The sequence below is a fragment of the Leuciscus leuciscus genome (genome assembly GCF_965113295.1).
Source record: "Leuciscus leuciscus genome assembly, chromosome: 1".
NCBI lineage: Eukaryota > Metazoa > Chordata > Actinopteri > Cypriniformes > Leuciscidae > Leuciscus > Leuciscus leuciscus.
Window position 1 is genome coordinate 53,812,633 of NC_138725.1, and position 253,986 is coordinate 54,066,618.

The 253,986-nt window shown below is 37.9% G+C and overlaps 19 protein-coding genes and 2 long non-coding RNA genes across 40 annotated transcripts in view; 14 read left to right on the forward strand and 7 right to left on the reverse strand.

The window, feature by feature from the left end:
- The window catches only part of LOC309479390 (tripartite motif-containing protein 16-like protein), an 18,374-nt gene extending 10,817 nt beyond the window's left edge, over window positions 1-7,557 (forward strand). Inside the window, exons 2-5 of the mRNA XM_082143507.1 lie at window positions 3,084-3,119; window positions 3,796-3,855; window positions 3,944-4,083; window positions 5,666-7,557. Coding sequence (XP_081999633.1) covers window positions 3,084-3,119; window positions 3,796-3,855; window positions 3,944-4,083; window positions 5,666-6,076 — 647 coding nt within the window. The 3' untranslated portion in view covers window positions 6,077-7,557. The remainder of the gene's footprint in view (window positions 1-3,083; window positions 3,120-3,795; window positions 3,856-3,943; window positions 4,084-5,665) is intronic.
- On the reverse strand, window positions 7,234-12,231 carry akt1s1 (AKT1 substrate 1 (proline-rich)). Its single transcript, XM_082143255.1, has 6 exons — window positions 12,082-12,231; window positions 10,836-11,495; window positions 10,466-10,751; window positions 10,301-10,384; window positions 9,162-9,331; window positions 7,234-8,346 (listed from the first exon to the last, which is right to left on the reverse strand). Exons 2-6 carry the CDS (start codon window positions 11,220-11,222, stop codon window positions 8,209-8,211), a joined length of 1,065 nt encoding a protein of 354 aa, XP_081999381.1. The 5' UTR covers window positions 11,223-11,495; window positions 12,082-12,231; the 3' UTR covers window positions 7,234-8,208.
- A 6,046-nt stretch (window positions 12,232-18,277) lies between these two features.
- On the forward strand, window positions 18,278-29,447 carry tbc1d17 (TBC1 domain family, member 17). The gene is made up of 17 exons (XM_082166158.1): window positions 18,278-18,426; window positions 19,080-19,175; window positions 19,358-19,435; window positions 22,028-22,145; window positions 22,234-22,420; window positions 22,515-22,626; window positions 22,713-22,883; window positions 22,973-23,098; window positions 23,194-23,297; window positions 24,115-24,209; window positions 24,297-24,413; window positions 24,510-24,610; window positions 24,702-24,801; window positions 24,896-24,993; window positions 28,206-28,322; window positions 28,429-28,515; window positions 28,611-29,447. Exons 1-17 carry the CDS (start codon window positions 18,316-18,318, stop codon window positions 28,794-28,796), a joined length of 2,004 nt encoding a protein of 667 aa, XP_082022284.1. The 5' UTR covers window positions 18,278-18,315; the 3' UTR covers window positions 28,797-29,447.
- A 3,390-nt stretch (window positions 29,448-32,837) lies between these two features.
- ccndx (cyclin Dx) lies at window positions 32,838-35,985 on the forward strand. The gene is made up of 4 exons (XM_082139659.1): window positions 32,838-33,304; window positions 34,248-34,463; window positions 35,014-35,334; window positions 35,418-35,985. The coding sequence occupies exons 1-4, from the start codon at window positions 33,095-33,097 to the stop codon at window positions 35,559-35,561; spliced, it is 891 nt and encodes a 296-aa protein (XP_081995785.1). The 5' UTR covers window positions 32,838-33,094; the 3' UTR covers window positions 35,562-35,985.
- Window positions 35,986-36,458: 473 nt separating this feature from the next.
- On the forward strand, window positions 36,459-43,416 carry nucb1 (nucleobindin 1). Of its 3 annotated transcripts, none has more exons than XM_082142837.1 (14): window positions 36,459-36,574; window positions 36,890-37,013; window positions 37,111-37,218; window positions 38,074-38,206; window positions 38,315-38,418; window positions 39,262-39,447; window positions 39,576-39,666; window positions 39,746-39,804; window positions 40,065-40,157; window positions 40,761-40,850; window positions 41,894-42,067; window positions 42,305-42,431; window positions 42,572-42,659; window positions 42,792-43,416. In XM_082142837.1, coding segments are annotated over exons 2-14 (1,368 nt in total). In that variant the 5' UTR covers window positions 36,459-36,574; window positions 36,890-36,899; the 3' UTR covers window positions 42,793-43,416. The 3 variants fall into 3 exon arrangements, with proteins under 3 accessions (XP_081998963.1, XP_081998962.1, XP_081998961.1); XM_082142836.1 differs by having other exon boundaries at window positions 42,804-43,416; XM_082142835.1 differs by having other exon boundaries at window positions 42,826-43,416.
- LOC309479550 lies at window positions 42,529-43,720 on the reverse strand. The gene is made up of 3 exons (XR_014199295.1): window positions 43,706-43,720; window positions 42,698-43,607; window positions 42,529-42,653 (listed from the first exon to the last, which is right to left on the reverse strand). It is a non-coding gene; the product is annotated as an uncharacterized lncRNA (long non-coding RNA).
- Window positions 43,721-50,369: 6,649 nt separating this feature from the next.
- Window positions 50,370-90,817, forward strand: ppfia3 (PTPRF interacting protein alpha 3). 3 transcript variants are annotated; one of them, XM_082142264.1, is made up of 32 exons: window positions 50,371-50,577; window positions 52,928-54,033; window positions 63,634-63,735; window positions 65,210-65,374; window positions 65,781-65,855; window positions 65,953-66,012; window positions 66,089-66,217; window positions 67,688-67,780; window positions 68,612-68,664; window positions 68,812-68,905; window positions 70,525-70,659; window positions 70,781-70,864; window positions 72,221-72,352; window positions 73,807-73,869; window positions 73,967-74,046; window positions 74,723-74,888; window positions 74,981-75,150; window positions 76,388-76,628; window positions 76,704-76,837; window positions 76,997-77,148; window positions 78,936-79,029; window positions 79,116-79,197; window positions 79,318-79,518; window positions 79,912-79,974; window positions 80,641-80,667; window positions 81,363-81,538; window positions 81,774-81,871; window positions 85,527-85,702; window positions 87,152-87,220; window positions 87,434-87,596; window positions 88,572-88,630; window positions 89,402-90,817. In XM_082142264.1, the coding sequence occupies exons 2-31, from the start codon at window positions 53,701-53,703 to the stop codon at window positions 88,616-88,618; spliced, it is 3,657 nt and encodes a 1,218-aa protein (XP_081998390.1). In that variant the 5' UTR covers window positions 50,371-50,577; window positions 52,928-53,700; the 3' UTR covers window positions 88,619-88,630; window positions 89,402-90,817. The 3 variants fall into 3 exon arrangements, with proteins under 3 accessions (XP_081998392.1, XP_081998390.1, XP_081998391.1); XM_082142265.1 differs by lacking the exon at window positions 65,953-66,012; XM_082142266.1 differs by lacking the exons at window positions 81,774-81,871; window positions 85,527-85,702; window positions 87,152-87,220; ... (1 more) ...; window positions 88,572-88,630; window positions 89,402-90,817 and having other exon boundaries at window positions 50,370-50,577; window positions 80,400-80,667; window positions 81,363-81,500.
- On the reverse strand, window positions 54,817-84,838 carry LOC309478943 (uncharacterized protein). The gene is made up of 2 exons (XM_082142786.1): window positions 84,772-84,838; window positions 54,817-56,924 (listed from the first exon to the last, which is right to left on the reverse strand). Exon 2 carries the CDS (start codon window positions 56,855-56,857, stop codon window positions 55,436-55,438), a length of 1,422 nt encoding a protein of 473 aa, XP_081998912.1. The 5' UTR covers window positions 56,858-56,924; window positions 84,772-84,838; the 3' UTR covers window positions 54,817-55,435.
- A 97-nt stretch (window positions 90,818-90,914) lies between the features above and the next one.
- ntf4 (neurotrophin 4) lies at window positions 90,915-101,866 on the reverse strand. 4 transcript variants are annotated; one of them, XM_082142799.1, is made up of 2 exons: window positions 99,601-100,184; window positions 90,915-94,420 (listed from the first exon to the last, which is right to left on the reverse strand). In XM_082142799.1, exon 2 carries the CDS (start codon window positions 94,399-94,401, stop codon window positions 93,031-93,033), a length of 1,371 nt encoding a protein of 456 aa, XP_081998925.1. In that variant the 5' UTR covers window positions 94,402-94,420; window positions 99,601-100,184; the 3' UTR covers window positions 90,915-93,030. The 4 variants fall into 4 exon arrangements, with proteins under 4 accessions (XP_081998925.1, XP_081998924.1, XP_081998923.1 ...); XM_082142798.1 differs by lacking the exon at window positions 99,601-100,184 and adding an exon at window positions 95,525-98,350; XM_082142797.1 differs by lacking the exon at window positions 99,601-100,184 and adding an exon at window positions 100,240-101,383 and having other exon boundaries at window positions 90,916-94,420.
- A 41-nt stretch (window positions 101,867-101,907) lies between these two features.
- Window positions 101,908-138,825, forward strand: slc1a9 (solute carrier family 1 member 9). 3 transcript variants are annotated; one of them, XM_082142481.1, is made up of 11 exons: window positions 101,908-102,038; window positions 121,268-121,411; window positions 122,183-122,335; window positions 122,463-122,716; window positions 130,575-130,680; window positions 130,893-131,019; window positions 132,423-132,656; window positions 133,311-133,505; window positions 134,267-134,401; window positions 134,598-135,030; window positions 136,747-138,825. In XM_082142481.1, the coding sequence occupies exons 1-11, from the start codon at window positions 101,930-101,932 to the stop codon at window positions 136,960-136,962; spliced, it is 2,106 nt and encodes a 701-aa protein (XP_081998607.1). In that variant the 5' UTR covers window positions 101,908-101,929; the 3' UTR covers window positions 136,963-138,825. The 3 variants fall into 3 exon arrangements, with proteins under 3 accessions (XP_081998607.1, XP_081998608.1, XP_081998606.1); XM_082142482.1 differs by lacking the exon at window positions 101,908-102,038 and adding an exon at window positions 111,710-111,827; XM_082142480.1 differs by lacking the exon at window positions 101,908-102,038 and adding an exon at window positions 116,730-117,111.
- A 1,195-nt stretch (window positions 138,826-140,020) lies between these two features.
- fgf21 (fibroblast growth factor 21) lies at window positions 140,021-142,141 on the forward strand. The gene is made up of 4 exons (XM_082143546.1): window positions 140,021-140,185; window positions 140,475-140,552; window positions 140,859-140,962; window positions 141,832-142,141. Exons 1-4 carry the CDS (start codon window positions 140,032-140,034, stop codon window positions 142,129-142,131), a joined length of 636 nt encoding a protein of 211 aa, XP_081999672.1. The 5' UTR covers window positions 140,021-140,031; the 3' UTR covers window positions 142,132-142,141.
- A 1,087-nt stretch (window positions 142,142-143,228) lies between these two features.
- On the reverse strand, window positions 143,229-148,943 carry kcna7 (potassium voltage-gated channel, shaker-related subfamily, member 7). The gene is made up of 3 exons (XM_082142629.1): window positions 148,690-148,943; window positions 146,795-147,525; window positions 143,229-144,127 (listed from the first exon to the last, which is right to left on the reverse strand). The coding sequence occupies exons 2-3, from the start codon at window positions 147,497-147,499 to the stop codon at window positions 143,231-143,233; spliced, it is 1,602 nt and encodes a 533-aa protein (XP_081998755.1). The 5' UTR covers window positions 147,500-147,525; window positions 148,690-148,943; the 3' UTR covers window positions 143,229-143,230.
- A 5,628-nt stretch (window positions 148,944-154,571) lies between these two features.
- hsd17b14 (hydroxysteroid (17-beta) dehydrogenase 14) lies at window positions 154,572-157,580 on the forward strand. The gene is made up of 9 exons (XM_082143425.1): window positions 154,572-155,033; window positions 155,120-155,158; window positions 155,249-155,352; window positions 155,731-155,797; window positions 155,992-156,083; window positions 156,191-156,295; window positions 156,370-156,437; window positions 156,597-156,693; window positions 156,778-157,580. Exons 1-9 carry the CDS (start codon window positions 154,946-154,948, stop codon window positions 156,919-156,921), a joined length of 804 nt encoding a protein of 267 aa, XP_081999551.1. The 5' UTR covers window positions 154,572-154,945; the 3' UTR covers window positions 156,922-157,580.
- A 1,289-nt stretch (window positions 157,581-158,869) lies between these two features.
- Window positions 158,870-170,738, forward strand: bcat2 (branched chain amino-acid transaminase 2, mitochondrial). Its single transcript, XM_082143144.1, has 11 exons — window positions 158,870-159,226; window positions 160,711-160,785; window positions 161,301-161,501; window positions 162,380-162,490; window positions 162,644-162,763; window positions 163,826-163,989; window positions 165,806-165,948; window positions 167,102-167,187; window positions 168,040-168,180; window positions 168,989-169,063; window positions 169,463-170,738. Exons 1-11 carry the CDS (start codon window positions 159,209-159,211, stop codon window positions 169,502-169,504), a joined length of 1,176 nt encoding a protein of 391 aa, XP_081999270.1. The 5' UTR covers window positions 158,870-159,208; the 3' UTR covers window positions 169,505-170,738.
- An 816-nt stretch (window positions 170,739-171,554) lies between these two features.
- Window positions 171,555-175,137, reverse strand: ifi35 (interferon-induced protein 35). 3 transcript variants are annotated; one of them, XM_082143172.1, is made up of 10 exons: window positions 175,027-175,137; window positions 174,499-174,528; window positions 174,330-174,395; window positions 174,084-174,242; window positions 173,876-173,992; window positions 173,550-173,694; window positions 172,688-172,794; window positions 172,379-172,565; window positions 172,177-172,283; window positions 171,555-172,104 (listed from the first exon to the last, which is right to left on the reverse strand). In XM_082143172.1, the coding sequence occupies exons 2-10, from the start codon at window positions 174,508-174,510 to the stop codon at window positions 171,895-171,897; spliced, it is 1,110 nt and encodes a 369-aa protein (XP_081999298.1). In that variant the 5' UTR covers window positions 174,511-174,528; window positions 175,027-175,137; the 3' UTR covers window positions 171,555-171,894. The 3 variants fall into 3 exon arrangements, with proteins under 3 accessions (XP_081999298.1, XP_081999299.1, XP_081999300.1); XM_082143173.1 differs by lacking the exon at window positions 175,027-175,137 and adding an exon at window positions 174,667-174,980; XM_082143174.1 differs by lacking the exon at window positions 174,499-174,528 and having other exon boundaries at window positions 174,330-174,443; window positions 175,027-175,111.
- Window positions 175,138-180,603: 5,466 nt separating this feature from the next.
- On the forward strand, window positions 180,604-196,273 carry grna (granulin a). Of its 8 annotated transcripts, none has more exons than XM_082142199.1 (29): window positions 180,605-180,759; window positions 181,109-181,196; window positions 181,880-182,020; window positions 182,723-182,860; window positions 182,937-183,065; window positions 183,288-183,372; window positions 183,877-183,983; window positions 184,248-184,398; window positions 184,501-184,593; window positions 184,697-184,794; window positions 184,917-185,070; window positions 185,155-185,264; window positions 185,380-185,533; window positions 186,952-187,061; window positions 187,184-187,337; window positions 187,431-187,531; window positions 188,635-188,791; window positions 188,877-188,974; window positions 189,090-189,243; window positions 189,328-189,437; window positions 189,553-189,706; window positions 190,675-190,784; window positions 190,900-191,053; window positions 191,140-191,249; window positions 191,372-191,614; window positions 192,498-192,770; window positions 193,769-194,011; window positions 194,093-194,341; window positions 195,375-196,273. In XM_082142199.1, the coding sequence occupies exons 3-29, from the start codon at window positions 181,880-181,882 to the stop codon at window positions 195,525-195,527; spliced, it is 3,933 nt and encodes a 1,310-aa protein (XP_081998325.1). In that variant the 5' UTR covers window positions 180,605-180,759; window positions 181,109-181,196; the 3' UTR covers window positions 195,528-196,273. The 8 variants fall into 8 exon arrangements, with proteins under 8 accessions (XP_081998328.1, XP_081998325.1, XP_081998327.1 ...); XM_082142197.1 differs by having other exon boundaries at window positions 180,606-180,759; window positions 187,422-187,531; window positions 190,684-190,784; XM_082142198.1 differs by having other exon boundaries at window positions 180,606-180,759; window positions 187,422-187,531; window positions 189,337-189,437.
- A 1,185-nt stretch (window positions 196,274-197,458) lies between these two features.
- LOC309479579 lies at window positions 197,459-202,886 on the reverse strand. Its single transcript, XR_014199320.1, has 3 exons — window positions 202,206-202,886; window positions 198,489-201,899; window positions 197,459-197,594 (listed from the first exon to the last, which is right to left on the reverse strand). It is a non-coding gene; the product is annotated as an uncharacterized lncRNA (long non-coding RNA).
- Window positions 202,887-203,067: 181 nt separating this feature from the next.
- On the forward strand, window positions 203,068-208,562 carry rundc1 (RUN domain containing 1). The gene is made up of 5 exons (XM_082142558.1): window positions 203,068-203,586; window positions 204,776-204,934; window positions 205,033-205,231; window positions 205,795-205,890; window positions 205,978-208,562. The coding sequence occupies exons 1-5, from the start codon at window positions 203,206-203,208 to the stop codon at window positions 206,847-206,849; spliced, it is 1,707 nt and encodes a 568-aa protein (XP_081998684.1). The 5' UTR covers window positions 203,068-203,205; the 3' UTR covers window positions 206,850-208,562.
- Window positions 208,563-211,892: 3,330 nt separating this feature from the next.
- rpl27 (ribosomal protein L27) lies at window positions 211,893-217,409 on the forward strand. Its single transcript, XM_082143683.1, has 5 exons — window positions 211,893-212,029; window positions 212,610-212,692; window positions 212,827-212,996; window positions 216,878-216,988; window positions 217,318-217,409. The coding sequence occupies exons 2-5, from the start codon at window positions 212,612-212,614 to the stop codon at window positions 217,364-217,366; spliced, it is 411 nt and encodes a 136-aa protein (XP_081999809.1). The 5' UTR covers window positions 211,893-212,029; window positions 212,610-212,611; the 3' UTR covers window positions 217,367-217,409.
- Window positions 217,410-218,836: 1,427 nt separating this feature from the next.
- Window positions 218,837-233,208, forward strand: slc25a39 (solute carrier family 25 member 39). 2 transcript variants are annotated; one of them, XM_082143219.1, is made up of 12 exons: window positions 218,837-218,994; window positions 221,791-221,900; window positions 223,157-223,216; window positions 224,178-224,228; window positions 225,298-225,407; window positions 225,485-225,552; window positions 226,170-226,294; window positions 229,812-229,985; window positions 230,064-230,173; window positions 230,899-230,980; window positions 231,654-231,737; window positions 232,273-233,208. In XM_082143219.1, the coding sequence occupies exons 2-12, from the start codon at window positions 221,804-221,806 to the stop codon at window positions 232,389-232,391; spliced, it is 1,080 nt and encodes a 359-aa protein (XP_081999345.1). In that variant the 5' UTR covers window positions 218,837-218,994; window positions 221,791-221,803; the 3' UTR covers window positions 232,392-233,208. The 2 variants fall into 2 exon arrangements, with proteins under 2 accessions (XP_081999345.1, XP_081999346.1); XM_082143220.1 differs by lacking the exon at window positions 224,178-224,228.
- Window positions 233,209-236,038: 2,830 nt separating this feature from the next.
- On the forward strand, window positions 236,039-240,870 carry rpl3 (ribosomal protein L3). The gene is made up of 9 exons (XM_082142943.1): window positions 236,039-236,123; window positions 237,789-237,981; window positions 238,228-238,396; window positions 238,749-238,884; window positions 239,141-239,327; window positions 239,555-239,715; window positions 239,803-239,904; window positions 239,992-240,207; window positions 240,751-240,870. The coding sequence occupies exons 1-9, from the start codon at window positions 236,121-236,123 to the stop codon at window positions 240,793-240,795; spliced, it is 1,212 nt and encodes a 403-aa protein (XP_081999069.1). The 5' UTR covers window positions 236,039-236,120; the 3' UTR covers window positions 240,796-240,870.
- Window positions 240,871-253,986: the final 13,116 nt, after the last annotated feature.

Below are 253,986 nucleotides of genomic sequence, written 5' to 3' on the forward strand. Positions count from 1 at the left end.
GAATCCAACGACAATAAGTCTAACCAAAGACTGACCAACCAAAATAAGCCTGGCTTGTATTCTAATCTTGTTTTATGGAACAGCCCTCAGGTTAGTTTCCCAGCATAGGTTGCCATATAACAACTTACTAATAACAACAGCAAAACACGTGAATCTCACTCATCCAAAATCTCAGAAATAACCAGTAGCGGAGAGATTAGAATACAAGCCAGGCTTATTTTGGTTAGTCAGACTTATTGTCGGCTGATTCTGTTTCATAAAGCAAACTTACGGCGCGTTTTTGTGTGGGCAAATTTGACCAGCTATAATAAATGATCTGGGGGGTATTTTGAGCTGAAATTTCACAGACACATTCTTGGGACACTATAGATTCATATTATATCTTGTGAAAAGGGCAAGATTTTTATTTTAAAATTATTTAAAATAATTAAATTTAAAGAAAATTTGCCATTGAAGGGAAGAAAATGACCCTTTCCAGGGTTTTGTTGTTTATGTCTTCTGATCTGTGCCAAACCTTTCACAGTTGTGTGGTGATCTGGTGAAAGATGTGAATGAACAAAGCTTTGTGGATGACCCCTCATTGGACATAAGGGATTTTGAAACAAGGTTGTCCCCCAGACCCCCTTAATGTACCTCTTGTTTACATAATTTTTCCACTCATAGTCATTCTCCACCGAGTTACCACTCACAAAACACCAGGGTTGAATCTCACACCAGGGAGAAAACCCTAACTTGAAGAGCTGTCAGTGCGTCTTTAAATTGCGTGAACAGAGACTCACCGAGATCTTTCTGACTTGTTTTATTTTGGAGCTCTGCTTCATGACCATGGTTATAGTATAGTATGCTGGCTGTTCTGCTCGACCCCTCCCTCTTGTTCTTTCTGAGTCCCTCCATACCAGCCCCTATAAGGGAGAGGTCCCGAAGAGAGGGTGAAACAGGCTATATGACTGATGGAGTGAACTGTCAGCAGCAGTTGCTAATCTCTCGCCTTGATCCCTTTCAACCTCAGTTCCCTTCGTTCCTCTACCATCCATTCCTCTGTAACTGCCTCTTTAAGCCCAAAGTCATTGATGGAATTTATATGTGCACCTGGATTATTTCTAAGGTTTCATTTCATGTGCTTAACATTAATAAGGATTAATGACTGCACCGCCATTTTTCATTATCCTCCATTTGTTCGAGCTTTTATCTCATAATTACTTGATGGCCTCAAGGGCCTGCTTGTCATAATGTGCATACAGCATGTGTGTTTTCGAGATGTATAACATATAAAAGAATTGAAGATTGATAAAAGATGATAATGTTGGCGATGATGGTGATCACTGAACTGATCTGTTTTCAGTGATTGTCAGCAAGATCACAAACTGTGGTGGGGGTCTTGAACAGGTGTACTAGTCCCTGTCCTGTATGCATTGGAACACAGCTGACCCGATCATTTAGGGCTGCACGCTGTCACGAAGATCCATTATAGTGATGCCAGTCACCTCTGATGGGGATATCTGATGGTATCTGGTTTCACTGAAAGTGAGACAAAAATTCTGCATGGTGTCACTTTCAGACCTTTTTTTTTAATCAGCCGACAGCAGAGCCCTACACTGAAAATATGACATGGTTACATTTTATTTTAAGGTGTCGGTGTTACAGTGTAATTATACATTTAAGTACTGAGTAATAATAATGTACTTACTATAGGGTTAGGATTAGGGTTTGGTTGTAATTACATGTATATATAGTTGTTATTATTACAGTAACTACATGTAATGTGTAACAAGGACACAGTAAAATAAAGTGTTAAAGTGTTAGTCTTTTGATGTAACGATATCTAAAAAATAAAGCACTAAAATATTTAAAAACATAAAAAAATATCTAAAATAAAATGGCTAAAAATATACCTTAAAATAAGATTCATTTATTTGAGAAGCAACACTGCAAGTGTATAGACGTTTTCACTTGTTTTTAACATTTTTATTCTTAAAAATGTATGTCAATGCAGTAAAACAAAGCACATTTTGTATTTTGGCCAAATATTTTGACAAATGTTTTTTTGTGGTAAAAGTGCAATTCTATAAAGATACATTCTCTGAAAACATAATACGCAGTCTTGCTTGTTAAGTAAATTGATCTTCTCTTAAGAATTTGTAGATATTTAACTGAGGTCAGTTGAGGTCAGCGCTCTGACATACAACGCAACTGCGACTCCGCAGACCCGAGTTTGATTCCCAGCTAAAGGAGTTTGCTGATCATGTGCCTCTTGCTCCACTATGTGGTTTCCTCTCTAATCTCTACTCTGTCCAGTCCAATAAAGTCATAAAAAGCCAAAATATAACCGTATATATAGCCATGTAACTTTTTTTTTAAAAGAGAGAGAGCGAGAATTGCAACTTGCAGGCCTCAAACCAGCAACTTTTCTGTTTTGACCACTACCACGCTCTTTTTCAGGACACTATGTAGATTTCTAGTTGTACATTTCATTGTTACAGTGACCTTCTGCCCCTCTGGCACTTAACACTTAAACTGACAAACAAGTTGAACTAATACACTTAATGCCACTGAGCATTATGATAACCAAAGGGAGGGAGCAACTGATGTTAATGTCCACATTAAGAAAAGAAGGCAAAAATGTGGGAGCACTAATGGTTTTCTGAGAAGGTGCTTGTGAAAATCAACAATAGAGAGATAAGTGTTAAACCTGCAATCCCAGTGCTGGACATAAACATGCCAACACCACTAACACCATGGAAATGAAGTATTCTTAGAAACTGCTGTCAGAGACTATGATGTGTGTCCATGGTGAATGTAAGTTTAGGCCTAGCATGCTTCTTAGATGTAACCTAAACCCTGACAGGCATGGGTAAACTATATGATTCAGTTCTAACAACAGTGGGGGAAGATGAATGGCATACCAGGGTGATACATTGCACACGAGAGGTAAGGAAGGGGGATCAGAAAAGCAATGGATAGAAATGGAAGAATCTAGAATGCTTGTGTAGCGTCAGTGTAATCCTAAAACTGCCTATTGCTTCATTTAAAGTGGTTCGAGGTTAACCCCTGATGTTAATTGATGTCAATTTTCACTCCTACAGGAAGAAAAGGATCAAAAGCAGAAGCAAATCCTGCAGGTACTTGTGAACCATGCAATCCTACATTACTGTACTGTTTACTGTTAACTTCCACCGCTTCATCAGAGCGCCCCCTATAGACCTTATTCAAAGCGGCGCCATGACAGGAATGAAAGCGAGGCTGAGTGTGAGCGATAGACTCACAGGGTTTTCAATGGCATCTGCTGTAAAAATCTGTGTGATGCTCCTATTACGTATAATTTTCCACAGCACATGTTGTTTGGATTTTTTTTTTTTTTTACTGAAATTTCTTAAATATATTTTTGCAGTGCATGATGGTCACAGACACGGAGGTGTAGTTAGATTTCATTTCACCAAGCTGAGTGCTCACTAAAAACCATCTCACAAACAGATTGTTAATTCAGGTCTTTTAAAGTTTGGAGAACATTGTTTTCCTATAATAGAACAGATCTGGACACTCACATCAAAATAGCATGTAAATCTGACAATATGGTTTGCATATGTGATCATTACCGTGACATTTTCAAGATGAGTTCTGCACAGCTGCTGTCTTTACACCTCTCTCTCTTAATTGTGTTAATGTGAGTGGATCATAATACAATGGAGATCACCTGAAGCCTGAGCCTCCATTAGACAGCTGACATTTAAGTAGGATTGTGCAGTCGTGGTAAATAATATAATGACCTCTTGCTCTTTCTTCTCCCTTCCATCACAGCAAAGGCACCACCGTATGAGCCAATCACCGAACCCAATACTAGAGCTGAGCTGATGAAGTGTACGCATCAGCATGAGACAGTCCTTTTATATATTCTTTATTGTAAGTTTATAGCCGCTTGTCCTCTGAAATGTTATTTCTCTCTCAGATTGGATAAATCTTTCTCTGGATGACAGAACTTCTCAGAAAATGTTGTGGCTCTCAGAAGGTGGGGCCAAAGTGTCACGTATGTCTGAGGAAGTGTGTCCTGTTCTGGACAGACCAGAGAGATATGAACATTCACCACAGGTATGTAAGTCAGTCTCCTCTATCTGTCTCTATGTTTTGTTGTTGTTGTTGTTGTTGTTCAAATCTGTAGTATAATATAAAAATCAATTATCTATCCACTCATGTAACTCTTTCTTTTAGTACTGTCTTTTTTTATTTATGCTTTAAAAGGGTTTGGTCACACAAAAATGTAAATTTTGTCATCATTTAAGCCTCATGTCTTTCCAAACCTTTCATTCATCTTCAGAACAAAATTAACGTTCTTTCATTTGTTTTGTCCATCCATTACGTAGTCAAAATTGTCAAGCTTCACATAAAAATTAAGCTTCACATAATTTATATGAATTTAGTGGTTTAATCCATTTCTTCTGAAGAGAAACGATGTACGTGTACACGATATATATACAATATGATTTGATCAGATTTAATTGAAGTGCTTATTCACATATCAACATTGATTAATGAAAAAACATGACTTAAAGTCATAATTATGACATAAAGGTTGAAATTATGAGATACTAAGTCATGATTATGAGAAAACTAGTCAGAATTATGACATATGAAATAAAATTTTTAATTTTTTGTAAGAATTGTGACTGTCTCATAATGTTTTATGTTATAATTATTCTTTTAAATTCATAATTTTCATTTATTACTGAAATGCTATTTAAACTTTATTATTATTATCATTATTATTCTGAGACAAAAATGTTTATGAGGCCAAACTCAGGCCAAACCTTCAGAGTGTTCTGACTTAGTCTGCTTCTTTATATCTTTTCTAACTGATCAAAACTAGGAAAAGTCCCATAGACTTTCATTCAGGGGGTCAAAACTTTTATACAAAAACTCTAATAGAGTATTTAAGCTTCATTCACCAAATATCTATCACTAGCAAAAGCTAGCAAGCAACTACCTTAGGACATGCTAGTGACGTGCTAAAAAATGCTAGGAACATGCTAATTCCTGCTAGCAATGTGCTAAAACATGCTAATTCGTGCTAGCAGTGTGTTAAAATATGCTAGCAACATTAAACATTAAGCAGTAAGTCTGTCATCTATCTATCTATTTATCTGTCTGTTTTCTGTATTGCCTTCAAAACCTTCAACTTTAAGCTTTAAAATTACTTTAAACTTCAAACTACTTCAAATTGAAAACTCTCAAAATCCAAGCTTTTAACACTTTTTCAAACTTTCAGGCTTTCTCAAGCCAACTTCAAAGTTTGTCTTGTTGTCAACTGTTTTTGTCATAATTATGACTTTTTATCACTCTTTTTTTTTTAACTTTTTTTTCATAATTACAATTTACCAATCTTTGTGTGTGGGATGGAAATGGACTTCCATAATTCGTTATATGTGATTGTATTGTGAGTCTTATCTTTTCAATGAATCGGTCGATTTGCTTTACAAGACGAGTCTGAATTATCCGTTTGCAAATCAAACTGATCCAGTTCTCAAGTTCAACTCACAGTTCCACAGAAGAAAGAAAGTCATACGGGCTTGAAATGACATGAGGGTAACTAAATGATGACAGAATGTAATCTGTAAGACTGTCATGGTCAACATGTAGTAAGCATATAACTGACTTTCACAATATCCTCCTGAAGGTGCTGTGTAAGGAGGGTCTTCTGGGCAATCGTGGATACTGGGAGGTGGAGTGTGAGGGCTGGGTGGTGATCGGGGCAGCGTGTGAAAGCACGGGGAGAAAAGCTAAGGATGGCCCGTGTGGCCTGGGAGAGAATGAGCTGTCATGGGGTGTTGGCTGGGCCGGATCCTGCTACCATGTCTGGCACAATGGAGAGAACACAGAATTCCAGGCTCCTCTCAGCCCCGTCATCGGCATCTACGCTGACCAGCCAGCTGGCATCATCAAGTTTTACCTTGTTGAAGAGAGAGAGAACGGCTCCAAGGAGGTCAAACTGGTTCATCGATTCACAGCCAAATTAAATGAGAAGCTCTTCCCTGGTTTCTGGGTAGGCAGGAACTCCTACTGCTGGATCCGAAAGAAGGACCAGTAAAGGGGGGAATACATGAAAAGAAGGAGGGGTTGGAAGAAAACAGGGTAAGGGTGATGTAAGGAAAAGAAGAGGATAGCTATGCAGGAAAATTGTATTGGTAGGGAGTAAGAAGCAAAAGAAAGGTCTCTAACTACAATAACGAAATAAAACTGTAAATGGAGATTTGCATTCTAAACCTGAATCTGCCTTTGTTACAAAACATTAGGTTGGTTCAAAAGTGTGCATCCTCATAATATACAACTTTAACCAGTAATTTAATTGGTGTAGCATTAATCTTTATACTAATGATTTTGAATAGTCACTGTTTTCATTTTATATTCCATGTGATGACAAATGCAGATTCTGTAGTGAATATTTATTTCTGTGCTCTAATAAACCAGTTCAAAATAATACTAATGTGTGTTTTATATGAGTGGTGTGTTTTTATTGCTGACGTGTCATTAAAACCAGGTACTGCCATTCAAAAGTATTTTTTTTTGCTAGAAAAACAAAAACATTTCTATGTATGTGTTCTTGTGGGACCACCAGCCAGAGTAATTTTTACGCATTTATATCTATCTTATATATTTTTTTACATTTGTTAAAGAAACTGTCAAGCAACTACCATTGAGATGAATGGGACTGACATTTGAAGTGGTAATGGGACTGGCTAAATAAAAGCCTAAATTGAATCGGTTCGTCATATAAAGCGATCGAGTCTCTGCAGAAAATGCTCAATTCATATGGATTCGTTTTAAGATCTCTTTATTAACTTTTTGAAGTGTCAATGTGGTAGTTGTGTAGCTGTCAATACAGGGACAGAAATCTCCCAGATTTCGTCAAAAAGATCTTCATTTGTGTTCCGAAGATGAACAAAAGTCTTATGGGTTTGGAACAGCATGAGGGTGAGTAAATAATGAACTTTAATTTTGTGTGTGTGTGAATTGTCCCTTTAAGATGAATGGCTTTGTTATATTTGTCTAAACTCATAAACGAATGCTAAGGATAGCTCGGAGTAACTGTACACAAAAATTATATGAAAAAGTCAACATCGCCCCCTGCTGGACACCGGAAGCATACCTTCCTCAGAGAGTTACACATCCAGACTTCAGCTTACTCAACCACACCAAAACAAAAACTGAACTTTTAGAGGAAAATAAGACACGAAAGGAAACTGGTTTCGACAACAAATAACTTTTATTCAAAACGGATTTACTTAACCATTGAACAGTTGTGAAATGTTTAAGATGAACACAGCTGGTTGACATCTGTAGTGTTATAAACCCTCATTTTTGACATCTTTCAGTCTAGCCAATTTTTTTTTAGAGAAGTTATCAAACTAATCAACAATTATACAACACATATTCCTGCATTCATATCCATTATCTGCACATTAATCAGTTATAATGCAGAAACAAGTCATTTGTGGGTGAAAAATCCCAAACATTGGTGTTTTTTCAAAGCTTTGTCCTCTCATTGTCCTTTTGCTTTACAAAGCATTGTTTTATAGAAAGTCTTCAGGACAGTATCAGAAATAAAAGTGAGCCCACACAGGCAGAGAATGACATCATTTGCAAGCATTCACATTAACATCTAGTCAGCTTTGGCAATCCTGCCATGGAATATACATTACTGAATTCACAGTAGTCTATATTTCCAAGAACATGTAGTGTTTGCTAATGTACAATGCTCCTCTGGTGATGGATGTGCGAGTGTCTCAGTGTGTAAATAGGCTCATGTGCTATCAGTAAATCCCACACTGCAGAGGACAGTTACAGGGCACGATTAGTAATGTAATGCAGTTATGACATTTGCTCTGTTAGTGTTTCTCAATGAAATGCACAAAAGTCTGCCACAACCATCAATCAAAGCCAGAAGAAATTCTTCAATTAAGACATGCTAATTAAATCCTCCTCCTTCTGCTGCAGATGTGAAGGTTTGGTAAAGGTTTTGCCACTTTCAACGCCATAGAAATACTAATGATATGCAGGAAAAGCTTCAGATTTGGCAACATCTTTGCTAAAAACATCCATCAAATCTTGTGTCTTTTAAACTCTCCAGTTCTGTTCAAATCACTTTCACACACAAACAAGCTCACGGCTCGCTCTCAAGCACGCTCAAACGCTCATACATACGCACACGTTGGTCTTCTCTCAATGCTTAAGAGAGAAGTCGCCCGTGTTAAGGCGAGGTCGCGGCAGTGCTCCAAACATCTCCGTTCCATCTGTCGCCCCTGGAACCAGCAGGGCTTTCATACTGGCAGCTATGTGGTCCAGATCGGCACAGCCCACCTAAAATAAAAGTCCTTTTAATCAAGCTGAACACAAATGTAAAAGTAATTATACAGGTGCTGGTCATAAAATTAGAATATCATCAAAAAGTTGATTTATTTCAAGAATTCAACTTAACAGGTGAAACTAATATATTATACAGACTCATTACATGCAAAGTGAGATATTTCAAGCCTTTATTTGTTATAATTTTGATGATTATGGCTTACAGCTTATGAAACCCACGAAATCAAAATCCCAGAAAATTGGAATATTACATGAAATCACACAGTAATTACACAGTGATACCATGGTCATTGAACCAGGTTTTGGTTCTTTTGGCAGTGTGGGCAGGTGCAAATCCTGCTGGAAAATGAAGTCGAGACAACCACCATTCAACCCGAAAAAAGTCATATAACTATTCCAATGACTCCGAAGCTGTTCGGTTAAGGTAAAAAAGTTACTTAGTTCACCTTTAAATTATAATAATATTTCACAATATTACTGTTTTCACTGCATTCTTGATTAAATAAATGCAGTCTTGATACATAAGATATTTCTTTCAAAAACATTAAAATAATCGTACCAATCCCCAACCTTTGAAAGGAGAAACCCTTGCATAATTTTCCATTTTATATGAAATTGTTCAAAAATGGTGCATCGCAGCACATACCATATTGGCCAAACGAGTTATCTAAGTGGGTGGCATAATTTTGCTACCAACAATTTAACACATATTTTGTACTTAAAGTGCATACATCATCTGCAAAAAAAAAAAAAGCTGTAGAAGAAGGGTATGTAGATGAGGGCATGTATGAAGCGGATGTGTGACTGACCCGTTCTCCACTATGGGAGTCACCCTGATGGGCATGGTTGTTCCTGTAGCCCCACACAGGTACAGACACGGGCAGCGAACGAGCCATTGCCATGGGGTTAGACGAGCGAGATGCCAGGTGACCCATTGCCAAGCCACGGGTAGGGGGAGGGGCTTCTTCACTCAGAGAGCCTGACAGCAATAAAAACAGATATAAATACATGAACAGCCATAAAAACACATTTATGTTCCAGTGTCAGACACAACTCAGATAATGATCTCTTTGAACAGCGCTTAAAACATGGAGAATCATTATATTTACTCACAGTTTCTCACACAAGGTTTCCATACTTTCAATGATATTACCAATCGCTTGTGATCACAGAATAAGGATTTTAAACTATGAATACATGTTATATTGGTAACATAGCCAGTTTTATAGATTATAAGTCTCCTATGATTATAAGTCTCCTATGCTCAAGACTGCATTTATTTGATCAAAAATACAGTAAAAACAGTAACATTGTGAAATATTACAATTTAAAATAAGTGTTTTCTATTTTAATATATCTTCAAAAGTAATTTATTCCTGTGATGGTAAAGCTGAATTTTCAGCATCTGAACTCCAGACTTCAGTCACATGATCCTTCAGAAATCATTATAAAATGCGGATTTGCTGCTTTAAAAAACTTTTCTTGTTCTTATTTAATGTTGAAAACAGTTGTGATGCTTAATATTTTTCTGTGAAAACTGTGATAAATTTGTATTCAGGATTCTTTGATTAAATTTTCTGTAATGTCTTTGTCACTTTTGATTATTTTAATGTGTCCTTGCTGAATCAAAGTATTATTTTCTTTTAAAAACAAAATGAGTACTGACACCAAACTTTTGAACAGTAGTGTTCCTGTATGAGCTGAAGATATTTTTGTGTATGCTCATTTCCCCTATCTTTGCATTTAGATGACCTTCTAACACCCACTGAAAGTTAATCTTTTAAAACACCAATAATTAAATAACAAATCTATATTTAATGTTGCATATTATAATGCTGTAATGTCTAAACATGAGGAAATGTGCCATAACATGAAAGTTATTTGGGGCTTTTGTCAGAATTTGTTACATTCCCATTAAAAAAATAAAATAATAATAATAATAATTCACCATCAGTGCTCTCCTCCTCCCCATCAGACTCAAAGAAGGGCTCACAGTCCCGGGACAGAGAATCCTCATCCATTGAGAAGACACCTGAGAAATAGAGAGAGTTGAATTTGAATTGAAATGACCTAAAGGAATGACAAACACCATCTCATCAAAGGGTGAACTTACCTGCCGATTCATTCAGGTTACGTCTCCTTCCATCCAAATCTTCTTCCTCCTCCTCCTCCTCCTCCTCTTCATCATCATCATCCTCCTCCTCTTCCTCTAAGTCCACAATTTCCGTTCTCTCTCTTGCATTCTCACGTTCCTCCACCGCCGCTTTCTCCCTTTCACGCTCTCCATGTTGACCACCTGGCTGGCCAATGGCAGCAGCTGAGCTGTAGATGGACGGGTAGCTCTGAGAATAGAGCCTCATGTTGGGACTAACTGTCCCGACTCCATCTCCAGTCAAGCTCTTTGGAAAGAAGACACAGAAAGTCATGAGGTGTTGCGATCAAGGTGCCCCTCCCTCCCCCCGCAGTAACGAATCACCACTCACCAGCCTGTCAGACGGCACATCCACGCCCAGTTTGGCTCCTACCTCCACTGTATTCAGGCGTTTGTGTCTCTGTGCCGTCAGTACAGTGGTGGAGTGCAGAACGGCGATGTCATCCATGTATCGCCGTGACGACTCAGCCAGCGCCCCTTGTCCCCAAACGTGATAGGCATAATCAAACTTTCTGCTTCCGGAAGTTCCGCCCCCGCCGTTATTCCTTGTCCCTTCCACTACGATCCCGGAGGGACGGAACTTTTTATACGCGGTCAAAATAGTCAAATCACAACCGGACGTCTGGCTGTAAGCCTCAGCGGCAGCAAGCAGCGCCAGCCAGCTCTCCTTGTGATTATCAGGGATCTCGGGGTGAGAGGATTTGGTGACAGAGGCCATGATGCGTTTATGCAACAACCTATGGCTCTATTGAACGGTTTTTGGAATTCGTTGTTTTGGAATGCTGAAATGCTGGTGTGTGTGTGTGTGTGTGTGTGTGTGTGTGTGTTTATGAAATGTGTTTTTGTGGTAACAACTCTTTGGTAATGAGAACTTGGATTAGTTGATGCTGACGGGACTGTTAGAAGAGGCACATTTGAAATGGGTGACGTGTCTGCGAGCATGAGAGAACTAGGGGAGAGATGGAAGGACGCCACCACTTGCGGATGTTACCTAGAAAAGGAAAGATAGTATGCATTAATCAAACATGCAATAAAAATATATAATTATGCTTATTTAGGCAAAATAGACATGCATTTTTATTTCGAATTGGCTCATCAAATGCTGTGCCACAAACCCCCCACTCACTTTAAAGGGTACGCCTCCATTCACTCGCACATGTAGCACACGTACACGTCTGTTTGGGACGTTCTCGTTTAAACGAGGATCAGTCTTCGTGAAACGCTAAAAATCATTTTCGAGGCCTGTTGTGCAGATCAGATGCATGCAGCGTACTTGTCTGTCTCTCGCATTTTCTGGACAACATGACGTACAGCCAACCATTATTTCTGCTGCTTTCGTTTGTTTGTTTGTCACTGTAATATGTAACTGCCAAAATCTATGGCTAAAGAGCGGGGTATTTACATTACGACATTAACTGATTTAAAGCTTGTTGATTAGTTCACTGGTAAGTGGCCAAGTGAAATACACAGACAGGCCAATGCGCTCCAGCGTTAGCAATGCAGCTAAAAATCTATTTAAACGTTTTGCATAATCAATCGGGTTGCTTCGAGGAAAGAAATACAATTAGTTGACTTACCCTCTTAATATCCTCCAGCCTCTGTCACAATCGTCCTTTACTTCCAACTTTATTCAGCCCTCTTTGTTCGGAGCCTATTACCCCTATGCCTGCCTGTCTCTCTCTCTCCCCTAGACTCCAGTGCAGCGACGCGCAGAGCGCTGTTTACAGTAGGAGCAGAACCGTGTTGCCAGATTGCGCATGAGAAACAAACAAATGGTCTGAAAAACATGCACAAAATAAGCGACCTATTTATTTTTTACATGCGTTCTTTTCTTTGTCAATTAGCATAGAAAACTCAAAAAGTTTCTATTACATGACAATGACATTATTATATTATTTTTTTCACTAGAACTACTATATATGTATTATTTAAACTATTTATTTATCATTTATTCATCTTAAATTTTTTTATTGTATTCATTATTCAATTTTTAACGCTGTTTTTCTCTAGACTTTTCGACGGACCTTCTGGGAATAAGCCCCCCAAAACGCAATCCTCTACTTAATTTATCTGCAATCGCAAAGAACAAGCCCCAGAATACGCGTTGTGAGTGGACATGGCAACATTCGGAGCGAGATCATGCGTCAACACATTTGTAACGTGCATAATGTACAAATAAGAGAGCAGCAGGTGTGACATTGAAGGAAGCTGATAATGAACGATGTATAATGATTTACCTGAATCAATGTGCAGTAATGCTTTTGGCGCAGACTAAAACGACAACAGAGTTTAGCCTACTTATTTAAAATACACAGTGGCACCCATAGCTATACAAAAATTAGTTAGTGTGTCATATCGCATAATCAACTTAAAATTTTAATCAAAGATAAACTTTTAATTATTGCAATTCTAGCATTACTCACTGACATGACTGACTGTCTATCTTAGAGATAATTCAGGACCTTAGACCTTATTCAGAGCAGCGCCATGACAGATGACAGCGAGGCTGTTGAGGGTGTTTTCAAGCTTAGATCCTAGATCACTTATAATTTTCCACAGTTCATGTTATCTGGAGTTTTTTTTCTACTTAAATTACTTGGAAAGATATTTTTTGCAGTGTTTCGTAAGCAGAACAATACAAAAACACGTTAAATAACTGAATGTCTCACTCATCGCCTCGCTTTCATTCCCGTTAAGTTTGAACGGGAATAACTTATTCCCGTGAATAAGGTCTACCGTCTATGGATCACTAAATTGATTGAGACTGCTATCGGAGATTGCCTATAGGGAGATGAGAGGGTCTGTATATCTTACCATTGGAAAAAGCGTAACCGACCGGTTAACTTGGATCTTGTGAGGCGCCTCAGCCTGGCCCTAGCCCATCAAATAATGGTAGTGACGTCAGTGGCCAGAGTTTTACTGCGGTCAGTCAGTTACAGTTTACGTTACACACAGTTCCTTGAGGAATCGGATTAGCGTGAATTGTGAATGATGTTCTATGTTTTGGTGTTATATCGCTAGTAAACGTACAGTAGTAGTAGCCTAGCCTACTGCAATGTTTGTGGAGTATGTGCTTGACTGAAAAGAGCGCGAATTGCTCTGTTATCTGCAGATTAGGCTACTTGGTCAATATAGTGCGCATAAAACCACATTTAAGATGATATTATTATTAGATTATAGATTACACAAAAAGTGTAATTTAGTTTTTTGAAACCTGGAAGCCATAGGAAAAAAAATTGTATTCATTAAAATCTTTCTATTTTTGTTTGTTTGTTAGCCTACTACCTTCATTCGTTAAAAAGCGTTATCATTTTTATTAGGCATAGGCCTACAGCAGACATAAAAAAATCATTACAATTAAAGTCTAATTTATTTGTTAAAAATTGGAAGCCATTGAGACAATTTTATTTATTAATTCATTAAACAACAACATAATACAATATTTATAATTAAATTATTTTCTATTTATTAATTAAAATGCATATCAGCATCATAGTGCATGGAAGTCGTAGTCATTGTAATAATAGTCCACTGAGGAGTCCACAGAGTTGCAACTAAACCGAAGTGCAGTTATTAAACAAAATACAGATAAACGAAACAAGAAGATGACTCGAATTGGGCTTGACTAAGAATATAACATGAGCATAAACCCAGGGGCAGTTGCATAAACTGCTAAGACTAGTCTTACAAGTTAGTCATCCAATTGTTTTTCTTTAAGACTGTTAACTTCTTTTTTATACCGGACAGAAAGACTGATTTCTAGTGATGGCAATTTCAAAACACTGCTTCATGAAGCTTCGAAACCTTTACGGATCTTTTGTTAAGAATCAATGGTTCGGAGCGTGTATCAACCAGACAGTGAAATAAATGGACACAGCGACCCCATTGGATTCAACGGAGAAAAGTGAAGTCAATTAGAAGCACTCACTTCCTGATGGCTGAGCGTACTGCGCAGACTCAAACTGAGCTTGACGACGTAGATGTGACGTGAGCAACCCGTCTGTCTTCTAGTAGCTGTGCCAAGAGAAATCTGAATCATTCCCTTCCGAAACTTGCAGAGACGGAGAGTGTGAGTAGGAGGTGTCCATGAGCTATAGGAGCAGGAGGAACTTTTGCTAAGTATTCTGATTAATTATTTTGTCATTTTGCCTCCACGTCCCCCCGATTGCCCGCGAGCTTCTCTTCCTGTCCATACGGTAATTTCTCTAGCCTATTTTTACACAAACTGCTTCTACGGGGCCATAACGTAAGATACAAGGTAATGGAGCCTTTTATACATTTTTGTGTTTCTTTAGAAATAAATAATGGACAAATGGAGTCTTTAAACGCCTCAGATGTAAAGTTATTCGCTGTCAAAGTGATGCCAAAATGAATGGGAGTCAATGGAATGCTAACAGCAGGTGATGGTCTGCTAATCAATGGCGGCGCCCGGGGAAGCTTAAGTTTTTCCCGAAACATTGGCCCCCTGGTATCAACCATAGACATCATATGGTATTAACTGCCAGAGTCACGTGATTTCAGCAAACGATCGAGGCTTCATTACGTCAACTGTTTCAAAACGCTTTGAAACACTTTAAAATTTCAATGGTTCACCGCTGGGGGCGATGATCTCTGAGTCACTAAGAACCAATGAACTAGTGTCTGTGGGTTTACCCATGGTTTTACCTGATCTCTAAACATTTTTAGACGTTTTAATTAGACATTAGTATAATTCAAATGAATAATGGTAGTTAATAGTCTCTTATTGGCCTGTTTAGCTGAGCCATTCATAGAACAAACAAAACAAACCCTGACAATTGATAAAAGAACACACTTGATAATCTTATTAGATGCTTAGATAATTGCATTTTAAAGATTTTACTTTCAAAAAAAAAAATTGCAATAGATTTGTAAAAGGTTATGGATGTTTGGCCTGGGTTTTGTTGCATTTACACTGTTCTGACCACTAGGGGGCACCGTGGCGACGGGTGTCGGATTGTTTCGAAGCCTACGGCACATTTGCTTTAACTGTTTCAGTGTTCCACGAAGCCTCGATCTGCCCACCACTGATTACCCCAAACTAATTGCTAGTTGATCATATTTGTTCTTAAGACTCAGTTTTACCATAATAGCTATGTTTCTTCTTCTTCCTTTTCTTCTTTTTCTTCTTCTTCTTCTTCCTCCTTTCTTCTTTCTTCATGGCAGTTGGCATATGGCTATGTTTCTGCAACTGGCCCCTGAATATGACTCAATCTGACTCACCAAAAGCAGGTTGCAACAAATACAAAACTAGACAAGAGATGATGGTAACATGAGGGCTATACCAGACCCCGTCTACGGAAAGCCTGCCCACTCCCTTTTAAGTCCTATTGTACTGAATTTTGGTTGTAGTTCCACCAGAGTTCCACTGGGGGCAATCGCCCATTAGTGCAAAATGAATGGGAGTCTATGGGGCTGGACGGCTAAATTTGTCTCTTTCACTCGACTGCCGTTGAGAAATCTCAGATTTGATCGTGGGTTTTGCAAGTTCAACATGGGTTATAGGTCGAAAGTTGAATGAACGAGTACTTATGTCCTTTTGATTTCTTACAGGTTGAGTTGTTGTTGCCCATAACACACTAGCATTCTGCTAATGAACGCTGATTGGTCAGTGAAGGAGTGATTACGACCAGAAATACCGCTTGATGGCATCGTGGCATCCGAAGTGGGACCAGAAACAAACAAAACAAAAACTCTTCTAGCACTTGTATTTACAGTACCTGTGTCAGCTGTGTTGTCGATGCCTCGAGAGAAAAGAAAGTGCAGAGCGCGAAAGCACCAAAGTGACCGAAGGATTACCGTAAAGCACTATCTCTGGTCGTACGATGTGTATGACATCATTGACATTTTAAAATACTTTTTAAAGCAAATAAGTGACTCTAAAAAAATCTAACACCCAGCAATGTGTAATTTCTTTGCATCCCCTTTCGAATACAACATTCAAATTACTACAAAAAATGATATCCTGAGAAAAGTGGATTTTGATGGGTATAGTGCCATAGACCTCCATTCATTCTGCACTCGTCCTGTGAGCGCCCTCATATGGAACCAGAGTGGAACTGCAACCAGTTCAGAAGCCGGAAGTTTACTGAGAGTGGAACTTCTCCCCTTATTAGACATTCTCTGGCCATACACAAGGACTAATGACTAACAAGAAACACCTGTGAACAATCAAACAATGAACCAATAAGAACATGACACATGAAACAAGGGAACCAATGAAAACAAGACACATGAACAGGGGAAGCACATGATACGAACATGATCACATGAGGGCAAGGACCTAGGAAACATAACTATGAGGATTACAAAATAAAAGATATGAAAACGAAAAGTGTGTTCAACATCGGCTGCGGCTGGATGTAACGGATCAGCGAGAGTTGCCGCTTGCAGTCGGGGAGGAGCTGAAAACAGAGATCTGAAGTCGGACACTTTCTGCTTCCCATAGTGATCACATGCTGTTTGCATACTTTATGCAATATTTGTCAAATACACTACGTTTCAGGCGACACTTTGGAGCCAGGGGAGCAAAGAAAACACATAATAAATAAAAATTCACAAAAATACAAGACCTTTGTATCATTGAAAGATTTTGAAGACAGTACACAAATGAACAAGCTAAATAGCTTTTCCAAATTCATTAGTCATTTTCAAATTCTTTAAGGACTACTGAGAAAAGGGGCTTTTTGTTAGAAAACGTACACTTATGAATGTGAAATTTGACTAATAAAATAAACAAATGAATTACAAAAGCCTCCTTATTCACACTGTTATCATACTTTAAATATCCAAAAATTAAAGAGTACCTTTTCCTTAATAAACATAGACATCTATACCAGAACTTTTTCACATGACTACAATGCCAGAAAATGTGGGGTATATGTTTCCTAGTGCAAAGAGCAAAAGAGCAGCTAGCATCAATGTCTCTCTTAAACTTAACAAGGAAATGTTTGACAGGGTAGAATTTGTGCATTATCTTGAAAGAAATTTCTTTCACCTTGTTTGTAACAAAAAACTTATGAGGTAATAACCAAACACTTTCCCAATCAAGGTCATTAACAAATTTTGTCCAATAAGCAGAGCAAGATTTGGTGACTACCTTCTTTAAAAATAGAGAACAAATAGATTTGTTATTGTTTTTGGAGTGTACAAAACAAATTTTACCACATACTGTATCATTATGACGATTATGGACGATGACAACACATCTCTACATAAGGACATTATTCCAGAATTGATTGCAGAAAATACAAGAGAAAAAAAGTGCAAAAGAAACTCATCATACGTCGTTGGGTATCCTTGAGTGTTAAACAAATGACAAACTAAATCAATACACTTATCAAACCAGCTTTACATTTTTTTTTACTTTTGTGTTTATACAACTATACAATTATATATTCCAAATAAAATAATGTTGTGGAGAAAAGTTGTGCTTGTAGATCAGTTTCCAAGCCAATAAAGCCTAAGCATGAAAGGCAGAAAGTTTCACTGGCAATTTGTCAGTTTTATAATCACACGTGACATTAGGAAAGACCCCCAAGTCGGGAAAAAATTCCACAAAGGTTTTTTCAAACAAAAATTTGACCAATTCATTTTGAGGGTTTTATTTAAAGTAGAGAAATCTAGAAAATCAAGGCCACTATTTTTAAGCGAATTTTTTTATGTAATTTAACGAATGTAGTGCACACGATTCTTCCATAGAAAATTAAATACAATTTGATCGCACACATAAACAAGTGGCTGTCACTGCAGCGCCATAGGATCGTCATGATTTCTGAGTCTCTGATTGGCTGATGAGGAGGTGGGCGGTGTCATCCAGAAAAAAAAACGGAAGTGCGATTGTTTTGGTCAATCTACTTGAACACACAGGGGGAGGAATGGAGGCGAAGCAAGAGAGTCACAAGGTAAGTAGTGATAGTGTTTGTCAATAACCTCAAGTTTAGATCGACGATGTCACATGTGACATTATACTACCCAAAACTATATATACTGATTTTACCTTTTCACGCATCTATTGTCACTGGATAAGACAGTTTTCCACAGCTGGAGCTAGTTAGCGATAGCTCTGGCTGGTGACTGACTGACGCTGTTCAAGCCTGACGGTTTAGTCACTGTCATGTCTTTATGGACTGATTTCAAATACCACTGTCGCTCATTGGGTAACACGTTCAACAAGGCAAATGTTTTGAAGGACGTTACTGGTTAAACCAGTTAACTGGAGAGATATGCTCATAACGAAAAACAATATTATAGATAGCTGAATTGACACTACCACTTTCTCCCTGTGATTATTATCTGTTGCTGATCTGACTTATGAAATAAATCATTTGTAACACGCTGAATTATCAATCCATTTAAGTATATTAGGAAATGTACTCTCTCTATATATATTTGTTGTTGTTGTGGTATTAGGGGGGGAAAAGCCAACCATTTAAATCTGTTTAGTGCTGTTGATATGATCAAAACTGTAGGATCGTATCTTAACATCTTGTTTCTATCTATAGCTTTTGTTGGCATTCCTACTGTAAAAGTGTGATTATATTATGTCATTCATCAGCTGATCTTTGAGAAGGAGGGAGTTTACCTCCACACCAATGCCAAGAGGAGCAATCAGGACACAACCATCCCCGGCTTTATCCGGATAGTTGAGCGGGTATGACTAACAAACAGTATCAGGATTATCAAGTGTTATTATTATATGTATTTATTATTATATAATATATTATTAATGTTGTTATATATTAATAAATACTTTTGTCTTTAGGAATATCTATTAACAACATTTACAAAACCTGAGAGTATTTAAAGGCTGTTGTGACGGTTAAACTCTTACAGGATGGAGAGCCGGCACTAGAATGGAGCCCTGTTGAGGATGATGGGAGAAATGCTCCCGCTGTCTTCTACACCAAAAAGGTTGGTAAGAGAATGACTAGGTGTTATTCAAGCACAGGAACACTCGCACTCGTGTCTGAAATTGCATACTGTCTGAATAGGTACTACATTTGAAATTTGCGAATGGCGACCATTAAAAAGTATGTTCTATATGAATGTGGGTAGTATGAATGAAATTCGGACGTACTACATCTGCCATGTTACTGTCACGTGACCTACCAGCATCAATTGAGTTGCTTCGCTTCCATTCTTAAATCCTGTCCTGTGGCCTCATGGGATATTAAAGTATCCATGGGATAATAAAGTATCTATCAAATGCGCACTTTAGAATCTCGCCGAAAGTAGTAGGTCATCCTTTTCTCCTACTGTTTTTCGAATATGTTGCATTTGGACACACTACTCTGTTGGCAGACTGTTTTTCACATATTATATAGTAGGGAAGTTTGCTCTTCAGCCAGTTTGCTCTTCAAAGTTCAAAGATCACTTGTCACATGCTCAGTTAAGGTCAATATTGAACTTCATGTTCAAAGAGAAAAATAAATGGGGAAATTTTAAAATCGTGATTTGCAGGCCTGGAAAAGTCATGGAAATAAAATCCTAAAGGGCATGAAAAACTGACGGAAATTAACATTTTTTTGTCTTACTGGAGATATTTAAGTCTTTAAATCTCTATAAAAGTAAAATCGTAAAAAAGTAAAATTGCCATCAAGAATAACTGTAAAAGTCATGAATATTTAACCACGAAAGTGGTGAAAGCCCTGAGAAATGATTAAAGTCCCCCTGTGGTGAAAATCAAGATTTTAATGTTGTTTATATGTCTATGTGGTGTTTTTAATGTGCTATAAGACAAACCATGTACAAATGCATAAGTCAACACTTAAGTATTTTCTCCTTGAAACTGCGGTGAACCAAAGACAGTCTCAAAAATGCGGTTTGAAATCGCTGGTGTTTCTGCCGTCACAAACTACCTTGTAACCAGTCACGTCAATCGTGATCGTCAATGAGTGGATCTCAGCTGGTGTGAGTGAGTGGAGGCGGGGCTAATTTACATATTCATAGAACTGCGTATACTAAATGAGGTAAGGGTGTAGAGTTGCAATTTAGCTATTTTAAAGGGGTGGTTGATTATGATTTCATTTTTTCTAACTTTAGTTAGTGTGTAATGTTGCTGTTTGAGCATAAACAACGTCTGCAAAGTTACAATGCTCAAAGTTCAAAGCAAAGGAAGATATTTACTTTTAAAGAAATCGTTTTTTAAGGACTACAACAAACGGCTGGTATGGCACAACATTCCTCCCGGGTTAGTGACATCACCAACCCCAAAATTTACATAAACCCCGCCCCTGGGAACATGCAGTCCATGTTGAGAAGAGGAAGAATTGTTGTAGTCGAGCACATTTGAGAGTCTGCTCAAGCTGTCGCATCCGTCTTTTCACATGCAATACAGTACGTAACACAAATGCAATAGCATGTCACTCTGTAGGCACAACAATTCCCACATGAGCGATTTTATAGATTCTCATGACAGAATACGCTAATTGAAGATAGTTAACTCCACATCAGCAACATAAATTAATGAACGAACCATTCAGAAACGTCCTGTTGCATTCTACGTCACTTCTTCTTGAGTCTCTCCATCATTGTCCGACTCCAGTTTAGCAGAACAGTTTCTGACATTTTAGTGGTTGTCTGCTTGAGGTAATTGGAGCTGCTAACACACACACACACACACACACACACACACACACACACACACACACACACACACACACACACACACACACACACACACACACACACACACACACATACAAGCTCTTGAAGCTCCGCCCTGTGTGCCAGGAGCAGCAGGTCATTTGCTTTTAAAGGGACACACACAAAAACTTTTTACTGACCCTCAAAAAGGGACAGTTTTAACATGCTGTAAAAAAAATATCTGTGGGGTATTTTGAGCTAAAACTTCACATACACACTCTGGGGACAACAGAGACTTATTTTACATATTGTAAAAAGGGGCATAATACCACCTTTTTAAGGCATGAATAATTTTTTTTCAAGGAAAATGCGTTTTAAGGGATACAATGATTGACAGGGGGTCTTTAACATGTACATTACCATTCAAAAGTTGGGGGTCAGTAAGGTTGTTTTTTTGGGGCTGAAAGAAATTAAGACTATATTTTAGCACATTAACATTCACAACAATATTCATCAAAGAATATTAAGCAGCACAACTGTTTTTAACATTGATAATAATAAGAAATGTTTCTTGAGTTTCAAATCCTCAGATTATAATGATTTCTGAAGGATCATGTGACACTGAAGAGAAGACTAGAGTAATGATGCTGAAATTCAGCTTATAAATTACATATAAATTCCGTTTTAAAATGTATTCAAATAGAAAAGTTATTTTAAATTGTAATATTTCACAGTTTTTTCATTACTGTTCCTTTACAGTATAAAAAAAAAAAAAAAAAATGCAGCCATGATTAGCATAAGACACTTCTCTCAAAAACAAGGAAAAATCTTACTAACCCAAAACTTTTCAATGGTATTCTATGCCACCTAAACCTCTGTTTCTCTCTTAATCTCTCTTTACATTCTGTTTCTTGAAAGGATGGCGAAGGAGGGGAAGAGGAAACTAAGTTTGACCCAGGCTATGAGCCAGACTGGGCCGTCATCAGTAGAGTCAAGCCGGACAGACGGCAGGAACCTCCACCGGTCAGAGAAACAGGTACTGTGCTAAACTGGTACTTGTCCGATGATGTACACTTGCATTTTAAACATGCTTTCAAAAGTTGATGTCCTCCATCTTTTGGCAGGTCAGTGGGGCTCATTCTCTCTGCCCCTGTCGGAGCTGTACTCCCTTCGGCGGGCTCGCTTCTCTCTGGGAAGAAACTTCTTGGTTCTGACCAGCAGAGGGGGCGATCCTCTCCCACCCCTGCATTTCCGTCGAGGGGGCACTAGAGAGCTGCTAAAAGCCATGCAGCGTTACATCAGACTGGCCCCGTGAGTGGCATGCTAATATATCTTTTTGCAACCATCCCTTTTGCATTTTAGTACCTATTTATTTACATACTCATGTGACACATTCTGCTCTAAGGTCCCCGATGGATGGTAGGCTCTTCCTGGCGTACCCACATGACTCTGGGGCTCTCTCGCAGTCGTTTGATGAGCTGCACCTATTTGATGATACCAGTGCAGACCTTGTGTCTGTAAGTCATATTTATTGTGTTTTTAGTGTGGCTAAAGCCATAAGCACGGTCCTGTAAACATGCCATCTGATTGGTTGTATCTACAGAGGTTCATTCAGGACCCTTACGCGACCACATTTGGGGGGTTCTCCAAAGTGACTAACTTCTTTCGGGGAACACTTAGACATCCAGAGTCGCCCCACAGTAGCCGTTCACCTCAGGACGCCCATTTCCCACATCTAGCTGATGAGGAGCCAGGCTTTGAGCTCATTACCTGCGTGAGTCTCAGTGGATTCTGGCTGTCTATCTATAAATGTTGATTTAGTGTGTAAACATGAAAAAAAAAAATATATATATATTCCATCAGGGAGCGGAGCTCGGTCCCAGACCAGAGGTCAAAAGAGGAAAGCCTCTGGATGATTGGGATCAGTTTTTGGATCCAGAGGGCCGTGTCACAGATCCACAGAAGGTCAAGGAGCTAGTGTTTAGAGGGGTGTGTCTATGTTTCACTGATCTTTTCTTAATCCTGCTTACATGCCACAAACCAATGGAGTTTCCATTAAATAAAAACGTTTCTGCTTTTTCTAGGGCATTGTTCCATCTCTGCGGAAGGAGGTATGGAAGTTCTTACTGGGGTTCTACCCATGGAACAGCACAAGCAAAGAGAGAGAGGACATCCTTAGAGTCAAAACGTAAGCTGAACATGTTTTGTTTTTTTGTCTCAAACCACAAAGATGTCCAAATTGACATGCTGTATTTGTTCTCTCAACCCAGTGTGAGCTATTTGCAGCTGTTGTGGTTTCCTGTGTCCTTTTTCTTAAGTATTCTCATGATCATAGACCTAAACTTAGCACAGGATATGCACACTGCTGCTCAAAAGTTTGGGGTTGGTAAGATTTACCAAGAAATGTTTTTGAAAGAAGGCTGTGCTCACTGCTCACTTGATCAAAATGTAAATTTTGAACAATTTAATATAACTGTTTTCTATTTTAATATTTCAGTATGTAATTTTGACAAAGCTGAATTTTCAGTATCATTACTCCAGTCTTCGGTGTCACATGATCCTTCAGAAAATCATTCTAATATGCTGATTTGCTGCTGAAGAAAAATTTCTTATCATAAATGCTGAAAACAGTCTTTCTGCTTAATATTCTTGTGGAAACTGTGATTTATTTTAAATTTAATTTTTTTAATTTAATTTTAAATTTAATTTTATTTTATTTTTCAGAATAAAAAGAACAGCATTTGAATGTTTCTTTTTTTGTTTTTTTATAAATGTCTACACTGTCACTTTTGATCAATTTAATGCATCTTTGCTTAATAAAAGTATTATTTTTATTTTATTTTTATTATTACTAACCCCAATCATTTGAACAATGGTGTATATGCATATTTTTACCACTTTGAACTTGTACCCTCTTTTCAAATATTTCTAACACCTCTAAAAAACAATGTAAATTATTCTATTAACTTTTATGAGATGTTTCCATTCGTTCTTTTCCTCTTCAGGGATGAATATTTCAGGATGAAGGTTCAGTGGAAATCAGTTAGTGAAGAGCAGGAGATGAGGAACTCTCTCTTCCGAGGATACCGAAGCCTCATAGGTAAGTTCAGCTGTGTCATAAATCGTACAGCAAGTCTTAACTGGTGACTTTCTACATCTGATTTGCTCCTACTCTCTGATGTGACAGAACGGGATGTGAATCGAACAGACAGACACAATTCCTTCTTTTCTGGGAATGAGAACCCAGGGCTTGCTCTGCTCAATGATGTACTGATGACGTACTGCATGTATAACTTTGATCTAGGTATGTGCAATTCACTCATGCCGTTTTAATTCCACCTACCGACCACTAGAGGACGCTGCTATCTCACTCTCATCACTCTCTCACTTTGCCCTGTAGGTTATGTCCAGGGGATGAGCGACCTTCTGTCTCCTCTCCTCTTTGTTACCCTGAATGAGGTGGAGTCCTTCTGGTGTTTGACAGGCTTCATGGATCTACTGGTCAGTAAACACTCTTGTTTTTCATTTGTGTGTTATTGTTTTTCAATTGTGTGTTATTCAATTCATGCATTAAGTCTTTCTCCGACTTCAGCACCAAAACTTTGAAGAGTCTCAGGAGGCCATGAAACAGCAGCTCCTTCAGCTCAGCCTCCTACTGAGGGCACTCGATCCAGAGCTGTGTGACTATCTGGGTAAATACAAACACACATTCTCTATAAATGTAAAAAATAGGTGGATTCATGGTGGCATGATCTGTTTAATATTTGTTGTGGTTTTCTCTCCCAGACTCTCAGGACAGTGGTTCACTTTGTTTCTGTTTCCGATGGTTACTGATTTGGTTTAAGAGAGAATTCTCTTTTGAAGACATCTTGAGTCTTTGGGAGGTAAGATGAGATAAATGAGTTAATTGTATTTCTATGAATTATGTAGTAATTGACATAAAAAAAAGTTATAGTAAAGGTATAAAGGTGTTTTTCTACTTATTTTCTAGTTAGAAAATTGTAAGAGGTATTGTTACACAAAAAAAACAACACCACATTATTAATGTTAAATTAGGGTAAAATTGCTCTTTTGTAAACTCAGATGATGTCACTGTCTCTTAAAGGTGCAATAGGGGATTCTCTACAGAATTCTTTTTGTTATGGTGGTTGAAAATCTCCTCATATCCTGATACCAATCACTATGTTAAATGGTCTAAATGTATTTTTATAAATGGATATCATCTATGGAAGGCGTAGGACCATATAATGTAAATCCAATTATTATATTTGGTCTGAAATGAAACAATATGATGTCCTACCTGCCTGTCAAAGTTCGTTTTACATTCCCTCACACAGCCTGTTCGCGCAGACATCATACGTCATCAGCGCGCTTCATGCTATGCAGAGTACAGGCAGTGTCGGTCATGGAGCACCACAAACAAACAGCAGCCACCGGTAGTTTCTCCAAAACAACAAGCTTATGCTGCGTTCATGCCATAACTACCGTAATTAAAGGGATAGTTCACCCAAAAATTTAAATTAGCCCATGATTTTCTCACCGTCAAGTCATCCTATATGACATTCTTCTTTCAGACGAGCACAATCGGAGTTATATTGAAAAATCTCCTGGATCTTCCAAGCTTTATAATGGCAGTGAATGGCCGTTTATGTTTTGAAGTCCATCAAAGTGCATCTATCCATCATAAAAGTAATCAACATGGCTCTGCAGGGGTTAATAAAGGCCTTCTGAAGCGAAGTGATGCGTTCGTGTAAGAAAAATATCCATATTTAAAACTTTATCGACTAAAATAACTAGCTTCCGGAAGACGGCCGAACGCATACTACGCAAGTAGAGTAAGAGTAACCAGCATGTATGACGTAGCATGTAGGAGTATCTTAAGTTAAGACGCCTCTCGCGGTTCAAACAAACAGGGCTGGGCAACAAACTCAAGCTCCGACATTTCTCTTTGAAAATTGTCATTTTAGACTTTTAATTCGTGACTGTTGTTTTGCTCTATCCTCTGCGCTTCCACGTTGCTCATTACGTTATGCGTCAAGGTCAAGTGTTACTCTTTCACTGTAAATCGATGTAAATGCTCTTCACTGAATAACGTTTTTGTAACTTTAATAAGGATTAACCTTTATTGAATTTGTACAGTGAAGATTATAAGCACTGATTATTTCATTTGTAGCTTTGTTCTATTGTATTTATTTATTGGTATGATTGCTTGTAGTTTAATTATTTGTTATTCAATTATTATTATTATTGAATAATATTTGTTTGCAAAATAAATGTTTGCTTGTTTTTTAATAATCTTAGTAGTTTTAGCTCTGGTATTGAAATTAGAATCGAGAATTGTTCAATTTCACTGGTATCTAACATTTTTGGTGTCATAACCTTATTTATTACATTACAAGGATACAATGCATGGGTCAAAAACAACAAAAAATACTATTTTATTTGTGTATTACTTTGTGGTGGGGCCAGTGAAAATGGAATCATTGAAATCAGTGAATCGAATCGAATTGAGATCTTGTGAATCGAATCGGAATCGAATCGGGACATCTGAATCGATACCCAGCCCTACCTTTAATTATGTTCATATTCTACTATTTTTAGTAGGGTCAAGTATTCTTTATTTATTCAGATAAATCAAGTATTGATTAAAATTGCTAAAAAAAATTTTTATATAAATGTGAAAGGCAAAAACCAAAACACATTTTATCATAAGGCATTTTTTTAAATAAAAATGCACACACCATATATAATCATCATAAATAATATTTATAAATAATTTGAATTAATATATTTTAGCATATTAAAATGACTCCAATATATAAACCACAATACAGCATGTGAATGTACATAGTTTTCTGTTTTCTCTTGTTGAATTAGCTTAAAGGTGATTTACAATCACATTATATTTACATGCACAAAAGCAGCATTGTTTTGATTCCTAATTTTTATTTGCTATATTCAAATATTACATATTAAAGAGGGGACATTTCTGGGAACCGGGACACGTTTACTTACTGGAGTAGGATTTTTCTCCATCTCTGGTAAGATCGCAATCATGATGATAAGCGTGTTCATTAATTATATTAGGGGTGCAACGGATTGCAGTTGATCTGTGATCCGTACGGATCAGGCCCCACGGTTCGGCACGCATGTGATTCGCGGATTAACTGCTAAGTTTAACCATAATTTATCGTTTATCATTTGGACGTGTTTTGTCTTGCCAATTTACACATTCAAATGATTTGAAACGCAACAGAAGAGGTGAAAAACGGGACTGCAGAGAGAGAGAGAGAGAGAGAGAGAGAGAGGGAGAGAGAGAGAGAGAGAGAGGGGGAGAGAGGGAGAGAGAGAGAGAGGGGGAGAGAGGGAGAGAGAGAGAGAGAGAGAGAGAGAGGGGGAGAGGGAGAGGGGGAGAGGGAGAGAGGGGGAGAGGGAGAGGGAGAGAGGGAGAGAGAGAGAGAGAGAGAGAGAGAGAGAGAGAGAGAGAGAGAGAGAGAGAGAGAGAGAGGGAGAGAGAGAGAGAGAGAGAGAGAGAGAGAGAGAGAGAGAGAGAGAGAGAGAGAGAGAGAGAGAGAGAGAGAGAGAGGGGGGGAGAGAGAGAGGGAGAGGGAGAGAGAAATGTGTGTTTCAGAACAGTTGAGAAAGAAAGTGGATGTGTGTCCGTATGTTTGGTCTGTGCATTCGGTCTTAAAGTGACAGCAGCCTAATATTCCTGCTGTTGTCTGTGTCATTAATGTTAATAAAATAAAAAATATGGCTTTAACAAAGATTAATCTATATTTAATTTATACAGTGACCAAATAGTGTTATAGTCAGGAGGAAAGTAATGACCTCAGCTTGTAGGATAAGTGTGCCGCGTAAAGTGTGAGTACCAAGCAGCATCTCCAGGTGCTCTCTTGAGTACCAGACAATACCTTTGTACAGATAGTACAAATATTGTATATATCAATATTTTTAATTAGCTTTTAATGTGTAAGTATCATCTTTTGTTGATCATAGTTTATTTTTTGCAATAATTCTAAAGCCTATGAAAAAATAACAACATGTTAATAATGTTTCAGTTAACAATAATGAGACTGTTTCCCATGTTTTGCAGGTCCTGTGGACTCGTCTGCCTTGTGAAAACTTCCACTTACTTATGGCCTGCTCCATTCTCGAGTCACAAAAAGGGGAGCTGATTGGTTCAAATCATGATTTTAACTCTATACTTAAGGTGTGTATGAAAGCATTTTAGCCTGTTGAGACGTAAAGCGGAATCAGGAAAATGACATATAGAGTAAGTTTGTTTATTCTAAGTAAGTGTGTGTGTGTGTTTACAGCACATTAATGAGCTGACCATGAAGCTGGATCTGCAGTCAATACTCTGTGGAGCAGAGGCTATTTATTTGCAGCTGGCACACTGCAAGGTGAGATGGGACAGATACGACTGCTGCTGAAATGCTATGAAAAATAACCTTTGTCATGGATGCTACATAATGCTTACTAACTGCTCCATTCTCAGGAGCTGCCTTCAAAGGTGCAAGAAGTTATTGGGCTGCGTGTCCCATCAGACTCAGCAGAAGAGAGTCCCGACTCAGAGCCCAGATCACAGGACACCCTTGTCGCTCATTCAGAGGCCAGAGGAGCCGCTTCCTCCCAGCCGTTTAACGGGCAAACACCACAGCGCCCGCCTCCTACGTACCCCTAATTCCACAAGTGGATCGGCAGAAGGGGAACAGATGATTTTAGCTGAAATATAATGATGAATATTCCAAAAATGATGATTGTATTTATAAAAGATGGTGGATGTAATTCAGAGATTGAAATCTAGATCTGCAGCAACCTAATAAAAAGGAGATCAGCTGACTGTTTCAAACTGTACTTTCCTAAGAAGGGCCGAGTATTTTCGACATGCTGTTCAAAGTGATGTGTGAATGACTTTGGGCATTGCAGACAAAGTCACAGAACAGAGAGAAATCTGCTTATAGTGTGCCTATTATAGTCTCAGCTCATATTTTATCTGTTAATATTTTATGCATTTATGAGCATTAGATATCTAATTGTTTGATCTACTACTTGCAGTCCTGAATTCCATGTTATTCCTTATGTGTTGTATGATAATGTATATTTGTTCCTTTCTTTTAATGTTTTTTTGTCTCTCCCTCACTCACTTTTCCCTTTCTTTACTATTACTGTACACTCAGTGACAGCTAGAATATAATGCTTTGCACTACTAGTTTGCATGCAGTGTAGCAAGAGCTGTCATATTAGTTATTTTGTTAGTTTTTAACATTACCCATTTTCATACAGCTAAAGCATCTATAAAATAAAATAAAACATTGAAATTGAGTTCATGATATTTTGAGTTTGAAGTATTGTTCTTTGCCAATGCCCACTTTATTCTTATTCCTTGCCCCATTATATTGGTTCAATATAAAATAGATTAAAAACTCTAGATAAAAAAAAAAAAGGGGGAAAAATCAACATCCTATTATATTTATATGTAGGATGTAGATTTTTTTCCCCTTTTATTTATTAGAATAAAAAATAAAATTTCCAAGAGATTTTTTTTTTTATCTTAATCACATGTATATTTCTTTAGATTTATTTAAAATGTTTATTATTATGTATCTTAATACCAATGTTTATAACCCCTTACGTTTTTACCCACCTCTCTCTTCCAGATTCTCACCCACATAAGCGGATAGGTCACACTTCATTATTTAGAGGATTACAACAGATCATCCAGTAAAAAAAAAAAAAAAAAAGTCTTAAGAGAGAAATTAACTGAGAGATAAGAACTTAGAGCGCTTGTATTTAGAATTTATTAATACAATAATTTATTAAGAAACACAAATTAATTAATTTTGTTTAGTTAGTAAACCAAAAAATCAATGTTTAGAGTAAAACGATGAATTAATGAACCAGAAAATCTTTTATTTCAGCGTATGTTTTTTTAAACCATTTAGATGATGTCTGGCACAGAACGGCGTGGCTCTCCACCAGTGCTGTCGTCCTACAAACAAACACATTCACACACTCCATCAGCAGGTGTCTGACTGGGGTTAAAAGATCAGGGTAAATGGGGTCACTGTTGCCCACTGTCCTACCAAATGAGCTGGAAAATGAGGGGTGGAGAACCACGCCTCCTTCTCGCCGTCCTGCTCACTGCTCTTTCTGCTGGTCGTCCTCCTCTTTTCTCTGTCTGTCTCTCTCTCGCCCTCCCTCTATTTTCCCACTGTGTTTGTTTGAATACAGCTGCAACATATGAATTTAGCATGGCACTTAAACAGCCCTGCGATCTGCCACCCTTCTTTGTCTTGTACACAAACACACTTTTACTCCTGAGACTCATCTTGTCCCTTTTACGGCCGGCGTGACCTCGCTTTATTATGGGGAACAGAAAAAAAGAAGAGTGCCTCATTCAAACTCAATCCGCTCTGAGTTAAGCTCTAGTTAGTTTTCAAGGACTGAAGCAGTTCAAGCTGCTCTGTGTTGTCTGAGTGAAAGTCACTCTTTGTACATTTGAGAACTTCATCAGTTTTTAGAGGGTTATTGTTGTGTGATTGTGCCAGTTTGCCCAATATCATTAGGCTGAGTTACAGTATATTGGACCCCTGAAGTTACCACTTTGTTCTGTCCTCTTTACGTTTCACTCAAATTAAGGTAGAGATGAATATGTTCTTGAGAAGTGAACTTGTGCTATTACTTTTCCAAATGTCTTGACTTTATAAAACAGCCAAAATAAGTCATATTTAGGAATCTGAAAAATATTTTTTTTTTTAAACCCAAGGGGTAAGTTCATTTGACTTGGCCCAAGCTCATAGAAAACCTCAACTTTTGCCCTTTGAAATGTTCAGCCACCTGTAGACACGATGACAAATCCAGTCCACTTAAACGTGTCCTGCTGTGACTGTGAGGGCCATCCAGGAGTCGAGTGCGAGCGTGTGAAGTGTGTGTGAGTGAGTGGGAGCAGAAGGCCAGGCACTGGTGTCTGACAGTGATTTGTAAAGAGAGACAATACGGCTCATTGACCTGCCGGCTCCACTGTCTGTTGCACATACCTCGCCCAGCCCTCCCATGAGGACTCACCACTCTTTAAACAGGACACCAGATTGCCACAGGCCCAGGGAGGGGCTGAGTGTGTGTGTGTGTGTGTGTGTGTGTGTGTGTGTGTGTGTGTGTGTGTGTGTGTGTGTGTGTGTGTGCGCGCTGTGAGATGGAGAGACATAATGGGAGACTAGTTGCTTTGACAATGAGATTCCATAGAAAACAGGGGGGTGACAGGGTGATTAGGTGGCACGTGAGTAAGTGTGACTTCAGTGCGACGAAAACAAAAGTTGTACACTCTCCAGTTCTAGCCATCAGTCTCAGTCTCTGTATCAGATTTCAAAAAGCTTCTCCATCTGCCTGAGCCTGATGTCATTTCAGACCTGGAAAATCAGGTGTTCTGGGTTATCAGTTTCACTGTTTCTTCAGTCTCGAGGCTTCATTACATATTCTAGACAAGACAAAGTAAGTCTTCACATGATACCAAAATCCAGGGCTAAAAATGAACATGTTTTTTATGTCAGTAATTTTATATTTGAGGCACTTCAGACAAATAGGGTACAAAATAGGGCCTGAAACTCTTAAACCAGAGTTTCCAAAATTGAGCTTTGCAAACCCATGGGGCTTCATGAGTTGATGTAAAGTTAATAATTAATTGAATCATATAAATGTGCAGTTACATACAAAATCTGAAATATATATTTTTTGCATGTTATGTGACCAGCATCTGAGAACCGTGAACATGTGCATGTGTTGTTAAATTATTAAAATATTAAATGAAAATCAAAAATTTATTTTTAGTAAATATTTTAGGTCAAAGGGGTATTGCAGACAAAAAGTTTTGGAATCCTATTAATATTATATAAGTTCTATTTTCTATTAACTTATTTGCAAATGTTTAACCCTTCAATATACTAGGCTATTTTTAATAATATAATATAGGCTAATAATGTTATAAAAATCAAAAAGACAATTTATAAAACTTTTTTTTTATTACTATAAGGTGGTTTGTAGTTATTGATAAACTTATATTTTCCATAAATGTAAGATTTTTTTTTTTTTACAACATGGATAACTGGGTTGAATGGTTGAGCTTTGAGTTAATCATTCAAAATGGTGTTTTATTATAATTAACTTAATATCAATTCAATACATTATGTCAAAATTATGTGTGATGTGGGACAGACCAAAATCACAATTCCCAAGAGATACAGACACATACAGATACATCTGATGTATTTCAAACTCACTCTTCTTTACGCTAGGTTAACTTTATGGTGGACAATATTTTGTGCCTCTAATGCTAAAGTTATGAGACACTTAAGAATGTACTATATTTTGTGGCTTGAGAATTCTTTAAAAACCATGACCTTCAACAACTAGCAGGAGTTTTTAGGAGTCAAATACATCAAAGTTCATGAATTACTGCATAATCTTTATTCGATATATAAATGTGTAAATTTAATCTTTATCTGATACCCTTCACTGTCACCAACATCACGTCTTTTTGTTATTCATTCCCATTGTCACAGCATGGTGATGACCTCTTTCTCTCCCCTCTCTCTCTTTTCTTCGCTCACTGACGGTGACAAGCTGTTGCCGTGTCCCTCTGGGCGACTCCCTCCCTCTCTCTCTCTCTCTCTCTCTCCACCTGTTGATGCCATTGTTGCTCAGCCAGCATTGTGGTCGTTTAATTTTTTACTCCACTCATTTTACACACGCCTCTTTTATTCTTCACTTTATTCATCACCAGTCACCCTTTCACTCAGGGGATATATAAGCAGACTGAAGAGAGAAGGCGACTGAGAACAACGCGAGAAACAGACCCTCACCAGCACACATTTAAACTTAAGCACTTTAAAGAGCACAAGGCACTTACTCTTCTACTCGGGACCAAGACTGGTGAGACACACTTTGGACAACTTCAGTATTGGACCACAACTGCTGGCAGGAGTGATGTCGGTGTCTCTGTGGTGTGAGGAAGAAGAGGGCCAGGACAGGACTCAATCTTCAGTCCGAGCCCCATGGGACCCCAGCGCCTCTGGGCTGAGGGTTATTCAGAGACTTCTGCAGTCAGAGGAGAGATACCTGCCGTCTCCTCTCTACACCTCTCTCATCCAGAGAGAACCACAGCGCAGAGCGGAATTGGCCAAGTGGACCATGGAGGTAGTTCTTGCATGCTAAATACCAAAATCCAGTTCTTAAAAACACTAGAAAAGGTTCTATATAGAACCTTAAAGGGTTCTGTCAGGCGCTTCATATATTGAACCTTTTATGGATTTAGTTTTAATTAATGTTAAAACTGTTAAATATGAAAGCATTATGCAATCATTTAAGATATTTCTCCTTATTTAGAACCTTTTTGGCGTAAAGGGTTCTTTAAAATTGAGTCAAGAACTCTGATCCTTTTTTTTTCTAAGTGTGTATTTAATACCAGTCATTATATTCTAAGCACTTTTCACAAGAAGGGTATAAAAGAGGGTCAGAAGCTCCAGGGTTTTCCAAATTGTGGTAAGGGTTAGGTGAGTAAAAAGCTAATAATTAAACAACCAAAAATGTAAAATTAAAATAAACCATTTAAAATAAAAACAATCAAAATAAAACACTTGTGAAACACTGGCCAAGTGGAACATGAAGGTAGATTTGGGGTTTTATGAAGATCTGTAAACTATTTAAAATGGTTTGAAATATTATTATATTTACAATTAAAGGGATGGCTCACCTAACAAATAAGTCGAAAAAAAGATATTTTGAATTATGTTTCAAATGTTTTTGTCCAAATAATTAAAAAGTCACTGGGGTCCAAAACCACACTGGCCCCTATAGTGATATGGACAAAAAACCCTGCAACCGTTTTAGGAATATCTTCTAATAAAGAAAGTCATACAGGTTTGAAACGACATGCGTAAATGATGCGTAATTTTTGTGTGATTCATCCCTTTAAGAAGAAATTTAGTTCTTCAGATCAAGATGAATGATACTAACAATAATGACAGGGACAAAGTTCTACAATCCAAATGTTTTTTTCAAGTCCGGGACCTGTTTGCTATGACTGAGGTTTTTTTTATGTTGCTGTTGTTGTTTAAATCATCCATCCCTCTTTTAACAGGTGTGCTGTGAGTGTGACTGCGATGAGTCTGTATTTCCTCTGGCTGTCTCCCTGTTGGATCGATATCTGTCGGCCACTCTATCTCTGCCCGTCTCTCCATCCTGCCTGGCTGCGGCGTGTGTCCTGGTGGCCTCAAAACTGACAGAAAGTGACACAGTTAGTGCAGATACCCTCTGTGCAGCAGCAGAGTATGACTTTCTCTTATCAAATCTGCGGGTGAGTGTTTTCACCATTTTAAACTATTTTTAAAAAATCAATCAAAAGTCACTAATGCTCAATATTATGCACAATGGCTCTAAAGTATGAAACAACAAAATAAAATATGTGAACCTGGACCACAAAACCAGTCACAACAAGTAGCACTGGTATATTTGTGGCAATAGCCAACAAACCATTGTATGGGTCAAAATGATCATTTTTTTCTTTTATGCCAGAAATCATTAGGATATTAAGTAAAGAGCATGTTCCATGAAGATATTTAGTACATTTCCTACCGCAAATATATCAAATACATTTTTTGTGAGTGGATGCAGCAATATCGCCAACAGAAATGGACAACTTTAAAGGTGATTTTCTCAATGTTTCGATTTTTTTCAGATAGTTGTATCTCTGGCAAATCTCAGCTTTCAGATGATGTATAAATCTCAATTTCAAATAATTTACCCATAAGACTGGTTTTGTGGTGTCCAGGGTCACATATAATAAAATAAATACTATATATATATAAAGAGAGACAGTATAAGACAGTACATGCTTATTCCAACAGGAAATGGAGCGTATTGTCCTGGCGACTTTGCGATGGGATGTGGCAGCAGTGACCCCTCAGGACTTTATCCCACACTTCCTGCGCACTCTCGGGGAACTCAAGGATGGCGACGTGCGCACAGGAGACTTTCTCGCAACGCTGCGGCGCCACAGCGATACACTTGTTGCCATGTGTGTGTGTGACTCGCGTTTTCTGGGAACACCTCCGTCACTGGTTGCTGCGGCTGCACTGAACTCTGCCCTTCGGGGTTTAAGGGCCAACAGTCCGGGAGAGTTGAGTGTCATGACCTCTGCCCTGGCCACACTCTGTCAGACTGATGTGGTAAGCAAAGATCGATCTGCTCTGCTTGTGTTGGTATGTGTCTGTCTGTGAGTGTTGTTGACTGACTGCGCTTCTGCCAACAGGCGGTGCTGCAGTGCTGCACTGAGCTGATAGAAGGAGCTCTCAGGGAGAGACTGAGAAACGGAGCACAGGAAGAGAAAGATGCTGCTGATAGCGAAGATGAAAGAGCCAGCACCCCCACAGACCTAAGAGAAATAGACTTTTAATACAGGGTTCATTTATGAGTCATATTTATTGCGTCTCGCTTCTATTTATCAGTAAAACTGATTTAAACACAATGTGACGTTTAGCCTAGCCTAGGCTAGCCTATATCTTTTGTAACTTCTGAAGTGATCTAATTTATAATGATTTTTTAATTTATTTGTTTAAGGGATTTCGATTTACTTGTGCCATATTTATTACTTCTATTGCCATAACTGTAATTTTGACTTTTTATGTATTTCAGGTTTATCCTTTTCACTTTATGTATTACATTTCTACATTTTATAGTTGATTTATCATATTATTTATTGTGTGCACATTTTTATATTTAATTTATTTTGTTTGTCAGTGTTTCAGCCTGTATGTAATCAAAGTGTTGGATAAAAATGTATATCTATTTTTCGAAGTTATTGAAATAAAGTGTCTATGTTTGCACACTGTGGTGCATTTCTCAAAGTCCATTTAACATGCAAGATGGAAAGAAACAAAGAAAGAAACAAAGAAAACGTGCAAGATCTTGGTCCTTGCTCTTTTAGAAAGTTACTGGCATAATAATAATAAAATAATAGACACTATTATAGTAATATACACTATTGTTGTTATTAGTTATTATAAATAAAAAATAATATAAGAAATAACTTTTTTAAATTATTATTATTATTAATAATTTATTTTTTACAAACGAATAACAGTTGATTTGTTACGCTATACCATTACATGGATGTCATGATTTTCCGAAAGGTTTGAATTAGCCTTTTTGGTAAACTGGCTTAATGGAATTATAGAAACATTTATAATTTTAATAACAAACGGTGTTACTATACAAAAAGCTTTTTTAGTCTATGGTTTGCACCGGTTTGCACCATAGGGTTTGCACCTGGTTTGCACGCAAGTAGCGTCGCGTTTGGATTGCGTCATAATCCATAGCCGCAGTTTTTTAAGCAAGCAGTGCTGAGTAATTTGTTGGCGTCATCATAGCATAGGATCACTCACCGCTCAAACAGGATCTGACCCTGAGGTAAGATAACTCGCTGTTTATTTGATATAACGTTAGACTAAATAGGACCAAACGACACTACAGACAGCTGTAGATGTCTGTGGCTGGTTTGTTTCCACAAGTTGGTTCTGTTGTCAAAGGTATTCAGTGTGTTTTCGCGAACTGCCATACAGACTTCCCTTATTTGGCTATTCTCTCTCGTCGTGATCGATGTGTAGTGCTTAAAGGGACAGTTCTCGCAACAAAAATATAAGCTACCGATTCTGCAGTGTCGAGGTGTTCCTTTAGGGTGAAAGGGAAGGCTGTCTAATAAATGTCCTTCTGTGCATTTTCAAGATATCCAAGGATGACAGGCGGGTTTAAGGGGTTGATTCTTCTGTCTCTCTGTCTGGTGGTGTGGGCAGTGCCAATAGATCGCAAACAAGACCCCCCTCAGGAGGAGAAACCAGAAGAGAATGCGGTAAGACTGGTCTCAGATCAAGAGCATGTCATGTGCTTGTATCATTTAGTTCAGAATTGACATGCACTCTTGTTTATGCTGTATGTGTATGTTTCAGGACACTGGTCTGTACTATGACCGTTACCTCAGAGAGGTAATTGAGGTGTTGGAAACAGACCCTCACTTCAGAGAAAAACTCCAGACGGCCAACACAGAAGACATCAAGGTAAACCACACTCTTTGTAGAGCACAACAGTAAAAAGCCCTTTCATCTTCTCCATAGAGTTATAAATATCCTTCAAGATAGAGTTACCATGAGAACAGAGATTTAGGCAATATCATATGCTTCTGTTGAAGTAAAGTTGTCAACTAGTTTGGACACTGTACTCTCACAACCAACTTCTGTTGGTTAATATTTTCTATACATTTTATTTTAGCTTAATAACTCAAACCTATTGTATTTTATATTTATAATGTATTGTACTTTTATTTATACAAGGGACAGTTCACCCAAAAATAATTTACTTACCCTCAAATTGTTTCAATCCTGTATGATTGGATAAGAAGATATTTTGAAAAATGTCAGAAACCAAACAGTTGAATTGGCAACATTGACTTTTTTCATACAATGGAAATCAATGAGGACCATCAACTGTCTGGTTACCCACATTCTTCAAAATGTCGTCTTATGTGTCCAGCAGAAGAAATAAATTCATACAGGTTTGAAACAACTTGAGGGTGAGTAAATTATGACAGAATAAAAAATTTTGGGTGAACTATCCCTTAAAGTCAGTCATTAAAATTTTTTATGCAATTTGAAATGTGTAGGTCGTCATTACCTAATAAATAGTACGCAGTCTTGTAACTTTCTTAGATTTTCATACTTTTTTTTTACTTGCTACAAATTTAAGTTTGTGATGATGTGATTCATCTCAGCACTGAAAAATCCCTCTGGAAAAAATGAATAGGGAAAATACCAATGTAGCTGAAAATGTGTTGCGCTCTGTTACCTTTGTGTTTTTGAAGTTTTATAATTTCATCTGGTAGTCCAAGTCTTTAATGGAAAGATACTCAATTTTAGAACGGACGCCTCAGTAAGGAGCTGGATTTGGTGGGCCATCATGTGAGGACTCGACTGGATGAGCTGAAGAGGCAAGAGGTCTCGCGTCTCAGGATGTTGCTGAAGGCAAAATTGGACAGCACCAATACGCAGAGTATGTTTATGTATTACTCAAGTGATATTGATGAGCAAGAAAATCTGTTGATTCTGTTGATGTGACTCCCACGCTTATGTACACACAAATATTTGATTGTGATTGCAGGTGTTCAGATGGATCACGCCTCTTTGTTGAAGCAGTTTGAACATCTGGATCCTCATAATCAGAACACATTTGAGGCCAAAGACCTGGAGCTGCTTATCGCCACAGTAATGCCCATTACTTAACGCCATAATGTGAAACTGCAACAGAACAGTATGCTACAGTTGCACAGATAACAGACCCGTTTGCCTCAAATTAATGTTGAATTATCTGCGGTTGAATTATATAACAATTAGGCTATCCGTCTCATAGGGAAAACCATGTAGCCTACCAAAATTTCGTCAAGAGTAGAAGTGAAATCTTACAGGTTTGAAATCTGGGTACCATTTCACATTTTAAAATCACATACTGGAGAAGTTTGGTCGCGCAAACGTGAGTCGCGCAAACATGAGTCGCGCAAACATGAGTCACGCGGTTCTTAGACGGTAAGCTTTTCTTAGATTGTTTGCGTTTTTAAAACTGTATTTATGCACTCGTGATCTTCTAGCAGTACACTCTGACACACCGTGTTTCTGGGCACACTTATTCTATGTGTATTTGGCGCCACCTATTGTTGCGGGTGTATTACTGACATGTAAATCCATTCAGAATTATTAAACACTCCAAAATACAATTGAAAAAAATAAAACCATTCTGAATGTGTGGAAACTCGGCGATCTGAAGGCGGGTCGATGTTATCAATGAACAGTTCCTCTGTCAGAACAAGCAATCGTGTCTGTGTTTGTAGCTTCTGATGGTCATGTGTACATAAACACCACTGATCCTTCCGTGAGCATCTGTCATAAAACACTCGCATTACATTAATTTTGACAACTACGCGGATATATGAACTGAGTTCATGCAGAAATACGATGTTACAGTGATCAGTGATCCGAGAGCACTCGGAGGGGGATGCTCGGCTTAACGGTCTACACTCAGAATCATATGCATTTGTTTTGTGCTTTTGTCAGGCCACTAAAGATCTTGAGAATTATGATGCGGAGCGCCATGAGGAGTTTAAGCGCTACGAGATGCTGAAAGAACATGAGAGGAGGGAGTACCTGAAGAGTTTGGACCAAGAGAAGAGGGAAAAGGAGGAGAAGAGAATCGAAGAGCTGAAAGAAAAGCACCGGAAACATCCGAAAGTTAACGCTCCGGTGAGAGGGATGAAGAATGGGAGATGTATGGATGGATAGACTGAGAAGAGTTGGATCTGTTTCTGCTTGCGTCACATTTTCTATTAGTAAAGCTTTCTTCTTTTATTCTTTCCTCACCATCCATTCAGGGTAGCGTGGATCAGTTACGGGAGGTCTGGGAAGAGACAGATGGGCTGGATCCACAGGAGTTCAATCCCAAGACTTTCTTTAAGCTCCACGGTTAGTCTTTTTGTCCTCAGTTAGACCATAAGCAGCCGTTTTGCAGGCAAAATTAATTGAATGGCTTTATCTCTCTTAGATTCAAATGGTGACGGTGTGTTGGATGAGCAAGAGCTGGAGGCCCTCTTCGCAAAAGAGGTAATGTTTGACATTTGAGGTTGGTGAGTCATGACAGTCTGTTATTGAGAGTGACAGAAGCCTCTCTTATGCTGTAATCGAGTCACCTGGTAAGGCTCTAGTGGCTGTCCCGAGTAAAACATCCTCAGCATTGGAATCCATGATGACAATTTTTTGATAAAGCCATAAAAGCATAACAAGCGAATATCAATCATTGAAAAAGTGCAAGTGGCTTATCTCTTCAATGTGTCCATCTTTTATTTTATTTGTTGCTGTCTTAGCTGGAGAAAGTGTATGATCCCAAGAATGAAGAGGATGACATGATGGAGATGGAGGAGGAAAGGCTGAGGATGCGAGAACATGTCATGCAAAACGTAAAAATATTCACTTTCTTTCTCAATCACTCTTGTGTGTTTGCATGTACAACAAAACACTGAAAATTACCAAATTCAGCCATAAAAGCCTTAACGCCATGTAAACTTATTTGGAAATTTGATCAATTTCTTTGATTTTGTTGTTTAAAATGTAAAGATTCAATAAGCCGCCAAAATGTCAGTGCAAAATTGATCATCTGCAAAAATGTGTATCTGCTGATTGTGTTTAAACTATTTATAACTTTTATCTGATAAAAGAAACACTGTTCAGGATGGCTTTATAGGTTGACAGTTTAAGCGTAACTGGTGTAATAGTATGTGTGTAAATGCACTCATTCTCTTTGCCTTTATCGGCCATTCTCAGACTCTCCTTCAGCTTTTTAACACTTTCCCAATGTGTGGAGCAGCAGTGACTCCATCTGTCCTGTTCCTTCAGGGTGCATGAGATGAAGAAATAGTCATTATTTTATCTGGATTAAAATACTCACTGCCCTAATGTCTTATTTTTTTTTAATTATTCTTCAGTTGGCTTTTAAATACCTGACTATAACTGCTGAAATAGGCTTTTTTTCTCCCCTCTCTCACTGCTTCCTCACACTGCAGGTAGATATCAATCATGATAGGCTGGTCAGCCTGGAAGAGTTCCTCAAATCTACAGAGAAGAAAGAGTTTAATGAGCAAAATGAATGGCAGGTTAGAGCCAGATTTACAGTACCAGTCAAAAGTTTGGAAACGTTACTATTTTTAATGTTTTTGAAAGAAGTCTCTTATGCTCATCAAGCCTGCAGTTAAAAAAAAACAAAAAAAAAAACAGTAATATTATGAAATATTATTACAATTTAAAATAATGGTTCTCTTTTTTTAATATACTTTAAAATGTAATTTATTTTTGTGATGCAAAGCTGAATTTTCATCAGCAAGTACTCCAGTCTTTGGTGTCTTATGATCCTTCAGAAATCATTCTAATATGCTGATTTATGATCAATGTTGGAAACAGTTGTACTGCTTAATATTTTTTTTATAACCTGAGATACTTTTTTCAGGATTATTTGATGAATAAAAAGTTAAAAAGAACTGTATTTATTTAGAATAGAAATATTTTGTAACAATATACACTACCGTTCAAAAGTTTGGGAACAATAACTTTAAAAAAAAAAAGAAATTAGTACTTTAATTCAACAAGGATGCGATAAATTGATAAAAGGTGATGGGGAACGATTTATATTGTTAGAAATGTTTTTATTTTGAATAAATGCTGTTTTAATGAATAAATGCTGTTAACGTTTTACTCATCAATGAATCCTGAAAAAAGTATTCCAAAAAAAAATATATTAAACAGCACAACTGTTTCCATCATTGATAATAACTGAGTATCAAATCATCATATTAGAATGATTTCTGAAGGATCATAAGACACCAAAGACTGGAGTACTTGCTGATGAAAATTCAGCTTTGCATCACAAAAATAAATTACATTTTAAAATATATTAAAAAAGAGAACCATTATTTTAAATTGTAATAATATTTCATAATATTACTGTTTTTTTTTTTGTGTTTTTTTTTTACTGCAGGCTTGATGAGCATAAGAGACTTCTTTCAAAAACATTAAAAATAGTAATGTTTCCAAACTTTTGACTGGTACTTGTAGATGTATGTCTGGATTTATTATACTGTTTTTACATGGCAGTGTTTTGTGCCAACTCATTATCTTTCTATACTCTTTGACTCAATTTAAGACACTGGATGATACAAAGCCAGTGTACACAGAAGAGGAGCTGCAGCGCTTCGAGGTAGAACTTCGGGATAAGGAGGTGGAGCTTGGCAGAAGGGCAGAGAAATTACAACAGGAGCAGGAACTTCTCAAAGAGAGAAGCAAAGCTCTAGAAGCACAGAAACGAGAATATCAGCAGGTAGGTAGTTTTATATGTAATTTAAGTTCATATTATTACATTCCTGTGTAAAAAAATCCATAAAAAAAATCACGTGTTGTAAGTGTAAGCCAAAAAACCTTCGTGTTGAGCCATACCATACAAAAAAAAAATTAAATGGATCTTAATACGTTTACAACATCTGTACAATATTATTGTATTTTTTGGCATATTTTTTTGGATGCCTGAGAGCTGAGTGCTTGTTTTACTTCTAATCAGGCAGTAATGGAGATGTCACAAAAACAAAAGGAGCAACAGGCAGTGAATAGACAGCCTCCCTCGGGTCCTAATGGAGAGCTCCAGTTTCAAAATGAAATCCAGAAACTAGCAAATGAAGACAGTCAAGGTGAGAAGAATGAAATTAATAGTCCATGATTCAGCCTTTGGTTGTAACCTTAATATAATTTTTTAAAAAGAAGCTGATTATATTAACCCTTTCAGGGTAAATGTTTCATCACAGTAAACATGGCCTGTTTTGTCTTTTAGTGGTGAAAGTCCCAGTCTATCAGAATGGAGATGTTAAGAATAACCTGCCAGCTGAGCCACCACAGAATCTGCCTCAGCACACCTCCTAACACACACGCACACACCACAGAATCTGCCTCAGCACACCTCCTAACACACACACACACACACACTCACACACTCACACACTCACACACTCACACACACACACACACACACACACACACACACACACACACACACACACACACACACACACACACACACACACACACACACACACACACACCTAACTGATTTGAACTTATCTAGAACTTGCCTTTTAATTGTCCATTGCACATACACAAACAAACCTACTGGCTTATCCTAATCTGAAACTCGGCATAACCAGACCAACACATATGAACAGTATACACTCCTCAAATACATACTAATGGTGTTTTCTGTTTCATCCTCAACCAAATATGCTCAAATCCCTAATACACTGGCATCGTAGAGCGTTCGCATGTTCCCCTCTAAAGAATGGCATATTAATATTGGATGTGTGATTTAGTTTTGTGGTAGTCAGGGTTTTCTCCCCTTAAATATTGGTTTTGGTTGGCCAGGTTTCAAGGTTTACGGCCTTGTTTGCTTTTGGTATCTTTTTAGACTCTTTTGAAAAAATGTGGTTCTTTTCTTTGTCAGTAAAACAAGGCTTTCTGATTTTATGGTTTCTTTCAGACTGAGACGAGCGCAGACCTGTAAACCAAACATATTAAGAGACAGCAATGTGCAATGAATCTGCATTTTTGTTAATGTAATATAAAATCCCAATTATTTTATGACTGTTTTATTTCTTTCATTTAATAAAGAATATTTAAAAAATATGCTACTGCTGTCAGATTTTAAATCCTGCAATCTATTGAAAAGAAAATGTGGTTTTCTTAAAGGGATATTTCAGCCAAAAATTAAAATTGTCATTTATTCACACAAACATGTATGAACATTTTGTCGAACATGCACACACAAACACAAAAATATATTTTGAACAAATGTAATAGTTAAACAAGATTGGGCCCTTATTGACTTTCACTGTATAGTCAAAGAACATGGTGACATTTTTCAAAATGGTTTGGATTGACATGAGGGTGAGTAAATGACAGAATTGTCTTTTACTCAACAGATACTTTGAGATTGTAGTGTTGTGCTTTCCTTTATATCATGTTTAGATCACTGTGATCTCCAACAAATACCATCAAAAGTCTCGACCCACACTGTAAAAAAAAATTGCTGCGATTATTTTTCACAACTTAAAATCCAACATTGTTTCAAATTTAAAAAGTATGTGTTCATGCTTGACTTAAAATATTAAGTTTAGTTAAAGGGATAGTTCACCCAAAAATGAAAATTCTGTGATCATTTACTCTCCCTCAAGTTGTTCCAAACCTGTATGACTTTCTTTCTTCTGCTATACACAAAAGAAGATATTTTAAAGAAGGTTGGTAATTAAACAGTTGCTGGTCCCCATTGACTTCCATAGTATTTTTTTTTTTTCCTACTATGGAAGTCAATGGGGTCCATCAGACATTTGGTTACCGACTTTCTTCAAAATATCTTCTTTTGTGTTCAGCAGAAGAAAGCAAGTCATACAGGTTTGGAACAACTTGAGGGAGAGTAAATGATCACAGAATTTTCATTTTTGGGTGAACTATCCTTTTAAGTTGGATATTTAAGTTATGTCAACAAATTTTAAGTTGTTATAACTAATCGCAGCCACATTTTTTTACAGTGCATATGTTTCCAAACTGAAACTGTCCAAATGTCAGTTTCAGCTGTTCTGCATTTCTCCTCCAGTAAATCAGTTTGCGCTTCTCTTGTTGTGACATCGGCATTTTTCTGAAGTATTCACTGATCTGCGTTGAATGTTGTTTGCTCACACTCCTTGCCACATGGCACATACTTGCTGTAAATTCCATTCCAATTCTGTCAGACACTCTCTCTAACCCCAGTGACCTCTTGCTCCGCCTCTTCTGCTGCAGCTGTCACCTTTCAGTTACACTCACTAGTGATGCTACAAAGATATGTAAATAGTGTCCTTCCACTCAAACATCACTACGGCGCTCTGAAACTTAAGTGCTGTCCACATATTTAAACTGTTCTCTTGTTTACTTGAGAGGTTTTGCGCCAAGAGATTTCCTCATTTATTCTCTGTCATGTTGTTCCAGACCTGTATGATGTACTTTCTGTGAAACATAAAATATGACATGGTAACACTTTTTTTTAATAAGGTTCCATTTGTTAACATTAGTTAGGTTAACTACATAAATTAACATGAGCTAACAATAAAAAAGAAATACTTCTAAATAATTTATTATTCTTAGTTGATGTTAATTTGATACTTTATTAAAATGAAAAGTTGCATCTGTTAATATTTAATAGAACTGAGCTGTCACTAATAATTGTCATTTTATTAACGTTAACAAAAGATTAAATACTAAAACAAATGTATTGTTCATTCTTAATGTAAGTAAATGCATTCATTAACGTTAACTAGGGTGAGGTGTTACTAAAAATATTTTGAAAATGTTTTTTTCTTCATAAAATAAAAATCAATGGGCTTTATATGGATAGAAACATTCTAAAAAAATTAGTGCTGGGCAAAGATTAATCGCGATTGATCGCATCCAAAATAAAAGTTTGTGTTTGCATAATATATGTGTGTGTAGTACTGTGTATAATTATTTTGTATATATAAATACACACATAGGCTATGCATGTATATATTTAAGTTTTTTTTAATTTATATATAAATTATTTATATTTATATATAATATAAATGATGTATAAATACATATACAGTATATACATGCAAATATTTCTTAAATAAATACATGCATATGTGTGTATTTATATATACAAAATAATTATACACAGTACACACACATATATTATGCAAACACAAACTTTTATTTTGGATGCGATCAATCGCGATTAATCTTTGCCCAGCACTAAAAAGTATATAATTCTGTGATCTGCAGGAGCATTTAAGTCATACAGGTTTGAAATGAGTAATGCAAATAATTTATGATGAGTAAATTATCTCTTGAAGTCGACATGGAATTGTGTTAGGAACCCATTTTTATAATGGGTTTTTCCATTGAAATAACATGCACTGATGAATCTAGCGAGATTATTGTTGTTATTGTTTACTAAAACTAATACCAATCGTTAATTGGAGCAAAGCATCATACAAAATAAAGTTAATGTAGCCTACTAAAATGACTAAGATAAAGGGTAGCCTAACTCAAAATATTAATAGGCCTACTATAATAAATAATACTAGAATAACAGTGATGGAGATTAATAAAAAATAAGACTAGGAATGTGCGTTAAGAAAGTAAATGGAGTAGATTATGATTAGATTTTTTCTTTGGTTTGATGTCATTTCGCAAGGACAGGGAACTCTGTGTTAACCAGCAAACAGAGGAAGGAATTATTTGTTGAATGCTGTAGCCTGTAAAAGACAAGAGGAATGAAATAAAGAGCCAAGAAAGATGACTCAAAGACTGTGGGAAGAGAGTCTGATGAAACGAGTACTTGCTTTGGCTAGTGTGAAAGAGGGCTTCTGTTCGAGTCATTTGCATCAGTGAGTGGGCTGACTGCTGCTGAATCATCCACTTTTCACAATGACCCTCTTTTTTTTTTTTTTTTTTTTTATAATATCAACCCTCATGAAGTCAGTAGGTATTTTACAGAAGTCTCTGAAGTATTGACAGTCTGGTTTCCACATCCTGTTTCTCGCATTTGCCAATGTTAGGGGCACATCTCAACTTTTGTTCTACTCTCAACATCTATATCTGCAAAAACCGGTAACGAAGTTATTATTATTTTTTTATTTTTTTTGACAGGTTTTTTAAAGGATTAACGTTAACGGTTAGTCCACCAAAAAAAAAAAAATCTCTCATGTTCACTCACCCTTAGATCGTTTTTCATCGCCATACTATGTAAGTGAATGGTGTATGAGGCTGATGTTTTGTGAAGAAGAATGGCAGCCATACAGGTTTGGAACAAAAACAGAGTCAGTAAATGATGACAGACTTCTTATTTTTAGGTGAACTGTCCCTTTAAAATCGGAAATTCTTGTGTATTAGTTTTTTTTTTTAGCAGAAACAGATCTGAGGCCGATGAATTGGTCCTTCTATAGGAAAGCGGCCACTAGAATGGCACACTAGCTGATTTCTTATTGGACAACCAGGTATTTGATACTCTCTCTTGACGTTCTCTCATTCACATTTCCTGTCTCTACCCTTGATCTTTCTCTCTGTCTGTCTTTTCTCAGCCTGTGAGGTTTGAGTGATGATAAGAGACAACTAAGCATTTAACACAGAGCACTATTATTCAACACTACAGCACCTCTTGTGTTTGTATCTGGGCCATATTGCAATAGCCTTGATGGACAGAAGAGGGAGCTATGAGCTAATAAAACTTCCCACTACACTTCTAGACGTGTGCCAAACATAGTGTCATCTCCTATATCATGATATCCACATATGAGCCATTTCTGCTGCTTCTGCACCATTATGCAGTATCTATTGTTCTCTGTGCTGTATGGTCAGGCAGCGGTGAAAATGCAGACAATGGATTGCAGTCTGAGCGTGAAACATTGGTCCTGATGTACTTTCTGATAATGCTCGGGTGTTTTTTGGGTCATCACTTTGCTATTGACAGAAGCAAACTGTCCTGCACTTCAGGCCACCAGCACACACACACACACACACACACACACACACACACACACACACGCACACACACACACACACTCACACACACACACACACACACACACACACACACACACACACACACACACACACACACACACACACACACACACACACACACACACACACACACACACACACACACACACACACACACACACACACACACACACACACACACACACACACACACACACACACAGAGAATATAAATGTGCTGAGTTCACAGGGACAGACAACAGTCTCCCATTTGCAGGACATGGAGACAAGAGTAGGCTATAGTACGGCATGAATAATCTAATGTGCAAAAATTTTATAGATAGTTTAAATGTTAAAAAAAGCACACTGATTGTATGAATCTGCTGTTTGGGTCCTGGAGCAGCACATAAATTGACATCTGCGCACTCATAAAAATAAAGGTTCCAAAAGAGGGTTTTTGCAGCGATGCCACAGAAGAACCATTTTGGGTCCCCAAATTATCTTTCAGTCAACAGTTCTTAAAAGAACCATTTTTTTCTTGGTGTGAAGAACATTTTAATCATCTAAGAAACTTTCTCCACTATAAATAACTTTTTGCGGAATTGAAAGGTTCTATAGATGTTAAAGGTTCTTCAAGGAACCATGCCAATAAAGAACCTTTATAATTAAGAGTGTGTCAGTTGCAACAAACATCTTAAAGGGATAGTTTACCCCCAAAAAGACAATTCTGTCATAATTTCCATGTTCCATGGAATATAAAAGATGTTGTAAGAAATATATCTGGGTTTTCTTCTCCATATGATGGAAATCAATGGTAAGTAACCATAACTGTTTGGTTGCCAACTTTCTTCAAAATCTTCTTTTGTGTTCTGCAGAAGAAGATAAAGTTATACAAGTTCGGAACAACAAAATGGTGAGTAAATGATTACAGAATTCCCATTTTTGGGTGAACTTATCCTTTAAATAAAAGTAAACAAAACCCTCAGTTATAATTGTAATGGTAGTATCGCTCAAGGTTTTCTTCTTAACTGAGGCTTTTTTTGTGACCTGCTGCTCACCCTGAACTTTTCCTGAACCTGTGAGGATAGGGTTGGTTATATCCCAGTGTTCCTCAACAGTGTCCTCTCCTTTTCTCCTTTCCTAAGCGCTCACTGGCCTGGAAAGCTCTGATGCTGCAGCTCCAAAAGATACTCTGATAAACACCATGTTGCCTCTGTTGCCATGGTTACTGGCAGTGCATGGGTAGAGATGCTAGTACTACAAGCTATGCAAGTTACAGATACATGTAATGCATTAGAGTAGTGTGCTATGTTAAAGACTCACGTGCATTTTGGCACCTTGTTATATTTGGGGGTGTTGTGTAAAATTGGCATATGATTTGGGGTTCTCAAAGTGAGAAGTGGAAAAAACTGCTTAGAAAATATCACGTGAGGTCGTTTTATTTCGACTAATGTAAAGCTGACATCCACCACATTGTTCTCGTGCAGTACTTGCTCCAGCTGCAAGTTGTACCAAAGCACAGCTGTGTCTTTAAATCCTCTCCTTGTGCTCAACGATGACATCATCCTCTAAAAACACATTACGTCATCCCTTTCGGGACTCTTCTCATAGCTCCACCCTATTCTACCCTCGTTTTATTGGCGTTTATCAAAGTAGAAGCTCTCCTCGCCGTTTGTTTTATTGGTGGAGATGTCACCGGTGTCTATTTTATATTGGCTTATCGCATTCATGTCTGTTGCCTCCACCACTGAAAGGGGAATCTCGGCGCAAGACGTGTCGCGGGCAATTTAAAGGCAATTCTGACCTGCAAAAAGCATTTACATGACCGTATAACGCGTAATTACAAGACTCGTAATATCGTAGACTCGTAATATTCTGAGAGCTAAGGTTTGTACCACGTGACCGCTGTACCACGCGACCACGCAGATACATTTTGTAATTAATAGTGAGAAACGTATAAAACCTTACCAGAGGACGCGAGCAGCTCTAAGTACAGCATCACTTGTTGTCGTCTCTTATTTACGGTAATTACGACATGGCGTGAACGCAGCATGATTTTCCGCAAGCGCTCGTCATACGGATAGCTTTTTATTATTTCATGGCTGGTTATAAAAATAGGCTATGTGATAGATAGGCTATATACATCACAAATGATTAGCTTTTTTATGAGAAAGGTTGTGGGGTGTCTGAGGCGGCTAAGGAACTTTCTCAAATTCTGTCAAAGTAAGATTATGGGTGTTACAAACAGTCTTCTATTTCTGTAACAGCGTTTAAACCAACATAAGTTAAATTAAGTTGATTGAAATTAAATTAAGGTGCACCAAATATGAAAAGACGTTACGTTTGTCTGAGGAGGAAACCATAGCAACAGTAGCAACTCAGCTCGTGCGCTTTCAGTTCGAAATCTGACGGGAAAATAACAAAACTACCTCCTAAAAGTTTTAAATATAAATTGGACTTTAGTTTTATCAGGGGTTCAGTTCGTAAGTATTCAAATATAATTCCAAATAGATAAAACAAATAGAGGAGTTATTTTTTATGTAAAAAACTGCTTCATAGAGTGATTCGTTTTGCTGGAAAATATTTAGGACAGACAACTGACGGATTTCGAAAAGGCTTTGCCTATGCAAAATATTATTTTACTCAAACACAGTTATCATAAAATTACCGTTTTAAACCCAATAAAAACCCCTCTTGATTGACGATGCAATGAGAATCTGAAAAATGAGGTGATAATTGCTAACAAGTGCGGATGTTTTGAGAGGCGCAATACCGAAAGTGACCGGTAGAGGGAGTGGATGTGGCGAGTGGACAGACTGCTCAAGTTCTCAGTGGTACCCTGAGCTGACCATTTGGACCTTTCGCCCATGAATGCTCAAGCATTGCTCTTAAAATAACACGTTTATCTTCTTATGTGAGGTGGCGGATCGTGTATTTCACAGACATGATATCATACAGTTACAGTAGCCCTAGCAACAGCTCGTGTCTGTGATTACTGTGGTGGTGAAGCAGGCGCGAGTGTTTCTTTAAGAGCCAGCACCTTTACATCGAGAGGGAGGGAGGGGTGGGGGGGAGATAGAGAGAGAGAGAGAGAGAGAGAGAGAGACTGTGGTTAGGTGTAACGTTTGCTTGCTCGGTGCCGTCGTTACATGTGTGAGGAAGAGGGAAGGGGGGAGGCTGATAACTGGGCAAATTCGGCACCCGAAAGCGCTGCGCTCCGATGGGGTCGACGGGGATGAAATGATGATGATGATGATGTCTTGCGTTTACTCTTCGACGATGACAACGGTGAGCGGTGCATATGTCAGCATCGCATGTATTTTCTTATATATGCATGTTTGTATGTGTGTGATATCGCCCAGCTGTGGAGATGAGGAGGGGGATGGAGGACTTGGGAGGAGGGGGCGAGGCGAAAGGATGGGAGGAAGAGAATAAAATAGCAACATTTGAAGAAATGACACGATGCGTTATTCATACACGATGCGTTATTCATAAGACTATAGTTTAAATGTAATCATTTCATTTAGACACGGCATGTCCAGTCGCGTATCTGCAGGAGAGAAACGGCATATATATATATATATATATATATATATATATATATATATATATATATATATATATACACATCATGGTGGAGCGAGCGGCAGAGGAATACGTCAACACATACATTCAGCCTTTTACACTATGAAACTGAGCGATCGTTTGGGCGAAACGGAGCGGTGCTTATTTTTGATCATTCTCTTCATGTTAGTACGGAATAAACAAGATCAGCAGCTTCCAATCACGCACTGGTTCCCTTAAAACGACACCCGTTTCTTCCTTCCTGCGTTTCGACAACGTCCATGGACACACAAAAAGCGCTGCCCGGCTACATGATCGTTACACATCATGGATTTCATTTCCGTATATCATGCGCAACCATTAGCCTGATGACTAATAGGATCTACAAAGCCCATCTAGCAGATATACCAAAGGAATATATATAGGAATATAACCGAACGGAAAAGCGGTGAGATGTGGTATTAGGAAACGGCTGCTGTCTATATTGAAGGGAATCTGAAATAGGTGTGTGTCGGAGGAAGAGAGAGGGAGGGAAGCAGAGAGACGGATGGACCGACAGACAGAGAGACAAAACAAATGAAATTGGGTGTTGATTTGAATGTTCTGCATGACAGTCGCGGAAACGAGGCTGATACATTGTCTTCATTCGCCTCGACGTCGTTAACATTTAAGACGGAGTATTTAACACGATTTGTGGCCTGTGCGAGGAATCACTGCTCTGTTGATTCTTCCAAATTCCTGTGTCCACATTCACTGGAACAGGACGCTCTTTCATGCTATTCCCAGATTTCTGTAATGGGGAAACCCGATGGTTACAATGTTATTTTTAGTTTGATGCTCCGAGTCCCCAATGTGTCTGCCACCATCTAGTGCTGACTCCTGTGTCGAAGAACCGAGTGATTTCAGTGCATGTCTCTCACTCAGTACGTTTACATGCACAAGAATATTCTGATGTTAAACAGAATTTGGTCATATTGTGATAAGGATACGGGTCATGCGAACACTGCCATAGCCAGAATAAGCCAGTTTTGATGGTATGTTTGTGTATTCATACGATTTTTGGGTTATATTCAGAATATCCACCGTTACCGAACATTCTTTATATGTGCATATGTCCAAGCAAAGGTAATTCGTGGGGATATTAGATATAAACAGCTAAAAAAAATGCTGAGACACTGGAGACTCAATTTCTGTTCTTGCAAAGATTTTATGAAATTAAAAGCAACATCATGGCCTATATTTGTAAGAGTCTCATGACCTACATGTTGCAATTCATAGCCTGTGTGTTATTGTTTGGGATATGAATGATATTACTAAAATGTATGATGGACTATAAATGGCACAAGCAAACAAAAACATGTGCATATCTTATTCATTTCACCCATATGCTGATTACATATAAAAATGAGTAATATGTCAAAAGCTCTGGCACATATGAAAGTCTGTTTTCAGAATAAAGTCTTACACAGAATATGGACCGTAATCAGGAAGTTACAGTATGTGCATGTAAATGTTTTCACCATCAAGATTGGCAGATAACTTTTAAGCATTAGTGTTTACCATCCAATGATTTAATGGTGTCCATAATCACAATATGTTTTAAAGATTTAAATGACAGCTGATAGTAATCCAACAGCACAGATGTTGCCCTTTCCCAGTGTTACCTGACAGCTTGTATTGCAACATTTAATGCATTGAAAGCATGTTTTATCAGTAATTGCAAGAGTAAGATGTCCTAAAAGTTTTCTATCACCTCTTGCTGTCCGAAGGCTTTTTGGTTTTGTTTATTGTGTTATTTTCTCCCTATTTACTGTCTTGTTTTTCCTTTTTTTTTTTTTTTGCTATGGTATCCCCCGAGTCTATCAATAAAAACACTATTGCAAAATACCAGAAGTAATTTGGGACACTTACTGCTTTGAAAATGAAACATCAACCCATCAGATTTATTTTCTAAGTCTGGTTTACTGAGAGATTGAGAATTCACTGGATTTGATCTATAACGCTTGATTTCTTCATGACTTGCCCAGCTTTGACCATTTGTGCTAATGTCACTCTCCTTTATTTCCCTCTTCAGCTCTCCTTTACTTGAAGTTCGAACCCATTGGGTAGAAGACTCTCCTCCATGCCCACCCTTCCTTTCACCCAATCCAGTCCCTGCGACCCAGCGACTTTCCCCTCCAACTTTCTCCTGCCACTTTTGTTCCACCTGAGACCACACCCTGCTGCTCAACCCAAACACACCCAAGCCAAGGATTTTGAACAGCACATACTAAGAGCCAATCAGGAGCCTTGAAGCCATTCAGGAAATAGCAACACAACTCATGAATCTACCTGAGTACTGAGGAAAAATAAAGGAAAAGACAGTGGATAATAAGCTCAAAAAGAAGACCTCTCAGATAAACTGGCAGTACTGGTCCACCCTTGAAGAAGAGCACAGCAATTAGGATATTCCACCAAGAAAGCTTGAATAGAGGGTGAAAACAAACAGACACTAACTGAGGGACAAGATATAGAGGAAAAGTAAGAGAGAACAACTGTACGCATAATATATCTGCAATACTCCACACAACACACATTCCCACACACATTACACAGACTGTTACGGCACACATTCTTACCACAGTCCTCACGTTACTCCATCCTAGACATCCGCATATGAATGACAAGTTGTTTTTCTGTTTGCCGTAGGCTCTCTGGCACGCAAATACTGTCAGATTTGCGGTCCCACACAGTGATTCTCTCAAATTCCTCTTTGCAAACTTGTAAGGCCAACACATACACACACTCACCTTTAACCTCCCTCACGCTATCAGATAACGAACTCTCACACCTGTTCACGGCCTCAAGATGATGTGTGAGGTGATGCCCACCATCTCGGAGGACGGGCGGGGTGGTGGTGGAGGAGGCTCGTCCTCTCCTGCCGGAGGCGGTGGGGGTATGGGAGGTGGTGCAGGGGGCATGGGTGGTGGCTATGGGAGCCGAGAGGCCCGTGGTGGAGACGAGGGGGGGAGCACTGGAAATCTGGAGTCTCTAATGGTGAACATGCTGACGGAGCGAGAGCGGCTGCTAGAGAGTCTCCGAGAGACCCAGGACAGTCTCGGCACGGCACAGCTACGTCTGCGAGAGCTGGGTCATGAGAAGGACTCGCTACAGAGACAACTCTCCATCGCTCTGCCACAGGTACGCTTAGGGGGTTCTGTATGTGTGTTTTAAACCTTATTTTAAATTGCATGATAAAGATATGTTATGCACCTTTTATCTTAACGTCCAAATTATCATCTTGGCTTTGGAGTAACATGTTTTAAAATAATATCCAGGGTTCAGTGCAGGTTGCATGTATGCTTAATTGACAGCATTTGTTGGACTGGCATAATGTTGATTACCACAAAAACATAATTTTCTTAAAAAACTAAGGAAAAACCTGGGTTACAGTGAGACACTTAGAATGGAAGCGAACGAGGCCAATCTGTAAACATTAAGAAAAACCTCACTGTTTCAAAAACAATCTGTTTTGACGTGTCAAAGTTTGTGTAAAGTTATATCCATTCTTACAATGTTGTTGCCATGACAGCGCAACAGCATAAACACTAAAATGACTATAAAAATGTGGATTTAAACAGATTTACATTACTGTTCAAACAATACACACGTTTTAACAGAAGAATTGATGTACATGCTTTTACGAAATGATAACATCACATTTCTGCTTCAAATTCTTCAAAACTGGCCCCATTGTCTTCCATTGTAAGTTTATCACCGTAGCAGAGATTTTTTTTTAGATTAGGGTCAAAATAGTTTTTTTGTGATAATCAATCAACATTATATCACAAATGCTGTCAATTCAGCATAAAGGGGTAATTCACCACTGACAAAGCTTTTATAGAACTTGGCTGTCTAAGCAGTAGAAATCTGAAGAAAGAAAATTAAATCAGTGCTATATTACTAGAGAAAAAAGAAGAAAAGGGCTGTGATGTCCCCTTTTGCCAAAAACTTAAAACACCCATAATGCACTTTTGATTTTGGCACCGCACCTCTTTTGATTCGACTGTCTGTGGGCAGACAGGCAAATTGCCGAAGTTCAACCTGTAGTTTTAACAAAAGCCCCAGCATCCGGCAAACTTTTGCAGACAAATAAATGGGGATATCCTGGGTGTAGGGACCATGGAGAAAGAGTTCTGAGTAATGTTCATTTGCATATACTACTGTCATTGTAACAATACAATGGTATGAATGAATGCAGGTTGAAAATTGGCGAACATATTCTTTAACATGTATTGAACTTGGAATATTCCTGTAAAGGGATAGTTCACCCCCAAATAAAAATTTTGTAATTAATTACTCACCCTCATGTCGTTCCAAACCCTTAAGACTTTGGTTAATTTTCTAAACACAAATGAAGATATTTTTAATGAAATCTGAGAGATTTCTGTCCCTCCATAGACAACTACTCAACTACCACTTTGACGCTTCAAAGAGTTCATAAAGAGATCGTAAAACTAATCCATATGAATTGAGCGGTGTAGTCCAAATTTTCTGATGAGATACAATTGCTTTATATGATGAACATATTGAATTTTGTATTTTATTGACATAGACATTGAGCAGCGAAAATAAACAGAAGCTGAACCGAACCTGCTTGATGCGCGAGAACAAACCTCTTGCTGAAGCTCAAACGTGCTGCGTAACACACGAGAATGAACCTTATTGGTTCTTGCTGAAGATCAAACGTGCAGCGTAACACGAGAATTAACCTCATTGGTTCTTGCTGAAGCTCAAACGTGCTGCGTAACACGAGAATGAACCTCATTGGTTCTTGCTGAAGCTCAAACGTGCTGCGTAACACGAGAATGAACCTCATTGGTTCTTGTTGAAGCTCAAACGTGCTGCGTAACACGAGAATGAACCTCATTGGTTCTTGCTGAAGATCAAACGTGCAGCGTAACACGAGAATGAACCTCATTGGTTCTTGCTGAAGATCAAACGTGCTGCGTAACACGAGAATGAACCTCATTGGTTCTTGCTGAAGATCAAACGTGCTGCGTAACACGAGAATTAACCTCATTGGTTCTTGCTGAAGATCAAACGTGCTGCGTAACACGAGAATTAACCTCATTGGTTCTTGCTGAAGCTCAAATGTGCTGCGTAACACAAGAATGAACCTCATTGGTTCTTGTTGAAGATCAAACGTGCTGCGTAACACAAGAATGAACCTCATTGGTTCTTGCTGAAGATCAAACGTGCTGCGTAACACAAGAATGAACCTCATTGGTTCTTGTTGAAGATCAAACGTGCTGCGTAACACAAGAATGAACCTCATTGGTTCTTGCTGAAGATCAAACGTGCTGCGTAACACGAGAATGAACCTCATTGGTTCTTGCTGAAGCTCAAATGTGCTGCGTAACACGAGAATGAACCTCATTGGTTCTTGCTGAAGATCAAACGTGCTGCGTAACACAAGAATGAACCTCATTGGTTCTTGTTGAAGATCAAACGTGCTGCGTAACACAAGAATGAACCTCATTGGTTCTTGCTGAAGATCAAACGTGCTGCGTAACACGAGAATGAACCTCATTGGTTCTTGCTGAAGCTCAAATGTGCTGCGTAACACAAGAATGAACCTCATTGGTTCTTGTTGAAGATCAAACGTGCTGCGTAACACAAGAATGAACCTCATTGGTTCTTGCTGAAGATCAAACGTGCTGCGTAACACAAGAATGAACATCATTGGTTCTTGCTGAAGATCAAACGTGCTGCGTAACACGAGAATGAACCTCATTGGTTCTTGTTGAAGATCAAACGTGCTGCGTAACACAAGAATGAACCTCATTGGTTCTTGCTGAAGATCAAACGTGCTGCGTAACACGAGAATGAACCTCATTGGTTCTTGCTGAAGATCAAACATGCTGCGTAACACGAGAATGAACCTCATTGGTTCTTGCTGAAGCTCAAACATGCTGCGTAACACGAGAATGAACCTCATTGGTTCTTGCTGAAGCTCAAACATGCTGCGTAACACACAATAATTAACCTCATTGGTTCTTGCTGAAGCTCTTGCTGAAGCTCAAAAAGATCTTTATTCGTGTTGCGAACATAAACGAAAGTCTTATGAGTTTGGAACGACATGATGGTGAGTAATTAATTTTGGGTGAGCTATCCCTTTAAGAATGTCTTGTGCTGAATAGTTTGGAAAAACAGGTCATTGAGATGAACCATATCTTCAGGAAGGATAAGCTGCCAGTGAAGTATAAGTAATGTTACATACAGACAGATTTAAAGAATCTAGAAAGAGATGGTCAGAACTAAGCTTGTCTGGTTTGTATTATTTCCTTTGTCTGAATTGAACAGTCTGTATTTATACCTGTCTGATTTGGCTAACATTCAAGCTAATCTTTATCTTCCAGACTTGTTGGCTGTTCTGGTCCTTTTTGCATCGGGTCTTGAACTGTTTTCTCTCCTCTGATCTAATTTAAGGTGTTCTACATATCTTTTTGAGATTATCTGCTTATCTACAATTAGGGCGCTACTTTTTTCTTTTTTTTTTTTTGGTTAATATAATCTTTTGAACAGTCCTGGTTGTTTCATTGATCGATTTTGTCAATTAATGAGTTTAAACTCTTGAATGACATCATAGCAGCTTAAGGTGATGTAATATGATGGGCATTGCAGTTGTATTTAGGATCAGAACAGTATTAAAATAAATATATATTCACAATTTGCAATTCACTAATGCGTAAACCTAATTCGCAAAATATAAATGTGTGTTCATGAGTTATATTTAAATAGAAAAAGATTGTTGAAACCAGCATTTGCAAATCTTTATACATTTGACTTCACCTTAGATTTGTGTTTAGATGTTTTGCGATTTTTCCCTCTTATTTTCATTCACAAATACATTTCACAAAGTTTGTACTCTCTGCCGATCAGACATTTTACAGTCAGGCCAATCATAGAACAGTTTTGTTCTGCTCTGTAACTCATGTAATAGCATGTCTTTTTAGGAAGAGTTGTGTTATGTTTAAATGTTACAATTACACGTTAATACTTTTAGTTTTTGCAATTTAAGTCACTTACTACCTCTCTGTCATCCTTGCTGCCTGTTTGTCATATTATAGTGCTAAAGAACATACAGGTACACAATATTCTGCAAGCGGCAACCACTTTTATTTGCAGAAGTGAATCTTTTAAGTAATTTGTGTACAGAATAATGGAGTCACTCTTAATATCCCAAACTCTTTGAACCACATTGCATGAGTTACCTAACTGAGAAAGTAGCTGGTCTTTCTCTGCACACAATGTGGATTTCATTTTTCATCAAATTTGTTGCCACTATGAATTTGGTTGTGATGTCATACGAGTTTTGTTCCTCTGTAACTGTTACATTTCAGAATTACATCTCGCCCTAAGAGACACAACACGATACTGCTTGATTCACAGAGTTAATAAGATAAAGTACATAAATATTGTGATTGACTGCATTGCTAAATGTTTTCTCTATTTGTCATTTTACAGAATATGTCAATCATATTTCCTACTGCATTCGTGTTTTTTTATTTTATCAGTGTAAAATTGAACAAAGTATGTTACTTGTTTTGTTACATTTATGCTACAAATGAAGAAAAAAAACTGCAAGGTAATTCATCACCTGTATATACCATTTTGTTTTGTTTTTTTCTATTAAATGAATCTTGGTTTAAGAATGTTCAGTTGTTTTAAAATGTAAATAAGACAAAATTACTGATGAACAAAAATATATTTTTTTTTGAAGTCTAAAGAGATGGCAATGTACTTATAAAAATGAATTTTTGATTCAAAACCTGTCAGAAAAGTCACAATTCAAAACTGACCCACAAATGTGTGACAATTTGCAAATGCTGATTAAAGAATAAATAATTAAATGCAAAAAACATTAAACAATTTGTATACCAAACTAATAATCAATTTACGTAGCACTGGAACATTTTTGGAGCCAACCGCCACTGACATGTGGCTTGAAATAGTATGTATCAGAGAGACCCATTTTCTGGGAGAATGTATTTAAGGGGCACAGAGAAGAGGGGAATCAATATCCAACGCACATACACATACACAAAAACATATGTAAACACTCTCTGAAATAAGCAGACTCATATTCAGAGCAGTGATACATTAAGCAGAGTTCATTCGGTGCATCCCATCAGCGTTGGGCGTATGAGAGAAAAAATTATTCGAGAAATACTGAAAAAGAGGATGTAAATCCATTGTTGAGGTCCTTTGTGTCAGTGGAACTGTTGTAGGAGTCTGAATGAGAGAAAGAAATAAGGCAGGACATTATCACGCAATTGTGTTTGGCATACTTGTGCCAAACATAATTCTAGTCCAATCTCAGCAAGGTACATTTCCAGAATGCCAAAGTCCTATGGGCCCACTGAGTTACCATCTGTGTACCACTATACCACTCCTAAGCTTAGCCCCCCTACTCCTCCTTCTTTTCCTTTCCTCTCCTAATTCTTGATCCAGCTTCTTTCCCCTATTTTAGCTTGTTGGCAGAAAGTGAGGCAGTTAGATATAGACGGGATGGATGGAGACATGACCCACCAAATACGTTCATCATGAAGGAAAGGGAACATGATTGGCTGATTTGAGCTCAGAAGGAACATGCGACATGATTGGTCTAGAATTAGGCTTTGCTTGGTAAATGCCTTTTGATTGGGGTTTGGTTTGCATTACAGAGTGAATGTGTTTGCTTAGAAAGATTTGGCTCAGATTTACTTTTGTTTATGTCCAAAGGCTTGCTGACTTGATTGAACAGGATTTGATTCACTTTTAGGTTAAGTAATTGGTGGTTCTTTACTTACGAACGTTTGCCATGTCATCTCGCACGCATATTTCAACATTGTCTAATAAAAATCCCAATATCTACTGCGCATTGAAGTAAATAAATACACAAAGTACATACTTCCACGTGCACGTGGCGATTCTATCTACGTAAGACAGGGAAGGCGTGTCATGCGTGATTCCGGATGAAGGCACCCGGTCACATATAGGTAGCTAGAAAAAGATGGTGTGGCTTTAGGCTCGCAGTGGCAGCCATGTGAGGCCATATGTCATCTTACACAACATGGTGCTATGAAGACCTTACACCCGAGAGTTGCTCATCGGAGTGTTCAGAATGTTTGTTCATCTGTTCACACAGAAGCAAAAAAGTAACGGACTCTGATTCAGTCTCACATGTACGCAAACCAGATTTGGCTGTACGATACCAAGATTATGGCATTTATGAAACCAGCCTCGGTTACAAATCAACAGCCTTAGACAACCGATGAAATGACACTGGGCTGTCAATAAATGAAATTGTTTAATTTTGATAGTTTGTGGTTAATCTCATGTTTTTTAGGTCAGTGCATTAACACATTCAGTTGTTGGGATCGGCGATTTGTTTGCAGAATATATGCACATAGAAAAAGAGCAGGTAAAGAGATCAATATATGCAACACTGCTCGTACACATGAGGATATAACATGAGGATATAACAAAAACACGTAACTGTGACAAAACACACGGGAAGTGCAAACAAGCTTTGGTCTCAGTGTAAATGTGCAATAATTGAATAATCTTTTCTACACTTTTGTAACAAAGATTTCTTGCTGTTGTCGTCTGATGGTCTTCCCAATGATGGAGAAATAATTTGTACTTGTTAACTTTTGAAGACCATTAAATTCTCTACACAAAGAGTATAAATTACTACTTCCTATCTGGATTGGTTTATACACATTAATTACATTTATAGATATATAAACTATACTATTAAATAGTTCAAGTATTTAATAAACTATTTAAAAAATGTAATGTAAAGCAGTGGTTCTCAAACTTTTTTGACCTGAGGGCCCTCCATATAGGCCAAGATATTTCCTCGATCATTTCTGTAATTATGACAACGCTACTTGTTTTCAAACCTTTCGTTATTAACCGAAACTGTTGAATGAATTAAACATGATTCTGTGATTCAAGATTCTGAGTTTTAATAAAAATAATAGTTATTGAGGTGGAAAAGGAAATACGATTTCAGTTTACATCAAGATTTTTTTTTTGCATTTTGAAGTTTGCTGAGGCCCCCGCCCCCTGGATAAGAACAACTGATTTAAAGAATCTCAAATGTCATCCCATGAGATGTTGATTAATTCACATCTCACTGCCTGAACTGTTGAACTGTTGTGTTCATTTCCTTTTGACACAACCACTTGCTTTCATTGAAAGTTTTCTTATGTGTAAATATAATTAGGGATTCAGCGATCATGATTTTTCATGGCTGATTCAGATTTTTTTTTTTTTTTTCAAGCAACTGGGTCGATTCTGATACTGGTTGCTTTTTTCTTCTTTTTCTTCTTTAATTGCTCTATTACAGGCCAAACTGGCCTTAAACGAACAAAAAAATATATGTGTTTGGAGCAAAAACCGCCTGTATTCAGAAAACAGTAGGCAAAAAGTACCCAGATGACCTGCTATTTCCTGCGAGATTCTGAAGTGCACATGTGATGGACACTTTACTATCCCATGAGGCCACGGGAGAGGATTTATGAATGGCAGTTAAGCAATGCAACTGATGCTGGTGGATCACATGACTGTACCAACATGACTGATATAGTATGTCTGAATTACATTCATACTACTTTGAACATAGGCCTACTTTTTTAATGGTTGTCAAATGTAGTAGCCTACCTGCTCAGACAGTGTGCGATTTCAGACACACCCTTACGAAAAAGAAAAGAAGTATACTTCAAGTTCATTTTATGAAGTATACTTAAGTAATGTTCAAGTATATTTTTAAGTATACTTTATGTAGTAAGTATACTAATATCAATGTGTACTTGTAGTAAACTTGTAAGTGTACTATTTCAATACTGCTTGGGACTAAATTGGCCCACTTTTAGTATATAAAAGTATGTTTAAGTGTACTATAAGTGTAACAGTAGTAAACTACTTAGATTACTATTTTAATACTAGTAGTACATTTTTAGTTGATGAAAGTACACACTTAAGTGTACTCTCAGTAAACTACTAGTTTAGAGGTTTATACTGCAAGTATACTTGAAAGTTTTCTTTTAAGTGAACATTACATTATAGTAAAGTTATAGTTTACTATTTATATATATTTTTAGCACTTGCAGTATACTACTATGTTCAAATGTAGATATTATTTTTTATACTTGAAAAATACCTTTAACTGTACTTTAATTTTAATAACATTTTATCAGCTTCATGCATCATTTTTTTTATCAACACTTGAATGTCGGTAAGTTTCATAAAGAAAGGCAACATTTTAAACAGAAAAGTTGAGAAAATCACATTTTTGTCAAAGACTACACCTTGATCAGATTCAGAACGATGATCAAAACACAGATGGAGTAGATTGAGTCCAACACCCCCAAAGCTTCACAGTTGTTTTCTCTTCATGGGTTACGCTTCATTTCATTTGGTAATATTAAGCAGTTTTGATTTACACGCTGTTTAATGTTTGATGATCACGTTATTTTGCATTTGAGTGAGTAATCTTCTATCACTGGTTTCAGCTTCTTCTTCTCCTGTACTAGAAGATGTGTCATAGCGCCCCCTACCATATAACAGTGAAAACATGCATAACTGGAAAATTCAGTCAATGGTGGGGAAAGAGTAGAATTAGAGTAAATTCCTATACACTACCAGTGGACTAGTCTACACAAAAGTTCAGATACGCAGAATTATAAACATATCTGTTTTATATCAATATTCTAATCAATATTTTCAAACAATGTAAGTTTCACAAGACTGTATATGAAAAACTATGTCAAGTATATTTAAAGTCCGCGTGAACCGGAAGTTGCAAACGACTTTTCTCCAGTGTTGTGACGTATTTCCCAGTGAAAAGGAATATTGAACAGAGGGCAGGGTTTTACTCTAGCGCTCCTCCTCTCCATCTCTGGTTTGAGGGGAGTGGTTAAGCGTTTCCCAACCCAAGCCGTCAAACCTACATCATCAGAGAAGGAACGCCATTCCAGACTGGAAGTAACTTTTCAGACTTTGATTAAAGATTACGACGGCAAACAATTTTTTTCTGTGTATTAACTTGCACGGATTAATTTTTGACCACAAGACTAGTAATATGCGCTAACAAATTAAATAGGGTCAATTTTGATTTCAGTTGGACTTTAATAGGCTACTCGATCAAAAGAGTTTACACAACTACAAGCCAAGTATACTTTGAATACTTAATTATACTTTTATCTCGATCAAAAGATTGAGTACAAGTACAGGCCAAATATACTTGGACTTTTCTCTCAGTATAAGTCAAGTACACTTAAGTGTCATTTAAAGGTATATTTCTGAGAAGTACATAAAGTATAGTTTTGAGAAGTATATAAAATGTAGACTGAAAGGACACTTTCTTATTTGTAGTTTAAAAGAAGTATACTAATAGAACACTTGAATAAACTACTTTTTCGTAAGGGCACTCTTACATCTGGTGAAGTCAGCGAATCAGATAAGATCTTGCCAGATGGAGAAAGTGCATTTCAGTTGTGTGTAATGCCTCAGATGGTCAGTGAGTCGTGGGTGGTCCGTGGGCAGGCTGTCTGAAGTCCAGACACAGTGGACACATGTATATGGTGTATGTGTTTATTTCTACATTATGTGTGTGTGGTTTGAGTGATCTGTAAATATATTTCACTGGTTACTCACTCTGGATTATTTGTGTTGATTGTAAAGAGCCTGTAAAGATCAGAACAGAGCTCATTTTCTTTTGTTGTGTGTGTGTTTGTGTGTGAGCAGGAGTTTGCGGTGTTGACCAAAGAGCTGAATGTATGTCGGGAGCAGCTGCTGGAGAGAGAAGAGGAGATTGCTGAGCTCAAGGCGGAGAGGAACAATACACGGGTCAGTAACCCCATAACCATAATCTGTGTGTGTGAAACAGACATCATATCCTTTCTATATCGCGTGTTTGTGTTTGTGGTTTTCTGTTAAGGGTGTTTGTTTTTGATGAAATGTTTTGGCTGGGGTGCAATATCCTACTCTTGCAGGGACGTTTCCACCCAGGAGGCAAGGGAGGCATTTTTTAAGTGCCTCTTAAAAAATGGAAAATAATCCACTGTAGAAAAAATAAAACAATGCAACTATTACAAAATACGCCATTAAAAAGTGTATAAATAATACGTGTATAATCAAAATGTTGACACTGTCCAACAGCGACATGAGCAGTTAAAGTTACGAAGCAGCGTCTCTCTTGCCTCCCCTGAGCCCATTGAGTTTTAATGTTTCTTATGGTGGTTAGTTTCGGGATAAATGTAAAAAAGATGAGAAAACCTGATGAGAAATATACTTTGTTTTAATAAATACAACAATAATTTCACTGTTAATGTAAAAATAAAAAGTTGAATTGCTTTGTTTGTTGTTGTTTCAATTTACCTTAAAGGGTTAGTTCACCCAAAAATGAAATTTCTGTCATTAATTACCCTCATGTCGTTCCAAACAAAAAAACTTTTGAATGGTTGTGTACCTTAAAGTCTTGGCTACAGAAAAGCTACTGAATATTTTTACCATTATTACCCAGGACAAAACATTCACTTCACAAGTAGACCTTTTGTACACAATAGCAATATTAAAGGGTTAGTTCACCCAAAAATACACAAAAAGTATTCTCGTCGCTTCATAACACTAAGGTTGAACCGCTGTAGTCACATGGACTATTTTAACGATGTCTTTACTACCTTTCTGGGCCTTGAATAACGTTGCAGTCTATGAGGGACAGAAAGCTCTCAGACTTCATAAAAAATATCTTTGGGTTTGGAACGACATGAGGGTGAGTAATTAATGACAGAAATTTCATTTTTGGGTGAACTAACCCTTTAATATTGCTATTGTGTACAAAAGGTTTACTTGTGAAGTGAATGCTTTGCCCTGGCCTGGGCAATAATGGTAAAAATATGTAGTAGCTTTTCTGTAGCCAAGACTTTAAGGTACACAACCATTCAGAAGTAAATTTTTTTCAGCAAGAATGAATTAAATTGATCAAAAGTGACAGAAACTACTTTATAATGTTACAAAATATATATATTTCAAAGAAATCCTGTTTTTTAAAACTTTATTCATCAAAGAATCCTGAAAAACGATTAAAATTAATATTACGATTAAATACATTAATTGCATTTTAAAATATATTAAAATAGAAAACAATGTATTACGTTTAAAAAAAAAAAATCTATCACAATATTACTGTTTTTACCTTATTTGTGATCAAATAAATGCAGCCTTGGTGAGCATTAGAGACTTGGGTAACAAATGGGTAATAACTAGTCCCTGTCTCCCCAATTGAAACTGACTTTCTCTGTTTCTTTCCCGTGCCATCTAGCTCCTGCTGGAGCATCTGGAGTGTCTGGTGTCTCGTCACGAGCGTTCTCTGAGGATGACTGTGGTGAAGAGGCAGGCTCAGTCTCCTGCTGGAGTCTCCAGCGAGGTGGAGGTGCTCAAGGCCCTCAAGTCCCTGTTCGAACACCATAAAGCCCTGGATGAAAAGGTCAGCACCCCTTCCCTACTCTGTCCTGTCCTACACCATGTCGGCATGACAATAAATCCAAATATCTGAATTTTAGTTTCTGTTTTCATTGTGTTGTGCTGGTTAGTCCTGCTTATGATGAAAGCATATCTGAAGCTCCAAATATGAGCAAAAGCACCATAAAAGTATCACAAAAGTAACCCACATGAATAATGTACTGTATTTAAAGACTTCAAAAACCATAGCTATCAATGAAGTAGGTGAAATATGCTCAGATTACACTTTACAAACTCAATACGTTTTTAATGACCGATATCAATGTGTAAGCTAGACTTCTATAGAATAACTGTGTCTCTTCAAAGAGGTGATTTTTATTTGGACAGGTTCTCCCTGTTGATTCATTGTCTATTGTTCTTCTCTCCCTCAGGTGCGTGAGAGATTGCGTGTGGCTTTAGAGAGAGTCGCTGTTCTAGAGGAAGAGCTGGAATCGTCCACAAATGAGGTGAACATCATACTATCGTGATATATATTTGTACCCCCTTTTCTCTCAGTATGTGGCACGCTGGTTTTGCATGCTTAGATTTGTTCGTTATGCTTAGGTACTGTCTTTACGGGATCAGATTAAAAGGAGAGAGCGGGGTTTGGACAATGGAAAGGAGGTGAGTCACAACTGTTTGAATCTTGTATTGAATCTTTTCACTGTTCTTTTCCTCATGTTTTCTGTTTTTCACACAGCGGCTCCCGAACGGCCCCTCCTCCATCTTGGATGATGGCGAGATCGACAGACAGAGAGAGGGAGAGATAGAGAGACAGAGAGCAGAGCTTTCACAGTTAAAAGAAAGACTGGCGCTCATGTGCAGACAGGTGAGTTGTTGCAGCGGAACAGCGGAAGCATTTTAAGGCATCATAGTAGGCACAATCTCGAGATGACAAAATTATTCAAAAGGAAGCCAAATTTATCCACGTTCTAAGGCAACATCACATGTATCCTTCACAGAGAAGGCCATTTCATAATGCTGATGCATAATGAGGAGGTTCCTAGTAATATGGAAGACTTTGACTGTCTGGTTCAGGTGTGTTTAATTGGGGTTGGAGCTAAATTCTGCAGGAAGCAGGATTGGATATCTCTGTCATAATGCATTGCATCAAGCTGGGTAAAAAATAATTCAAAGATGGAAGACAAGGCGAGATAATTCGAATCCGTTAGAAATAAAAAAAATATTTTATTCAGTGCCATTTATTTGTTTTATTATATATTTTATTACTATATCTTTCTTCATGGTAAAAATATTATGTTTTTTGAAATAAGTCTCTTATGCTCCATGGCTGCATGTATTTGATAAAAAAAACAGTAAAAACAATAATATTGAATATATGATTAGAATTTAAAATAACTTTTCTTTTAAATATATTTTAAAATGTAATTTATTCCTGTGATGTCAAAGCTGCAATTTCGGCTTCCAGTCTTTCAGTGTCACATGATCCTTCAGAAATCATTCTACTATGACGATTTGATGCTCAAGAAACATTTATGATTATTATCAAAGTTGAAAACAGTTGTGCTGCTTAATAATTTGTTGAAACTGTAATATAATTTCTTTAGGATTCTTTAATGAATAGAACGTTCAAAAGAACAGCATTTATTTAAAATAGAAATCTTTTGTTATAAAAGTCTTTACTGTCACTTTGATCAATTTAATTCATTGTTGCTGAATAAAAGTATTAATTTCTTTAAAAAAAAATTGTGCTATGCACTTTATTTCTTATTAGAGTATTACAACATGCTAACGGCAACTCTATGGAAATATAAATTATGTGAAAACAAAGTGCACTATTAGTGTGATGTGCAGAGGTCCTTTCTGTGAAGAGCATTTCAACTCAGCAACTTATGAGGATCTGTGATGGTTAGGACACTGCCTTCGAAGGCAGCTGGGCTTTGGAACGGAGCTTGTAAGTGTATGTGTGTGATGGAGATATAATGTTCACAGACACAGGAAGCAAATACGGGACAGACGGAGTGGGAGAAGACCTACAGTATGACACACTCTGAGCACTGACACATTTTGGATGAGAAGGTTTCAGTTAGCCTGGCATTCCTATGGTTGCCATAGAGATGCGGGATCAGAGGAGATGCTGAGCGAAAGACGGTGTCACCTTCTGCTGCCCTCTGGTGGATGTGCACCGCATTCCAAGATTGCAAAAGAAAAAAACAAACAAGAAACGACAGAGGGAGATACGGCTACTGGAACGCATCCAAGTTTCATTGGCTCGTTTCTGTGTTTGCATGCGTTCATGCGCACAAGTTAACGTCTGAGCCTTGTCTCCCATGTGCAGGTTGGAGAGATCGAGGAACAGCTCACTACCGCCAGGAGGGAATTAGCTAAATCTGAGGAAGCCAATCAGAAGCTTCAGAGGGACGTGAAAGAGGTGGGTCGGAGGTTAAGTTCTCACAGAGAGAGCTTCAAAAGAAAATCAAGAGCCCTGTGTCACGCAACCATAGTTTTGCTGTCATCCCGCCTCCCTTCCCATTTGGAAGGGTTTCCTGCCACGATGAAGTGATTAATTGTCGGTAAAGTGCTCTAGTTGTTGATGGGTGTGCCTGTCAGCCAAAGCGAGATCAATCAAACTGCCAACAAAATAATCAGCTGTCTATCTGACATTCCTCATGCAAGAAGTCTAATTTTCTGTATAATAGAAGCATGCCGTACTCTCCTGCGGTAACAATGACTTGCCAACTTGGCAACAGCGCTTGTTTCATGTCACCGACTCGCTAGTTATGGAATTTTCCAGAATTGTCGGTTGCTACCGTGCTGGCTTGGCGTCCTATTTAAACTGGATGCCTTTGCTTTGAGCAGGTTTTGTTGCTTGTAATCTGCTTCGACTGCCATAAAGTACAGTCTCGATAGTGGAGAATGAAGTTTTTCATTCAGTTCCCAAGACACTTTGCCTTTTGTCCTTTTTGCTACACTTGTCTTTCATCGCCTCTTCCTCCTCCCTCATAACAATTATGGAATATTCTATACAGGTTTTTTGTTTCGCAATAACTTTTTATAGTCAGCTCCGTTTGAGGAAAACAGTTACTGTAAAACTGCTGTCTAGACAGAGACCCAACCATAATGTGACTGAATGGTCTGATTGGAATCGTTTAGTGTGTGTGTGTGTTTGTGTTTATTTCTGCAATCTATTAACTTTATGTATTTATTCTTTTTGACATTTTCTCTCTTTTATCTCACATTTTTTCCACCTCCTCAACCGCAGGCACTGTGTCAAAGAGAGGACATGGAGGAAAGAATCACCACCTTAGAGCGCAGGTAAACTAGACCAGATTAGACCAGATCTCACTGCTGAGTTTAAGTGGGAATTAGCTCAGTCCGCACATTCAAAAGACACAGATAGAGTTGCAGTTTTGATTTATCAAGTGCCCTGCAGATCCTCACTGTGTGTGTTTTTGTCTGTAGGTACCTCAGTGCCCAGAGGGAGGCAACCTCTCTCCATGACATCAAAGACAAGCTGGAGAATGAGCTTGCCAGCAAAGAGTCTTTATACAGACAGGTACAACAGGAGAATCATGTACAGACACACATGAAAGGTGTAACTATTGAAGGAACATTTAACAGCGTGTTCATCTTCAGTCTCTGGAGGGTTATTCTCAGGGAATGGCACCAATTGTGCCGGAAGGTTTTGTTGTGTTTTTTATTTCATTTGAAAAGGTTTCAAGACTTTTCTTTCTTTTTATCTGTGAGGAAATATTTTAGATTTTAACACCTCAGGCTATCAGGGCTATAACCATCCACTATGGGGGGTCATGCTCCCTCTAATATTCAGGTTATTAATCTACAAGTAGGGCTTGATTTTTGTTACTTACCACAATGTCAAGCTAGTTTGTTTTCCCATTAAATTATTCAAACTTGACAACTTCATTTTATAGAAAAAAAGCATTTACAGCACAGTGAAAGCTTGATGTTTTTATTTCAATAAAAGCTAAATTTAGATTAAATATAATTTATATTACAGTTCAACAGTATGTCTATACTACAGTATGTCTTTTTATATTGTTAAATATTAGTACAATTTAAAATCACAATTTTATATTTTAATATATTTATGGTGCTTAAAAAGATTTCTTATTATTATCAATGTTGGAAACAGTTTTGGCGCTTAATATTTTTGTGGAAACCGTGAAACTTTTGACCAATTTAATGCATCTGTGCTGAATAAAAGTATTAATTTCTTTAAAAAGTAAAAACGTACTGACACCTAACTTTTGAAAGATAGGCTATATTTTCATTTACAATTGAATGGTTATGAATGAACATGCAAATTGATTGATATTCTGATGTAAAAAAAACTAAACAAAAACATTTAAAATGTATTTATTCAATTATTATTTTTATAAAAAATTTCACAGATGAATGTTTTCTAAACTATGTCAATCTTGACATTTATTTTGTACTTTTATAAATAAATCTGTTTCTTAACTGTCTTTCATTCCATGATCTATCCATATAAACAAGCTCATACCATTTGATAGCGTTCAAAATCTGACTTCAGATTTATAATAATGAAATGAATAAAGGTTTGGATTACATTTTTTTTTTTTTTTTGCATCTGGTTAAAGTTCATTCCATATCTTTATATTCGTTAAAAGCCTTTATCTGTCAAACTGTGAAAATTAAACAACTTTTGCAATGGGAAACACTATACTCATAATAAATAGAGATGTACTTTAGATTTAGACATTCTTAGCAATGGAACCACAAATTAGTGTCAATTTAATTGAAGTCTTAGTGAATTTATTTTGTTGTTTTAAAGGTTTGTGGTTTGAGGTCTGTAATTGTGGATACAAGAATTTATAATCTGTTTCCAGGCTCTGTGATATGTCTAGACCTGTTGGTTTTACGTAACATACATAGTATGTCTTTGCCTTTCATACTTATCTAAATGATCACTAGTTATAGATTTTTGTTCATAACCTTTATTATCTTCATTTGGTTCTTTGGTGGCTTCATAAGTGACCTTGTGAGATTTTAAGAGAAGTTCCATTGTGTTTTTACCAGGTCTCCACCAAAAACAAAACACCTTTTTCCCCCTGAAGAGAACGTCTTCCTTATGGTTTTCTTTATTGTCTTGGTCTCATTGTTCTGTCTCTTCTCATCCCTCGGTCTCCTCAGAGTGAAGAGAAGAACAGGCAGCTCCAGGAGCGTCTGGACGATGCTAAACAGAAGCTGCAGCAAACCCTCCAGAGGGCCGAGACGCTGCCAGAGATCGAGGCTCAGCTCGCCCAGAGGGTGGCGGCACTCAACAAGGTGTGTGCTGTCAGGTTCAGATCTGTTTGTCTCTTTGTGGTCATGTGCTATTAACTCGTTTCAAATGGAGAACAGGTCCAAACTGTGTTCAAATGTATTTTATACTTTCTCTGTTGTTTAGGCTGAGGAGCGTCACGGCAACTTTGAGGAGCGACTGAGACAGTTGGAGGCACAACTGGAAGAGAAGAATCAGGAGCTACAGAGGGTGACTCATCCTCTCTTTTTATGTTTGTTCAGCATGTCAGGCTCAGATATAGTGAGGCGTTTTTACTATGGATGATCTTTTGGAGTAACAAAAAAGTAATGGATTATTCAAAAAATTTAAATGCCAGTTAAATATTGAGTTGAAGTTTGTAAAATGTATATTTAGCTTGATTCACAAACATTACATCAACATTAGATTTCTAAGGGTGTGTTCACACAGGTTTGATTCGATTTGAACAAACTCTGATGCGATTGCTGTGTTAGTTTGGTTCATTTGAATTCATGTGAAAACTTCCATCTAAAACCCTGGTGCGCATGAATGAATGCATGAATGCAACACGGACCAAAGACATCTAATCAAACCAAAAATGTTTTTTCTTGTCATTGTCACGATGTTTCCCATTACAGTTCGGTACAGGTGTCAGAACTGCCATCTCCTTGCAGCAGAACTTCTTTGTGTGTGTAATTGAGGGATTCCTGGCACTGTTTTAACTCCTTTACACATTTTATAAGCTCTTTGTGAGAATACCATCATATGTACGTACATACAACTATCTAATTTAGCCCCGCAGGCAGCACACAGCATTGTTTGGGATGTTCGGTGAGTTCCGTAGTAAAGTGTATGTTATAAAAGCTGTTCTTTGTTTTGTATCTTTAGGTTAGCTGTTAAAAATGACCAGCACTAGCGAATGCGAACCAGGGCTAAATGTATCATTCTGTTTGTTTGAACCAAGAAAATCAAACTACAAGTGTGAATACACCCGAAATGAGCGAACATCGACAACCTGTTTCTTTTCAAATAATACATGAACAATTTACATTAAAAACATCTTCAGAAATGTACAAATATTTTAATAAAATTTTTTAAACATTTAAATTTTAAATACATTTAAAATATATATATATAATAAAAAAGCATTAGATTCATTTGGAGTATATGAAACCAATTTGATAAGTAGACTAGAATTGAGTATTGCACATATACATATATATATATATATAAAACTCTTATTTTTAAGCATTTCACATCTTTACTTTCTAAAAAAAAAAGTGGTTTATATAGTCTGTTTATATTTCGTGTCAACTTCTAGCTTGTAAGGAACTGATCTAATAAGTTTCTTGTAGCGCTTTGCTTCTTTTTCCATCATTAAAGCGGATCCCCGTCTGATGGGATGTGCGATTTTAAAAAACCAGTTGTATAATAATCAAAATAGTGTTTTTCTTGGATCTCTCGTCTCTCATCACCTTGATGTCACATATTTTATTCACTGTTAGTCAAGTATATACTCAATATTCATCATCCTTCTCTTTTCTCTGTTCATCACTTTTCCCTCTCTTTTTCTCTCCCTGCCCTCAGGCGAGGCAGAGGGAGCGGATGAACGACGAACACAACAAGCGTCTCTCTGACACAGTGGACAAGCTTCTGTCTGAGTCCAATGAGAGACTTCAGCTGCACCTGAAGGAGAGAATGGCTGCCCTGGAGGAGAAGGTATGATCCTCCACAATTTCAGATTTCATTTCTTTGTCAACGCCAAAGCAGAAAAGTAGCCTTGACATGTCACCACATCTTTGATGTTTACCTCAAAATCCAGATGTTGCCTCAATTATGTTTGTGCCTAATAGGAGTTTCAGGCTTCCTCTTTGTGTCCCCGCTCATAATTCCAGCACGAAAGCAGGTGTTCAATGCGTTTCTCATCAGAGAATCAGTGATGAATGGCCAAAACGTAATTTGAGCTTAATGTCAGAAACAGAAGACATGTTTCTGAACACAGAAAACATGACTAGATTGGTGTAGGAATGTGCAGAATTGCAAATTTTCAAAATCCACTTTTGGGATGCCTGAACAAATACTGTAGTTAACTAATCGGCCTCGAGGAAGTATAATTAGGCTGTTTCTGGTTCCATTGAACACAATTGATCTCCAGATGCATTTTTAAAAGTTAGGATTTTTTTTTTTTGGCTCAACACACAGTCTTAAAAACACAAGATGCCCAGGTTTCCCAAGATTCTGGAAAACCTGGAAATATTCTGATCTGTGTAATTTGAGTAATCAATAGACAGAAGTACAATACAATAAGTAAAAATTGTTTTACAAATGCATTATAGTTTATTAGATAGTTATCCACCTCTGTGCTAACTACATTAAATGGTATTGCATGCTTTTTGTTTATTTTCAGATTACTCTTTCATTACTGAGACATGTTTAACAGTCAATACGCTGATTTCACGCAGCCGCCATTTTGAAATCGAAAGTGAGGCTCCGGTGGGTAAAACCCCGGAAGTAAAGATAAACAACAGTGCCTTGGATTACCATCCTGAAGCTGCTGCCGCGATTTACACTTTTGGATGTTATTATCCAATATAAGATATGTATATAGTTCATTCCTGCTTCGTTTTTTATATTCTGAATTATATATAAAAAAAATATTTTATTTATAAATGAATTTCACTGTATATAGTCTAAAGTATGAAAGAAATGTTTGTACATTTTTAGAATTGACACAACATCATTAAACACAACAACACGCTATCACATTCACGACTCTCCTGTGATTAAAGGCGACACTTCCGGTTTTCTTCCCACCGGAGCCTCGCGTTCGATTTCAAAATAACGGCTGCGTGAAATCAGCGTATTATGCAAATTATTAAACAGAAATATTATGAGATAACTACATAACTACTATTTACTGCCGAGGCTACTACCATTTTCAGAGTCACAGTCAGAGCTCTTCAAAAATTCAGAGTTTTCAAGTTATAATTACGAGTTCTATGAGGATTTGAAAGCTTTAAGTCGAAATATTGTAATTATTGTAATGCCGACATGACATGAACACACCTTAACTGTGCCATTGTCATGGGTTTGATTCCCAAACACACAAAGGTCTTTAGACAAAAATGTCTGAGAGTTAAATGAATGGTAGAGCCTATTATAATGTTTTACAGAACGCTCTCTCCGAGGAGCTCGCTAACATGAAGAAGATCCAAGATGATCTCTTAGCGAACAAGGTACGTTCCTAAACTTTAATGCTAAAAAAAGGTTCTGTTCACTTGACCTGTATTTAGATGGCTACATTATCAGATAATAATGTCTTATTCCTCCCAGGATCAACTGATTGCAGAGCTGGAAAGGCTTCAGCTAGAGCTGGACCAGCTGAGAGGAAGACCTGGTTCCTCTTACTCACGGTAAGACACATAACATTTCTGCTGTCCTCTATTAAAAGATTATGTATGACAATTTTGGGTATTTGGGAGATTTATTAGTTCATCTTTATTCTAAAGTTGACATGAAATGTCATTCGCAATCCATTTTACTTCATATACAAATTCAAAAGTTTGGGGCCAGTTTTTTTTTCGTTTTGAAAGAAATTAATACTTTTATTGAGCAAGATTGAGCAAAAAGTGACAGTGAAGAGAAAAGCTTCAAATAAATGCTGCTCTTTTGAACTTTCTCTTCATCAAAGAATCCAGAAAAAATGTATCATGGTTTTCACAATAATATTAAGCAGCACAACTGTTTTCAACACTGATAATAATAAGAAATACTACTGGAGCAGCAAATCAACATATTAGAACGATTTCTGAAGAGTCATGTGACACTGAAGACTGGTGTAATGATGCTGAAAATTCAGCTTTGCATCACAGGAATAAATTGCGTTTTAAAATATATTCAAAGAGAAATCTTACAGTCCCCAAACTTTTGACCGATGGCGTATTTATGAGTAAAACAGTATTTAGTGCGGAAAATGATTATTTTATCCATTAGGAATCATGTGGATTGTGAAGTGAAAGTGGTCATTATCCCGTAAATGGGCAAATTTCATGTTAACTCTAACCATGACCTCCACTGTTTCTTTATTAGGTCTCTGCCAGGAAGTGCTCTGGAGCTGAGGTACTCCCAAGGAGGAGGGTCACTTCCTGCTGGCTCCACCACCCACCTAGATCATTATGGAAACACAGGCACAGGAGGAGTGGTCAGACGGGCTCATCGTGGACGTTGGGGCGGTGCGAGGGAGGATACTAGCAAAGTGAGAACATCTTTGTTTGAACTTGCTAATAGGTGAACAAAATGGCTCCATATGAAATTAAACGGGTCATTTATTGCCTTTCTCTTCTGCAGTACGGCGACTGGGACACTGGAGGCGGCGTGGATGACAGGAGTTCTGATGATGAAGAGGATCGCGAGACGCTCTTCGGCTCAGAGCTGCTCTCACCAAGCGGCCAGACAGATGTGCAGACTCTCGCTATTATGTTGCAGGAGCAGCTGGAGGCCATCAACAAAGAGATTAAGTGAGTGTACTCGAAACGGAGGGACCTGGAGACCGCTTTGAAAAATCAAACTTTGATTTAAATTAGAGAAATGGAGAGTGCTCTGAAAGGGAGGTTAATTGGAAAGAGCAGAAGGGAGGCTCAATAAGGAGGTTATATGGCAGGGACCATCAGTACATTAAAAGTATTATATTTTCAAAATTGACTCATTCGCGGGTTGCTTGAACTCTGTCTTAAGAAAACACTGTCAGTTTTGGGTTTACCTGACCCCGATTGGACATGTTTGGTGTTGGTAAGATGTTTTAATATTTTTGAAATATTGAAAGAAGTCTCTTATGTTCACTAAGGCTGCATGTATTTGATCAAAAATACAGTAAAAACAGTAACACTGTGAAATATTATTACAATTTAAAATAACTATTTTCTATTTTAATATATATTAAAATGTTACTTATTAATGTGATGTCAAAGCTGAATTTTCTGAAAGCTGAAGTGTCACATGATCCTTCAGGAATCATTCTAATATGCTGATTTGCTGTTCAAGAAACATTTCTTATTCTTATTTAATGTTGAAATTTATGCTGCTTTATATAATTGAGGAAAGCGTGATAATTTTTTTCAGGATTATTTGATAAACAGAAATCTTTTTAACATTTTAAAAGTACTGGACCTTTTGATCAGTTTAAAGCATCCCTGCTGAATTAAAGCATTAATAAAAAAAAATTACTGACCTCGGATTTTAAATTTATTTGAATAAACTAGTTAGCACTAACTGACTAGTAGACTGTTGGACAACTAGTCAAATAGTAAATTACCACACAAAATTTTTTTTGATTTATTTATTTTCATTTTGATCTCTCTCTCTCTCTTTAGGTTTAAAAAAAGTCTTAAAGGTCTAACTTTTTATTTTTATTTTATTTTTTTATTGAATGCCTACACATTTTAAATTGAAAACAAAATGCATTAATATAAAATGTTGAATGAAGGGAATACAGCACTTGTAATTGATTCCTTGTTAGATTTAAGTTAAATTTGTACTTTTTGCTCCGTTAGTGGAATTTAAGAGTTTATAAGCTTCCAATTGTTCAATCATATATATCTGATCCCAAGGCATTTCAAATAAAAAATTTAAATATAATGGCAATTTCCATTTAAATGGTCTTTGGAAAAAAGTATTTTTGTTAAAGTCTATTTGTGAAGTTAGCTTCACGAAACCTGCAGAAGCCCTCGTCTTACCCACCTGTCATATTTTCTCCAGGCTGATTCAGGAAGAGAAGGAAAGCACAGAGCTTCGTGCTGAAGAAATTGAGAGTAGAGTCAGCAGTGTGGCTCTGGATGGCCCTCCCATTCCCCCAACCTCTCTGGGACGGGACAGCACAGGACGTGGCTTCATCCCCCCGTCCCTCACATCCTCCACCCTGGCATCGCCCTCTCCTCCCAGCTCTGGGCACTCCACTCCCCGCCTACCCCACTCCCCAGCACGCGAGACAGACAGACAGGTAGGAGCATGTGTGAAGTACTGCTATCACACATTGAATAAACATGTGCTGACCCTATACCATTCTACCCATCAGAACAACAAAGATGATGACAGGTCCCTAGCCCTTTTGGACTCCACCCCTCCTCCCACCCCTCGTGCACTGCGACTGGACAGGATGACGCACACTCACCCTGGTGCAATGTTGGATGACAGTCGTGAGTTCCGAAGGTGCGTTAATCGCCCCGGCCCGAAATCAATCCATGCATGGGAATGATATTCTTTTTTTTCTTCTTTTTTTTGCAATGTGCAAAACGTCTTTCCCGTCACACTTCAGTCTTAATATACTTGTATAAGTGACCTTTCCCTGTCTCTCTCTGTGGACTTCAGCCTCTCAGCTGATGGCAGCAGCTCAAACAGCAGCCAGGACTCCCTCCACAAGGCCAGCAAAAAGAAAAGCATCAAGTCTTCCATCGGCCGGCTCTTTGGGAAGAAGGATAAGGTCCGAATGGGTCAGCCTGGACGTGAGTCAACATCTCTGGGTGAGTCTAACCTAAAAATACAGCAAAATATACAAAAAAACACACACACAAAAAAATGCTTGACAAAAAAAAAGACAAATAGCACTGCACAATATCCTTAAATGATCAGGAAATGTTCCTTAAAGGCCCCCAATTAAATTGATGAATTATTTCCTATTGAAAGTATTAGTTTGGTTGGGACCTATCAATGGGCTTATTGCCTTTTAAAGTAACAAATAACTTTTATTTATGTCACAGTCATTGAACATGATTTGCTATAGACGTTATGTAGCCCCGCCCCTTTTCAGCGCTGCACTCGTTGTCTTTTGTCTATCGGTTTGTATTTTCACTGCAATCTTATTTATGAATGAACGGCTCGTTTTAAAAATCTTCCCGGGTCTACTGACATTCGTTAAGACATCTGCTGTAAACATTACAATGCTCATGATAACTTTCGTTAACTCTACAATAAGTAAATCCACTTCACCAGCTAATTACTTCTCGACAGCGATGCCATAGAAATATACAGTGCGACTGCAAAAACTGAAGTAAAAAGACAATATTCTAAAGATGGCTGTGCCCTCGTTTCTCTGGCGCATAAGGTCTATATGCTAGTTGTTTGCTTTAACATTAGTGGGAGGGTATTCTATAGAGCACGTGATTGGACAAAAATCTGTGTAGTACAAAATGAGTCATCAATATTCTTGGTACATTCTCCTGGAATACAAAAACTTGGTAACACTTTATTTTACAGTGTCCTTGTTACATATGTTACATGTACTTACCATAGAAATAACAGTAAATTATGCATAATTACATGCAACTAACCCTCAACCAAATCCTAATCCTACCCTAACCCTATAGTAAGTACATGTAGTTGCTTAATATTACTCAGTACTTAAATTACACTGTAACAATGACACTTTAAAATAAAGTGTAACCAAAAACCCGTACGTTGTAATTAAGTACACTAGTGTTCAAAAGCTTGTGGTTTGGAAATTTATTTTTAAAATATTTTTGACAGAAGTCTCCAATTTATTGCTCTCCAATGCTACATTTATTTGTACAGTAAAAACAGTAATATTGTGAAACATTATTACAATTCAATAACTGTTCTATTGTAATATGTTTTAAAATGTAATTTATTCTTGTGTTGGCAAATATGAATTTTCAACATCATTGCTCCAATCTTCAGTGTCACATACAGTATCAGTCTAATATGCTGATTTGATGCTCAAGAATCATTTATCATTTTCATTATTATCAATGTTGAAATCAGTTGAGCTGCTTCATATTTTTTTGTGGAAGATTTTTTTCTAGGATTCTTTGATGAATAGAAAGTTCAAACTAACAGCATTTATTTGAAAAAGACATCCTTTCTTAACATTATAAATGTCCATACTGTCATTTTTTATCTATTTAATGTATCCTTGTTGAATTTAGAAAAAACCTTTTCAAACTTTTAAATGGGTGTCTATATCAGCTAAAAGTGAATTTTAATACTGTGCACTAGGTAGCTTCAAAGCTAACAACCATAAACTAAAACTCCAATGTTGATTTTATGTGATTTTTAAAGGAATGTTCTCATTTCCAAAAAAGCTTTATTCAATCTTATTCTATATCAATGCAATGGAACTTACATTGGAAATCAATGGGACACTGATAATCGCTTCAGGATAAACTGACCTGAAAGTGATTTCTGTGGTAATTTTATGTTCCTTTAATGGGCTTTAAAGTGTTTAAAAACAACTGTTTAGTCAGTCCTGTTCATTTGATTGTCACCCTTAACATCTCTGTGTCTCCTGTAGCCTCGACCCCCTCAGATGACCTGGGCTCTGTGGATACCCTCGGACTCACTAAGATGGCCGGTCCGGTGGACAAGGACCGTCGCAGCAAGAAGAAGTAATTTTACTCGTACAATGAGTAGCTTCCATCACACTCTGTATCTGATTCTTTGTACTGAATGAACATCCCTCGCTTTCTTTTAGACATGAGCTGTTGGAGGAGGCATGCCGACAGGGGCTACCCTTTGCATCCTGGGATGGACCCACTGTTGTCTCCTGGCTGGAAGTATGGCTGCATATCTAAATGTTGCAATGGATAAAAAGGGGGCTTGTTTCGTTTTTATATTGATATATGATATTATGTTTCAAAATTTGACAAATTTGCAACTCTCTCTCTCTCTCTCAGCTGTGGGTGGGCATGCCAGCATGGTACGTGGCAGCATGTCGTGCTAACGTGAAGAGTGGGGCCATCATGGCTAACCTGTCAGACACAGAGATCCAGAGAGAGATCGGCATCAGTAACCCTCTGCACCGCCTCAAACTGAGACTGGCCATTCAAGAGATGGTGTCTCTGACCAGTCCCTCTGCCCCGGCCAGCACACGCTCCGTACGCTTAAATGCACCATCAAATAATTACTATTCTTTAATCAAAATTACAGTGGGTTTTTAAAAATCTGAGACCACAAATGAAAAATTAAGGGAATAGTTCACCAATTTTTTTTTATTCTCTCATCATTTACTCACCCTCATGCCTCTCCCAATGTATATGACCGAAGTTATTACTGATGAAAAAAATTGTGCAGAATCTCAAATATTTGTATTAATTTTATATCATAACGTTTATTAGTTTTAAAATGTTCAAAAGATTTTTGGATTTTTAATCCCATATCTTCAATGTTGTCTCAGACTCTTTTCACCCCACTTTATTATAACAAATCTAATAAATAGTAATCCTGATAACTTTATGTGTGGTTTGTGTTGTTTTCTTTTCTTCCCACAGTCAACCAGTAACGTGTGGATGACCCATGCTGAGATGGAGTCCCTGACTGCAGCAACTAAACCAGTTAGTAGTCACACTTTATGTATTTTAATTAATGTTGCTCTGACTAGGTTACTAGTTTGGGAGAAGTAGATGTAACAATGTCGAAGCAATTAATTATAAAAATACATTTCAGAAAGCAATGGATTTGGACACAAAACCTCTTGCACTTCTGACACAGATTTTTCCTGTGATACTTTATTGGCACTGATAGAACTCAGTTTTTGTTCTGTATTAATTTGACCATCCTGCTTTTTTTTCATCCGTTTTTTTTTTTTTTTTTACTGTACATTTCATCTAGATAAAATGAAACACCATAAGTGTGGGATTGTAAAGCGCTCTGCCTCCTAGTGGACAGTATGAGAGGCGGCATGCGGAGAGAGTGGAGTGATCGGACATGTGTTGATGCGTCTCTCTCTTTCTCTCTCCCCCTCTGTGTGTCTGGCTAGGCTGTAGCGTTGAACATCCTCAACTTTCCCTCTTTTTTCTGTTTCAGTGTGAACTGCTTCCAACTAATGACCCGGTCACTAACAAACTGTTCCTCCCTTTGTACCTCTCTTCCTGCTTTCCCTCTTCATTCTTCTTCCCTCTTCCTGTCCATCGATGTGTCTTTCCTTCTGCCCCTCTGCTGTGTTCCTTATCTCCTCTTCCTCACCTCTCTCCTATCATGCTATCACCTCCGCACACAAGGAGCTGAAAGAGATTAGCTGGGATCAGGTGAGTAACGTCAATACATCCATTAAACACTTTCGAAACTGATGGTGCCATCAGATGGTTGACACTAAATGATCTTAAAGTAAAGCCTAAATGACACAAATGTATTATTTACAATTGTACATTTTAAATATTACATTTATTATATAATAGTTATTTATTTTTTCATTAAATTTCACAATTTCATTACAAAAGGAAATGTGCACTAATAGATGTAATAGCATTAACAGCTTTTTATGCCTGTTATAGTACTATTATTTAATATTATAGTATTTATTTAATTTTTATATATTTCAGCTTGAATTTTTGTTTAATTTTAGTAATTTTGATAAGTGCTTTTGTCATTTTTTATTAGTTTTTTGTTTTTGTTTCTATATATCTTTAGTTTGAGTAATTTTAGTATTTCAACAAGTTTTTATTGTATATTTATATTTTATTTTATCTTTATTTTAGTTACTGAAAACTGTTGTAGTTAACAATAAAAACACTGTTTTATGCTAGGCATAAAAATCCATGTGCATGATAAAATAAAATAAAATTAAGATCTAATCAGGCAAGTGACAGTTTCATAAACTGGCCCAAACCTTTATTGTCAACCCCTGAAGTTTGGATTTGTAGGCATCAAATACAAATGAAATACAACTGTGAAATCTAAAGTGCGTTTGTAATGTTTTTTTTGTGGCCTTCCTCTGTGGTAGATCCTGGCCTATGGAGATATGAACCATGAGTGGGTGGGCAATGATTGGCTGCCCAGTCTGGGTTTGCCCCAGTACAGAAGCTACTTCATGGAGTCACTGGTGGACGCCCGCATGTTGGACCATCTGACCAAGAAAGAGCTGCGTGGGCAGCTGAAAATGGTGGACAGTTTCCACAGGTGTTTTCTCTCTCCCTCTCCCCATCTGTTAAAAGCTGCCACACACTTATTCCTTCTCTTTATCATCCTTAGTGTCATGCCAACCAATTCTTTTCTTGGTGCAGGTGTGTGTCTTAAGGCCTTTCCTAATCTAATGTGCTTGGGGTCTTGTAACACTTTGTCTGGGTGGAATGACCTAATTAATTTAGATAGCCCCTTGACCTCCAATGACCCTTGTGACCTTTTGACCCCACAGGGTGAGCATGCATTATGGAATTATGTGCCTGAAGCGCCTCAATTATGACCGCAAGGAGCTGGAGAGGAGGAGAGATGAGAGCCAACACCAGAATAAAGGTTATTATTTTTTATCTGTTCCTTTATCTCTCTTTCTTGCTTACTGTTGCTAACACAGATGCCCAACATAGAGTACAAGGGTGGTCTTTTCCGGGGTTGCACATGATGCTGGTCCCTAGCATGGCATGCTGATGTCCGTAACACACTTCTAACACTATTGTAGCTTGTAATGATTTATTAAATATGAATTCTTCATATATACTACCACTCAAATGTTTTGCTTCTGTAAGATTTTTTTTTTAAATAATGTAATACTTTTATTCGCAAAGGTGCATTAAATTGATGAAAAATTACATTAAAGACATTTATAATGTTACAAAAGATTTCTATTTCAAATAAATGCTGTTCTCTCTATTTATCAAAATAATCCTGAAAAAAAATGCAGCCTTCATAAAAAATCAGAGACTTACTGACCTCAAAATTTTGAATGGTAGTGTACATTTTTTATTCTTTCCATTACACAATTTACCCTGTAGTTCATGCAGGAAGACAGTCCTTCATCAACTAGTTTTAACTGATCGACCAGCAAAGTTTTGCAGCATGGGTTATATTGATCCACCAGCTAGACCAGTTCTAAACCGGCATAAACTAGCCTGACAGAGCATGGAAGTCCATGTTGGTCTTAGCTTGTCTAGCAAGAATTTCAGGACATTTTTCTGGTTGTTTTTCAAGTTATGTTTGGGTTTTATCATGTTAATCTTTTGCTTTGCATCATCAATCAAATCATACAGCAGAACAGTCTGATAAACACAATGTACAAAAGGGAAAAAGCAACAACAGTCACCCGTGGAATGTACAGTTCATCAAAACATTGGACAGTGAATGAGAATATGGCAAAAAGAGAGGAAGGGTGTTTACACAGAGTGCATTTGTTAATAATAACATACATTACCAGTAATGACGTCTGGAAGGCATTGAGCAGCCCAACCTTCCATTATGCACAGGATTCAATGGCACAATAGAGATTTTACATTTGAAGAGCAACTGATCAAAGCTCAATGCACAGATCGCATTATTCATCTCACAGTTTTGAGTTGCTTTAAAGGTGCCGTTACCGCCTCATTCAGTACCTTGATTAGAAACAGATGCCTTTGCTGATCTAGAAGTTATTCATCGCATAGCAACACTTCATGCCATTTGAGACTATATTAAGCACGAGTGAATAACTTTATCCCTGCACTATATTGGGGAGAGATGTATGCATGTACTTTTGTGTGCATTGCTACTGGCAGTGTAGCAAATATCAAAATTATTTGATGCCCAATCCTGTTCCTGGAGATTTACCTCCCTGCAAAGTTCAGCTCCAACCCTGAACAAACAGCTGAACCTTATTAAGTTAAGGTAATTAAGATCTTGATAATTACAGACATGTGTATTTGATCAGGGTTGGATCTGAACTCTGCTGATCTCCAGGAACATGATTGGACACCCCTGTTGTACATTATATGCAAACCACCCAGCTCTTAATGCATCATGTTGCCATCTTGAGCATCAGTGAATGTTTCCGCCTTTTGTAATAGTTGTCTATGGCCTCATTTACACTGCAGGTCTTGATGCCCAATTCTGATTTGTTGCCTATATTCGGGTTTTTTTACCGTACGTGTACACGTTCTTTCAATTGTGACCCATATCCATTCATGTGTTTACACTAGCCATACTATCTGAAACATCGCGCATGCTTAAAGGGTTAAATTCTCTTTCACAGATGGACAAACGTGAAATATGTTTGATGCTAGCTCTGCGATAAATATGCAAAGTTCACTAAACATCACCGTGATTTTGAGGAGGAGGAAAAGGGCCATCATTGCAGCCTGTGTATATGCTTCAGTTATTGTGTGTGAGAGAGATCTCAGGACTGGTGGGAGCATATTGGCGGGCTTTAACGAGGAGCAGTGGGTCCTAAATTTTAGGATGAGCAAGCCAACCTTTGATATGATGTGTCAACGTTTGTCTACATTCCTCTCCTATGACGACACATCGTTTCGTCGGGCCATCCGTCCATTTGCAGACGCGCGTCGGGGTTGCTCTCGTCATTAAACCACGAAGAAGTAGCATTATGCCTCAGAAAATTCGATCTGCCTGTTTACATGATAGTCGCATTGGCACATATCTGATTTATATCTGATTTATTTCCACATATAAATGAGGCCTGAAACCGATCTCGAAATATCCGAATGCATGCGTTTTTTTCCTGTTTACACAGTCATAGAACACATCCGATCTGTGTCACATATGAGCAAAAAATTGGAATTGGTTCACATTTCCCTGACAGTGTAAACGAGGCCTATGAGTCCCTGACTTGTCCTCAGTGTGAGAAGATGGATCTCAAAATCATACAGTCACTGTTGGGAAAGGGTTCAAATATGCAGAAGAGGCTAGAAAACCAATGAGTGTGCAGGACCTGGAGGAAATCTCCGAAGAGCAGTGGGCAGTTACAACTAGTGAACAACTATCACAAAACATAAAAACACGTGTTGATTATCCAAGTAACAACACGCACTATTAAAGGGTTAGTTCACCCAAAAATTCTGTCATTAATTACTCACCCTGAAGTCGTTCCAAACCCACTTTGATGCTTAAGAAAGTTCATAAAGAGATCGTAAAACTAATTAATATGAATTGGCCAAATTTTCGGAAGAGACTCGATCACTTTTATATGATGAACAGATTTAATTGAGGTTTTTATCCATATTTAAACATTTATCAGCGAACATAAACAGAAGTTCAACCGAACCTGCTTGACGTGCGATAACAAACCTCATTGTTTCTTGAGGAAGCTCAAATGTGCTGCGTAACATGAGAATGAACCTCATTGGTTCTTGCTAAAGATCAAACGTTCTGTGTAACACGAGAATGAACCTCATTGGTTCTTGCTAAAGATCAAACGTGCTGCGTAACACGAGAATGAACCTCATTGGTTCTTGCTGAAGATCAAACGTGCTGCGTAACACGAGAATGAACCTCATTGCTTCTCACACGTCAAGCAAGCATGCTTGAGCTTCTATTACCACAACTGATGTGTGAGGTAATGAATGTGTATGTGAATAAAAACATAAATTCAATCTGTTCATCATATAAAGCGATCGTGTCTCTTCAGAAAATTTGGACTAAACCGCTCAATTCCTATGGATTCGGGTTTATGATCTCTTTATGAACTTTTTAACCTCTGTAATGTGAAACAGGTTATTCAGGACAGTACTAAATAAAAAATAACACATTTTGACCCCTCTTGTTAATATTATTAACGTCTTGTTTATATTGCAATGGGCATGTAAATTAATCAGCAGAACTGTATGTCATTATCTGAAGCTGTGCGGGTGTTTCTTATATTGACACCATGATATTAACACTGTAAATGACTCTGGAGGAATGGTTTGACTGTTTGCATGATTGCATTCCTTCCTTTGAACTTGGGTTTGGAGAAGCTGAGTCAACAAAACAAATGCAAAGCCTCTGGAATACCATGAAAATACAAAACAGAGACAAAGAATTTGTCTGAAACAAAAGCAGATGTGTCCAAATCTGCAGTGGCCATAAGAGTTCCATCTGAAAAATCAGGGAGCAACTGAAACCCAAGATGGAAATTGATAATGATCAGTGGTTAACGCCCGCCTGGAATTCTATTCATTGTCCAGCCCTTGTGTTTCCTCTGTAGATGTGATGGTGTGGTCAAACGAGCGTGTGATGTGCTGGGTGCAGTCCATCGGCTTGAAGGAGTATGCAGATAATCTGACTGAGAGCGGTGTGCATGGTGCCCTGCTCGCCCTGGACGACACCTTTGATTACACTGACCTCGCCCTGCTCTTGCAGATACCCAATCAGAACACACAGGTACAATGACAAGACTATTTGCAGATATACAGTATAGATCTTTATACAATTTCAAGTCAAGTCAGCTCAACTTCTATAGCTCTTTATACAATGCAGATTGTTTCAAAGTGGCTTCACAGTAATAAACAGGAAAATGATTATCAATGATGCAAACGTCATCAAACATCTCCTATCTCAAAAGAACATAGAAAACACTTCAGAAGATTGGTCTAGGACAGTGTGTTGTGCAGGTTCAACCTGTCACTGATGAGGGAAACGATGGAATTTTGGATGAAAATAAAATGTACAAAATGCGAATATGACCAAAAAAATGGACACATTCTATTTGATAAGATAGCATGCACATAAACTGTGAAAACACATACAGAATAATAAAGATGCACATCAGATGCATAGACTGTAAAAAAAGATGGACGACGCCCCTTCGCTCTCTTCCATTGATGAGAACTGAAGCCGCCAGAGTCCCGATATGGCGCTGACATATTGGAACTTGAGTCTGCGCAGTAGCGATTTCGGGACCAGACCTGCGCAGTAGTGAGCAGGAAGTAAAGCCGCGAAATCAACGCTCCGCCCTCACTCTCGCAGAATGCACTCAGGGAGAGTGGATTCTGCACACTTTTAAAAAAATTGATTGCAGTACGACAAGAGGCTTGTTAAAATAAAGTAAACACAATCTCCTCAGTCCTCCGAAGATCCCGAAAAAATGTCCGTTGGTGCTTCAGTGACTACTTCGCTCAGAGAACCTGTCAATCACAGCTGTCAATCATGACGTTACACCACCGCATCACGTAACTAACTAAAAACCAACTTATTTTTGAAACAGACACTTGAACTTACATCAGCGTGATAAAAACGACAGCAAATGAAAGAAACCACCTTTGGAAAAAAGATATTTGAAGTGTAATTTAATTGTTTAGTTGGTCTCACGTCCCGTTGAATAACACGGGGAGGCGGGGCTTATGACCTATACTAGGACCAGTCACCGGGGGGCGATCGAGACGTTTTGGCTTCACTTTTCAGGGCTTGTGCGGCACGCTTGATCAGAAGTCAATCAAATGAATGGGAAAAAAGCGTTACTTTTATTTGCAAATAGTTTTTGTGCGAAATTGCCATTTTTTCTCTTAAATTAAATTCGCAACTTGAATGCAAACATAGCTAATTGTACTGACATTAATGTGCTTGCAAAATAAAAAAAAAAAAAAAAAATCTTATACCATTTGTTTTTTTTACTTTAAAGGCAGACATATTTATATATCGACAGCCTTTATATTTACAGTATATACAGGGAGTCTCTTTATACAGTAGATGTAGGGACAGAAAAATAAATAATCCCTGTTGATTCATCAAGTCTCAAAACAATAAGAACTTCATAGATGAAAGCAGCGGCTACTCATTACTCCTGACCGGTCTGGGTTGATTACATGTGAACTATGTTTATTCCACATCCAGGCACGACAACTTCTGGAGAAAGAATATAACTCCCTGATCGCCATGGGAACAGAGAGGAGGCCAGACGAGGTGAGCTCCATGGGACATGAACACAGCTGGATTTTTATCATCCTTTACCTCCCACCACTGAAATACACACTAGTATAATGACATTCCTCTTACAGGGTTATTGTACTTTCTAGATTTCGTGGCCAGTTTGAACATTCAACTGTATTTTGTATTGAAATGACCTGGCTGATAATTCAATTCATAAGTATTCTCTTCTGCCTTCTCGTCCTCTAGGACGGCACTAAGACGTTCACCCGCTCCCCTTCATGGAGGAAGATGTTCCGGGAGAAAGATCTGAGGGGAGTGACCTCTGACTCCTCAGAGACCTTGCCTGCTAACTTCCGTGCCTCAGCCATCTCTACCCCCTCGGTCACCCTGAGGAAGGTCCAGAGCGATGGTGAGCTCGCACGGCCTCCTCATTTTTGGAATTTCATTTAATAATGCCATTTTTATGCTTTCAATTCACAAGAAAGTAGTGGGAGAGAAAGACGGGAATGGATTCAGGAAATGTCACAAGTGTTTTTAAATCATTTTGGAGGTTTTTATCAGGTTTTGTCAAATTTTTTAATGATGCTCTGAATATTATAAGATTGATTGATTAAGGGCATGTTTGCACCTGGTCACTTCATGCGTTTTTACTGATTGGATAGCTATTCAATTTGTTAAAACTAATCCATTTACACACTACACCGCAAATTAATATAAATCTGATCTTTAAAGTCCGCACGTCAGGTTACTGAAGAGATACTGCTCATCTGTGGCGATCTGTGTTGCAATAGCGCCGTCATACCTGGCTATAACACGCTTTCACACATTCATTTCTTAACATATTGGGAGGAGGAAAATTTGTATATGTGGTTTCAACAACCAGATGCATTTACACTTGTCCAGATCCATCTGGAATGCATCTCAGGCACATTTAAATCCATCTCGAAAGTGTTTCGGAGGGCAATTACACCTGGTCTTTTCAAGATCGGATGGCTATCCAATCAAAGAAAACACATGAAGTAACCAGGAAACAGGCCCTAAATAGGTAGATAAAACAGACTATTTTAATAAATTCTCAACAACAAAAAAAAAAAAAAAAGAAAAAAAAGGAAATAATACCGTAATTCAGATAAGAAACTATAAATAAGGGAAAAACCTATTAAAGGAAAGGCTACTGAAAAAATAACCAGGATAGAGACTCAAAGATAAACAAGGCTTTGTGGAAATCCCCGCAATTAATTCTAAAGTAACTTTATGAGTGTTGATGCTCAGATAAACATTGTTTCCTTATGAGTAAGTGGTTCAGGAGTGAAAGCTTTATAATGCTGTTTAGAATACAATTTTTTTACGACTAAATCTCACTGGTCTGTCTCTGTCTCTCCAGCATCTCCAAGGGCAGAGTCTGGCTCAGTGAGGACATACTCCTGTTGAGGGACTGCAAAGGTGAGACATGACTAGCTAGCTTCTTTTTCAGTTCATATATATATATATATATATATACAGTATATATATATATATATATATATATATATATATATATATATATATATAATTAACAATAAAAAAAGTATTGTTCACTTGCTGTAGCCCACAAGATTTAGACTTTCTAAATCTAGAAAACTAAACAGAAAAGCATTTAATGGAAGTATTTAATGACCTTGTGTGGGCAGGGCCCCCAAGAATTGCGGTACACCATTGCCAATGAATACCTTCTGTGTTCATACTTGTACAAACTGAAATCACAAAAATTCACTCATGTACGAGTTCGACGGCAACAGTTTTAGCATTCTATTGGGTTTCCTTACAGGGCCATAATGGAGTTGATTGACCCCTCCTACATATTTCGCAAGCTCCTTAAATGTCTTGTGTTGTTAAACTTGTTTTGGAAAGGATGTTGCCTTTTATGTTTTTATTGTGATTCATCATGTGCTTTGTGTTTGCGGTTGTCTGTGAATCGTTATCATCCACATGGAATCGGTGTCAGCAAAACTTTGTAGGATATGGACGCCTGTCATTCACAAACGCACCTTGTATGATAAAGCTTTCAGCTATCAATAGTGTAGTGCACAGTTCTTCTCAAAATGAGCTCAGAAAAAAATTAAACAACAGTCTGCAGTTTCCATCTGGGATTGGTCATTGTTGATGCTTTTTCTTGGCTTAACTTCAGTACAGAAAATCGTGACAATGTGTTGTAATTCTTTCTCTCGCACACAGGAGGCGCCGTTGTCAGAGAGCTGGAACCGGCTTTACATTTCATTCACGGGGAGGAGGGGGGATAAGCAGAAAAAAAGCAATGAATATATACATTTATAAATATAACTCTACTGGTCTGACCATTCTGCAATAACAGAAGAGGGATGGAAAAAGAGGGGGAAAAAGAGCAAAAAAGGACAAAAGACATGAAGAATGTATGACACAAGTGAGTGGTAAGAAATGGGATGGTTGGAGGAATCGGATGACTGTTTAATCTTTCTTTCTGTCGTTCTCTCTTATCACTTCCTGTGTCTGTGCTGATGGGACATCTGTAGATGAACTCTCTTGTCTTTCCGTCCTTCGTTTCAATGGCGCTGCCCGCAGCCCTAGTTCCTCAGAATGGCTTTCTGCAATTGGTCTCTCGAGTCTCTCGAGAGCAAAGGATGTTTGTGGCAAATCAACCTGGACTTCAGGGATGTTTACATACGGTGAGGTTCAGAGGAGGTGTACTAAAGAGCACAGTCGAGGCCAAGACTTCGCTGTATGTGTATCTCAATCAGGAGAGCGAGCACAAGCTGAGAAAGACAGGCGCACCGAGAGCTACGTGTGAGGCTGCAAAGGGCACAATTCTTGCTCAGTTACTACTACAGTAGGTGTTTTCTTTTTATTTTCAAACATTCAGATTAAAGATGAAAGATCAGCCGAGCGAGTCAGCAAACAAAGGGAAGCTGGTGGTGGCGGATAGATAGAAACACTGGGAGGTGAAGCGAGAGGGAAGATGCTTGCGGACAAAGCAAGTGACCAGCAGAAATGAGTCCTGACGGACAGAATCGTTCCAACAACGCAAGCCATAAAAGACAACAAGAGGTGAACCGAGGAGGAGAAACGGGGGGACGGGGAGGGAGGGAGGGAAGGAGGGAGGGTCAGGGGAAAACAAGTGAGAGAAATTGTTTAGCTTCTGTGTTGCGATGCATGTCAAACAACCAAGACGACAACGAACTAAAACTTTCGGGAAATAAGACAATATGAAGTTAAAAATAAAAACGATGTGTACATTAACATATGAGGTTCAGAGCTTGGGGAACAATTTGTAAAATGTGTGTATTTTCATTTTTATTTTTTATTTTTATGATAACTATATTTATTTTCTTTATGTATGTATTGAATAATTGTATGTACATGTTCATTTAATAATTCTGACTGTAATTTAATTTTATCTAGTTTAAAGCGTAAATATGAAATATTAAAAACATGGTCATTAAAATATGCTACTTGTATGTGTACATTTTGACAACAAAATTGTGTTATGATTTAAAAACAAACCATTACTGTTGATGAGGATGACAGTGATTCGATTTGAAAATGATGTCTGCAAAATAAACAATAATGATAATGATGAAAATCAAAATAAAATAAAGTGTTCCTAATGGTACTAGAGTTCGGTGTGCTCGTGATTTGCTGAAAAGGGTGTGTGTGTGTGTGTGTGTGTGTGTGTTTGTGTGTGAGGTGAGTTTATTTGAATCTGACGACTGCAAATCGATGTGCTTCCTGTTTTTTTTTATTACAAAACAAATAGAACTACAATCATATATTCCAATTCGTATTTTACTAAAGCCCCTCTCGCTCATCCATCTACTTTGTAAAAAAAAAAATGTCATATACAAAAGTTTCTACCTTACAAAGATTACATACCGTAATACTTTATTACAATGACTCAATGTGAAAAATTAAATCAAATCCTGTTGACTGATCTCCATAGCTTTCTTAATACAGTAACCAGGGAATCGGACTACATTTCATTTAATCCAATACTCATTTTTTGACTGTATTTCTGTAATGCTGGATGAGTGAACATGGGCGAACCATTGTTCCAAGATGTAGCTGACACTGAAAATCATGATGAGGCACATGTTTTGGGACAAGCATTTGAAGGACACTCACGAGAAAGCCTTAATCTGCAGTTCTGATGACACTAAACACAAGTCCTCAATCATTTTTGGTTGTTATAAATACACATATATTTGAATATGTTTCACATATTGTACATTTATAAAGAAATATATTAATATCAAGTACTTGTGCTTACATACTAACTCAAAAGTAATAACTTATTGTCTGTAAACTATAGATACAATAAAACAAATGTAACACAATATATGAAAAGAATAGTGAAAAAATATCTCAGTATTGAGGTTTTCTTGTTTGAGTACATTTACACACTGGCCTAGTGAGCCGTGGATTTGGACTGGAGGGATGACAGCAGAGTAGAGGTACTCATCATCACCTCATATCACTTTAATCCCGCATGATGATGTGTCATGAAACACAAAATGACCTTGTCGCCTAGTGATAATTTCATGAATTACTTGTGAATTTCAGTCTGATCCTCACACAAACCTATCCCATGGCTTTAGCAGTTGACTCAAATTACTATGAATAGGAGAAAGTGTGACATGCAACATGGCGGAATAAGCTGCAGTTAAAAGCTCCGGTTCCCATAGAAATCTGAGACTCACACTTGGGACAGCACATGTGCATTGGCAGGTCCAACCTGAAACATACCTGTTTTTTAACGATATTTGAGCACAAAAAACACCCTTTATTTTATGAGTTCGCACTAACATATAATCAGATATGGTATAAAATACGCGTATTTGGCGTGCTGTTCAAGGAGAGGCTCCGAAATCGGAATTTGGCCCGAACCTAGAGTACTCCCCCTGTAAGCCTGGCTGGGATAGGAATAATCGAGAGTGAGGAGTCAGGTTGGAGGAGGGATGCTGGAAAAGCTGTCATGGAACAGAGGTAAGTCTGCTCTATAAATAAGCCTCCTCTTGCGCTGATTGGGTAATTCCCGAACTTTGTTAATAAAACATCATATGACAGTTCATGTCAGATTTTACTGCTGATTTAAAATATGTTAATTAATTGTGTTTGGTCTTGATTTTTTTTGTTATTTCACCATTGAAGTAGATAGGTCGGTCTTCGCATGATCAAAATAGCTGCCTAGAGGTGTTGAAAATGTGGATGACAAACTGACTTTCCTTAAAAGGTATTTTGATTTAGTCCACAAGTTGTCTTGATCACTTTTATAGTGCTTTCTTTGAGCTTAACAGACAGTTTTTTTTTTTTTTTTTTTTTTTTTTTTGAAATGTGCTAAATGTAAAGTGACCCCAACAACTATTTGGACACTTAAGCCACAATTCAAAATTTATAAATGAAAAAAGCACAAGCACACTTTTGTTAGGTCTTCAAATACGAAATAATAAACATATTGTTCACATAAATGAACACTTTATGGTGGTCAAACTTGGTTCAACTATCCCGGTGGTTATTCAGCGAGGATACCTGTGTGAACTTGATGGGAACTGGCTTCCTACTTCCATGAAAAATGACCTCAAGACCAGTTGGTTAAAAAACCTGAAAATGCCACTTGCTTTGATATTACGTATCTAATGCAATTAAATTAAGTCACTCTGTAAAATAGTCTACTGAAAGTGTACAAAAAAATGTTGGGGGCTACTGTTTCCTTTTGTGTTCCAAGAACAAAAATAAATCATATGGGTTTTGAGCAACATGTGAACCAGAACAGATACAGTCCCTTTTATTAATATGATCTTTCAACTCTGTGTCAGTCCTTCGTTCAACTATCTTTACCTTCTGCCTTCTCGCTCTCTTGCCCTTTCGAACTTCCTCTCAGTGTTGTACGTTCCTCTAGTGAGCAGAACGCAAACGCAGGAGGAGTCAATACGGATCCACCTCCAGCCTATCCTCATGTTGTCGCCTGAGGTGAGCGCACGTACGTATGACTGTTTGGTTTCGCACCTGCTACTCCAGTGTTTCTTATCCACTCCAAAGCAGCCCGCCCCCTCCACCCCCTGCCCTTCACTGTTCCCTTGCTGAAGTGGCTTACGGCACTTCGTTTCGAAGAAGTACTGTTTCAGCGGCCCAGTCTGGGTCTGGATCTCTTGCAGAATAGTGACGGTTTTGCTCCGGAGGTCCACCGCTGTCTTCTTGTCGGTCACCCACACGCTTTCGGCCTCACATACGGAGCGCTCGCGACCTTGCGTGTTGCCGACCTGACGTTTGCGGCGGACGCTTGGAACGTGGTCGTCAGAATCAGACAGACCCAATAGTAAGTTCCTGTATGCCTCTTTGTCGCCTCCATTACTGGGTGTGGTAACATCCATTGTGTGGCTTTCCTCGTCCTCAACATCATCAGCCAGCAAACCCAACTCCAGCATTAGGAGCAGAGGTGGGTGTTTGGGTGGGGAAAGAGCCGGGGAGAAGAGTACCCGGGGATGAGCGTCCAGCAAAAGCAGCTGATCTTCTTCTCGCAGGCCTAGGTTGTCGATCCTAAAGCCCGGTTCCGTTCCAAACACTCCATTTGGCTGTGCCAACTCTTTTCCAATGGTGCTTCCGTCCGTTTGAGCTTCATCCAGATGTTCCTGCACTGGAGAGCTCTCCAGAGTGACCTTAGGACCTTCAACAGGCCCGTCTTTCAGTTTACTTCTTGCGTTCCTGTCATCTTTAAGAAAAGTGTCTGCCTCAATATTGTTTTCTTCATGTTTAAGCTGATAGTCCTTGAGAATGTTGTTGCTTGGGGAACTGGCTTTTTCGGCCAGACTTTTTTCTGTTTTGTATTCCCTATGATCGTGCGACCGGGAGAAATCTGCTCCGGTAGTCCTGCCTTCACCTGTGTAGTCCTGTTTTGTGTTATTGAAAACAATGTTTTCTGTTAAAAGATTCTCTTGGTTTGCTCTACCCTTGGGTATGTGGTCCTCCTCATGTGTAAACGTGCTCTGCTTGTCGACTGTGTGGTAGTTGTTGTGAGAAGTAGCATCATGGGAGTGGCTGTCCATTGATGAGTTGGTTGGCATGCTGATCTCAGCTGTCGGGATGCTGCTGGTGTTGCTGTCGTTTCTGCCAGGCTCTATCGTCGCGGCTACAAGCCTGGGGACAGGATTTTGAGGGAAAGGCAGGGCCGAGGCGATCACCATGGCAACCAGGGGAAGCCAGTGCATCACTCCCAAGACGTGTCAACTATAAATTGATAAAAAGAGAGGAAGAATTAGAAAGCGCATAAAGAGGAAAAACAGTGGAGTTTAACATGACATAGATATGTGAAGAGTAAAAAAATAAAACAGATAGATGACTGTAACTGTATGACGGATTATTGAAAATAAACAACAAAATGTAGAGTGGAGACTTAGTTCTATCCATGGGTCGTTGATTGGATGGAGGCAGATCTTAATGCGAGCTTGCAGTTGATTGTAAGAATGGGGCGGGGTTACGCAGATTAAATTATTGGAGAAGTCCAGCATATGTCACCAGAGAGAAGACTGTTATTTTGATTAAAAAAGGGAAACGTGCACAGATGAATCATTCACAATAAGATCTAACATGCATTTAGGCACTGAAGACTGGAGTAAAGATGCTGAAAATTCAGCTTTGCCATCATAAATAAATTATATTTGAAAGTATATTCAAATAGAAAACCATTATTTTAAATTGTAACAATATTTCACGATATTACTGTAATTTTTCTGTATTTTTGATCAAATAAATGTAGGCTTAATGAGCATAAGAAACTTCTTTCAAAAACATTAAAAATAGTAATGTTTCCAAACTTTTTTTTTTTTGCAAGGCATAAACGGTCTTTCAAAAGAACGGCTCAATGCCAGCTCATAAAAAATAAAAAAAAAGGTAAAATAAGCCTAAAACTGTAAAACTATAGCTTTACTGCTTTGGCAACAGCCAATGGAAAAAGATGCAAAATTGCCTTATTTTTGGTGTAGAGAGAGAATGAAGCCGCAAACATGCTTCACCATCGCCTGCTCCGGTTGGTCAGCACAGACATGAAGTCACCAGCTAGTCAACGTCTGGCAAAGCTCAGTTTGAAATCAAGCCACTAACAGCGTTTGTCTGGTGCTGGTCTAGTTTCACACGAGACCACAAACAACTCCGGTATGCGTGGAAAAGGTTGTAAATTTCACAGCTTATGAGTATGACTGAGGGGAACAAAAATATGCCACTTTACTGCATGAGGCAAAGAATAAATTCCACTTGAAGATTAACAGAAGATAACATTATTATTGTTATTATTTTATTATTATTTTTTGTACATTTTTGTTTGACGTGCTTTACCTTCATCTTTTTTCCATATGTTTAACCTGATTGTCCCATGTTCACACTTCGGTAACATGACTCTCAGCAACGGCGGGAATACACCTCAGAGATTTGGGTTATTTATTGACAGGAGCGCCAAAGTTCAGCAGTCTTCTACCTAAGACATGCTCCGGGGTGGTTACTGGCCCTGTGGTAGTGATTTATGTGCTTATTTAGTGGAGGTCCGAGTAAAACCTCACTAATTAATGATAAACTCTCTTCCTTTTACTTTCAGGACTCATTAAGCAAACATCTATCAACCACCAGGTGGAAGCAAAACCACCACATCCAAAATGATCAAATGTGTCTCATCATTGGCACTTTTTTGTCTCATTGTACAATTAAAATATATACTCTGATCTGTTCAAATGTTTGCGGTCGGTAAGACTTTTTCATTTTAACAGTCTCTTATGCTCACAAAGGCTGCATTTAAGTGATCAAAAATAACAGTAATATTGTGAAATATTATTACAATTTAAAATAACTATTTTCTATTGTAATATATATTTTTTGTATTCTATTGTAGTTTATTCCTGTGTTGGAAAAGCTGAATTTTCCAGTCTTCAGTGCCACATGATCCTTCAGAAATCATTCTAATGTGATTTGGTGTTTAAATCAATGTTGAAAACAGTTGTGCTGCTTAATATTTTTGTGGAAACAGTGATGCTTTGTTTCAGGATTCTTTGATGAAGAGAAAGCATTTTACAACGTTTATTTGAAATAGAAATCTTTTGTAACATTATAAATGTCTTTACTGTCACTTTTCATTAATTTAAGGCATCCTTGCTGAGTAAAAGTATTCATTTCCTTTAAAGTCTTACTGACCCCAAACTTTTTAACAGTACTGTACATGGAAACAAATGTATACCAGATTTATACAAAAATGTGTGCAAACTACATAGTAAGCTCACACGTAAGCTCAGCTGTGATGCTCTTAACAGCAGCAAAAACCCAAACATATCTTCTAAAGATTGATTTAGAAGCAAGTATTCAACAAGAAAAAAGTGACCGCACAGAGAGTGTGTCGTCTTGTTGATGATACAGTGAGGCATGCAGCCAAACTGTCCAATGTTAAGGCCAGATGTAAATCACTCACCAAACCTGTTGATGTGTGCTGAGAAATGAGGGAGGGAGAGGCATATAGAGAGAAAGAGAGTTCAAGAAAAGAAGAATGCTCAGAATGTCAGTGATGAGGCTTCAAGCGAGAAAATTCCTCCTGGGTTTCCCCAGGCGGGAAACACTAGAACGAAGGGTGAGTAAGACCAGCAACACAGAGTCAAGTGACTATTCGTATGAGGAGACATAACCATTAGGCTCATAGGAAGGTGGGTGGACAGGAAGGTAGTGTGTAAAGAGCAAAATCACCACTTGTGACACTCATAATAACAGCACCCCACCTCAGACACTGTTTTTTTTATAGCCTAACACTCAAGCCAAACAAACACACTCGCACAAAACGCACAACTGAGCCTGCGGACACACGCAGGGAAAGAATGCCACCAAGTCCATACATATGCATGCTGGGACATGGAGCATTACTGTATAAGTGCTGACTTCCTGTTTACGTTAAACATTAGAACAGTTCTGCTATGTACAAATGAGGCTCTGCCGTCTTTTAAATGCAAATTTACTTGCCTAACGCAGAGAGATTTATAGTTTCGTTCTTTCATAACCGCAAATGATGACAGAAACCTTTTATGCACCTGACAGGACTTCATTTGTCACAGCATTTTTTTCAATTATGAGACAGTGTCAATAAAATCCCAGCATGTTGTTTACAGCTGAACTGAAGTCACATATACGAGTGCATAGAAGAATGAATCAATGTTTAGACTGTGTTCAGATAATATGAACATAAAACGAGAGAGTCCAATACAGAAAAAAAACCTAATTTAAAACACAAGTCAAGTTCTTAGAAATGTACTCTTTGTATCCATGTTGGTTTCACGTGGCCTTTATCTAGAAAAGTTTAAATTTAACAAATCTAAAAATATCATGTGGTGTACTCAAGTAATAAAATATGATTATATACACACATTAATCTGCAATAAATTATATTAGAAAATAATTAATTATAATGATTTAATGCTCATTATTTTAAAATCTATTTATCAAAATAAAATGTTTTCCCCCCACAAAAATCATGAATTATTAATTCATAAATATCATGTTTTTAGAAATTATGCCACATTTTTCAGCATGTTCTAACCTTGCCTTGTCATAAAATGGTCAAATTATCTTATATTTTAAAAGACTTGTTAACCTTGACACACAGTCATGAGGGTTTTTCTCTTAAAACTAATAATGAATGATTACGCCAAGCCAATTATGGACTTTATGTCCCCCAAAAATATCAATGAATTTGAACTCATAAATTAAAAACATGCTCAACATAGAAGATGCACGTCAATGTATGCATGGATTGCATTTTACTGCAAAAGATCTAGACCAAAAAAAAAAAGTGTTTTGTCATCGGTCCAAAAATGACTTATTACAGAATTTACGAGTGAAAATAAAAGAATTTTTGTGGTTAAAGGCAGTGTGTGTGTGCGCACCCAAGCAAAAAGTGTGTAGTGCATGTGTATGTGTGTGACTTGAGAGGAAACTTGCTGGTTAATGCATATGTTTGCTTTGGAACGGGAACACAAGCAGTAGGCAGGCACACACACGTGCAGGAGGCATATCTGTAGTGCTGGGAGACATGCAGAACCACTTCTTCAGCGCGCTCCATTTGCAGCAATGACATGCATCACAAACTCTGCCATGCAGAGTGGCCCTGCACTTTCTCTCCTCATCTTACGAGCAGCTCAAAAATGAGCCTCCCTCACATAGAAAACGTCAAGCTCCTGAACACAATGAACCCGCATGTTTAAACCGATCTTATACACTCTGCCTCCCAAGAACCTGTGCACACACATCCACACATATCTTTGATCTGAACACACTACTCCCACCCCCATGACAAGCATAATCTGTGATCTTCTATCTAGACAAAAGCCACCTTAGACAAACACTTTAGGCTCTCCCACCTTCTATTCTCAGCTTCACGCCACTGAAAACTTTAAGCCCGATTTATAAATAACCTCTTTCTAAGATTTTTAACTGGAAATCAGCCGGAGGGTCCAGTATCACTTCATGGTGTCACAATATCATGCCTGTCAAATCAATTACTGCAAATGTATGGACTTTTTTATTTATCCTCTCCAATCCGAACAAAAGCATGACTCATGATAGACATTCTACAAGCCCCCTGTTCAGACTTGACGTGTCTGACGATTTTGGAATTTTCCCATCGTCCCACTCGCCCTATACACTCGGCCGTAAGCATCCAACGCAGCACACTGTCTAAACTCCCATATGAAGAGATGAAGAATTCAAAAGAAAAGATCAAGAACACAGGTTTAAAACCATGTAAAGGGGGTCAAATCATGACATCTAATTTTATAACTTTATATTAAATGTGTATCTTTTAAAAAATGTTTTTACTTTTCACATCATAAATAAGTTACTGTACCTTTTACTGTAACCAAAAAATACCATTTATTGAAACTGAGCTGCAATAATGGCTTGCAGCTTCCACATTTTGTTTCATCAGACAGAAGAATACATGAACACGTATTTCGTCCTGCCCAATCATAGTCAAATAATTAGGAAGAGGATTAAACATTATTCAGATGTTACTAAATAGTGCATTTGTATAGTTTCCTAATTGCATGTCTGAAATATTTTTGTGGAACATGTGCGGTCAAAAGATAGAGTTGAAAAACAGTGGCAGACCAGTCGTCATGTAAAACTAAATTATGAACTATAAATGACGAACTTTTTGAGGAAATTGTAAAACAAAAATGATTTCACCCATTTAATAAGTAAAATAAAAGAGAGAAAAGCCATCTTTCCTAAAAGGATGCTGCACAAATTTCCTCAAAGAAAAAAAAAATATATTGGCAGATAGGGGCTATTATTCCAAGACAAACATTACTGACCCTCCTCTTTCTTATGAAATCATTTCTCTTTAAATAATTTATTTTTAAAAAAACAAAAAAACATCTGCATACCGTACAGATGTTTCTGATCACAGGCACTGTGCTGCTGTTTAGAAATAAGTAGCTTAAACACATCTACCACACACTGCGACAGTCTGCGAGACACATTCCACTACTCTCACACTCTTGATGATCTCCATCCGCTTTTTTCGTCTTTCTGTCAGAGAAAGAATTTTAATCTGCTTCAGTTCAGATCCCTACTGAATACATTTAGGTTTATTCTAACTTTTTCTGTCTCAATAGCCTTACCCCTCACACAAGATGTGTTACGGGGTGAGAAAATAGTAAACATTCATCATGTTGTAAACAAAGGTTGTGAGCTTCTGTTTTTGTTTCTATTTTTATAGGCTAGCTGGGTAGGTGACTGGCAGGCTGTGCATACATTAATTATTATTTTTATTGCTGCATGGACCCACCCAAAACACCTTAACTGTAAACACACTGATACTGATAAACTAAAAGCCTACTACAGTAGCCTATAAGTCCTTACATTTGTTTAGTTTTTTTCACATTTGCTCCATTGGATTATACCAAAAATATCATATGATTAAACGATAAGGGATATTTAATCTATCATTCATATGGGTTATTTAATATATCACAGGAAGGAAACAACCATAGTACATGCAAAAACACAAACAAAAAACACACCTGTGTATTTCATACAGCATGTTGCATTGACTTCACAGACCTCCTCCCCACAGGTCCGCAGGCAGACAGGTAAACAAAGGTGAACATGAATTGCAGACCGCGGAAAGTAAACACTAAGTAAACACTGGGTTAACCTGAATTGACAGTAGACGCGGGCAGCTTCCGTTTTACCGCACACTGCAAGGCGTGCAAGCGAGTGACGGGACTGAGCACCATCGATGACTAACCTGTTCAGTTTTGTCGAGTCGCTGTTGAAAAATATGAGGTTAAACACATTTGGACTTTCGCCAAAATAGTTTTCAATCCATCTCTTTCAAGGCCTTGGGAAGCGTTTTAATGCCGACTAGCCTAATAGTTCAACTCATTTCCATGAATAGGTTCTTTCGAAGAAATCATTACAAATATCCATTAAAAAAAAAAAAAAGAAAAAGAAAAAAAAAGATTCAGCATTTTTTTTTTTTCAATTACTGTAGCCTACGCGATGGTCTCATATTACATGCTCTAAACGGTTTAGCAAATATGCAGGCAAATTGCATGTTTATTGCAGTTTTTTATTGCGATTTAAGTTAGGCTATTTTTAATACGAATGTTTATTGTGATTGTATGTGTCCCAGATTGTTGCAGTAATGATTCAGCTCATTAAAACAAGTAATTTACTTAAATGTAACTTTAATTTTAACCAATAAAAATACTGAAATTAATTTACATCACCTGAAAGAATGTTTTAATTAAAAAAAAACTATTTGTGTAGCTACCAATGTGTTTGGACTTTTTTTCTCAGAAAAGATCGAGAGAGAGAGAGAGAGAGAGAGAGAGAGAGAGAGAGAGAGAGAGAGAGAGAAGATCGAAAGAGACTCGGTTCACTGAGTGACTCGATCTACTCGTACTGAATTTTGTCCGCTTTGTGAATGAATCATTTTGCGAACCGGTGCATCTATGGGTGCATCAGATTTATTATAAAGATTCGACTCAAAAGAACGATTCGTTTACATTCACTAATTCTGACTCTTGACAACCTGTCATCAACGATTCCGATCAACACCTGCTTCACAGTAAATTAGCTGTTACGAAAATGGACCCAAATAAACTGCATCTGTCATTTCGTCACTTTAGATGTTATCAGAAGCGTGCGAATAGTTGACGTAGCACCTACCGTTTAGGTGAGTTTCGAGCCACATGTATCTTCGGCAAACACCACATTGATTCTACAGTCCGTCAATCTCACGCAAAAATCAACGAAATTTCCAGAATAACTCTCGATTCACATAGTTGAAACGGCAGACGTGTCCCATATCATCTCCAGGGTCCACTCTGAGAAGGTCCACGTTGAGTTGTATTTCCACAGTTATCTGTTTAAAACGCGCCTTTTAACCCCAGGTCTGTCTTCACGCGCGAGTTTCTGGAGGACATGCAAGCGGTGAACAACCAGGGCAATAATGCACGTCTGCACTGTGTATGAGCGCGAGCTCTACTTTTCCAGCAGTAAAAACACCAAATCTCCGACTTTGAGCTTCAAATGAGAGACGCTGAATCTGAAGAAAAAAGTTAAAATAGAACGTTAAGTGAGTGCAAAAATTCCCACGGCGAGAAGGTCTGAGTGCTTTAGTCGTGCGATAAGGTATCTTCATGAAAGGCGGTGAGGGGACAACAGCCAGTGGGAGTGAAAGAGGGCTGGTTTAGAAGAAGAGGAATGGACAAAGTGAAAGAAGACATTATGGTGGAGGAAAAAAAGGACGAGGACCATCTGCTGGCGGTGGGTGTAGAGAGTTCTCAATCTCATAATGGAAAAACACAAAAAAGTGAGTGGGAAAATTGCTTAAATGCAATGGATAGACTGTCTTAGGAACTGGTTAATTGAGTTTAAGTCCAAACTAATCACCACATGCAAGCATCATACACCAGTGATGATTTTTAAGTTGTTAATAACTGCAACGAAAAGTAGAGGACAGCAGACTCATTTATTTCATGTCAGTTTATGGGGTGGGGGTCTGAATGTGTTGAATTTTGGGACCAGCTCTTGAAATGGGGGGGGCAATTTGTTAAAGCAATTTCCTCTGGAGATTTTTTATTTATTTATTTTTTACAGCATCTACTGCCAACCAGCCCTTAGTTTTTATAGCAGGAGATGTATATTGCCTTCTCTCATTCTCCATCTCTTGTTTTCCCCTCCTCTCTCCTTCTTTCACCTAGCAGAAATTTCCATCCCACCAAAACCCATTTCCCCAGAAAGTTTAAAAAGATGAAAGGATAAGGAAAAGAAAGGACACAAAAGAGAGAAGTGTTCTGTTACAACCCTGCCCCTGTGAGACTGTCCATGAAAGAGTTAGGGGATGAGAGAGATGGGGGAGTGAATAAGAGAAAGAGAGGGGTACAGAAAAGAGGTTTTCAAATGAGGAACGGGGAACCGTTGTGGAACTTCATATTTAACACACACAAACACAGGTGCGTCCGCACACACACACACACACACACAAATACAAAGTTCAGTAAGATCTAAAATGTGGTCCGGCCCCCTCAGATCTTTGCTTCTGTCCTCTCCTGACGCTGTTCCTCCCTCTTGGCATTTAGTGTCATTCACTCCTAGTCCTTACCTCCTTAACACTATTCGGTCTCTCTGGTTTTGTCTGAACTTGTTTCGTATGCACTTAGATATTTCAACCCCAGGGTGTATTGGTGAGATTGAAGGAGTGAGAATGAGAGAGAGCCACAAGAACAGAGAATGATTGAGAGAGAGGAGTCACTGAGGTATTGAGCGAGATGACAGGCGAACAAAGGTAGAAAGGAAAAGAAGGGACAACTCAAACGGAGGTACAAAAGTTCTTTCACACACTCGCACTCAAATGGCTAAACACACATGCCCAGAAATCTCCAACACCTTGTCGTCGAAGGATAAAAATGTATTTCTGCATCTTAATTAGGCAAAAGGCCTTATTGTGAACCAGCATTAGGCCTACTTGTTTTTATGAAAGAACTTGATGAAACACCTACCTCATCACACAAGGACCACACCGCACGTCACTGACACTGAGTCATAAACGAGAGCCTCTGACGAAATTGCAAATTGTTCAGATGCCGAACCCAGATAAGAGACTATCCTTCGCACGTAATATAACCTTGAGCTTTGGGAAAGGCATTCAATAAATAGATGCTGTGCGTATTATAATTATACCAAATTATAGTTTTTAGTAAAATTTATATCATTGTGTAATTTTATTATTTTGAGTTTATTTTCTATTTTAAATTTACATTTTAGTTAAACTTAGTAATTATTATTTTTTTTGTCATTTTTATTAGTTTTTAGTATGTCTATATAGTTTTAATAAACTATAATAACTGCGTTATTAAAATTAATTGTAATAGAAATTAAAATAATAATGTAAATAATAAAATATAATAATAATAATAATACATTTTATGGTCCGGTTTCACAGACAGGTCTTAGATTAAGCCGGGATCAGGCCTTAGTTCAATTAGGACATTTAAGTAGCTTTTATAAAAGGGACTTAGAAAAAAAACATTGCAAGTGCAAGTTGCTTTAGTTAAAACAACTAAAAAAAATGTGTTTTATCCGAACTAGGCTTAAGCCTCGTCTGTGAAACCGGGGGTATATTTAGGCAATAATAAAACAATATAAAAAACATTAAAATAATAAATATTGCATCTATAATGTTAATAAATATAATGATCAAGTGTAATAATATAGATATTTTTTATTTATTCATTTAATTATTAATGGTAATACATTCTTCTTTTAAACTCTGAAGAAGCTTTTAAGTAATTCTAATACTTATGGTACATTTTTGTTTCTTTGTGTCCCCTGCTCATAGTGTCTCTGCACGTTAGTTTTATTTCCATGGCAATGGCTATCCCACCTCAAACCTCAAATATCAAAGCAATTACAATCTGTTACAAAGCCATTATAGCAATTATTGAAAATAGCAGAGCTGTCAAGGAGACCAGTATGTTGTCCGCAGACACTCTTCTGGGCCTGAGGTTAGACTTATGTTCTCAAAGAGGCGTCATTCATTTAATAAATCCATTCCCCCCACATCAGAACTCCACCTTACATTACCTTCATTTTCCTCACCCCCAGCACCACTATTAGCTCTCTCCTGGTGTTCTCTCTCTCACGCTGTGGGCTGCAGCATGTGTTTCCAATTTCGGCTGTAATGCACAGCTCACCGCAATCTGACCTAATTTGCCCCCATCTCATGGATCCACCCTCAATAGCACCCACCGTGCCAGACAGGCTAGAGGTCAGAAGTCAAGGGTCATCTGTGGGAGTGCGGGTCGCACTGATGAGGGGGACAGCGTCTTTGATTGTTGTGTCAGGTCCCGCAGCATTATGGGCATGTTCATCAGTGGCCATGACTGCTGTAATTTCTTTGGTATTTGGGAATAGAGAGGGTTACCGATGCCTGAAATTGGATTTTGTAGTAAAACAAAAAGGTGAAAGAGGGGAGGTCAAGAACAAAGGCGCACACACAAACACAGTTCCTAACAAAACACACAGGCTAAAGTACATAATCTACAATCTCACACACCTTGATAGCTAGCTAGGTATCTGATCAGTGGAATGCCTTGCTACTGGAAAAGAGAGGGGTTTGACCAAAGGATTTAAGAGGAGAGACTGATTTTAGGAATGCCTTAATTATGGGAACGGAGAGCCTAACTCTCTGTTTAATCCCTAATGAGAAACAGCTTCATATGGAATTGCGGGAGGCAGAAGAAATGGTTGAACTTTAAAAGGAATGATAGTGCAAGAGGGAAAGTTTGTCAGCCTTTATAAAGCACATAAAAGTGTGGCTCCATGCTGTGTGTGTTTGCTGATGGAGCCCCCCTTTTTATAATCTCACCCTCAGCCTCGCTTTACAGTCCTCATAACACCAATAGAGGGAAAGCCATTAACAGAAATAAATTCAACGAGCAACTTGCATGCGGTGGATTTGTGCATGGAATTGGGGCTACCAGTCTTAATGGTTCTTGATTGAGCACGGTGTGGTGGACCGCTGTTGCCGCAGGCGTCCCATGGGCTCTTTCGTCGTCTTAAGAGCTTTGTTTTACTAGAGTTTATCTTCACTTCACAAGTAGTGTCCTTGAGAAGATAAGCATAGACTGTGATTATCTTTTAGGCAGGTCATGCATTCCCTTAAAGGGAAAGGGTTTTAGGCGATGTGTTTTTTGACCGTGCAATGAAATTCGCAAATGAGGGTCCAATGTGGTTTTGATTCCAATGACCACCATTGTATGGGCAAAAACTTTTGAAACTCTTAAAAATAAAACTGAATCAATGTACTGTATGTAAGTGTGCATTCATTTGTGATAGTTTAAAGGGCCATAGAAATTTTTCTGTGTTCCAGTTATTCTCGAAGTCCATTTAGAATGAATTAAAAGTACATGAACATGGAAAATAAAGTTCTCAGATGTTCCTGCTACATTTATTAATTACATTTATTGCACTTCCAAATTTCCTACAAACACCATCTGCTGTTGGTCGGATTGTTTTGGTCATTTTAAGGTCTTTTGAGAGGAGCTGTATAAGGAGTTGAATAGTCTAGTTGAAGTTGAGCCTAGGTTTTATTGTTGTACAGGTATACCTGATTGAATTTTCTTGTTAAACTATATCAAAGTACCTTTAAGCTAACTTCCAAACCTCTTCTATCTAATTATGTTTAAATACAGAATGTTCAAATTAGGAATAAAATCTGGTTCGATTTTATTGAGCATGAATTTATACCTCAAGTGCATACCTTAAATGCAATGTATTTTGCTTTGGATAAAAGTTTCTACCAAATTCATAAATGTAAATATCAACTGTGCCTCTTAATTTCAAAACATAGAAGAAGAAAACAGTTTTTAAGCATCCACGCTGTAAAAAAAAATATTTTCAGGATTTATCACAACATTTTTTCTTTTGTCAAATCAACTTAGATCATTTATGTAGTTCAGATAACATACTATTTTGAGTTTCTGTTGATTAAACCAATCTCCTTTTTATTTTAAGGCAACCAGTTTACTTTTTTTAAGTTAAACCAACAATCTTTTTTTTTTACAGTGCAGCTAATACAAAAAGGCAACTGGCTCATTTAACTGTAGGGCATTTAGACATTTGACAGACACTTATCAAATACCAGATTACAATGCATTTGAGGTATGCAATTTATAATTTCATGCATTCCCTGGGAACTGAACCCATTATTTTGGTGTTACTATACCATGCATTATGTTTAAGCTACAGAAATGTCAGACAATAGCTGAAGCTATGATATGACTATAGTCATATTGAGCATATTATTTGGCCCATTCATAAACACGAGTGGAATGTTTCTATCCATGTGTGCTGCGGTCATTGAGGTTTGCATAAAAGTGATTAAATGACGTGTGCTATTACACAGATGATAGTTATTTAGGCAGAATAGCGTTGACATGTTTTACAAGACCAAACTATTTATGCTTTGTCTGTTTCTTAAATTAAATTGGCCCATTCCACCAAGTAGTCAGCCAGATCTTGTTTTCCTAATAAAGTAATTAATGAAAAGCATGACAGTTGGTCGAAACAGGAAGAGGAACAGGGTTTTTGATGTAAGTTCCCACAATTAAACTGCATCTGGAGACAGGGAGAAGAAAATGAATTTAAATGTCAAACACCATGGTTTGAGGATGGTAAAAACATCGCCACACAACCAAGCTCCATTTTAGTTGCACTCATGTGGTCACAGAATCTGTTCCAAATTATTGTGTGTCAGTTTAATTATTGCAGAAAAATGGGACAAAAAGCTGTATCTAATTACAATGTTCCATTTGCAAAAGTTGGTGGTTGGTTTAGAATTAGCATGAATTTAGCAGGATTAAATGTTGATAAACTCTCTGAGGTTTCTTTGATGGATAACAATTGGCTTATGTTGCGCAGGAAATATAACACATGTTTTATCTCATTGTTCCTGTGCATAGTCTTAATAGCATTCACACCTTAGTCTTTCTCCTGTGCAATACAAACCATTCATAGCAGCTCCTGGGACTCCTTTAGAAGTTGTATAATATACTGCAACTTTTTAAGTTACTTGACTCCTTTTTTTCTCAGCAGAGGCAGAATTAACCATATTTGACTGGGAAAACACAGTTGCTGCAGATTCCTTTGTGATAAATGCTGTTTCAGATCTTAAAGACAGGAATCCCTGTCTAAATGGGTAGCAAAAGTCACTATAGTGTTCTAGGAAAAAAAAAAATTTTGCTAAAAAAAAATAAAAAAAAATAAGAGCCTGTTTATACGTTTTTAATTATAACCTAACCATTTAGAGCAAAATAATTATAAAAAAAAAAGAAAATAGATAGACGTTTCAGTGAAAATTATTCTTATTTTGAGATTAGAAATGTGTGTGTGCCTTTAAACATTTAAATTCTGACTGATGCGGTGGACATGAGCCCTCCCTCCTCCCTGATGTATGCTGAAGGAGAAATGTAACACATTGTAAATTTGACTCACTATACAACACCCGGTTGGGTACTGTTTCAGCGGCAGACTTTGTGTTTGAACCACTGTGGCAATTAGCAGGAGATAGACTTACAGCCCATCCGTTGCACAAAAGACAGCGAGAGAGAGAGAGGAATAGACAGAGAGGCCGCCCCAGTTTTGTAGCTCTCCTCTGCCCCTCCATCTGTCAGTCCTGTGGGACAGGGTGTGTGATAGCAACTGGAATGCGTATGCGAACGTATATTTTTGTTGTATATTTATGCATGTGTGGACAGAGATTCTCCTTTCATTTTTATTCTTTTTCGGGGGTCTTTTCTTTCTTGTCTATAAGGTGGGGCAGGATTGTGCATTTACCTTAAAGGGATAGTTCATCCAGACATTAAAATTCTGTCATTCATGTCATTCTAAACCTGTATGACTTCCCTTTCTTCTGTTGGAAATAACTGAAGACATATTAAAAACAAATTTTATTTAGTTTATACTGTGAAAGTGTTTGGACCCCTTTTACTTTTATTGTACAGAAAAAAGAAAGAAAAAACGTGAAAATTGATTCTACAAAATATCTGATAGAAAGTAATACAAGTTTGCAATAGCATAATGGTGAATAAATGATGGCAATATTTTCATTTTGGGTGAAGTATTCCTTTAAAAGCCAGGTGTTTAAAAGAGTGTATTACTGAGACCGAGAAACACTATCACCTTAGTATTATTAAATTATCTTGCTCTTTGGACTCACAAAACCAGCTGACACCGTAATGGGTCATTTAACATCTTCAGTATTCCTTTTCCCAGCATTCAGCTGGGACAGAACAGATCTAATATTATGTGTCATGAAAAGGACAAAAATCACAGGGTTCTCTGTTCATATAGACATAAACTGAAGGAAAAAAAAAAGAAAAAAAAAGGATCATAAACATTTCATAGTGAGTAATTGATGTCTTTTGGAACTAGTCAACATGCTAATAGATTCAATGCACATAATGTCAAATAAAACCTGCGGAAATGTTTGTTTTGATACAGTTTAGCACACAGAGTGCCCATTCTTCCCACATCAAATAATTTGAGGTGAGTGGTTGGAGCTTAAAAGAATTGGTTTTGCTACTGATTAAAGCCTTTAGGGCAGATTAAGTAGTCAGTGCAAGTAATGATTTTTTTCTTTTTTTTTTCTTCTTTCTTTTTTTACTTCTCAGCAGTGAATCTGAACATGTTTGGACCATTACATCCAGGAAATCGAATGAATCCGTGTTTAGTATTATCATGCCAAATCAAAATTCTGTCATCATTTCTGAACCTTCATGTCATTCTAAACCTGTATGACTTCCTTTCTTCTGTTGGAAATAACTGAAGACATATTAAAAAAAATGTTTTATTTAGTTTATACTGTAAAAGTGTTTGGACCCCTTTTACTTTTATTGTACGGACCAAAAAAAAAAAAAAAAAAGTGAAAATTGAAAATTGATTCTACAAAATTTTGCTGTGAATCTGAAAGATACATCAATCACCACCACATATTTTTATGAGGTTCTCAGCAGCCAAATTGAAGTAAAGATTTTAGATGACAGGAAAGAGAAAGATTGAGTAACTGTCATCTCCTATGACTAAGATGTGAGGCATCTGATGTGATTCCTATTATGCAAATACCTGTATTAAGCCCCGCCTCCCTCCTCATCATACATATGGGGAAACAGAGCCACATCGCCATCCAGTGGGTGGAAGTGGGACACATTGAGATGAAATCTGTCCTAGATCATAGATTATTCAGGCTTCCTTAGTTCTCTCTCCATCTTCTTCATCACTTACATATCCCCATAAATGCTGATGTCATGCATAGTATCTATCTATCTATCTATCTATCTATCTATCTATCTATCTATCTATCTATCTATCTATCTATCTATATATATATATATATATATATATATATATATATATATATAAATAATCTGGCCCTGTAAATGAATTGAACTGATTATGTATTAGTTGTTGAAGGCAGACACTGCTGACAAAGTAACAGGATACTGGAGGGTTACAGTTTTTCTCAGTCGCTTTGGTGCATTTCTCAGATCAGAAATGAAATTCTCAAAACTACTTGTTCAACCTCCACATCATCTAGTCACTTGTGCACATCATAAAAGCAGTTTCTCATTCTTTTAAACAAGTTGCGATTGCTTTGGTACATTCATGCAATTGATTATGTACAATTGTCTGCGGTTTCCTACATTATCAGTTGCTAATGCCATGTTGCTCAAAATGTATTAGTTCTCTGTGCAATAGTGTTACCCCTCAAAACATCTAGTCATTAGTTCATCGTATAAGTCATTAAATGCAAAATGGTTGATCTAGTTGTCATAAACAGTCAAGCATATTTTCGACACATTTCTATTAGACTTTTTGTAAATGTGCCAAGAATTGATGAATTGTGCAGGTGAATGTTGACTTTCATTAATGAAGAGAATGTAGATCAACCAATGAGAAACCAGTTCTCTGAAATTGCTCAAAGTTGCTTCTCATGAACCTTCAATTGGCAAGCATATACACAGTGCTGCATGCAAAAGCAGAGTTTCCTGTGTTTGCCTTTCTAATTTCTTTTTCTTTTCTATATCACAATAATATTGTAAGGGGGGAATTTTTTTTTTTTTTTTTCAGACCACTAGTAAAAGTGTAACTGTGAATCCTATCCAGTCTCTTTCAATCAATAACTCATGTACAGTAGTGTGTAAATATGTACTTTTGAATTGGATGTATGGCATACAGAAGAAGTGCAGCTTTGTACATTTCAATACAGTAACTGTCATCCAAACTGTTGTCATAGTTTACTTACTACAGTTTTTCTCAGTCGCTTTGGTGCATTTCTCACATCACTATTTACATTTGCACAACAGTTAGTTCAACCTCCACAACATTTAGTCATTTGTGCACATCATAGTAGCAGTTTCTCATTCCTTCCAACAAATTGCAAATGCGTTTGGACATGCATCAATTGCTTTCATACAACTCTCTGCTGTTTTATAACATTATCATTTGCTTATGTCATGTCAGTCAAAATTAACTATACTTGTGAATGCTGAATAGTCATTCCATATAAAACTAATAGTCCTCATTTCATTGCTTGAGTCATTACATACAAAAACATTTTTAAATCTTTTTTTCCTGAAAATGTCCCATAGTCTATACCAGACAGAGAGGAACGTCTGGATGTGCATGAATGGTTACAGTACTGTGTTGTATGTTCAGTTCCAATATGTACTGCAATATTGTTTACAGTTTACAACTACCCAAAGGGAGTTTATGTTTGTTGTAAATAAGGGTGTATTTTTTTCTTTTGCACAATGCTGTGAACAAATTAGAATTGCAAAGAGCATATGCAGTAAAAATGTGAAACATACATATTCAGTGTCTTGTACTCAGTTACCTCACTAAATACAGTAATGTGTAACTTTACTGTATTTTTCAGATGGCTGTGCAAATAGTATATAGTGCTGTCTTGAGCATTTGCAGGTAGTGTCACCAAGATCTGACTTTTTTGCATTGGAAAACATTGACAGAGTAAACTGTCATAATGAAAACATGACAAAGCCATTTGACTATCTTGTTCATAAACAATGGTGTCAGGACTTTTCATCTTGATGACACTGACACTTTCATTGACATGAATACTTGCTTTTGAGGAATGAGCTGTCCATTTTGAGCAAGTGACACGCTTTTGCAGGTTATCAACTAGGTTTTGCAGTTTGTACTAATTGTTTTGAGAACTGCATTAACTGTTGTGCAAATGTAAATAGTGATGTGAGAAATGCACCAAAGCGACTGAGAAAAACTGTAACAGAGTGCAGTGTTTTATTGACAATATCACTCAGCATTTTGACTATCTTGTTTGTGAACAATGAGAGAGAGAGAGAGAGAGAGAGAGAGAGAGAGAGAGAGAGAGAGAGAGAGAGAGAGAGAGAGAGTCTGAGCGCGCAAGCCAGGCTCAGGGAATCACAACGTTCTTATTAATCTGTGAATTTTCTGTGACTCTCACTCCATCTCTCTCTTTCTCACCCTCTGTCCATTCTTTCCACATGTCTCTTTCCTAATGCCTCAATCTTGTTGGATGGGAGACGGCACAACAGAACAGGTAAGACTATGAACAACTGCACATCACTGTTCTTGTTTCTGTTTAAACTTGTCCCTAACCCTCTCAATATAACATAGAACTTTATATTTTTGTTTAAACTGCTTCATTTAATTCAGCTTGTTATATTATGAAATGCTCAAACAATGTATTGGACATAAAGTCCTCTACATGAGTTCATGCACATAACTATATCATTGATCGTCCATGATTGTTGAAGTGTGCATGGTCTCTTCTTTTGCCTTTAAATTCCTCTTAGTCAGTGGTGTTATTGTAGATGTCATTGCTGCAAACTTAACACCACATATCAGTTAACAAATAGCCCAAGTCTGGGATACTCTGAGTGTAGAGGTAGTGTGAAGTGTCAGAGAGAGGATGATGGATGGTTTCAAGAGTGCAAATTATGAATGTCCTCATGCTTCATTAGAGGCACTTCTCAAACAGGAGTCAATCAGCTGTGGATAGATCGCTAGTTTGGGTCAAATATCGGTGAGAGATGATTTATCACAATGAGTAGAGACCTCTGTGGCTTCAGAAATGAAATAACGAAAGAGTTGATTCTGCAGACATGGAGCTTAAAGACAGATTGACAGGGATTTAGGAAGGTAAAATGAGGGTTCCTCCGGGGCTCGATTAGGGAAAAACCTGCAGGACAGAAACAGAGAAAGACAGAGAGAGGGGGAATTGGGGATTTATAAATAGCAAAGCTTTAGCAGGGTGAGGCGAGCAGATGTGATACACAGTCTGTGCTTAAGGAGTTCAAACAACAGATTAATACACTCAGATTATAGTCAGAGATGTAGGGGTAAGGGGGGAGGGTGTGTGCAAGTGCGTGTGTGTGCGGATGTGGTTAAGCAAAGATGACCCCGTACAAGTTGTCTGCACATGCAGAAGAATAAGCCCCCAGATGGACTTACACACATACCTGCATGTTCTTACTTCACTGTGTACTTACTTCTCATTACTTTACATCAGTTTTCTAAACATGTTGTGATGTATATGATCATATTCCGAAAAAAAAAAGAAAAAAAGAATGAGATTGGATAGCTTGAAAATAACGTGCAAGTTGTCTTGAAAAAGTGAATGTGAATATGTTTGTATTAGGACTCTGGCATTCAGACTGCAGAACAAATTCTTAATCAATATTTTTATACTTTTGTCTAGTTAAACTTCCTTAAAATAAGATAAATCATACTTAAGAATACAAATTTCATACTTTGTTTTACAGAATATCTAGAATTATATATATTTTTTTCTTATTTCTGCTATTTCATCTCCATATTTATTTATTTATTTAATGATTATTGTAAAGCTGGATATATGCTCTGATTAGCCTATCAGTTTGATCATTTTGCAATAATTTTCTGATCCCATATTGTCCCGTACGTACATCTGTGCACTCAAATAATGATGCAAGTTTAGCTAAATATAATACAGATTGTTGAATTATTCCAATTACATTTTGCACAAAATATATAATGGAAACTCAACCAGTAGTTTCTGTACGCCACAGAGACCTTTATTAGAAATCGGATCAGTTCTAATCTCAGGCATGAAATGGCATGTTTTAAAGGGATAGTTGACTACAAAATGAATCATCAAAAATGATCTAAACTTCACCTTTTGCTTATCAGTTGAATTGATATTGTTTTAAGGATGTTTTTTTGTATTCCTGCAGCTCAAACAGTTAGACTAGAGCATGAGATGTACAGCACCAAGGTCATAGGTTTGATTCCCAGGGAATGCATGAACGGATAAAATGTATACATTGAATGCAATGTAAGATGCTTTGGATATAAACATCTGCCATTGCTGAAAATACTGATTAAGAGAGTAATTTATTGCAGTGGATAACTGGAATGTAGTACAGTATGATCTGCAACACAAATGATTCATGTAGCTCAAACAGTAGAGCACAGTAGGTCATAGGTTTTGATTCGTTGGGAATGTATGATGCAACTGATCATATATATATATATATATATATATATATATATATATATATATACGTTTAATGCAAATCTTCTTAAATATAAATCTGAAATATATTTGCTATTGGTTAATGAGATTATATGCATGGTTGGATGTAGTTTGCATAGTTCATGTGTGAGGTTGAAAGACAACTGTGGTGTCCAGTCCGTCACTGTGTTGCTTCTATTTTCTCACTGAAGCAGGGAGTTATAGGATTATATCTCTATCCCTTTGCAAAGCCCACACCAATCAACCTCAGAAAATAATCCTCACTCACACTGACCACACAATCAGACATCTGAACACATACCCTTGTATTAGTGATTCATTGATGGTGGGTAACCCTTAAAATCAGTGGTGATTCTGGCAGTCCATATAAAACAATGACTCCCCCCTCATCCTCACAAAAAGCATAATAACCCACCTGCTTTGAATTTCTTTTGTTTAATACTATGTTCAAATATTTATCTATAGCAAAAAAAATTTGAATGAGTTATAAAAATATAGACATATGACATATATATAAAAATACAGAAACAGAATGCATCATGAAACAGTCATCTTGAAGTTCGTATTCTTCAATAGTTCTCCTGTTTAGCTTTAGCCACTAATTGGACATTTTTATCTGCAATGTGACAGAAATGTGGTTGTTCACGGTATACTTGTTGCATAACCTAATAGCTGTCTGTTTTGTTTGAAATTGCTGTTTTCCACACCGTCACTGACGCTCCTGCAAATAAGGGCAGCCAAACCACAAGAAAGGCATTCTTATCTCCTCCAGTTTACCTGCTGAAAGCCTAAGGTGGTTAGAGCAGGTGTCCCAGTCTGGTTTGTTTTGACGGTATTAATAATGGTTTTGGACACTTGTCAACTGAGACTATCTAAACCATCTTAAACCAGGCTTGGTCAAGGTTTAGCTCCATCTCACTAATCACTTTCTCACTTCTTAAAGCTTATTGTGATTATTGGCTAGCTTTCTAAAGAGATTCCCTCAAGCCTTTAAGTCTTCTGATTGAAGGAGTGAAAGTGATAGGCCTATCTCTCCATCTCAAAAACATCCTCTGGCACTCTGATTAACACCCCAGTCAGAATCTTTCCTTTCCACTCTGTGTGATCTAAAAGGAGGCCGACCTAGATTGTTTTTTGTTTTTTTTGTTTTTTTTGGTAAGCTGTAGTTTTGCCTCTGGCTAATCGTTTCATCCATTCCATTCCTGAGCATCCTGTTCTGTCATAAAGAGCTTGCCAGTGTAAATCGAACCTGTTCTGTTTGTTATGGCTGAAGTCCAGCAGCTTAGCTAGGCTAGGCTAAGCTTCGGACATTTGTTTGGTTGCTTGTTTGAGGAATGATCTCAGGTAATGTTCGTCAATATTGTCAGTAAGTGGAGAAAATAAATAGTGTCTAATGCTGTGTAGAGTACATAGTCCTTGCCTCAGGATGCAGAGCAACCAGCAAGTTGAGACTTTATTTTATTCTATTTTTGTGATTAAGGTTTTGATGTTGTTCACTGGAAATTATAATACTGAGTTGCTATGGGTTTTTAAACCCTTCGATCTTTAGTTTCACTTTGCACCCCCAAAACTATTATTTGAATCAATTAAAGACAAACCCAGACTCCTCTAAAATCCACCGAATCCTTGCTTAGCACGCATTAATGTTAATTTAATTTTTACACAACTCTTTGGACTGCTTCATTCTGATTGGTCAGTTGTGGAATTCATGTTCACCGTGGCAACGCAGTATATCAGACTTTCATGTCTCTCACTGTGGACTCGATCTTTCTTGTTTCGTAGCATCTTGTGTCTAATCGATTGTAAGAGCTGAGAGGACTTCAGTATTTGTATTACTGTAAAATCATTGCAATGTTTGTCTTGTTGCTAGGCTGATTGATTTGTATATTGTAAAGAACAATTTTTGTACATGTATAAGTATAAAACAATTTAAACACAAATCAGTATTTCATCTCCATATTTATTTATTTAATGATTATAGTAAAGATATGTATAGATATGCACCACGTTGGGCCTGATTAGCCTGTTGGTTTTATAATTTTGCAATAATTTTCTGATCGCATAGTATCCCTTACATACTCCATCTGTGCACTCAAATAAGGATGCACGTTTAGCTGAATATAATACTGATTGTTGAATAATCCCAATAACAGTTTGCACAAAATATATAATAGAAACTCAACCAGTAGTTTCTGTACGCCACAGTGACCTTTATTTGAAATCTCTAGGATCAGTTCTAATCTCAGGCATGAAATGGCATGTTTTAAAGGGATAGTTGACTACAAAAAGAAAATGATGTCCTCATTTACTCATTTACCCTCATGTGGATCCAAACCTGTATTACTTGTTTGTTGTAATACAAAAGAAAATATTTTGGGATATTGTGAGTGAACTATCCCTTTAATGTCATCTACTGACTGACAGCCAAAGCTTTTATATTTAGTTGGCCAATCCTTTTCGCAATGTTATTCATAAATCAGTCTGGATTGGTGGAGAAGAAAAACAGTCACATGCTCTTTTGGGGGAGGGATGCATTGTGACAGTAGCTGATCTTACAACATGGCTTAAGATCACAAGAAATTAAGTTTCATTGTAAGAAAGAATAATTGCTTCTTTGTGTTACTACATCATTGCAAAGGCCATCAAGTGTTTTTTGTTTTGTTTTTTTAATTCTTCTTAAGTCTTTGTGATTTACTTGTTGACTGTCATTGCACAGCAATGTTTCATTAACATCCTGGCCTTTTTGAACCTGTGACCTCCCACTAGTGGTGTGCCTGAAAATGATGTATTCAGTTACAACCTGTTACCTCCAAAAAAAGGGATTAGCAGAATGTAGCAGCGCTTCATTTTTATAGGCGCTGTTCTGGCATGTTGTTGCCTGTGTTTGAATATAAAGACCTTTGTGAAAACTGGTTTAAGCTCATGACTTCAGGGGAAATTGTGAGGTATTGTAAAAAGAGATGCAGAATCACAGGTCATAAGCTTCTCTTTCTCACTCTCTCTCTCTCTTCAAATGAGGCTTCACAGAGGATTATGTATGTGCAGTTGAAACTTGGCAAATGACTGTCCTCCCTCCCCCTCCAAAAAAACAAAAAAACAAACACATTTTAGCAATGCTGCCAATCCGTCTTTATGTCTGAGCAGCAACTGTTGTTTTAGTTTAAATCTGAGATGAAGAACAAACAGATGAACAGGACAGGGAACATCCAGAAAAAGAAAGAGAAATGGAGGTCAAAGAGTAAGAACCACACAGCACCAAAAAACAGCAAGGACAAAATGGGCAAAAAGGCCAAGACGGCGAACTCGGGTAAGTATTTCTCTCATCTAATTATTTTAAGATAAAAGAGACAAGCATTATTCTTCATGATGATGCAATTCACTAATGGTTGTTCGCAAATATAAATGTCACTCTGTCTTTCAGCTCTTTCTTTCTTCTCAACATATGTGTTTATTCTATATGTCTCATTACTCAACCAGTTTATCTTACTTAAATCAGTATCCAGTTTCATGCAGATGTTTATAATGGTTGATCAAATGTTTATTGGCCCCACTTGGCAGTCATATGGTTTTGTAAAGGAGCAGGAGTTATGTATTATTCCCATGTGGAGGTTTGTGTATGTGGGTGTGACTGTATGTGCGTGTAAGAGAATGCTTGAAAAGTAGCAGTTTAGCAGATTAAAAGATTGGAAGGGGGTTATAATGTTTCCTTTGAGGCTTTGTGGTTTTGTTTCTTTGTGATCAGTGATCTCTGTGCCTTTCAAACCGAATAAGGCCTCCATTTCAGCATCATTCGATTTCTCTTTAAAAAAGAGGCGGAGCCTTAGGAAAAGCAGCTGTAAGATGCGCATGACATGAGGAGGTGAAAATCTCTTGCTTGACTGTTTCGGATGATCATACGGATCACAGAATTGCCAACTGCTTGATGCAGATGAGAAAAGGCGGCATGTTGTGTGGTGCAGATGTCCTGGGAAGCTTTTAATAAAGTGTTGTTTATTTCTTTTTGCAATTTAAATTGTCACTACAAAGACTTGGTCATAGTCGGTCATACATCAATAATTTAAAGCATATAAGCTGTTTGACAGTCAAATGAGGCCTTGCAGTACATTGGCCTCCAGTGTCATGAGCACAGACCTCGACAGATGAAAATAATAATGGCCAATTATGGTATAATGGTTTGTTATGTGTCAGCATGCTCACGTAAACACAGCAGAGGGTCGTTCAAGGCTTTCAGATGCAATTTCATGAACTTATCACTCTCCAGCTGTAATATTCACCTATGTTGCTGATGCGAAACATTTGTGGCTAATCCATCCTCGTAAGGGTGTTAATCTCATCCACAACTACAATGTATCAGTCTCAGACATCTCTAATACGACTTTTATACACAAACTAGTTTGTTGTCATTGTGGTGAATTGTTTTGCCACCACTGCTCATTAGCATGATAGAACGAGAGCTTGGGGATTTGGGAAAGATACTTTTCTTTGTAATTCGTCTTTGCACTAGAGTATATTTCCATGCCTTTGAGAGTCCTCCATTACTGGTATACCATATGTGTAACAAAATATTTTTAACACACTCTACTAATTCAATTTGGGGTCAGTAATATTTTATTTTTTTAAGAAATTGATATTTTTACTGAGTATCAGTGCATTATATTGATTTAAAGTGACAGTAAATACTTTCACATCTTGATACAAAAGGTTTTCTTTTAAAATAAATGGTGTTCTTTTGAACGTTCAATTCAACAAAGAATGATGAAAAAAAATTATCACGGTTTCCACAAAAATATTTTGCAGCAAAACTGTTTTCAACATTGATAATAATGAAAAATGTTTCTTGAGCAGCAAATCATAAAATTAGAATGATTTCTGAAGGATCATGTGACACTGAAGACTGGTGTAATGATGCTGAAAATTCAGCTTTGCCATCACAGGAATAAATTACATTTTACATTATACTAAAGCAGAACAGTTATTTAAAGTTATAATAATATTTTATATTATTACTATTTTTACTGTATGTTTGAGCCAATTGAATCATTTGACTCAAACTTTTGAATGGTATTGTTCATGTTGCAAAAATTCAATGAGGAAAGATGCTTTCCCTTTCGAATGGGAATTCACTCTGCGTCCTAGGACGCTGATGGGAAATGACTCCGGCTTGACCGGTGTCACGTGTCAAAGAACGACAATAACATTGTCCTGCGACAGCCTATGACGTCACTACTGGTGTGACCAGAAAATAAAAGGGGGGCTATAGTACACGTTATCCTCTTTCTTGTCTTCAGGAGCCATTTGTTTGTGACGTGTTGAAGACATTTATGGCAGCGAAATCTTTCAGGAAGTGCATACAAATCTGTGTCAGTACTATCTGACAACTGATGATACATACGATCTGTGGCTGATTTGCTTGGGTGAGGAGCTTGCTCGCTCAGTCCTTGAGCGATCTGAATTTGAGCATTATGAGAGTTTCTCAATGAAGAAACTCTGTTCTCGTTTGTCCCTTTTCTCGAGGGAATTGGGACAATCGTCTGTGCTCCGTGGATCAGGACCTGCGGAGGCGAGGAGGAAACCGAGATTCTGGGGCTCGCAGATGGAGCTTGCCGAGGAATTCGAGAAAGATACAGATCTTTCTCATTCTTCGGTAGCTGACGAGTACAAGCTGTTGGATGAGGTTGTGTTATTGCTCACATCCTCTGAAATGGTAGCGAGTGCGCTCTTTATTTTCAAGCCAAGAAGAGAAGGATTTGGCTGTTGAGGACGATGATGTCTCTGAATGAATGTCTCTTTGCCTGCCCAGTGTACGATGAGTAACTGGAGGTTATGTCCTGCTCCACATACAGATTATATCTGCCATGGTGATGTTAGAGATGTGAGCTCGCTCGCAGCAGGTTAGGCGAGCGATATCTATCTGGTCATAATTGTCCAGCTCTCATGATGCTGGCCAGCTATCTCTCGCTGGGAGAGGCATCGACTTTGAAGGTTCCCACTCTGCTGACCAAACTGCTGCGTGTGACGTCATGTTTGAACGGCGAGAGGCGAAGGCACAGCCTTCAAGACCCTTTTGTGCCTCCTTGATAAGCAGCATAGAACATAATTAGGCCTCCTCTTGCCTAGAGAGTCCTCAGGTTGAGGACTCCGCTCTTAGGAGCTAGGTATAAAGAGTGGTGCTAGATTGTATGGCTCGCTGTGAGTCTCCTTGGCTGTCTATTCTTAAAGGGGAATGTTGTTAGGTCTTCTCTCACGTTAGAGAGTCGTCCTGCTGAGGCCTCTGCTCCCTAGGGCTCTGCCTGGATAGCAGTATTTCGTTGTTAGGCTCTTTTCTGAGCCTCTTTGGTAAGCGGTCCTTAGCATAGAACGTAGCTAGTCTTCCTCTTGTTTTAGAGAGTCGCTATGCTGAGGCCTCCCTTCATAGAGCCCAGTTGAGGTGGTCGTGCCGGATTGTATGTCTCTCTGTGAGTCTCCTTGGAGAAACCACACTTAGGGAAGTATTGTTAGGTTTCCTCTCGATTTAGAGAGTCGTTATGCTGAGACCTCCGCTCCCCAGAGCTCCTCATTAGATAACATGTCCAAGTTGTGTGGCTCTCTGTGAGTCTCCTTGGTTTGATGGTCTTTTAGCATAGAACATAGTTAGGCTTCCTCTCTCTACAGAGGGTCATTATGCTGAAGCCTCCGCTCTGAGAGCTCCGTGGAGGCAGTGCACTAGGTTGTAGGCTCTTTTTTGAGGTGGTGGCTCTTTTTTTTCTTCAAGGTGGGCCTTGCTAGGCTTCCTCACACTTTAGAGAGTCCTCCTACTGAGGATTCCGTACCCAGGGCTCTGGCTAGATAGCAGTATCAAGATGTCAGGCTTTTTTGAGCCTCCTTGGTTAGTAGTCCTTAGTGTAGAACGTAGGTAGGCCTCCTCTCGCTTTAGAGAGTCGTCTTGCTGAGGCCTCTACTCTTAGAGCTCCCCTGAGTGAGTGTTGTTAGGTCTCCTCTCATGAGACCTCCACTCATCAGGGGTGTGTCCCTGTAGTGACAGGCAGGATATATTTTTATCCTTGGCCATATTCCCTTTAATGTGTTCTTTGAATACCAGGCCCTGAGCTAAGCTGCCCAATGGCTGGTCCGTCTGGTCGCACCAGTAGTGACGTCATAGGCTGTCGCCGACCAATGTTATTATTCTGTTTAGACACCGGCATTCCCCATTGGCATCCCAGGACACAGTGTCTTGTTCCCCTTCTCAGGGAACATTCGTTTGGTTACATTCATAACTCAAGACATTTTTGCAGTCGAATTGTGTAATTATGGCATCAACTAGTAGAGGCTAAGTCTAACTGGGCCATGCTAACCAGCAAAACCTTGACCCCATGACCCCTTGCATGAGTTCACTGGAGACATAGAGTGAAGAGTAGGATGTTTAAATGATCATCATTGTTTATTTACCTTGGCATTTCTCCCTTTATTTCTCTTGACTCTTGCAGATAGAATGACGAATAAGCATTTGGACAACCAGACAAGTGCAGCATTGCAGATGGACGATGGAGTGCAAGCAGAATTAAAAGACTCCACACACCAACAATGCGGCTGGTTTTCACGCAACCTGCTCCTTGCCCTCACTGTGATAGGTGCGCACGTGTGTGTGTGTGTGTGTGTGTGTGTGTGTGTGTGTGTGTGTGTGTGTGTGTGTGTGTGTGTGTGTGTGTGTGCGTGTGTACGTGAATGTGAATGTGTGGGAGTGTTTGTATACAACTTCAGACGTGTGTGTGTGTGTCTCCTTCCTTGGAAGTTCAGAGGAGTTTGCCGGTTAGGTCATAAAGCCAATCAAGTCACAGTGAGGTGATAAGCAGGAGACACTGTATTATTGCTAAACACTGTTGATAATATACGGGAAGAGATAAGATTATTTCATATGTGAAAGGGGGCGTTTATTAAATGCACAGCAGCTTGAAAGAGGATAATAAAAAAACTAAAATATTGTTATTTTGGGCCCAAAAACTTATAAGTGGACCCAAAACTTATAAGTGGGTCCAAAAACTTTTAAGTAGTTTTTTTTTGAAAATGTATGATATGATGCTTTAATCTTAGTCCCAGTCAGGCTTTATCTTTATCTTTCATCTACTATTTCCTTATACTTGCATTCATATAAACCTTGTCTGTGGTTTCATAACTGTGGTCATCTGTCAAACCACAGACAAATACCAAAATAGAAAGAATACCAAAAATGTTTTGGCCCCATGTAGTGACACTGTTTATACAGCAGTAGTTTGAGATGTTGCAGATGCAGGACAGTTATGCAGTGGTGCATGTGAAAAACCAAGAATTCTACAATGCTATGATCCGTACACCTTTTAATAAGCAGGCCGAACATAACCGGTGTAATCGCCACACTCTCACAGGTGTTATAGCAGGCACAGTGATGGGAATGATGCTGCGTTATGTTCCTGATCTGGACACAAACAGTCTCATGCTGGTTTCCTTTCCGGGAGACTTACTGATGAGAATGCTGAAGATGCTCATCCTGCCCCTCATCATCTCAAGTCTCATTACAGGTTAGGCCATGAACGCATGCTCTGTTTTTTGCTTGTTAAATGCTGTTAAGTGTCTACAGCACAAGAAAATAAGCCGTTTATCTTTGTTGATGCAGTATTTCTCTCTCTCCTTCTTCCTGGCTTGCAGGCCTGGCCGGTCTGGATGCTCGCTCCAGTGGAAGAATGGGCACCAGAGCAATGGTGTACTACATGTCCACCACAATAATTGCTGCTGTTCTAGGTGTCATCCTGGTGCTTGGCATACACCCTGGGAACCCAAAACTCAGATCTGGTCAGGTCACCTCTTCCCCCAAAAACCCAGAGGTCAGCAGTCTGGATGCCTTTCTGGATCTGATCCGAAACCTTTTCCCAGAGAACCTGGTTCAGGCCAGTTTTCAACAGGTAAAATTTATCTTCTTTCATCTTTTTGGTTTTCTGTCATTTGGAAAATGTAAATCTTTCAGAACAGTGGCATAGAAGGGAGCAGGTTGCTGGTGGTGTGTAAGGGGCTGTGCTTACAGGAACCTAGGTTCGAGTTCGACCAGGGTCATATTTCATTTGATCGATGGTTTCTGTCTACAGCCAATGATTCATAGCTGTTGTTGTTGTTTTTTTGCATTGTTTGTTCATGTTTTTTTAGCGTGAAGACATGTCACACAATCTATCCTCTCCATCTGCCTAATTTGTCTAGCTTCTAACAATTGACAGATGAATTTGTGTAGATTTACACAAATTCACAAGAAACAATTGTACAAAAAACAATCTGAGAATCTTTTTCTCTTCTCTTTTAAAGTGCCCCTATTATGCTATTTTAAATGTTCCTAATTTTGTTTTGGAGGTGAACTACAACAGGTTTACATGCATCCAAGGTAAAAAAACACTTTAATTTTCTCATAATATACATTGCACATCACTTCTTTTCTTACAGTGTCTGAAACGGCTTGATAAAGGATTCATTATTTCTAAACTCCTCCTTTCCGAGAGCCTACTCTGCTTTGATTGGTCAGATGGCCTTGTCTGTTGTGATTGGTCTATTGCTTACAGCGTATGTCAAAAAACAGAACGCACATTGCCATATTTGAATTTCAGCTACGGATGCTTCCTCAGACCTTATGCGCCAGAGAAACGAGGGCGCAGCCGTCTTTAGAATATTGTCTTTGAACTTCCGTTTTTCGGTCGCTCTGTATATTTCTATGGCATTGCTGTCCAGGAGTAATTCGCTTTTGAAGTGGATTTACTTAATGTAAAGTTAATGAAAGTTATCATGAGGACTTTAATGTTTAAAGCAGATATCTTAACAAATCTCAGTAGACCGGGAAGATTTTTAAACGAGCCGTTCATTCATAAATACGCAAGATTGCTGTGAAAATACAGACCGGAAGACAAAAGACAACGAGTGCAGCGCTGAAAAGGGGCGGGGCTACATAAGGTCTATACACAGTGATATGAACAGTAAAAATGGTGTCAGTTTTACTGTATCAATTCCTGCCCGAGTCCTCATCCTTTGGAAGTGCATGCAAAGTTGAACGTAGCGCAGAAAAGTGTTCTCAACATGTTGTAGCAATGTGGTTTTGTCGACATGTTGCTTCTTAGCTACAACTAGAGTTTTTGAGGGTGGGTCAAAGTACTTAGTAAACGTTATTTGCAGGCAGCAAATGTAGACCTTAGGCTGGCATTATGCAAATTTGTTACAAACCTTAGATATGTTATTTAGATATGTTACAGAAGTGAGATTGGAGTTGCTGACGACTTTTTTCGGCAGTTCAGAATCTATTCTTTTTTTTTAGGAGACAATAACTTTAGGCCTATTAGTTGTGCACTTTGATCTTTAAAACTTTGCAGACATTTTACATTCATAAACAGATATATTACAAACTACATGAAAGGTAATATAAAAAAAGCATAATAGATGGCACTTTAAAGGTTGCATATTTATTTGGCCATCCCACGGATGCATCATTATGTAAGCCCGACTAAAGGTCCAATGGCGGTTTTCCAATAATACGGGTGAAGGTTTCTGCGCGTTACTGTCTTTCCTTGTACGCAACACAACAAGATTGAATGAAATACATTTTCTCATATGTATTACCTCGTTATTTCATCTGACTCCATAAATGAAAAAAGGTTTTAATGATATCTGAGCATCATTAAAAGTGAGCGAATGTTTGATTATTCTTTTTAACTCTTTAAGTATATTTTACCCCGTTCAGATTAGGAAACTATGTCGCTCAGAGGTCCTCACGTTTGATGTTTTTAACGCGGGTCTCACGATCACAATCTCGTCAGTTTTGATCATCAAACAGAGGTAATTGGTATATACCTGAGATCGGTCACATTCACGTTTACACAATCAAAAGCCGCGTTTCCACCGCAGGAACTTTCCCCAGGAACTAGGAACTTTGGGCTGGTACTCGATGTGTTTCCACCGCAGGAACCAGGGTCTAAATGAAGTTCCGGGTAAATATTTCCCCCTCCGATAGTCCCTGCTCATGAGGTAGTACTTTTTCAAAGTTCAGGAACTTTCAGGGGTGGGACTTGTGCGCTGCACAAGCTGATTGGTTGTGTTCACGCCGCATTTTGGTTGGATGATTCCACGCAGCATTTATTTATTTTTAACCTTCCTTTTTAAAAAATCTATTGCGGTTCGTGTCGTTGCTTCATGCAGTAAGAGTTGTCTGTCTGCAAATATGGAATTTAATTTTTAAAAAACTGGTCTGCGCGTTCGTCCAGCCATCTCACGGTCAATGTCCGCAATAGCTGATAACATACAAATTTTATATCTAACGTTAGCATTACGAGCTACTGAACACGCTTTATCAGTGCACGTCTCTTTTCTGCCACAGCTTTTATTATCAAGTCATTATGCTTACACATTGTCATCTATTGCAAGGTTAGGTTAGTAACAAACAATTTACAAGACTGTCACTATTTATGATTGATAGACGGGGTTCAGGCTTTTTTTAAGCGCATTTGCGAAAGAGGATTTTTTTTTTGCGCGTTCGTCCCAGGCATCTCACAATAACTGATAACATACGTTGTCTAATTTTATACGCATACGAGCTTTCTGAACACGCTTTAGTATCAGTGCTCGTCTATTTTGTTTTGTTAATTACCTCGTTAGTAAACCAATACATAACTGCAGCACAGTTTGAATCTCCTCCATACTTATTATAAATGTGGCGCAACTGCTGATTACTGTCCGTCGCAGACTGGGAGGAGCAGTTGCGCGCAGTTTACCTTCCCGGTACTTTAGACCGCGGTGTAAACGCAGAAAGCAACCGGTCTGGGGCAAAAAAAGTTCCTGGGAAAAAAGTTCCAGGTACAAATTGTTCCGGGTAATTTCGGTGGAAACGCGGCTAAAGATACTTTGGTATAGCCCCCATGGAATTGCATACACTTGAATTTAATTTAAACGTTTACTTCAGTAGAGGTATGTCCACTATTACAGATATAAGCTGACCAACATTACTTCTCTTATAATAGCTTTGGATTGGCCATGCCGTGGTTTTTCCACGTACAGTTATCTAAAGTAACATTAAATTAAAACAGAGGTAAGACACACCCAAATTTAGATTGGTCAAGCAGCATTTGCTGTTCTAAACGGGAATTCACTTCTTGTCTTTGCAAACCAAGTACACTTGAATTGATGCCAAATATTAGTCGTCACTAATCTGACGCAAAACTTCTGGGAACATACGAATCCGTTTAATCTACTTGGGAAAACAATTTCAAAGTCATTCAGAATAAAATCAAATGTAATAATTTACTATGTCAGGTAAATGTATCATGCCAATTTCATAATCAGTTCAAAGATAATAAATACAAAACATCAAATGCTCTGGAATAAAGAGAAAAGATGTGAACCTGACATTAGAAAATACATGATGCTGAGAGTCTCGGCCACTCTCAGCATCACGGGCTAATCTGAGTTACAAATCGCCACGAGCCTTCTTCAGCATCTCCCTAAATACTCAGACCAAGGCAGAAACCTCTTTTCAAATGTAAACATGAGTTCACAGTGGGAATTTGCATTAATCACCGTCCCAGACTTACTGGGGACAGAGTGTTGATTTACATGGAAACATTTCCTAACAATGGGAATTTGCTTTGAGTTTACACCTTTGAGAGCAGGATGCCATTTGCCTGGAAGACACACCCTCCTCTGTGTGCGAGTTATCTCTAAACTCTTAAATAACTTTTTACCTTTTGGTTTACTTCTTTGGGAATGAGACATTTGTACCAGTCGAACTGAGACATTTCAAATGATACCAAACATGGATAAAACTGTATGATAATAATTCACATTTAAACCATATAGATTTTTGGGTGAATTTCAGGTGATCTCAGCATGAGAGAGAGGGAGTGGGGGAAGAGGGAAAGAGATGTATTCTGAGGTGAGACTTGCATCTCAAATGGTGATGCTAACTTCACAAGAGAGAGTTAAAATGTTAATTTCCAGAAAGGTCCTTTGTCTTCTCGGGGAGTGGTTGTTCCTCAACCAGACTGCCCGGCATTTTCTAATTTCCCAAGTCTTACAATTATTTTATTATTTGCATGTAAGCATAGTTTTTTTTTTCCCAGATGTGACCTACAGTAGAAGATACAGTCAAATTATCATACTTACATTGCAAGTTAAAATATGTGTTGAGTTCTATTTCCTAAAAAGTTATCAGATAACTTAGTCAAAAGAGCCAAATTTTACTTGCATTCAGTGCTTCTTGATTTTTAATTTTGTAATGGTGCAGGCGTTCGGGTGTCACTAAAAAGTGACAAAAAATAGTGACTAAAAATAGACTATAAATTGTTTAAAAAAAAAGTCAAAAGTCACAATTTCTGTTCCGAATGCTTTGCAATCCAACTATTGATGGCTGATTTCGAAACACTGCTGCATGAAGCTTTGAAACCTTTACAAATCTTTGTGTTTTGAATCAGTAGTTCAGACCATGTATCAAACGGACAAATTCACTTGATTTCAGTAAACGAGGCTTCGTTGCGTCATAACTGTTTCAAAACATTATAAAATTTCAATGAATCACCACTGGTGGGCGATGATATTTGTGAACCCGTGAACCCCAGCGGAGAACCATTGAACAAGTGTCTATGGGTTTTACCTGATCTCTGATCAGTTTTATTAATTTGTTGACGTTTTAATTTAACATTAGTATAATAAAAAGGAATAATAGTTTATAGTCTCTTATTGGCCTGTTTAGCTGAGCCATCCATGATGGAACAAACAAAACAAGCCCTGAAAATTGATAAAAGAACACATATTATACAGACACTTGATATTTAATCGTATAAGATGATCAGTCAATTGCATTTGATAGATTTTACTTTCAATAAAACATCTGCAATGGGTTTATAAAAGTTTTGGCCTGAGTTTTTGCAGGTGTCGCTAGTGTGTGGCATTTCGAACACTTCGAAACAGTGAATCATTTTGTGAAGCAATGGGCTTTATGCACAGCTACACTACTTCCTGAACTTCAGCCAGCTCTTTGTTTCCTGTCTGTCATTATTGGACAAACTGATTAATCCAGGTGTGCCTGACCTCAGTAACAATAATCAGACACACCTGGATGAATCAGTTTGTCCAATAATGACAGACAGGAAACAAAGAGCTGGCTGAAGTTCAGGAAGTAGTGTAGCTGTGCATAAAGCCCATTGGTTGAATCGATTCAAAGCTTTGAAAAACTTTGTTTCTCCCATCACTAAATCCAACACGAATGTCTCAGAATGATAACTTCAACTATCTTTAATCCATGAAACCAAAACACTGAGGAGATACTTCGGTTAATACAAACGCATAATACACATTAAACAATGACAGGAACCAACAAGAGACAACAGAAACTCAGGGCTATATATACAAAGATCGCTAAACTAGACACAGGTGCAAATCATAGGTAACCATGGAAACAAACAGGGACACAATCAGTAACCTAGGAGACAGTTAAGAAGCGGGGGAAAAGAAACAGGAACGCAACACAAGGAAACAATGTAATACAACCAGTGGTGTAGGAAGTACTGAATCTCAGTACTTAAGTAAAAGTACAAATAACCAGAGACATATTTACTTTAGTAAAAGTAGAAGTACCACAATGAAAACCCTACTTAAGTAAAAAGTAAAAAGTACCTGATTTTAAATGTACTTTAAGTATTAAAAGTAAAAGTACTTGCATAACAATTTATTCTCTTAATGTCTATATTCTAATAATTAGGGCTGTAACAATATGAATCCGAAATCGCTACACTCAGATCTACGAACCTGTGTCGCGGTGTGAGAAGGGAGAAGGCAGAATCGCGACACACCCCTTTTTTGAAGTTAACATTATACAATACGTAGACCTACACCACAAAACTAGTTGAGGATAAATTATTTAATATTTGGCAATTCCATCGTTATAAACGGGACATTTGCAGTAAAAACTTGAAATATTAATTCTCAGAAAATGCATTTAATACATATTGAAAAATATCAGTATGCGTTTTATATTTAATGGGAAATCTAGGCTACACATGCGTTACGGGACACAAACAATATTTAACTTTTAGGTAGAAAAATATTTTTTTGTAATTCTGTGAATTACACTGCGCAAACCAAAAGTAATACCCACCGGATTAAGGGTTGGCTCTCCACAGAACATAACATATTCATTTTATTTTATTTTTCGTGTTCCCATTTATGAGGAAAAAACAATGTTACAGACGTGACCGCTCTGAAAGGCACTAAAAGACTGCTTTGAAACTTTCACTGAGACCTCAAACAGAAAGCACAAAGCCTTTTTTAAATTTGAATTTCGTTTTGTATTAATTGTATCTCAATTTTAATCAATGTTTCATCAAACAATTGCCAGGATTTAATAAATAAGTAGAAAATAGATAATCACGACACGTAGGCGCTGGCGAGTGAACTGGAGCTCGTCTCATAAATGAACCGAAACTCAGCGTATAAGGTATCCTACTTGCCTCACAGACCTGATAAATATATCTTTAGACAGCTTTAAATGTGTACTTTTAAACAGAACAATTCAAAACGAAAGAAAACCGACTGCTCTCTGCTTATAATCCGTATGAAATGCGCATTTCTCTCTGGCACGTTCACTACTGCGAAGATCGCGTATCAGTATCGTCAACCTCATCTTTGCAGCCGACACAGAAAACACTTGTTTATTAATAAACAATTAAAATGTCTTCTTGCTATATTTGACATATTCATTACTTTTGCTGGTTCTTTGTGACAGCTTTTAGGTGCTTTAGTGTTAGCGCCACCAACGCGATCAGCACCGAAAACATGGAGATTTTTTTCAATCCCTGTTTTGGCAGGGGAAAAACTGATCCGAAAATGTAACGAAACGTTGTAGAAATGTAGTGGAGTAGAAAGTATAATAATTGCTGCAAAAAGTAACGAAGTAAAAGTCAAAAGTATGCACTATTGATTCTACTTAAATAAAGTACAGATACGTGAAAAATGTACTTAAGTAAAGTAACGAAGTATTTGTACTTCGTTACATTCCACCACTGAATACAACCTAAAAGGAAGTAAAAACAGAACAAGCCTGACACGTTCACTCTTTTTAAAAGGAATTTAAAGATACTGTATGTTCACACTGTGCTTTATATTTAGTATTGCAGAAGCACATATTCTTCCATTTACTCTAATGCAGTGAGGCTTTTGAATACTTAATCTGATCACAGTGATGGTCCCTTAACACAGCAGATGATAAACTTTACTGCAATGTGTATGAGATTGATTCCAAATAACCAAGCTCTCATCTGAGGAGTCCCTTCCAGTTAATGATTTTCAGTGTTTTAAATGCACCATTTCACAGTTAATGGTTTAAGTGGATCCACCTGAATCATGAGCTCTTTCCCTAAGAGTTTGTTTGCTTTGAGCATGTTGCACATCGCATTTTCATTGAGCAACACCACACTAAAATAGTTTTCACAACACTGTGGAGGATAGAGACTAATATGATAAAATCAAATGTGATGTGCCATGCTGGGACTTTTGGGAACATCCTTTTCCTGTTTTCCACTGTGAATTATTAGGATCATATTTCTTACTTCCAAGAAAAAAAGAAGGGGAAAAATATATATTTTACTATAAACATATCTGTTAGACTAAATATTATATGGTAATTCATACGTTTTACTTATACTTATCCTATAATATATTTAGACTAAAATATTCTGTCTAAAAGTGTTTTGCTTTTTACAGTGTTTTACAGAATGATCATCTTTATCTTGCTTCTCTTTTCAGGTTCAAACAGTGCTGAAAAAAGTAGCTGTGCCAGTCCAGAACCAAACAGAACCGATCCTTGTCAGTAGAAAGAAACTGGAAATGAAGTGGGGAATGAATGTTTTAGGTTAGAGAATATCCAGTTTTTCTGAATTTGAAACAAACAAAAAAGCAGCATAAATGTATTTAAGTACCAAACAAATAGAAAAAGTGTTGTTTCCATTCTAAATGTAGCTGCGTTATTGTAAATCCAAATTATGTCACAAATTATTGATAGAAAATAGATAGATTTTTATTCCATTTCATTGTTTTTAATTGTAAATTTGATTTACTTGTAAGGTTTGATTGGGTTCTTCATCACGTTTGGTATCTACATGGGGAAAATGGGAGAGAGGGGGAAGCTCATGTCTGATTTCTTCAACATCCTTAATGAGATCATTATGAAGATGGTGTCCATGATCATGTGGTCAGTATTCTGCATTTATTTAGAATTGCAGTTATATATCTATTGCAACTGAAAACAAATGTTGTTTTAGCCATTTTTGAGTGTCATCCACTCATAAATAACACTAATTAAACTCTGTATGTTTTGATTCCTAATACATAGTGTAAAACAGGCTAGAGAAGTGTCAAAGGTTTTGTTTAAATCTGTCAAACATGTTAAAAGGTGATCAGCAGAGTGAGTGAATTAAAGTATAAAAGTATAGCGTGTAAGAAAGAGAGAGGGGAATTTGTCAAGAAGAGAACAGGACAAGAATCTGAGAGAGAGAGAGCAGAATCATATTTGTGTTCCCATGAGTAAATATGGAAGTTTTATTCTGGATGTAATACGTCCTCTGACACACAGGCCGCAGACAGATACCCACACACTGACAGAAGTAACTGAAAACAGACGGCGCTGAATTTTTGAATCATGTCTGCAGAAATGAAAAGCTTGATCATAAATCTATCAGGCCATTTTACAGCACAAAAGGAGTGAGATGGGATGGAACGTGTTCATTTCATATTCTAATACATTTTTAACATTAAAAGAACAAACACAGAATAAGTAAATACCCCAAAGCAAAAGCATATGACAACAAAGACAGACTCCAGTCAGCCCTGAGACCGTCCCATCTGCAACTAACTGTGTCCTGTGTTTTCCGCTCACAGTATGTAAACTGTTCAAATGCTACAATAAACATCATCTGTTGCTTACCATAACAGACGATGAAATATTTATACATAGCAATTAAGTTGATGAACTAAATTTAGACCACAGAAGAATCTTCCCATTTGCCACTCATGTTGCGAAACTGGATAAATGATCCTTTTGTGTGAGACTCTCTCTTTCTAAAATATAAATGCAGCTATATAAAAATATATAAATACCCATTTATTCTGTGTACGGAAAAAAGTAAGTGTGATTGGCTTTTATATTGTCTTTGTACTAAAGGTAAAAGAAGATATTAAAATATACATATATTCATTCTCTATAAACAGCATTATTCTAATAAAAATATTTTTAGAGAAATATTTTCAATGCAACTCAGGTTTATTTGTATAATACTTTTCACAATAAATATTGTTCCAATGTTACTCTACAGATAATATTGCCTCAACCCCATTGACCAAGACACAAATACATTTAATAAAAAAAAAAAATGGTCACAGATTTGGTTATTTATTTATTGTCTGTCTGTCAAAAAAAAACTTTATTAAAATTAGTTTTTATTAACTATTAATGCTACAAAAACAAAATTAGAGAACAAAAATAATTGCTCAGCAACATAAAAAGAACAACAAAAAAACACTTCAAAGTCTAACTCTAAACAGAGCAGCTAAAACCCCATAACTGACCCCCAAGTAACTCGACTGGGCTATCCTCAGGTACTCTCCATTTGGCATTGCCTCCCTCATCTGTGGGAAAATTGCTGCCATCGGTGACCTGGAAGTGGTAGCGCGACAGCTGGGGATGTACATGGTCACGGTCATAGTTGGACTCGTCATTCATGGCGGGCTCATCCTGCCACTGATATTCTTCACCGTGACTCGGAAAAACCCCTTCACATTTTACTCTGGCATCTTCCAAGCTTGGATCACCGCTCTGGGAACAGCCAGCAGGTACAGCCAGAAGATTCACATCATGTGTTTATGGAAATATGCTGATTGAAGAGTTCTGGCTGCACAGACTGAAGAGTTAAAGGTCACATTTGGTTAAAAAATGTTTTGACTTGAGCAGAGCATTACTGCAATCAATCTCTGTTTTACATATAGAACAGCCAAAAAACATGTTAAAAAGATATAGGCTTATATATTTTGTACTGGGTATGTGGTCTAAGATGTTTATTATAAACTCAAACATAACCCAAAAAAATCTGATGGATGACTTGATATATTTTAGACATTATCATAAATCACATTATCTAATCTGGCCAAAATAAAACACACATTTTCTGAAGTCCTCCAGAATAGAGGTCTAAATGATTAATCCGTCTAAATGAAAGGGAGGGGATATTATGAAAACATATTTTAGAGAGTTGTTTATGAATAAATCTGGGTTTGTGGGATTACATCTATTAAGCCAAACCATTTACTGAATGTTAAACCAACTGTCAATTTGGCACAGAATATCCATGCAATCCTATCCTTTTTTAAAATATATATATAATTACTGTTGTTGTGGGTTTTTGGACACATGCTACTCAAGGCAGTTTTTCAAATGACAAATTAACATTTTTTAAACAATTATGATCAATATAACTTTCTCTTTCTCAGTGCTGGGACATTGCCAGTGACATTTCGATGTCTGGAGGAGAATCTAAAAATTGATAAGCGTGTGACTCGTTTTGTGCTGCCCATTGGAGCCACCATAAACATGGATGGCACTGCACTCTATGAGGCCGTGGCTGCCATTTTCATTGCCCAGATGAATGACATTGCCTTAGATGGAGGACAGATTATTACTGTCAGGTAAGGAAATATGGAACTATGGAACTGAAACCAGACAAACCGTGGCTGCTTCTGCTGTGGCTGCAATAAGAGAATAATAACCCTTTCATCAGCAAAATCCATTTCTCTTTGAAGAGAAATACTTTTAGTTGGCTTCTAGTTTGTAATTTTTAAAAAGATTAACAATTAGTTTTTAAGTTTGCATATTCTGCAAATTTGTAGTTATTTTTTTTTTATTACATTTTGTAATTTTATTTTACTTTATTTTGTTCAGGTAAGACTACTCCTTGTAATCCATATACTGACTGCAAATTTGTAGTCATTTTATTTTGTTTTATTTGTTCAGATAAGAATTGATTCCATATAATCCATTTTTAAAGTGCCATTTGTTGTCTCTTTGCACTGTTCTCACACGCAGCCTGAATGCAGTCTTGATTTATGAGTCACATGTTTGACTTTACTATCCTTTGTGTTGTTGTGCCTTAACAGTCTGTTTTTATTACAGTTATTATAATTTATTTTTATTACAATGGCTCTATAATTATGAAACATTTACAAAACCTATAGATACATCACATGTGTTCCCCTTTAACTGAGCTAACACTTCTTCCAATCCATTTTCAGTTTACTTTTGTTGTTATTTTCCTTCTTTGCTCCATTGAACTCCATTTTTTCCCCCATTCTTTTCACTCCTTCATAATAGATTATATCTGTCAGTGCCGCCCCATAATGTCTCAGTCGTCATTGTAGTATCATAATCCCCTCTCTTTCTTGCTCTACAGTATGACAGCGACTTTGGCCAGTGTGGGAGCAGCCAGTATTCCCAGTGCAGGTCTGGTCACCATGTTGCTAATATTGACCGCTGTGGGCCTTCCGACTCAAGACATCAGCCTGCTCGTTGCTGTCGACTGGATTCTGTGAGTTCAAACAGCTCTGTTTGGGTTATGTACGGGGCCGTCTCTTACATCCCCCCCCCCCCCCCCCCCCCCCCCGACGGCGGCCCTGGTTTCGTGTGTGGAGTCCTGACTAATTATAAACTGTCTTCATGAACATAAACAGGTGTCCTGAGCTGTTCTATATCAGCTTTTAGAGCTGTCTTTTGTGTGTCTTTAGTGACAGAATGCGCACCTCCATTAACGTGGTGGGCGACTCTTTCGGGGCAGGCATTGTGGACCACCTATCACGGGCAGAGCTCGCTTTGATCGACGGGGAAATCCCCCTACCAGACGAGGAGTTTGTCCCCCCTCCACCTCTCCTCACTGAAATGGACCTTATTGATCCTCTCAAACCACCTCAACTGCCCCCTCGATCCCCGCGCCCCCCTAAGCTTAATCATCACGCCCCGTCTCTGACCCCTTCACAGTCTCAATCGCACTCCATCCCGCACTCGCCCCGTTCCGTCCGCTCTCCATCACCTCCCTCCATCCGTTCGCCTTCCCCTCGCTCTGTGTGCTCTCACTCCCCGAGGCCTTTCCGAACACATTCCCCTCGTCTTTTACGTGGGACAGAGCCTGGATACTGTGCCCTGCCCACTTACGACAACCAGGTGAGGCTTTAAGTCATTGTAGATTTCTTTTGATTATCAAAGTTTTTAAGCTATGATGTTCTCAAATAAATGTCCTCACACTTCTTTGAACTGTTGGTCTTAAAGGTATCGAAATTTCGTTCATGTTGTTCCAAACCTGCATGACTGACTTTCTTCTGTGGAACATAAAATTAACTCTTTTTCTTTTCCATATACCACAAAAGTGATCCATACAACTTGCATGCTTTATTGCATTTAAGTCTTCTGAACTAATATTTCAGAATTGTTTTGTGCCAGGAACAGAACGAGATCTAAGTCATTATTCACTGTCAAGCGCTCCTTGACATGATGTTTTGGAGTGCTTATGAGAGAAGCGAAACTGTCCAATCTGTGAAGAAATCTTTCTTTTGAGTCAGATCTTGTCAATGATTTGTTTTACCCAGTTCACAAAACCTCTGAATGATTTGTTCACAAATTGGGACTGATCCATGAAGTCTGTTTTTGCATGCTTTTTGAACCTTTTGAATGTTTTGCTTCGGGTTGGGGGGAACTGACAGAATGGGAGCAATAAAAGTCGACACCATTATGACTAAAAGTTTGCTAAGCAGCATTTTCTACTAAAGCAAGATAGTTTATATCTATTTACTACTTTACTACTTTCTACTGTATAGACAGCCAAGTTGTATTGAAAGCCCATTTTTTCCAACAGTGAAGTACCCCTTTAAACGTACCTCTTTCAGTCAATCCATGTTTTCACTGTTATACGGTAGGGGCACTATTATGCGTCCTCGGAAAGGGTATAGAATCTCCGGATCAAAACACAGGCGAAGATGAAGCAGAAACAGGCAATGAACACATTGATGCAAATTGTAGTCTTTAAAAAACATTTATTTTGAAAAAGTCTCTATTTTCTCAGCTTTTTGTTCAAAATATTGCTTTTTTATTAAGCTTACCCACATTCAATTGTTGATAAAGAATGCATGAAGCTAGAATATATACTGTATATACACAATATATATATATATATATTTTTTTTTTTTTTTAAAGAAGAGGCTCTGTACATTCTTTTGATATACTGCATGTTCAGATATTCATACAACTAAATATGAGCCATTAACATTTTGTGAAAATGATAAAAAAATACTGCCGGTGGCTGGCACAAAATCAGCAAAAAATTTACTAATAACCACTATAATAATACAGGTGGTCCAATAGAAGGACTCGTGATGAATCAGTGTTCAATGTAAGGGGCCTGTCCAAAAAAAAGGCAATACAGAATGGTGCACAGGGTCATACACACAAGACAAAACACCATCAGAGTAAGAAAAAAACTGAAATAAGTATAAACAAAAGTAGTGGTATAAAATATAATGATATTTGAATTGGCACACAGGGGCTTCTCGGAAGTTTTTTTTTTTTTTATACTGTTTTACACCAGTTCACAGTTGTTCCTGGCAAAAAAACATAAATTTGACAGTAATTTGACAGCAATGTTAAACTATTAACAGTTGTTCACTGTATATTGTACAGTTAACCAATGAACAGGTTTTTACTGTAGCATTTTTGCAGTCTTTTTCTGTAAAAAATGACAAATAATTTTTTACAGTGCGGTTTGTAAAGACATTGTGAGTGTGAGTAAACTATACATGTCAGTCTGATCAGGTAATTTCTATACTATGATGTTTTTGTTGTGGATATGCTGTTCCATGACTCTCATCATCACTTTATATCCCGCAGATTACCACACTTCCCAGAGGTTTCCGAGAGAGAGGCCGAGACCGGGAAAGAGACAGAGAAAGACAGAGACTGCGAGAACGGGAGCGGGATAAAGGGAGCGAGACTGAGGAGGATGAGGAGAAAGAACGAATGATGGACGTGGCGAGTGAGGGAGAGGAAAGTGATGACACTGCGTACGACAGACGCCATGCCATCCCACCTTGTGACCTGCCCTGAACAGGAACAGACAAAGTTTTACCACATTTCCACAATACGTCTTCAGTATTTCAGCATCCACCTTGCTGGATGAAAGTTGGTGTATTGATGTTTGGCAAAGACTTTGAGTACCTACGTGTGTTGTGTGTTTGTTCTGCTTTGAGAAACTTGACATAATTGAATAGAGGGTTCATTGGCAAGTATGTTTCTTAGTGTCAGCTTTATAGTCTAGCAACACAACATAGTCTAGTAACTTGCAAGTTATTTACTTTTATTGGTTATTTGCTTTTACAGGATTTCAATAATAAATTGGAATCCACCGGACGAGTGCTTTGAGCGTTTATTGCACGTGCTGTGCCAGTCTTGATTTTATTTAGTCTTTGACTTCCCTGTCATATAATGTATCCAGGTTACTGGGAGACTGGTTATTGCACTGGATGTCACTGCCCTGCACTATAAAACCCAGACTTACTCAATGATGAGCCTTGACTCATTTGAGCTGCCTTAGTTTACTTGTGTAACCTAGATGTCCTCTGTTCGCTGCCAGTGCAACATAAACAAAGAAATGACAACAGGCAGTTCAAATGAGTCGAGGCAGTTGGTTCCCATAAACAGTCCAAAGTTGTTCCAAAACTCCCGTTTTATGATTTGTTGGGTTTTTCTTTTAACGGTGAAAAGGACGTCACAAGCAGCCGTGAGTAACACAAGAAAGTTTCTCCCCGTACCGCTCATGTTCTTTCCTGTTCCTCAAAAAAGTTAATCATATACTGAAAGCATAATTTGCATTCATGGATTTACTAAAACACTGTTTAGATTAGTGGGTGTGACGTCAGGCTTACACACTTCAAAGTTACTAGGCCAAGTGCAGTTACACAAACCTGACGTAGTACGTTATTGTCATTGTGCAAGTGTAACCATTAAGTTACAATTGAATGAATAATTGAATTAATAATTGTAACCACATTTATAATACATTATAATATACCTTATTGTGTATATAATAATTGTGTACATTTATAATACATTATAATACACCTTTATAAAGTATAATACATAAAAAAATGACAAACAACCAATTTCAGATTCAACAAAGAATCTGTGATTTTTATAATGCATTTTCACTTTGGCTACAATTATTTATGAAACGATATGATGCATTATAAAGTACATTATGAACACCTTTATAATGCATTACACATAAACGCTTTAAGTGAAGTATTACCAAAAAATCTTACAGACTCCAAACTTTGAACGGAAGAGTAAATAAAATAAAATATGAAATATTGATATCTTAATTGTTTGTCCCATGAAATAAAATGGAGAGAAAGTGGAGACTTTTGCTGAAGTCAGGAAAGAGATGAGCCTAGTAGCCTACAGATTATCCTCTCAAATTATGCCCAGATTTGATACAATAATACCACATTTCAGTATGAACTCACACATTTCTCATCAAATACTTCCCGAATCATAAGCAATGGACAATATAGTTCTGCAATCTTACTGTACGTCAATAATTGTCTTGTTTGTCTGTATTTATTTATCTGAAAGAGTTGATACTTAAAGCATAACTACGAAATCCATTGAGCCTCTTAATCTATGTAAGAATCTCGGAAAGAGCTATATGTTTTTTCCTTTACAATTTAAGTATAACTTTGTTAATATTGTTGTCATTTGCTATGATGGATTATCATTGTAAATTTTAGCTGTAGTTTATGATGTCTTTTGTCTGACTGTATTTATTATGATAGACTTTACTTAATTTCCCCACTAAATGTATCTCTGAAACGCCTCACGGTGTCCCCTTGTCCCTCTGAATTCATACTACCACATCAGCTGCTGTCTTTGGTGTGTGTAATAAAATCTTAACAATTTATTTTAAACTTATTCGAGTGGTTTGTGCTTTAATGCCTCTTGTGTAAGAGTCGATGTCAACGTGAAGCGCATTTAAATCCCGTCTCGCTCTCGCATTAAGACCGGTGGACGAACGAAATCCCTTCATGCACAGAGAGTCAAAATTTTCTCGCACAATGATGAGACAAAGACCTTTAATCCGCTCAAAGAAGAGTGAAGGAGAGAGCAAAGGATGGGAGAGAGCAGCAGATGGCCAGAAAGACGTCAATCCTCCTCATTCTTCCCGGGACAACAGTGAGGCAGGGGACAGATGATTACAAGGGACACTGACGTTATTGTGGGGCCCCTGGACGTCAAAGACACGAAACGGGAAAGCTTAAGGGAGTTATATTAGGATGAAAGGGCAAAATGGCAATTGGGGGAAAGGATGTGAGCCTTTAAGGACGTTGGTCATCACTTACTGGAGCCCAGCTGTCCAATTGCACCTCAGTCTTTAATCATTTACAGGGACCTAACAATTATTGACAGACTAGCACGTTTGTTTTATCTTTTCTTAAGATAAGACATGCACACTTGAACTTTTTCATTAAAAAGATTAACAGATCATAAACTGATGCCACACTGCCCTCTCTAGCTGACGGGACGGTAGTGTAGTGTCCTCGCATCCTGTCATCTCCTAGGTGAGAATGTACAGATGAGCACGAAGTGCTTTTTATGGCCTCTTATCTGTTCTGTTTAAACTGCCACCTCCACTCCCATTTCCTCTCAATACTGGGGAAATAACTGACACATTTTATGTATTGAATAAACATTAATCTCTTATATGCAAACTTATATATGTTCTCCTCTTCCTGAATGTGATCCTGAAGTCGGGGCTCCCCTGTTCGCTGAGATCAATGACATGACTGGCATAGCCTTGTGAGATCATCCTCGTTCATTTCCTGAAAACAAGTTTGTTATCGTTTTTCCTTTTCGTACTTGAGTGACTCATGGATTCTCTGTCGCTCTCTCATAAATACCATATAAATACAAGTTTACAGGGACATGTCTTTTGTGGAGACCATCATATCTGGAGGTCTTGGAGATATCGCTGCTCAGTTCTTTGCACAAACTGGAGCTTAACTTAAGAACTTAGCTTAAGATTTATTATCACAGTTATTACATTTTTTGAGGATATTTTTTACCTTTCGATATCAGCAAACTTCTATTTCTGTTCAATCAAGTCATCAATTTCTATTGATGCCCACCTGGTCGGCTTGGTCAATCATGCTTTTTGCTTGTTTTTACATCTTTTTTACTCTGTTTCCAATGCTTCATTGGTGTATATATATCCCTGAACAGAATGTGCTTCTGCCATTCGGCACACAAGTCAGGGAACGCCTGCTCTACACAGGTAATCCTAACCTTTAACCTACTGCAATGTGCTTTTTGTTATATTTACACTTCTTAACATTGGGTTTCTGTTTCTTTTTTAGTTGCAATGTTTAGATGTTACTATCTGCTTAATGTGGGTTCCGTTTTTTAGTTGGTGTGTGGTGATGTTACTATAAAAATGTGTTTAATTTCAGGGCAATCCTTTGCACTGCAAGTGTACTGTGCTTTGTTCCTAAAGTGTCATTTGGCTTGAGGTAATGGCATTAAGTGTGTTCATATGTCTCTGTGTGTTTTTTTGTTCATTTTAGATAACATATTTCATGAGCTGTTCCTTGAAATGAATCCTGATGGCTCCATCAGAGGGTCTCCGGAACCGAGACAAAACTGTAAGCAACTTCTGCAAACATGAGTTAAAGAGCACCGTTTACTTGAAGAGTATATTCATTAAGTAACAGTCAAGATACTTCTCCGAATGTCCTTCAAATAAAAATGCCTCATCAGAAGAGATAATGAATTCGTAATAGCTATGATAGCAGTGATTATGCAAATAATAACACGTTTGTTGTCATTTTGGTTTTATTGTTATGAAAATATTTCATGGTGGCAGTGGATATTAATATTTGAGGTCCAAAGGTGATGCATGTGAATTATGGTAAGTGACAGAGGTGTGGTGTTTGTGTGCTGCGCTGCAGGTGTGCTGGAACTGCGTTCAGTGAAAGCGGGTGAGACGGTCATCAAAAGTGTGGCTACATCTCTCTTTCTTTGTGTGGATGATGAGGACAACTTGAAAGGACAGGTCTGAAAATGGCAACCATTCTACCATTCTAGTTTAGCTTTCTAGAAAGCAGTGTAAACAAAACCAAAAAAAAATTAATGTAAAAGGCCTTTATTATATGCATTATTTACACACAGTGAATCTTATGAGTAATGAGTTTTGATCACTGCCATTAAATGCATTAAAATTGATCAGTAAATACATTTATAATTTTACAAAAGATTTTTATTTCAGATAAATGCTGTTCTTTTGACCTTTTTTAATTCATCAAATAATCCATTTTTTTTTATTTATTTTTTTTATGGTTTCCACAAAGATATTAAGCCGTTTTTCTTGAGCATCAAATCAGCATATTAGACTGATTTCTGAAGGATCATGTGACACTCAAGACTTGACTTCACAGGAATAAATTACATTTTAAAATATATTGAAATAGGAAATAATAATATTCCACAATATTACTGTCTTACTGTGAGAATAAGAGACTTCTTTCAAAAACATTAAAAACATTTCAACGGTATAGTGTATTTTTTTATGATTTATTTATTTATTTAAAACATTTAAAAGTCATTGATATAAAATGTATTTATAAATGACGATTTTATCATTAATAATTACTTTTTACCACTACTCAAATTGTTTTAATCATAATGTAGATTTTATTATATATTTGATATAATAAAATGTATATTTATCTTATGTTTCATATTTGGTTTTTACTGTATTTCATTCATATTAAAACATGTAGAATTGCTTTGACGTGGTTTGCAACACTTTCCATAGTGAACAGTGAATGAGCTGTTGCAGTATATTAATTAATTAAATTTACTTTTATCATTTTCACTGGAGACTTGAACACATTTGGTACTGAGTTTTGTTTTCTCTTTCAGCTGCATTACTCTAAAGAAGACTGCACCTTTCAGGAATTGCTACTGGAAGATGGATATTCTTCTTTCCTTTCTCCACACACTAAGCGTCCTCTGGCGCTCCTCTCAAAGCATTCTGGACAGAAACATAAACCACTTTCTCGGTTCCTCCCCATTATGAATAAGGTGGCAGAGGACAGCCAGATACAGGAGGCGAAACAGTATATTCAGGATTTAAACCTGGACTCCGATGACCCACTTGGAATGGGACATCGGTCACACATACAGACTCTCTTCAGTCCAAGTCTGCATACTAAGAAATGAGGACGGGTGAACGCCAGTTATGGAGGCACACTTTACATTATCACTGGACTGCAAGGTTAAAAATGTTTTTTTTATTGTATTTTGTTGCCTGAAACTGTATTTATTTGAATATATTTATTTATTTACTATGGTCTAAAATTATTTAAATTAAAATATCATTATTAACTTAAACATTGTTATATTAAACATTAAATAATTATTACTGTAAATTAAACATTACATTTTAAATAACGTGATGGATATCTGCTGGAGCAGATTCCACTTTCAGTTTGTTTGTTCTTTGTGTAGTTCACCGAGTCACTTCAGTATGATTCTTGTGTGATTAAAAATTTTAATAAATAGTTCACCAACATGGCTCAGAGTTACATAATTCATAGAGCATGCGCGCGCGCACACATTGGATAGTACATATTTTCCTAAAAAGCTGCTTTTAAATACACACACAAGCACAGACACACACATCTCTCATCCACATCATGTCAACAGTGTCATTCAGAACAGCAGTAACATTAAACTGTTCCAGATGAATGATGCTTAAGACTTTAGCCATCCGTCGGGCACACAAATCCCTGGCACATTCATGGCTGCAACCCGGGTGACAAAATACATGACATTTAAATGACACCGCATGGCGCTTCTTCCTATGAATATGTCCGATATATATATGTCGAGAATTCCAGTAAAGCAAAAGTGCAAACGCTTGTATTGCACAACACAGCTCAGCGACTTTTCCAAATGCATCCAAGCATTAAGGCGCAACTCTCTGAATAGATAAAAATGTTGAACAAATAAATACATTCAGTGTAAAGGTTGTGATGTCAAAATAAAAGTTTTGTAACCGGAACGTTAGAAAAAACTTTTTATGGAGGTTAAAATCAATGTTTTTTGTGACTTCTTCATACTTTTCCTCTTCTTATGGCTACTGCATTTTGTACCTTCTCAGCCTCTGTGTCAATCGTTTTCTGTTTCTTGCATTTATTCCTGCATTCCTCCTTTCCATCGTACCCAGATATTCAGAGAGTCACAACGATGCAGTGTCCTATAAACATGGCACAGGACCACCTCCATCTCTCATTCCCCCTTTTTGATCTCCAGTCTCTCAGACTTGGGTGACCAGCGGGTAAACGCTCCCTATGCTTTGCTCTCCGGCCTGTCCCGCACACAGCCCAGCCAGGAGAGTCCCATTGAGAGGGGCACAGATCCCCCTGTAGGTTGTGCCTCCTTCGAGAGGAACGCAGTCTCCCTGTTCCCCAGGCTCTTCCTCTCCGTCTTCTCCTTCTTCATCACCCTCTTCCTCCTCCCAAAGGGAGGTGTTGACGTGCGTGTACTCCTGGTTGTCCACACACTCCGTCTCTCGGTGGTAGAAGTAGCTGAAGTTGGAAACGATGACAGGAACGGGAAGCGAGATGGTGAGCACGCCCGCGATGGCGCACATGGAGCCCACCAGCTTTCCGCCCACCGTCTCCGGGTACATATCACCATACCCCACTGTCGTCATGGAGACCACAGCCCACCAGAAGGCTTCTGGGATGCTGGTGAAAGCCGTGCCCGGGTTTTCTGCCTCGGCAAAGAACACGGCTGAGGAGAACAGGATGACTCCGATGAAGAGGAAGAAGATGAGCAGCGCCAGCTCTCTCAAGCTGGCCTTCAGCGTCTGGCCCAGGATCTGAAGGCCTTTGGAGTGGCGAGACAACTTGAAGATTCGGAAAACTCGAACCAGACGGATGACCCTTATGATCGCCAGGGACATGGACGGCGCCGTATCTTTAGACTTGGCCAGCTCGGTGCCGAGCGTGACGAAGTAAGGAATGATGGCAAAGAAGTCTATGACGTTCATCACATCCTTGAAGAAGACCGTCTTACTGGGAGAGCAAGCGAAACGCATCAAAAGCTCAAACGAGAACCAGCAGATGCACATGGTCTCCACCAGGAAGAATGGATCGTGGAAGATGGAAGACACCATGATGGTCGTGGTACTGTTTCCACCGAGGTGAAGCTGGTATGCATATTGGTGAAAAAAGACAGGAAAGAAAAAAGGAGAAATTAGATGCAGAAAATGGAAACTGATGGCTAGAGTATAAAACACATGTTGCATATTCAAAGTATAGTAATATTCAATATTTTGGTGCTTTTGACATTTTCTTCTGTTACAACTTAATACTTTAATTTACTCTGCATCTGTGTGTGTTAATCATATTTTGAGGACAAAGTTGTACCCAGAAGTGAGTTAAATTGGACAAAACCTTTTGGGACAACCTAATTCATATTTCAGGTAGGGTTATGCTATAGTGTAGTTGAATAAAATTGTCTATAGAAAGTACCCAAGTAAAGTCTGATTTTCAAAAAAATTTTCCTTAAATAAAAGTTTGTAATGTTATCATTTCCATCGTAGCTGGTTGGTTTATTTCATGGCTTATAACTTTTTAACAATTTTTTTGTTTTTAAATTCCTATGGGGAAAAAATTAATGGTAACAATACTACGTTACTAAGACTGGTAACAAAAAAAAGTAAGAATGGACCATTGAACTCTATATTCTGCAGCGAGAAACGTTAACTACTGTACGCCAGTCAGTTCAGGTATTTCTGTTTAATGGAAATGTACCGGTTCTCAGTTCCCAACCCTAATAAGAATATTTCTGACAGACATGCTTTGACTAGCAAGTGTCTGACAAAAACAATTTGGTTGTTCATTTAACAACCACTTGAGTGAAGTTGAAGGTCCCATTCTGCTTGTAAGGCATGTGACCTTTCACTCAAAGGTCGGTCATTTTAGCTCTTTATCACCACGACTCCATAAAGAAATTACTTCGTCTAACATGTACACAAGGGCAAACCACATCAGTATGTGAGTATTATGTTTCCATAAAGATGTATAACCCTACTATAATGACCAGTGGTGGTTTGTTTGCTTGAAAAACAGATTTTAAAAGAGTAAGACAGGAGATTAGATGGCATGACATGTGAGATGTGAATGTATATGCACGTGTGCTTGTGTGTGAACTTGTGTCTGGCTAGCTGGATCTTAAGTGTTCCCTATCGTAGTGCTTATTTTGATTTTTGCTAAAGTCATCATGAGATGTTGTGGGAGTGTGTCTGTTTATTAATACAAGCTCCTGTATCTGTGTTAATGTGCACTGAAGGGTTGTCCTTACTCTAAAAATAACACCTTAGATCTCTAAGGTGAAACTTGAGAATGTAACTCCACAATCTCTCTCTCACCCGCTTTAGTTTGCTTGTCGTTAACTGTCTGATCCATGTAAAATTACTGAGCTACTTTGGCAGCGTGTTGAGGTTGCTGGGTTGTGGGTCGCTGCTGGGAAACTAATATGATACTCTTTACTAACTTTCCCTCCTCGTACCCTACCCCACCCTGCATTGCGTCTCACTATTTTCCCCTCACTCGATCAGGCACAGACGCTCTTTCATACTGTCACCTGTCATCTTGTCATTTCTCATCTCCTTCCCTTTTTTCTATCTGTGTATGCCGGTTGAATCTCTCCATGGAAGCGTCACTTGACTGTTTTCCAACCCCCCAGAGTCCCTGCTCCCAATCAGTGTATCAGATTTAACGACACTTCTAAAATAATCTCAGCAATAACCCTACACTCTCTCCTGCTCCCGAACTCTTCATCTGCGCTTTCTTTCCTTTTAATGTGACTTTTCACACTCTAAACTGACCTTTTTTTGTGATTTTAAATGTGGTTTTGTAAATGAATGTGCATACAGTGAAAATGCCTCAAAAAAGTTCAGCATTCAGTATAACATTGTTTTTAAAATTGATAGAAATTCAGTATTCAATGTGCATAAACATATTACACATGGTACTTGGACGATTTTGCGAAATGCTCTAAAACAGATATAATACAAACAACACTAGCCTAAGTGTTATTTCCCATAATTCAAAGTGGCAACAAACCAACATGTCAACCTTTAAAAATGTAAACAACTGTTTGCTCACTGGGTCATAAATGCTACAAGAACGGGAATTTCCTCATTGTTTTTTGTTTGTTTTGTTCTTAGTCTAATTTCAAGGATTGGTAGATATCCACACCTGTCCTGACTGGTTAATCCTGTCCATTCAACGCTGAAAAAATGCTACTATGTGGCAACTCTGCTCGCACATGTCATCCAGTACACTGTTGAAGTGAGGAAAGTTCACTGAGAATATTTAATAAGTTGTGGTCATTAGCAAAATTTTGGCAGAATTTAGAAGGCAAAAAATGTCTGTGTTGTCAACAGAAGTCACTTCTTCACAACCAATCAGGTAAATCTTGCAATTGTGTGGATTCTTTGTGAAAATACTGAACAACAAAAAAAAGGGACTGCACAAATAGGTTTCAAGTTAATAGCTCAATAGTATAGTATAGTATTAATGTATATTGTGTATTATTAATAGCTATTAAAATGTAAAAAAATATACAAAATAAAGAAAGGTAGCGGCTATTTCCATAAATTAAATTCATGTTGACTTTACACAATATATTAATAATAATAAATTAAGTTTAATTGAATGCATCCTCATTCATCTTCAAATGCTCAGGAACATGTCTGCTTCATGCTATCTGCCAGTCTACCATTCTTTCTCATATTGACCATTACAACTGAAAACAATTTGTAAATCCTGTTAGCTACATTTTGGTCAAAACTTTTAACTCCTCTCACCTCTTTCGTCTCCGTTTCCTTTTTGAATATAGGCAGCGTTTCCAAACAGAAGATCAGAATGGAGACCACAATCACCATCACACTGATGATGGCGATGATGCGGGCGCCTCCAGAGGATTCTGGGTGTTCAAAGAGTATCCACAGCTTGCGCTGGATCTCATTGTCTGGCAGGGGCCGAGGTTCTTCCTTGGGGAAGCCCTCATCCTCCTTGAAGCGAGCCATGATATCCTCTCCCAGCTCATAAAACCGCAGTTCATCCATGAAGACGTCCAGAGGCACATTGGCAGGCCGCCGTAACCGACCTCCAGACTGATAGAAGTAGAGGATGGCATCAAAGCAGAATCGGTTGCGGTCCAGGAAGATCTCATTGCGGAGCGGGTCAAAGTAGCGCAGGCGACGCCGAGGGTCTCCAAGCAGAGAGTCAGGGAACTGGGCCAGGGTTCGAATCTGTGTCTCGTAGCGCATGCCCGACACATTGATGGCCAGTCGTTCAGACAGCGCCCAACCTCCTCTCCCCATTGAACCAGATCTTCGATTTTCTCTTTTCTTCTCACCCTTCTCTTTGTCACCCTTTTCTGCCTTGTTGCGCTGGTCCTTGAGTTTCTTGTCACTCTCATTGACCTCTTCCTCTACTTGTTTTTTGCCCTCAATTCCACTATCAGATCCTCCTCCTCCTCCTTCTCCTTCTCCTCCTCCTTTGTCCATATTTTCTTCTTTCTTTTTCACTCAGTCTGTTATATGGGGTAGAAACAGAATAATTTCAGCTAAACATGAACCCAGCAGTCAAAGGATTGTAGAAATGTACAACTGGTGTTAGACCGATGTATCAGCTATAGGCTGACTAACAGAAGTGGTCATTCCTCCTGGTGTCAGTTCCAATATCACCTAAGAGCCTTGTCAATACAGAGATCTCATTTTCTGTTAAAACATTACAGATATTTTTAAAGAATTTTAATTAAATATTGAGTATAGAAATACATTTAAAAATGTTTTTAAAAAATTCACTTATTTGCTATTTTTTAGCATTATATCATTCCATAATTATTGTGTACATCTTCACAGTAATTTTTTTACAGTGGTTCATGCTGCCTTAAAATGTCAAGTTTTAAGTAAAAATTTAACTTCACATTTCAAGTTGACTAAACTTAACATTTTAAGACAACATGAACACTTTTTAAAGTTGAAACAACATTTTTTTACAGTGTTTCTTGCTATCATTACAATTGTAACTATATTATATTTAATAAATTAAAATCATATTAAATATTTTCATATTTTAATGATAGAAAACTATGCACATCTGGAATGGTATGGTATATGGAATGATGTAATGCTAAAAAATATGTAATACATTTAATTTAAATGTCATTTTAATCATTTCAATTGAATAGTTTATTCAAAATGAATTACATTTATTACTGTATATATATATATATATATATATATTATAAATTTCATAAATGTAATGACAGCAAAAAGATTTACACAATAATTATTATGGAATTATATATTGCAATGCTGAGAATGTGTAATATATTTCCAGTTCCAGGTATGTAACTGAAGACGCCATCCTAACTTAAATGATTCTCCCATGAAATCATATACAAAAATTTCAAGCACTCCATCCTAACCCTGTGTTGACTCCACTACCACTTTGACCCACACCTCGAGAATAACACTACGGTAAATTAACAGAGCCAGTTTATATAAAGACACCAACACAACCCGGGAACAAGTATGGAAACAAGCCTTAAATGAAGGTAAGGGGTGAAAAAAAGTGTCAGAATCCCCTGAAAGTAAATATCTCCCGTTATTCTGATATTTGGTATAATAAATACAGAGGTTTGTGTCTCTGAAAAGTTTTAAGAAAACACTCTGTTTGTCTTTCCACTTACCCTCTGTCACTGGTGACCGTAGATCCAGAACAGTTACCCCACACTATCCGTGTTTCTTCCCAACCGGCACCACACCATGAGCTGTGTATCTACTGTCCGCTTCTGCCAGGCGGTCTACCCTATGAGTCCAGCAGGAGGTTTTTTCTCCTGTACCCTAAATCATAAACCCTGTCCTTCCCTCCGTCAGTGCAGTAAAGGATAGCTACTTCAACCAGTTTGTAGGTCACTGTCTTCACTCCCTTTCACGCTCACTGCAGCTCTGGGGAATGCTGTCATGCTGAAATTCAATCCAGAGCCCCTCGTCCCCTCATCAGCTCACTGTCCCAAACATCTTCACACCAGCTTAAAATGCTTGTCTCACTCATTTTCTCTCTTTTATATTTTTTGTTTACAATACAAAGATTTTATTTATCCCATGCACCCCAACACTTCTGCCAGGAAACAATACAAATAAATATTCGGAGTATAAAACAATACTGAACATAACCATCCATAATAATTACTCAATTTAAATTACAACAATTATTCAGAACATAATTATTCAGAACATGAATAACATTTCTTGGAAAGTGAATCACAAATCTTTCACCATTTCTTCAATGTTTTCAAAGTAACTTTTTTTGTAATTCTTTTGTAGTTCATTAAAATAAGGCAGCGTGCGAATACTCACATTAAGTTTTGGCTTCGGGGCCGAGTTGACCGGGTTTTCACTCTGCTCTTCAATCATCGCTCGAGAGAGTATCAGAACGAGATACTGTTCCGGTGTTGGTATGACGGCGCGTTCCAGCAGAGGTCGTGGTTGCTGAGAGTGCACAGTCTGGTGCAGCCGCTGTTCCCCAGGGCACTTCAACATCTAAAGAGCAGTTTCCCTAATAGAGTAAACACTGGTTTGACGTTACGTCTTTTTAAAGATGTCATTCCACCCGTGTGTGTCTGGATGCGGTCGTTTCCTGGCCCAGTCTGAAAGCCACGATCTCTGTCTCACGTGTCTGGGCCTAAGCACGCTGAGGTGACGTTCGTTGTTGAGTCATGCACCCACTGTGTGAAGATGACCATCGCGATGTTGAGATAAAGACTAAGATAATAGGAAATAGGTGGAGTCCCCTCTTCTATTCCCCAATCTGGATTTGATGCGCACAGGGCCACTTCGGTTACTACACAGGGTGATCTGAGGATTACAGTGGGGGTTCACTGGTTGAGTCCCCGCAGCCCCCCACTCCTCTCATCCATCGCAGGCTGAGGAGATTCCGGCTGGGGTTGCTGGGCCTTCTCATGGAGGTCCCAGTATCTCATTTGGGGCTCCCACAGAAGACCGGATGTTGATTGCTGCATCGGAGGTCGGGCTAGAGTCCTCTGGGGATGAAGGCTCGGCTGCGTTGCCCGCTTCGGGAAGAGTGTTGTTCGAGTCCGACCCGGAGCTGACTGCCATACTTTCCTGGGCCGCCGCGAGCATTGGGCTTAAGTGAAACCATTTATTGAAAGATCGTGGCTGGACGATTGATTTCTCAGGGCGGAGCATGCTGAACAGCAGCGTCCTGCTCCAATGCCGGGAAGTGCACAAGGAGGTCACAAAGTCGTGTAAGGAACCTTTTTCTCCCTGAAGCCGCTCCACTGCCTCTTCCGCTCTCACTACCCTCGATGGCAGGCCATCAAGGGGTACGTGGAGATCCCTCAGGTGGAGGCTGCAGTTACGGTTCAGCTGTGCCCGCAAAATGCTGCCATCTGGCAGGGTCGTCCACGTCTCCCATCCAAGGCCTGCAAGTTATACTTGCGGCAAAGGCTTACAGCGCCGTTGGACAGGCCGCCTCAGCCTTGCACGCCATGGCCCTCCTGCGAGTTTACCAAGCTAAGGCACTAAAAGAGCTACACAAGGGTAGTTCTGACCCAGGGTTGATGCAGGAGCTGTGTAAAGCGACGGACCTCGCCATACGGGCTACGAAAGTCATTGTGCGTTCCCTTGGGCAGACAACGTCCACGCTAGTGGTCCAGGAAAGCCATCTCTGGCTGAACCTGGCCAAGATGAAGGAAGTCGACAAGGTTCGCTTTCTCAGCTCTCATCTCGCAGGCCGGCCTCTTCGGCGACGCTGTTGAGAATTTCGCCCATGCAGTACAAAAACAGACGGAGGACATTAAACACATCCTGCGCCGACCTGACGCTGCTGCCAACACCCGTCCGTCTGGGTCTGGCCCCCGCCTGCTCATCACAGAGGGTGTCCCTCTGTGTCCTCCACATCTGCTCCGTCGCAGCCACAGCAGCAGACTTTACCTAGACCCCAACATCGAACTCCCCGCAATGAGGTGACACCGCCCGTCTCAGCGCCTGCCAAACATTCCAAACGGCAGGCGAAGCGGCCCTGAGACGGGCAACCCAGAGATGGAGGGAGCTGCTCCTCAGGAGATGGTGAACTGGCTTTCTCCAAACAGAGGTTGGCCCACTGGATAGTGAATGCCATCGTCTTAGCATACCATTCCCAAGATGAGCCATGCCCCCTGGGAGTGAGAGCTCACTCAACACAGATACATTTTTTGGCCTTAAACAGTTTCAATGAGCTTGTTAAAAAAACAAAAAAACAAAAAAAACATTCACTATAGTTTTTTACCTCATCACGCAATTACTATTACTACAGTCACTAATAGGCATAATACTACCATCCTGCCACATTTAATAGTTATATCATGTGTAAGCGCATTTGGCTGATATGCATTTTATTAAATTAAATAGCCTATTAATAACAATAGGCAAAATAATTATTCATACAAAAAAGTTTATCAAAGCACCCAAAACAGGCGATGATGTGCAAATGCAAATGTTTTTTGTTTTTTTTAAACCTAGAGTAAACGCATCATTTTACAGAAACCATAAAAAACGTACATTTCACCCCAAGTCCTTGATTCACGCACCATCAGCTCATCGGCCGACTTTTGTTCAGTGGAAGTCAGCTTGGAAATAATTTACATTTTACATTGATATAGGCTAGTGTAGATGTTTCTATATTTGTTCATATCGTTTGAGACAAAGTATGGAATAAATAACATACGTTTTGTATCAATAATAAAATTAAATAAGTATGTTACAAAAAAACAAAACAAAGAAAAACTACAGGATGTATCCAGTCAATCATGTGCTATTTGCAAACCAAATTTGCAAACCAAATTTGCAAACCAAATTTGCAAACCGAATTTGCAAAGTCCACACACTAAAAAATTAAAAAAATAAAACGCCCCCACATGATCAGTTAGGCTACAAGCAGCAGCTACTTGGACATTGGACGCTGTTTTGAGTTAAAAAAAAATAATAATAATAAATAAATGGGAAAGCTATATAGGATATTTCAGACGATTCAGTCGGACTTGTTTTTTTGTTTTGTTTTTAACAGATATAACCGCAAATATAGTTACAACTCAAAACAGAATTAACCAACAATAATATAATTATAAACAGTAGACAAAAAGCCAGAGAAAGCAAGTTAAATAATAAGCATGTAAAATAAACAGACAAAAAATAAAAATAAATAATAATAAATTGAGCCAGGGGTAACATATCATTTAAAATAAATTCAAGAGAGAGAGAAACGCCTTGAGTCCCTTTTTGTTTTCATTTAAAAAAAGCATAAATATTATACTTTGTGCACAATGTAACAGACTTTAAAGCTTTGGCATTGTTGGAAGAAGAAATAGTACCCATATAACAATTCAGGTCTTTGCAAAAAATAACAAAAAGAGGACAGACACAAATTTACACTTGTGTACAAAAAACTTGGCTAGAAAAACAAACAGATTTATAAGAAATACTTTTCTTTTAGATTCTTGTCAGAGTTATAAAATCCAAATAATACTTAAACACCAAAGAAAAATGTACTAATAAAGAAGCATGTACAAACAGACAACATTTCTTCCAAAAAGTAGCTACATGAACACAATCCCAAAAAAGGTGAGGTACAGACTCGTCTTCCACTCCACAGAAGGAGCAAAGGGGATCCAACTCAGGAAATATTTTTTTGATATAAAGATTGACTGGGTAAAATCGATGTAACAACTTGAATGATAGGCTACCTCTTTAACCTTATTAGTGATTAAATATTTGTTGGATAGAGACCACACTTTCTTCCAAGGAATATCATTAAAACAATTACTCCAATATGATATTACAGAAGGGATAGTAATAATATCATTCTGACAAAATTGTCTGATCTTTCTATTCCTAAGAGAGGAACTAGATAAAAACAGATATTCCCTATTACTGTCTCGCAAGGATGTATCCAAGAGGTAGAAGAGGTAGTTTTTTAAAAGTGCAAAAGCTCCACTAGGGATGGCTTCCATATGGTAAAGTCTCGTGGGGTGACAGGAATACAATATTTAGTTAAGAATTCAGAATAAGAAAACAAATTACCATTTGAATTTATAAGTTGAGAAACCAAAATAATAATATTATTAAACCAATCTGAAAAGAAAAGTGTTTTATTTTTATATCGGATAGGCCTATGGGTTATTCCAAATAAAATACCTGTGGGGACTAAAATTATGTTTGTAAATCAAGTGCCAGACCAAAAGCACCTGCTTATGGAAATTTGACAATTTGATGGCCAATTTAGAGATATTATAATTACATACAAACAGAAAGCGGAGACCACCAACTTTAGAAAAAATATAATTGGGAATATTATTCCATATTGAATCAGAATCGTACAAGAACTGCCTCAACCAATTGATTTTAAACGTATTGTTTAAAGAAGCAAAATCAAGAAAGTTAAAACCGCCATGTTCAAAACTATTTATGACAACAGATTTTTTAATGTAATGTCTCTTGTGTTTCCATAAAAATTCAAAAAGCATTCTATCAACCTTTACACACTCTTGTCCACATGCAGAGAAAGAACAGGGTAGGTCAATCTAGAAACCGCTTTGGCGAGGAGAGCCCTTCCTCATAAGACAAGTCTCTTTGGAGCCATGAATTTAGTAATTAATTTAGTAATTACTGGATCAAAGTTTAAATTCCTTCTCGCATTGACATCTTTACAAACTGTAACACCCAAATAATTCACTTGAGACTTAACAGGAATATTGTGCAGGAATGGAGCAGAAAAAGACTTTAAGGGAAGAAGTTCACATTTATCTAAATTCAAAGACCAGAAGCTTTTGAGAATACTTTGATAAGATCAAGAGCAATAGGGATCTGCAAGACGTTTTTTAAAAAGAGTGTGGTATCATCAGCTAACTGAGTTATAAAAATGTGTTTATCTGCTATTAACCCCTAGTAATTGACTATTCAACAGGGAAGTAGTAAGGAGTTGAGCGGCAATCAAGAACAAATAAGGCGATACCGGGCAACCCTGGCGAACCCCTCTAAATATTAAACCTTGGAGAAGTGCCAGATTTCAGATTAATTGAGCAGTTTCCATTTTTGTATAACATTCTGACAGTTTTGCAAAAGAAATCACCAAAACCAAATTCATACAGGGACTGCAAAATAAATTCATGTTAAAGGGAATCAAAGGCTTTATAAAAATCACACACACACAAAAAAAAAAGAATAAAACTTTACATCTCTAATCAGTTGCTCATAGTTCAACAAATCTAAAACAAGGCTTATATTGTTAGCACCAACTAAGCAAGCCAGAAGCCAAGGCAACAGTGGCAAGGAACCAAAACTCCATCAGGTGACAGAATGGAGAAAAATAAAATAATACATACATAAATTACAACATCAACAAAACTAAAAAAAAATTTTTTTGTTTTTTTGTAAAGTAAGTAATATTTAGTAATATTATCATAATTTCCCTATTTTCGTTTGTGTTATGCATTCTAATTGTATAAACGTATTTTCATAGAATGCAAAAAAAAAAAAAAAAAAAAAAAAACTCTTTTTGCACGTGACGCCACTAGTTAACAATATGCCTCTTTGGGATGAAACCTGACTGAGTTTCGTCTATTATCGTACCCAGAACCCTTTTAAATCTTTTGGCGAGTACCAAAGATAATATCAGTTTAACAAGTCGGACTTGGTAAACTGGTTTATTCAGCTTGTTAAAAGCGATTCGAAACAACGATTCAACCAGGAAGCGAACTTCTCTATTTGACACACGCAAGCACGCACACGTGATATCGGGACCTACTTCTCTGTCATATGATTTTAGTGCATCAGTAACCGAGCAGACGCTGTCAGTTGTGTGCAGACACTTGACATTTTTATTTTTATTTTTATAATTTCCTGCATTAGTAGGGTACGCATAAGTGGACGCACAGCGACAGTAGTGACATGGCTTGTGCTCAGCGGTATGTCAACAAAGTAGTCATCGTCACTGGGGGCACTAGAGGCATTGGAAGGGGCATCGTTAAAGTGTTTGGTAAGGATTTATAGAACATATCTTTCCATTAATAAATCGAAAGTAAAGGAAGAGTAAATAAGAATATTGTCCTGTTTGCTTTGCAGTTCAAAATGGGTCCAAAGTTGTGTTCTGCGCTCAAGAGAGTATGTGATTGATTTAAATATACTTTTGAAGATAGGTTGATTACAGCAATGAATGCAATAACGTTTCCTTCTTTTTCCTATATCTGTCAGCTGAGTTGCCAGCTGGCCAGTCTCTTGAGTCTGAGCTGAATAAGGAAGGGCCGGGATCATGCATGTTTTTGTCATGTGACGTGACAAAAGAGGATGACATCAAGGTATATTCACAGGCGTTCATTGTATGGTTGCATAACTTGCATTCATAATTGTCACTCACCTCAGTCTCTGTCCTACCCCTTTATTTTCTTCTTCTCAAACGTTACTTTATTTATTCATTAAAGCTTTAGCAGTTTAACCTTTTATGGTTTTAGGGTTCAGTTTTTTTTTGCATGCTTGAAAAAGGTTTCCATTTAAAACTTTTCTAAAATATAATTTATAAAGGCTTTATATATATATATATATATATATATATATATATATATATATATATATATATTGTGTGTGATTTTTCATTTTATATTAAACTATATAAGAACAAAAAAAAGTTATATTCTAAATGTTTTATTGTAATTTTTTTATCATATCTTACCTTGAAGCGATTAATAAGTGAGACGATTGCGAAATTTGGGCAAATCGACTGTTTGGTGAACAACGCTGGGTGGCGTAAGTCAAAGTTTTGTTTTTGTACTTAAAGTTTAAACTTTATTTGTTCTACACTATTTTGTGGTAATTATTTTAACCAATGACTTTTACATTTATTTAGAAAATAATAATAATTTATTTCCAAATAATGATTAAAAATAAATAAATAGTTTAATAATACTGATTTAATCTGAAATCCCTAAATGGCACATCAGACCCCCCTCACAAGTCCACAGACGAAACCACTGCAGAGGAGTTTAGAGACCTGCTTAATTTGAACCTCATCAACTACTTCCTTACTTCCAAGGTAAAATCTCAAGTAACATAACACTCTGGTCTCCTCACTTTTGCATTATGACTGATTTTTTATTTATTTTATCTTTTAACTAACCTCTTTTTATTACCTCGGGGCAGTATGCACTGCCGTACCTGCGCAAAACGCAAGGAAACATCATCAATTTATCCAGCCTTGTCGCCTCAATAGGTCAGAGAGACGCAGCTACCTATGTGGCAACCAAGGTGAGTTTTTCTGATTGTGCCAAATGCAAGTGATCATCTTGAAAGTAATAGCAATATTTCCATATATCCACAAGGGGGCGGTCACCGCAATGACTAAAGCAATGGCTGTGGATGAGAGTCGCTATCAAGTGAGAGTCAACTGGTGAGTGAAATTGTCACCCTGCCATCTAAGCAGTTCCTTGCTTTTTTATTTATATCTAAACTATTCATTTATTTTCTCTAATCCTACTGAATTTCCATCTGTGTACATTTTTTATTATTTATGTTTATTACCAGGCTTTAAATTCAAACTCTTTTATAGCATCTCTCCAGGCAATATTATGACATCTCTGTGGGAGGAGCTTGCTGGCCTAACCGAAAACCCTTCTGCCACTATTAAGGGGGGAGAAAATGCTCAGGTAAGTGTTCATAAGGGCAAATGAGCAATAGAAGAAGCTGGTGTTCTGCTGGATATGTTATAGTAACAATTTTCTACTCAACAGCTGATTGGTCGAATGGGAACAGAGGCTGAGAGTGGGTTAGCTGCTCTTTTCTTGGCAGCTGATGCCACTTTCTGTACTGGGATTGATTTGTTTCTAAGCGGAGGGGCCGAACTGAACTACGGCTTCAAAAGCCAAGTTCCATAACTGAACAATGATGGAAAGGTCCTTGAAATGATAATATGGTTTCATTCCTCCTCTCAGACAGCTTGTTTGATGCTTTGGAGACAGTGCTGCTTCAAAATGCAACTATTTGCAGACAAAATATGAGATTTTGGTTACATTTTTTAAGGTGCCTTTGTTACAGTGTTACTATGCAAATAAGTACTGTTAGTATTTACTTTATGATTAGAGTTTTGTTTAGGGTTAATTACTTATAATTATGTATAATGGTCAGGTAAATGATGTATACCTGACCATTGTTACATTTAAAGCCATCTGCAATTGTTTGCATTTCTAAAAGTAATAGAATTTTTGTGTGGTGCTGGTGGGGGTGTTATGTTATGTGTGAAATTTAAATTAATCTAAAAGCTTTTTCATTTTTATTAATGCTGATATTACAGTACTTAAATATTATATGAAAGGGACCTCACCTAACTGTAAATTACAGTACCATGAATATGCTTGCAAAGACTGATGTTTACAAGTAATCATTTCCAGGCCAGTGTGTCACATAATAATCAGATTTTAACTGTGTAGTGTAATTTAGTGGTTTTGAAACTTGATAAATGACTCTTGATAGGTTGTGATTTGTTTCATACATTGTATTTCTGCAATTTTTTGTACCAATTAAACTAATTATTGTACATGTGTTGTCAAATTATTTTATTTCATATTAACTAGAAAAAGTATGACAGACCTTTAACATGTCCAGTGCCACTCAAGGGATCTGACAAAATTAATAATGTGCATACTGTCGTGAGTCCTTTGATATCAAAATGATACAGCGATTAAAAGAGCTAGTAAATCCTTAATTTAAAAGTTTGAGACAGAAAATTCAATCAATTAAATATGCAAAATGGAGTTCAGTCTTCTGTGAACTCTAAACCGACCAACACAGCCAGGTGATATGGGGTGCCGTTTGTAAAGCGGCTCACGCTGAAAATAACAGCAACATTTCATCACATTTAGCTTCAAACAATGTTTAAAAAAACTGGTATGAATTTTTGACGGTCACTTTTTAGCACATTTACAACAATATTTGTCAACTTAGAGATATTTTAAATAGTTAAATCTAAATATTAAATGTTACACCTAAATGTTACACCTAAATGTTAAATCTAAATGTTAAATCTAAATCTAAATATTAAATCTAAATATTAAATCTAAATCTAAATGTTAAATCTAAATCTAAATGTTGAACCTAAATCTAAATGTTGATGTGTTTTGAATTTGCATATTTGTTAAATATTTAGTTTCACCTGAAACATTTAGATTCAACATTTAGATTTAGATTTAACATTTAGATTCAACATTTAGATTTAACATTTAGATTTAGATTTAACATTTAGATTTAACATTTAGATTTAGATTTAATATTTAGATTTAACATTAAGATTTAGATTTAACATTTAGATTTAGATTTAGCATTTAGATTTAACATTTAGGTGTAACATTTAATATTTAGATTTAACTATTTAAAATATCTCTAAGTTGACAAATATTGTTGTAAATGTGCTAAAAAGTGACCGTCAAAAATTCATACCAGTTTTTTTAAACATTGTTTGAAGCTAAATGTGACAAAATGTTGCTGTTATTTTCAGCGTGAGCCGCTTTACAAACGGCACCCCATAGGTGACAGCCTATATTTATTTGTATGACATCATCATCTGAAGGTATTGCCATAAAACATATTTCTTCGAATTTCTAAAAGCCAATCAATAAGCCGGATCGGACCAACGCCTCATATACTAACCCATGACTGGAATGTTTCCCTCATGACCTTGTTTAACCCCGTTGATTTGACCACAGTTCTTTTTTATCCAATCAGATGTGAGAGATCCGTCCCTCCTACCCGCGGGTTATTATTAACCCTTTGATGGATGGGGATTGTTTTGTTTGTAATATTAATGCATTTTTAAATTAATATAAAGATGTAATGATATAATCAATTCATACTTATTTATTAAAGAATATGGAATGAGTGGTCATAAATATAAAAGTGTTCTCCTCATTTAGAAAGTTTCTAGTATCTGCCTTTTGAAGGCTTATCCTAGTGGCATAACAAATAACAGCATCAAAGATATGTAGAATAAGAATTTTGATGCGAATACCACACTGGCTTGTGTTGAAAAGGATGAGAATAAGCTTTACTGTTTTATAACCCGAGCACATTTCCGTTGTTTCTTTGGGCTCCAATCCGGAACGCAGAGATCCGTCAGTCTGGGGCAGTTGCTCCCACTCGGACTAGTTTACCATTCATCTCTCAGCAGCAATGGCAGCGCTCAGGACGGTGAGTTCAAAGATCATTTCACTTATCTTCGCCACCACATCTCCAAATCATTCTATTAATTATTGATGGCTCCGTAAACACACTCGACGTGTATCTGGAGTATATTTAACAGAACTGTATTAATCAGCTTTAAACTGCGGATCATCGACGTTGCAAATCGACAACACGCAAGTTTCAATCATCACAAGTGCAGGAGGCATATTTTTAAGTGTTTGGTTTTACATTTAACGTTAGGTTAAAACGTTTTTTATTTTATTCTTTTATTACTCTGAATTTCTGTTTTCAAAAATGCCTGCAAATCGCGGGTGAACGCTTGCGCTATGAATGACTGCAGCTTTCCACGTATTTCCGGCATTCAGACTTAACATTCATATCTATTTATGTTGCCAGCATGTTTTCTTTTTTTATTACTAGTATTTTAATACTTTGAGGCTGTATTTTACTTTCAATTTAACTATTTGTTAGATAGAGAGACTTGTAGGCTATTCATTACAGTAGTGACCCATACAATTTAAGTTGATTATTCACTAGTGTTCCTTTGCTTCTAGTCACTATCCAACAAGTAGCCTAACTTTTACTGGTTCAAAATTGCAAATAAAATCAATATGGATCTTGTGATATTATCTACTCATTTCCAACTAGTAGCCTATGTAGTCTAGTTTGGTGCTGGTACCTATTCCTGTTTCACTTGAGAGTGACGTGTCATCAGGTGCAAGTACTTATTCTTTAGTTACATTTAACTAAATGTTCGATCTTATTAGATTTTTAATATTCAACTAAAAGGTTCTGACTAGTATTCATTACATATGTTGGGGTAAAAATATATGTAAACAAGTGAAATAAGAAATCATACTAACTGAGTTAGATAGTACTCTCCAAATAGATACTAAGAAATATGTGCTACTACTTTAATCAATGGTTAGAAGTAAATGTTAGAATTTATTTATTATTGTGAAGGTTATTTTTTGTGAAGTTGAAAAAGATACTAGAAACTATTAGGTTACTTGCTATTAATTAAAATAAATACTAGTTGCAATAATATAGGCTAGTTAATTTTTCAGGAACGAATGGTCAAGCATCTTTCCATAAGACGCATTGTTTGCCGCATTATTCACAGCGTTAAGAGAGTTTACCTAACAGATCGATTAGCAAGCTATCATGTAGCCATGCTACATTATTTATTTGGCAAACAAATGCCTAATAAAACATGCAAAACGAATTAGAAGAGGAGCTGACTGGTGTGTGTCTTAGTTTATTAAGGGGAAAAAAAGCAAACTTTCTTTTGCTTTGCTGATTCACTCTGGGGTTTTAGCTATTAAAAGCACGGTTACTGTGTGACCCAGCTGTCTCCTTGTGCATAAATGCAGGTATATACAGCTGGTACATACTCAACCTTCACATCTCATGAGGGCTAAACAGCAGCTGTCAAAAACAACACATGAAAGGAAATGGTTGAAGTCACACTCTGTTTCTTTGTTTTTAAGGCACTTAATGGACGCTTTCTTCATCCTCTCTCCCTGTCATGTGGGTCGTTGCGGTTCGTCAGTTCCTCCTTCAAGGTATTAAAACAAACCTGTCGAGCCAGGTTCACAGCACCACTTTTATTTCCGTTCCACCAACCTGGTCAGCCTGGGCCTCAGGTCTTGTGAATTTGTGCAATTGTTTCAGTTTTACCTCAGAGTCGATACAGTCACATTTTTGGGGGCAATGCAGATCTTTTCCAGACTTGTAAACTTTTACGGCTCATCCTGAGTTGCAGTTTCTGAAGTGTTAAGCAGGCCACGGTGTCACCTTGTGGGATCTGACGTCTCTTTTCTTTGTGCCTTTGCCCTCTTGCACGCTTTCTTTCTTCCAACAACCCCCTTCCCTTCTTCTCACTGCAATTTAATTGAATTCAATTTCTATAAAAGCTTGACTGGCATGATGAATCCAGATTCATTTTTCAAATGCATGTGCAATCAATGATAATGAATAAACACCTGTCCACGTGCCCGCTTTACTCCCCCGCCCCTCTCTGTCTTTTCGTTTTCTCTCCCTCTTTTTTTGTCTTTCTCTCCCTTTTTGTTTGTGTCAGGCTGCAGATCTTACTATAGAGAGGAACCCTGTACTGAAGCCAAAGCCGGACCCTTCGACACTTGTGTTTGGCAAGCAGTTTTCGGACCACATGCTGACCATCAGTTGGTCTGCTGCAGGAGGATGGGAGGCACCTCAGATCAAGCCTTTCCAGAATCTGTCCCTTCATCCTGCTTCCTCAGCCCTGCATTACTCCATAGAGGTAAGGGAGTGTGTGAACCACATGGTTCTTAGCATCTTTTTCTCATTTCGCCAAAAGCGACTAGGTTTTTTTTTCCAACTCAGCTGTTTTTAAGACATGTACAAATTTTGAAATATAATGACTGCACAATTTTCTCCTCTATATTATAATTGCAATTATTAATTTATAAATGTACGTATCTCATTTATTATTGTCTTAATTTATTTTTATTATTGTGTGTGTGTATATGTTTATAATTCATCATCTTCTTTTTACACATTTTATAAAATATTATTGATTAATATATAGTTAATTATTCAGCTCAACAATGAAGGTTATATGCAGTACCGCTCAAAAGTTTGGGGTAAAAAATATATATTTTTTTAAAGAAATTAATACTTTTATTCATCAAGGATGACTTTTATTCATAAGTGACAGTAAAGACATTTGTTACAATAGATTTCTATTTCAAATGCTGTTCTTTTGATTTTCTTTTCATTGAAAGAATCCTGGAAAAAAATGTTTTATCATATCATCCTTTCCACAAAAAATTCAACATTGATGATAATAAGAACCGTTATTAATAATTGAGCACCAACAATATTTATAATTATAATATATATTTATATTTATATATATTTAATATTTATTTATTTATTAATATAATATCTCTCTCTCTCTCTATATATATATATATATATATATATATATATATATATATATAAATTATAAATATTGTTGGTGCTCAATTATTAATAACGGTTCTTTGAGATATATATATATATATATATATATAAAATATTATATTATATTTTTATATATATATATTATATTATATTATATTATATTATTATTTATATTTTTGTCTGATCTTTTTTGTTCTTCTGTTTTATTCTCAGCTATTTGAGGGCATGAAGGCCTTCCGGGGAGTAGATAACCGTATCCGTCTCTTCAGACCTATGTTGAATATGGAGCGCATGTACCGGAGCTCTGAAAGGAGCTGCCTACCTGTTAGTCTTCATCTTATCCTATTAGGCATTTACAGACCTACTTTAGTTTATTGACTGATGCTCTTTGATATTATCACATTTCAAATGAGCCAATCTGTGGACTGTATCTCCTTCCATCACCATCAGCATATTCTCCCTGTCTGTCTCTTCTAGTTGTTTGATAAGGTCGAACTGGTGAAGTGTATCAATAAGCTGGTTGAGATCGATCAAGAATGGGTTCCTTACTCCACAGATGCCAGTCTGTACATCAGACCCACGTTTATAGGAACTGAAGTAAGAAACCTTAAATATTCAAATATACACTCACCGGCCACTTTATTTGGTACACCTGTTAATCAGCCAATCACATGGCAGTACCTCAATGCATTTAAGCATGTAGACATGGTCAAAACGATCTGCTGAAGTTGAAACTGAGCATCAGAATGGAGAAGAAAGGTGATTTAAGTGACTTTGAATGTGGCATGGTTGTTGATGCTAGATGGGCTAGATCTACTGGGATTTTCACACACAACCATCTCTAGGGTTTGCAGAAAATGGTCAGAAAAAGAGAAAATATTCCCTTGTTGATGCCAGAGAGTGGCCAGACTGGTTCGAGCTGATATAAAGGCAACAGTAACTCAAATAACCACTCATTACAACCGAGGTCTGCAGAAGACCATATCTGAACGCACAACACATCGAACCTGATGGGGTACAGCAGCAGAAGATCACACCGGGTGCCACTCGTGTCAGCTATGAACGGGAAACTGAGGCTACAATTCACACGGGCTCACCAAAATTGGGCAAAAGAAGATTGGAAAAACATTGCCTGGCATCAACAGTTCAGGCTACTGCTGGTGGTGTAATGGTGTGGGGAATATTTTCTTGACACACTTTGGGCTCCTTAGTACCAACTGAGCATCGTTTAAATACCACAGCCTACCTGAGCACTGTTGCTGATCATGTCCATCCCTTTATGACCACAGTGTACCCATCTTCTGATGGCTGCTTCCAGCGGGAAAGTCATCTCAAACTTGTTTCTTGAACATGACAATGAGTTCACTATACTCATCTCAATCCAATAGAGCACCTTTGGGATGTGGTGGAACAGGAGATTCACATCATGGATGTGCAGCCGACAAATCTGCAGCAATTGTGATGCTATCATGTCATTATGGAGCAAAATGTCTGAGGAATGTTTCCAGCTATGCCATGAGAAATAAGGCAGTTCTGAAGGCAAAATGGTGTCCAAACCAGTACTAGCAAAGTGTACCTAATAAAGTGGCCAGTGAGTGTAATCTGTTGAATGATTTTGGTCTTTTCATCTTTAATTGTGACCATCCTTCTTTTTTTCAGCCTTCTCTAGGTGTATCTCGAGCTGGTCACGCTTTGCTCTTTGTCATTATTGGACCAGTTGGACCTTATTTTGCTACTGGAGGCTTTAGTCCGGTGTCTTTGCTGGCGGATCCTCGATACGTTCGGGCCTGGAGGGGCGGCGTTGGAGAATACAAGATGGGAGGGTGAGTTTTCACAAAGACTTTTGTATATCACATATACATTCCTCATGAGCATATGAGCATAAAGGCCCGTACACACCGGGACGAATATCGGCGCGCGTTATTCGCCAGCGTTTTTCAACGCGTTTTTTCTGTTCACACCCAAGCGATTTTCGCTGACGATGAGCCGAGTGAACATGCAAATTCATTCCCTGACATTAGATGGCGCTTAATGTAAAACAGAAATACAATACCACTCCATAACAGTCTATACTCTGCAATACCACTCCATAACAGTTCTCTTTTAACAAGATTTTTGTAGTCGCTGTCGCGTTTGTCATATAGTTCTTTATTCCGACACCAACGAGACCAGCAGCTCTACATTCATCTTGCCTTGCATCTTCCTCGTCATTTCTTCCCGGCAGTGTCTGTCTATGGGTAGTCTAGACGCTACTTGGCGTATATCTTCTTCGTTGTTACGTTTGTGTGCTCGGCAAGACCATTTTGTGTTTGAGCGCCCCCAAGTTGTGTTTTACTGTAACTTCAGAAGCTCCAGACACGTGAGCAAAAGCGCCAATCTCATTGGTCGGATAGTTTTTGACGCGGCGCGTCAAAAGAAAAAAACGAACCCGGCGCGTTTAAAAAAAAATTACGCTTTTACGCGTGGCGTTTTTCGCGTCGGTGTGCACACTCACATTGGCGGCCTTTGTTTAGTCACGAGGCGTTAAACGTCGGCGAATATCACGCGCGAAATTCGTCCCGGTGTGTACGGGCCTTAAGCATACATTATAATAGTTGTACAACCATGAATAAAATGAAAATATTTTGTATTGATGGAAACATTTTGGTGTTATTAATTTGGTGTTAAAAAAACAAATTTTCCTAATTAACCCTGCTAATTTAAAGCAGAAATGTGTCACAAATGACTATTTTTGGTCACACTTTATATTAGGTGTTTTGAACAAATATGTACTTGGCTAGTAGGTACAATGTAATTATTGTGTTCATGTTGTACAGAAAAACACTTGTTGCTATTGAGACAGGTTTGGTGGTATGGCAGATGTAAGGGGTAAGGGAAGGGTCAACAGTGTGTTAGTACATAGCAGTTTTATATTAAGACACTTAATATAAAGTGGGACCTTAATATTTGTCACTGAACTCTTTGGAACCATTATCTCTGGTTTGTACTATTTCTATTATTATTGAATAAGCAAAAGCATTTCAAATGTTACTTATCTGCATTAAACTTGAATCCAGTTTCTCGTTGTTGCAGGAATAGTGATGCATTTTCTCGTTTGTTTAAATGGTGAAGTCATGAATTGCAGAAGAGCAGTTACACTTCGGCTGGAGATTATTTGTTTGTCACACTCCATTGCCCTTTGAATGGTTCAAAGCAAATGTTGTTGTTGTTTTGCACCAATGTGGAGTCTTCAGAGTAGATGATCACATTTAGGTCATTCAGAGAATTTCAGCCTTGCGCGAGCTGCAGTAAGCTAGTCATGTGCTTATGTGGATTGTTGTAAATCCTCAGCGGTTTGCTGACCCTTCACACTAATGCAGCTCTGGCTTCTGTTTATATGCTGTATCTGTCTCAACTCTCTTATCAGTCCTTGCCTCACTGTCCCATCAAGTATTTGAGGTCCACTTTAGCAAATCTTTTTGCTGCTGTCCCGTAGTGTTCAGATAATGTGTAGACAGCATATGTCTGTTTAAATTATGAATCAGTGTTTTCACTCTTGGTTATAAACTTCTTCCTTTTCAAATGTTTGGTTTAAACATACTAACCCATTGTTTTTGTGCCCCGAATGCAGCTCTGTAATTGTGGCTTTATGTTTCCCAGTAACTACGGACCGACAATCGCCGTTCAGAGCGAGGCGGCCAGGCAGGGCTGCCAGCAGGTCCTCTGGCTGTACGGAGACAATGAGGAGATCACTGAGGTCGGAACCATGAATCTCTTCATCTACTGGACCACAGAGAAAGGAGGTGAGAGTAACTTCTACAGGGTTTCTGAAGGTCTTAAAAAGTCTTAATTCGTTCTTACACAAATTAAAGGGATAGTTCACCCAAAAATGAAAATGAGCCCATGATTTACTCACCCTCAAGCCATCCTAGGTGTATATGACATTCTTCTTTCAGACGAATACAATCAGAGTTATATAAAAAAATGTCCTGGCTCTTCCAAGCTTTATAATGGCAGTGAATTGTCGTTTCTGTTTTGAAGTCCATAGAAATGCATCTATCCATCATAAAAGTGCTCCACACGGCTCTGGGGGGTTAATAAAGGCCTTCTGAAGTGAAGCGATGCATTTACGCAGTCTACTTTTGCCTGAAGTGCAACTTGTGACGTCGAAAGTAGCCTAAATATCAGCAGTACGTCGCATTACTCGCATAAGTTTTCTGTTTAGGGGTAGGTTCAGTGTAAGGGGATAGAATATACAGTTTGTACAGTATAAAAACTATTATGCCTATGGAGAGTCCCTGTAAACCGTGCGTGTGTGTGTGTAAAAATTCCTTACTGGGTTTCTGCAGTTCCTGTCAGGGATATCAGGAAATTAAGATATGCAGATATGCCCAGAAAAGTCTTAAAAATGAATAAAATCTTAAATTTTAACATTATATTCATTATAGAAACCTATAACTTAATATTTACTTATTCCAGAACTTGGTCTTTGTTTGTTTAAAATCAGTTTTTTTTCTTTTTCTCTCCTTATTCGATAATCATGAAGGAACGGAAAAGCTATGGAAATACATTTATAAAAAGGTGTGGGAGCCCTGAAGAGACAAAAAAAAGCAAGTGTTAAAATCACAATGGATATTGCTTTTGGTTCATTTCTCACTCTCTCAGAATAGCCAGGTCAATTCAAGTGCATTGCATTGTGGGATACAGTTTCTCATGCAGTGAGCCCTGCTGTATGTTTTGGCAAGATGTTAATTTAGTTGATAGTTCAGTATTCCATGTGGAATGATGATGCTTGTCTCCCCCTGCTGGTGAATTTGTGGACATTTTCCATACTGTGATTTGTGGACATTTTCACAGTATACTCCAATACTGTGAAGCTGCTTTGATACAATCTGTATTGTGAAAAGCGCTATACAAATAAACTTGACTTGACTTGACATTTATGTGTCTTTGTAGAGAAAGAGCTCGTCACCCCTCCACTTGATGGCGTCATTCTTCCAGGAGTCACCAGGCAGGCACTGCTGGACCTCGCAAGAGAATGGGTAGGAGAAAGAGAAATATGAAATGCTGATGGAAAAGGGGAAAGAAGAAAAAGTGAAATGGAGAGTTGCTTAAAAGTGAAAGGGATTTTGAGCAGGGAAGGAAGATTAGATCCATCCATCTATCTGTCTGTCTTTCTGTCTGTCTGTCTGTCTGTCTGTCTCTCTCTATCTCTCTGTCTCTCTATCTATCTATCTGTCTATCTGTCTCTATCTATATATTATCAAAAGGTTTGCTTAATTAAAGAACTATATTTATATGCTAATAACAATGTCAATGATATGACAATGACACATTAAGGACATGTGCCATGCTAACACCATGCTATTCTTTTAAATACCGTGGAATACTATTTAAATACCATAGTATATGACTGGAGTCGGGAGCCCTTTTTTTTTTTTACCAAAGAACAATTTTTTATAAAAATTTTTTGGTTAATGCATTTTTCCAAAAGAGCCACAGCAACAAAAAAAATGTCTTGTTTTGTTCAACAAATGTCAAAGAAAATTGTTCAATACCATTTCAATACTAGTAACTTTTTTTTATTTCAGGTCCATTGACAACTAAAAACTAACAAATATACAACAAATAATAAATGAGCAATATGGAATTAATTGTGCATGGCTTTTTGTTGGTAAAGAGAGCGAGAACTGGCGAGTCGTGATTTTTGTCAAAGAGTCAGGTGTGACTCACGAGTCATAGGTTCCCAACAGCTGGTATATGACTATGGTAATCGTTCCATAGCATGTTATTAAGTACCAAGATGTCTGTTGCCATACCTGTACATGATTCCAGCACAGTATGTTTTGTAACGGTTGTGTGTCTTTTTATTTTATTTTATTTTATTTTTTTAGGGGGACTTCAAAGTGACAGAGCGTCAAGTATTAATGCAGGATCTGATAGGCGCTTTAGATGATGGACGGGTTCTGGAGGTGTTCGGTTCTGGGACTGCGTGTGTGGTGTGTCCAGTTGGCAGTCTGCTCTACAGAGGAAAGGTAACAGGAATGCACACTTCGGCTCTCATGCAGATGTCCATTGATTGCATTTTTACAGCTTAATAAGAATTATAATGATAATTTATTTGTACTTAAGAGGAAATTTGTTTCCACCTTAGATGTGTACATAACACGACATAAAACATGTTAACTTATCATAATAGAATCAAAACAATCAGACATATCACATATCTCAAAAAAAGAAAGAAAAAGGGAAAGCATAAGATGACGTATCAATGGCCAATATCCTATGTATTTAAAGCTCGTATAGCTACAGGAACAAAACTCTTACTATACATGGGTAATCTTCACCTACGGCCAGAAGGAAGGGGAGTGAAATATTGATAGAGTGGGTGGTTTAGGTCATTTAAGATTTTATGTGCTTTATTACGCGTATACATTCTCCTCCCCCTTCACATCGGTCATAATCATTTTAATTTATACTTTACCTTTGCAGTTTATATAAACCACACATCTCACATATTTCAACAGGGTATCTTGCTTTATTATTATTTATTATGAATTTCTTAAATAACCAAACTTTAACGACATAAGGGCAGATCCTTTGCGCACAGCTGATGACGCTGTGAAGTGATGCTCGAGTGATCAAGTATTCCAATATGTAAAAAAGCTTTCATTCGATTCCTCCGTCCTCCTTTTCTTTCCTCGCATCCTACCGGGGGTGGAGCTGATACTCGAGGAAAGGAAACGAGGATGCACCAATAAGAATTGAGAAGCACCCCTAGTACCCCTAGCTGGTTGAAGTGAAGTATATTACTACATTTATTGAAAGCTTTTTATTGTTTAGACCTACCAAATTCCTACAATGAAGAATGGTCCAGACCTTGCCAAGAGATTCCATAAGGAGCTCACTGACATCCAGGTAAAATCCTGTTACTTTTGGAATTACTCTACCCAGGAAATCCAGAGTTCTCGCGAGAGCACAATTTGAATTTTCTCAGCGAGTTACTCTGGCATTGAGTAATGATGCTCATTAAATATGCCCTAAATATCGCCAGAGGCGAGCTAAACAGATGACGACAGCGCTAGTGACAGCGCAATCACGACAGTGATTGGTCATAGTGTTATCCAATTGTGTGCAGTGAGATTTTCAAATGCATGCTTGGTGCCACCCCTCGAGTTGGCCGATTTTCATTAGTCAATGCCAGACCCTTAATCTTTTGGATCTGGATTTCCAGGCTAGAATTACTCTTGAATTCATAATAAATTCATAATTTTTCTTTCATTCCATCCTAAACTTCTGCTGTTTCTCCATGTACAGTATGGGCGCATTCAGAAGGACTGGGCACCGCTGGTCATCTAACTGATCTCACGCAGGTTTCGTGTCTAAAACCTCTCATCTCACGTGTTTGTGTGTGGACTAAATTGACAGGGGTGTTATTCTACAGTAACAACAACCTTTCTAAATGGAAAACCACCTATTAAATATATATAGTCTTTCCAAATGACTTTACATCCTGCTTGCACTAGAAATGTCCTTAAACCTGTCGAGCACAAGCGTCATAAGCCATATGCGAGTAGCAAGGTACAAAGGCACAAGCAAATATGTTCTCCTTGATGTAGTTGCTGGTCCTGTCTTTTAAAGGTTGTTTTTTGTTTTTCCAACCAGTCATGTGTTCTCCATTTCCTATAATAGCTGACAACTTTTTAAAAAATTTTCAACAACTTTTAACTGTATTAACATTTAAAAAGTTATATTGAGGGATAAGAAATCAGGCAGTTGAGAAGGATCAGACTTCAGCACATATTGATTTTAATGTAAATGTTCATTCGCTGAGCTGCTTGTTTGTGTAATGTAAGAGAACTGACTGTCATGCTTTTCTTACTATCAAGGGGACATGCATTTATTCATTTTGCTTCACTTTAAACCGTTCTGTTTTCTTTTAAAAGACACTAAATTGGTCTTATGGCAAAAATGTAAAAACTGTAAATGATTGTATATGTCTATCTAGAGGAGGATGCTACTTCAAGGACAATGTATTATCACCAGATTTAGAGGATTTAAAACCGTGAGCTGAACTTATGCACGCACAAAGGGCTTCAGGACAGCCCAGACATAGCAGCTCTAGAGACCACTAGAATAATGTTGATGTGATCATCACTAGACTGTGTGTGTTGACTATGATATCTGGAACAGCAATGTGACCTGTACATGTGTGTGAAATATGTAATGTTTGCTGAACATGTAGAATTTATTGGTTTTAACTTATTTCTGGTGTCGTTTTAGTGGTTATGGCTAGAATACACATCGGCTGTCTTTTTTTAATTCTTTGTGAACACCCTCTCATTTCATTTTTTTTTTGGTCTTCATTTTAAACGTACATTTTAATCCGTGCACTCCACATCTCTCTTCTAAGTGCCTGATGGAGTCGGCTGTTACTTCGTCTCTTGAGTTATCGTTCACATTTATCATTTCTGTTCTGAAGGGGGCTGCTGTTGTGTTCATGCTTGTTTTTTGTTGTTGGTGGTTTTCGGGACAGATGTCTTTACTTTTTCTGTTACTGTATTTTTACAAATAAACTCCTTTGGCGTCCAAATGTATAACATGCCTTTTGCTTCAACCACCTACAAATATTTGTTTCTGCAGGTCTAGTTTGCTTTCATGCGTGGTTTCATAAAAAATTATATTTTGTCACTGTAAAATGTTTGGAAATGTCCTGCACACATTATTGGCTGAATGTCACTTGTCAAGAACATGTCTGATTTATATTTTATCCCAAAAGTAATCAAAAGAAAATTAGGTTACACTTTATTTCAATGGTCCACTTTAGACTTTCTATTAACTAGTAACTTTGCAGATGCATGTCAACTAAATCTTGTTGTTTATCTCGTATTAGTAGACTGTCAGGTTACGGTTAGTAGAATAAGTTGACATGTACTTGCAAAGCTACTTACTGTCATGTCTGTTGAGGGAGCATCAAAATAAAGTGTTATTAAATATTAAGCAGACAGTCTACTAACACTTAAATTATTTTATTTTTCTGTGACAATTAAGCACATTTTCGACAACATTTCTCACAATGCCAACAAAATATGGATTTATTTATGGTCTTTTTATCTTATTGTAATATAAAATTTAAATGTTTTCTCTTAATAGCTATCTTATTAGATATAATCACTATAGGTAAATGTTAAATTAGTAATGAGAATGAACTGAGAAAAAAATCTAAACAAAATAAGATTGTGTCATGTAAAAGAAAAAAAAATGTCTTCAAAAATAACCTTAGTTTTCATTGTGCAGAATATAATTTCTCTTTTCTTTTTTTCTTTTCTTTTTTGTTTTCAATAGGTTCCTATTACTGTATCATAAACATCACAATGATGGTTTTGTCACATTTATTTAAATTTATTTATTCACATAAATGGCAATAGTTTTGAGAAATGTCTCATATGATTCAGATTAACCCATACACCTTAACTCAATCTGACAAAATTTTTATCATCAAAACACAAAGAATACAACTAAGGATTGTAAATAAGAGAACATTTTTATCCATGAATGCAGTATGTTAATTGTATAATGTATAGTCTATGAAGGATAATGAGGTACAGATTAGATCCATACGCTTGTCTTTTTGCAAAATAGTCCCAAATCAAAGTTCATAAGAGTTTCAGTCTATTATGAATGAATTCTCTATTTTGTCATTTACAGGCAGCGTTAGATCTCTGGGCTGTAGAGGTTTATTAGCTTTCTCACACGGGCTGGCTGTCTTTAGGAGAGTCGTCTTCAAACAAAGCCAGGGTGGTGTGGCCCAGAGGGTTGTAGATGATGCCTTCCACCTCTCCGCCACCATTGGTTGTCTTCTGGAAGTGGATCTCCAGGTTGTCCTGTAGGTTGTCTTTCTCCATGATGTCAGGGATGCCCGTAAGCAGCACTGTGCGCGTGCACTCTGAGTTACAGATCTGGGAGGGAGCAACAGTCAGTTTACATCATTAACAACACCGGTATTAACAGTTTCAATTATCGTGACATACCTTCATCTGTGAAATCTCGCCATTGAGGAATGGAGTGACCTTCACCTTGTACTTCTTCCTACCAAAATCTACCTCATGATCCTGTTTGTCTGAGAGACGTTTGGCAACTGAAGACAAATGAGAAACAAATAGAAGAATTAGAAAAACACTCCTAGCATCTTGTGCTGAGATATGTCAGATTGCATGAATTTGGTTAACGTACTATTATCATCTACGAAGGTAATGACCACAGTGCCAGAGTCATGCAGCATGTCTGTGTCCTCCACCTCGCCGCCTCCGTTCTTCTTCTTAGAAAAATAGATATCCAGTTTGTCAAGTGTTCTGTCCTCAGGTTCTTCCTTTGGCAGGTTAGAGACCAGGATTCTGCGAGGGCACACCTGTGTTTCCATCTAACAGATGGAGAGAGAAAGAGTAAGACGTTTTATGTCATGATATTCCATAGTAACACAATGCAGTCCATAATATACATACAATCCATGAAGGTTAACGGAAGTCAGCTGGTCTCCATTACCTCAACATATTCAGGTACCAGGAACTGAATGGGTTTAGCCCGCACAGTGATGGCACAGTCCCCAAGCTCCACCTTATGCTCCTTCTGGCTCAAGATTTTCAGAGCCACTAAAGATGCAGAATCAGAACAGATTTGAATGAAGGAAGAGAAGTTAATAAACAATAATCCACAAAAGCCCGTGCATTACAGTGATTTAAAAAAAAAATTCTCAAAGTATTTTGGCCATGCAATGAACACTGTAAAAATTAAAATAATAATTGCTGCCTTACATTTTAAGTACAATCACCTCGTGTTGGTTTAAGTTATTGTTTAAGTCATTTCAACTTAAATTGCATTTAACTGATTTAAAAAATGAGTTGTATCTACTATAACTTAAAAAGTTGGAAATTGCTTAACTTATTTTTATAAGTTAAAGCAATGTAAAAACATGTTATAACTTCTTGATCATATAATTTTTTTTACAGTGAATTAGTGAAAACAATAATAAAAACAATAAAAAATCTATATTTTATTTCGACAACTGTTTTTTTGTTGTTGTTTGTTTCTTTTTGTCTTCTTTGAAGAACTAAGAGTGACCATATATTAAAATAAGTTTTAAAAATAAAGATATGGGTGGGGGCCTTCGAATATTGTTGTGGACAATTAAGTCAAAAAGGTTAAGAACCACTGGTCTATGTTGTTCAGTGTTTTTTCAGGCCCCATTGACTTTCATTGTATGGTCAAAAACACTAGAAAAACGACTTAAAATATATTATTTTGTGCTGTGTTTATTTTGTGAAAGAAAATCATACAGGTTTGGAATGACGTTGTGTAAATGAGTAGAAATTCTTCATTACAGTTGAACTGTGATGATGCTACATACCATCCTCTTCCTCAAAGGTGATCAGTGCTGTTCCACCCTCCATCGGATAAACTATGCGGGAATTCACATCGAAACTCACAGCATGCGCACCCTCTTTTGTCTTTCCTTGAAAAACAACTCTCCTCTCAGGCACCGCTGTAGAGATCTGTGGAGTCAACGTAGAGCCGTGTTAATCTCACAGTAGATGCTTTGTTTCCATGGATTTTTTAAATCAACATGGAGATTTTAGGGTCAACTGTATATGAATATAAAGGAAAATATAGAAAATTTTTAGAATAGTCAAAATAATTTTGTGGATATATTTGATATATTTTGACACTGTAAACCTCAGTTTGTTTTTTCAGACTGCTGTTTTTATGGTCCAGGTTTTGCAACTCCTCCTTCATTTTCATGATTTCCATCTGCAGCCTGCGTTTCTCCTCCTGAATATAACTGCATTTCTCCTGCACACAGAGGAACCCATTAACATGAACTTATATAGGCTATATTATGTATTATCTTATAATGAGTGTCTGTATATTTTTTTATACAGACCTTCTCTTTCTGAATTGTCTTAGTACATTTCTTGTTTTCTTCCTCAATTGACACTTTCATTGACTCAGCTCGTTGTCTAAATTCCTTGGCAAAGGATTTGTTCAAATCGATGCCATCTTTCAGTAATTTTTGATCCTTCAATAATGCTTCATGCTTTTTCTGCGGACAGAAAGGACATAATGGTTAATGCCTTGAATTGGTGTGAATTGGTTGACAGGTATCCAGCTTAACAAGCCACTCACAAACCTTGCATTTTTGGATCTCCTTCTGTTTAATGTCCAAAGACTCACCGTCCGTAACAAGAGAGAAATCCTGAGTTGACACACATGACAAACAGGGTCAGCGTACTAAATATAGAATCTAATGCAAAAAACAAACAAACAAAAAAATCACTTTGCCAGATCACTTCCTTTACCTCAGTAGACATTTCTACCAACGCAAGAACCTGTGAACAAACAGAAAGCACTGTTATCCAAGACAGAAGAAGATCATTCTTTATAAACAAAATGTGATTCTTAAAATCTAGGACATTTGTATCCGTCTGAACTGAGCTATTCCAGTTTATAAACTATAGTTAGCCTACTAAAGCTGAACTTCATGAAGTTCAACAGATGGCAGCACGACGAGTTGTTGACGTCGCGAAACGCGCTATGAAACAAACAGGAAAATACACCATTTGTTTTGTTTTCTTCATTCTTTCTTTTAAAAAAGATCATTGAAATATGCTGACATTAAACACTTTCACTTGTGATAGCCTATACGCTGAGTCTTTACGCGACTACCTTTTTAACAACGACAAAACATCATACAATTAACAAATGAGTTGAGTAACGTACAGCGACTTATCGTTAAAACCACTGCCTACTTTGTTGTGTAATTTCCTAATTATAATTTATTTTGCGCATAGGCTAATTATAAATAAATAGATGAGACAAACACGTACCGTGGTGAAGCAAACAGTAGAGCAGTTTCGCTTTCGTTTCAGGTAAGTTAGGCTATGGGCGGCTTTCCGAGTAATCAATATTATATATTCGCAAGGGGGTGGTGTTGATCACATCCTGGCATACTGGTGCTATAAATATATGAAGACTTCAGATGCAAACGCCTCTAAGTGCCATGATCATTTTTATCAAGCTTGTCTGTTTATGTTCAGTTATTTCACTTTAATGGCAATGAAAATTACCTATTAATTGTCATTAAAGTGAAATTACTGAACCTAAATATATGAGCTTGATAAAAATGATCATTTTAGAAGAAAAATTCAGATGGCACTTAGATGCTTTTGCATCTGAAGTCTTAATATGTTAAATAATGCACACATGCATTATTTAACATATATTTATAGCAACAGTATGCCAGTATACGTTATATATCTAGGCCTACTTATCACATTTTTATTTTTATTTTTGTCAACATTTTATATATAGTCAGATAGAAAACCCCAAATTTGTCCCCATCACTCTAATCAATTTTTTAGATCTGGTAATAAAGAACTCTACAGTGCTTCCAGACACAACCTCAAGAGAGGGATAAAATCAGCCAAAGCTGCGTACAAGGAGAAGGTCGAGGAGCACTTTACTTTTAGGGACACGACACACATGTGGCAGGGTGTGCATCATATAATCAACTTCAGGGGCAGCAGAGAACCACTGACAGCATGCAGCACCATGTTGGCTGAGGAATTAAATTGCTTCTTTGCCCTATTTGAGAGAGAACCGGACAATGCAGCATCACCACAGCTGGACTCTGCTGACAGCACGCTTACCCTAAACACATGAGGTCTCACGAGTTTTAAAAACTGTGATTTTAGTTCTGCTTTTAATACCATCGTCCCTAGCAGATTACTCACAAAGATGCTGGATCTGGGCCTCAGCAACCAACTGTGTTTGTGGATCAGTGACTTTCTCAGAGAACGCTCATAGACTGTGAGACTGGGCATGCACATTTCGTCAACCCTGACCCTTAGCACTGGAGCACCGCAAGGATGTGTGCTGAGTCCCCTCCTTTACTCCCTCTACACGCATGACTGTACACCAGTTCACCCCACTAACACAATCATAAAATTTGCCGACGATACAACAGTGGTGTGGGGCTCATCTCAAATGGCAGTGAGGCTGCCTACAGAGATGAGGTATGTAGATTGCCTGAGTGGTGTGCAAATAACAACTTGTCTCTCAACATCAAAAAGACAAAGGAGCTAATAATAGACTTCAGGCAAGCTTCAGCCACTGGAAATACGGGGCGAGGAGGTAGAGAGAGTGCACAGCTTTAAATTCCTGGGCCTCCATGTCAATGAGGACCTCAAGTGGAACGTTAACACTGTTGCCCTGGTTAAAAAAGCCCAACAGAGACTTTACTTCCTCAGAACTTCTTTCTTGCCATTGCACGGTAGAAAGCATATTAACATATTGCATTACAGTCTGGTATGGAAACTGTTCAATGGCTGAACGAGCTGCACTGCGCTGTGAGGTCATTAAAACCTCACAAAAGATCATTGGACTTCCACTGCCCCCCCTTGAGGAGATTTACAGGCTTCGCTGCTGCAGCAGAGCATCTACTATCATTAAGGACAGTACTCATCCCTTTCATGATTTGTTTGCACTGCTGCCATCTGGAAGACGCTACAGAGCACTAAAAACTCGCACTTCCAGATTCAGAAACAATTTTTACCCAACAGCCATTATTGAACTAAATTCCCTCTCCCGTGCCTCTATCCTCCCACAGCTGCTTCAATCATTTTGAACGGACGTGTATATTGTTCAAATAACATGCACAAGACACTTTAAGCTATTTTTATTGTTTTTATTGTTTTAAATTATTGTTTTTATGTATGTTGGTATACGTGGGTAATATGGATGAATACAGTTTGTTTTCTATGAGAGATGTCAAATTTCGTTGTATAACATGCAATGACAATAAAGGTCAAACTAATTATCAACAAAACAAAGCTAGACTTATGGCACTAAACTTTTATAGGTAGGTAGGCTATGTTCATTTTGGTTTTATTTTTTTAAGGGGAAATCATTTATCATTTATAGTTTGCCAAATGTAACCTAAGCAACATTTACATCACCAGATGAAGAAGGAGGGCAACCTGTATTATGAGGGACCTTGCCCACCCAGAAAATGGTCCACTCCACTCTCCCTTCAGGAAGGAGGTTGCACAGCATTAGGGCCAGAACCAGCAGGCTAAGAAATAGCATCTTTCCAGAAGTGAGACTATGATGAACTCTACATCATAATGTTTCATTTAAAATATTTTTACTCTATTGCTTGATGATGTTATTAATAATTAATGATACATGTTATTTGCACACTGTTAAAGTGAGTTTAGTCTTAATGTTTAGTCTTATTTTAATAGTGTAAGTGGAGGGTATTATTTATTTATTAGGCTACTTGTGTGTATGATGGATTATAGCTGGTGTATGCAATATATATATATATTCAGATTTATTCAATTTATTCTTTTGATTTTTGTCTTTTATTCATTTATTTTATTAATTATTCATTTTTATGAATCTTATTAATATTTTTCTTTATGAATTACTGATAGCTATGTATTCATTTAATCATCTTTAATCGTTATATTCCTTATGTTGCATGATGTTTCTTTCACATGTCATTTAATTTATTTGATCATTTACATAAATTCTACCATATACTCAGAGATTTGGGTTGAAATTCCAAATGCAGCTTTATTGGGTGTAAGGCTCCTTGTAATGAGTCCCACAGCCACTAGGTGGCCCCAGCTGCTGTATAATTTATTGTGTTGCTTCTCATTAGTTTATTAGTTCCACTTCCACCAATTTTGGCCTTTTTTACAGTCTACAATTTAAGCATGCCTCTTTCTTTCAGTTGTGTTCCGTCTTGAGTCTACTTTGCATGTGTTATCCTCGCCAAAAAAGCTAAGTCTGTTGTGTTTTTGGATTTGCCTTTTGTTTATCTGGAAGCTTGGCTTCCTTTTTGTTGTACTTTTGAACTTGGACCCTGTACTAAAGCACTTTTTGTTCAGTTATCTAAGCATGCATGTTATTCTTCTGCCCTTGGGTCCATCTGCTTTCTGTCATTAGCCTCAGACATCCATCACAGTGGGAGAATGCAGAATCGTAATCCATATAACAGGCGTAGTCAAAACCATAAAGCAAATCCACACGAACGATCGAGTCCAAAAATTCAGGCAAACAAGGATATCCAGGACAACAGGCAGAAGAACAAGACCAAGACAAGGGAAACCAGGATAGAGGCACTCAGAATAGCAGTTTAACACAAAACAAGACTACGCAAAGTGAGAATGAAAACACAGGTCTTAAATAGGCAGACAAGTCAGGCAAAACCATAAAGCCTGACTTTACAAGCGATGAGTTTGTGTAAGAAAAATATTCATATTTAACACGGTACAAAGTAAAATGCGAGCTTCCGGCCAAATGGCCATTAGCAGTCTACTTACGCCTAAAGCGCAATTTACGCAACTTGTGACGTCGGAAGTTGTTTAGTGCATCATGGCATAGCGGAAATATCAGTACGTCGCATTACTTGCATAAGTTGAGTTTTAGACTAAAGTCAGTTTGGCTGGAAGCTAGTTATTTTACTTTATAAAGTTTTAAATACGAATATTTTTCTTACACAAACTCCTCGCTTTGCTTCAGAAGGCCTTTATTAACCCACCGGAGCTGTGTGGAGTTCGTTTATGATGGATAGATGCACTTTTTTGAGCTTCAAACTGATAGTTGCAATCCACTGTCATTATAAAGCTCAGAAGCGTCAGGGTGTTTATTAATAACTCCAACTACAAGATTGTATTATGAATAATGACGTATTGCCTACCATGAAGCAAGGTCTTATTAGTACTATCTAATCATTTTAGATAACCTATACGGCCTATTACACTTCTCAATACTACTTGCAAAAAAAAATATTTACTGGAGCAATCGCTGCTAAGTGTGGGTCTTCCACAAATAATTAGTGAGACTCAATCCAGGTTCCAGACCAATACATCAATAACACAAGTTCAGTCCACATAATATATCCTAATGGAATAACAGTTGTATATTATTTTAGAGAAAAGATTCATTTCTGTTTTTGGAGGAGTGGTGGCAAAGATGTATTTGGTCAGTGCTATTTCTGCACCAAATTCAACTTTAATTATGAGAAAAAAGATTACATGAAAGTCATCAGAAGTGTTCATTTACCAATGATTAGTATGTTAAAAGTGTTTTTAACATATTCCATGCTTATTTCCAGGAAAGTTGTTTGGCAAAATAAGTTTTGTTGATAAGAAGTGTACTAAGAAATTATCTTTTGCAGGAAAGGTGTCCTGATCATATGAAAAGAGATTACAGTTTTCAACATCTCAGTAGGAAATCAGTAAAGGAATTCAGAAGCAAATACCTTTTATTTCCCCTTCCACCCAAATGTAAAGAAATAAATTTTAAAATTATGATATTTACCCAGATATTAATCTATTTTGGAATGAGGTGCTTAATTGGATAAAAGATAACATCTTTTTTTCCCATCTAGGCCTATTACTTGGGATATGGTGAAATTTTGAGGACATTTGGAGGACAAAAAAATGTAGACTTTGTTATAAATTGTCTATTTCTTAGTATACAATATTTTATTCACGAAAAAGGTGTTTGATTGTGGCCTGTGGAATGTTGGTCCACTCCTCTTCAATGGCTGTGCGAAGTTGCTGGATATTGGCAGGACCTGGAACACGCTGTCGATCCAGAGCATCCCAAACACATTCATTCATGCTGACTGCAGCAATGTCCACCACCAGAGCTGTTGCGCATGAATTGAATGTTCACTTCTCTACCATAATTCGCACATTTAAAAAAGAGCTTGCCCAATATACAGATGCCTTAAAAAGTATGAGAATGTATAAATCCAAGGAATTATTTGATTTGTTTAGCCAGTATGATTTTGTTTAACCCCCTACAGAGTTTGTATTTTACTTTAATTGTTGTTTTTTTGTTTGTTTTTATTATTATGTAGCACTATGTAATGCCAATTGTTATATCTCAGTCTGTGAAAGTCTTATAGTTTTACTCATGTTAGCCTGTTATGTTAATGTTCGAATGCAAATATATATATATATATATATATATATATATATATATATATATATATATATATATATATATAAAAAAAAAATCCATTTCCTTGCGAGTGCCATGTGCCCTCTATTAATCTCTGGTGTCGTGCACTTGCCCGAGAGCCCGCGCACACGCTGTTCTGATTGGCTATGGTTTTTGAATTGCCTTTTAGTTTTACAAATGGGGACAATCTTTGTAGGATGAACTAAAATGTTTTTGGTAATCATATTAAAACATTTAAATTGGATAATATTCAGACTTTTGAGCTTTTGAAGTGCTGGAATAGGTTGTCTGAAGAAAGTCACGTCCAGGGAGTAAGATTGGATGACATCATCATGGTCTGCCATACCTTGGCTTTTGGTGAATTGACACTCACATGCACTGCATGTGCTGTGCTCATCCTTGATCATCTTGCAATGCACATTTCCTTGTAATCAAACACGGATGACACGCCTCTGTGAATAATTGACAGTTACATTAACCAAAGGCTGTCCTCTAAAATAGGCGGAGTTTGAGAAGTCTAAGTTATTTAAGAAGTAAACATTTCTTAATTCCGGGTGGGAGCTTTGCGAGGAGACACGGTAGGTCTTGCATATCTTTCATGTCCTTTGTGTATTTTTAAACTGAATTTTACAAGTTTCTTTCAGAAGTGTTTTGCGCACTGTGCTTCATAAGCAGCATCAAGCGTCACTCGTTGCTATATGAATTTATTTTCCTGCAATGAATTGACTCACGAAGTTATAAATTAAACTTTGATAGACTCCTTGCCCTTACACGATCGTCTGTTTAGAGTTGTAGAAGATTTTATTATTATTAGCTATTATTATCATTTCATATTAATTTATGTAGTCTCGGTAGCTACCGAAAGATAATTAATTGGAAATGTAATTGTTTATTTATTAACTATAAAACATTTATCTTTGCTCACAGATCGGTAACTTGGACCCCACGGATCCACGGACTGGTCATCCACTTTCAACTGTTTACAAATCCACCTGTTCATTAGCCTACATAAACAGTTAAGTTGAATAAAAGAGCATTTTCTCTCGTTTGCTTACTTCAGAAGAGGTTTGTTGATGTTTCTGAATAAAATGATTATTCATTTTAGCATTATGTTGAGGGTAAAAAAAGCAACTAGCCTGTGCGTATTTTTACCAACCGGTGAAATACGACATTCACGGTTCCTCATTTTTGCTGGACTCTGTCGGTTTGGCAAACAAGGGGAATTTCCATTTGTTTAGAAAAGGAAATAAAATTGCACGCTTTTAATTGTCTAGTTTCCTTGCTGTGCCGTCAGTAATAAGACAAAGACACTGACCAACTGTATATCCAAATTTCTTTTTGCTGGATTTGAAAAACGTTCTCTAATAATGCTTATAGTTTCAGTTATTGTTTCTGAGGTCAGCATATATTCTCTGGCGAGCATAAAATATCTAGATGTGAAAGAGGAAGCGATACCAGAATTAAAACTACAAAGTTGCACTATATGCAAGAGCATACATGCAGTGAACTGTACATCCCCCCCCCCAAAAAATAAATAAATAATTGTGACCCTACATCTGAGACGTGAAGGTCTGATGGGTTGCAGTCTGTAAACTCGTTTTTCTCGTTTTTAAACTATGTTTCCACTAAAACGCATCAGTCGAATTTAACGTTTTAAATCTGTTAGTTTTAACATTTGAACTCTCTCTTTCCATCCAGATGTTGAAACTGACTGTAGGCCTCGCTCTGGTGACCCTGGTTGCTTGTTCGCAGTACCCCAGCAACAATGAAGTCTGTGAGGCAGGCCAGACATGCTGCCAGGATCCCACCGGAGAGTTCAGCTGCTGCCCTTTCCATCACGTGAGAGGCTGAACTAGTGACAGATACTTAAAGGCCTGGTTTCACAGACAGTGCTTAGATTAAGCCATGATTAGGCCTTAGTTCAATTAGGACATTTAAGTAGCTTTTTTAAATGTGCCTTAGGAAAAAAAAACAAAAAACATTACTGGTGTGCATCTTGAGACAAGACAATAGCATTGACATTTTTTAAGATATGCCACTGCAAGTTGCTTTAAGTTACAACAGCTCAAACGTGCGTTTTAGTCTGGGACTAGCTTAAGCCTTGTCTGTGAAACCGGGGAAAAGACAGTTTAATTTCAGAGTATTCGTTTCAGATACTCTTCTAGAAATATAAGAAATGTTGTAGAAAGCAGATCAGATTAGACAAGACGAAGTTAATTGTGCATTGATACTGAAGCCAAAGTGTTCTGCGGTCACTCATTTTTTGTATGCTCTGTGAGATATTCTTAAATAGCTCCCTGTACTAGACACATCCACAGTGTCAGCTCCTTTTTTATAAAGGCCATGATAAGGCACTCGTGTAGTATCAACATGCAAATGACTTCACTATTTTACTCGATGATTTTACTATTCAAAGAACTCAAAGAAATGAAGCTGTAATCAGGAGGTTGCCTGTCACCTGATCAGCTTCAGTGTTGTATTGCTCACTGAAGTGTTTTAAATGATCAGCTCATGCATGTGTATAATTGTGTGTATGTGTAGGGAGAGTGTTGTGAGGACCACAAGCACTGCTGTCCTGAAGGCATGCTGTGCAGTGTTATGAACTTCACATGTGTAAACGCCACACATACACTGCCACTGATGGAGAGGAGACCAGCTAAACAGACAGACTTTCCCAAAGTGAGAAATGATATAAAGAGACGAAATAATAGTACTCCGAGCTGTTTGTAATGTCTTAATAATTCTTGTTCCTCAGTCGTTCAGAATGATCCCCTCATTACCTGTAAGTGAAGATGACATCACCTGCCCTGATGGCTCTTTCTGTCCTGCTGAGTTCTCCTGTCTGCTGATGGCCTCATCTTATGGATGTTGTCCAGTAGCACAAGTAAGTTATATTTTTTCAGGAATATGAGTCCTCGTCCATGAAATGATGAATGGCCTGCATCAGGACCCGTCCCAAAAGAAGGTTGGGTGTGGCTAAAACAGAAACCTATATGGACGGATTAATATTTGAGAGCCAATGTATTCTAAATGAATATATAAATGGAGTAAGAATTGGTTTACATTTTTTTGGCTGTGACGCTGACCATAGTTTTGGTGGTTTCAGGGCCTTGTGTGCTCAGACGGGAAACACTGCTGCCCAAAAGACCATGAATGTAGTGCAGACAGCAGTTCATGTGTCAAACAAAAAGGTATTGAAGAGAGTGAAGGAATGAAGGTGAACCAGAGAGTTTAATGATTAAAACATACATTATCCCACATAAATGTATTATTGTTTTTAGACCCGCTCACACCAAGAACGATAACTATAATGATAACTATAACTGTGAAGTTTTAATAACCATTCTAATTCTATGAGAATAGGGAAGTCCACACCACAGCTAAAATGAGGAACAGTAGCATTTGGAATTTACTTTCAGAACAATTTTTTCCAGCTGATGAACAATAAAAACATTGACAGCCAATCATTTTCCATCCTGCTTCACAAAGCCTGAGCGTTTACAGCGGCAAATGGCATAATTTGCAGAGTGCTTATAATAAACAGAAAGTTATCGTGAGTTGGTGTGGACGCTAATATAGTTAACGTTATTATTATATTTAGCATTTACAGATTAAATGTTGTAATTTGGATGGGAAATAAATGCAAATCATTTTTGTGTATTTCAACTACATTTTTGTCATGTGATTGTTTTTAGAACAAGTTGAGACTGTTCTTTGCGGAGATGGGAAGTCAGAGTGTCCTGTGGACACCACGTGTTGTGAGACAGAAGTTGGTCAATGGGCGTGCTGCCCTTTACCAAGGGTATGGGTACAGTTTCGATACAGTAATATGTGCAGACATGCAATTTTTTTCACGGTTGGAGAAACATGTTTAAATAAATATGTATATAATACCTTAAAACTGAAAAAGTGACGGTAAAGACATTGTTACAATTTGTTTTATTTCAAATGCATCCTGTTATCCTGTTCCTATTAATTAAAGAATCGAACAAGAATCGTTGAAAAAAATGACCATTCCCAAAGTTTTGACTTCCATTCTTTTCTCTGTCATATGCGTTTCCTTTAGGCTGTATGCTGTGATGATAAAATCCACTGTTGCCCAGAGGACAGTGTTTGTGATGTTGAAGGCTATAAATGCATGTCCTCCACCAATCAGGAGCTGCCCATGTGGGCCAAGTTCCCTGCTCGCCTTAGGGCTGAATGGGAAGATCACAAACGTAGGCCATCGTCCCAGAGATTTATACATTTTCTGATAACTTCCAGTGGAGTCTTCCACTGATATAATTCAGCATTTTAATTTCTTTGCTCTCCTTCAAAAGCTGCAGAAATTAGGGCTGAAGCTGAAGTCACTACAACCAGACAAAACACTAATGCTGGAAACCCGAATACATTGCCTGGTGCACTCCCAGAACGTATGTGGAAATGTGTAGATGACAATACATTCATTATATGTACACATAAATATAACACTTCCCAAACTGTTTCTGTCATTTCCTTTGCCTTCTGCATATTCAGACTCTGATGTTCCCTGTAATGACACTGCGAGCTGTCCAGATGGAACCACGTGCTGTAAGACTAAAGATGGAGGATGGGCCTGCTGTCCTCTGCCAGAGGTAAATCACCCATTGACAAGTAGCTCGAGTCTCGACCAATGCGAGATGGAGATGTATATCAAATCCTGATGTAGAGATGTGTATTGGGTAAAGTTAAAGTTGTGCATTCATTTTCTCTGTAGGCCGTGTGTTGTGACGACTTCATCCACTGCTGTCCTCATGGTAAGACTTGTAACGTTGCTGCTGGATCATGTGATGACCCTTCTGGCTCTTCGCCCTGGCTGGAGAAGTTGCCTGTCCAACCAATCAGCAGTCAGAATGTGACTGTTACACAAGGTAGTTCAAAGCACTGAATCCATCACACGCAGACACATGAATACTCAAATATACTCGTTCTTAATCTGTTTCTATAATTTCTAGTGTCTTCAGTGTATTCCGATGTTCCCTGTAATGACACTGCGAGCTGTCCAGATGGAACCACGTGCTGTAAGACTAAAGATGGAGAATGGGCCTGCTGTCCTCTGCCAGAGGTAAATCACCCATCGACAAGTAGATCGACCAATACATCTCCATCTCGCATAGCAAATCCTGATGTAGAGATGTGTATTGGGTAAAGTTAAAGTTGTGCATTCATTTTCTCTGTAGGCCGTGTGTTGTGACGACTTCATCCACTGCTGTCCTCATGGTAAGACTTGTAACGTTGCTGCTGGATCATGTGATGACGCTTCAGGCTCTTCACCCTGGCTGGAGAAGTTGCCCGTCCAACCAATCAGCAGTCAGAATGTGACTGTTACACAAGGTAGTTCAAAGCACTGAATCCATCTCACACAGACACAGTATAAAACCACTATTTTATTTGTTCTTAAAGGGGTGATAAATTGAGAAATCAAATAGTCCTTGATCTTTTGACATAAGAGGTCATTGTACTATAAAAAAAAAAACTGTAAGTTTCAGAACTCAGAACTTCCTCTTTAGTCCAAAAACTGCTTTTATTGAAACCAAGCTCCGGACACTACTCATTTCGGATTTTATCACATTATGATGTAATAGTGCGACGAAATTCTGCCTCTGCAGAATCAGATCAATGCCTACTTCTACATCATCACATCTTTGGCCCGCCCACTGGCACGTTAGTGAGATGAGAAGAGAACAGAGATACAAGATGACTGGACTAAAAATAACATTACCTTCCAAAGGATGCTAATGCTAGGAAAATGGTTATTTATTTTCAACTATGTGAATGTCTAAGTAGAGCGTTATTTGATTGTTTGGGACATTTCACTGTGGATTCTTTGGTAAATCAGTCGCAATTTCAGTGCAGGTTTTGCAAACAGACTTTTACTGTAAGATATGGACCCAACAGTAATATCACAACATAAGTAACCGTGTTAATTCTAATGCTTAATTTTTTATTTCTGATATGTAATGATTCATGTACAGTCAGACATTCTTTGTCTCAAAATCGTTTACTGCTGTTTATGCGTCAGTATATCCAGCCAGTGACTAAACGATCAACTTCATATTGTTCCTCTTAGTAGCATGAAAATAATCTGTTATTTAAATTGTGATTAAAGAACGCTCCCTTTACAATCGCCAGAGCTGTCAGTCACACAGCGCAAGTTTATCAGTGACTGAGTTCTGGACTCTTGCCAAAACTCCCATTATAATCAATGACACTGTCTACGCTGCACAATGAATCTCTTATTTATATCATGTTTGCTCTGTTAGTTATGATGACAGCATGCGTGAGATGGCAGAAAATGAGCAATGATGAGATCACTGCATTCATGCACTCAACAGAAATGTATGTCATTGGCTAATGCTCATCACTGCAACCTTTCATGCATCGGGAGTAGATCTAAATATAATGCTATAATCAACACTTTTTACGATTAGCTAATCTCGACAGCTGTAATAGTAAAAATGTAGTAAAAGATTTCAAGAGAGTTCCACATGTAATACTTATTTCAAATGCAAAGATGTTAGCCAATCACAGCAGTGAGCGTTTACGCTGAAGTCTCACAGCACACACGCCCCTTAAAACAGAGCGTTCAAATCAGAGGGCTAAATTCAGGGTATAAAATGACCTTATATTTATACATAATGACAATTTTTGATGTAAATATCATTCTAACATTATAAGCGTACCTCAAGGAAACATTATAAAATAATTAAAATGCAGTTAATGACCCTTTAAACTAATTCTCTCATTTCTAGTGTCTTCAGTGTATTCCGATGTTCCCTGTAATGACACTGCGAGCTGTCCAGATGGAACCACGTGCTGTAAGACTAAAGATGGAGGATGGGCCTGCTGTCCTCTGCCAGAGGTAAATCACCCATTGACAAGTAGCTCGAGTCTCGACCAATGCGAGATGGAGATGTATATCAAATCCTGATGTAGAGATGTGTATTGGGTAAAGTTAAAGTTGTGCATTCATTTTCTCTGTAGGCCGTGTGTTGTGACGACTTCATCCACTGCTGTCCTCATGGTAAGACTTGTAACGTTGCTGCCGGGTCATGTGATGACCCTTCAGGCTCTTCGCCCTGGCTGGAGAAGTTGCCTGTCCAACCAATTAGCAGTCAGAATGTGGCTGTTACACAAGGTAGTTCAAAGCACTGAATCCATCTCACACAGACACATGAATACTCAAATATACTCGTTCTTAATCTGTTTCTATAATTTCTAGTGTCTTCAGTGTATTCCGATGTTCCCTGTAATGACACTGCGAGCTGTCCAGATGGAACCACGTGCTGTAAGACTAAAGATGGAGAATGGGCCTGCTGTCCTCTGCCAGAGGTAAATCACCTCACCTGATCTATATCTTAAGCAGAATCAGTGCTCAATTAGCTCAGCCGTAACATCTCTCCCATAACTGCAGAGCCAGAGATGGTTTGCACTGGGGATGCTTGGGAGTCCATAGACAATTTCAGAAAAAAAAAGTAGATTATAAAAAAAAAAAATGTTTTTTTAGTTTATTTATTTTAAATGTTATACATCTAACATTACTCCTGTAGTAAGTAAAAAAAATATTTTAAAAAATGCTGTCAACTTAAGTAAATATATTTTTTGTAGATATAATTAAAATATGACAATATATACTACTGTTCAAAATTTTGTAATGTTTTCTAAAGAAGTCTCTTTTTCTCACCAAGGCTGCATTTATTTAATCAAAAATACAGTAAAAACCAACTAGTAATATTGAGAAATATTATTACGATTTAAGATAATAATTCTCCATTTGAATATATTTTAAAATGCAATTTATTCCTATGATGACGATGCTGGATTTTCAGCATCATTACTCCAGTCTTCAGTGTCAAATGATCCTTCATAAATCATTCTAATAGGATGATTTGCTGCTCAAGAAAAAATTAAATAGTTGTGCTGATATATTATAACATATTTTTGTGTAAACGTGATACTATCTTTAGGATTCTTTGATGAATAGAAAATTTTAAAGAACAGGATTTATTTTAAAAGGAAACCTTTTGTATCAAGATGTACCATCCTTGCTCATTAATTATAAATATTAATTTCTTCCAAAGAAATCTTACTGACCTGAAACTTTTGAAAAGTAATGTAACTGTAATACATTTAATACAAACCTTTTTGCTTTTAAAATATTATACTTTAGAGTTTTTTTTTTAAACCTTTTAAATGGGACTTTTTACATGAAAATATTTTTATATTTTATGATGGTGGTCCCTACAAGGGGTTCATCATAAATATATTACCTTTTTTTTTTTGGTAATGGACCATGGTAATACCTTTGAGTAGCATGCAGATACCATGGTTTTTAGATATGGTAGTCATCCAGCTCCATGAAAAGGTACATCTTTTTTTGTAAATGTTGATATTTTGTGTACTGAGTTAAAGGATCACCTTAATTTTCTCTGTAGGCCGTGTGTTGTAACGACTTCACCCACTGCTGTCCTCATGGTAAGATATGTAACGTTGCTGCCGGGTCATGTGATGACCCCTCATGTTCTGGTGTGCCCTGGGTGGAGCAGGTGCCCGTCCAACCAGTCATCAGTCAGAATGTGATTGACACACAAAGTAGGTCAACAAACACTCCAAAGCACTGAAACCAAACACACATGTACACATTTAACATAAACCTGTCCATTTTATGCATATTCAGACTCTGATGTTCCCTGTAATGACACTGCGAGCTGTCCAGATGGAACCACATGCTGTAAGACTAAAGATGGAGAATGGGCCTGCTGTCCTCTGCCAGAGGTAAATCACCCATCGACAAGTAGATCGACCAATACATCTCCATCTCGCGTAGCAAATCCTGATGTAGAGATGTGTATTGGGTAAAGTTAAAGTTGTGCATTCATTTTCTCTGTAGGCCGTGTGTTGTGACGACTTCATCCACTGCTGTCCTCATGGTAAGACTTGTAACGTTGCTGCTGCATCATGTGATGACCCTTCAGGCTCTTCGCCCTGGCTGGAGAAGTTGCCCATCCAACCAATCAGCAGTCAGAATGTGGCTGTTACGCAAGGTAGTTCAAAGCACTGAATCCATCACACGCAGACACATGAAGACTCAAATATACTCGTTCTTAATCTGTTTCTATAATTTCTAGTGTCTTCAGTGTATTCAGATGTTCCCTGTAATGACACTGCGAGCTGTCCAGATGGAACCACATGCTGTAAGACTAAAGATGGAGAATGGGCCTGCTGTCCTCTGCCAGAGGTAAATCACCCATTGACAAGTAGATCGACCAATACATCTCCATCTCGCATAGCAAATCCTGATGTAGAGATGTGTATTGGGTAAAGTTAAAGTTGTGCATTCATTTTCTCTGTAGGCCGTGTGTTGTGACGACTTCATCCACTGCTGTCCTCATGGTAAGACTTGTAACGTTGCTGCTGCATCATGTGATGACCCTTCAGGCTCTTCGCCCTGGCTGGAGAAGTTGCCCGTCCAACCAATCAGCAGTCAGAATGTGACTGTTACACAAGGTAGTTCAAAGCACTGAATCCATCACACGCAGACACATGAATACTAGGGCTGTAATCTCCCAGTCGATTAGTCGATTATTTGATCGATACGTTCTGGCTCGACCAAAATTCTGATTGGTCGATTTTTTTTGCCGCGTTCATTTCATCAGTTTTGCCGCGTTCATTTCATCAGGTGGAAAGCACTAATTGCTAATGGGGGTGTTTTCAGAGCACCCCTGTTTCACAGGTAACAGTCTGTCTTCAGAACACCCCCCTTGTTTTCACTTCTTTTGGATTAGCCCAACCCACTGGAGAAGAGGGTTTGAAGAAAGTAGGCTACTAGAAGGTTTGCTGAATATTATTTATTTAATTGTGAGAGCGTTTAATTCATAGTCAGTCAGTCCTCTTCTACCATGTCAACAAAGACATCGGCAGTGTGGCAGCATTTTTTTAAAAAGTTAATAGTCTATTCGTGTCTCAGCCGCGAAGCTGAGCTCCACAGAGCGGCTGAAATGATAGTGTCTGTCAGTTATTATAATACATATGACAATTTTTTTCTAAATTATGTTGCATATTCCTCAAAAGTTCTTGTGATGATATCACTAGTTGACAACATAGTACTATTTTCGTAAATCATAGGCTCTGATATTGCGCAGGTGCACGTGATGCAACGCTGTCAGAGCCGACAGACTCGTGTGTCAGACTCATTTCAGTGCAAAATAATTAGGTCAAAAACGATTTAATATACTGCAAATAGCCTACTAGTTTTTTATGTTTATTTATAATTCATTTAGGCGGACAACAAGGCTACCAAGTACTGCGCACAGTGCGCATCTAATTAATTTAAAGTTTTTTTTCCGAACGTAATTTTTAGTCGATTTTTAGTCGAATATTTCAGGACTTCAGTCGACCAAGATTTTCTTTGGTTGATTACAGCCCTAATGAATACTCAAATATACTCGTTCTTAATCTGTTTCTATCATTTCTAGTGTCTTCAGTGTATTCAGATGTTCCCTGTAATGACACTGCGAGCTGTCCAGATGGAACCACGTGCTGTAAGACTAAAGATGGAGAATGGGCCTGCTGTCCTCTGCCAGAGGTAAATCACCCATTGACAAGTAGATCGACCAATACATCTCCATCTCGCATTGCAAATCCTGATGTAGAGATGTGTATTGGGTAAAGTTAAAGTTGTGCATTCATTTTCTCTGTAGGCCGTGTGTTGTGACGACTTCATCCACTGCTGTCCTCATGGTAAGACTTGTAACGTTGCTGCCGGGTCATGTGATGACGCTTCAGGCTCTTCACCCTGGCTGGAGAAGGTGCCCGTCCAACCAATCAGCAGTCAGAATGTGGCTGTTACGCAAGGTAGTTCAAAGCACTGAATCCATCTCACACAGACACATGAATACACAGATGTATACTCGTTCTTAATCTGTTTCTATAATTTCTAGTGTCTTCAGTGTCTTCAGATGTTCCCTGTAATGACACTGCGAGCTGTCCAGATGGAACCACGTGCTGTAAGACTAAAGATGGAGGATGGGCCTGCTGTCCTCTGCCAGAGGTAAATCACCCATTGACAAGTAGCTCGAGTCTCGACCAATGCGAGATGGAGATGTATATCAAATCCTGATGTAGAGATGTGTATTGGGTAAAGTTAAAGTTGTGCATTCATTTTCTCTGTAGGCCGTGTGTTGTGACGACTTCATCCACTGTTGTCCTCATGGTAAGACTTGTAACGTTGCTGCCGGGTCATGTGATGACCCTTCTGGCTCTTCACCCTGGCTGGAGAAGATGCCTACTCGCCCTAGAGTCGCAGGTCAAAGGTCAACTGAGAACGTGAATTGCGACTCTAGTCACATTTGTCCTGAATCCAACACTTGTTGTAAGAATGTCGACGGAGACTGGGCTTGCTGTCCTTTGCCTGAGGTACAGTATATCTCAAAGGAAAAATACTAATCTAATCTTGCATGAGTAACCAAATGAGAAAATATACACTCCGTTTTCAACTTTGAATTTTATTGCTCTTGGTGATATCCCTCAGTCCCTGTTTTACAAGAATGTTCAAGTGCCCAGCAACATTTATCTGAGAAATCAAACTGTGTAAAATAAGACTTTTCAGTATTATATGAAATTCACACTTTCAGACAGAATTTTCTGAGAATCCCCTACCATTTAAAAGTGTGGGGTCGGTAAGATTTTTGAAAGAATTGTCTTGTGCAAGGTTGGCTTTATTTGATCAAAAATACATTAAAAACAGTGATATTGTGACATATTACTACAATTTGAAATAGCTCTTTTCTATTTTAATGTTGTAAAATGTAATTTATTCCTGTGATGCCAAAGCTGAATTTTCAGTATCATTACTCCAGTCTTCAGTGTCACATCACATGATCCTTCAGAAATCATTATAATATGATGATTTGCTGCTCAAGAAACAATCAATGTTAAAAACAATTGTGCTGCTTAATAGTTTTGTGGAAAGGGTGATACACTTTTCTTTTCTTTTTTCAGGATTCTTTGATAAAAGTTCAAAAGGACATCATTTGTTTGAAATATAAATATTTTTTTGTAACATAAATGTTTTTTTGTTTGTTTTTTTGTTTGTTAATTTTGATCAATTTAATTAATCCTTGCTGAATAAAAGTATTAATTTCTTTAAAAAACCATAATCTTACTGACCTTACTGAACTTTTGAAAGGTAGTGTCTTGAATTAAGTTTATTTTCCCAACACCAAATACTAATAGTGCACATATTATTATAATGAATGAATCATAAAAATAACTAAAAGTCAGGCTGTTTTGTCTGCAGGCTGTGTGTTGTTGGGATAGATTCCACTGCTGTCCACACGGCACCACTTGTGACAATGTAACACTCACCTGTAATAGCAACACCACCTCTGTACCTATGTCAGACATAATCCCAGCCTCAGATAAGGAGGAACAGAGACCGCACAAAGAAGTGAAAGAGGAATTGGGGAAGTATATCAGGGTTCCATGTGATGCACATACTTCCTGTCCAGATCACACCACTTGCTGTCTTATTGTAAAAACCAACAAATGGGGCTGTTGCCCTCTGCCTAATGTGAGTGTGACTTGTATACAAAATAGAGATGTTTATTTGTGCTTATATGGCTTTGTGGAATACTTGATTCTGATTGGTCAATAGCTCCATCCAGCGGTATGTTATTCCCAGCTTTGCGTCGGGGTCCTCATCATCCTATCGAGGGGTATTTTGAGAGAACCACCGGCTGGATGTACATTATCCCTTACTAAACATCTTCTAAATTATCCTTAAACATGTTCTGCAGGTTGTTGTTTAACTTTGGAGCCTGTTAACCTGGTTTTTACAATCATGGCATTGCATCTACAGTGTTAAGAGGGCCCTTTGTTTCGATGTGTGTATATATATTTTCAGATACTTCCTTGTGCTTGTAACAGATATGCACACTTCTCACTGATTTGAAAATAGATACTAAATACAAAACTGTTTAAAATGTTGGGGTCAGGAATATATATATAAAGAAAACAATACTTATATTCAGCAAGTAACAAAAGTGATAGTAAAGACATTTATAATGTTAGAGAATATTTCTTTCAAATAAATGCTGTATTTTATAACTATCTATACATCAGGGAATCCTGAAAAATTGTCATGGTTTCTGCAAAAATATTAGACGGCAAAACAATTTTCAACATCATTGATAATAATAAATGTTTCCTGAGCAGCACATCATCAGCATGTTAAGTTAATGATTTCTGAAGGATCATGTGACACTGAAGACTGGAGTAATGATGCTGAAAATTCAGCTTTGCATCACAGGAATAAATTATATTTTTAAATATATCAAATAATTTATTTAAATTGTAAAAAAGATTTCACAATATTACTGTGTTTACGGATATTTTTGTATCAAGTAAATGCAGCACTAAATGAGAATAAGAAATATTCTCACCAACCCCAAACTTTTGAACTGTGGTATATGCAATTTGTTTTGCCATTTCAAAACAAATACTCTGTTAAAGGAGAATGTTGTGAAGGTCAATATTTTCATCTTGAATCTATTTCTCATTGTTTTTCAGGCTGTATGTTGCACAGATGGGGAACACTGTTGTCCGGCTCACTATAAGTGCGATGTGAGCCGTGTGTCTTGCATCAAGGGAGATGTTGTGATCCCCTGGTACAATAAAATTGCTGCTAAAAGTTCACTATCTCCAAACTCGGATCTCGGCACCAATAAGTGCGATGAGCAATCGAGTTGCTCTGAAGATTCGACCTGCTGCCATCTAACCACAGGAGAATTGGGCTGCTGCCCTCTTCCTGAGGTAAAAATATGTGTATGTGGACTGGCTACAGAATATTTATTCACATTTAATATATTTAATAAACCTCTTATAACCTCATAGGCTGTTTGCTGCCAAGACCAGGAGCACTGCTGTCCTAAAGGCTACAAGTGTGACTTGCGTAAACGCTCCTGCATAAAGGCCACCTGGCTGTTTGTGGAAAGAGTCCCACTTGCCCACATAGGTGTCCAAAAGCCACAGCCGAGTGTCTCGGAAAAGGACATTCAGTGTGGTGATGGATATAGATGCCAAGATGGTCAGACCTGTTGTCCAACCTCTCAGAACACCTGGGGCTGTTGCCAGTATTCTATGGTAAAGTATTAAACTTTAAATTGATAGTTAACCCAAAAATGTTGTCATCGTTTACTCACCCTTGTGTCTTACTTGAGAAGATAAAAATACTTTTTTTCAGAGAATAAATCTTGAAAAATATTTATTTTCTTATTAGCAAATAGTTGTAAAAAAAAAATTAAGTATAAAACACAGAAATAAATCAAAGAAAAAAAAAAAAGAAAAAAATGGCAATGTAGTAAGAAAAATAGATTTCAGATATATTCTATATTTTAGATAAGGCAGGAACTTAGCTGTTTTGTCAACATTTGAAGTGGATCAAAACCTTTCATCAAAGTTATACATGAATTTTGAACAATACCCGTTCTTGTCTTAGGACAACTTTGATGAACTTTTTTGATCCACTTCACATGTTGACTACTGTAGTTTACTTTAAGGGATATTTCACTCAAAAAAGAAAACTTCTGCCATCATTTACTCACCCTCATGTCACTCCAAACTTTTTTTCTTCTGTGGAACACTAAAGAATAATTTTGAAAAAATGTTTCTTTGTCCATACAATGAATGTCTGTGGGAATCCAATGTTGTTTTGAACACCAATGACTTTTATTATATAGAAACAAACATTTCTTCAGATGATCTTCTTTTGTTGTAAAGGTTTTGACCGACATGAGGGTAAGTAAATGATGACAGCATTTACATGTGACCTATCCCTTAAAATCTCACTATATAGTGCAAGTAAATTATGGGTTGTGGTTATATGAGCACTTCCTCATCTGTCTGCATCATATGCTAAACAGAAATAAAAAAAAATTGAAGAATGCAATTGGTTAAAGGTGTTCATTCAAGAGCTCCAGTTCACAATAGCTGCATCGAAGAATGAATTTCTTTTGAATATATGAGTGGAAATGAGCAGACAGATCTCAATACTATTGACTTTACTGTAAATTCAAATGGCAGTCAAACTGTAAATGTTTATCTTAGGCAAATTCCTATTCTTGTTCTTCTACTTTCCTTCACTCTATTCTTTCCTTTGTTATTGCTCTCTCTAAAGGCGAAGTGCTGTGATGATATGAAACACTGCTGCCCTGCTGGATACAAATGTGGTGCGGGTGGAATTTGTACTCCAGCCGTTGGCTTTGACTGGAACAACTGGGACAACTGGAGGGTGTTCTTCTCCAAAAAGAAACGAGCCTCAACTCTATAAAAAACACCTGGGTTATATCCACTCAGACACTTATAAAGTGCCCAAGTGTCAGATGTAATTTTTTTACTAATCAGAGGTAATCAGACAGTTTACTGCAAAAGTTTGATTTTTATTAGCAGGGGAAAGTTTGATGAGGACTGACTATGATGGTTAAGTTCTGTTTACATTGTCTATCACTAATACCAACTACATTTTAGCCATTGAGCCATTTGTACATTTTAAGAATGTGTTATTATTGTAGTGTGTACACAGTGTTCATAATTTACACAAGTTTCCAGTGTTTTGGTTACTGCTCAGTTTATCTGAAGACTAATTTGACTATGGAATCATGTAAAGATGTAACACATATTAAAGCGTAGATGACCTTTAGTGGCTGAATTTACACATCAATTCACACACCGGTCATTATAATTTGCCATGCACACGTCACACGCCTCTCTGGTTTACATGTGACATTTTTTCAGACTTGACATCATGCACTCTTGTGATTATGACTACATTGCCCTGGATAAGGAAATATTTTAAATCAACCTCTTTATATTTTCTGTGTAACTTCCCTATACAAGTCTTGATCTTTACTCTTATTTGTGTAATTTCCTTCTTTATTGAATTAAATGCTTACTGGTTTTTAACTGTATTGATTGAGCTTTGTGACAGATGACTATAATATAAGATTTCTGAAGTAAAAATGTGACCGATCTGAAACCCTGTCGGTTCTAAATGATAAATAAAAGATAGATAAAATATTGTATGTTCATTTTCTTTTGTATCTTCTTTTCACATGTTTACTTATAAATGTATCCAAATAAAATTCAAATTGATAAATAAAAATTCACATTTATATGAATTTATTTAAATGGTGAATACAATATATAAAAATACATTTTATTTAAGATTTCTTATGAATTTTATAAAAAAATATAGCATAAATACAAACAAGTAGACAAATGCCCAGTCAATTAACATGGTAACTGTTGTAACCTTCATTCTCTGATTGAAGAATGAGACATTGTGTCGATGTGATGACTCTAAGGAGTCGTACTTGGGAGCCTCAAACACCTGATACTTCAGAAAAGGCAAATGACAATTGGTGAGTGGAATTTGCATGCCACCCCACTGTACATGTGAGTATAAAAGGTGTCTTGCATCCACTCATTCAGGTTTGTGCTTTAGGAGCCAAAACAGTGTAAGCGTGGATTTCCTGCAGGAGGTAAAGAGAGAGAGCCCCAAGAAAGGGACCCAGAGAATAATAACAGAGCCAGAGCAACAAAGAGACAGAGCCACAGTTACAATCTATCCTTTCCCTGACCATGTGACTAAACCCCATATGTGAGACATTCAAGCTAACCAATCAGATAATTACAACTTCCCTCACCGTACTAAAGGTGTGACAATTCATAGACCCCCAAAGTACACACATCTTGGCCTACAGGCCTTGATCACTATCAGCCCCCCTGTGCCTTTGGGAACTCCAAATGGTCCTTGTGGTAGAAAGAGGGGGTGGAAACAGTAAAGCAAATGTATTTTGTTGTCAAATATCTTGGATTATTTTCAATCCTACAACAATTCAGCCATTTCAGTGGGTAGTCTTGTGGCAGGAGGGACACGATGCCATCAGGGAACAGAGGTTACAATAGCAACCAAGACATTCCCTATTCTGTCAGTCACTTCAGCATTGTGTTGATGTGATGACACTAGGGGTCCCTGGGGAAAACGCCACAACCAGCTGAACCGCGCTACGAGGTTTGGTGGTGCTGATGTTGGCAAGCTGCTGGCTATGTCATAATCTTTCCAATGCACCAGGTAAGCCGTGTAGTCCTTCATACCACGCGAGACAGAAAGGACAGTAGGCTACTTGCGATGGAAATTCAGTCGCATCAGTCAAAAAATGCGTCATGAAGAAGAAAAAACATATATAGCAAGTCACACTGGACTATAAGTCGCATTTATTTAGAAATTTATTTCACACAAAAACAAAACAATGTTACATATTGGACAGTTCTCTGTTACGGACTTGAGCGCTCTGAAAGCGGCACTAAAAGACTGCTTTAAAACTTTCACATACCCCTTTTTCACCAAGGCAGTGCTGGTGCCGGTTCGGAGTCGGTGCCTACTCGCGAACCAGTTCTTTGTGTTTCGACAGCCAAAGAACCGGTTCTCAGCCAGGAAAATTGGTTCCAAAGCGGCACCAACTCTTTGCTGGACTAGAACCGTTCTTTAACCACGTCATGCTTACGTCGGGGGCTGGGGGCGGGGTTATTGTCGAACTTCTTCTCGAACGTAACCTCTGTCCGAGCAGCACAAATGTGTTCTAAACGTCTTCTTCTGACCCCAATATAGGATCGCAAAGCAAGGAGAAACATTTGCAGAAAGACGATGTAGTCCGCCATTGTAATTGTTATGTTTGAATTTGGCGCAAGCGTTTCTTGGAAAGCTAAAGGGGGTCGCACACCGGACGCGCAGCTCAGCTCAGCCCCGCGCCTTTATTCGAACACATTATTCTCTAGAAGTGTACGTACACACACCGGCGGCGCCTTTCGGCGTCTGTCCGCGGCGCCCAGCAACGGCTCAGGACCGTGTTCAAAATCCTGCCGCGCAACAGAGCGCCATTTAACGTTACATAGTTTTATATTGAATTTGCATGTATGTGTCTCATATCGTAGTTAATGTATACTGACTTCACCCTGTGCTGCAATATACATTTAGTTTTATATTCATTTACAGAAATCAGAAAATTGCTGATGTTATCGGATTTTCAGGTGAGAGCTGTTACTAGACGTGGCGCTGCGCGTCCGGTGTAAGATGTAGCCTATGGCAACGTACACAGTGATGACATTGTTCGCTGGGCTCTAGTCAGTGGAAAAACAAACAGGTTCTGAGAAGGTTCGCAAGTTGAACCAACTTTGAACCAGCACCAGTTCCGAACCAGTTCTTTTTTGGTGGAAAAGGGGTAACAGAGACCTCAAACAGAAAGCACAAAGCCTGTCTTTAAATTTAATTTCGTTTTGTATTAATTGTATCTTAATTTTAATCAATGTTTCATCAACCAATTGCCTGGATTTAATAAATAAGAAGTAAATATATTAGAAAATAGATAATCACGACACGGAGGCCCCAGCGCGTGAACTGGAGCTCGTCTCATAAATTAACCGAAACTCAGTGATAAGGTAGCCTACTTGCCTCACAGACCTGAGACATATATAGAAAGCTTGAAATGTCTACTTTTAAACAGAACAATTCAAAACGAAAGAGAACTGACTGTTCTCTGCTTATGTAATTCGTATGAAATGTGCATTTCTCTCTGGCGCGTTCACTACTGTGAAGATCGCGAGTCAGCATCATCAACTTCATCTTTGCAGCCGACACTGACACAGAAAACACTTGTTTATTAGTGAACAATTAAAATGTCTCCTGCTATATTTTACATATTCATAATCATTAATTTTGCCGGTTCTTTGTGACAGCTTTTAGGTGCTTTATTGGCAGCGCCACCCTTACATGTTACATGAACGCATCAGCGCCGAAAACATGGAGATTTTTTTCTTTTGGGGGGCATTTTGTTTGTGGCTTTCTCAGTTGTCTTTAGGCGCGATGTTACGAGGACGCTGCTAATAAAGTTGCGAGTAGGCCTACACATTGGATTCAAGTTTATTATTATATTTTAAAAATACCCTGGTTTTTATGCCGGTCATATCAATAAGTTGGCTTGGAAAAGCCCAACTTACTGATATTGTACTTAAGATTATTATTTTTATTATTATTATTATTCTTAGACTAAATTTCTACGTAACTCCTCCTAAACTGTTCAAGCTACAACCACTAAACTCAGACTAGACCTTCAAACTGTTCTGACTCGAGTTGCTTTATCTATTTAGACTGATCAGACTTGCTGTTTTCCTAAAATTGCTGATAAAAACTTGGAAAAATCCCATAGACTTTCATTGTGGAATGTTCAAATTGAGCCAAGACTATTTAAACTTCAACTGCCTAAATTCAAATTTTAACAGTTGGAGAGGCTCATTAGACTCCATCAGCTGCCATTCTATGTACTATTTCTAATTTATTGAGACTCATTTAAGCTTTCTTTCTTTCTTTCTTTCTCTCTTTCTAACTAATCTTTCTATCTATCTATCTATCTATCTATAATCTTAGAAATTATCTAAGTAATCTTTATTTCTTTCATTCTAACTTCAAACTAAATTCAAATTTTTTAAGTTAGAGGGGCTCATTAGACTCCATCAGCTGCCATTCTATGTACTATTTCTAATTCATTGAGACTCATTTAAGCTTTCTTTCTTTCTTTCTTTCTTTCTTTCTAACTATCTATCTATCTATCTATCTATCTATCTATCTATTTTAGAAATTATCTAAGTAATCTTTCTTTCTTTCATTCTAACTTCAAACTAAATTCAATTTTTGACAGTTGGAGAGGCTCATTAGACTCCATCAGCTGCCATTCTATATACTATTTCTAATCCATCAAGACTCATTTAAGCTTCCATTCTATCTAATATTTCTAAACTGAAAACCTTCAAACTTCTACAAACTTTTAAAACTACTAAACTAAAACTTCAACTAATTGAAACTGAAAACATTCAAACTTTTAAAACTACTAAACTAAAACTTCAACTTCAACTAATTAAAACTAAAAACCTTCAAACTTCAAGCTTTTAAAAATTCTTCAAACTTTCTGGCAAGGCCTTTTCATGCCAACTTAAAGTTTGTCTACAAACTTTTTCATCTAGTTTTATTTTGTTGTATTTATCCGCCACACCTTAAAGGCCGGTCCGTGAAAATATTGTCTGATATTAAACCGGTCCGTGGCGCAAAAAAGGTTGGGGACCGCTGGTATAAAGTACTATAGAAATAAAGGTGACTTGACTTGTATGCATATTTAGTATGTATTTACAAAATAAACAGAAATGCAATGGTGAAAGTTGTATTTGTTTATCAAAATATTGAGTTTTGATTTCTAAGTGTACAAATTGTGTATAACAATTGTGTTTTTACACATGACCATCGGGTGTATGTAATCGGTAAATTAATGTGGCATTTAAATGGCAGTGTTTCCCAAATTAAACAAGAGCTGTTAGTTTTGAATGATGTGTCTAATGTAGGGAACTGTGTTTTGCATTTTGCAAAAAGTTTGTTTACCAATTGCAAACTGAGTGTAAAGCATATAATGTGCTTATAGTTTTGCAGATTTGGTCTAAAGATTAGGTTTAAGTGAATGGTATTGCTAAGTGGGCCTCACGTACCACTTTTAAGCAATTAAAAAAAAACTGTATTACCCAATATGTAATAGGCAATAGGCCAATGATAGTAATATTAACAATAAATCCCATACTTTTATATTTCTACAGCTTTAGTAAATGCATGGTCATCTTTATAGTGGTGGAAAAGTGTGTATTGAAAAGCTTGTAATTACCATTGAGTACAGTTTACCTCGACACTATTCGAGCTAGGTTCACCACAGAGCCTTTAATGTTCACATATAATGATGTTGCGCTTATGTCGATTTCGAATGAGACCAGTGACTTGTGCTGGTTATCGCTTCAATGGAGCGGCAAAAGCGGCAAGCCAGTTGGTCAGCGATATGCTGGAGACGGTCTAGCTGCTCATGCACTGTGACTGCTGGATGTGCACGTGGTTTAATCAGGTAGCGCCATTTCATTGATTGACTTTTGTTCTTTGTTTCCCAGGTGCTCCACTAAATAACAGCGTTTAATACTACCTTTGTGCATGTTCGTGGCATGCAGGGTGGAGGCGGCCTGTCCAGCAGCGCTGCAAGTTCTTGTCTTCATGGACGACGTGAACCTACAGACTTTGGATGGAAGTCTCAGATGATTCCTCCAGGGAGCGGCGTTTGCAGTGCATCTGTGCCTGCAGAATGTCTGAGTATTTGATGGATACCCCAACATCGAGGGTAGAAGAACCTGTGAAGCGTGTTCTGGCAGTAAAAGATTTTGTGACTTTGTGAGCTCCTCATGCACAGGGGCAAACTGCGGCTGCAAGCCCAGGAACCACTCATCTAACTGGAAACGCTCAGTGCAGGGTGGAGGGGTTCACTCAAGCACGATGTTCGTGGCAGCAGCCATCTCAGTGTCAGACCTAGTCTGCGCAACCACACCTGATGGTGGGGCCCAGGTGAGTCTTCTGAATCAGAAGTTGTTCTCATCACGAGCACTGAATGAGAAATTAAGTCTCATCATCCTAAACTTGATCATGAAACAAGTGTGTTTGGGAATGGAAGGCCTGAGATGATTCAGCCGGCGGAAATGCTTCCATTGAAGCCCCCAAATCGCCTCCAGAGCTTATGATCTTGTGCTTGACGGCAGAAGGACCAGGGCGGGGAGCAACTGGAGTGACTTCCTTTCAAAAAAAAGAAAGAAAAAAGTCACGAACGCAACGTTCTCACGGCCATACTTCCTTATTCCCACATACCTTATTGACAAAAGAGCCAGCTTTGATTTTTAACAGAAATGAAAGCGAGGCTGTGAGGGATAGACATGCATATTTAATGTGTTTTTGGATTGTTCTGCTGACGAAACACTGCAAAAATATCTATTTCAGTAGAAAAAAAAAAAAAAAAAAAAGAGCTGTGGAAAACTATAAATGATCTAGGAGCTTTATACAGCTGATGCCATTGAAAACACGGCAAGTCTATCCTGTTCATACCTGTCATGGCGCTGCTCTGAATAAGGTCTATGAGTGCATGTAGCCTACCATCTACAAACACTGCTTCAGCATGCGGGCACAGGCTGGACAGGCCAAACAACTGACGCAGCAATCGTGGCGTCTGATGGAGACAAGACAGGTGTCGACAGCACCCAGAAATACATGAGCGAAAATGCGTATCAGAGGTGTTTGATTACAGTCTATGATCATCAGAGATGTTGCATGGGGCTCCCAAGTCAAGTGCGACCCCTAGTGTCATCACATTGTACAACTTTCTGGAATAATTGAAAGAAAGAAAGAAAGAAAGAAAGAAAGAAAGAAAGAAAGAAAGAAAGAAAGAAAGAAAGAAAGAAAGAAAGAAAGAAAGAAAGAAAGAAAGAAAGAAAGAAACCAGCCTAAGCTTATTTGCTTGTCTCACCTAGATGTCAACCAGAAAGCAGCAGGACACCCACCCAACTGACAAAGAAACCTTTAACGGCTGCTGGAGAATTATTTACCAGTAGGGGTATTTATCAAATCTCCCTGGTCGGTGCCATGTAATAAAAATCTCTGCTGGGGCAGAAAAATCATAGGGTGTGTTTGGCACCCAGTCCAATCTAATGACACGTAGGGCGTTGCATTAAAACAAACAGAGAGAATTGAAGGAAGAGTAAATATGGACAGAAACGCTCAACAAACTGATTTAACTGTGCGTTTCGCTGACGTCATTACGCACTGACGTAAACATCCTGCCCACACATTCGTTGATACATAGAACATATTGATAGAACGGCACGTCTGTTGGAACTCTGGTGCTTTGGTTCCATATTACAGCTAGATCTTAGTCCTTTTGATTACGTTGCAATGTTTTCTGTAGACGTAAGTATTACACCGCGCTGCACCTGCTGAAGAGCAGTTGCGTATATTCTGAATTCACATTAAAAACTGCGCATCAATTAAGTTGATCGAAGTTGTTTTGTGTAAAAGGGCAGCCAGGCTGTCTACTTCAACTGTCAAACAGATGTCGACGGAGGATCTGTCCACTTCCGACAGCGAAGCTGCCTTCGCGGGAGCCGGGGAGCGCTGGGCGCCCGTGGGAGCCGTGGCCAGCCCGGAGGATGAGCAGTGGAAGAGGAGCACGCAGGCTGGTTCCGTGTTGTCCAGCGATGCAGACATGGTAGTCAGGCTGCGGAAGCTAGAGGATGAGCAGGAGCAGCTGAATTCATCGCTCCTCGCGTTAACATCTCACTTCGCTCAAGTGCAGTTTCGACTGAAACAGATCGTCCACGCGCAGGGCGACGAGAAAGAGCGGATGCTGCTGGAGCTGGAGGACTTTGCTTTCAAAGGATGCCCTCATGTCATCGGGTGCAGAGCACAGGATGCTCAGATGCTGGAAAACTCTGTGAGTTTCTTTGTTTACTGTCGTAGTGGATCTGATTTCTGTCATGCAGGGGGAAAACACACATATTAAACCAGCCTAAGATAGTTAGCTGGTCTCTCAGTGGGGTCAGACTAGTCTTTTGAAAGGGACGAGTATCTGGTCAGGCGATCCATAGCCTTTGGGCAGAAGGACCAGCTGGCTATCCAGCTAAAGCTTGGCTAGGCTGCGAGTCCAGCTAGTCTTGCTGAAGACCTGTTGTTTTGGGGATATAAACCAACTTGGCCAAGCTGGAAGCAGCTAACTTCAGCATTATTATTTATTTATTTATTTATTTATTTATTTTCTGTTTTTCTCTGTACTTTTCCATGGACCCCAGTTTGAAAACCCCTAATATACAGTGCCATCAGTTTTTTTAGGCCTGCTCCAGTTCTCCTCAGTAGCTCCTAACAATATTCACCCGTGATACACGTACCAACAACAAGACAAACCCCCACCCACACATAATCAGCCTATACAAAGTCCCTGTGCTTGCCCTCGGGAATCAGCATTCAATTTGTCTGCATCTCTTTTGTTAAAAAGATTGTCTTTTGTGCCAATCAGCACCTTATCAACATGTCCTTTAAAATAATCAGCACAGTATTGTGATAAAAAATTACAATAAACACTGCACAAGGAACATTTGAAAGTCCCTGTATTTCTTCCTTTTCCTTCTCATATGCTGCAGTATCTTGTTACTGCCATTAAAATGTCTTCCTTTCTCCTTATTTCCTCCTCTGCAACACTTTGCTTGCAGGATGAATTGGTGAGTACTATAGCATGAGCATGACCCTTGTGCAGTCTTTTCTTCACAACTTAGTGTTTATTTGAAGTATTTCTAATATGAAACAATTCATACTTGGTTTGTTTTTGTTTTTGTATTAATCAGTAACATGTTGTACCTTAGAGCCTATTAAATGTAGACATTTACAGGATTATGGTTAAACTGAAGCCACGTCGTGTGTATAGCTATGCATAGTTATGTATATTCTGAATTGCATTGCATGTCGGGATAAGCAAAGCTAAGCCAGATGAAGCAAACCAAAAAAAAACTCATTATCCTTCTACGGAGCATATGCAAATATCTTCAGCTAGCTACAATGTAAACATTGTGGTTATTTTAAAGTTGACTTTAGGTTTTTCTAAGTTGTGTTTTTGCTTTTATAAACTGCAGAGTGAAAGGGAGAAGAGGGAGCGCTTGGAAGCTCAGAGAAACAAGCAGAAGGAACTGATTTTCCAGTTGAAGACCCAACTCGACGACCTGGAACGCTTCGCCTACCAAGAGGGCAGCTATGACTCACTGCCTCAGTCTGTCGTCATGGAGAGGCAGAGGGTATGACTATAAAACTGACTTGACTAAAAATGACTTGGAAGATGTGAGTAATTACCCTTAAACATTTTATTTAGCGTCTGTTCACTTTAATACTGTAGGTGATCATTGATGAGCTAATAAAGAAGCTGGATGTGAATCTGAACGAAGACATTGGGAACCTCACACCAGAGGAGCTCCGACAGAGAGTGGACTCTGCCATAGCTCAGATAGTCAACCCAGCTCGAGTCAAAGAACAGCTGGTTGAGCAGCTCAAGACCCAAATCAGAGACCTGGAGATGTTCATTAACTTCATACAGGGTGAGGACGTCTGCTTTGGGCTAATGATGTGATGCTTATTTTTCTCTTCATTTATTCAAAAATACTTTCAAATGTAATTTTTTATACTGTATGTAGTGACCTAAATATACTCCTTCTTTGATAAGCATGTTTTTTTGGGGAGGAAGGAGAGTAAACAATTACAAAACTGACCTGATATCGTTTAGAGAATATCCTTTAAAAGAACCGTAAGAACTTTTCTTGCATATTTTATAATTTTTTCTAAAAATAAATGCCTTTGCGCTCCGGGACCTGCTGGCCCACGGATTATATGCTCCTTCTCAGGGCATGAGCCTGGTCTTTGCCTACATTTTTTTTCAGGTTTCTCTGATGAATAGAAAGCTCAAATTAAAAAAGTATTAATTAAAAAAAGAAATCTTACTAACCCTAAACTTTTGAAAGGTATTGTATCTTATTGACTCTTATGCCACTATCTGCAGTTTCCTGTGCATAAATTCTGACCTTTGTTACCTTTGAGTTTGATGTGCCTATGTAGAGTAAAATAAATACATTTAGGTTCACTGTCCTGATCATGCTCCTCGCAGATGAAGTGGGGAACCCTCTGTTAAATGATGGTGTGAAGAGCCAGCAGGCCCAAGCAGCCGGACCAAACACTGGAGCCCCTGGAGGGATGAAGCGAGGTAATTATACTTCACTTTATAATACCATTTTATTCGATTTTAAAGCTAAGGCGTGTAACTTTAAATCCCTTTTTTCCCCATCCAAAGTGGATCCCGAACAAGCCCAGAGGATACGGGAAACCGGGCTTCAGCTCATCCAGAAAGCCTTAGCGGTTCTGCAGATCTTTGCTCTGAGCCAGTTCGGATGCACTGCAGGCCACGTGCCCCAGAACATGTGGTCTCAGGGTGCCGAAGCTCAAGATTACGGCCCCTTGCTGCAGAAACTCGAAGGAGCCGTGGAGTGTGTGCGTCTGCAAGCCTGCCGCCAGCAGCCCAGCTCTCAGGAGGAACATGTGGTCAGCCACTCCGCCTGCCTGTCGCTGGAAGGACCTCAGGACAAACTCACTGCTTTGGTGCGTAAAGAGCTAGCCTTTGCGCTCCGGGACCTGCTGGCCCACGGATTATATGCTCCTTCTCAGGGCATGAGCCTGGTCCTTGCTCCCATTTCCTGCCTGCTGCCCTTCAGCCCTTCTCCTCAGTCCCTGCATCCTTGGGAACTTTTCGTCAAGTACTATCATTCCAAAAACGGCCAGGCGTTTGTGGAATCACCTGCCCGACAGCTCTCGCAGTCCTTCAGTTTGCCCGTAGGGGGCGGTCCTGTGACGGTCACACCCAAGCAGTCTCTGTTATGGGCCATCCATACAGTTCTTAAAGAGCACGGACGATTCAAACGTAGCGCAGACTCTGAGTTTAAGGCCTTGGTGTGCATGGCTCTCAATGAGCAGAGGCTTGTGTCATGGTTTAACCTGCTGTGTAAGTCTGGGACACTCATACACTCACACTACCAGCCCTGGAGCTACATGGCCCAGACAGGCTTTGAAGGTGCCCTGCGAATCCTGGGCCGCCTCAGCCATCTCAAATTCAGCCTTCCTGTAGACTTGGCTGTCAGGCAGCTGAAAAATATCAAAGATGCTTTCTAAGCAAAAATATATTTGGTAATTTTGGGCGAGATTTACCCTCATAATCTTAAAATTATGATAGAAAACATATTCTGTAAAACTATTTCTCTTTATTCAGAAGTTCAAATCATATTCCCAGAACGACGAGTACACTGGAATTAAAAAATGGAAATAAAGCAACTCGTGCACTTTTTTTGAGACACTCTGTTGCTGTTGGCTTGAATGCCTCCAGTGAGTCTCCTCTAAACTGAAGAGGGTGATTATGTAGGCAGGTTTTAATATGCTGCATCGGTCACAACTCAATGAAATGTGCTCAGTTTAGTGACCCTGAGCATGTGACTGCCTCCACGTAACCTTTCAGGGGGTTTGTTGTGTCTAGCTTTTACCAAAATCAACCACATTACACTATATAGAAGGATTTATTACTTTAACTTTTTTCAAGGGCCATTGCAAATGTTTGAGATGCACTACTACAGTGTATGTGTGTGTGTGTGTGTATGTATGTATGTATATATATATATATATAAAAACATTCACTACATATACTACTTATACACACTACTAAGTATATATAACACACTACAAAAATACACACACACACATATATATATATATATATATATATATATATATATATGTGTGTGTGTGTGTGTGTGTGTATATATATATATATTAGTACATACTGATAGTGCAAATTAGTAACTTAATGGTTTAAATAATTTTTTGTTATAAACTAGCTAAATGTACTCATTTCCTGATTTCCATTTTCAATGCTTGTACTACATCACTGTACAGTGCTTCACAGACAAATCATAAGATGTTTTTCTTTAAAAACCCTTTGTCATTATTTTTAAAACACCGGGACAGTGCATATAATATCTGTGTCATTGCTGCTCTGTCTTCGTATGGCTTTCTGAGGAGACCATGCATGCAATCAACACACTCAGGTCATTCTGAAAAAACGAAGAGATGCTCATTGGTGTTTGTAAATCACTGGATTCTACTCTCCACAAACTTGCTCATTTCAGCCAGTTGACACTGTAAAACTGATTGTAGAAAACTGAATCTTGTGGTAGTGCTGCTTGTTCGCTGCTATAGATGGAAGTGCATCAAACAAAATTGCTGAATTTGAAACTGATATGCTGTCTGAATTATTTATGGTCTGTTATTCTATGCCAGTGTTCAGAGGCTCTGCTTGAAGGCCTGTTTCCATGTCTTGTCAATTCTTCTTTACTGATCTGAAATATTGAATGTACTACAATCATTGAAATTGTATCCTGCTACTGTACACATTCTTATTCTAGATTCCACGTTCTTTAAACCCTCCTAAATCCAGATTTACTGAAACTATCATGCAGTAAGAAGGGACTGTTTGCTACCATTTACTGTAAATTGATTTGGTATTCAAAACCATTAGAATATGGAGGAATGGTTGTGATGCATTTATTAGCCCTGTTTAAATAGTCCTTTTTATTTAATGTAGTCTCCCCCCCCCCCCCCCCACCCCCACCTGAATATATGAATGACCTATTTTGATCTCCATCTGTTTGTTTTTTCCCATCTATTTCAGAAATGATTGCTATCTTTGTACCTGTACTTAGACCTAAATAGCCTTTCAATAATTACAAATCAGTGTCAATTACATTCACTTTTTTTTTAATTGTGCCATCATTTTTAGATATAATGATGGTGTCTTTTCAGTGATTTCATGGATTAAATGCTCTTTGAATCTGGTGCAGTCACATTCTCTTCAATTCTTATTTTTTTTATTAATATAATTTAATTAATAAATGAATGGTTTCCAAAATAGATTTGGTCTACTAATACTAATACTAAGTTTAATTTGATCTCATACATATTTATAACTGATTTCTAAAAGGTATTTCCAGGTATTTTTTATATCACCCAGGGTTGGTTATTATAGAATTGACAATGGCTTTGGCAGTTTCTGAATTTGAATTGGGTAGTAATATGAAGAACTGTGTGTTGGTTGTAAAAATGAGGAATTAGAATTAAAATAGAATGAAATAAGAAATGTATTCAGTGTAGTTTTTAATAATAAATTATATTTTCCATTATGACCCCCAATAACCATTCCACAAACATTAGATATAAATATAAAATAATACAATAATTATGTTTATGTAACTCGCTATAATTATGTTTACATTTAAGTCTTCACCGTTAGTTTTGTACATGTAAGCAGCTTTCTCTACCATGAACAAGATTATAGTGTTATTATGTATATTCAAGTAGTGCAATTCAACAAGCTTTTTTGTTTAAAAAACATTGTCATTATTTTACCTCAATATGGTTCTGTCTCAGACACATATAAATCTGTATCGCACATTGCAATTGAAATAGTTAAATTTAATAACTAATTAATCAAATAAACAAATGAATCAAATACAATCTTACATTTTAAATGCCTTTTCTTTAGTTTGTTAGTTTATCTTTAAAATTGTTTATCAACAAAGTCTTTGTCCCAAAGACTATGAAGTGTAATTTAAAATTTAACACAGATTCTATAACACTAACCAGCACTTGACCAGCAGCCTAATTTCATGAATGATTATTTACAGGTTGAACAGGCAAGCACCAGTGCAGCTGTAGCTCAGTTTTCAGGTAGAACGTATGCAGAAGGTGGAGATATTGCACCCAGGGTTGTGTCTGTGCAGGCATCTCATTGTCAGGGTGATGATAGGTATGACAGTTTCTCTAGAAATCATCAGTGCACGTGTGTATCGTTGACATTTTTGGCCAACCAGAGTGAAGGGAATTACGTTCAAGATGCCTGACCTTGATAGAGTTTTAGAGGAGGGAGATGCGCTATATGTCGGCATTAAATTGCAGCTTATTGCTGAAGGGAGGTTTAATCGCAACCATCTATGGAGGAAGTACCGTCTAGTGTTTCATCGTTTAACCGGACCCACAATGTGCTGAAGTCAGGAGTGATGTTTGGATACCTCAGAGCCACAGGGACCCCTGGCACTGAAGAGTGGTGGATTCCTCTCACTGAAAGGCTACAGTGTCTCTTCACAGATGTCAGTCATGCTTAGCTCCTTGTCGCTCCAGAGTGTATTGCTGTGTTCAGAGACAGATCTGGAAGGTACGGATACTTTGATTCTCACTCGAGGACTGCAGCAGGCTTGCCCCATCCTACTGGCCATGGAACTGCTGTCATGTTGACTTTTATCCACCTGAGTGACATGGCAGACAGAGTTCTCAAGATCTTCCAGGATCGTGGTGATGAGACCAGCTATGAATTCATGCCTGTATCATTTGAAACAGAGCAACAGTCTGTCCAACTGCCTTCAACATCTGTTTGTGAACAGATATCACAAGTGATTTCAGCTCTACCAGAACCAGTAACAAATGTTGGAGCCAAAGTAAATCTTGTTGGCTCAGGAGCTAAAAAACCAAGATGTGGTAGATAAAACAAATAAGCACAGGAGAAGAAAATAAATGCGTAAAACATTTTAAAAATTTTTTTAGAACCTAAGGACACGGTTGCGTTAAATGAGTCAGATCACGGAGACTCCAGCCCCAGACGTTGAATAGTTAGGCTGATTGGATTAGGATCTATGCGTTTGAATAGTTATGCTGATTGGGTCTGTTTCTCTTGAGCAAGCCAGATAACCTGCCTAACCGGTTTTCACTTGATAGAATCAAATCATCCCTACATTTGCATGCTTTGTTTTAATTTGTCTCCACCTCCAAAAGTCCCTCCCCCTTGGAAGGTATATAACTTACAATGTATAATGTTTGAGTTAGATTGTTGGACGAACTGCAGCAACGCACAGCGAAGTTCTCAATAAAAGAATAACTTCTGTTTGACGCGATCCCAACGTCTCCTGGTCTCTGCTTTGAAGAAGGAAAAGTTTCCAACAGTTGCATCTTATGCCACCATAAAAAAATAAAAAAACGATTATGATAGACAGAGGTATGCCACTTCTTTGCAATTCCATTCCAATGAAAGAAAAAAGAAGCAATTAAGGTTAAGTATAATCAGGATAATCTCTTCCGAAACAAAATGAAAGGGTACATAGTGACAAGGTACAGCACTTCTTTTGTCTTCCAGAAGAAGATGAAAGAATATATGAAGAAGAGGTACAGCACAGATGCTCTCTTCCAGAAGAAGAAGAAGAAAGAATATATTAGGCAGAGGTACAGCATAGATGCTCTCTTCCAGAAGAAGATGAAAGCGTACATGGTTAGTACTTGGTCTGTTTTAGGGCATTTCTATCCGTCATCCAATGAAGAGATTTAACAAATAACTTCAAGTCATTCTTCCATCCATTGAAATGGGGTTTGATCTTTAAATATATATTTACACCTGTGGATGAAGTGCTTTCCTAAAACAATCAGATTGTTTATCAAAAAAATCTAAGTTTGTATCATTCAAAAACACTCCAATTTTAATTGAACTCATATTTAAAGGGTGAAGTGATATCTCTTTAGATTGTAACCAACTCTGAAATGTAATCCAAAATTCTTGTACAAATTCACATTGAAAGAAAATATGTACCGTCTCAATTTCTTTCTCACAAAAATCCACATGAATTGTTTTCCCAATTGAATCTTTCATGTAAAAAGCAATTAGATGGATAAATTTCCTTCTTTGGCTTTAGGAAGGATTGGGTAAGATATACCGCTTCCTTATTTTTTTAGCCTCTTCATCAGTAAAATCTTTTAGAACATATTTTCTTTTCAGTTGACCAGAGTAAAACTGTTTGGATAAAACATTTCTAATAAACTTATTTGTAAACTGTTTAGGCTACTATTTAAATTAACTCCTTCAATACAAAGTGGTCTCATTACTGATTGAGAGTTCGAGTAGGCTACATTACATTCGGGATGCTAAACCAAAAAGAGTCCTTATGACACACAAAGGATTTCAACCATTTTAGTTTTAGTACACCATTCATCACAGAAAAATCTTTTTAGAAAAATCTAAAAAGATATTTGAAGTGTAATTAAATTGTTTAGTTGGTCTCAAGTCCCGTTGAATCACACGGGGAGGCGGGGTTTATGACCTATACTAGGACCAGTCACCGGGGGGCGATCGAGACGTTTTGGCTTCACTTTTCAGGGCTTGCTTGGTTTTACCAACGGAAATACGTAACTTGCCTGGGGTGTCAAAGTTCACGATCGCGCTTTCTACTTCCTTTCCTGTTGTCGTCGGCCATAGAGCACCATCAGTAAGTTTTATACACGAGAAATAATCCATGAACATCGACAAAGATATAAAACCTATGGGGGTTTATTTCATGTCCCTTAGAGAGAGAATATCCCTGTTGCTTATTTGAAGTGTTTATTGTCTGAATATTACGTTGAGACTTGGAGATAATGTGTTTAATAGTCACTCCGTCTCTGCCTTTTTCTAACATGATAGCATTCCTGGCCGTGCCGAGGCACTAGCGGCAGCATACGTTCATTATAGCTCGTGTGTAATGTACAAATGAATACCGGCATGTGAAGAAGATGAAATTGTTCCATTATAAAATGGTTAAGATATTTGTTTAAACTCTGGTTTTAAATTAGCTGTACAATTGCCAGTTAGCATAGTGCTGTAAGCAGCCATATATAGACTTGTAACGTTAAATGTGCTGCCCCAGAGAGACACGTTACATTTAATTTAACTATGATAACTGTTACGTAATTATTTTGCCCTTTTACAACGGTTTTGGAGATGTAAGCAGCTTGTAGTGTGCTACTTGGTGTCTTGTATTCTGGTTTTGCTCTTAATGCTAATGTTACATCCATACTCATGTTTTTCAGAGATGGGCAAGTTTATGAAACCTGGCAAGGTGGTGATGGTCCTGGCTGGACGTTATGCCGGACGCAAGGCTGTGATTGTCAAGGTAACGTTACTTCCATTTATCATCTCTCCATCTTCAGGGAAAGATGGCTTCCGGGGTTTCATTTGTATAGAATCATAACATCTTGATGATTGTTTATATTGACAGTGTTGTGCTCTTCTTATTCCTCCTTTCAGAACATTGATGATGGCACCACAGACCGTCCTTACAGCCACGCTCTGGTCGCGGGCATCGACCGTTATCCTCGTAAAGTCACAGCAACCATGGGCAAGAAGAAGGTTGCCAAAAGGTCCAAGATCAAGGCCTTTGTGAAGGTCTTCAACTACAACCACCTCATGCCAACCAGGTATGCACATCCTGTGAACAGTGTGCAATAACTTGTACAGGTTCAGAGCAATGCTTGATCTCATATGAGTCAAGTCTCTTATACTCACTAGGGCTGTATTTATTTGATCAAAAACAGTAATACTGTAAGATAATCTAAATTATGCTGATTTGCTGCTCAAGAAACATTTATTAATGTTGGAAAGTCATGCTGTTTATTTTGAAAACTGATTTTTTTTTTTAAGATAAAATAGAAGAAAGTTAAAAAGAACAGTGTTAATTTGAATATTTTGGAATATATTTCTTTACGATCACTTTTTATCAATTTAATGTGCTACTAACCACAAAGTTGAGCGGCAGTCTATATAAATGCAACTTCATGATGAATGATTGAGATTGAAGTATGGTTTTAGCTGCGATTGTCTAGTTGGTGGACTATTTATGATCTAAGTGCTCCTTGCTGACCGTCACATACGTTGTGCCGCTTTATGGATGGCACTTATGCAGTTAGCACTAAATTCACACCAACAGGATTTTAAGCCCGATTTGCAAGTCAACGACCTCACAGACAGGTCGGGCTGTTATCGGGGGCAAATCAGCGGGTGTTCAGCACTTGCCAATCTTTGTGTAAACTACTCAACGACACATCAAAGAGGCTCGCTGACGCCTCGCCGACACCAGACAAATATCTAGCATGTTAAATATTTGGAGCTGGCGGCCGACTCAACATTTTGTGGTGGCAAGTGTCTACAGCCAATGAGAGAGCAAGGCATGGTGTGAGGTCACCGAAAGAAATACGGCAGAAGCAACATGTCAAACCACAACATGAGCAGACAGCTATTTTTTCATTATAAACATTATTTTACTCCCCTCCAACTCTCTCTGTAGCACAGACGATCCCTGCTGACTGCGTGTGCTTATCCATTCTTCCTAGGGATGGGGCCGATCCGATCCAGTATCGGTATCGGGACCGATACCAGCGTAATTCACGTATCGGATTTTCCCGATCCAACCTGCGGAGATATCCGATATCCTTGAGTCATGTCTGCGCTTTAACGTTGTCTGCTGAAATGACTCCAAAAGTGATTCCTGCCGGCTAGTCTGCTAGCTGGCTGCAAACTGCGGAATGGATTTCCTGAACGGAGGCGCGGCTCAATGAGACACAGAGTTATGAGACACGCCACCGCTCAGGAAATCCATTCCGCAGTTTGCGGCCGCTGTGTGGAAATTCTTCACACTGGAAACACCGCAGAGCAAGACAGCAAAATGCAATGTTTGCAAAGCCGTAATTCAGAGCTCGTTGAAGCTCCCTCGCGTCGTACAACACAACGAATGCAATCAAACATTTAAAAAACACCACGTTACTGTGCGTTCACACCAAACGCGAATAGCGCGTCAAATTAGTTGGACGCTTGAATATTTTGAATCCATTCGCGCGCCCAGAGCGAAATTGATGCTCGCAAAAAGCAAAAGTTTGAAGCGAAATTGACGCGCGTCTGAGGCGAAATCCGCTTGTCTGTTTGCAACATGGCTGATGTTGATCGAGCATTCATCGAGAGAGTTACAGCATCGGAGCGAGGATCACCCTTTAGATAGTGTGTGTGTGTGTAAGATGTTTACACTTGCACTTTTCTTATATTTCAAGACTCAAGTATTTGACATTTTGGGAATGTAATAAATATTGACATGACCTACAGTTGCATATTTGTTTTCAGAATGGGATTTTTCCTGTTAACAGGATTTACTGTTTTTCTGACTTCCTTTTCTGACCTTATACTTACCATACATGCATAAATATGTAGGCCTACATATCATACTTGCCTGTTGAGAGAGGAGTTTATTTCAGCATCATATAAAATAAACAATAATGATAATAATAATATTAAAGCAAACACAGCTCTGGTATCGGAATAGTATCGGTATCGGCCGATATCCAAATTCAGGTATCGGGATCGGATCGGAAGTGAAAAAATGTGGATCGGTGCATCCCTAATTCTTCCATCCATATTCTTGTTTTTTCCTTTTTCTGGGTTTTTTAGAACAGATCATCACGCAAACAGCTTGCAGCGCTAATTCCTTCCTGACGTCCATTTTCAAATAAACCTCTCCCGTTTCCCATCATTTCCCTCTCCACTTCTCGTGCGTGTTTTCGTGACAAAACGTGATTTGGGGACCGGATGGAGTCGTTGGGTGACAGCTGTCAGCTTGTGTAGTTTGTGCCCCCTGTTGCGGATCATTTACGTGTCACGTAGTGTGAACACCTCAATGACTCCCGATTACAGACAGCAAGTCATGTAGTCTGAACAGCACAGTGATCTGCTGACGTTTAAAGTCGTGTAGTCTGAATTAGGCATTAGTTTGCAGGGCTTAAAAACAAAAAAATCAGTTGGTTCACTCAGCAGAATCAGTATTTTACCGTTTCTGTTTTGCGTTTCTTCTGTAACATTGTCGTTCTGCTAATGGTTTGATTAGGAAAAAATACGGGTTAATAACATTATATATTTTTTTCAAATAAAATTGCTTATTCTTCATACCAGAGCTTGAATTTAACTTTATACTAACTTGTGAATTTAACTTGACCTTGTGACTGAACCTTGTAATTTAAGTGGATCCTCAAATGGAAAAACTTCATACAGCAGCTCCACCCGCCTCAATCCTGAATGAAGTCATGCTCGCATTTGAGACTGTCTTTGCTTGTTTGCAGTGCAAGGCTTAATAATAACTTTATTTGAATAAGTACAGCGTTTTCTTTATTTGAAACGCGATGTGTGTAAAGGCTAATGTGTCATGTATTTGAGGAGCAGAGAAGTGTGTTGGTCTGATATTTTTCGTCTAGTCATAGCCAATACAGCCTGTGCGAAACCCTTCATCTTTTATAACACAAGCTTTTTGCCAAATATTAAACGACAGTAAAAACTGAGCACACATTTAGCTGAAATATCCTTTGTAACCTGTAAGTTGATAACTTGATGCAGTGCACTTGGTGCCTCAGATGTGACCGTTAACAGTGATGTACAGAACACAAATCTCTCCGACATTTGCTGGTGAAAAACCTTGCAACTCCATTTGAACTTGATTTTGGGAGAATTTTAATAATATAATGACGCACGCATGTCTGACCATATGTAAATCCACAATACTAACTTTGACAAGGTGAATTAATAATTGAAAAAATATATTAAAATTTCCTGAGTAGTAGCTGTTCTACACTAACATGCAATTTTAGCTGGTTTCAAAACACCACGCTGGGTATAACCTGCCATGGGAACATATCCTCGGATAAACTCCTGCAATCTAACAGCTAATGCCAGCACATTGCTTCGCGACTTGCATAGGATGACTTGACAACTGATCGTGGGAATTTCACTCACGTTGGATGCGGCAATGTCACATTCGCATAGGCTGTACTATTTGAATTCATGATTGGGTGACTGCCACATTAAAATATTAAACGTAAACGATAAAATAACGTTATTAACCGGTTATTGGTAATTGCAAATAAATAAATGTTTCTGTTCAGAACGTTTAAACTTGATTTCGTTTGTGTTTGTTCCTGTTAATTGCGTTAATTTCAGGTTTTTTCTTTTTTTTTTTTTACCGGTTCATAGCCAGGGTTTCATTTGACCACTTTAAACACAGTGTTAGTTGCAACAAGAATATGAGAGCAAATGAGTGAATTGAATTCACTTTGGCTCTACATGCACATGCAATTTCCTCTTGAAGCCAAGGTGTTTAAACCAGAACAGGTTTTTTGTCTTAATTTTGTCACGGCATGTTTTGTCTCTGGGTCTTGACTGGCACATTTTTTTGTTTTTTGTTTCTGTCTAATGAATGCTGACTATAACAAAGCACATTTTAATTTTGTACATTTGTTTGTCTAATCAATGCATCGTCTCTCCTTAGATACTCTGTTGACATTCCTCTGGACAAAACTGTTGTCAACAAGGATGTTTTCAGGGATCCTGCTCTGAAGCGCAAAGCCAGGAGAGAGGCCAAGGTTAAGTTTGAGGAGAGGTATGTGTTTGTCAACAGATCCATCTGAACTTCCTCTTTGTTCATGTTGTTTGATCTTTAATGCTTACATGTTACATAAAGGATTATAGTGTAGTGCACAGATAATTGGCTTCCTTAATTTTATCTAGAAAAAAGAATTTGACTCGTAGTGTTGTTGTGGTCATGTATTCCAAAGCCTGCTAACTCTAGCTTCTGTTCAGAATGCTGACTGTAGAAACAGTCTGATCTTGTTGTGCACTAGACGTAACATTCGCTTTGCTACTATCAATATAAGCATGTATTGTCCTACATATGGCGACAGTGATGACAATGTATGTTTTCTTTTACAGGTACAAGACAGGCAAGAACAAATGGTTCTTCCAGAAGCTTCGATTCTAATCTTTCATTGGTTTCACAAATAAATCTGTAAAAATCCCAGAAAGTGTTCCTTGCCTTATTTCTTTAGACTTTGGTTGCTTATCACTATGTATTATTATGAGTCATGCTAATCACTTTCAGAAGAGAATTACATACATTGTCTGAAGTTTATAATCTCATAATCAAAACAGAATGAAGCAATATATTCAAGGTTGTTACTGGTTGTCTAATTTGACATTGATGTTAGCATTGTAAGGATGTGTCATCATTCAGAGTATTACAGCACACAAGATATTTGTGAACACAATTAAACTGTATAAACACAACGGATAACAAATAGACAAGTAGAAATGCAAACTTTTGCAGAATGGAAGTTAAAAAGAAATAGAACAATAGAGTGCATCACAATTGTGACCATATCCACCTTGTGACATGGCCACATAAATGAGTGGCCTCACCTGTTGATGCTGTATTTGACAATGAGCCGCAGAATCAGACACACTTTAATATCAACTGCGGAGTGAGATCGCACTCTAAAATCAAGACTAGCTTACAGTTTTAATTGGCTCATTGCATGCTAGTGTGAGGGAAGTGATCTCTTAAGGACTTGAGAGTGAAACCTTTTAATAAACCTCCTGAGGTTGTGAAGCTGAAAGCAAGGCTTTGTGTTTCTATTCTGCATATCTTGCTGGGTTGTAACGGATTTCTGATATTGTATATGAAAGTGAACTTGAATATAATTATGACTGATGATGGTAACGCTTTATCTCTACAAGTACACAAGCCTCTGAAATGTAAAGATTTTTTACTGCTCTAAACTTTTCTGCAAGTAAAATTCATTTCATGTCAAATTTTCCAGGTCTGAAAACATTTCAAAATTGTTTTTGAATTGCCAGTGTATAAAACCATCAAGGATTTTTCCCACAGCCTTTTGGGGAATTGTCTCATGTTTGGGGAAACTGCGGGGGAAGCATTTTGTTAGCCCAGTTCCCCATGTACATACTACTTCTTATAGTAATAGCAATAACTGGGTAATAATAACTAGGCACTAAGCCTGAATCTACCTCTAATCCTAACCTTAACCCATGTATTTACCAGTACTTTCTTAGGTAAAGAACTAAGAAAACTGTAAACTAAAATATAGTAGTGTAAAATAAAGTGCAACCAGCATTTCATATTTTCCTGCAACCTTGATGGTTGGAAGGTATAAAAAAAGTATTTGCTTCCTCAGTCCAATAAAAGGTCATTAATAAACTATTATGTAACTTTTTATGTAAATCCTTTTTTTAGAAATCATAAATCATGCCTCCATGTTATGCTGTCTTAGAATTTCAGTTGATAGCAGACGTCCTGCAGTATAATTAGGTGCATTACATTTACTTTTATCCCATTTCTCATTGCCTAGAGGACTACTTAAGAAAAACGTGACAATACTTAGCTGGGCTGCATTACCAAAAAAACAACCGTGTATTTGGCATGAGCTGGGCCGCCAGGGGGCGCCGTGTCTTTCTCATGGTCACCCGCTCGAGCGCCTGCTGCTGTTGTGCGCATTGAGAGTCTCACTCTCCGACTGCACGACGGAGGAGAGACTCGCAGCAGAATGTCACGAACCGAACAGATGCACGAAAACCCTCCGGTTTAGACAAAAGGTTAGTTATCTGCATGAGCCGTCCTATTATTTCTAAACTAACCTACCCTTTCTGCTGCATTAGTTTCAAAAGGACTCAATTAATGTCTCTGCTCTGTACACAATGTCCTATCTTGCGCCATTGCGTTTAATGCGATCAGCGTACAGCTCATGAAACTGCTGATGGTGGAAGAGAGCCGTTAGAGCATTGGTAATCGACGATGTTCGTTCCGTAATGGTTTTGTTTTTGACCAATTGTAGCAACTAGAAAAAATATATTGTGCTTTGTTCTGGACAGGCAATATTTTAGCTACCCATGCAAGACTTGATCAACTTCCCATCATCGCCTACTAGTGTTTTGTTTTTGAGTAGACAGCACGTTTTGTTTTTTGTTTTTGAATTTTGGCTGTTCAGTGGTGTTTTTTTAGGCTTAAGGATAACAGCCATAACATTTTGTTATGCATAAAGTGCATGATATTACTCTTAATGTAATATACCTAAAATGTTAGTAAAACATTCTGATGTAGATTAGAAAATACGGCTATTAAGTGACTTTTACAACATTGACTGACAAAAGGCATTGCCTGAATTAATTATTTTCAAAGTAGATATGTTACTATTTGCAAAACTTGTGGTGTGTTTCCCCACGTCTCAACAATCTTGTTTGTATATGGTGTTGGACCATGAAACTGAAACCACAATTATTTGTCAGTATGATGTAGGGCCTCCTTTTGCAGCCAATATACAGCATCAATTCATCTAGGAAATGTGAGATCCAAGTCCTGCACAGTGGCCAGAGGGACTTTGAGCCATTCCTCTTCCAGAACAGTGCAGGTCACTATGTGATTCAGGTGGAGGAAAACGTTTTCTGTCTCGCTCCTCCAAAATACCACAAAGTGGCTCAAAAAATATTTAGATCTGGTGACTGTGCAGGCCATGGGAGATGTTCAACTTCACTTTCATGTTCATCAAACCATTCAGTCACAAGTCTTGTTGTTTGTATTGGTGCATTATCATGCTGATACACGGCACCCCCTTCAGGGTGCAGTGTTTGTAACATTAGGTGCACATGGTCCTCCAGAATGGTTTGGTAGTCCTTGGCAGTAATGTGCCCATCAAGCACAGTAGGGAATGCAATAATATTGCAGCCCAAACATCACTGATCCACCCTGTGCTTCACTCTGGGCAGTAACAGTCCGGGTGTTAAGCCTATTTGGGGCTTCTCCACACTGTAACCCACATGGATGTGGGAAAGACCGTAAAGGTGGACTCATCAGTGAACAATACATGTTTCACATTGTCCCTTTAAGACCGCTTCCTTGACAGTTACTCCTGTTGGATGTGGTTCGTCCTATGTGGTGGTATGCCGACATTACCCTGGATACCATATTCTCCATACACCACAGAGACTTGCTGTTCTGGTCACAGATGAGCCAGCGAGACGAGCACCAACAATTTGTCCTCTTTTGAACTCGATGTCTTCCATTATGTTGTGTGGATTGCAATATTTTATGTACAACGTGTGCTATTACTCTGATAATTCAACCTGCACACTCCGCTTTTACTGATGAAGTGTAAAATCAGTGAAGATTGGTTACCAGGCCCCGAACATATAGGCGTGAAACCTCCAACACTATATTGGCCAGTGTTTCAGTCTCATTTTCCAACCCCTGTATATATGAAGGGATGTGAAGGTGTGGGATAATATCTGTTTGGGTTTTGTTTTGTTGCTCTAGAGATGATGGACTGGACTTTTCTGTCTTTTTTTCAGTCTTATATCACAGATGAAATAAAATGAGCATGTTTACACTGATCAAAAACCCATTATGGAGTATTATCACTAGCTTCCTGTACCTCATAAATGTGTCAGGCCAGCATGAAGGTCAACTTTGTGCTCACAGCTGATTATCTGTTCTCTGTTGATCTTTATCTTATGGATTTTCCTTTCTGTGTTACTAGCCTAAAGCTGTCATTTGTTCTAGCTTTTGCCAGTTTTGTAGGAGATAGTACCAGTTAATGTAGTTAAATCTCCAATCCACAAGTTTTTTCCCACCTCTTGTTTTCCATTATATCCAGTCATACGCCTTATTAGATGCTGTACTCTCAATTTCTCTTTCATTTTAAAGGGATAGATTCTGTCATCATTTGCTGACCCTCATGTCATTCCAAACCCATATGACTTTCTTCTGTGAAACATAAAAATATATTTTGAAGAATGTTCGCAATAGAACAGTTTTGGTTCCCATTGACTTCCATTGTATGGACAAAAACAAAACAAAACAAAAAAAGCAATGGAAGTCAAAGGGAACCAAAACTGTTTAGTTTCCAGTCTTCTTCTTAAAAAAAAAAAACACAATTTAAATTTTTGGGTGAACTATCCCTTGACTCCCCTAACTACCCCAGTTGACACTGAACATGTTGCATGCTGAATGCATCCAGGCGGCACGCTTGGTGTTGGTCAAAGTCTCATGCTAGATTTGTTTTTCATAAGGTAGTTTACTGACTTCCACAGGAGCAGTATAGGGTACGGGGAGGGTGACCCACCCCGTCTGTGTTCTCAATAGATAAGATATCAATATGCTGTGCAGGGCCATTATAATCACGCCTGCCGCTAGGAGTTACTTTCTCTTAATATCCATGTTTATTTTTGCATAAATGTCGTTATTTAAGAGCAGATAATATTATGTTGTCTTGCAGAGGACTGAGAAGGTCAATAGGTTTCCCTGATGACAGGAGCTATAAAACAGGACCATACAAATTAATATAATCTACGCATCTTGGATGAATGTATGCATATCCCCTCTGTTCTGTCTTTCAGGTGGGCCGACAGGATGGGGGAAGGGCCTGCAGTCAGGCCTTTGGCTGCTATCACGCCCGTGCAGCAGATGCTGGCGTCTGGCACTGGGGCTGTGCTAACATCTTTTTTTGGTGAGGAAAAGAATTGGCACAATCATTTCTCTATTTAGAGAAAATTCATTTCCTTCATTTGTCCAGTTTTAGCTGGACAAAACATTGTAAAAGAGTAAACATTTGATCAAATCCAAATGTTTTAGTATTAATAAATTGCATAGGGCATTAAATGCATTAAATTCAAGAAATTATTATATATTATAATTATTAATATATTAATATTTTTTTTCTTCTTCAGCAAGGACCCTTTAAATTGATTTAAAGTAACATGTATAATGTTACAAAATATCTGTTTCAAATAAATGCTTGAGTTTTGAATTTTCTATGTATCAAAATGTATCAGTTTCCACAAAAATATAAAGCAGCGCAACTGTTTTCAACATTGGTAATAATAAAAAATGTTTCTTAACTAGCAAATCAGCATATTAGAATGATTTCTGAAGGATCATGTGACATTGAAGACTGGAGTAATGATGCTGAAAATTCAGCTTTGCATCACAGGAATAAATTACATTTTAAAGGGTAACTCTCGCCAAAATGCAACCTAGGGTCTTTTTGTTAATCTAGTGGAGATCGACTATGTTTGACTGACAAAATGCCGGCGGACACTGCTACAGTGAGTTTACAGTGATCTTTCTCTTTAGTAAACTCTGTTTACACAAACGATGTTCTCAATGCTCGAGTTCATGTGTAGAGCCCCTGGTTATACTTCGAGCAAAGTTTCATGTCGTGTGGAGCCGCCTTAGTGTTTTAAAAATAGCGATTTTTGATGCTATCATAGTAGTGCCCCAAGCACTCCCATTCAAAAGGCAATTTGACCGAAAACGAAAATACGGTCAAACTTAAAAGTGCCGTTTCCATTATAATTATGCTTTTAAACGAAAGTTTGCCTCGGGTAGATTAACAAAAAGACCCAAGGTTGCATTTTGTATAAATTTTAAAATATATTCAGCAGGAAACTGATTGCAATAATATTTTCCAACATTAATATTTCACTGTTTTCTTATCAAATAATTGCAGTCTTGGTCAGCATAAGAGCCTTCTCTCAAAAACACAAACAAAACCTTACTGACCCCAAACTTTTGAAGGGATATATATATGTTGGGATATAATTATGTTTTTCTAAAGTAACTGGGTTGAAGGGTTTACAGTTTAATTAGACATTCCAAGCTTTGTGCCTGTGCTAATGTTGTGCTTTATATGTAGAATCAAAATCCTAACTTTTATACAAGGCTAAACCTTAATTTTTCTCTTTCTTTTTCTCCCTCCCCTAGTCACACCACTGGATGTAGTGAAGATCAGACTTCAAACCCAGCAAACTCCCCTCTATCAAGGTACAGATCTCAAGCAGCTCTTCAATTCTTGATCACAGAGAGAATGTCAGATGATTGAACAGTAAACTTCATGCATTTTCTCTTGACATTATACAAGTCACACCAGTTCAATATCAGTTCCTGTGTTTCTACAACCAGTGCTTCAAATTTCCCTTCAAATGCTTTAAATAAACAGTCTTCAAGTTAGAATAGATCCAAAAGCTGGTCTCATCTGAGGAATTATCTCTTGCTGCTGTACTCTGAATGTTTTTTTTTCTCTTAAAGCTAAGTGAATATTTTCTGTGCCACTAGCATTGCAAAAATCACTGATTCCAAACAGGTTTTTCAAACACACCATGTCTGCCATTGTTTGCTAAACTCAGTCCTGCCCCAAACTCTCACCATTGGTTGAGTCGGCGTCGTGTTGGGTTGGTCAGGGAGGGTACAATTAGAGCTAATGTTTTGATAGCTACAAATGGCTTACTCTCTGCATAATACGGTGGAATTAAATAATTGGAACTACTTGAGCTTTATTAACAGTGAAAATGAAGCTACACTACTGTTCAAGAGATTGGGGTCTTTAAAGTTGGCATAAAACGGAAGTAGCTGTAATCTTTTCTTCCCTATTGTGACGTGTATCCAAGAGAAACGGCTTCTCGAACTAGAAAAGTGTTGTGGTGCTGTGATGTCATGGTTGATCCCATGGTTGAGTCTCTTTTGCTCACCAAGTCTGCTTTTATATACATTGTTAAATAGTATTTCAATTTCAAATGGAAATCTTTTGTAACATTACAAATGACTTTACTGTCACTTTTGACAAATTTAATGCATCCTTGCTGAAGCCAAACTGACCCCAAACTTTTGAACGTTAGTTTGTATCTAAAAACCTGCTTTAAGCCTTTGATAACACAAGACCTCATGCTGTTTTGCATTTGCTATATGCACTATGAGCTATCTTTCTCTCTCTCTCTCTCTTTCGAAGCACTAGCAGCAGATTCAAGGCCCTGGGCTGGGGTCATCCGCCCTTCAAAATGTGAGTATGTGAAGATGAACTCGCATCTGTGCTCATGGTCCTCTCCCAAAGACCACCAGCTTGCTTCACTAACTACCACTTGAATTACAAACACATTCTGCAAAACATCTAAATCACATAGTGCTAACAACATTTTGGCTTGTATAATGCATCTCTAAAGTGGTAAATGTAATGACACGTGTGCACAAAACACCCCAACAAGTTGAAAAATGCATTCAGAAAATATTTCGGAGGTCTACTCTGCTTGAATATAAATGTTTATTCAGTGTGTTTATAGCAGTGGACCATTTACTGAACTCATGAGGACAAACTTAAAGCCATGCCAGGCAGATCTACCTTGAACCTGTCTTGCGTAATGTCCAAAAATAGTTGGCTTGTTTGTGCCAAGGCTGGAATTGGTTAAACTGTGTCGCGGCATGGTCAATGCCATGGTCACTGATATTTATAGAGCCTCTTATCTAAGACCTCTGTCCTAATCACCAAATCCTTTGAACTGATTGCAGAAAATTATTCAGCTATTATCAGAAAAGTCTTGCTTGGAAAAGTCAGTGTCAAACTTGTCACATGGCTGTTATATGTCTGCAAAGACCAAGTCCTATCTACTTGAATGGGGGAATCCTGAACTCTAAAGAACTGCTTGCTGAACTCACAATTAAATAACATATTTCAAATCAGCAAATAAAATCTGACATAAACTGACCCATAAATGTTGTTTCTTATGCTCAAATAGCATTAAAACATCATATTTTTTTAGGCTAAATGCGTATGAGCTGTCTTAAGAGCGAGTCTCAGAACAATAGCAGTTTCTAAAGCAACTGAAGCTTCTAACAGCAGCTGCAGTGATGCGATGACTTTATCAATCAGCGATTGGGTCTTTTATTTTATAAGGCGGGACTGCCGTATTGCGTGTTGCCCTTTCTCCCATTCATAAGTAATAAAATAGAGACAAAGACTTTAGATATACAAAGAGAGCATACTCCTGAGTACTTGGGTGCTTGTGTCCATTGGCAATGTATTTGCAGAAGTATTACAAATTAGGTTTACGCTACTATATTTTCTGGCTTTTTAGGGAAATGTTTCCTCTATTGTAACGGGTTGATGGACCACGTCTATGTGTGTCAGAATATGTCAAGCTGCTCCAGCTGGTACAAAACCCCCACCCATTTCAGTGGGACCGTGGTAAGAATTTATAAATTTATTGATTTTTAAGTTTTTGTAATGACACATTCATGATTAATTTACTTTTTGTTTTTCAGGATGCATTTGTTAAGATCACACGTAATGAGGGGATCAGGTCTTTGTGGAGCGGACTTCCCCCCACACTGTAAGTCCAGCATCATGTCAGTGTACAGTTACATATAAACTGCTTGACTTGCATACTTTAATTGTACTTCATCAGTTTTATAGGCAGAACCGGTGCTATCAGATCTAGTATAGTCCTGTTTTAGTGTGCCTCTATTTTTAAAGTGTGTTCTGTAACTGCAGCTCATACGAAAGACTTAAAAAAAAAATCAGCTGTTGCTAAAAGTAATGACTTGTAGTTTAGTAATTAAGTTGAGTTAAGATTTTAGAAGATCTTACGATTTAAAAAGATTTTTTATTCTGTAAATGCTCTGACAGATTCAAAGATCATTAAGATAACTTAGTCATTAGTTGTGAATCCGACTACAGTGGTCATGCCGTTTACTGAATAACTGAAATGCTGTGTAAGCGTATTTGACTTTGTAAATTTATAAATAACATGTTAATGATTAAACGTATGAATCAAGTTGACTGTAAATAATCTTTTTTGGGGTCAGTTGACTTGAGCGGATAGCCTGACAAACCAGCCTGACAAACCAGCAAATAAAAACAACTCTGAATCCTTGAAAATGACACACATTTGTAATTCGTGCATAAGCTGTTTTCTGTGAATGCTCATTGGTGTGTTTGTGTTTGAAGGGTGATGGCGGTTCCTGCCACTGTCATCTACTTCACCTGCTATGACCAGCTGCGAGACTTCCTGCGTTACGGCATGGGCTATCAAGGGGACCATATTCCCCTTATAGCAGGAGGGTTAGCGAGATGTGAGTATTTACTCGTCCTTCCGGTCTCATACAAGCATCTTTTACAAGACTGCAGTTTTGTAATGTGTATTATGAAGATCTTAAAATTATATAATGTGCATCCCTAAACAAAGCTGAAAACCTGCATAATAAATCAGTTATTGGCATATTTAACGTACCTGTCACTATTGGATATTTAATTATGCATTATTTCCCTGCTTTTACCTTTAGATTCATTTGGAATTGTGTAGTAAAAAAAAAAAGTGTTAAGTCAGCCAGAATATGTTGTATTTTTTTAGATTGTCCAACGTACCTACATTTAGCTTTGATGACAGCTTGGCACACACATGGCATTCTCTCATCAGATTAATGAGGTAGTCACCCACAATGGTTTTCCAACAATCTTGAAGGAGTTCCCACAGGTGTTGAGTACTTGTTGGCTGCTTTTCCTTCACTCTCCGGTCCAACTCCTCTCAAACCATCTCAATTGGATTTAGATCGAGTGATTTGTGGAGGCCAGGGGTCTCATTTATAAAACTGTGCGTAGGATCCTTACCAAAAAATATTCAGACTTATAAAATCGTTCATACGGCAGAACCTGCACAGAATTCACTTTATAAATCCCAGTCAGCGGAAGATTGTGCACACATAACCATAAATATGCCACCCCGAAATGGCCATATATGGAGCTTACAAAGGCTAGTTTTACTAGGCAGATCCTCATCTGCATATCATTTGCATATGATTATTCATCCACGTGATAACGTTTAACGGTACAAGACATTAGGGAAATATGAAATATGGATGTGCCGTCTCATTACATTAATAAAAATCATTTAGTAGCCTATCCTTGCCTTATTTTTGTATACATAGATCAAATAGTATAAAATACATTTCAGAGAAAGTTTTTCTCAATCTTTTCCACTGGCCAAATATAATTTTTTATTGATTTATATTTTTAATGGAAATAGATAGGCTTTGTGCATTATTTGCACGAAAATATTTTCTCAGACAATCTGCTATTATCATGATAAGCAATTATCTCTGTAGTTAAAACATCAAAACACAGAATGCCAGAGGAAAAGTTTTCAAAAACATCGCATCCACAACAATTATTTCTATTGATTCAATATAATTTTTTTTGTAGCTTCTCAGTAATGATTTCATGTTTAAGTGTTGAACTTTATTAAATTTGAATGGCATATTTAATCTAAATGTTTATATCAGAAGTAAAACATAGTTTAAATCATTATTTTAAACGGCCCAACACGCTCGCTGGTGCGGACATTTAAGAAGGGATGGATATTTGTTTCGCACGATTGAAGGTTGGTCATCACGATTCCGTAGCATTAAGAGCGACTACGGTAGCGAGTAGTATGAAAGGGCGAAAATCCGGTTGGTTGGGGTGGTGGATGGGTCAAACAATACAGGACTTTCACCCAGGAGACCGGGGATCGTGTCCCATGTGTCAAATTTCCTAAACCCAACCGTCCCGTTCTTCTTTTCCTAAACCCAACCGTCCCGTTGTTGTTCCGCGTGTCATGGAAATGTAAGCCCACCCACGACCTTTTCCTTAACTTAAAGGACAAGTTCGGTATTTTACACTTAAAGCCCTGTTTACAGATCGTATCTGATGAAATAGAACGGTTAAGATTAAAATTTGGACACATGCTGCTGTCCCGAGAATTTTAGGTTTATTTCGCTTCCCCCCCCACCCCCACAATGGTTGTCTATGTGCACTGGAAGATTCCGTCCTAAAAACACGTTAAACTTTCGTTTACAAAGACGTGAAACTCACCGAGTGGTCAGGGGGTGTTCACTGATATGTTCCCTCAAAAATCGCTGAAAAAGATGCATTCCAACAGGTTTTATCGTAGTTTTTGTCCAACTCCATTGACTTGTATAGGACGTGCTGTGAGACCGCAGCACCTTTACGGTATTACTCCGCCGCTTCTTCTTCTGCTTCTTCTGTGTATTCAATGAAATGCCCGTGGTTTGCTTGCAATTGGCAAAGGTGCATTATCGCCACCAACTGGGCTGGAGTGTCTATTATTCAAGCTCTCAACGGAAGAATCACGGGTGTGACGCGTTTGGCAAAATAGGTCCACAAAAGCGAAATAAACGTAAAATTCTCGGGACAGGAGCATGTGTCCAAATTTTAATCTTAACCGTTCTATTTCATCAGATACGATCTGTAAACAGGGCTTTAAGTGTAAAATACCGAACTTGTCCTTTAAGGGGCCGTGTTCATTTCACGGAATTCTTCCGTGGGCCCATCACGGAATTTTCGGCGATTCTTGAAAAGCTGTACACAGCTTCTCTGCTGCAGCCCGACTGGCAGAAAGAATCGTGCTACTTTTTTCCCCTTTCGTGCAACCTATTGGAAAGCCCAGATGAGTAATTAGTTTGGTTAGTAAAATAACAAAATTATAGTTTTTAACTAGAAAAAAAATATTTATGTAAAGAGATATAGTAAAATAAAAAGTGTTTTACTGTAAACATCGTCAGCTGCCAATTTAGGGGACCTTCGCACAACCCTAGTTATTCTAATAAACTTATCCTCTGCAGCAAAGTTAGCTCTTGGTCTTTCCTGGGACGGCCCTCATGAGAGCCAGTTTTATCATAGCATTTGATGGTTTTGGCAACTGCACTTGGGGATACATTCAAAGTTCTTGAGATTTATCGGATTGACTGACCTTAATTTCTTAAAGTAATGATGGACTGTCTTTTCTTTTACTTAACTGAGTGTTTCTTGCCATAATATGGATTTGTACAGTAGTTGTAGTTGCACTAATAGGGCTATTGACTCTTTGCCCACCCTTCCCTCTGCACAAGACAACTTATGTCTTTTTGAGAGTTTCTTATGCTCACATTTATTAAGGCTGCATTCATTTGATCAGAAATACAGAAAAACAGTAATATTCTGAAATAATACTTTTTAAAATAAATGTTTTCTATTTCAATATATTTTAAAATATAATTTATACCTGTGGTGACAAAGCTGAGTTTTCAGCATCATTACTCCAGTCTTCAGTGTCACATGATCCTTCAGAAATCATTCTTAAATGCTGATTTAAGTTCAAGAAACATTTCATATTTTTGTTAATGTATAAAACAGTTGTGCTGCTTAATATTATTGTTTTTTGATGATTAGAAAGTTCAAAAGAACAGCGTTTATTTGAAATGGAATCTTTTGAAACATGTCTTTACTGTCACTTTTGATCGTTTTAATCCATTCTTGTTCAATACAAGGATTAATTTCTTATAAATCTTACTGATCACAAACCTTTGAACAGAAGTATATACAGTATTAAATGTAATCTTTCGTAAATCTCAAATTGTACATTTATAATGCTGTAAATTCACGTTTAGTTTTTTAAATAATTGATTTAAATGTTGTATTTTAGACCAAAAAAACCCCCTGCAAATGTTGATGCATCCCCAGTTTTGTACTTTTCTGAGTGTTCTGTTTGATCGTGACTGCTGTGTTGTGATCTCTGCTGTCACATTATTGACGTCTCCTCTCTGTGCTGCTCAGTGGGAGCAGTGTCTGTGATCAGTCCTCTGGAGTTGGTTCGGACTAAGATGCAGTCCCGCAGACTCCCATACAGCGAGCTGATGGTGTGTATCCGCTCGGCTGTGGCTCAGGATGGCTGGTTATCTCTCTGGAGAGGCTGGGGTCCAACTGTCCTACGGGACGTGCCCTTTTCAGGTCAGTGACCTGTACATTCTCTGGCAGCGGGATGTTCCACAGATACAGTGCTTGACTGTTTTTTCCCCCCCCCATTAGCTCTGTACTGGTTTAACTATGAGCTAGTGAAGGCACAGCTGTGTGAGCGGTACAGTGCACCACAGACCTCCTTCACCATTAGTTTTACAGCCGGGGCCGTCTCAGGAGCTGTGAGTATCCCAGTATCACCTCACTCTCAAAAGCCAGATATAATTGATGACTTTTACTTTATTTTAAATGACGCATTAAAAGAAGGAACTCGATAGCTGTAAATTAATATGGATGAGTTTATGAATGATTACATAAGACTACAGTGAGAAAAAAGATTAAACAATGTGAACAGAGCGTGATATCTTATCTGGCCTGACTGATTAACAATAAAGGCTTTTTACATGAGAACAAATGCTGGGTCGACTTCTGTCCCAGATGAATGTAGGACATGAGTGAACCTGATCTTTTGCATTGAAATTTTTGCACTTAACTAATGGTAAAGTGGTATTTTGTGTATTATCTTACTACATGCTTAAAACACTACATAGTTGAAGTTCTTTATAATGGAATTGGATTTGTAGTGATAATAGAGTTGTATAATTGTGAATATAACGCTATAATTAAATTTCTCTTCTGCTCACCAAGGCTGCATTTATTTGGGGGAAATAAAATAGAAAATAAATGTAATTTATTCCTTTAATAGCAAAGCTGAATTTTCAGCTTCCATTACTCCAGTCTTCAGTGTCACATGATCCTTCACAAATCATTCTAATATGCTGATTTGCTGCTCAAGAAACGATGTTGAAAACAGTTGTGCTGCTTTGAATATTTTTCTGAAAACCATGAAATAATTTGATCATGCAGTACTGGTCTCATCAGAATATCAATTTTCTTTTTGACACAGATTGCTGCAGTTCTGACCCTGCCGTTTGACGTGGTGAAAACGCGCAGGCAAATCCAGTTAGGGGAAATGGATGCTGTCGGAGGTATAGCAGCTTCTGTAGTTTCACCTGTTAAAGGGGAACTTGGCAACTATTTCAACTTAATAAAACCATTTAGAAATCATTTGGATGGTTAAATAACCTGTTCTGGTGAAAATGGTGACTTTCCCTGCTCCCCCCAGCGTTCTCATGCGGAAAACCAACCTTGCAACATGGGGACTAACGTCCCGGTAAGTTGGAAATAGGAAGTCTCGTGAGAAGCGAGAACGAGCGAGAAACACGAACTGCTTTACGGCAATTCGACATAAACACAATGTTCTATGATACTGTGTATGATGTATTACCCACCTCGGTAGACATGGCTCCACACGATAAAATTGGCCGGCTCCGATAATAACATCATAACATGAGCAGCGGTAGAAAGGGGGAGGAGGGTGCTGCAAGTCAGTTTTTTTACGACAGTGTTGTGAAATATACGCCCCACAGCTGTAGGGGGAGCTTGTTGAGAAAACATGCGACAACAAAAGTGGAAATCAGAGAAGAAATGGCTAGAGTTACCAAGTTCCCCTTTAATATATTAGAAAGAGTGTTGTAATTCAACCTGAAGGTTGAGTGACATGATCTCATAGATGACTACTCACTTTTAAAAACAATTCAGTGCTGATTTTAGTTACATTTTATCAGGTATCAAATTTCATGACATTTTGACCTTTCTCAGCAATCTCTATGAAGAAACCGGCCTCCACATGGAACATGATGAGGAATATCTGGATTGACATGGGATACAGAGGATTGTTTGCAGGTAAGCTCTAATTTCTACAGTCTACGCACTTCCCTAAAAGCACAATGTGCTCTGATTGGTTGGCTGGACCAGTGTGTTGTGATTGGTTAACTGATTCAAGCGTGTTTCGGAAATGTCACGGCCCTTACCATAAGGGCAAGTTTCAACACGCTACTAACGCAATTCAACCAGGCCAGCCTTATTTAAATTATTTAAATGAGGAATAGTGACGTGTTCGTTCCCAAAACGGGATCAGATTTTACTGATATAGAGAATAACTCCCTTTGGAGTCACTTTGTGCTTTGTAACTTTGCAGACCTTTTCCATGCTCAAACAGTAACACTACAGACTAAAAAAAACATTGAAAATGTTACAAAGCATAATAGGATAAGGAATTTGTTTTTTATTTGTTTTGTTTTTTACAATTTCTGGCTGAAACAATGTTTTGGTGCAGGACCGAACTGGATTAGAAATTACACACTATGGCTTTAACTTTTTATTATTGAAACAGTGATATTAGTGTATACATTCAATAATCAGCTTTGCTTTTTTTCAGGTTTCCTTCCAAGAGTGATCAAAGTTGCTCCCGCCTGTGCAGTCATGATCAGCACTTATGAGTTTGGGAAGACTTTCTTTCAGAAGCATAATCTGGATCGGGCGGGATGCGGTCTTTGAGAGGGGCGAGAGGACCTGTGGTTTGTCCAGGATCTAGCCCAGAGGAAGCTGAGAGGGAGTCATTGTCAGCTACTGCAAACACTGATGACTTATACCGGCTTTGTAATGATTTTTTTTTTTTTTTTTTTTTTTGGAATGAAACTCTAATTGTTGGGTGATGTGCCTACTGACTGGCACAAGGAATTATAAGCTGTGAGACTTTAACTAATACTTTGCGTCTGAGATGTAGGACTTCAGTTATGATGCATCAATAAATGCACAATCCTCCCCAAACCCTGTGATGCCTTAGGGAACAATACCAAAGCATGCTGGCAGAAACACTACCTCCCCACTAATGCCCCACTTATTGAAATGGCTGCTGGTTGGGCGCAACATCCAGGTTGTTTAATCTGCAGTGCTTAACTTGAGTCCCTTTTATTAAAGAGACAGTGCTGCCCTCTGCTGTTCATGTTGAGGAAACTTCAGAACGAATGGATAAAATAGTCAGTACTGAGCGTTACTGTCTTTTTCATCAGGGGAAAACAAATATAAAAAAAAAAAGATTTTTATATGTGACTTTTTTTTCTTTTCTTCAATTTTAATTATTCTTATTTACAAGACTAGTCCTTTGTATGGGCACTGTTTGTTTATTAGTATTATTTTATCATTTTTTTGCAAGGGATGTCCTAGTGTAGTGGATGGATCTTTGCTCTTGTCCTGTGTACTACACCTGCATTTAGTTCCGATACAAACAATATCTACTGTTGTAAACATACTGCTGACTTGAAATGATTAGACCGTTCTCACATTTGATCTAATAAAAGACATTTAAAAACCACTTCATCTTATAAGTTGAATTTTCAGCCGACTTAACGTGCATCATTTCTGCGCATTTACTGAAGCATACTACATAAATGTGTTTTCCAACTCATTTCTGAGTGAATGTTAGAGAAAGTATCTTAAAAAGAATTGAATATGTCTGTGATGGCCCTTGTGGTATGTGAGCAGAATGATTGTTCACTCAAAAAAAAAAATTCTGTCATCATTTCCTCAACCTCATGTCGTTCCATGCCGTGATACGACTTTCATTTTTTGCAAGTAACACATCAAGAGTTACCCTGCAGCAGAAGGTTTAAATGACTGTTTTCTGTACAATGAGAGTGAATGGTGACCACAGCTGTCACCGGTCCCCATCCACTTCTACTGTATGGCCAAAATAACAATACAAAAATTGTTTGGACACTCTGCTAAACATCATCTTTTTTCCACTCTAGACAGACATACAGGGTTGGACCAATGTGAGGGCAAATAAATAAATGATCTAATTTTAACTTGGAACTATGGTAAACTTGGTATGATTTTATATGATTGCATTTGTGTGATTCGACTCCAATATAATTAATCAGACTCCATTAAAGCTGTTATTCTTTAAAAGTAGAAGTCTTTATTAGAACTGATAGGAACATTTAGGATTTAACCTGAATGCTTAGATAACAAAAGTTTTGATTTCTTAAGCTTTCAACATTATCAGTGTAAAATGAATCTTTAAAGCAGGCAAAGCTATTTATTACGTAACATTTAAATACAGACATTAGAATGTAACAACATCCTGTATAGAACAACTTGTAACAAATGACCCACTGCTGTGCAGGAGAGCAGAGGGCGTAAAAGCCTTTCTTGTAGTTTGAGGTGGTGTGCGGGAATGGCAGGGTTAAAGCCTTTCTCCCCGATCAACAGTTCTCTTTCCTTCTTATACCCTGGAGCAAAGCATTGTTAAACATGAGTGGAATACTGACAGGAAACCAAAAGATATGGCAACTGATTGGTGATCAAGAGGGGGAGAAGAACATTAACATATTCTCCTCAATGCATGTTTAACCCTCGTGCACTTTACGTTTTATTTTTTATTTTATTTTATTTTATGCTTAGAACATCATAACTGAAAGATTACATTTTGCTGTATAAGGAAAATAATGTTTACTTTTCCTAAGTTAACTTTCCCTAGTTTCATTCTTTTTCTGTATCTTCAACAACATTTTCCTCAATCTCTGAAGCATCTTCATCTTCATCTGTATCAGTATCACACTCAAAAACCTGTGAAATTACTTATTTTACCGTCAATCTTTGGGAGCTCATTTTTCCTGCTGTATATGTCAAAGTCTCATGCCACACTGAGCAAAAGTGTGGGAAAGCTCATTATTCACTCACGAGGGAGTGAGAAACAAAACATAACAAAAACATACATCAAATTTTTTTTTTTTTTTATAATCCGAAGCTGCCTTTGAAGGTTTAGTTAAAAGCTAGGTATTTCAGATATATTGAATATAGAAATGAGAGCTTATTTTACTCTCTGTGTCTGACAAAGATTTTCGCCTGTAATTTGCAATTAATTCTGAACACCGTGATTTAGCTTTTTCAAGTGTGTTTGGTTAGGGTTAGAGCACTTTTAGATACACTTGCACTTTAGAACTGGAGTTGAAGTGCCCTGACATACATAAAATAAATGTTTTTATTTTGTGCCTGTACTATTGCTTTTGAATAGCTGCCTATGAGAGTCAAATTGACCCGTGAACATCACAAACGTACTTTTTTTATATATATGACAAAACACATCAGCATGTTGAAACTTTGCATGCATGTTCATGATGATAAATGAGAAAAAGTCACAACATATCAAGAAAAAACAACAACAAAGGTTTAATATTATTTCAGGTAGCTTGAAAAAATAAATGATAGCTCATTTTTACCATCTGTGACTGACAAAATATTTTTCTGTATTGAAATAAGTGTGGAAAAGGCTAATTTTTAGCTTCATAAGGTAGTAAAAAAAAACGAAATAACAAAATATAACCAAGAAATTTTATTATTTTGGGTCGGTACAGATGCATTAGAGCGTTAAACTATGTGGGTCAAATTGACCCGCAAACATCACAAACGTAATAGTAATTTTGTCAAAACACATCAGCATGTTAAAACTTTGCATGCATGTTCATGATAAATGAGAAAAAGTCACAAAATGTAAAGAAAAAACAGTATTTCCAACAACTAGAAAATCTAAACGGGTAAAAGTGCTAGGTAGGACCTAGATTGTACATTAGATACCCTCTATTAAGTTCACCACCTTTCAGTTCAGTTTATAAGCTGTCAGATGAGACCAAACAATACATTAGAACACAGAAGTAGATAAATAGTGGTAGAGAGCACGTGTCCTGAAGCAAATGGTAGAGTCATTGAGGTGTAATCGACTCAGTGTCTCAACAGTCCTCAACCAGCATATTAATGCACTAAACAGGCATTAGCATACTGTGATGAAGAAGGCCATCGTGCGTGCCACGTTTAATTCACACGTAGCCTACATCTTCAAAGGGATTTCTGAAGTAGCCTACTAAAGCAGTAAAGAGATGTTCGCTCTGCCCTACAGAACCTAGATTTTCCGTGAAAAATGTTGCAAAGAAAAGAAACATTAAGTAACATTGGTTGCATATTATAGATTTTCTTATTTGTGTTTGACATTAATCTTGGCACAGAAGGAATAAATGTGAACATTTCACATCGTATGGACTTCACCTACATTGAGCACAATGTATTGCTCACCAATAGATGGCGACGCCACTGAGGATCGTAACGTACGAGACGCGTCTGCCGTGACGCACACGCGTATTCCGTGACGCACACGCGTCGAACGCCGGTTTTGCTTTATAAGGAAGCACCGCCTCTCAGACGATCTCTTTCAATCGGACCGGGGACAAAATGGTGAGTTCTTGACTCCTTTTCATAATCCAACCTAAATCAAAGGCATCCTGCTTATTTTAGACTCCTCGTGTTCAATATATTACACATAGAAGGCAAACGACTTTTTTGCTGTGTTTATAGATTGAAATGAATCTCTGCGCCTGAGTTTTTAGCACATGTGTGTGACTGACTGTGGGGGAAAATGGCCGCATTCTTCTCTGCTTTGAGCTTTAACACATTAACGTTTTGAATGTTTTTGTAAACACGAAGGCATTAGTTAGATATTATAATCCTTGCTGGTTGTTAAACTGGCCTTTTCTGAGTTTCATTGTTCTCATTATGATTTATCTTTACGCGGTTCTTTGTAGGGCCTTTACTGTCTCTTGAGGTGGCCAAGTAAATTTTACAGCCGCAAGTTAAAGGTGCAGTCAGTACATTTTACGTTGCCGTTTATGCCCCTGGGACCCAGAAATAGACTTTTGTCCTCTGTAGTGGATTTTATTTCTTAATGAATTTCTGTGACACCATACATGTCACAGTTTTAAGTCTAATATGCATCATGACAACCTGATCTTTAAAAATGACTTGAATGAATTTAGTGATCAAATTTAGCACTCATGGAGAATTATAATATTTTGAAGTCACTTAAATCTGACTATTTTCTAAAATTGTTTGTAATTCAACAATTCAGTCAAATATTAAGTTTTCTAATCAATATGATTTTGTTACAAAACGGGGCATTCATTTTCATGTCCACTGTAGAGGGCGCATGACTTGCAGCATGTTCTTTAGGCATTCTGGGAGAAAAGTGAATGTGGAGAGAAATATCAATATTCCTATGAAATATTAGGTATGAAAATGTTGCCCATTATTACTATTTCCGTTACATTTTTCCCCAAGAAAAAAAGTAAATTAGATGCATTGTATTGAATGGGACTACCCATTTATGGACATTTTAACCACATTGCATAAAGTAAAATGGTTTATCAATTTATTCTGTTATCTTTCATAACAGCTGATAATCATCTTTATACAAAGTTTGGTTTAAAATTTTTTTATTTAACTTATTTTAACCAACTGAGTCTTGGTGTCCATTACAAGAGGACATTTTGCTAACATGAATAAAATAGTTCAGTAGTTTTTCCATTTGTTTCTTATGCTTTGAACAATGTAATGATGCATTTAAAAATAATGGCAGCAGACTTCATGTTCCCATGTGGTGACCCGTTCATTCTAAAATCCATGTTTGTTACTTTACTCAAGAAAACATTTACAGGGTACAATTCAAGATATTTAAAATTGTTTTCCTTGCTGAATATTTATCTTGTATTGGGCCATTCACAGTGTTTAAGTTGAACTTTTTAATATGCGCATCTCGTCATGGATGAGATTCTGCAAGAGTAGTGCAACGGTTAAATGTGTTTACATTTGAGAAACGAGATAAGTAGTCCAGTGGAATGGGGGGAAAATGCGTTCTGTTTGAGCGGGGACCCTTCAGACGTTTGTTCTATTAGAAGTTGCTCTTTATGAATTGCTTTTTTAAACCTTTTTTTATTAAAGTTTGTATCCAGCATAATTACACCAGTTGTGGAATTTTACAGAATGTCAGAACACTGAGTTTTCACATTCAGAACTTGCGTGTATGATGATGAATAATGTTTTTTTTTTTTAACATTTTTTTTTTAGTCTCACCGTAAATTTTCGGCCCCACGCCATGGATCTCTGGGCTTCCTGCCACGCAAGAGGTGTAAACGCCATCGTGGTAAGGTGAAGAGTTTCCCTAAAGATGATCCCAGCAAGCCTGTTCACCTGACTGCTTTCCTTGGCTACAAGGCTGGTATGACCCACATCGTCCGTGAGGTTGACAGACCTGGCTCAAGTGAGTTAACGTTTAAGTGTTCAGATTTTGTTGCATGTAGAAAAGTGCTCTACTTTGCCTGTAGTGTGCCTGCCAGTGATGAAATCCTCGACGGGCGGACATATATGGGCTTCTAATCCCTTGCTGAATGTCGAGTACTGAGAGCAGTTGCATATCAAGTCTTAAACCTGCATTCTTAAGTATAGCTTGGTGTTTAATATCTAAAGTCTTATTGTTTTTAGCTAACTAGCTTGTCCTTGTTCTTAGAGGTCAACAAAAAGGAGGTGGTTGAGGCAGTGACCATTGTGGAGACCCCTCCCATGGTTGTAGTGGGTGTTGTTGGATACGTCATGACCCCCCGTGGTCTGCGCTCTTTCAAGACCATCTTTGCTGAGCACATCAGTGACGAGTGCAAGCGTCGCTTCTATAAGAACTGGTAAGGCTTGGTTTTGAAAACATAATTGCTTGCATGTTTAGTCTGGAGCTAATAGATGTTGGCCAGATTAAACAGTCACGTTTTCCTGAGCCATTCTAATGTGTCGGTGTGGTGCAGCTCCGCTCAGGTGCCTTGTGCCCTGATGAGCTCCGGGCTCCTCTGGCCGGTGGAAAGGGCTCCTTAGAAACCGTGCCATGAGCCGAAATTACCTATTGCTGTCGACGCCTCCCCTTTACCATGAGGATGGGCAAAGCAGCTATGCCCAGTCTCCTTCCACTGGCCCACTAGGCTATGAAGGGGCTGTGCCAACCTTTCTTTGTGCTTTTCCCCTGCCCTCATCTACCACGTTCAGGTACAAGTCCAAGAAGAAGGCCTTCACCAAGTACTGCAAGAGGTGGCAAGATGAGGAGGGCAAGAAGCAGCTGGAGAAAGACTTCGCCTCCATGAAGAAGTACTGCCAGATCATTCGCATCATTGCCCACACACAGGTGAGCTTCGAGTAGACCATCTTTTTAACTTGGGGTCCTTTGAAATCTCTCTTCCCCCACCCCCCACTGAAATTGTTCAATTCAATCTTATAAAATGTAGTTAATTTACAATAAAATTGAGCATTGTCAAGCTGGGGCGTACACAGAACTGTACATTTAAAACCTGGATTAAAGTCTTGCTTGTATGATTACTTTTCTTATAATTGGATATGTTTTTTTTTCATGAAGATTCACCTAATATTTGTGTTGTCTGTAGATGCGCCTGCTGCCCCACAGACAGAAGAAGTCCCACTTGATGGAGGTTCAACTGAATGGTGGCTCTATCGCTGATAAAGTTGACTGGGCCAGAGAGAAGCTCGAGCAGTCAGTTCCCATCGCTAATGTCTTTGCTCAGGATGAGATGATTGATGTTATCGGTGTTACCAAGGGTCATGGATGCAAGGGTAGGTGGATAGCTTTTTGTTCAACATCTGTCCGTTCCCATGATTTTAATTTTGACTTGACAAGCATTGTGCACAATGATGAAAGACATGGATTAATCGCGTCAGGCATGGCGCCCGAAACGCATGAGGAAACTCCCATGCTGCCTTCCTTCTGACAGCACACTTGCTATATTATAAGCAAATGAGCTTCAAAGAGGCCTTTTCTGATCAAAGATGTGTTACTGTAGGTGTGACAAGCCGTTGGCACACAAAGAAGCTGCCCCGCAAGACCCATCGTGGACTGCGTAAAGTGGCCTGTATTGGAGCCTGGCATCCTGCCCGTGTGGCTTTCTCTGTTGCTCGTGCCGGTCAGAAAGGCTACCACCACCGAACTGAGATCAACAAGAAGGTGAGGCCTCAGAAATGGACTCAAGTGTTCCTTTGGCATCACTTTTGTGCGTGTCTTCTCTTACATAATTTTTTTCTTCAATATTAGATCTACAAGATTGGTGTGGGCTTTCACACCAAGGATGGAAAAGTAGTTAAGAGCAACGCCTCTACTGATTATGATCTGTCCAACAAGAGCATCAACCCCCTCGTGAGTGTCTAGATGTCTATCTGATGTGGGTTTTGGTTACTTCAGATTATGTAGTTGCTTTTTAAACTGACTCTTGTGTTTCCCTAGGGTGGATTTGTGCACTATGGTGAGGTGACCAACGACTTCCTCATGCTGAAAGGCTGTGTCATCGGAACCAAGAAGAGGGTTTTGACCCTGCGCAAATCTCTTCTGGTCCAGACCAGCCGCCGCGCTCAGGAGAAGATCGAACTCAAATTCATCGACACCACCTCCAAGTTCGGTCATGGACGTTTCCAGACCATCGAGGAGAAGAAAAACTTCATGGTGAGTGCGTGACAACTTTGACTCAATGGTTTCTCGCTGCACCCTCTCAGACTGCGGTCTAAAGATGTTGGTCAGAATAAGGTCTGGGTCTACAGGGTGTCAGTGCATGGTGAGACTGACCTGACTCTTATCGCCACTCTGTGTTTGATGCGCATCATGCTTGGCTGGATCCTTTAAAGAAGCTTTAATTGGTAGCATTTAGACCTCGATCCCATAGAGATCAAAATTGAATGACATTGCGCATACTTTGTTGCCTGCAACTGACCTGAAGTGACAACCGTAGCTGAAGAATGTAATTATCTGCTGACTCATGATCCTAGGCATATCAGTGCACTGTTCGTAACCTGTTTCAGCTAATCAGTCTGAGATTTGGGTTCCATTCCAGTGCAAAATTAAAACTCGGTGAGGCAGGGGAGTAGTGCCTCCTTTGTGCTTTCTCCCTGTTCACTCTCTGATGACATGACTCCAGTTGTACTTTTAAAAGTGCAGTAATTCATCAAATTTGATTTGGCTGGTAACAATTTTTTTTCCTCTTCTCAACAGGGACCCCTCAAGAAAGACCGTCTCGCCAAGGAGGAGATGGCATAAATGTGCTCGTCCTCTGCTCTGTCTGGTGTTGTCATGCATTACTGCAGAGTTGTTTAATAAAAATAAACAAAACGATGTGCATTTGTTTTTAATATTAATTTATAGTCTCTATATAGTTCAAATTTGATTAACACTGAGCTGATTGTTCTAATAGGGCTCTTAACAATTGAATGTGACTTTTAATATGCTGATTAAGGGTTTTTGTAAAGTTTTTAAACATTCTTGAGCCCAATGAAACACTATGTATTGCCAATTTAAAATGTTAAATTTTTCATGATTTTTCCAGGACTAGAAATCAAACTTTTAAAATGAGAAACCTTAAATTGATGTAGCTGAAGATTGTAGTGTTGCTGGTTTTTAACCCTTTCATGCATGAATTATTATAACCTCATTCAGGATTTTTTTTTTCCTATGCGTTTTTATTGCTCTTAGGGCATTTTTCAAAGATCTTCAGATGTCCACTTGAGTGGACAGCATGTGGTTATGGTTTAATACTATATTAAATATAAGACAATATGTGAATTTAACAAACTAATCAATACAATTATAGAAAGTCATGTGAAAAATATATATACAAAAAATATAAATGCAAAATATTGCAAAGGCTTCATACAACTTGCACTTCGCGTATCTTTGATATCAGAACATGAGGATGTGATTCCATCAGAATTTTCTACAGCCTGTTAAGGTACAACTGGAAACCACTCAGATGCTCCCTCCAGTGCACCAGAGTATGGAGATTTACCCTTATTAGCTGATAATTCTGATTATGTTCGAGATGGACATGCACATTTCTATCATAGCCCTCCTCTGAGAAAACCTAGCGATATCACTTTTTTTTTCAATCTCATCTGAAATGAAGTAACATGCATAACGCATTCAGATTACTTTTTTGATGTTACAAGTAACATGCATTACCTAATCAGATTACTTTTTGATCTAACAAGTAATTAACTACAAGTAATGTGCATTACCTAATCGGATTACTTTTTGATGTAATGAGTAAAGAAACGCATTACAAGTAACATGCATTACGTAATCATTACTTTTTGATCTAACAAGTAATGCATTACAAGTGTCATACATTATGTAATCACATGACTTTTTTCGATGTCAATGAAAATTACATTCTAATAATACAAGTACATTTATTTACAGTAAAAAAAGTCACTGCAGATTAAGTTAAGTTTTAAATTTCAAAAACAATATTCACAATATAATTATGAATTGTAGCTGAAATAAAGCAATTGATGCATGACGTCCACTACAGTGGACACGTGATTAATCAGAGTTTTCTCTCAATCTAAAAACAAAACTTGGAAAATTTTACTGTGATATGACTCATTAGATATTGCTTGATGCAGCAATATTTTTTTTTACCTACAAGAGTCTCCTAGGATAGAAGGAATGGGTGGATATTCCGGGGCTTGCCACTTGGTTGCAATTTATAGGATGATGCACCAGGGTCCAATGAAGAGGCTGATGTGCAAATTCAAGAAAATGCTTTTTTAATAGATGTCCACTATGCGTGAAAGGGTTAAAGGGATAGTTCACCCAAAAATGAAAGTTCTCATGTCATTACAAACCTGTGAGACTTTGTTTCATCTTCGGAACACAAATGAAGGTTGTGTTGGAGAAGGCTTTCCGGATGCACAACTGACACTGTTTCAAAAAGTTCAAATACTCAATTCATATGGTTTTTCTGAAGAGATTTATTTGTTTTATATGATAACCATAATTAAATTAGGCTTTTATTCATGTATAAACTTTGATCAGAAACCATAAATGGAAGCTCAACCGAGCCTTCTTGACATGCGATGGTGAGAATGAACCTCATTGTTCTAGGGGGAAGCTCAAACCTGCTACCTGATTGGTTCTTGCACGTCACGTGAGCATGTTTGGCCTTTTGTTTACCACAATTAATGTTTGTGTTTAAAAGCCTAAAATAAATCTGTTCATCATATAAAGGGATCTCATTTCCAGAAAATGTGGGCTAAACTGCTCAATATGGATTAATTTTACGATCTCTTTATTTCAGTATTTCTCAGTACTTTTTGAAGTGTCAAGGTGTCAGTTGTGTAGCTGGACAGAAAGCGTTCAGATTTCATCAAAAAGATCTTCATTCGTGTCCTGAAGATGAATGATAGTCTTATGGGTTTAGAACGACATGGGGGTGAGTAAATTAACGAATTTTCATTTTTGGGTTAACTAAACCTTTAAGGGGAAACAATTTTTTATTATTTTTTTTGGCCTAATGCTTCTGTCTTGTTAAATAAGTCATTTTGAGGCCCATTCATTGATAAACACTGGTGCTCGACACTTCTAGTTTGATCAGCTGTTTCACTTGGATATACGTCACAATAGGGAAGAAAAGACTAGCACAACGTCCTTTTCTTTTAAGTTTAAGTCTTCTCCAAATGCTCAGACAGAATTGAAATGTAATGTGTCCATTAAAACTGACACCAAATAATAAAATTAAAAGTTGCCATAATCTTAGATCTATGGACTCAACCAAAGTGGCTTTTGCCAAGAAAAGTGGTCTAACTTTGTTTACTGTGAATGACCTCTGTGAAAGGTTGCTCCACGAAAGCAATGCTGCATAGCAGAGAGTGGATCAATGGCACCCTTGTAGAACCCCCCGACTCAGCAAAAATCCTGGCCTTCAGGTGCTTGGTCAATAATGAATGCTTTATATACCTTAATTAGTGTTGTACTTTCACATGGCTCCTGGAGGACAAAAGTTGATTCAGAACGAGGTTGGAAAAGTCTACACTGAATCTTAGCTTGAGCCTTTGACAAAATACTTGTTCTATGTGCAACTTTTTAGTCTTCCATATTTGACAAGCTTACATCTCAAAGCAGGTGTATAATATTCTGCAAAATCCCTTTAATAAAGAGCTAATTGGCTCACAGACTGACGGCAGCATTGTAATGAGAGATGATAGGACTGATGAGGGCTGTGTCAGGAATTCTTCCTTCCTGAACAAACATTCATCTGTCCAACTGCAACTCCCCACAGCACTCATGCCCAGATGTCCACAGCAAAGAAACAGCTGGCTTTCCCCCACTCCCTCTGGCCTCCCACCCAATCCCACCATTACATCACAGTTGGACGAGAGCTGCTGAGGACTTTCATTGCACCTCTGCCTGTTTTCCATGTGTGTACATTTTGCTGTAGCGATCTCAAGCAACAATAGTTTAGTTACGCAAGGCCTGTAGGTTTTGTCCTTGAGAACCAAGCATCCCTCTGTGCATCGGGGGGTGTCAAGTTAGGATTGAGGCTTTTGTTTATGACAGAGTCCAAAGGGAGCTCACCTAATTAAGACTCTTTGTCCTCACTGACCTGTTGCAAAACTGCTTCCCCCATCATTTTACAGCGTAATAAGAACCCTGGAAGCTCTTCACACACTATTTAGGCCTTTCTCTTTCCTCACATGGTAGATTTTCTGCACTCTTGGCAAGAATTGCTTCGCCCCTCACCCACAACCCTTACGGCAATATTCATAAGGATTTATAAAGGATGGCTCCGTCGTTTTGTGATGAGCTTAGACCTTGGAGTGTTGTCATCACTTTTCTGTCGCAGCTTGTCTTTTTTTGTGCTTTTTCAAAGAGAAAGGCTTACTAATACTTTAACTGGCCACTTCAAGCAAGCATCAGAGAGAGATAGGGGAGATGAAAGACGGTTTTGATTATTAGATGCATGAATCCTAGCATCGACCTGGATTTCACTGGGAAAAACCAAGGGGTCAAGGTTTGGCTAATTAGCATGCTAGCAGAGATGGGCATAAATACATGGAATACTGTGTGAAAAAAATTATTTAAATACAAATACAAAATAATGTGTGAAAAAATGTATTTAAATACAAATACTATATTTTGTATTTTGACAATACACAAAATACATGTGAAATTGGCCATCCAGTGCAGGGATAGGTCACAGTGAATGAAGAAACTATACGTAGCTGACTTTTAATTCCTAACCACATCACTGCCCTCTCTTTCTGTCTTTTTCTTTCTTTCTTTCTTTCTTTCTTTCTTTCTTTCTTTCTTTCTTTCTTTCTTTCTTTCTTCTTTTTTTCTTTCTTTCTTTCTTTCTTTCTTTCTTTCTTTCTTTCTTTCTTTCTTTCTTTCTTTCTTTCTTTCTTTCTTTCTTTCTTTCTTCTTTCTTTCTGGCAATTACAAATAAACTTATGCAAAATAGCAGCCATTTATATACTTATTTCTGGTTACAATGTAGTCTGTTACTTGTGGTGAACACTATTAAAACATTCATACTGTATGTAAAACTGTGGGAACCTTTTCTGCTATCTAGCAAAGAATATGGATGGGCGATATGACCAATGATCTCAGTTTTCCTTCACAGTAACAATTTCATGGTTTCACAATTCTCAATATCAGTTTTGATTCCACAGCATAAACTGAATTTCAAACTCTTTTGAGTTTTTTTTTTTTTTTTTGCAGGTAGTCCAATGCTTTTTAAGTAATTTTATGTTTATTTTATGTAAAGTTTATTTGTTTCTATAAGTTTAAAATTAGAAAGTGTATCTAAAATTTAAAATTAGAATTAATTTAGACTCTATTTACCCCTTTTTGATTATAATTTTTTAAGTACAATAAAACTAAAAGCTGAAGATTGTTGTGGTGTATCATTCATCAGTGCTTCTTTTTCCACTCCAACGTTCCAATAATTCCTGCCCACTAAAAGCTGCACGGATAAATTTGCTTACCCCACAAAAAGGCCCATCAATTTACACTTTATATCATCGCTATGATATGTGTCATATCATCCAGCCCTAACATGCAGTAATGCTTTAAACACATTTGACAAGCTAGTTGATAAAAATCAAAAACCGGTCGAGACTGATTGGCTTACGCTATTTTCCCACTTGTCTGTGCTCTTTTATTCTTTCATGTTAACTGAAGTGAATAATGCACTATTTTAACTTCAATCAACAAGTAGAATTGATCATGACATTCTCACCTTATAAAAAAAAAAGAAAAAAATCACTGATCCAATGCTGAGCTAGTGAATTTCTGAACTAGTTGATGCACAAAATCAATACCCTGATAAAAAGGTTGACTGGCAAAAAGTATTTTATGTATTTTGAAAATTCAAAAATACTCATCTTAAATGTATTTAAATACAAATTACATTTGATTTTTTCCAAAGGCTTTAAAATACAAAATAGTATTTTGTATTTCAAATACGTATTTTAAATACATGTATCTGAAATACTGCCCATCCCTGCATGCTAGCCTGATCACATGGCATTTGCAGCGGTGACTGGCTCAAAGGGTGCTTTTCAAATGGAAGACTGAATGGCATTCTAGCTAGGTTGTGTCCTCAGCAATGAACACTAGAATGAGATGGTCTAGTAAGTCTGCTGGCTACATGAAGGTTTCCACCCACGTGGTCACGGCACAAAAATACTATAACAAATCAATTTGGAAAAAATACTTGCTAATACATTTTTTTATATTATTGGTCTTTCTTTTAATGCAGGAGTTCAGTGCCGACTCGTTTCCCGCCAAATCTAGTTTGTGAATTGGAATGTGTGCAAAAGATAACAAAACCTTCCAAAGATCCTTCAAATATACCTTATTCACAGGCACAGCAGAGCCATCTTTGATTTTTAATGGGAATGAAAGCGAGGCTGTGAGGGACAGACATGCATCTCTTCAATGGGCTGTACTGTTATTTAATGTGTTTTTGGACTGTTCTGCTCATGAAATACTGGAAAAATATATTTCCAAGAAATTTCAATTGACAAAAAACTCCCGACAACATAAGCTATGGAAAATTGTAAATAATATAGGAGCTTTTTACAGCGGATGCCATTGGAAACACGGCAAGTCTATCCCTCACAGCCTCACTTTCATACCTGTCATGGCGCTGCTCTGAATAAGGTCTATTGAGATGGCTTTCGTCAGAGCTTGATGATGTGGCAGCCGTGGTATACAGCCTTGGACTGCAGTTCTACAGATTTTGAAGATAGACGTTTTTTATGCAGGTGTCACATTAAATCAGATCCTCCCTCAAAATCAGGGTTTCCATTAGGACCTCAAGCGATCCCATTGCCTTAAAGAACTTTTAATGGGTTTAAAACTTTAGCACCTGATTACAGTTCCTACAAAATCACATTACATTTGTCATGTTAACTACATTAATGTTAATTTAAGCTACCGTTCTGACCATCATAGCATTAAGATACACAATTTGCCTGACAGCTTAGCTAAAACACTATACATTTCCACATATTTCCAACAATCTTTAATGCAATTACCCATATATTTCACTTATTAAAAGAAAGATGTTCAATTATTTGTTTATTATTCATTTATTACCAGTTAGTCAATTCAAAGAATGTACATTATATCCAGTTTGTTTTATTATAAACTATATTGAAAGAAATGTATACATAATTTAAATTAATGTTGTTACTTAGTATAATAGCTATCAACTAATAATAATTGAGGGAGGACCAGCTGTTTCTGTTATTATACAGACCTCCTTATGTGAGGTATAATAATGGAGTGTGTTGTAAAAGAGAGAAGAGCAGGGATGAAAGGGCCGGAGCAGTATGTCATTGTGGCCGAGGGGCGAGTGTGTGTTGGTCTCCTCTCTGCACAGTGCTCTTACGTAAGGAGCTCTAGCAGGGCAAACAGCTATTCCCCTCACTGTCCTATCTTCTGCTCTCCACCCCTCCTCCTCTTCCCCTCTCATGTCATAACTATACCCTTCATTATTGTTTATGGTCTCTAAATGTGTTGTTTAACATATTCAATAATATCATTGTTTATAGTGTGTGATTCATGCAGAAAATATATGTTATATATTGGTATGTTTTTGCAGATTGAAATTGTGAATGTATAAATGTTTATAAATATTTGTCCTTGGTTATTTTGCCTTGCATTTCAGGAGGATACAATGCCCAAATACACTTCCAACATAGCACCACTAGTGTCATAACGCACACAAATCAGATGTCTTGTAAAGGACAAGAACATCTATGCGATATAAAGAAAACATGCTCTGGAAGAATTGAGAAATCTTTTTTATGTCTCCTCAGAATATAATTCGATGGTAATAAAAGCATAGCTAGTTAAGGAGGGTCATATTCTATTTCTGTCTTGACGTTGTTTTGTTTTTTAGGTTATTATTGTTTGTAGTTTATTATCTGGTTGTATTTAAGCTCCTATTTGCTGTCAATTTCTGGTCACAGTATGAGTAGAGCATATCTTTAACCATCTTTGTGTGTGTGTGTGTGTGTGTGTGTGTGTGTGGTATGTTGCCATAAATTGAATTCCAAATATAATACACATTTGTTTTATCTTGGGAATTGAAGGAGGTAAAGACAGTGGACAGTCCTTGGCTAGAGTCTGCCTAACTGCAGCCCCGATGCACAAGTGCTGCACTGTGGAATCAGTATTCTGAGCTGGTTCCTATGGACAGCATTCTTAAAGCCAGCAACAAACAGCATCACCAGACTCCTGAGCAGAAGACAGGCCCAGCACGCGCTTTCACAGCTAACCGCTAGAGGGCGAGTGGCGCACTACAACTGCACGACATCCCACCTTATGTACATGTGAAGAGAGACAAAGGACAGGGTTGATCATCGTCGCGCTGAGCAATGGGTGATATTGCTACACTACTAATTAGCCACGGTCTGTTCATTGTGTGAGTGAGAGAGCTGAATTTGTTGGTGCTGCTGTGCCATAATTTACATTCTTTACATTCTCAAAGTATATTTTATCACGTGAGCAGTTCCTTATTACTTAATTCAACCAGTAAAGTTCTCGTTTGCAGAGTTGCTTTACGGTTTTCATCTGAATGGTTTGCATCTCTACCTGTGGGTGCATATAGTGTTGCCATAGAAACGCATAATTCCCATTACGAAGACGTGAACAGGTGTGTACAATCTGAAGTCATGAAGTGGCGCTACGCAGACCGACATCAAAGAAATGACATCAAAGACATTGAGCGATTCGAAAGCGGAGCCTGCTCATTTAGCTCTCGCGGTACTTTGATGTCATACACCGATTGGTCTTCGCAGCTCTGCTTCAAGTCAAACACACCTAACAGCTCAAAATTGAACTTCACCCGTTGTCATTTTGAGACTAATGACGACATGGCGTGATGCAGCATTGAATCCAACAAGCTTGTAATCACGACTTCAAAAGTGTGAAGTAGGACATTTCCGATAACACGTGAAGGCAGCATTACTCTATATGGAATGCCGATAACCACGATAAAACAAAAAATCAGAAGATGCTTTTGTTTTTATGAAAAAAGCGGAAAAACTATTTATTTACTATTTAAGACATCATATAGGCCTATCATATATATTTTTTAAAGGGACATTGTGTAGGAATTTCTCCCATCTAGTGGTGAAATTGTATTTTGCATTCAAACGAATAATGCTCTCCAGCGCCTCACTTTTTCAAATGCGCGTTGCATCTACGGTAGCCGTTATGTACCTAAAAGCTATGACAGGATGTCTTATAATAGCACTTCGAGTTTTTCTTCGGGTGAACATGTTTGTTATTTAAAACAAACTGAAACTTGAAACAACGAAAAAAAGAATGTTACAGTATGAACTACTGACTGTCAAAAACATTAACTATGGTAATTAGTAGTAATGCCTTCTTTACTCGTTATATTTTTTGAAGTATGTGCATTGTTAGATATCATCATCATCAGAGCCTTCTCTAACGTTCTTTTACTCAATAGCTGCTATTCATCAAAGAGCCTGTTTAACTTTTAACTATAAATGTTCGACTGTCTATATAATAAAGTACACAACCAAGCAATGAAAAAAAAGCTTGTAATTAAGACTGTAACATTGACTTACCTGTCGAGAAGAAAGCAGGCAACTTCAGGGTCTCTTTTGAAAGCTTTCTCCTGCATTAGCTATCCTGACAGTAACCCTTGTTTTTGTAATCTCCGGTCACGTTTCCTTTTACGATCTATTTTGGACTTTTTCGACGACGAGGACTCTTTATCCTGTGACTCATATGTATGTATGAATGAACGGTGTATAAATAACCGTGCAGTGCAGCCTTTTAAACTTGCCGCGGCAGTGACAAGCGCCTCTCACTGCTCTGCTCCTCCGCTTCTGCTGGCTTCAGTCACGTGACGCTGGCTCTAAACGAAACGCGTTGTGGAAACGCGTTGGCCTAGTACTTTTTGTCCCTCTCTGCTATTATAGTTTTTCAAGATGGCGGAACTACATGGAAGCCTCCGTGGACTTACCCGTCCCATGTATATAAAGATAATAAATTCTTCGTTTACGAGGATTAGTCTGAACATTGGCATAGGTATTTGTACACCATTGAGGGCATATTTATGAATAAAAATATAGATTTTAGATAATAAAATACCTAAAAAGCTACACATTGTCCCTTTAAATATAATAGTTATATATTAATATATCACACACACACACACACACACACACACACACACACACACACAATTCAAAAGTTTAGGGTTGTTAAGTTTTTTTACTGTTTTTAAAAGAAGTATCTTGCTCTCCAGGGCTGCATTTGTAGGATCAAAACTACATTAAAAATAAAAAAACTGTTCCCACAAAGTTGGGAGCATGAAATTGTCCAAAATGTCTTGGTATGCTGAAGCATTAAGAGTTCCTTTCACTGGAACTAAGGGGCCAAGCCCAACCCCTGAAAAACAACCCCACACCATAATCCCCCCTACATCAAACTTTACACTTGGCACAATGCAGTCAGGCAAGTACCGTTCTCCTGGAAACCACCAAACCCAGACTCGTCCATTGGTTTGCCAGACAGAGAAGCATGATTCGTCACTCCAGAGAACACGTCTCCACTGCTCTAGAGCCCATTGACGGCGTGCTTAGTTTACACCACTGCATCCAATGCTTTGCATTGCACTTGGTGATGTAAGGCTTGGATACAGCTGCTCGGCTATGGAAACTTATTCCATGAAGCTCTCTACGCACTTTTCTTGAGCTAATCTGGAGGCCACATGAAGTTTGGAGGTCTGTAGCTATTGACTCTGCAGAAAGTTAGCAACTTCTGCGCACTGTGCGCCTCAGCATGCAGCCCGCTCTGTGATTTTACGTGGCCTACCACTTCGTGGCTGAGTTTCTGTTGTTCCCAATTGCTTCCACTTCGTTATAATACCACTAACAGTTGACTGTGGAATATTTAGTGGTGAGGAAATTTGACGAATGGACTTATTGCACAGGTGGCGATCACAGTACCATGCATGCTTGAATTCACTGAGCTCTTGAGAGCGACCCATTCTTTCACAAATGTTTGTAGAAGCAATCTTCATGGTGCTTGATTTTATACAACTGTGGCCATGGAAGTGATTGGAACACCTGAATTCAATGATTTGGAGGGGTGTCTCAATACTTTTGGCAATATATATATATATACACAGTATATATATATTTATATATGTATGTATGTAGCCTATGTATGTATGTACATGTGTGTGTGTGTGTGTGTGTGTGTTAACACACTACCTTTAAAGAAAGTTTACATTTCAAATCAAGGCAGCATACCACTCTTTTTCCGTGTTTTTCCAAGTGATCATTTCAATAATCTTCGAGTCTCCTAAACTTTGCCTGACCTGGGTGAACTCAGCTGAGCTCAGAATCAGATGCCAGCTGCTTTATGAGCATCACAAGCTCGAGACCCCCCAACAGACACAGCACAGCTCTGTGGCGCATCTCAATCCCGACTGTCTGAATGGATGACAGAGACATGCTGAATTTTAGGCTTGCTGGACAGTTGGCTTTGTAGTCTGGGCTTATATAAGTGTGGTCAGGGGCTAGAGACACAAAGGCAGCAGCTGTGGGATTGTGCCTTTAGTATTCCCAGCCAGAAGGGGACAGCATGTTCCTCGGGTCTCGGAGAAACCAACCACACACACAGTCTCTCTCTCTTGTGCTCACTCTCCACTCTGATCACACAGCACTGCAGAGAGACACACAAGGCACGTTTGATCACCACAACAGGAGAGAGAGAGGGAGAAGGAGAGGGAGGGAGAAAAACAGATATGCGTGGATAGACATACAGCGACAGTGATGGGAAATAAGAATGAAGAGAGTGAAAAGGTGTCAAAAGGAGAGGTAGGAGGATAGAGAAGGCTGGAGATGGGCAGACAGACACTGACAGGTACACAGCAAGAGGCTAATACCTAACATCATGTCTCACAGCATGATGCAGATATTGACACTCGGGTAAGAGAAAGAGAGAGATGGATCCAAAAGAGAGATCCCATGCAAAGAGAATATACAAATCATTTAGACTGATAATGATTTTGATGCTGGAGGTTACCAGGTCGCTGGATTGTTGTTTCTTGCTGGAGGTCTGCATATGGCCAACTGGGCTGCATGACATTGCTGCTTAATATTTACATTTTGCAGAGAAAATAAACATATAAATTGCAGCAGTGAATAATGCATTGTATCTTGAACTAGTTGAACGATTATCACAAACAATTTCTTGAACTCTGACATGATTTTGCATGCATCATTATTTTTCTATACGTGGACAGAGACAAATCATATACATATTAATTTAATTTAATTAATTTAAAGGGAATTCCATTTCCAAAAACGGAAACTCTGGCATGATTTACTCAACCTCATGTCGTTCCAAACTTGTATGATTTACTTTCTTCTGTGGAATGTAAAAGAAGACATTTTAAAGAATGGAAGTTAGACACACACTTTAGATGTGGAATATCTCTCCTTAATACTCTAATTCAGAGCTGGCAGTTTGTGCCTCCCGGCCACAGAAGGGAATCATTGGACAGGGAAATGTAGGTCTCGCTTTATGCCTTCAGCCATGACACCAATGTCCACACACGCACGCACACACACACACACACGCACGCGCGCACACACACATCACTGCAAACCCTGCACACTCAAATCAGTGCAAATCAGCGCCTGCTGTGCATTGTTACTTTGAGTAAATCAGAATAGTTTCAATATTTTAGCCATTTGTTTACTTATCTGAATTGCATATGCGCAATCTCAAAGGGAATAAAAATCATAAAGAAAAGTTGCAGTATTTTTTTTTCCTTCTTACAAAAAAGTTTTACACCTAAAAAAAATGATAGTATAAAAAAAAAAAAAAATGACAAGAGATAATTTTGCTGCATTCTAATTACAACTGAATCGTGTTTCTATTCGTATTTGTATTAATGAATTTAAAGAGAAAAATCTGAGACAAAACTGACACACTTTAGGATTTACATGAACTTTGTTTGTTTAGTGTGACTAAAATATCACTCGCATGAACTGTAATAGATATTAACACAGTGGTTTTCAACCTTTTCAAAAGACAGAATAGTAAGATATAAATACAATTAAGAGGTTTAAAGTCAGAATAGTGATATACAAACTCACAATTTGCGAGTTATAAAGTCCGAATTTTGAAATATATACTCACAATTGTGAGATTTTAAATAAGAATAGTAAGATCTACTCACATTTGTGAGGTTTAAAGTCAGTATGAGATATAAACACAATTGTGAGTTATAGTCAAAATAGTGAGATATAAACTCACAATTGCAAGTTATAATCACATCCAATATTGTTTTTATTGTACAATATTGGATGACCCCATGACTTTTCCATTTTTTGGGATTAAGAATGAGGATTGAAAATAATGGACTCACAATTTCTACCCAATATTTTTTTTAGAGCTTGGCATAATTAGAAAAATGTAAATTCACTATATATATTAAATATCTATGGTATCTACAGATATTCAAAATATCTATAATTAAACATTTCTTGATTTTTTTGTTGTTTTGACTTATTTTATTACCTGTTTTTACTTCATTTTAAGTCATCCCGTTGCCCCCTTGGAAGTTTACTGATGGCCCCTAGTGGCTCCCGGCCCCTGGATGAGAACCACTGTATTACAGTTTTTCTGAATTGCTAAAACACTAAACCCCATTCTCTGAACCAAATTTTCAATAGCCTAAACCAATTTGTCAAATAAATGACTCTTTCTGTAAAACATTAAAGGTATAGCGGAGGATTTTTTACTTCCGGGTGGATCACCTATACTATTGGTCCTCCTAATTGTCAATCATTCTGATGAATCAATCAAACTTATTCAAAAAGTGGAGAGGGTGGGTCTTATCTAAAATTCGGAAAGATCCTCCACTATACCTTTAAACAAGTT

Bases quoted from the DNA above. Each gene is read 5' to 3' on its own strand.
- akt1s1 (XM_082143255.1), bottom strand. From the start codon at position 11,222: ATGGCCTCTGTCACCAAATCCTCTCACCCCGAGATCCCTGATAATCAC. The intron at 10,752-10,835 runs GTGAGTGGTGAT...TTCTTTCCAAAG, and splicing joins ATGTGCCGTCTGACAGGCTG to AGCTTGACTGGAGATGGAGT. The intron at 9,332-10,300 runs GTGAATTATTAT...TATTGCTGTCAG, and splicing joins GGAGGAGGAGAGCACTGATG to GCTCTCTGAGTGAAGAAGCC.
- tbc1d17 (XM_082166158.1), top strand. From the start codon at position 18,316: ATGAGGAGGTGGGCGGTGTCATCCAGAAAAAAAAACGGAAGTGCGATT. The intron at 22,884-22,972 runs GTGAGTCTCAGT...ATATTCCATCAG, and splicing joins GCTTTGAGCTCATTACCTGC to GGAGCGGAGCTCGGTCCCAG. The intron at 28,323-28,428 runs GTGTGTATGAAA...GTGTGTTTACAG, and splicing joins ATTTTAACTCTATACTTAAG to CACATTAATGAGCTGACCAT.
- ccndx (XM_082139659.1), top strand. From the start codon at position 33,095: ATGTCGGTGTCTCTGTGGTGTGAGGAAGAAGAGGGCCAGGACAGGACT. The intron at 34,464-35,013 runs GTGAGTGTTTTC...TTATTCCAACAG, and splicing joins TTCTCTTATCAAATCTGCGG to GAAATGGAGCGTATTGTCCT. The intron at 35,335-35,417 runs GTAAGCAAAGAT...TTCTGCCAACAG, and splicing joins CACTCTGTCAGACTGATGTG to GCGGTGCTGCAGTGCTGCAC.
- nucb1 (XM_082142837.1), top strand. From the start codon at position 36,900: ATGACAGGCGGGTTTAAGGGGTTGATTCTTCTGTCTCTCTGTCTGGTG. The intron at 39,448-39,575 runs GTGAGAGGGATG...CCATCCATTCAG, and splicing joins ATCCGAAAGTTAACGCTCCG to GGTAGCGTGGATCAGTTACG. The intron at 40,158-40,760 runs GTAAAAATATTC...CTCACACTGCAG, and splicing joins GAGAACATGTCATGCAAAAC to GTAGATATCAATCATGATAG.
- ppfia3 (XM_082142264.1), top strand. From the start codon at position 53,701: ATGATGTGTGAGGTGATGCCCACCATCTCGGAGGACGGGCGGGGTGGT. The intron at 77,149-78,935 runs GTGAGTCTAACC...TGTCTCCTGTAG, and splicing joins ACGTGAGTCAACATCTCTGG to CCTCGACCCCCTCAGATGAC. The intron at 80,668-81,362 runs GTGAGTAACGTC...CCTCTGTGGTAG, and splicing joins AAGAGATTAGCTGGGATCAG to ATCCTGGCCTATGGAGATAT.
- LOC309478943 (XM_082142786.1), bottom strand. From the start codon at position 56,857: ATGTTTGAGCTTCAGCAAGAACCAATGAGGTTCATTCTCGTGTTACGC.
- ntf4 (XM_082142799.1), bottom strand. From the start codon at position 94,401: ATGCACTGGCTTCCCCTGGTTGCCATGGTGATCGCCTCGGCCCTGCCT.
- slc1a9 (XM_082142480.1), top strand. From the start codon at position 116,976: ATGAAGAACAAACAGATGAACAGGACAGGGAACATCCAGAAAAAGAAA. The intron at 117,112-121,267 runs GTAAGTATTTCT...TGACTCTTGCAG, and splicing joins GGCCAAGACGGCGAACTCGG to ATAGAATGACGAATAAGCAT. The intron at 135,031-136,746 runs GTGAGGCTTTAA...TATATCCCGCAG, and splicing joins TGCCCACTTACGACAACCAG to ATTACCACACTTCCCAGAGG.
- fgf21 (XM_082143546.1), top strand. From the start codon at position 140,032: ATGCCCACCTGGTCGGCTTGGTCAATCATGCTTTTTGCTTGTTTTTAC. The intron at 140,186-140,474 runs GTAATCCTAACC...TGTTCATTTTAG, and splicing joins GGAACGCCTGCTCTACACAG to ATAACATATTTCATGAGCTG. The intron at 140,963-141,831 runs GTCTGAAAATGG...TTTCTCTTTCAG, and splicing joins AGGACAACTTGAAAGGACAG to CTGCATTACTCTAAAGAAGA.
- kcna7 (XM_082142629.1), bottom strand. From the start codon at position 147,499: ATGGACAAAGGAGGAGGAGAAGGAGAAGGAGGAGGAGGAGGATCTGAT. The intron at 144,128-146,794 runs GTGAGAGGAGTT...TATGCATACCAG, and splicing joins AGGAAACGGAGACGAAAGAG to CTTCACCTCGGTGGAAACAG.
- hsd17b14 (XM_082143425.1), top strand. From the start codon at position 154,946: ATGGCTTGTGCTCAGCGGTATGTCAACAAAGTAGTCATCGTCACTGGG. The intron at 155,034-155,119 runs GTAAGGATTTAT...TTTGCTTTGCAG, and splicing joins GGGCATCGTTAAAGTGTTTG to TTCAAAATGGGTCCAAAGTT. The intron at 156,694-156,777 runs GTAAGTGTTCAT...TCTACTCAACAG, and splicing joins AGGGGGGAGAAAATGCTCAG to CTGATTGGTCGAATGGGAAC.
- bcat2 (XM_082143144.1), top strand. The intron at 163,990-165,805 runs GTGAGTTTTCAC...TATGTTTCCCAG, and splicing joins GGAGAATACAAGATGGGAGG to TAACTACGGACCGACAATCG. The intron at 165,949-167,101 runs GTGAGAGTAACT...GTGTCTTTGTAG, and splicing joins CTGGACCACAGAGAAAGGAG to AGAAAGAGCTCGTCACCCCT.
- ifi35 (XM_082143172.1), bottom strand. The intron at 173,993-174,083 runs GTCTGTATAAAA...CTCTGTGTGCAG, and splicing joins AGACAATTCAGAAAGAGAAG to GAGAAATGCAGTTATATTCA. The intron at 172,566-172,687 runs GTAATGGAGACC...TCCATCTGTTAG, and splicing joins TGGTACCTGAATATGTTGAG to ATGGAAACACAGGTGTGCCC.
- grna (XM_082142196.1), top strand. From the start codon at position 181,880: ATGTTGAAACTGACTGTAGGCCTCGCTCTGGTGACCCTGGTTGCTTGT. The intron at 183,984-184,247 runs GTATGGGTACAG...CGTTTCCTTTAG, and splicing joins CGTGCTGCCCTTTACCAAGG to GCTGTATGCTGTGATGATAA. The intron at 191,250-191,371 runs GTAAATCACCCA...TTTTCTCTGTAG, and splicing joins CCTGCTGTCCTCTGCCAGAG to GCCGTGTGTTGTGACGACTT.
- rundc1 (XM_082142558.1), top strand. From the start codon at position 203,206: ATGTCGACGGAGGATCTGTCCACTTCCGACAGCGAAGCTGCCTTCGCG. The intron at 205,232-205,794 runs GTGAGGACGTCT...TGCTCCTCGCAG, and splicing joins GTTCATTAACTTCATACAGG to ATGAAGTGGGGAACCCTCTG. The intron at 205,891-205,977 runs GTAATTATACTT...CCCCATCCAAAG, and splicing joins CCCTGGAGGGATGAAGCGAG to TGGATCCCGAACAAGCCCAG.
- rpl27 (XM_082143683.1), top strand. From the start codon at position 212,612: ATGGGCAAGTTTATGAAACCTGGCAAGGTGGTGATGGTCCTGGCTGGA. The intron at 212,693-212,826 runs GTAACGTTACTT...TCCTCCTTTCAG, and splicing joins GCAAGGCTGTGATTGTCAAG to AACATTGATGATGGCACCAC. The intron at 216,989-217,317 runs GTATGTGTTTGT...TTTCTTTTACAG, and splicing joins AAGGTTAAGTTTGAGGAGAG to GTACAAGACAGGCAAGAACA.
- slc25a39 (XM_082143219.1), top strand. From the start codon at position 221,804: ATGGGGGAAGGGCCTGCAGTCAGGCCTTTGGCTGCTATCACGCCCGTG. The intron at 225,553-226,169 runs GTAAGTCCAGCA...TTGTGTTTGAAG, and splicing joins AGCGGACTTCCCCCCACACT to GGTGATGGCGGTTCCTGCCA. The intron at 226,295-229,811 runs GTGAGTATTTAC...TGTGCTGCTCAG, and splicing joins AGCAGGAGGGTTAGCGAGAT to TGGGAGCAGTGTCTGTGATC.
- rpl3 (XM_082142943.1), top strand. The intron at 237,982-238,227 runs GTGAGTTAACGT...CCTTGTTCTTAG, and splicing joins GGTTGACAGACCTGGCTCAA to AGGTCAACAAAAAGGAGGTG. The intron at 240,208-240,750 runs GTGAGTGCGTGA...TCTTCTCAACAG, and splicing joins AGGAGAAGAAAAACTTCATG to GGACCCCTCAAGAAAGACCG.